Below are 288358 nucleotides of genomic sequence, written 5' to 3'. Positions count from 1 at the left end.
AAGCAGAAAGGAACAGAATGAACAAACCCAGGGTTTTCCCTCTCGACTCAGCGGTCTGTGTGCCCGTGATGCCCGAGTGTGTGTATGTGAGAAAGAACCATGTGAACGCATCTCTGCAGGTGCCCGTTGTGTGCATATTTGTATCTGAGTATGTGGAAGAGGGAATCCAAAACCCCAGGAGCAAACCCTAAGGTTTCTAAGAAAATATATTTTTTTTCTGCACTGCCAGTCCCTCTCCCTTCTGCTTACAGAGGGAAAGGAAAACATGATTTCAAAGTTTCTGCTAATGCTTAGTGTCAAGATGGAGACCTGGGTTAGATGCATCCTTTTCTGAGGATGAGCCGCCAAGAATTTTGTATAATGCCATGGAAGGTCCTGGAACTGTCGGTGATGAAAGTTGGGAAAAAAATATTCATTTGCTTGGCAAAATAGAATACAATTTTGCAGATGTCCCTGGGCACAGGGAAGTTGGAGAAGGATGCCTATCTGGGGAGTGAGTAGGCATAAACAGAGAAGGTATCAGGCAGGGACCTAGTGGGAGGGACAGTCTGTGAGACTTTAAGGAGCTTTAAGAATGGAGATGTTGAGTGTTAACATTTTGGGTTGTTTCCTCTTTCACACTGTGCTGTAATTCACTCCGGATATCACTAAACCTTCCATAAAAGTCTGCGTATTAGTTGAGGTAAAGGTTAAGCTGCTGTAACAAAGAACCCCCAAATGCTGTGGATTAAAGAAGACAGAAGTTTATTTCTTATTTGTGAAGCTGTCCTGAGGTGAGTGGTAACTGGAACATGAGGCTTTTCTCTATACCCTCGCTCAGGGAACCAGCTTCCTTCGCTAGCATCATCCTTATCTGTATGGTTCAGCTGCATCTGAGCACATCCCTAGGCCTTTGTATAAAGGGGAAGGAAGAAAAAGAACAAGATGCATAATTCTCTTTTAAGCAAATGGGGCAATGCTAAACACATCACTTTCACTTGTGTTTCATTGGTTAAAACTTAGTCACAAGGGCCCGTCTTGCCCCCCAGGGGAGGTTGGGAAATGTAGTCCTCAGCTGAACAGGCATGTGCTCAGCTATTGCTATGGAAGAAAGGGAGAATGGAATTGGTTAGGAAATTGACAATATCTATTGCAGTCTTAGTCCTGGTCTGAGTCACCATAGCTTCTTACCTGAATTATTATTATTTTTTAAAGATTTTATTTATTTATTTGACAGAGATCACAAGTAGGCAGAGAGGCAAGCAGAGAGAGAGGAGGAAGCAGGCTCCCCGCTGAGCAGAGAGCCCTATGCGGGCCTCAATCCCAGGACCCTGGGATCATGACCTGAACCGAAGGCAGAGGCTTTAACCCACTGAGCCACCCAGGCGCCCCTCTTACCTGGATTATTATAATAGTCTCCCACCACGCTCTGACTCTCTTTAGTCTATTCTGAAAGCAACAATCACAAGTCCTGGAAAAATGTTATTCTCTGCTCAAAAATCTCCAGTGGACTCCCATATGCTCTGAGTAAAAGCCAAAGTCCTTGGAATTGCTTACTAAGCCCTATATGATGCCCGGCTCTCACCCACTTCTAACCTCATCTTTCGTATCACTCCCTTCAGCCAGACCACCCTCTGCTCAAAAATGCTAGGCATGCACCTACCTCAGGGCCTTTGCACTTACGGAACTATCTGCCTGAAACATTCCTTCCCATGATATCCATGTGGCTCATCCCCTTACTTCCTTAAGTCTTCACTCAGATGCCACCTTCTCATCAGTCAGGCCTTCCCTGACTGACCCCAGTCCATTTAAAATGACAGTTCTACCCCGATTCTCTTTAACTCCCTCCCTCTGATTTTTCTCCATAGTACTTACCATCATAGCACATATATCATATATTAAATATGTGTGCATGTGTCTGTGGTATGTGTATGATTTATTTGATTGTCCTCAGCATCAGAATATAAGCACCAGAGAACAGGGATTTTGTTGGATTCACATGTTCATGCCTTCAAGTCATATTAGATTGGGGTGAAGTGGCTGGGTCTTTATGCTCTGACAATGACCAGTCTCTACACCAGCTATCTTGGAAAGGGAATGAGACATTGGGCAAGGTAGCTCTCCACGGGTGCTTGGGAAATGAGCCTGAGGGGGGATCTGGTGCGGCAGTGTCCCCTTTTGAAGTCATTCTGTGGTGTGGATCAAAGGAGGAAGGAATCAGTATAGAAACAGAGAGACAAGCTAGAAACACCTGGTGGGGAATGACTTTCCAGGTTGGGGGTGGTGGGAGTCCCTAGCGACCGAAGGTATGGAGGTAGGACCACACAGGGGATCTTCCTGAATAGCAAAGAGCTACGTTTCCTCTCCAGTAACAATGAGAGATGCTTGGATATGAAGGCTGGGGCCTTGCTGTTAGTTGGAACTAGATGCCCCACCCAGGAGATGTGTCTCACTGTCCCTGCACCTGGGGTCTGGCTCTTTAAGATCCAAAGGACAAAGCAAACCAACATAAGCATTCTTGGCAACCAGGTGCCCCCCAGCCAGTACCCAATTTTCTGATAAGTTGTGTCACAGTACTGATGGGGTGATTACATTTGGTGCTGGAAAGACTCGGGTCGTAAATACTGTCTCTGCAAGAGTCCTGTGGTCTGAGATGCTAACTGCTTCTGCCCTGTATTTCATTAGGGCTCCCAAGGGAAAACAGACCACTAAGGGGACAAAGGTCATGGTCTGAGCACTCTGCATTCTCCAAGAGTTCTTTGGAGTTCAGCAAAAAGCTCATTGCTTGGAAGCTTCCAATACCAACCTTCTGGGCAGGAACAGTGACTCACTGTGTGACTTTGAGCCAGACATTTCCTTCTTAGGCTTTTAGTCACCCCATATGCAAACCAGTGGGGAGAGGGGGACATTCATTGGTCCCTAATATTCATAATGTTTTCCTTTTAGGGAAGGGCTTATGATGTGCTGAGCTTTATATAAGTGTCATCTCATTTAATCCTTGCAAGATTCCTATAACGTTAGCATTACTACGTGAAGAAACCGAGGCTCAGAGAGGTTAAGTAACTTGTTCAGGTGGCACAGCTACTTAGAGTCAGGTCTGGATTTGAAAGCCAGCAATGGAGCTTGCAGTCTAAGTCCCTCTGTTTTAGGTTTGTTAGCAATAATCTTAGGGATTCAGACTACTTTTAACCTTACAGTCTAGGGGAAGATGATTTATTCAAGGTCACATACAATACAGTTAGGTCTGTAACTTCCAAATGTCAGTCTGATGCTCAGCTTGCTAGGTTTAGCCCTCCTCTCCTCTGGGCTGTTTTGCCCTTGGGCGGGAATTGTGTGTAAGACTCTGTAGAATGTACGTTGATTGGTATCGTTCCAAGAGGGCCAGAGTTTGGGGCAGCACATTGGGGAGGTCTGGATTTGACCTTGACAAGACTTTTCAACAGTTATTGGCAAATCTTATTCTGACAAAAAGCCTGATCTCATCCTGCCTTGAGGTTCCCTGGACTCTGCTTCTTAAATTCTGTGAGCTGAAGCCTAGGAAGACAGCCAGGTCTGTTCTTGCTTCCTTCTCGAACAGCTAGTACAACAGGCAGCAGGCAGGGCGTCCGCCAGACCTGCCACCTGCAGCGGAGAAAAAAAAAACTAATCCCAGAAGCTGCATGGTCACCTGTGAACCTAGGTGGAGTTCTTTGTTGCTCAGGGTTCAGGGAAAAGAGCACTCTTAACTTTCTCGGAGTGTTGGAAGTAGGTACCTCTTTGGAGGACAATTTTGGCTACTTGCATTGAAACTCTTAAAAATGTGCATTCCCTTGTTGAAGATGCTCTCATTAAATATTTCAGTATATTCACTTGGAAATGAGACTGGAAGTTTAACCATGGAACAGTGAACAGGGTTGTTCCGGGTGGTGGGTTTTTAAGGATATATATTTCAAAATTAATAGGCAATTTTTGGGAGCAATTTTAGATGTACTGGAAAATTGAGCAGGAAGCACAGAGTTTCCAGTACCCCTCCCCCACAGCTTCCCTTATTACTAACACCTTGCATTGGTCTGTTAACTATCGATAACCCAATATTCGTACATTATTAATAAGTGAAGTCCACAGTTGACTTAGGGTTCCCTCTTGATGTGCATTCTGTGGGTTGGACAAAAGTATGGTGACATACATCTGCTATTATGATGTCATACAGGATAGTTTCACTGCCCTAAAAATCCCCCATTCTCTCTACCTGTTCATCCTTCCCTTCCTTCCTCCCACCCCTCAAACCCCTGGCAAACCCTGATCTTTTTACTGTCTCCACGGTTTTGTCTTTCCCAGAATGACACACAGCTTTAATCATACAGTATGATACCTTTTCAGATTAGGCTTCTTTGCTTTGCAATATACATTAAAGGTTCCTCCATGTCTCCTTGTGGCTTGATAGTTCATGTCTTTTTAGCACTGAGTAATGTTCCATTGTCTGGATGGACCACAGTTTGTTTATCCATTCACCTGTTAAAGGACATCTTGGTTGCTTCCAAGTTTTGGCAGTAGTGAATAAAGCTGCTATAAACACTCAAGTGCACAGTGTTTTTGTTTTTTGTTTGTAGAGATGAGTTTTCTGCTCATTTGAGTAAATATCAAGGAGCCCAGTTGATGGATTGTGTGGCGAGAGTATGTTTGGAAACCTCCAGGACTGTCTTCCAAAATGGTTGTACCTTTTTGCATTTTCACCAGCAATGAATAAGCATTCTTATGGCTCCATATCCTCACCAGTATTTAGTGTTGACTGTATTCTGGGTTTTAGCCATCCTATTAGGCATGCAGTGGTGCCTACTTATTGCTTTAACTTGCAATTTTCCCATAAGCTATGATGTTGAGCATCTTTTCATATACTTAGATTCCACCTGTATATCTTCTTTGGTGGGGTGTCTATTCAGATCTTTTGTTCATTTCTTATTTGGGTAGTTCACTTTCATATTGTGGGGCTTTAAACGCTCTTTGAATACTCTAGATACCAGCCCTTTACCAGATATGTGCCTTGCAAAGATTTTATCCCATCTGTGGTTTATCTTCTCATTCTCTCAACAATGTCCTTCACAGAGTAGAAATTATTAATTTTAATTGAGCCCAGCTTAACAATTTATTTCTTTTGTAGATCATGCTTCTGAGATTGGATCTCAAATGTCATTGCCAACCCAAGTTCATCTAGATTTTCTCCTCTTATCTTCCAGGAGTTTTATAATTCTGCATTTTACAGTTAAGTTTGTGATCCATTTTGAGTGAATTTTTGTGAAAGGTGTATTATCTATGTTTGGAAGCTTGGTGGGTACCCCCCCCCCATATGTGGATGTCCAGTTGTTCAAGCACCATTTGCTGAAAAGACGAGCCTTTCTCCATTGAATTGCTTTTGCCCCTTTGTCAAAGATCAGTCAACTATATTTGTGTGAGTCTATTTCTGGCTCTCTATTCTGTTGCATTGATCTTTTGTCTGTTCCTTCACCAATACCACACTGTCTTGATTATAGTTGCTTTGTAGTAAGTCTTGGTGTCAGGTAATGTCTGTCCTCCAACGTTGACCTTCTCTGTCAATATTGTGTTCACTATTCTGGGTCTCTTGCCTCTCCATATAAACTTTAGAATCAGTTTCTCAATAGCTATGAAATAGCTTGCTGGGATTTTGATTGGGTTGCTGGGATTTTGAATGGGAATACTTTTCCTTTATTTTGCTTATTCTGTATTTTCTAATATCTCTTCAAAAGTATAAAGATCCAGAGCCTTCAAATCCTGGTCTGAATTCTAGTTCTGGTATTTATTAGTTTAACAGATTTGTGTGTGTGTGTGTGTGTGTGTGTGATGTTAGCTATGCACTAGGCATTGTTTGAAGCACTTTACAAAGATGAGCACATCTAATCCCTGTTAGAACTTTATGAGGTTGGCTTATGGAAGTAGGGTCTCCATTTTATAAGTAAGGAAACTGAGGAAGGTTGATGTACCAGGGAGAAGTTTAGTGGGGATGTGTGGCAGACAGCTTTAAGATGGCCTCCTCTGATCAATGAAGCCACCTCCAAGTGTTCCTATCCTGTGTAATTCCGTTCCCTTGAGTGTGGGTAGGACTCATGATTCGCTGCTAACCAATGGAATGTGGCAAAGGTGATTATGTTGCCTAAGACCATAACGTCCATCTAACTAGCATACTTTCTCCCTTATCGGCTTTGAAGAAGCAAGTTGCCACTTTGTACAGGCTTAGATGATGAAAAATAGCAAGAAATTGAGGCCATCAGTGGAACAAGCCTTGGAGAACTGAATATTGCCAACAGTCACATGGGTTTGAGAACAGGTCCTTTATTACACTCAGGTCAGACCCCAGCCTTGGTCAGCATCTTGACTGCAGCCTTATGAGAGACTCCGAAGTGGAGTTTAGCTGAGCCATTCTCAGACTCCGGAGCTACTGTGATGTAATAAGTGTGTGTTGGGTTAAGCCTCCACGTTTGTGGTTATTTACTTCCCAGCAGCAGAAAACTACTATGGGACAGAAACCAGGCATCCTTGCTGCAAATCCCATTCATTCCACCTTTTTTTCTCTTGCTGCCTCCGTCCTTCCCAGCCATGGTGGGGCTTTGCGCAAGTTACTCAATCTGCCTAAGTCTCAGTTTCTTCATCTAGATGATGAGAGTAATAAGGATTCCAAATTCATAAGGTTGCTATGGGGGATGAAGGAAAAAATCAGAGATCTTGGCAAAATGGTGGCCCTTCAGTGAAAGTTATCCTTCTCTTGAACCTCACAGCACCTAGAAGGGCACACAGGTATACAAAGAACGCAATCATGTGCAAGGAGGCTGGTCTTAAACAAATGGAAGAGTCCAGAGATTGAGGCAAAAATGGCTTTTCCATTTTTTTAAAAAAAGATTTTATTTATTTATTTGACAAACAGAGATCACAAGTAGGCAGAGAGGGAGGGAAGCAGGCTTTCCACTGAGCAGAGAGCCCAACGCAGGGCTCAATCCCAGGACCCTGAGATCATGACCTGAGCCCAAGGCAGAGGCTTTAACCCACTGAGCCACCCAGGTGCCCCTAGCTTTTCCATTCTATTCTTTTGAGTTCTGCTGGAATCTCACACATCTGCGTCTTTTACCTTGGCTTTTGTTCATCTTCTCTCCCTTTGCTCACATTCCCTTGCACCTTTCCACCCTCTCCTCTTCATCTGTGTCCCAGCCCTATCCGGAATCTGCACAAAAGGTGACAATTTCCCAGTGCCTGTGTGGTTCAGTCGGTTAAGCGTCTGCCTTTTGCTTAGGTCATGATCCTGGAGTTCCAGGATGGAGTCCTGCGTCAGGCTCCCTGCTCAGCGGAGAGCCTGTTTCTCCCTCTGCCCCTCACCCTGCTTATGCCCTCTTTCTCACTTGTTCTCCCTCTAAAAGAAATAAAATCTTAAAAAAAAAAAAAAGGTGACGATCTCAAAATCCAAAAATTTTAAATTTCCCTTGAAAATTCCTTTGGAACAATCATATTGCAGAGTTACATGCTGTCTCTCACTAAATCCTCCTTCAAAACTGGAGTTGATGACTGTTTATTGGGTTTTTGTTAGGAATCATGTTGAGCAGGGAGCCTGGGTGGCTCAGTGGGTTAAAGCCTCTGCCTTCGGCTCAGGTCATGATCCCAGGGTCCTGGGATCAAGTGCCGCATTGGGCTCTCTGCTCGTCGGGGAGCCTGCTTCCTCCTCTCTCTCTGCCTGCCTCTCTGCCTACCTGTGATCTCTTGTCTGTCAAATAGGTAAATAAAATCTTAAAAAAAAAAAAAGGAATCATGTTGAGCTACATGTATCTATCTATCCATCCATCTATCTACCTATGAGCTATTTATCTAAATAAATAAATATATAATATATATATTTATTTATTATATAAATAAATATATAAGTAGGTATATTATACGTATCTGTGTATCTTTAAACTCTTGAACCACCCTTACTGTGGCAAAGATGTCTTCATCCTGACAGTTAAGTGGGAAATGACACCAACTGGGAATTAGGTAAATTCACATTTCGTATCTTCTGCCTAGTCTGGGGCATACGCTTACTGAGTGGCATAGAAGAACGTAATTGTCAGCACACTTGTGTCAATATCTCTTTGTATCGTAACTTTTGAGGCTCCCACTAGTCGTATTTCATCAGTGCTAATTCTAAGCACACTATTAGTTCTAAGCACATTTTTTCTAATTTTAACCTCCCTGAAATGGAGATGCATTTTCCATTCTGCTCTCAGTCAGCCAGCAGGCAGGCATGACATGGTTCAATTCCCTGTGTCCAAGGAAACTTGGTCATAGCCGTTCATAGTGTCATCACTTCCGCCCAGCGATGCGCACTGCCGGTCCTTCACAGGTTGATTTTAGTTGCTGTTTAAAATATCTTCAAGAAGGGGCGCCTGGGTGGCTCAGTGGGTTAAGCCGCTGCCTTCGGCTCAGGTCATGATCCCAGGTCCTGGGTTCGAGCCCCACATCGGGCTTTCTGCTCAGCAGGGAGCCTGCTTCCTCCTCTCTGTCTGCCTCTCTGTTTACTTGTGATTTCTCTCTGTCAAATAAATAAATAAAATCTTTAAAAAAAAAAAATATCTTCAAGAAGATTGCACTACGATATGGTTTGACATTGAAGTGGAGAGTTTCCATGTCCACAGAAAGGCCCCCAAGCAGAACAGTGGGGCGGAGGTTTCGCATTAGTGAAGCAAATGCTTGTCTTTGGGGGAATGACTCCAGGTTCATATTTTTTGCAAAGTAACAACCAAATTTGACTGCCTAAAAAGTAAGTGGCCACAGTCGGTGAGGCTGGATTGCATTTTGTCACCGAGATTTGTGTAGAAGGATTCCTTGTCACATACCAAGCCAGACAACAAGAGGCAAGAGAACGTGCCAGATCCCTTAGAAAAGATGAAGGGAATTTTAAGCGAGGCATGGTGTGACCAATTAAGATGTTGAAAAGGACTATAGTGGCAGTGGGTGGTAACTCAATTACAAAAGTTTATTTAAAAATTTTCTTAATTTTACAAAAAATAATGGTATCTGAAGATCAATGGTGGGTGGGGGTACCTGGCTGGCTCAGTTGGAAGAGCATGAGACTCATGAGTTTGAGCCCCACATGGCGTGCAAGGATTAAAAAGAAAAAAAATTAAATAAAAAATATAAAACCACAAAAACTAAAAAGATCAATGATGGATTTAATGAAAGACGGTTGAATTCAAGTTAGTTAAATTTCCGTGATGCAATTCCAATTTCATGATCCGTGAACTCTCGTGGTATAACATTGACGTGTTATTGTATTTTAAAAAACCTCTGAACTATTCCCTCTGTCTTTTTTGAAAATGTCTCCCAACAAGAGGTAGGAAAGGGGGAAAAGAAACCCCTTTATTTTGAAATCTATATGCGTGTGTTTTCTGGATGTGCAATAGTAACCAGCAAAACAAAGTATCTCCCTGAATCCAGAAATGCGGGTCTTAGGAATTTATCCTGAGCAAGAAAGCCTGAGCGAGTGCAACTGTTTAGTTGCTGGGATGCTTACGTCAACTTGGTTTAGAAGAATGAAAAATTAAAAATAACTTATGCGTGCGTGAATGGGAGGGAACTTAAATTATAAGACATCCGTATAATGGAATCGTAGGGTAGGCAGACATGAAAAGCGAAGTCACTGTTTATTGGCATGAGAAGGTACTCATCTATAAAAATAAAAAAGAGGATACAAGCCAAGCTTGATACCATTTTTGTAAAATAATCATCATCATGGTCGTAGTGATAAGGTCTCTGTATTCAATATGTGAATGTTAAGAGAAAGAAACAAATGAATTGTCATAGTTGCCTCCTGGAGTGCCTGGGTGGCTCACTTGGTTAAACATCTGTCTGGGCTCTGGTCGTGATCTCTCGGGTCCTGGGACTGAGCCCCATGTTGGGCTCCCTGCTCAGTGGGGAGCCTGCTTCTCTAGCTCCCTCTACCCCTCCCCCCACCTTGGGTACTCTCTCTCTCTCTCTCTCTCTCTCTTGCTTTCTCTCTCTCAGATAAATAAATAAAATCATAAAAATAATGTAGTTGCCCCCTTCTGTCAAAGGGGGAATGTGAGTGATTTTTATTTTGGTCTGTTTCTGATTCTCTTTCAAAAAAAAAATTTTTCAGAGAGTTTAAAAAATAATAAGGGGTGGGGGGGGGAGGAATTGATGTAGATCCTAGGAGAGAAAGGAAGACAAGCCACCAGCGTAGGTTTCCTCCGTGATGTCTCTTTAGATGTCCATAGGCTTCTCTTCCAATAATGACTTTGCTTAAAAAAAAAAAACAAAACTCCTAATTATACCACTAATAAAAGCATTTCAGTGGCAAATATGTTTAGTTTCATAAACTTAAGACCGCAGTGGTGGAAGCCTCCAGCGTGTGTTTGCATTTGGGTGGGAAGTCAGGGAGGGCTCTGCCAAGTTTGTAAATACTCGCTGCTTGGATGAATATTTCTTTCTTTTGTCTTTCCTCTCCATACCCTGTAGGAGGGAGGAAGCTTTTGTTTTGGCCACCAGCAATTTCCTTCTCCGTGGGTGTGTGTAGAGGCATGCAGCGGGAAGGTGGTGATTACTGGAATTAGTTGGAATTGGCTCTGATAGGGAGTGAAGGTTTGTGTCCTGCAAACAACCGCCCCCCCACCTCCCCCCAACCTCGGCTCCCCACCCCTAAGCATTCATATGTTGGAGCTCTCACTTCCTCTCCAGTGGCTTTGTTAGCAGATGGGTTTTCTAAGGAAGTAATAATACTTAAATGAGGTCATAAGGGTGGGGCCCTAATGGATAGGATTGACGTCCTTATAAGCTCACTGCGCGCGCGTGTGTGGTGTGTGTATGCGTGCGCACACGCGTGCGTGCATGTACCTGCACCGAGGAAGGGCCTCGTGAGGGCACAGTGAGAATGAAGACTTCTGCAAGCCCAGAAGGCAGGTGTCACCAGATACCAAATCAGCAGCACCTTGATCTTGGACTTCCTGGTCTCTAAAACTGTGAGCACCACATTTCCACTGTTTACGCCTCCTAGCCTGTGGTAGTCTAGGTAACCCTGCGTCAGTTCTGGCTGCCTTTCACAGAAACACTGAGATCTCTACAGACTGAAGGCAGAGACCATCATTCCTGATCAATACCCAAGATGTTTGGACCCTCATCCCCCTCTTCACCTTGATTTTTTTTTTTTTTTTTTTTAAATTTATCTATTTGAGAGAGAGCAGGAGATAGAGAGCATAAGTAAGCATGAGCAGGTTGGGGTGGTGGGTGGGGGTGGGGGGCAGAAGGGACAGAGGGAGAGGAAGTAGATTCCTGGCTGAACAGGGAACCCCATGTGGGGCTTGATCTCAAGACTCTGAGCTCCTGACCAAGTGTCAGACTCTTAACGGACTGTGTCCCCCAGGTACCCCTCACGTTGTTTCCTTACTTAAGTCTCCCTCTTCATGCCAAGAACTTTGTGGCAAACCAAACTGAGCATTCTCACTGCTGCCCTGTTTTGCCAGCACTGGTCTTTCCACCCACGGTGTTCCCCCATCCTGCCCCCCGCCCCCAGCCTGCAGAAGTCTCTCCCTGCTCTTGTCTCATGACCATCATAAGGTGTGTATGCCTGTGTCATTCAGTGGGCCCTTGAGTTAGCCTGTTCCCTACCAGGAAGTGTGTCTTTTTCCTCATTGTATCCCTAGCACCTAGAAAATCCTGGCAGATAGGAAGCACTCAGTAAATATCTGTTGTAGAATAATTGAATGAAGACGAAAGAGAAACATAGGAGTGCCTGGCCATAACAACCCCAGATTCTTGGACCTTTCAAAATAGTCTGATTCAGGAGTTCCCAAAACTCTGGTTTCTGGATCCCATGACACTCTTAAAAATTATGGAGGACCCCAAAGAGTGTGTTTGTGATTAGATCTATCATTAGTTACCATATTAAAATTAAAAATGAAAGCTAACACATTTTAAAAATATTTATCTAGAAATCCATTTAAAAACAATAACAGGCCAATGAAATGCTCAGATAGGTTACGTCAGTTGCTCAGTATCACACAGTGGGCCACTAGCAGACATCTGGATTCAAACCCAGAGTTAGGTGTTTGAGTTTGGCTTAGTCCATTATCCACATTCTAAACTAAACTAAACTAAATGCTTAGGAATATAACTAAATGCTTGCGAGTTGGGAAAAAAAAAAAATGAAGAGGATAGGCTTCTCTCAAAATGAGGGCTTCCCTTGGAGTCCAGAGAGGGTGGGAGTACCCCCAGAGGTTCAAGGACAGAGCTGGAGGGTCAGGACTGGCCAAAGTTGGAGGTGAATCTTGGTGGACTTCCCTCAGACCTCATAAGAGATGCTCCCAGGCCAATCCACCAAAAATCAAATCCATGATATGTAGTTCTCTAAAAAATCAAGTTGCTAATGACCAATTGCTCAAATTAGTCAAATTTTCCAAACCTCACTTAGGGAAAATTCTCATCTAATATAGTTAATGAATATCAATATAATCCTGAATGACTACATTCTTCTACGTATGGTATTTTAATAGGCTCACTGGTAATACTCAATGAATTTATACTTCTTGAATATTCTTACCCCCAAATTTATTCAAGATATTTTAATTATATTCAAGACTCTAAGATATTCAAGAATATATTCTATATTAGAAGATAGTCATAAGAAAGCTAAACAGCTCCCATGATATTTAGTTTTAGACAAATCGAGCTGGAAAAGCTGCTGCTGAGAATATATTCAAGACCAATTTATTAAGAAGACCATAGTCATTGAAAATATCAAGAAAGATAGTCAAGGCTTGGCAAATATAGCAAACTGGTGAGTTGGGGGTCAGGAGTTAGCATGTGCTGGCCCCTAATCTCCTGTGGCCACCTAGGGCCATGCACCTCTCAATTCCATGGGAGACAAGGGAGGGACAAGTTCTATTGCAAGACTGAGTTGTATGTGGACCCTCAGAGGTTAAGAAATAATTGTGTCTCCATATACCACCTTGACCCTTCAGGCACCTCTGTGAGAGGGAAAACCATAGAAAAGAAAGAGAGGGGGGCTCATGTTGGCTAACATAATGCCAAGAACTCTGTGGGCATTATTTCTCTTATTCAACCCAAGTTTATGAAAATCGTTGCTTTTACTAATGAGGACGTTGAGCTTCAGACCTATGAAGTGACTTGCCCAGTATCATTTAGTTACTCAAGGGTAGAGTGGGGATGTGAACTGAGGTGGGGTGGGTATGTGAACTTGGGTAGGGTAGGCCTGTGAACCCAGGCAGAGTGGGAATGTGAACTCAGGCAGTGAGATTTCAGAACCTGAGGTCTGGGCCGTTGGACTGTACATTCTCCCATGATAAAAGGAAACCTGTGAACAGAAAAACAAGTATCTGCAGGCACGGGGCTTTGCAGTGAAGGAATCTGAGAACCGTAAGGGGATTTGATGGCATGTCCATTTGGAATTTAGAGGAAGCAAGAGAGGAAGCAGGAGAAGGAATTATGAGTCACATGGTCAGGCCCCTTTTCCTTTCTCTTTGCCATGTAGAAAGGAAAATGATAGAAATCTGATGATCTATTTGTCTATTTATTTGTCCCGTAGGCATGTGTCCCACAGACACTTAGAGCTCAGATCCAGCTCTGTTACGTTCCTGAAGCATAAAACAAGCTAAGCACGAAGAGCTGTGGTTAGAGCAATGTTAGCCACTGGCAGGAAGCTTGCATGGCTTCCAGCAGCAACTTCATAGAAGTTTTCCCAAATACTCACTTCATTCTTTCCAGCTGGAAAAAAGCCCTTTTATTTTTGTTCTTTATTACCCAAGTAAGACACACAGTGCATGTATACTGCTGATAAACAAACAAGATACATAGGAGCTTAAATAACAAAATAAAAATCACCAATAAACCGTCCCTCCCCTACTCCAAAAAAAAATCATTGTTAATGATGGGTATACTTTTTCCCCCAGGGCTGTTGTTTTTATGCAATTTTCAAATGGGATCGTACTGCACGCTATTTCATAACCCGATTCCCTTAATGTATTATGATCGTATTCAAAGAGGCAACCTCACATCATTTTTATTAATTGCAGATTTCTGCTCGCTGATGATCTAGTCCCTGTCCCCAGAGAGGTAGAAATGGAGAAACACTTTGGGTCTGCCCGGGTGTTGACTTGCAGTGTCAGGGACCCTCAGAGTGAACATAGAGGGCTTTAGTGGGCGGGTCATTAAAGGAGGGGCCACCTGCAGTCTGTCCCTGGCTAGTCAGGGCTCAGGAGACTGCTGCTGGGAAAAATCTGGGGACCCCTTAGAATAATATTACACCAGCGTCAGGAAGCTAGGAGCAGGTGCCCTCACCTTCTTAGGCTCCTCTGTCAAATGGGGCTATTTTGAGAATGTAATGTATGTAGTAAGCCTGTTGGGTGCCCACACAACGCCTGATCCTTCTCCCTCTGAGCTCCGTGGATCTGACATAAGACACTTCCATTGACACTGGAGGGTCTGCAAGCCCCTCCCAAGGACAGTGGAATTTAGTAGCGTTTATTACAAGACAATAACGTTTGGCAGGGCACAGCAGAATTTGGCAGGACAGGGTGACTGGGCACCTCGGAATGGTGGGAATTGGCTCTGAGGCCCCTGTGCCCCAGGTCCCAGCATCCTTCCCCATCCCCGGGTCCTCCTCTTCTTCTTCTTGCCTGGTGTCCCTTCGCAGTTCGCAGCTGTGTCTTTTTGCAAAGAGGCACCACCGAGAGAACAAGCTTGAGGCAGTGGATGCTGCCGCTGGTGATGATGGGAAGTTGGTGAAGCCCTTGGGTGGTGACCTGAGGTTGTACCACGTTTTCCTAGATGTCACTCAAAATTTGAGAATAATTGCAGAGAATAGACATCCTCCAAGTAATCCTCTTCCTATGCAAAAGAGAGTCGACAACAACAACTTCTTTCTAGCCAGTTATTGAGATAACATATACCTAAAAAACTCCCCCCCCCCCCGAAGCCCAGAGGAAGCATTCCATATGTGCTATTAGGATACATATGATTCGTTGGAAAGGCATAGAAAAGCATGAGGATCCTGCATCTGGGTCCTGGTGGGGAGTCTGAGACAAACACTGTTCCTGCATAGAGACTCTCTCCCCACCCCACCTGCCCCCGCCTGGAACCAGCCCCAGGCAGGGAACATGCTGGGGAGTATTTTCGTAGCCCCTCGCCGCCTGAAGACAGCCGGGGTGTCACCAGCAGATAAATGGGCTCATCCTCTCCCGCTGAAATTGGCACGTCCGGCGTGGAGCGTCGATGATTTATTTACCAGTGACAGTTCTGCTCTGGGGTGTAAGTGCCCTGGTTTGCTGAGTGGTTCATTCATTTGTCTTTGTTGGCAGTGCGGGCCCATGCGATTCCCCACCTTGGCTCCCACCAGGGCCTCATTCCTTCCGTATCTTGCTGCTCGTGCTGAGGGGGGTAGGCGTGAGGGGCTCATGGTGTGCTTGTCTTCTCACCTGCAGGAGCACCCTCTTGGGTCTGCTTTGGGTGAGGGGATCCTGGGGGATGATGCTGGAGGTGGAGGGAGGGCCTATGTGACCTTAGAGAAACCACCTCTTACAATCATGGACCTTTTTAAGATGGCACAGGAATCAGATTGCTTCGAACTCAAATGCTGTCTCTGCTGTTTATTAGTTGTGTGGCCTCAAGCGAATGGCCTGACCTCTCTGATCCTTGAATTCCTCATCTGTTATGAGGGAATAATAACACCCATTTCCCCGCTTTCCAGTGAGGATAGAATATTTACAGCACCTGACACGTAGTAAAGTGAGCCTATCTTTATCCTCATTATTATTCCCCTGGGCTCAGAGCTGCTCCCTGGAGAAGAGGGAGTGTTCCCTTTAGGCTTTTGAGGTATCAGAGCTGGAAGCAACTTAGACAAAAAGCCAGAGAGCTGAGCTGAAGTTCTGACTCCCTACACTTTCTCTGTGTGAGCTCTTGAGGCCAAGTATCCAGAGCCTTTGTGTCCCCATCTATCAAATGGAAAGTATCTGGTTTCAAGAGCATTCTCAGAAGATCGATTTTCTTCTCCCCTCCTGACTTGCAAAACGCTTTACGATATACGAAAGGTTGTGATCGTCATTATGTGACACGGATTCTCATCAGGGACACTCCAGTCTCTGATTCACGAATAGGGTAACAGGGGCTGAGGAAGTGTGGCAACTTGTCCCGACTCATATTCATTCATTTAACAAATATTAATGGAGTGCCTACTGCATACCAGCTACTGTTTTAAGTGCTTCAGATAGATTGATGAATAAGACAGGCAAAACATATCCCTGTCCTCATAGAGATTACATTCTAGGGGTAGGACACAGATAATAAACAGTGGAAATAAGTAAATACAGAAATTATATAGCATGTTAGAAAGTGACAAGTCTTATGGAGAAAATAGATCATGGCAAGAGGGCTCAGTAATGATGGATGAAGGGGGCAGCCTGCAGGTTTAAAGATGGTTTTCGGGATGAACCTCATTGAGAAAGTGACAACTGAGCTAACGCTTGAAGGAGAGGAGAGTGTCAGCCACGCAGATGGAGGAAAAGCGTCCCAGGCAGAAAGAATAGCATGTGCAAAGGCCCTGAGGTAGCAAGCAGTGTACCTGAGGTGTTCATGGAACAGAGAGGGGTGGAGTGGGGAAGGGTGAGGTTGAAGGGCCACAGAAGGAATGCAGTGTGTGTGCAGAGAGACTCCTTTAGTGTTTTGTAGCCATAGTAAGGACAACAGCTTTTACTCTGAATGAATTAGGGAGTTCTAGGAGGGTCTGAGTAAAGTTGAGTCATGGTCTGAGTAATATTTTCCCAACATCACTGCAGCTGTTGTGGGTGAATTGACTGTGGGGTATCCATCAGCAGGTGAATGTATGAACAAAATGTGTTCTATCCATATAGGGAGATATTATCCACCCATAGAAAGGAATGATGTTCTGACACCTGCTAAGCCATTGATGAACCTTGAGGACATGATGCTTAGTGAGAGAAGTCAGACACAAAAGGACAAATACTGTATGATTCCATTTTTATGAGCTGTCTAGAGTAAGCACATTCACGCAGATGGAAAGTAGGTTAGATAATCCCAGGGACTGGGAAAGGGAAGAATGAGGAGTTTTGTGCTTAATGCCTATAGAGTTCCATTTACAGTCATGAAAAGGTTTTGGAAATAGATAGCAGTGATGGTCGCACAAATTGTGAATGTCATCAATGCCAGCGAATCACGCATTTGCAAAAAAAAGGGGGGGGATTAAATGGCAAATTTTATCATATATGTTGTTTACTGCCATGAAAATATTTTAAAAAAATTAACTGTGGGGACAATGGCAGAAGTGGTCTCTGCTGTAATCTCTGTGGGCTCAGATCAAAGTGGGAGGTAGAAGAGGTGAGGTGCTCAGATGCTGGCTACACTTGACAAGTGAATTTCCTGATAAGCTGCAGGTAGAGCCAGTGGTTCCCAGCACCATGTAGGAACCTGGGTCTCTGGAACCTTCCCAGGGACCCCAGGATCACAGAGAGCCCTTCCAGCCCCCAAGCCTTCCTGTTCCTGGTCGCCCTGCCAGGACCAGCCGTTGGATTCCTCTGGTCCTTTGGGGCGCATGGTGGTGACTGTGTAGAGTGGAGGTTCTGGGCTTGAGCCATTGTGGATGTCCACACCCCCTCCCAACCACCGTTGCATCCTGGGCTGGAGGCTCAGCTCCGAGTTGGCAGGTCCCCTCTGTTTGTTGCATCACTCTGGTTGTCTAGGAGATGAGCCCAGATTAGGAACGGGGTGGAGCAAGGTGGAGCAGATGAGCTCAGAGCAATACTGTTGCTGTTTGCACGAGGGACCTTAGTAACTGGCCAGACAGAGGTTGGCAAGCACCTCCCCAATTCAGGCACCATGGACAGGGGATCCTGGGGTACTGAGCGTGGGTTATGGGCTCAGACTTGCTGGGTTTGAATTCCAGCTCTGCTTCCTCCTTCCTGTGTCACTTTGGGCAGATTGCTTCCCTTCTCTGATTCCGCATTTCCTGCCACTGGGATGATACTACCCACCTCCTGGACTTCTAAGGGTTACACGATAAGCCAATGAAGGAATGTTGGAAAGTGACCACAGCTAGACAAATAGGACTCACATGACAGAGAACGTCAGAGTATGGACAGTGCCTGGTGACCAGCTAACAAGGAGGGGTGTATACTGATGCCATGTTCTAAAGAGGCAGAGAGGGGAGCCTGGGTGGCTCAGTGGGTTAAAGCCTCTGCCCTTAGCTCAGGTCATGATCCCAGGGTCCTGGGATCGAGCCTCACATCAGGCTCTCTGCTCAGTGGGGAGCCTGTTTCCTCCTCTCTCTGTCTGCCTCTCAGACTACTTGTGATCTCTGTCTGTCAAATATATAAATAAAATCTTTTAAAAAAAGAATAAAGAGGCAGAGAAAAGGAGGGAGCAGTTTGCAAGGGGAGATACTGAATTCTTTTTTGCACATGTGGAACTTGAGAAGCCTCTGCATGGAAATGCCCGGGGAGCATTTGGAGCTTGGGAGAGCTGATCTGGGCCAGAGAGAGGGATTGGGGGTGCTAGCTTAGACAAGATGGCTAGTGAAGTTATGGGATGTGCGTTCTGATCCCAGGGAGATGCACGGGGAGCTTAGGACAGACTTCTCAGTACCACTGCAGTCATGGGATGGTTCCAGGGGACAGAGGAGCAAAGGAAGAAGTGGAAGGACTTGCCCAGGGTCCCAGAAGGACTGGATGTCCAGGAGTCACTTTGCAGGTGTCAGGGGAGACGCCGCGTGCCCCCCCCCCCCACATCTGTCCTCCTCCTTCTCTCTGTCCCTGTCTGTCTCTCACTATAATAGCAGCTGGCGTTTGTCATTTTCAAGGGAAAGAAATAGACTTTACCTAGTTTAGGGGAAAAGGATGTGGTCTAGCTTGTATAATTGAAAGGGAAGCTAAGCAGGGGACCCCAAGAAGGACAGGAATGGGGCCACTCCAGGGATCTAGGAAGTTAGAAAAATGAACATCTCTTCAGGGTACTGTCACTGGGATGAGTCAATTCAGCTATTTTCCATCCCTGAGTCCCTGCAGAAGTTTCAGATTCCCACGAGGGAGGCCCTGATGCCTATAGCTTGGGGCAGGGCTCTTTGATGGAAAAGCCCCGTGAAGCTGCAAGTAATGGGTAAGGAGACTGCAAAGACATATGCAGGGGCTGAGACGAGAGGAAAGGGACCCGGATGCTGTCAGGCAGAACCCATAGGTACACAGCCCCGGGACCTGCATGGGGTTCTCCCGAGCTTTCGAGATGCGGAGGATGTGAGACTTGAGCACAGATGGATGTGATTGGGCAACCTGATTCATTCATCACTACCCACTTACTCCTGGCAGGATCCCAGAGGGATGCGACAGAAGGTGGGACAGGATAGCTAGGCAGTACATTCTCTATGCAGAATGTTTGGAAAACCTAGAAATGCACTAAGGAAAAAAAAATCGAACACACACCTTCTTTAGAAAAATGACAACTTTTATGCAAATTTATAGCAATGATTTTATATTCGTAAATGGGGGATCATACATTCAGATCATGTGAGGCCAGCTTTTCCCTTGTACTGTTTCTGTGACACTAAATCATCTTCGGGAGCATGAGAGTTAATGACCGCGTACTTTTTCCCATTGCGTGGAAGAACCATCCCTCGTCCTGCTAACCCCGCGTAGCTGAGTCATTTTGTCATTTCCAGTTCTCTGTGAGTGTAAAGGCAGCAGACACTGCGACTGTCTGCTCAGATTTTTTCCACACCTTCAACCATCTGTGCACACCTCCACTTGGCTTCTGGGTGGGTTCGTATCTGTGACTCTCTGCAGATCCACCCTGGTGGTCCCGAACCACTTAGAACCACTTTGCTCACAGGGTCAAAGAGGCTGATGTCTGCATCCCCCCCACACCTTCCATCCCTAGGACAGACCTTAGCCAACGAGTGCTGGTGTGGAAGAATGACAGCCCAGATCCCTTGACTAGGATGGGACACATTCTTTTTTTTTTTTTTAAAGATTTTATTTGTTTATTTGACAAATAGAGATCACAAGTAGGCAGAGAGGCAGGCAGAGAGAGAGGCGGAAGCAGGCTCCCTGCTGAGCAGAGAGCCCAATGTGGGGCTCGATCCCAAGACCCTGGGATCATGACCTGAGCCGAAGGTGGAGGCTTTAACCCACTGAGCCACCCAGGCGCCCAGGTTGGAACATATTCTGATCCGCTCCCCATTCCTGTACGTTGCGGCTGACCCACAGCCTATAGCAGAAGTGATGTCATGCCATTTTCAAGGCTAGATCACAAAAGACATGACAGACACGACCTGTCTTATGCTATCTCTGGGGTGCCTTGCTCCAAGGGAAGCTGACTGCCATGTCATGAGGACGTTGAACCATCCCCCTGGAAAGGTCCACATGATGAGGGACAGGGGTCCCCATCCCACAGCCTTGAGAGTGAGCTCGGAGGCAGCCCCTCCAGCCTGGTTAGACCTCCAGATGACCATACCCCCGGGGGACATCTTGACGCATGTAAAGAGACACTCAGAGCAGCACCACTCAGCTGAACTCAGCAGAATTCCTGAAACTTCCAAACTGTGCCGTAATAGGTCTGGTTTTAGATCCATGCGTGTTGGGGCTTATTTGTTATGCAACAAGAGCTGCTGGTGGCCCCTTCCTTTTGTGGGTTCACGATGCAGTGGCAGACTAAAGAAGGATGTTTACGTTGGACGACCCTGGCACTTTGCAAAATTACGTGACTGTAGCACCCGCACCCACCCCGCTCCCTTTTCTTCTTAGGGAACTCCTTTGGGAGCTGCCAGTCTGCTGTGAAATCGTGGAAATCCCCAGAGATTCTCCATTTCTGTCACTTCCACAAAGACACGATCTGTCCTCCAACGACTGTGTCCGTGCCAGCTCAGAGCTCAGGGTCTTGTGGGTATGTGTGTGCACAAGCCTGCACGGCTCTTGGCGGTGAGCTTTGTCATCCTGTCTGCCGTGGGTTTTATAAGCTGTCACTGTTAGAACCAGAACAAGCCAGTCTGTCACGCAGCTCTGACAGAACACAAACAGGCATAGGAAAAATGAAATCGTCCCATGGTAGTGGGTCACGAGGCATCGTTTCCAAGACAGCCGGCCTTCGCCTCTCCTTTGCTCTCCTCTATTCCTCTCTGCTTTCCTGAGCTGCTGAGGTGGGGTCTTCCGTAGTTTCCAAACTTTCTGCTGCCCTTCCCAGCCACCCCTCTGGGCGGGGCGGGGGGACATTCAGGGTGGCAATGAATGAGTCCCCCTTTAGAGATGAAGAAAATTATTCCCTTTCCCAGAAACAATCCTGCCCATCCCACCTGCTCCTGGCTTAGGAACACAGTGGTCTGGCACTAGTCTGCCTGACTTTAAAACTGTCCTAGTGACTCAGCCACTTCCCGGTTGTGGGACCTTGGGCCCATTTCTGGATCACTGCAGTTTGGCTACAGGTTAAATGGAACAATGGCTGTGAGGAGCAGAGACAATAAACATTGGATAATGCTATTAGTATTAATACTAATCCTTTGGGTTTCAACTTGGACATCATTTCTTCCTGGAAGCTTCCAGCCGCCACTCCCAGCCTATCTGGGCAGAGTCCAGGCCTCCTCTGGGCTGCTCCAGGGCAGCCCCTGTCCCAGGGCCTTGTCCACTGGTGGTCCCTAATTTTGCCTGCAAATGAGAATCCCCTGGGGAGCTTTTAAAAAATATCCCTGCCCAGGTTCCACCCCAGACCAATAATTTCAGAATTTCTTTAAGTATTTCTGTAATCTTTTTTTTTTTTAATTTTATTTATTTGTCAGTGAGAGAGAGTAAGAGAGCACAAGCAGGGGGAGTTTCGAAGGGAGAGGGAGAAGCAGGCTCCCCACTGAGCAGGGAGCCTGATGTGGGGCTTGGTCCCAGGACATGGGATCATGACCTGAACCGAAGGCAGATGCTTAACCAACCAAGCCACTCAGGCATTCCGTCTTGAAGTATTTCTAGAGCATGAGCTTACCCTTACTCTTCCCTCGGGCCACTGAGGGGTGCTGGAGGCTGGGTGTCTGGGCTCCAGCCTAGGAGAGAACCCCCACACCTCCATTCGGTACCTAGATGGGGAAGAGCATGAACCCAGCCAAGCAGCCTTGCCCACCTTGTGTCTGTACCCAGTTTCTAAGTCTTCCAAGGAGGGAAATGCTATAGTACACCGTCAGCGTGTTCTTGGCCTCCTCCCTGCCTCCCTCCCTCCCTTACTGTTGTCTTAAAAAAAAAAAAAGAGAGCGAGAACCTTCTGCACGGTTTTGCAGATGATGACAGTAGCTGATATTCTGAGCACTTGCTATGTCCCAGGGACTGTGTGAACACTCAGGGGCTACAACCAGCCTTCTATTTCATTAAAAATGACATAATTCAGATGTTGAAGTTGCATTGGCAGGTTTCTCCTGAGGTACAATAACAGGTTCCTTCTTGGGCAGGGAGTGGGCCTGGCCACTGAAACTGTGGAGATGTGGTGTCTCCTTACCTCTAGACCTCGGACAATGGAAAGCAAAATCCCTTCAATGCTCCTAATTTCTGCTTTTCTTCTCCCAGACGGAGATGATGGGGACTGGGAGGCGGGTGCTGGGAAATTGTCCACTGCACGTACAGACCCCAGACTGTCCCGTAGTTTAGTAACCCACTGTGGGTCCCTGGAAGACCCTGGATTCTGTTTTTCAGGAGGGGCTGGATTTTCAGGAAGGACCCTCCACTCCTTACCAATTGTGGACTTCCCCTGTATTAGCACCAATAGGCTGAGCGCACACACACACACACACACACACACACCCCGCCCCTCCTCTTAGCCCTGCATCACCATCACCCAATCTGTGCTAAAGAAATGAACACTTGCAGAGGTCAAGGGACAAGGTCACATAGGTCACGTGCAATGGTGCGCAGCAGAACTGGCGTCAGCACTCAGATCGCTGCTGGCCCCACTGCATCCTGATCTCAGAGCCCCGTGCTCATTCCTGCCCTGGGACCTGCTATTTTCTTCTTGCCAGAGACCCCACTATACCCATGCGGGCAGATTCCCACATCTGTCTTGTTCTCCGGGGACTCTTGTGCTGCCTGATACAGGGTGGGCTGGGCAGGATGGGGTGATATTCCAAATCTTTAACAAATGGTAGGGCCAGGACAATGACTGCTCAGAATGGCCATGGGTCCAAAGGCACCCACTTATTCCCAGAGGGAGTGGCAAGGGCAGGGGAGGGATCTGTGTTTTGGAGTGGAGGATTTTTTTATTATTCAGTTATGGCCAGGCCGGAAGATCAGGAGAGGTGGCTGCCATTGAAAAATATACCCTGTTACACTCACAGATCCAAGAGGAGAGGGCTTGCCACTTTGCAGGGGGCCCCATGGAGAAGCACGAGAGGCAGTTATGAGACAGAGTAAACAGGCTTAAGTGGGAGCAGGAGCTTTGACTGTGGTTTCTTCGGGAAGGAACCCATGAGGCAGGGTAGGCAGGCTTAGGATTGGCTAGTTGGAATAATTTCGGCCAGCTTTGGGGCACTGGGGCTGACTCCCGGCGTCTGGCACCTAACCTTTGGATGATCAGGGCAGGTGGATAGTGGCTCAGACAGTTAAGTATGTGATGAGAATGTGGTTGAAGCGTGGGCTCTGGGTTGGTTGCTTTTCCTATGAGAAGTGTGCCTGCAGGTGAATCCTTTAATATCTCTAGGAATTAGCCAAGCTTTGAAGGGGTGCTCCCTCCAGGGTCAGCAAGCCCCCAGGTGATCAAAGCAGCAGAATAAAAAGAAATGCTTACTACAGGCGAGGACAAAGGGGTCACCTTGGAGGCTCAGGAGGTGTTATTTATCAAGCGATAAATACTGAAGTATTTCAATATTTGGACACCTGGCACCAGCGTACCTGGGCATACAGTTGAATTGGGGCCGAGCCTAAAGAAAGGCACTCAGTAAATAAACCTTAAATTGCTCAGTTGGGGGGCTGGGCCTTCAGTCTCCCTCTTCCCCATATCTCAGTTATCCCTGGAGAATGGCCAGGGCGATTCTGTTGCACTTGGCTACCCTTCCCTTTCCCGCCAGAGCTTCCCAGGTAGCTCACGTCTGCTTGCACTCGGAAATCCTGGAGCTGGGGGTCCGGTGGATTGACCTGGCTGTGGACAAGGTGACTCAGCCTGCCCTCAGCAACCAGACAGCAGCTCCCACAGCTGGCCTGGAGCCTCCCACCCCTTCTGACAAATCCCGGGCTAAGGACAGTAGGTGGGAAGGGACCTCGCAGCAGCCCCACACCCTGCCAGGTCCAGGTGTTGGCTCATTTAAGAGACATTATTGATTTTCACATTATGATGCACTACTCGTGAGGCAGTGGGTGGGGGGTGGGGAGAGGGAGAAGCCAGCCGCTGATTCCTGGAATTTATTTCGAGACACATTAATTTGTTTCCTCCCTTCAAGGTCAAATCAAGGCATCTCTATACATCACCGCTGGCAGCCGCTGGCTGGCAGGCAGCTGGGAGGGGGCACAGGTGGGCTGCAAATAAGACTTTCTGGGGAGCTGGGACAAGGGAATGGGTGGGGAAGCAGGTTCCCAGCACCCCATGTCCCAGCATCATCGTGGAAGTGAGGGCTCGGGAACAATGCTCTTCCATTTGGTTGGAGATCTCCCACGAAGGGCCAAGTCATCTATATTGATGGCAAGGCTTGTGTGTCTAAGCTGGAAGCGCTTAGGACATAAAGGAGCTAGGTTTCCGGAGTTTGAGATGGTGCCTTTGGCTTAATTTTCCAGGGTGACCCACACTTACCATTCTTTCGCTCAATGCATATTTATTACTTGATGTACCAAACGTTGCTCTTAGCACAGAAGGCGCGGACCATAGGCTTTCCCCTTTCCCCACTTGGGGACTCACCATTCATAAGACCAGAAGTAGCAAACACGGAGATCATAGCTTTGTTTCCCTCTCTCTCTCTCTCAGCTGCCCCTCCCAGTGTAAAGACACGGGTTCCAATAGTCACACCTGGTGGGGGCCCCGTAAATATTTTGTTGGACAAACATCAAATGAGCAGGGATTTTCCCCCTTGACTCAAATGATTCCTCCTCCCACCCTGGAACGCAGAGCAGTCAAGGTCAGTTTGGGTTTTTATGATTTTATGTTATGATTTCTGCTGCTGCACAGAGACCCAAGTTGTTGCATGGTATGCTGTGTGGGGACAAGGGTAAGTGAGAGGGGACTCTGGCTACCTTTGTGGCAGTCTGAGCTGAGACCCTATACAAAGAGCCAGTGAGGAGGTGTAAGGACCTATTTTACTGTCCCTGCTCCCCTTCCCCCAGGGGACTTAAAAAACAAGTCCTGGAAACCAGCTCCAGGTGTGGAGGCCAAGAAAAACAAGGCTGTACCCACCTCGAGTCTGGCCCTGACGTAAGTACAGCCATCTTGGCAAAGCAAAAGCCGGCACCTTGCACTGTAGGAGGGGTGGTCGACTCCGTACCCTAACAGAGGGTCCGAGAGTAATCGTGGAGAGAGAGAACAGCATATCTAAAGTTCTGGTAGCAAGAGAAGACTTGTCTGGTTGGAGGAACAGAGGGAAGTTAGGTGAGGCTGGAGGGTGAACATGGGGGTTAAAGTATGGTGGAGAGAGACAGCCCGAGCCCATAATGCCTTTCGAGTATGGCAAAGAATCTTGTACTCAATCCTTCTGACAATGGACAATGGGGAACCATAAAAGGATTTTAAAAGGGATCCACCTTTCACCTGGGCTCCTATGTTTTCTTCTTCAGGTGAGGCCCCTACCCCACCTGCCCCCCTACTTACTCAAGCGCTTACAACCCTGTCCATCTTCAAGTCTGACCAGAACACTACCCTTCTTTCTGATAAGCCATCATCCCAACCCCCACCCCCCCCCCCGTAAATCCCCAGCTTGAAATTTCATCTCTTTTCTTCCCACAAGGTGAATGATCTACTGAAGCCATGCCTATGTTTTCTTTGTTGAGAGAAAGGCCAAACAAAGTCCTATTTCATAGTTAGTCTGGAGTCAGATTGCCTGGGCCCCTTGCTTACCAGGTGTGGGATTTGGGCCAGTGCCCTTAACCCTTCTGAGCCTCAGTTTCCTTATCGGTCAGGTGGAGATGAGAGTTGAACATACCGCAGAGAATTGCCGAGCAATGGAACTGAGCCGACACATGACACTCTGGCGCGGTGTCTGGTACATGGAAGCCCCGGAGTGAGGGACAGGCCTGCTTTTATCTGCCTTTTCCTGTTAAGGGTCTGGGAGCTCACATGGGCAGGAATTGTGGCTCGTTGTTCACTCTATCTTTGGCTTCTAGTACAGGACCCAGCAAGTAGGTGTTTAGGAAATAGTCACTGATTTCTGTGGCCATTTGGGGATTTAGAGATGCCCTTGAAGATGGCTTTGCAGCCCATAAGCCCCTCACGAATTCTTCCAAAAGCAAATGTCCAGGTTCAAGTTCTGCTGTTATGCTGTGACTCGCCAGTTAGCATCAGCTTCTTCATTGTAAAATGAACGTCTGCTTAGGGTGTCATGGGGATTAACTGAGATTGGCTATAGGGGTAGAGCATGTGGCCCCGTTTTGCTCAATGAAATAAAGGGGGAATTCTTCTGAGAGCTTCTGGAAAAGATCTTGCTCACTGATAAAAGGGAAAGCCAGATGAGAAGACTTTTTTATCCCTGCCTTCTCTTCGGGTACATTGTCATATGAAGATGAGGTGATTGGAGCTGCTGCAGCCATTTCGCAAACATGAGGACAAATCTTGTAGACTTTGTCAGAGATGGCAGAGGAAAAAGATCTCTGGGCTCTTAAGTGGCATATGATCTGAAAAAAAAAATTACTCTGAAATCACTCATCTCTAAATTTCTTGAAAAGTTAGACAATAGATGTTTATGTCATTTTTAAAAAAGATTTTATTTATCTATTTGACAGACAGATCACAAGTAGGCAGAGAGGCAGGCAGAGAGAGAGGAGGAAGCAGGCTCCCTGCTGAGCAGAGAGCCCGATGCAGGGCTCCATCCCAGGACCCTGGGATCTTGACCTGAGCAGCAGAAGGCAGAGGCTTTAACTCACTGAGCCACCCAGGTGCCCCGTTTATGTCATTTAAACCAAGATTTGTTGTATATTATTTGTAGCTACAAGCATTCCTAATTCATTTCATATGTCTAAATGGTATAGAGTTTAGCATTCCCCATCAAAAGAAGCACACAAGACTAAGAACATCAGCTCTTTTATTATTATTATTACTATTATTTACTGTTATTTGCCCCTAAACAACAGCACAATTCAAATAACAATGACACACAAGTCCCACTCATATACATAACACCACTAGCCTGCCTGCCAGTCTGTCTGGCCTTTGCTTGGTTCCTGGTGGAGCTGTTTGGAGACAGCCCCCTCTGTAAAAATCCCAAATTGGACCTAGGAGGCACAAGAAAGGGGGCGGGGGAGGGATTTAGCCAGAGAATAAATGGGCTTCCAGAGTCCTCGGGGAGTGCCGGTTTGGGAACATGCTATATAAATGCTTGGCTGAGGAGCAGAAGGCACTGTTTTCAGGTGGCTGTTGGATAAATCCCATACGGGGAGGTAAGACCTAGCTACCCCCCTTCGTAAGCCAGTGCTGCAGAAACACAGTAGAGTGAGCTAATGGGTTCCATCCACCAAACCATACGGCAGGCATGGAAAGTCGGAACCCAGAACAGGAATCTGGGTGACAGGGAGGTCCCCAGAGAGAAGCAACCTTTGCATTCGCTGCAAGGGAAAATACAGTGTGAAATGTCATGTCCCCTACTACCGGTTTTGCAACTACAGAATGTGCAACATTTTCATCATGAGAAAAAAGGTAAAGAGAATCTCCCAGCATTTTGGCCTCAGGCAACTGAGCATGACCTGCCAAATGCTCCATCCTGTGGAAACGCCTACTATTACCCTAGCCAGGGAGTCTGTGGTCAGTCCACCCCCACCCCCAACATTTTAGTTACACTAAATCTATGAATTCAGCTAAAGTCATGTACTCCGGAATCAAGGAAGCCCTGGGGATGGCCAGGGAAAAAGACGGGCCAAGACTGGGGTCTTAGGAACAGGTAACTTCCCGGCTGTCTTGGGGAAACTCGTTGTTGAAACTGCTCTCTCCAAATGGTGAGTAAGGGGGGACCTGGGGAGCTTCGATGATCAGCAGGCCCTCTGGGGAAAGCGAGGCAAAGACTGTCACAGGGTCCACCTCTGCCGGAAGCCTAGGAGAAGCACAAGGTATCATTCATGTATCATGTTTCACGTAGCGTATGCAAACTTTTGCGCATTTGGAAGAAAACAGCTTTGATACGAATTTAGGCTCTGAGGGCATACAATGTTGGGTTTGAATCCCGGCTCTGCCTCTCTCTAGCTGTGCAGTCTTAGCAAGGTCATTCAGTTGCTCTGATTTTATGTCCTCATCTGCAAATGGAGATAGCAATATAAAACATGTGTAGTATTTGAAGGGAGGTGAGAGTCTGAACAGCCTTTGCAAATGGTAACATGGTGTTCCAACAGTAACTTACAAGATCTCTGTGGCCCAGACCTTTGGTCTTTGGTTGAGGTCTCCACCCACATTGGACACCCACATTGGACCCCCACGATCCCTTATAGAACCCAGAAGGTTTGAACTCACAGCAGGTAACACGTTTCCATTTGCCATGTGCCTGCTGAAAGTGCTTTACTACAGAATGTGTTACTGGTGAATTACTGCCGGAACAGGCTGGCCACATGGCACCATTCTTTCCCATGGTTAGAATGAACCTTGATTTGGGCCACAGCTGAAGTATCTCTCTTAGTAGGTCCTAACTTCTTGGTTCCCAAAACATATTTATAGGCAATGACCTGGCTAGAACTTTATAAAGAGCCCAGAGTGGTTCATAGGTAGGAATTAATATGCCCATTGCACAGAACACTTAGCAGAGACTTGGGGACATCAAGTGACAGGCTCAGTCAGCCTCAAAGGGATTTCTGAATCCAACTCTGGTTCCAGTTTTGAAGGTTTTGTTGTTGTTGTTGTTGTTTGTGTGTGTGTGTGTGTTTTAATGATTTTTTGATGGTTTGGGGTGAAAGAGACAATCTGGGACACGGTTTCTTCAACTAATTACCGGAATGGTGAGAACATGTTCGTGGTTTCACTGGGATGCCATTATTTATAAAGATTATGAAAACGATGACCTTCTGAGCACTTTCTACATGCCAGATAGTTCGCCTAGTTATTATCTGCTTTAGTTGTTAACAATAATCCCACCAGGCAAGTTCTGTTACTGTCCCCACGTCCAGACAAGAAAACTGAGGCCAGAGAGGTGAAGTGACTTGCCCAAGGTCACACTGCAGGAAAGAAGCAGATGGGAATGGAATTGGAATCTTAGCTTCCAAACTCAGAGCAGATGATCACGATGCACCAGACTTTTGAGCCAAAAGGGATACCGGGAGGGTTGATCAGCGTAGACCTTTCCACTGGTCCAGGATGGTCCTGCCTTTAGAAGTACAGAGGTTTTGATGAAAGAACCAGGCCAGCAGGCAGACCCATTCCTGGCCAGGGCAGGATCCTTCCTGGAGGGGGTGGGGAGTCTCTGCTCTGAGTAGCAACACGTAGCCACGTGAACGGCGTCAGACCCAGGAGACTCCTGCTAAATCAGAGCAACAGAGATTAACAAGGGGCCCTCTGGGAAGGAGCGAAGAGAAAGAGGGAATTTGGGCAGAGGCCAAGTCAAACTTCTGAAGCACAGAGGAGGTCAAAAGTCTGGACCTCCCTCCCACTGCTGGGGACAGGCCAACTCTGTTTAACTATTTGCCTGCTAACCCCATAGTGCACCTGGTGCGATGGGGCAAGGACCCTGTGATTCAGAGCACGGGCTTTGCAGGCAGGCAGACCTGAGTCCGAATTCTGCTTCTTCCTGACTGTATGACCTCAGGCTAGCGAGCTGGCCTCTCTGAACCTGCCTCCTTATAGGAAAAGTGGGTTAACGGTTTCTACCTCTTAAGGTAGTGTAAGAATTACATGGGACAATGATGTAATTATCAGTGCCTGGCATACAGTAAGTGCTCAGTTTTAAGTGTTAGCCTCTGCGTCATTACTACAGTCACCGACTGTTCAAGTGGGCACCTTGATGGCTGTGTATATTTTAGCCTAAATTGTGGTATCACCAAGCGAAAAAGGTCAGAACCCAAAAGAACCTCCCCTTTTGTTAAGGACAATGCTCTCATATTATACCTGGGGAAACTGAGACCCAGAGGCGGGAACAGACTCGTTCAAGGTCTCTCACCAGGTGACCTGTACATTGAACCCCCATGGTGGGAAAATTATTCCTCTTCCATTCTCTTTTAGTCTTTCCATTTCATCAAAGGAAGGTCTCAGCTAAGTGTTAACGCCCTTAGCCTCTATCCCTTGCTGTTTTCTGTTTTTAACGGAGAGAGAGAGAGAGCTGATCTAAGGCTTGGACCCTTAGGCAGACAGTGCTACCTATTCAATCACATTTTTCTTTCATTGCAGTTGTTTTATGATTGCCCTCTTCAGTGAAGATTTTAGTAGGAATTTAACTTTTGCAAAAGTGACCTGATCCAAAAGAAAAGAAATCTTAAGCAAATAATAATATGGGAACCTAAGCACATAAGGCAAAAAGTAGTTGAAAATGGTCTGTGAATGACTACAGTCTAGTCTCTCCTAATCAGGTAGGAAGGCCATGGGCTTTGAAGGTGGGGAGACCAGTGTTCAAATCCCAGATCTGGCTCATTACTAGCTGTGTGACCTTTGTGGGATTTTAGAACCCCTCTGGACTTCAGTTTTCTCATGCAGAAGATGGTCTTAATAATACTACTTCATAGGATTCTTTTAGGGCTGAAATAATATTAAAACTAACCCCCTCTTCTATGGCTCTTGACACACTGCAGATGTCAGTAAATGGCAGAACAGATATCTGGGAAGGTGTGGAGCAAGGACCTAAAGTTTGCTTTGACTCTGAGCATCTTCCATTGATGATTTCCTGAGTCCCCTGCTTCCTGTCCTCCAACCCAAGCTGGGTGTGGAAAGATCCCATCTATAGTCTTGCCCTGCCCCCAACCTGACTGGCAAATTCCAAGACCGCTCCTGCTCTGCCTCATTGGTCAACATGGCGGCTTTCACATGGGGATGGATGTGTTGAGAAGAACTTCCTAGCCTTGGCAAAGGCAAAAAGCTGTAGCATCCTGCCTGGGAGGAAATCTCCAAGGGGCTCAGTGTGGCTGAAGGAGCCTCCCTGTCCTCTGATGACCGGAGCTTTTCCTGGGAGAGGAAATGGAGCCTCCTGAGAGTGGGCCTGGGCCATCCTTGGTGTCTAGAGTCTGGGCAGAGCCAGGGGGTCCCAGGAGGTCCTGGCCGTTCTCATGTGACTCCAGCCTGGCTGGAGTAGTATTAGTCCCCATGGACTGAACACTGAGTCTGAATCCCATGCGAAGTGCTTTACACGTATCCTCTCATTCTCCATCACAGCTCTGTCCATGAGGGAATGTGGGGACAGAAGCTCAGGGCAGTTCACGGACCTGTTCCAAGTTACCCACTTTCTCTATCACGGAACCAGGCCTCCCTACATCCAGAGGAATTTCAAAATACTTAGCAGCTGGTCCAGTGGGACAATGACCCACCAGAATGGATGGATACGTGCCATAGTGATGGAGGAGGGTGTTGGGGACCTCTTGTTGCTGGAACGTGGGGAAGGTATGGAAGGCCTCCCTGGGGGCAGGTCAGGCTGGGCAGGGTGGTTAGGGAGGGCGCTTAGGGGGCTCAGGACAATGGCTAGTCTAATATTTTAACAAGTAGCTGCTCAGCGGCTGGACGCCAGTTGTGCCTTGGTGGCTTTAGGCAATTCTGTCTGGTCAAGTCACCCCAGCAAGCTGCTTTCCCAGAGCCCTTGGAGATGGAGAAATCCACATTTTATAAAGATGATTAACCCCCTGACTTCTTTCCAGTTCAGTCCCTTCCACAGCATTGTCCCGCCTGGGACTCCATCCTGACGCCTTATCTGAGTCTCTTCCAAGAAACAGCAGCTCCCCCTGCACCCCCCCCCCCGCCCTTTCTTTCCCTCTCTCCCTCCCAGCAGCGTTTCATCTGGTTGTGGGTCTTGGGGATGGCAGGCAAGCCAGCGAGCGGGAAGAAAAACAGCCGTTCGCCTTATCAGGAAGCGTCCATGGGCTTCTAAGAACTCCAGAGGCACTAGGCGGGTCAGGACTGGGCACAGGGCAGGAGAGACAGGACTGCAGAATCTCTTCCAGACCTGGGACATTTCAGCCAGGGATAGGCGTGGAGTAAAGACTCAACACCGCCACGCACAGTAGTAACAACAAACACCACTTATGGGAACCTACTGTGTGCTGGTGGCCGTGCCATGATTTCATTTCCATTTCCGTTGGTTACTCCGGAATCAACAGCCACCCGATCCCTTTTATAGGTGCTGAAGGGCATCCCTTGCTCCAGGCGTGAGCCCTGCATCCAGGGCTCGGGGATCGGTTTGGGGCTGTTCTAAATTTGAACTGTAAGGACTCTGGGCAGGTCGCTTCCCCTCTGGGAACTTAGTTTCCCCATCATACAAGGAGGGTCATGTCTCTTCTGTCCGCTGCAAAGATTAAATGCATAGACGGGGACAAGACTTTGGGGCCAGAAGTGGATAGTACGTATGTACGTAGTAGAGAGCTGCTGGGGAGGGGGTGTGTCTGGGAAGAGGAGTTCCCAGTCAGTTCCTTGCCCTTGCCATAGGCTCCCTCCCTCCAGCTGGCTGGCCTTGATTCACTGGCCCAGCCTGCTGGGCTTCCTGCTGCTGGCCTGATTCCCCAGGCTCAGCTCTCCCCACACCCCTCCGCAAAACCTGCCCTTCATGCGTCCTCAGCCGCCAAAGCCCTCCCGGGAGGAGACCGGGAGGAGACCGCGGTGTCCGGACACCTTCCAGCTTCATTCCTTTGGGTGCTCTAGGGAAGGCAGCCTGCTCTCCCGTGGTAGGACACTTAGAGCAAGCAACCTTCGCAAGATTCTGCTGGGCATTGGGCACCAGGGGAGGGTCTCTCTTGACGGTAATGGAGATCCTTCCCAAGCCTGCCACGTGGCTCAGCGAGTGCCCCAATTTTCATGGCATCACAGATGTGTCATTTGGCCTCTCAGACTCTCCATCTGCAAAGTGGCCTCGTTGATGCCCAACTCACAGGGCACTGAGCCGGTGTGACGACCTCATTTACGCACCCCCCTTTCTGGAACCCCATGGCAGGTTTGCTATGACACCTTCTCCACTTTAGGGGTGAGGCTTGAATTCCCTGATCTGGGGCTTGTCTTGAAAGAGAGATACCTAAGAGGGAGTCGCTCCAGATCTTGGGTCCCAGACAGGACCCGCTCCTCTACCCCTACTCCAGAACCCACACCACCAGGTAACTTACTGGATTTTCTTTGTGAAGTTCTTGGAAACGATGCCACCTTCTTGCTGCTTCTCTTCGTGTTTGCCTAGAATAGAGAGGAACGCCGCGGGTAAGCATCTATGTCCCAGGGACTCGTCAGGCCTCAGGCTTGGGTACAACTGCTGCCCCAGCCCCTGCCCCACCCTTTGGCTCAGGGCTGTCTGGAGACACCAGTGTCTGAGCAATCTCACCCCTTCCCCCTAGACAACCAGTCAAACCAGTAGGCTAGCCTCCCAGAAGGGCTGGTAGAAAAGAAGCTGGGGATATGTGTTGATGGCTGGCTTGCTGCCCAGTGGGCTTTACAAAGCTCAGACCTTTCCTAGCTTTGAAGGTAGGTTTCCTTCCCCTTTGGTTATGGGGGCGTAAGTGATGAAGCCCAGTGATGCGTCCACAGTCACCTAGCAGGTGCATGGCTCGCCTGGGCTCTGAACCAGCTCTTACTGACTCTGCGCTTTGTGCTGGGGTCTCACACCCCTCTTCCTGGCCCAGCTTGTGATTAGCTGAGCCACATCACCTGTACCTAGAACAGATGAATTGCCTGGAAATAATGCTTCAACCTGCTAAAACAAACAAAACAAAAACACCCTGAGTCTCCAAGGGGGGGGCTCCTTAAGAAATAGAACACTAGACACCACAGATTTGAAATTCCACCGGCCCCGCCTTCTACAGGGCAGCAGGGGAGGGCAACTCTTCTTCAGGAAGAAAAAAGATAAGATTACAGGAAGGTGTGAGCCCAAGCTGGCTATCCGCCTTGCAATTTATATAGCAACTTCTGAGCCTCTTGGCTGCTTCTCATTCTTTTTGCTTTTTTAAATGGGGAGAACCTCTAATTTCTCTCTCTCTTTTTTTTTCTTTTTTTTTAAGATTTCGTTTATTTATTTGAGACAGAGTAAGCACAAGCTGAGGGCAGGGGCAGAGGGAGAAGCAGAATCCCCTTTGAACAGGAAGCCCAATGTTCAGCTCAAACCTTGAACCCCAGGATCATAACCTGAGCCCAAGGCAGATGCTTAACCAACTGGGCCAACCAGGCGCCTCTCTAATTTCTCTTTAAACAAACCAGATCAGTGCCCAGTGGAGCTTTCCAGCTCCTATCTTTATTTGTTCCTCATCTGTGGGGTCACATTCCCCAGCCAAGAACCCTCATGCACACAGGGACACCCTTCTGAGAAGCTTTGGAATACAGACTGTAAATAACCTTGTAGGAATTTTTTTTTTTCTCCAGCCCAGGTTTTTAAAAAACTGACAATTTATAGGTGATTACCTTATTAATTACACTTCTTCTTATTCACAATTTCTTTATTAATGACTTTGTTCTGATTGTAAGGCAATACAAACATACCCTAGAAAAATGTAGAAAATAAAGAAGTACATGATCGTCCCCCCCCCCGAGGAAACCACATTTTTTTGGTATAAGTTCCAGACTTTTCTTTCGAAACCACATTTTTGGGTATAAGTTCCAGACTTTTCTTTCTGTATTACTTAAGCATGCATAAATGTTATATAGCAGAGATGAATATCATGTATTTTCACAAATGGGATCATATTTTATGTTACGCTCAAAACTGCTATCTCTTGCTAACATGTGATAATTTTTTCCATGCTGTTCCAAATAACCTCCCACAACATGACTTTTTAATTGTTGCACAGTGTTCCACTGTAGGGAAATTTAAGTTCATTTAGCCACTTCCTGACTTTTGGGCACCGAGACGGGTCTCTGACCTTGGAAAGAACCTCATTGCACCGAACTTCCTTACAGCTGGATCTTTGCATCCGGCTTGATGACTTCTTTAGGATAAATTCTAAGTTCTGGAATTTCTGAGGCTCCATGTGTATAGCTAAACTGCTCTTAGGAAAGGCTGCCTCCATTTTTTCACTCGTGGGCTGGGCAGAAAGGGGTACACAGAGAGGAATGTGTTTTTAAACCTGAGTGTCTGGTTACCCAGAGCATGCTTTGCTCTGAAGGTGCTGTTGCTGGGAGTGTCGATTTGGACCTGCCAAGTCCATGAGTACCAACTGTCCAGCCCTAACCCAGGCCTGTGGCCAGGGGAGCACTGCCTGTTCCCTGACACCCTCCCCAGAGCCTGGGCCTCCAGAGAGGCCTGCTTCCCCTGGGGACTAGCCAGTGCCTCTGACTCAGCCCTTTTGCACACTTGATGTCCTGAGAATAAGAAACAATAACGAAGATCAAAAGAATAGTAGTAGCAGACTCCTATATAGTGCTTCTATGGTGTCAGCTACCCCCCAATCCCAGCCCCTGGCTATAGCTACTTCTTTAATTTTCACGATAACCTTAGAAAACTGGGACTTGTGGACGGGGGATGGAAGTTCAGAGAGGTTAAGTGATATGCCCAGGGTCACACAGCTTGGAATGTTGGAACAAAGTGATGTAGGTTTTGGACCTAGCACATCCCTATTCCTCTCTGAGCCTCAGTTTATTCTTCTCTAAAATGGGGGTGACAACACCTTCCTAATTATTGGGTTGCTGAGCAAATGAGAATGAGTCACAGAACTGCTTTGTAAATTGTAAAAATGTGTGAAGGCGAAGGTTTGTGGCTTATTTTGATGTCTGGAAAAAGGACTGCTCCTGAAAGGCTAAGCTTGCCTGCCCATGCCCTGAAATAGGGTACTGGGGTTAGGGAGGGGAGGACCTCTGAGCAGGCGCAGCTCCAAGATTTCCATAAAGAGGAGCCTGGTTGAAAATGGATGTTGCTTACCCGAGGCTCATCTTGAAGCTTAATTTGCATATAATTTGAATATCTATTTATTGGGGCAGCTTAAGGATTATGAATGATTTTTAATTTCTTCTTTTGCTTTCCTATCTCCATTTTCTACGGTGGAAATATTTTATTTTTGTAAACAGAAAAGTAATTATGATTCTTTTTTTAAAAAAGAACTCATCCAGAGGCCAGGGCAAGCCAGAGGCCCCTCACAGCTACTATTTTTCCAGCATGCCTTAGAGAAATGTAGGTGCCAAGAAGCAGGCATCAGCACTCTGGGGAAAGCCGTTGGCTTAGCTAAAGAAAGAAAGTGCTGTTTCCAGGGGATTCAGAGGCCCTGGGATTAAGGAGAAGGGGGGTGGGCATAAGGCCTCTGGGTTTTCCAGTTCCTTCTTGGCCAGGACCTGGCCCAGTGGCCCATGAAGAGAACACTTCTTGGCTGGAGGCTGGAGGGTAGTAGGGGTGGATAAGGCATCATGGAAAGCATCTAGTCTAGCATTTTCCAAATGCTTCCCTGGACCTAGACACTCAGATGTGGTCAGATAAGACTGGGCTGCCTCCAGAGATCCATAAACTACCCTAGCAAAATCAAAGCTCTGATAAGTTCTGCAATGAGGAGACCTGTTTATAATTTTGTTTCCTCTGGCTCGTTTCTAAAATTCTGGACCGCCTATCCTGCATTCTTAGATACCTACTGATATCTTAAAAGGTACCCTTTGACAAATACTGATTTAGACAACTCCTCCTAAGTAAAATGGAGACCCAAGATATAGTGGGGTTTACCCAAGGTCGTATAATCAGAAGAAAATCTGGCCATCCTGACTCAGAACTGTCTAAGCAGCCTTGGCTCTTTGAATCGCAGACATGTGCCATGAAGGATGGGTGTGTGTGTGTGTGGATCTCAGGTGAGTTACTATCCCTGAGTCTCAACTTCCTCACTTACCAAGTGGGTATCACAAACCTACCTACCCATGTTGCCTTGGGAGTCCATGTGAGGAACCAGGGAGCCAACATACGTAGGCATTGAGAGCCAGGTGCTTGAGGAAGAATAGGTCTGTCGTTATGTGCTGTAGGATTAAAGACTGGATCTGATTTTAAATGGAGCCCCGATATCAATCTGATTTCTTAAATCCATTTTCTGAGAGTCTCTGTACGTGCCCTCAAGGGGATTTGGATTCCCTCAAGCTGAAGTTGCTAAGTGCACACCTGGGAGGCATTTTTCTAAACTTAAAAGGCTTTGTCTGCCTTACAGAAGCACCCAACAACCCTATTTTACAAATATGGAAACTGAGGTTCCATGACTTGCTCAAAGCCTCATGCAGAGCTGGATTAGTAAAGTGCTTAGCCAGGATCTCAGCCTGGAGCTGCCACAGCCCAGTCAAAAAGAAGCACCTAGAAAGGAGAATAAAGGAAATACCTCCCAGAGGCCTCCTAGAGGGGCCACAGGGCATGGGAAACCCTCTAACCTGGGGCGGAAGACTCTGGAATCCTAATTAAAGCAAAGATGGGGGAGGTGGTGGTGGTAATCCCCTTATTCACAGAGTGCCGGATGGAAAAACTCTTACTCGCCCCATCTCATAGACTTTCTGTACTTATCATCATACACTGTGTGTATTTTTAATGTTCCCTACGGACTTGCAGGGCTGATATTACGCTCCCCATTCTTCAGATAAGGAAGCTGAGTAGGAAGACGTTTCTTGTCCTTATCCATCTGGCCGGGCCGGGATTTGAACCCAGGTCTCAGAGAGCATCTACCATTTATGGTCTCCCGGGGCCTTGTGCTGTGCCCAGCATTTTTTTTTTTTTTAAGATTTTATTTATTTGACAGAGAGATCACAAGTAGGTAGAGAGGCAGGCAGAGAGAGGGGGGGAAGCAGGCTCCCTGCTGAGCAGAGAGCCTCATGTGGGGCTCGATCCCAGAACCCTGGGATCATGACTTGAGCCCAGGGCAGAGGCTTAATCCATTGAGCCACCCAGGTGCCCCTGTGCCCAGCATTTTAATAACAGCCTCGTCACAGCCATGAGAATACTGATCCCTCGTGTCCCAGGCAGCAGGTCTACACTGGACACACATCGGCTCATATAATATAGCCATCTTCCTGCCGTGTAGCCACTGGAACCCCCATTTCCAGATAAGGAAACAAAGCCCAGAGAAGATAAACAATTTGCCCATCCTGCTGGGCCGTGGCAGAGCCCGGTTCAGAACTGCAGCCAACTTGGAAAGGCCCGGCTGAACCCCTCCATCCACACGTGGCCCCAGCATGTCTCCTGGCCCATCACATCCGGCCCTGGCCTCTGATGTTTATAATTCCACCCTGCGAGGCTTTGAAACTACCCCCACGCACGGCCCTGTCCTGCCGGGCTTGCCTCTGCCCAGCCTGGCTTTGCAATGGCTTTTATTGATTTTCTGGCTGGGAGCCTGCCAGGAACACACTCTTTTTAATGGAGCGTTAATTGCGAGGGAAGAGAGAGGAAGCCGTTTCTCTGCTGCCAGGCTTAATGGGGACTGAGCCTCCTGTCTCCTCTTCCTTTCTCCCAGGCTGGGAGGTGGCTCAAGCCCTGGGCCTGGAGTCCTGGGCAGGCCCAGACTCTTCCTCCTGGCTGCTGACTCATGGTGTGACCTTGGACAAGTCCTGCTTGGGCCTCAATCTTCTCAGCTGCAAAATGGGAGTAGACAGGCCCTGCTTCTCAGGGCTGGAGTGAGTGAGGGTTATCTGGTAGAAGGAATGTAAGAGGCTTAGCCCAGTTCTTGGTAGCCAGTAGGTGCTCAATAAACCATCAAATCATTTTTGGCCTCCTAGTTCCCAAGGCAGCCTGATTTAAATCTATGTGGCCATGGGAAAGTTACTTTAAGCTTTCTGTCCCTCAGTTTCCTCATCTGTTAAAAAGAGGACACAAACAGCCCCCCTCCCCCCTCTGCCCTGTTGTTTTAACTGAGCTGCTACAGGTAAAGTGTATAGTATGGGGTCAGGTAGACAGTAAACGCTAACCAGGGTTGCCAGTTAGTATCGTTACTGTGACTACCATGCCTCAGTTTCCTGTTCTGGGACAAGGGGAGGTGTTCCTCTTGAAACCTGTGCTGAGTATTAGCTCAATCATGGCACACCCTTCTACACTGTGCTGTGCCCCTGGGGTGTTGGATGTCCTAGCTCTTATCTTTATATTTCTTCTCTGTTTAACTTATTCTTTATATGAATTTTTTTTTCTGTCAAAACATGTGCCGTGGTTTCCGTTTCCTTACCTCTACTCTGACTGGTACAGCCCCCAAAGGCCCCCCCCACAGCTGTGTCGGGTTGAGGTGTCTCCTGGAAGCCCGGACAGGAGTGCTTTTCCATAAAGATAACTTCTGTGGGGTCACTGGGCTGCATTCCTGAGCCCTGAAGTCACCTGTGTCACACGATGCTGTCACAGCTCACCCTCTAAGGGAACAGACGTTCTCTTGGCTGTTCCCGGGCCTGAGGCCTATACCCCTCTCCTGGGTTCTCTCTCACTTCTGCCCCTCACTCACCAGACACCTCCACGTAGCCGTCCTTGGTCTTCACCATCAGTTCCTCTGGCTTAAAGCTGTGCACGTTGACGCACACTTTCCAGGGCTCCCCGGGGAAGGGTGGGGGACTCCTGCCCTCCGCAGGTACCCCAAACCTGGCTGTAGCTGTCGGCCCCCGAGGCACCATGCCTGACCTCAGGGTCCCAGGCCACCCGGGGGAGAATCGAGGCAGGGCCCAGTTGCGCCATGAGGTCGTCAGGTCGTCGGGGAAGGGGTCCATGCCAAAGTCATCATCCAGCAGGCGCGAGGGGAGGGACGAGTCCCGGAAGGGGTCCCGGCGCAGGCGGCTTGGGTAGTGGCAGGAGAAGGGCATCTGACCATCAGCCATGGCTGCTGAGCTGGAGGGGAAACAGAGGCTCAGAGAGAGGGAGCCACCTGCCCAAGGTCACACAGCAAGGTGATGTGGGGGCGGCTGGCCCTCCGAGCTTATTCTTCAGTTTCAGAAAATGCTGAACCATCCACTGCCAAGGACAGAGGGGGTTTACCCGGCTGGGGTCCCAGCCCCCAAAGGCACTCCAGAGGCGACCACCAGCCGGCCCAGCAGAATTCCAGAGGGCCCCTCTCCGTACTGCCTCACCGGAGATCAGCCAGTCACTGTCCTCCCAGGCTGTCCAGGCTCTCAGCCAGAGCCGCTGAGACGTCTGGAGGAGCGTCAGGAGCTTAATAAACCCAGGGACGCGGGCCTAGAAACTTCTCCTTGCTTCTCCTGGGCTCAGAGCCTTCTATTTATTGCCGCTTGGGGCTGGGGGCGGGTTTTGCCAGTGCCTCCTGTCACAGGAGTATTCGGAGGTGATGAACCAGTCCCTGAGAATCCGCTGAGGGAACAGCTGGGCTCCCAGGGGGGCGGGGAGGGGCCTTGTCGTCCTAGTCCAGCCAGCCTGTCCGGACACTCTCCTCCCCCGCTGGGCTCAGCTCCGCCCCCCCTTCCCTGCTCCCTCCCCCGAGCCACCTCCCCACGCTCCCTGCAAAGGCTGGCTAGGCTATTAATAACTCTCTGCCTGCCAGGGCTCAGGTCACCCCAGGAATACCTTCTCCAGAGCCTGCTGCGTTTCGCCCCCCCCCCCCCCCTTGGGGTCCTGCAGAAGGAGAGGAGAGGGATGGGAGCTCAGTGGATGTGAAGGCAGGTGGCCTTGGGCTGCAATCCCTACTTACAACCTGACCCGGGGAGCTTGCCTTCAGCATTCTCTGAGAGCAATACCATTATGCCATGGGCATCTGTGAGCCCGTCGTTTTCCCACCTGTAAAATGGACATAATATCCATCCATCTGTTGAAGGGCATCTCAGCTCCTTCCACAGCTTGGTACATATACCCAAAGGAGTGTTACTCAGCCATCAGAAACTCTGAATGCCCACCATTTGCATTGACATGGATCGAACTGGGGGGGTGGTGGATTATGTTAAGTGCAGTAAGTCAAGCCCAGAAAGACAATTATCAGATGGTTTCACTCATAGGGGGAACATAGGCAATAGCACAGAGGACCTTAGGGGAAGGATGGAAATCTGAAGAGGGAGGAATCAGAGAGAGAGATGAACCATGAGAGACTGTGGACCCTGGGAAATAATCTGGGGGACCAGAAGGGAGGAGGGGGGGGAGAGGGAGTGACAGGGCGATGGGTATTGAGGGCACCTGCTGTGATGAGCACTGGGTGTTATACTTAGCTAATGAATCACTGAACACTACATCAAGGGCTGATTATATACTCTACAGTGGCTAACGGAGCATAAAAACACCACATAATCCCAATACAAAAAAATTAAGTTTTATTAGAACACATACACAAAAATTGTACATAAATGAAAAAAAAAATGGACTTAATAGTAGTCACCTCGTGGGTGTGTCCCTGAGGACTGCTAAACATTCAGCAGACTGACTCTCTCGTTGATATATTCGATTTTGAGTTCTCAATTACGTAAGGCTTGCTGTGTGCGAGGCCCTGTTCGGAGCGCTTTCCAGATATTAACCTGGCTTCAGCCACAACAACACTCCTGTGAGGAAACTGCCGTAGGAAGGGATAACCAATGGTAGTCCTATTACGACTGTTAATAATGCTAATTATCGGAAGGTGCCCGGGTCTGGTCTGAACCAGAAGCCCGGAGAGGACCTGCTTGCTGGATTTTTCTGTTCCTCCCCCGCAGTTTGGAGAATGAACTTACCCACTGTCCTTTGACAATGAGCTTGGGCCCCCTGAGCTTGGGTTCCCATCTCCGATCTGGCCCCAACAAGAGGTGGGCGCTGTGGGCACGCTGTTCTCTCTCTATGGGCTGCAGGGTCTCAGCCCTGCCTTCCTCGCAGGGTGGGGTGGGGTGGGGTGGGGGTGTTCAGGAATTCAGTGAGTCACTGGTTGAGAAATCAGTTTGAGGTTAAGCAGTGCCTGCATGAGGCCGTTTGCTAAAAATAATAGTATGGGGAACAACAGCCATCACCATGTAGAGCCCACTCCTATGTACCTGTCTCCCTGGGGAGCCCAGGGCTGCCCCCTCATGTTAAACCCCCATGAAAACAACGGGGGTGTTCTCACCACCCCCATTTTGCAGGTGAGAAAGCAGAGGCGTGGGGCGTGGCTCTGGGTGGCAGAGCCTGGGGGGCACCTGGGTCCGTGCCGAGCAGACAAGACAGTTGGAGACCCCCACTCTCCCTGCCCAGCTAGCTGAGAGCGGGAGACCGAGGTGCCCCCCACTCCCCCATCCCGAGGGAGTGACTGGGTCCCTACTTGACTCTGGTGAGATCATGTGGCTCTCAAAGCTTCAGGCTGACGTCATGGCTGGGCACAGAAGCCTTGGCTCTCCCTGTCATTACAGCTGGGGTGGGGCGGGCAGGTTTGGAGCCAGAATGGGGAGATTCATTGTGTGACCCGGAGAAGAAAGCCGGCTGGCCCGCCTGGGACCCGGGTTGGGGCCGGGGTGAGGTTTCTGAGTGGGTGGCTCTGTCCCCAGTGCGTTTGTGTGTGGATTTGAGTGGGTAGAGCAGCAAGTGTGTTTATGCACGGATGGGGCTGTGTTTATTTATGGGTGAGTCTCCTGACGGGTGTGTGCTTCTCCTTCCTTGCTAGGCCTCTTTGCCACAACCCCACAGAGCCTGCATCCACCTTCTCATTTCAAGGATGCCAGCAGCCCTGAAGCCAGCAGGAGAGGAGGGAGGGTGTGCAGCTAGAAAGCAGAAATAGTCATCATTAGCATTTTCCCAGCACTTTCCATGTGCTGGGTTCTGTTCTAAGCCTTTGAATTTATGTATATTAACTCATGGAATCCCTCCTACAACCCTACATAGAAGGGGCTTTAAAAAAAAAAAAAATTAACATACAGTGTATTATTTGCCCCTGGGGTACAGGTCTGTGAATCTTCAGGCTTGCACACTTCATAGCACTCACCATAGCACATACCCTCCCCAATGTCCATAACCCAGCCACCCTGTCTCTCCCCCGTCTCCCCCCAGCAGCCCTCAGTTTATTTCCTGAGATTAAGAGTTTCTTATGGTTTGTCTCCCTCCCCATCCCACCTTGTTTCATTATTTTCCCTCCCTACCCCCTAAACCCCCCTGCCCTGCCTCTCAAATTCCTCATATCAGAGAGATCATATGATAATTGTCTTTCTCTAATTGACTTATTTCGCTAAGCATAATACCCTCTAGTTCCATCCACGTCATTGCAAATGGCAAGATTTCATTTCTTTTGATGGCTGCATAGTATTCCATTGTCTATATATATCACATCTTTATCCATTCATCTGTTGATGGACATCTGGGTTCTTTCCATAGTTTGGCTATTGCGGACATTGCTGCTATAAACATTCGGGTGCACGTGCCCAGAGGGGGCTTTTATTATCCCTGTTTTACTGCTGAGAAAACTGAGGCTCAGGGAGATTATAGGACTCACCGGTGTCTACACACCCGGTTAAGTGGCAGAGCTGTGACTCGAACTTAGGCATTCTGGCTCTTGACCCCTCTGCTGCACTACCTCTTATCATCACAGTCATGGCTCACATCTATTGAGCACTGACTGTGTACCTGGCCATGTGCCTAGCACTTTATTCTTGACTTCACTGGACCCTTATGGTTCAGAGAGGTGAAGCCACCTGCCAAGGGCCACACTTGGGGGAACTCGGGGGCCCCGGTCCCATCTAGTGATCCTCCCACATGCCTGCTGTATGCCGTACCCATCCCCTCCGCCCCCAGGTTCTCATCACATTTCTGGGTCAGGCCAACCTTCCATTTTGGGCAGCTACTCATCCTGCTGGCACAGCCACCTGGAGAGGAGTCAGTAAACCTTGCAGGCTGTCATTAGCCAGATGAAAACATGGGGCCAGGCCCAGGAGGAGCCAGGGAGGGGAAGGGGCCTCCAGGCTGGCTCCCTCTGGGAAGGAAAGACCCTGTGGGATGTGTGTGTGTGTTGGGACAGGGGTGGGGGGCAATAGTAGACCCCAGGTTCCAGAACAACAAGTGTTCACTTAACTGCTTTCCTCTTAGAGCTTTTTTTTTTTTTTTAAAGATTTTATTTATTTATTTAACAGACAGAGATCATAAGTAGGCAGAGAGGCAGGCAGAGAGAAAGGGGGAAGCAGGCTCCCTGCCGAGCAGAGAGCCCAATGCGGGGCTCGATCCCAGGACCCTGAGATCATGACCTGAGAAAAAGGCAGTGGCTGACACCACTGAGCCACCCAGGTGCCCCTAGAGCTTTCACCTGGGAAGGACCACAAGTCATCCTTGAACAGGCAGCCCAGGGCGAGGGTGACATCACCCTGCAGTTGGGAAACGGGGGCCCAGGAGAGAGCAGCAGCAACCTGAGGTCACCCAGGTGGCGACAAAGACATCGTTGGTTCGCTGCCCACTTTTGTGCCCTTTCCTTCCACAGCGGCAAGACCCCACGTTCCCTCTTCCCCTAGGTATTTCCAGCCCCTGGCTCTGCCCAGCCTCACCACCCCCAAGCCCTCTGTCCTTAACCTGCAGGCCCAGCCCTAACCCTATGTGGGGTGTGGTCTTACAGGGACTGAAGGAGGAGGCTCTGTGGCTCCCTCAAAGGCATGGCATTTTTGCTTACCGTTTTCTCTACAATTCTAGGGGTCTGGAGCTCTCGTTCCAGGCATGAGGGCAGATCCAGGTCCAGGAAGACCCATCTCAGAGTTCCCTCCAGAGCCCAACACACCTTCCAGCAAATGGGAGAGGTGCATATGCTCATTTCCTTTTTTCTTATCTTTCTCAGGGTTCCCCAACGGGTGACGCTATTGGCATTTCCAAGAGGGCAGCATCCTTGGGAGCTTTGCTCACAGCAGCATCCCCTGTGCCTAGAAGGGGTGCCTGGTGCCTTATGGGAGCTCAGTAGATCTGGGTTGAGCAGATGATGTCGTGTTAGCAGCCCTGTGTCCGAATTGCCTTGCTCACGTGGGACAGACCCCGTGCACAGTAACAGCACCAGACTGTTAACGAAAATTTCTAGGGTTCTTAGGAGGGACCGAGTGAAATGGTTTCCAGGTGTGCTGTTTCTTTATTCCTCACGACAGCGCCCCTCCCAGAGATTCACGCTCTCATCATCTCCATCTCACAGGCGAAGAAACTGAGGTTCAACAGGAAGGAGCTCGTCCAAGACCACCAGCTTGTGGCTTCTAAACCCCGCTGTGTCTCAGCCTCAGGCCCAGCCCCCAGTGCTCCTTCTTTCAGCAAACACCAGTGCAAAAACAGATGATTAATAAATAAAACAACCCACATGCTCTCTCCCTGCACAAGTCAATGCCCTCACAGTCCCACACAGCTAATGCTTATTGATTGAGCTCTGGCCTCCTTTTACTATTATCTCTCAAATTCTTTCCAGGGACCGCTTTCTCTGACCAACTCTATAGGTAGTAGTAGTAGTAGTAGTAGTAGTAGTAGTAGTAGTAGTAGTCTGACCAACTCTATAGGTGGTAGTAGTAGTAGTAGTAGTAATAATAATAATAATACTTAATTAACATTTTGTAAGAGTTGTATTTTGCATAAATCAATTTATTTGCTCCTATTCCAATTTGCTCTACGATAGTTATCATTATCCCTGCTCACAGATGACAATATTGAGGCACAGAGAGGTTAAGTAACTCACAGAAGCTCATACAGCGACTCCGTTCCGTGGCAGAGCTGAGGCCCAAATCCAGGCAATTGACTCCAGAGCCTGTGTTCCACATGATTCTGTAAGTAACAACCACCCCAACCATGAAAACAGTAATGGTCCCACCATTATTTGAGACCCATTATGTGCCAAGCTCTACTAAACACACTAGATGCCTTACCTCTCTTCATCCTCATGACAACCCTATGAGGCAGGAGTATATTGTTAACCCCATTTTATGTTTTTGTTTTTTAAAAGAGTTATGTATTTATTTATTGGACAGATCAAGAGAGAAGGAGGGAGAGAGCACAAGCAATGGGAGCAGGAGAGGGAGAAGCAGGCTCTCTGCATAGCAGGGCTTGATCGCAGGACCCTGGGATTATGACCTGAGCCAAAGGCAGACACTTAACTGACTGAGCCTCCCAGGTGCCCCAACTCCATTTTATGTTGAAAAGTAAAGGCACAGAGTCAGATCTCTGCCAGTGGCTAAACCTGTGCTCTTTGCTGCCCAGTGGGGAACAAGGGCTCTCTGAACCCAAAGGGACCCAACAGACCACAGCTGACCTTGAGGGCACCAGCCCATCTCTCCCTCTACCCCCTCGCTGGGCCTGGAAACTTTTTTTGGCCCTTGCAGCCTTTCTCAGGAGAACAGGTGACACGAGGATCCCACTGACATCCAGGAGCTTGGAGCTGCCTGGGACAAGCCCCCACCTTGTCAGCCAGAGGGATCCTTACATGTCACCCGTGCAAAATCTGCTCAGAGTCAGGCCAGGGACCGGGGTCAGGGGTTCAGTGGACCCAGTGGGAGTCAGGGGGTCACTAGGGGCTCCTCTTACCTGTCTGTGTCTCTGGGAGTAGGGAGTCAAGGGTCAGCTGTGGGTGGAGAGGCTCATCCCACCCACCCCCAGCCATCTCCAAAGAGGGATGCCCCCAGCCAAGGGCTCTCAGGGGTCCCTCATCTTACTCCTGAGCCTATCACAGCTTCCGAAATGCCCTCTCATGGCCTGAATAGTTATTCTACAGCAAGGGAAATAATCTCTCAACTAACCAGGTCTTTAAAGAAGTGACAGTGTTGGCATTTATACCTTAAGACAGACAGTAAAGGGGCGCCTGGGTGGCTCAGTGGGTTAGAGCCTCTGCCTTCAGCTCAGGTCATGATCCCAGGGTCCTGGGATCGAGCCCCACATCGGGCTCTCTGCTCAGCGGGAAGCCTGCTTCCTCCTCTCTCTGACTGCCTCTCTGCCTACTTGTAATCTCTGTCTGTCAAATAAATAAATAAAATCTTTAAAAAAAAAAGACAGTAAAGCCTGGTGGATAAGAACTTGAACAGACCTGGCTGTGCTGCTCTGGGTCAGTGGCTTGGCCTCTCTGAACCTCTGCCTTGTCATCTGTAAAAGGAGGATGACAGCAGTACCTATGTCACCAGGTAATTGGCATGGATCGTGAGGTGGGAAGCAGTTGGGGAGGTGGGCATGGGCCAGATGATGTAGGGCCTTGTGGACCCCATTTAGGAGTTAGGCTTTGTCCTGAGCTCTTTGAGGACCCATTGAACTGTTTGGAGAAGGAGCATGGTGTGATGAGATCTGAGTTCTAGGAAAATCACCGGCCACTGTTGGAGAGGGCACTGGGGGACAAAACTCTAGCAAAGGAGACTGTCCTAGGGTCCAGGGAAGATGGCGGCTTGGGCTGGGCTGTTGACTGAGCAGAGAGAAACTGTGGATATAATTCACGATATATTAAAGAAGCAGAAGCGTTTTGACTGAGAGATAGGACTGGAGGAGAGGAGAGGGTACATCCGATGACCGCCCAGGGTTTAGACATGGGCAGCCAGTGAGTGGTGGTGCCAATCAAGGAACACGTGAGGAGGGGCAGATGCGGGGAGTGGAAGGGCTCCCTTCATTATTCATTCATTGCATATTTATTAAGTTCCTATATGCAAAGGACTAGCCTAGGGGCTAGAGACGGGACAAAAGTCTCTGTTCTCATGTCTGTCAAACAAATAGTCAAATCAACAATTAAAACAACTTGAGAAACTGAAAAGCTTCATGAAGAACATGAACGCTGCTGGCTACCTTTCTGATCTGATTCCCTGCTGTCAGCCACCACTCGCTCACTGTGCTAGAGTCTTGTGATTTCCTTTCAGTCCTTTGGACAGAAGAGCCACGCCTATTCCTGTCTGAGGACTTCTCTCCTGCCGTTCCCACAGCCCGTGACACTGTTCCCCCAGATTTCCTCAAGACTGGTCTGTCCCTTCATTCTTGTCTCTACTTAAATTTCTCCTTCCAACCATTCGATCTACAGTCAGGTTCTCTTCCGTCAGCTGGTTCTATTTTATGCCTCGGTTGTTTTTTTGTTATCTGTCTCTTCCGTTAGAACGTCAGCTCCCCGGGAGGTCGAGGGTAGGGACTTCGGTGTGATTGTTTAAGGCTGTGTCATCGCCACCTAGGACAGTACCCAGAACATAGTTGGGATTCAGAGCACAGGATAGGAAGCAGCGTTCTTCCTGCTGCCATTGTGGTTTGGCCAAAGCCGCGTAACCAATGTGGCCAATGAATTGTGAGCAGAAGTGAGGTCTGTCGCTGTCAGTTCAAAGCATGCGAGTAGCCCAGGGGACACCTCAGCAGAACAGGGGGAGGACCCTTAGGGGATAGCTCTTCCTTCTGCATGACATCACTGATGAGTAGAGTGTCCCCGCTGATGGCTAGGCTTCCAAAACCTGTCCTTTGGTGGTGGTGGTTGGTATTGTTTCAAAGGCACTTCCTCAAGGTTAGTATCATTCTAATAAACCCGTCTATCTGCTTCTCTGCTGATGTCCCAGCTGAGAAAGAGGCACCTAGTCCTCTCAGTCTGGGAGATTTAGGTAGTGCTGATGGAGACACTTATGCAGAGGGGTGGTTCTGAGGTCTGTGGAGGCAGGGAGAGCTGGAGAGTCTGTAAACTTGAGGCCCCTCTTCTCCAGATACCTGAGGTCAGAGGGGGAGCTGGTTTGACCAGTTGGTGTCCAAAGACAACTGCTTTGGGAAGTTGGTTTTTTGTTGTTATTGTTTTAGTTTTTTAGGTCTGGGAATGACAGCTCCTAGGAGGGGTTAGCCGGAGAGGGTCCTCATGGTATGTGCTGGGAGGATGCACAGAGATGGCCGAGGAGAACTGTAAACAAGGTGTCTCCTTCTGGGGCTGTGTTCGTTTCGCCAGGAATATGGGTTAGGGTAAATTTTCGTTGTGAGCAACAGAGAATCAAAATCAGAGTGACTGAAAGAAAAGGGGAATTTATTTCTTGTTAATATTCTGTCTTGTTGCTGACATGGTGCCCCACAAAGTCTTCAGAGACTGAGACCCTTACCTCTTAATGCTCTGCTTGTATGGCCTCAATTCCCAGAGCCACCTCAGGGACCAGGGAGCCCCCTGAGTTCTAGCCATCATGTCTGCGTTCCAGCCAGTGGGAAGAGAAAAGGGATGAAGAAGAAGGGGGAAAGCACACGACAGATCCCTTCTATAGAAATATCTGGAAGCTACCATGGAAAATTCTGCCTGTATCTCATCGGCCAAAATTAGTCACATGGCCATAGCTAGCTGCAAGGAATGCTGGGTAATGTAGTCTTTATTCTGGGTGGCAATGAACCTAGTTGACATTATTACTCTGGATGAAAGGGCCGTGGCTGTTGGGAGGCAACTGGGAACTCTGCCGTATCCTGAGAGAGTGTAGACAGATTTTGCGGAAGCATCCTAAAGGCTTCAAGTCAGGCTCGGTTGGAAAACCAGTAGGGAATATGTCCTTCTCTGCACTAATATGTTGGTGTTTTCATACGTAAAAGCATTGCCTGGGATTTCAAGGGATTCACAGACTCTGAAGCCCAAGCATGGGAGGCCATGGATTCTGAATCTAGAAATAGGGTTCAAGGTGAGGGACATGGAAGGAAAAAAACCAGACTCTGTATGTGTGAGCACCTGTGTGTGTGCCTGTGTGTGTGCACACCTGTTCCAACCCCTTTCCTTTTGGCAACATGAGTGTATATGATGTGGTTGGTGCTGTTTATTTTGGGTTTAGATTTGAGAGTAGATTGTCAAAGGCACCCAGTGTTCCACCTTGAGAAAGCATCTGACTAGTTTCACTGGCAATAGGCAAAAAGCAGACAGAAAGACAAACTGCCATGACTCATCCCATCACGGGCAGCCGGGGCTGCAGGAGGCTTTGGAGCCAGCATTCAGAGGCAGTGGAAACCCTGTGGCCATGGGTGGAAAGGCCTGAACAGTGCCCCGTGTCCTTCCCCTAGTAGACTGACGTTAGAACTACTCTGGTTGAAAATGTTGATGAAATATCAGGGTGGAGATACACCTGGGGAAGTCGCCAGGTTCTTGGGAGACTCTAGATTCTTCAGAGTGGAAAAGAGACTCATGGAGGGAGGCAGCTGGGAGTGCCTCCCTTGAGAATTTGGTATTTGAGGTGATGAAAGGTGTGAGAACATTGGACCTTTGCAAGGTGACCTGGAACCATCCCAGAAACTTGTCATGAGCTTACCTGTAGGCAACTGAGCCTACCCCCCCACCCACACACATACTCTTTTGGTATCAGTAACATTGATATTAAGTCAGGCATTGGGCTAAGTGCTTTACTTGTATCCTATCTTCATGGCACCCTTGTGAGCTTCCCCACTGGAAAGATGAGGAACTGGAGGCTCAGAGAGGTTAAGCCACTTACACATAGACGCACAGCTAGGAAGCGGCAGTCAGGCTCAAACCCAGGTCTTGTGACTCCCAAGTTCTTGCTCTTAGCTATTGCTTTTAAAGACCACACCCTTCTCTAATCCTAGGGACTGTACCCCTGAGCCTGGCACAGAGCTGGATGAATGGTAGGGGCTCACATCTGTCTGCCTCACCGCCATACTCCTTTCTCTCACTCCCAGGGAAGGACACAGCTTCTCATGGGTAGAATGTGTGCATGAAAGATCCTCAGGGTGCCTATGTGGGATGTGCCCCTGCTTTGCCACAGGTCTCCTAGCCATACTCCCCACCCTCGACCTAATGTAAAAGTTAACCAGTTCGAAAATGCATGGGACTTGAAAGGAAGTAGAGCTGACAACCCCAGGCAGATTTAATCATTTGACAGACACCAGTGCTGAGCACGGCACACCCTCTGGGGACACAGGGATGGGGAATGAATGAGGCAGACAAGGCTTCTGTCCTCTTGGAGATGGGCAGTAAACAAGTAAACGAATTAGGTGCGGACGGTAATAGCACTATGGAAGGAATGCATAGGGTAGGCGGGGGACCAAGAGCCTACTTTCGGCAGGTGGATGTCATTGCTCTGGTCTTGTACACACGCAATACCCCTGCCTGTGATCCCCAGTGCCCCCTCCTCTTTCCTGAGCTCCCTTTTCTGGCCTGACCTACTCTGCTCCTTTCCCGGCTGTCAGCCAAGAGGTCCGTTTTTCTGTGGTGCCTTCCTTGAACCTCCTAGGTGGCTCTGGGTGTTCCTTTGGACTCAGTGCATCCTGGGGTCAGCTGTGCTACTTCCCTAACTGTGTAAGTGGGGCCACCAGTCTGTGCCTCAGTTTCTGCATCCATAAAATCAGCGTAAATCTAGTCCCTGCCTCCTAAGAACGTAGCAAGGATGAAATAATATAAGTACTTTAGGTTAATCTACATATGTCAAGGGCTCGGAGCCATGCCCAGCACCCCCACGGGTCTGCCGTGAGCGTGGAGTGTTGCTGCTGGCGCTCTCATTACCGTTGCTGCAGCTAGGAGCACACCTAGCTCCCGTACCAAGCGGCACCCAGCATTTAAGGTGTCATGTAATCCAGTGGTTCCCAATCCTGGCTTCCTAATTGTATGACCAGGAGGCCTTTGAAAACACCACCACCGGGCAGCCACCCTCAGCAGCCCCCTTATTACCGGGCATGGGTGGGACTCAAGCACGTGCGTGGCTTTGTACAGTTCACAGTTCATTCTAATGCGTAGCCAAGCGTTAAGAACCACTGGCCTAACCCAGCTTCTTTTCACAGGTGAAATACGTAGGATCCAGAGCGCCTACCTCGTGGGAAGCTCAATTTTCTGATGTCCTCCTGACTCCCCTGCTTGCTTGACGGCCTTCGCCCTGGAGAGGCTGTGCGTGTCCCTGGGGCCATGGAAGGTAAGGGTGTGGGCTGCATGCAGCCCCGGCTCTGTCCCTGGGCAGCTGCTCATCTGGCCCAAGAGAGTGCCGTCTCCCGAGGCTGCTTTCCCTCTCCTGCAGCTGGCACAGAGGAGGCTGGGGAGGGGGTGGGCTGCCTCTTCAGACCAAGAGCCAGAACAACACCCGATTCCCATAACTGGGAGCCAGAGCAGGAGGTAGAAAGACAGAGGCCTCTTTCATGAGTCACTGAGGCTGGCCTCAGACTCCTGGTGGCCACATTTTCCAGAAAAAGTCATGGGGGGTCCTTAGGAAGGGCTAGCTCTGAGTTAAGGGGCTCCCACCTTCAGAGGCAAAGAGGGGCAGCAGAAATGGTCCTGGAGCTCATAGACCGAGATTCAAATGCTGCTAGCCATGTGGTACACCCTCTGTGACCCTCAACTTTCTCATCTGTCAAATGGGGCTAACCAGGGTTGTGATGAAAAGGGAGTAAGTTAAGGCATGAACTTAGGCATGGCACATGATCGTTGATCCATAAAAGGTAATTTTTACTCTTACTACTACTATTATTTATTGAGGAAGCCTCATAAGGGGACACGGGTTGCTGCCTTTCCCTAAAACCTGTTTGGGAAGAAAGAAATCAGTGCATGGGGTGGTGTTAGCAGCGGCAGCGGTCCCAGTGGATAGAAACAGATTTACCCCAGGGAGGCTGTCCCATTCAAAAATTTTGAGGACACCTGGGTGGCTCAGTTGGTTGAGCATCTGCCTTCGGCTCCAGTCATGATCCCAGAGTCCTGGGATCGAGTCCCACATCAGGCTTCCTGCTCAGTGGGGAGTCTGTTTCTCCCTCTCACTCTCCCTTTGTGTTCTCCTCCCCCACCTCAAATAAATAAATACAGTCTTAAAAAAAATTTAAGGGAGAGTTCCAGAGAGGCAAGATACAAGGGGAGGTGACGGTGGTAACCTATTTTGTTTGCTCTCTCTCTCCTAGCTGAGAGCCTAGGCAGGTGTAGATAGGGCTGTGATGGAGGCAAGGAGCTGTAGCCCAGGAGATGGGTGGGTGCTGTCTGGCCTGTGGGATGATCTACATTTTCCGTGCGTGTGTTTGTATTAACTTTTTTTTGACTTGCATAATGTTTGGGGGGGAAAAAAGCACGAGTTATGCACATTTTAAAAATCAGTACTTTTTTTTTCTAAAAATTCATCCTATTGAGAAATGGGGAGATGTGGCCACTCTGAGCTGAGCCAGCCGCCTGACCGTGGGGTACTGGACTCCCCGGGGCCCCATGGTCCTAATCCTGCCCACTTCCCTCACCTGCCTGCCCCCGTGAGTGTTTTCAAGCTCTGTTCCCCACAGCAGGAAACTCTGAAGCTGGACACTGAGGACGTTTCTGGAGGCTTCCACAGGACCTTGCAGGAACCCTGCTCTTCCCAGTTGGCCACTTATGGCTGTCTCCATGCGCCCCACTCCCCTAGCTCAGTCTCGGGTTAGGGAAGAGTAGTCACCTCCATTTTACAGATGAGCAAACCGTGCCCCGGCGGGGTGTCACCCTAGCTCCGTGAGAGCAACGGCAGGGTCTGTCTTAGAATCTGCGTCTTTGGACTCCTGTATCTTTGCCCTCCACATTGAACTTCCTCCTGCCAGTGAAGGCGTGGGAGAAACAGTATTCTGTCAGAGAGAACTGCTTCCTCTCCGTGTTAGCTGAAGTGTCGTGGGGCAGAGTGGTGGATGGTCAGGTCTGCTGTCGGCCTGCCTGGATCCTATCACTGATACCTCAGCCTTGGGCAAGCGACTTTGCTTTGCAGGGCCTCAGTTTCCTTCTCGGTAGGAAAGGGATTCCTGCCTACCTCCTTGGGTTGTGGGGAAGACTAACACATAAGGATTTAAAATGCTCGTGGAAAGGATTCCCGAGGCATTTGTGGATGCTCTGAATGTCTATGTAAAACCAAAGCGCCTACAGGCTTGTTTTGAAGACTGAAGAAAGGAGACGAGCCTGTGGTCTGTGACCGTGTGTGCAGGCAGCAGGCTGTGCCCAGGGGTTCCCTGTCCCTATCTCCCTGCCGCACCTCCCCCTCCCTGCTTCCGGGCACCCCACACAGACAGAGGATGCTGGGCCACATAGGAGAACACCATACCGTGGAACCTTTTATTAGAACAGAGACATGTTTCGTCCGGGCTGAAAAATCGGGAACCCTGGGAAGGTTATGTTTAGCTGTGGACACCAGAAATCAAACAAGCCACGGCCCGTCTGTCATTGGGTAGAAGACAGAGTCTCGAGATGCTGGAGGACACAGGAGCTTCTCCCCTCTCTGATGTAGACGCTCCAGGCAGAGGCTGGCTACGTAGGCCGAGCTGGGCTGGTGGTGGGTCCCCTGGCTTGGGGTTTTCCAGATGGGAATTCCAGCCCCCCCAAGTGGAGAGATGGCCTTGGGGTGCACCAAGCCTGCTGGTGGATGCTGCTAGGTCCTTGACCAATGACTGCTTGAGGGAGCAGCCAAGAATTGGGAGAGAAAGTCCTGCACAAAGTCCTCATAGCAGGGGCCTGGCGAGAAAAGAGCTACCAAGACAGTGGGGCATGGATTCAGGAGGCTCTGAGCTCAAGAGAGTTTCAGCATACCAGTTCCCCCCTCCCGGGCCTCAGTTGTCTCATCTGAAAAATGGCAGCATGACCTATGTCCCTGGCTTGTTCGAACAACTGTACAAAATACGGCCTGACATGAAGGACAGTGGTGAACTCCAGAGGACAGTGAAGCCTTCTTGGTCTCTCCTTTGAGAACTGGACGGCTAGGCTTGGAGAGAAGACCAAGCTACCAGAGGGCTTCTCTGAGCCAGGCAACACGAGTTCTGTCAGGTGGCAGCACCTGGAGGCCTCTCATTTTTGACTGCAGGACTCAGCTACGATGACCTCACCCTACAAATGAAGTCCATGCCCTGGTTTTTAATTTCCTTCCTTGGGAGACATCCTTCGACCTACAGATGGCAGAAGACACCAGGGACGGTACACCTGACAGCCTGGAGCTCAGAGCATCAGAGTCGGAACCCCAGCCCTCTACTCTGTCACGAACACTTAGGCCAGGTACCATTTTACAGATGATAACACTGAGGCCCGAGACCCACTCCATTTCCTCCAGACAGACACACACACACAGGCCAGAGAATCACAAAGGAATGTTGTTCCAGTCTCTTTGGCTCAACTCGTTAGAAGATGAGGCATAGCTTTTCTCGGCCAGAGAAAAGGAATTACAACTTTGTCTCTCTCTCTCTCTCTCTCTCTTTTTTTTTTTCCCAAGGAGTTGTGACTTTTTAATAGAAGTTGGTTCGTGCACAGACATTTTATTCTGCAATTAATTTCCATCAAAATGAGGTTTTCCCGGAGATAACCAGTGTTTTAGTTCCATTTGAGCTTAATTTGTATGACTGAAGACTCCGTTTCTGCCAATTCCAATTTGCTGGGTGATTCTAGCACTCATTACCTGGGCGATAATGCCCCTTGCTGTAGACAGCTGCACCCAGAGTTAGGAGATGGACCGATTTCCAGTAGCATTTCAGAGAAAGAGGGGGTCCCTCTCCTCTCCTGATACCACCCAATAAATAGGGAATAAATTATTAAATAAGCCATATTCTGATGAGGGGGCCCCCATCATGGTATTTACAATGCAAAACAACCCTCCCCAAGAAAAACCCTCAATAAAAATTAAAAAAAAAAAAGCCCCAAACAACAGCCACAGAGGGGAGATGCCAAGTCTGTATCACAGGCTCACTGGTGCAGAAGTGAGGAAGAGGTTGCGGTTGACGCTGGAGGCAGCCTGAGCTCCTAGGCTCACGCGGCTGGCTAACGGAGGAGGCAGCATTTTGAGGAATCCTGGTTTGTTTTTTCATCAAACTTTTCTATTTAGCTGGGGAGCAAAGCAAGGCAAGACACACGCTTGTGAGACTATTCTGACTATTCGTGGAAAAGAATACAGCAGAGGAGATGACGGGAGTGGGGCTTGAAAAAAAGTGCTTGGGAACCTTTGGGAGCACCCAAACGTTGGCCCTCTTCAGGCAAAGCCTTTGGGAAAGAGGACGGTTCTGAGCTAATGGATGATGGGGAGCTCTCTGAGACCCAGACCCTTGTGTCTTTCAAACATCTTAATTTCCTTTGGCTCCTGGAAGATCGCCTTTCCTTCAAGGAAGGGAAGAAACAGATAGGAATGCAGTCGAACCTCAATGAACTAGAATGTTCCTGGATGGGGCTTTGAGGGAGTTAGCCTTTCTTAATTTAACTGAAGGGAATTCACATATTAAGTTTTACTCTATTGACTGAGAACCTTCTAAAAATATTTGAGACTGTTTTCCTTTTTCTTCTCAATCCTGGTGAACTCACTCTGTCTTTCGACAATTTCCCAGGCCTCAGGTCACCATTCTGGATGATATCTCAGAAACGCCCCCACTTCTCAAAGAAGGTATTTTTTGGCCTGCAAAAATGGAGTGATCTCTCCAGGTTCATTCATCCAGGAAGGCTGCATGTTTGCTGGGCCTCAAGCCATACCCCCGCAATGCTGGCTTTTAAAATAGGTGCACACCACACACAGGTTTCGGGCGATTTGTCTTAATCCCTGGAAGCAGAAGGTAATGTGGGCGAAGTAGGCACAGGAACACTGATGCCAGGAACTGGGGGCTCTGCTTAAGCACGGTGTTAAGCACGGTTACCAGGACCCCAACAAGCATTCTATTTTTGGATGCGTAAGAAGGGAAATGTAAGGGAAATTCGAGAAGCAAATCGGCAAGAGGTAGGGACAGATTTCCCTCCCTCACCCCCCACCCAGGAGGCATTTAAGCAGCCTTCTTGCAAACTTTCCTCTGGCTGGGGGTTAGAGCTGGGTAAAGTCACATTGCCAGGGAAACAACTGGGATGTTGCAGAAGTCTCACCAAACTCAAGGCTGGACCAGAGGGGCTGGTGACTTCAATGCAGTGAATGGGGACTTTGGAAAGGGTGGGGCCCTCTCTGGGAAGCAGGGAGACCCTGCTCTTAGAGAGGCAGGACTGCTAAAGACCTCTAGATCCTGCTAGATCCCTCTAGATCCTCTAGATCCTGGCTCCACGGGCCCCGAAATGACCTTCTTGGGGGAAACTTCTGGCTTCTCCTTTCGTCCTTTTTTTTTTTTTTTTTTCCCTTTCCTGAATTTCTGCAATAGCTTTGTGCTCTCCTCTGATGGCAAGCAAGAGATCACCGTAAAAGGCTTCTGCTTTGCTTAGCATGGTGGACACTGCCTGGAAAAACCTCAGGGGATGGGGAGAAATGAGCTGCCGCTCAAGCCTGAAGCAAGCGTCATTTACGTGAAACCAACCAGGTATGCTCAGAAAAGGGAGGGAGGGGTTCGGCCTGCCACTGAAGGCCCCGGAGGAAGGATCAGACCAGGGGCATCTTCTTCCCCCTCAGTCCGCTCAATTCTTGCTCTACTCTCTCCTTGTCAACTCCAAGTTCGCTCCAGGTGCGAAGCCAGCCATCACTTCAACTACTTTACCCACCCAAACCCAAGGCGGCTACTTCAGTAAGTACTAACAAAGCCTCCTCAGTTGGCCAGAGACCCTACAGCTGTCTCCCAGCAGGTGCCTCTCTGAAGCGCTCACACCGAGATCTCTGACGATTCAAGTTTTGCCTTAGTTAGGTTAGGCTAACTTTAGATGCCAGCCCCCATGTGAGCTGTGACTCGAATGAATCATTTCAGGGCCTTAGCTCACAAGCCTCGTGGCTGTTTTTCATCTTTCTGATCCCTCAGCGAGGCTGCTGGTGGGCAGGGAGCTGGGGCACAAGCCTGAACCTCACTGACAGAATGACGACCTTGGGTCTGAAAGGCTCCCCCCGGCCCCCATGCCAACTCCAGGATGTCTGGACTTAGAGCTCTGTGGGTCTCCCCTGCAGGGACAAAGCCAACGTCCCTGCTCAACACCTGACCTCTCAGAGTCCATCCACAAGACACGAGGGAGAAAAGAGAGATGCACAAAAATAATTTAGAACCCCCCCACCCTGACACACATGCACACACACACACACACACACACACCCCTCGCCATATAAATAAATAAATAGTGGAATACTGATTATGGCAACTGAGAGAGAGAGAGAGAGAGAGTCATCACATAAATAAATAAATAAACATAAATAAATAAATAATAGGTTTGCTAGGAGCCCCAGGCAGAATGGTCCCCTAGAGTCCTCTGAGGCAGTCTGACCGGAGGCTCTCGGGCCTCCCCCGCTGCTGTCCTGCTAATGAGGTTCCATGGCTCCGTGATGGGAGAGTGGAGCCCAGTGTGCGTTCCTGGGCAGGGAAGAGGGTTATTTACAGTTACTGTACATGCCCTCCCAGGGCACCTGCCCCTGTCCCAAGCACCTGCCATCTAGCCTTCGGCAATGACAGCACGGGCATCCATCAGTCTGGGCGGGTGGGGCCCAGGGCTGGGCCAGAGGGCATCATGGGAAGGCCGGGTCATCCAGGGCTGTCTGGGGCACCTCGCTCTGCTCTCCTGGTGGAGGAAGGCCTGGTGGGCCATTGCACAGGCTGATGTGATGGGAGAGATTGGGGGATGGGGGAGATGGGTCACTGCTTTCAAGAAAAAGGATTTTTGTTGTTGTTGTTGTTCAAATGTTTTCCTTGGGGTGTGAAAGGTAAGTCCCTGCTACCCCACAGCTGGCCCCAGTATCCAGAGCTGGGAACTGTCCCCCTGCACTATCTCCCTCTGTGCCCTGTCCCGATGCTGTTGCCACTGCAAACTTGAAACTCACCCACGAGGCTCCGGAAAGCCAGTCAGCTGGTGAGGGGGATGCCCAGGAGTTTATTTTAAGGATCCTCTCCCGCACACCCCTGTTCTCAGTGCCTGCTGTGGATGAAGCAACTGGTGGTATTTGTGGGGTGGAGATCAGCTTACCCGTGCCGCCCAGCCCCGGGTAAGGGGAAGACAGGGTGAGGGCAGGAATGAAGGCGGGGCTGAGCAATCAGAGAAGTCTCAGAAACTGGCGGAATCCCAGGATACTGAGGATCCAAGCCCCTGTCCTCTTATACTCTGGATTTGGGTCTTTTCCCCCAAAACCTGAGCTCCTGTGCCCCATCCTGGCAAAATTCCTGAGAGGCAAAGGGGGTAGCCGGGGCTGAGGGTGGGTGGGCTCCAGGCTGGGGCAGTCCGGGTGGTGGGTGAGGGGGCAGGCAGGCACCAACGGGAGGGTAAGGCCAGACTGGCCGGCGCTGGGGGCTGGCAGCTGGCCATGGCACTGGGGGCTGTTCAGCAGATGGTCTCATGGAACGAAGCTGGTGCCAGCTAGCGGGGGCTGAGGCAAATCTGGGCTGTGGGGCTGCAGATCAAGCTGTCCTAACTGTCCACTGTGTCCTTTCTCAGGGAGGTTCAGGGGCCCTGTGAAGAGCCAAGAGGCTGGCAAAGCCACATGGGGGGGCCTCTCCAGTGCTAGAACCTAATGGACTGCTTTTCCTGACCACACTAACATAATGGGGGGGGGGCAGCAGAAAGACCCTTGCCCTTTTGCATCTAGACTCACAATCAGAGAACCAGTGTTTCCTGTCTGCTGACCCTTCCTCCCTATTGAAACATCCACAGTCCCTACTCAGATAGTTCCCCTCCTCTCCCGCCATCCCCACAGCCTTCTAGTCTTTGCTCCAGCCTGTCTGGGAGGTGAAAGGCCTGACAGCCTTCGGTTTCCTCTCCTCTCCTCCCGCCCCATGAGGGTCCACACACGCACATCAAGAGGCTGAATGAGGGGAAAATGAGGGCAGGTGTGATGCTAGCCTTCCATACGCGGCCTGTGAGCAGTGGGTGCGCAGAACTCTTTTCCTGGCCAGGGCCACACACTGGAGTCACAGGCTCGTTGCTTCTTACAAAACTTGAGGTTTTTGGTGCCAACAGAGGGTGGTTCTCTCTGTACGCCCAGGCCCAAACTGAGCCCCAGGGTGGTGCTGGCGGCAGCTCCTAGCAGCTTGACATAGAGGCTGAAGGCCCTGTACCCTCTTTTCTTCCTCCCCAGGAGAGCAGGAAGGACAGGGTCCAGGAGCCCTCAAGGTCCATCACCGAGGAGAAGGCAGGGTGGGCAGGGAGGGGGACAGGCTGGCAGAGTGCAGGGGGCCCTCCTGCCGGCAGCTGACTCAGGGGAGGGCTCTTGCTTAGCGCCTCGTGCTGGAGTAGCTTTCCGCTGAGCTGTAGCTGCGGCTGCGGCTGCGGCTCCGGGAGCCCAGGCTGGGGCTGCGGGAGCTGGAGCTGCTGCTTGTGCGGGTCCGGCTGCGACTGCGGCTGCGGGTCCGGCTGTGGCTGCGGCTCCGGCTCCGGGAGTAGCTGCGGCTGGCCGAGCGGCTGCTGCTGCTGCTGTACCAGGAGGAGGTGCTGCTGAGGCTGCTGGACGAAGAGGGGCTGGGCCGGTAGTAGGGGATGGGGCGCTTCCGGGCACTGCGGAGAGCAGACAGGGGGCGCTGGAGGACCAGACTCCGCCCAGCCCCAGGCCAGAGAGCGCCCGCCGGCTCCCTGGGGAAAGTGGGATCCTTCCATTTCCCAGGCCCTTGGGGGAACCCTCCTTTTATGCTCCTCGTCCTGCCTTGTGACTGTCCCCTGGACGGTCTCAGCCTCGTGCTGGTGTCTGGGGAAGTCACCGATCTCACTTAACAAAGCAAGCCTGGGGCCTGGGGCCTCCAGCAGGCAACAGGATCTATATCTAGACTTTAATTGCAGTTTTGTTTTGCTATTTTTACTTTTATTAGAGCCTTCTATTTATGGTAAACAGGCTGATTTTCCATATAGTATACTGTGGTGTATTCCTTTTGAATTAAAGATATGGACCTCTAAGAAAGAGCGTATCTATTTAAAGAAAATTAAGTAAACTACAGTACACTTACTAAACAGAAAGTCAAAAGTGCTCAGATGCTGCTGCGTGATAGAAGTTTGGGAAACACTGAACAGGTTCATCAAGATGGACTATTTGAGGTTGACTAAGGAAATGAGAGCCTTTTAGAAATGCCACTTTAGCTCAGCCTTCCTCAGAATCAACCCGAAGGATATCTCTGGTCAATGCAGTGGGTTAGGACTTCCTGTGTGCCAGGGTGTTCTGTGGGACATCTGAGAAGGTGCTGCTATGACCCCTATCTCATTGTCTGGGGCACAAGTGCTTTTTCCTCCTCCAGGTCATCTCTAGGGAGGAGGCAGTAGGCAGCCAGGAGGGCACCCCAGCCCCAGTCCTGTGAGTCTCTGGATGGAGTGGCTGACCCTTGGAGGCCAGAAGGAAGAGCCCAACTGATTGTCAGGAGCCAATTTTAGAGCAGGACTCAGCCATTCTTCCTGCTTTCAAGGCCTGAGAAATATGTGTCCACTCAGACCTCAGGCTTCTTTTCTAGGGCTTTTCCATCTAAGACCTTACCTGTTGTAGGAAACCTTATCCACCTAGTCTGACCATCCAGTCCGTAACAAGGGCACCCTGAGGGTTCTAGTGTTCTGCATTTCAGTTTACAAAGTGGGTTCCCATCTGTTTCCCCCGTGCATTTCATCGTCATGACACTCCTGGGAGTTATTTCCTTCCATATTACATGGGTGAGAACTGAGGATCTGGGAGGTGAAGAGACTTTCCCAGCTTACCTGGAAAGTGGCACAGCCGGGATTCCACTCCAGAAACAGTGCTCTCTCCCTCACCAACCAGGGCTACCTCTAAGTCCCTTTGGCATCTAAACGATCCTTCTTGCCCCTTCCCCCCAAACACTTGGTGCAAGGTGTGATCAGGGGCTATTAAAGCGGACTTGTGGGTCTGAGCAATCTGTCTCCACTGGCCCGCTCCACCCCCAGGCAAAGGCCCCGCCCCACTGCTTTGGCCCCACCCCTTGCCTGGACTTCCGACTTCCCTCCCCAGACCCGGGCCACAGACCCTGAGCCTACAGGATTCCTCAGGCCGGCCCCACCCCTGTCCCAGGCACCCATCCTAGCCCTGCCCCCGAGCCTCCACCCGCAGCAAGGCCCACACTGTCTGAGCTCCCACAATCCTGAAATCCAGCTCCAAGGGGACACGGGGAGAACCCGGGCCTCAGTGGGTGGGAGGGGTGTGAGTGAGGGTGAACCTGGGCACCCCCGGCCCTCTTGGCCTCACCTGGTTATCCTCCGCGCCTCCAGGTGGCTCGGGGAGTCTCTCCGGCGCTTCCGCATGGGCGAGTAGGACCGCCGTCTCCGACGCGCTCGCTCGCGCTCCCGCTGCTGCGACTCCTTCTCGTTGTACTTGGGGTCCCGCTCCCTGAAGGGATGGGGCAGGGGTTATGGGGAGCTGGGGCTGGCTTTCCGGCATGAGCCAGGGGCACTCACTTCCTCTCACCTGTGCCCCGCATCCCACTTGGAAAGGGCAAGTTTCCTCCCGGGGCCCCAGGGAATGCGGGAGGGAAGAGGACAGGGCTGTGGTTCAGTACTGTGTGGAGGGCAGACGTGTGCCCGGGGTGAATCTTCGAGGGTGGGCATTACAGGGGGGCGGATGCTGCGGGGTGAGGATGTGAACGTCAAGAGGGCCCCGGTGTTACCCTTTTGGAGTAAAGAAAAAAAAGAGGATGCATGCGTGAGAACTGGGCGCTCTGAGTATGGGGATGGAGGGTAGTACTAGGTGTGGGAAGAGGTTGAGGGCGGGGGTTGGGAATTCTGGGGTGGGCTGGCTGCACATTACGGGGGGAGCTATATTAGGACTCAAGGATTTGTTTGGGGACCCCAAACATATTCACTCCAGCGGAGACAGAAAACTACAAGGATGCTGGGTCGTCTCTCCACCCTACTCCTGCAACGCCGGATGAACCCGCAGCAGGGGGCCGGGGAGGCGGGGCCTGTTTGGGGGCGGGGCCGTACCTGCTGGGGCTGTACCTCGAGTAGCTGGGGCTGCGGCGCGAACGGGAGCTTCTGCTGGGTGGGCTCCTCTTGCCGGACTTGGAGGAGTAGCTGGAAGAGCGCGAGTAGGACCTTCGGGAGAGTAAACAGTCCCTGAGGGGCCTGCTGGGCTTAGCCAGGGTCGTCCCGGATGTGTAGGGCTATATTCAGCTGGTCCCCTGAGGGAGACTTTTCTCTTTCTGGGTGCCAGGCTGAGGAATCTGGCCCTTTCCCGAGAATGAAATTCCCTCTCTTTGTGGGGATTAATAATAATTTGGACAACTTCTTTTTACTGAGTTCCTTCCATCTAAGGCCACTTATTAGCTGTGTTACCTTGAACAGGTGATTTCACTTCTTGGGCCTGGTTTTCTCATCTATAAAATGGGAGTAAATAATTGTACTTTACCCTGTAGAGTTGTAAATGAGTAAATTAGGGTCAGTCACACACCTTCCATAGGCAGCACACAGGAAATGTTAGGTAAGTATTTTATTACGTGTCAGACACTGAACTAGCTTTGTCTGCATAACCTCACTGAATCCTCAACACATCTTAGCATTAGGTACTATTATCAATCCCAATCCACAGACGGGGAAAACGAGGCACAGAGAGGGGAATGTTTTCACTGTGCAGATAAGGAAACTGAGGCTTGGAGAGGTTATCTGAGGCCCAGGGCCACCAGCTAGGAATGGGTGTAGCGGGCATTCAAACTCAAGTCTGTCCGACTGCTTTCCCCCAAGGGCCTAAGGACATTTCCAGTTCCTGTAACTAGTTCCCTAAGGAGGAAAGTGCTGCAGAATGAGGTCAAAATGGCACTCACCTTTTTCTGGATGAGGTGGACCGGCTTCGGGTGTACCTGGGGGAGGCCCTGGGGTTTGGGGATCGGGAGGAGTGGCTGGAAGAGTGGGTGCTGGCATAGGAGGGGCTGCGGGAGCACCCTCTCATGGGGGAGCTCCGGGCTGTAGATGGGACCAGGCTGGACTTCTTCACCTCTGCACACTCCAGACACGGCGACTGAAATCCTCTGCAGATACGGGGAGAACGCCAGTTAGCAATGGCCTGCCCGCTTGTCTGGAGGTATCTGGAGCGGATAATACTCTTCTCCCTACCGTCGCCGAGGCTGTGGTACTCTCAGAAACCCCTTTCCACCTGCTCCCATCTTACTGCCTCTGGGAACATTCCAGGCCACAGGTGTCAGAGGAATAGGGACAGAGGGGAATGCATCCTACGGGGGGCACTTCAGAGCATTTTAGGTCAATGGGTGTAGGCATAATGGTAAATTACACCAAATCACATAGAGACTTAATCCCTTTGAGTCTTTTCTGGTCCTTCTGATTGATGAGAAACCCCTGTTTGGGTACTACTGCGTTTCCACCATCTCTGTAACACGGGCAATCTCCCAGACTTGGCACCTTGGGAAGGCAGCTATTGCTAACCAGAATTAAATACACTGTCTTTATGTATTCTCATATGTAAATCATGTATTTTGCAGGTGCTTTCTATTTAGGATGAGTTTTAATATAAGTTTCCTTATATTAAAAAAATGAGTTTATTAAAGGAAGGGTACCAGTAGTACAGGGATAGGGCTAAAATCAAGAAAGGGCCATACAGGTGGTTTAAATTTGGGAAACGTTGATGTAGCCCATTTGCAGATGGGGGAATTGAGACTCAGAAGAGTGAAGGCTTGCTCAAAAATCACCCAAAGACAGGTTCCGGTCTTCTCTGTTGCCCCCTGCCTGGGGCCATGCAAAGCTTCTACTGGGTTCTCAGTAAGGGCATATTCATTTGGTTTGGGCCGGATCACGTTTATATGGTGTGCAGGGGCTCATGACGATCTGGCCTCTGCACATCCCTCTAATCTCAGCTCTTGGCACTTTCTTCTCTTGATGCCAATCATAATGGACTACTTGTTCCTCCTGGAATATCCCTGTTCCTTCCCTGTCTCCAGGCCTTAGAACGTTCCCACTGGCTGGAACCCTCTTCCCTCCCCTCCTCACCTGACAATAACTAATCAAGCTTCAGGCTTTAGTTTGATCTCACCTTTTCTGGGAGGCCTTCCTTGACATGTCCCTGAATCTAGCTGGGTGACCCTCACTGTGTTACCACAGCCCCCAGCCTCTATGCATCCCCTGTCCCTAGAAGGACTCACTTGGTCTTAGAGTTGCCTCTTCCTCCCCCAGTCACTGAACTACTCGGGGGAGAGGACGCATGTCTCTGGATACTCTATCCCAGCACCTCAGACAGAGCCTGATACATCTGTCCTAGGTCATGAAAACATAGCTCTGAAATAAACCTTTGAGGCTCTTAGTTCCCTGGGGGCTTCACAAGCATTGTCTTGTATGGTCCTCCCACCAATACTTAGGAGACTGGCACTATTCTCCTCAATTTACAGGGAAGACACAGAACCGTTAGTTACTTCAAGGCCACCCAGAGTTTCAAACCCTGATCTGTCCCGCTTCAAAGCCCATGCCCCTGTCACCCCACCAGTCCCCCACCTTCACTGTCGAAGTTTCCCTGGATTTAGAGCTGATGATGTCTCTTCCATTCAGCCCTCTGCTCACTGCTGACATGACATAAATAGTCATGAATTTAGAGATCATTTATATTTCAAAATGAAAGGCTGGGTCTAAATGATTTAAACTGGCTGTCCATAGAGATCAGATGACGCAGGGAACCGCCAAATGCCACTCAGGCTGTAGCTTCAGTGCTGTGACAGATCTGTGTTTGAATCCTGGCGTTGGCCCTTCTGATCCTAAGGGTGTTTTTTTTTTTTTTTTTAAGATTTTATTTATTCAACAGAGAGAGACACAGTGAGAGAGGGAACACAAGCAGGGGGAATGGGAGAGGGAGAAGCAGGCCTCCCGCTGAGCAGAGAGCCCAATGCGGAGCTCGATCCCAGGACCCTGGGATCATGACCTGAGCTGAAGGCAGACACTCAACGACTGAGCCCCTCAGGCACTCCTGATCCTGAGTTTCTTAACTACTCTGAGTCTCAGTTTCCCCACCAGCTACAAAAAGGTCTCTGGTAATACTTACCATAAAGGTTCTATGAGATTAAGGAAGGCATGGCACCTAGCCTATAGTCAGGGCTTGGCACATACCAGCAGACATTATTATCATCAGTTGTTATTACTATTGCTTTCCTGGCTCTTTTTGTTGTTTTTGTCATTTTCTGCCCTAGAGAATGTAAGTAGACACCTGTCTTCCCTGTCTCATCTGGGAATATCACTGCCTGTTCTGGGAGACACTGACATTTGCTCTGACCCAGCCCTGGGCTCCCAGGCAGGCTTGGGGGTGAACCAAGGCTGGGCACGCGCCAGGGCAGGCAAACCAGAGGCTCCGTGTGGATGCCAGGCTGTCCGTCCAGAACTGAAGTGGGCTATGTGTTGGGGACAAAGGGCGCTCTGTCCTTGAAGAAGCCATTAACTGTTTCTCTGCTAAGGCTTTGCTTATCATTCTGACATTGTGGCCACTTTGGAAAAAGCAGACTCCCACCCCCCAGAAGAAAGAAGACCCCACTGTTAGCACAGTGGAAGGCACCAGCAAATCTCTTCCACCCTCCATGCGCACCCCCCCCCGCCCCCTGCATCTGCCTCCTTATATGCTCCTGAGGAAAAGGACGGTGCCATTTTCATTTCTCCAGCACCAGGCTGAGTGGTTGGCTTCTAGGAGGTGCCTGATAACCAGGGGAGGGATAAGTAGCAGAATGAATGATCGGAGTCAATGATTAGCGATTTCTACTTGTTGTAATTGCGACATTATCCTCAGCGCTTAGCATTTTGCTGTGATTCCTTGAATAAGAGGGTAAGGGGGTAATGAAGTAGAGTTTACAACTGGCTCGTCAGCTACTGCATGGAAGGTTCTCTGCAGGAAAACTGCATCTGACCAGTGGGTGAAGATACACGCGCGCACACACACGCACATGCTGCAGGTGTATGGGAACCCTCTGTCCTCCTCTGTCCTACTCTCCACATCTCACATGAGAGGGAAACGTTACCATCAGTGACACATCATCGCCCGGGAGTCTGTGGTTTCCATTAGCCACTCATTCCTGTGAGCCCAGTGGGTTTTGACAAATGGAAACTACGTATCCACCCTCGCAGCATCCTCCTCAAACCCCTCTACCAACTGCCCTCTCTGCGTCTCTCTACCCGCGAATCTGCTTGCTGTCTCCTAATTTCTGCCTTTTCCACAATGTCACAGAGTTGGACTCATACTGTGTGTAAGCCTTCAGGCTGGTTTCTTTCACTCATTTAAATTTCCGCCATGTCTCTTCATGGCTCGACGGCTCATTTCTTTTTAGTGCTGAATAGTATTCCCCTCTTCTGCATGTACTGCAGTTTATTCACCTACTGAAGGATGTTGAAGGTGGTTCTAAGTCTGGGCAATTATGAACAAGGCTGCTGCAAACATCCAGGAGCAGGCTTTTGTGTTGACAAAAGGTTTCAATGCATTTCAATGTTTTTATATGACAGCGACTTTAAAGGAATTCAATGATAAGACTTTCTCCTGAGATTACTGGTAAAACGGGCATTTGTTTTTGCCTGCCCATCTCCGTCCTTCCTGATATCAGTACCCTGACTTTTCCTTCAGAGAACCGGACTTCCCCCAGGTTTTGTGTACGCAGGAAGGCTACTCATAAACCTTGAGTAGCGTGTGACAAATTGTTGCCAAGAGCACAACATCTCCTGGGCCACAGTGATTGGGCAAATGACCCCAGATGGGCCAAGAACAAACCATGAGACTCCACCCTGGTATTTTGCTGCAATTTTTGGGAAAGGGGCATCCTCCTTCCACTGGCTGACTGAACGGATAGAAAGGTTAGCATGTGTGAATGCTGTTGGCCTATGTGCTCATGTTTTGGGAGGGTCTGCTTGAGAATGAAGCCAATAGAGAGGGAAGCAGAGATGAGAGATGGAATGGAGAAGGCAGATTCTCAATGATGTATTTTTGAGCCTGGATCCAGCTGTACCTAAAGCTGACACCCTTGGATTTTTTTTTAATCCCCCAAATTATGCCACTTCGGGTTTTCTCTCTCTTGTAAATCAAAGCCTCCTGGGTTCCTGGTGGGAAGTGGGTGTGTACAGGGCTAAGGTGAGAGACTAAGATGGTAGAGCTAAGACAGCCCCCCCCCTCCTCTAGCCCAGGTACACTGACCTTGACTCTCTGCCCCTGCTGGTGGGGGAGAGATTCTCCAAAGTGGCCCCCTTGTTCTGGGGTGAGGAGGTGGTGAAGGAGTTCCCTGAATCCGAGGTGTTGCCACAGTGGAGCTCCTGGCTCTTGGTGAGGCCCCCACTGGGGCTCCCCTTCTCTTGACCTCGTGACCTGGCTGAGCTGATTTGCATGGAGGGTGGTGAAGAAGTGTCATTGCCTGAGTCATACTCCTGGGAGCGTCCTCGGGAGGTGGTGAGCGGGCTGGCTGTTTTGGTAAAGAGGTCAGCTGCAGACCCCGACCCAGTGATCTGAAAGCAAAAACACCCGTTGGACACTGCTGATTGCTGGGTCTGTGCTCTGTGTCTAAATAACCAAGAAATGTTTACCGTCATGATGCACTGTAACGAAAGGAAAGAGAGAGAGAGAGAGAGAGAAGAGGAAAGAGAGACGCCAAAAAAAACAAAAGCACAAATTCCTGAAAGAATTCCACAGAAAGGAGATTTTTTTTTTACCCCCTGCTAGAGTAACTGGAAGATTTAGGTATCATGCAGAGAAAAAGCATGCGATCCAGATTAAACCAAAGAAAAAGGAAATTATACAAAATTTAATTTCTAATGAGTTAACTCAAACAAAGGTGACAACTCAATCGAAAGGGGGGTGTGTCACACCCTTAACCTAAAACAATAATAAAAATAAAGGAAGGGGGAGGGGAAAAGAAATGGGACAATGGGCATGAAAAACATGTATCTTTTAACTTAAAAAAAAGGAGAGATAAAGCCAAAATTTTAAACTTCAACCAAATCCTCAATGAATTTGACTTTTTTTTTTTTTAAAGAAAAAGTTCCCTGAATAGAACCCTAAACAAATATCGCATGGGGAAAAGAAATGAAATAGAGGTTTTTTTTTTTTTTTTAAATATAAAGTCAAGGTCACAAAATGACATTTTAGTAGTTTTCAACTAAAGGGGAAAAGAAAGGGGGACAAAAAAAAATGGAAGTCAAATCGTCTGACTGAAAACAAACGAAAAAAAAGCTCTCTATGGATATTTGTGTGTGTCCTTTTCCCCCTGGAGAAGGTAGCTAAGGCTCTCGAGTGGCTTCTAATAAATTCTCTCATGTCTTTGCGGATTATATCCACTTACCAAGCAAGAGCTCCTCCTTTAGTAGGTAGGTAAGGTGTAAGAGAAAGGGAAGAGCGGGCAACGTGAGTCCATCATTAGAGTCGAAAATGACAAGAAAAAACACACACCTTTCCGCACACCCTCACACTTGGCCCTGAGCTTTGAGTTTTGGTTTTTCAGTGTTCCTACCAGGCGAGGCATCAGTTCTGTTTGGTTTTCTCAGCAAGGGGACCTCAAGCCATCAACACTAACCTCGTGAGTCCCTTGGTGCCCGAGTTGGATCAAGGAACCCTGGCTGAAAATGCGGTGGGGGCTAGAGCTCGCCTCCCTGGAGGTGTCAAGATCGCGAGGATGTGCTTGGGACAGAGGGCATGGGGAGGGGCTGGGACATCTGGGGTGAGTGGGAATGGGGAGGTCTGATCTGGGACAGATGAAGGAGGAACGGAAGGTGAGCAAGCCCTTGGGAAGGCGGTGGTGTATTCAGAAGCACGGTGGATGGTTCTCTTTAAACGTCAGAGCAGTGTCGCGGCTGTGAGGTCACCGTGGTCCCTGCCAACAGTACCGTGCTTATTTAACCACGGGCAAGAGGGACTCCTGCCCTGGGTCTCCTCCGGCGATAACCATCCTCATGCGGCAAGAAATCTGTGGGGCCCGGAGGACGCTGCCTGGAAACCACTTTCCCTGAGACCACCTTATGGGTCTCTGAGATCCCAGAGTTCTCTGTTTAAATGGCCTCTGAGCCCCCTTCCAGGGTCTCTGTAGGCTCATCCGTGGATCTATGCTCCTGGGGACACACCAGGCTTCAGGTGTGCACACTCTCAGTCCAAGGGTGGCCATGAGGACCCAGCTTCGATGTTCAAGCTGAGGCGTCCATGTGCACGTGTGGGAGGCCCATGGTGTTGGTTGGTGCAAATGGTAAGAGGAGAAAGAGAGGGGCTGTGTCCTCGAGGAAGGGTCCCCCCCCCCCCGCCAACCCAACCACCACCACACTGCCATGATGTGGCTGTCTGCTCCTAGGGATGTGAGATTCTAAAATCAAACCTGACTTTCCAGATCATTTTCAAGGTATCTTTGCCAAAACAGGAGAACATACCATGTTTAGGTTTGCTGGCTTGATTTATAAACATTGAGACATATAGCGTGTGGGGGACCTTCTCTACTCTTGCCCTGGGCCCCGTGCATGTTAGTGAGGTCTCACCATCAAAAGCCTGCTTCCTTACCCCCCCCTTATCCCATAATGAGTGGGACTCTGGGGCCTTCCTAAGGAACCATTTCTGCCTTCGTAGCAATTGGTCATGAGGGCGAGACACAGAGACACCAGAGCTACGAGGAAAACCGCAAACTCTGGCAGCTCAGGATGTCAGTTTCCAGACTGGGGAGGTGGAATGTCCTTTGTGGATTCTCCCAGGAGGCTCTGCACACAGACAAGTTGATGATCCAGCTTTACCAAGTTCTACTCAGCACGGCAGCCACTTCCTCTGCCTGGTGACCTGGCAAGCTTTGTTTTGGGACAAGGGACCTCAAAAGAAGATTCCTCAGGTGGAGTCTTTTTGAGTGAGATTTCTTTAAAAACAACGCAAAGCCCTGTTTCCATTCAGCTCCTCGTTTTTGTCTTCCCATCTGCAGTATGGATGCGGTATCTTCCCCCACTCTGGGAGTCCAGTGGCAACATGTGTATTTCTACCACCTCCGTCAGGAACAAGAAAGCATCACGGGGTCTGATGGGCTCTCGGACTGGGCCTTGGCCCAGGGATGAGCACAGACAATCTTTGCTCCGGGGATGGTGAAGGTTTGGTGGCCGGTATATCACAAATGAATCAGGCAAGCCCTTTTTGGAGGGAGCCAGGCTGGAAGATCAGTCTAACGAAGGGGCCTGTGGGTGTAACGGCTTCCGTTATCCATCCATAACCGACTTGCTACCTGGGGGCATCCAGGGTGGCCTTCCAGCCCTGACTTGTTCCCAACCCTGACTACCGATTTCAAAGCATTTGCCCCGGTGCGTCATGGGTCCCCATAGGCAAGGATTTCATGAGTGTGAGGCCCTTCCAGGCTAGTAGATACAGAGAGAACTTTGCCCTGTTTGCCCTCTCATCCCTAGAGCCTGAGATCACAGACACACTTTCAGCACGCCTCGCCTTGACTGTGACCATTATCCACATGTAACTTGTATAATTAGAACTGAGAGTTGTACCAAGCTTTTCCATCCTTTCCAGAAAACAGAGATAAAGGTCCTCTGAAATGTTCTCATTGGGTTGAACCTCATGCCTAAAAATACCAACATCTCCTGCTTATTTAGAACTCCCATTTCTTTGGATGAATATAAATTCCTCGACATGGTTGACAATATCCTTTACAGTCTAACCCAGAGTATCTGACAGGTCTCCTCTCTTCCACATATCCCCACCGTGGCCCCATAACCTAAGCTGACAGGTTAGAATTTTCTTGGTTCTGCTGCCACATCTCGCTCTCCCAACCCCAGGCCATTTGCACATGCCATTTCCTCTGCCTAGAACATTCTACCCCATTACTCTATTTCATATGGCTAAATTTATACATCCTCCAGGTTACATATCACGTCCTCTAGAAAGCCTTCTCTAATCCCCCAAGTCAGGATGGGGGATTGTTTCTCCCAACACTCCACCACTCACTCATTCATTCATTCGATTTTTTATTCATTTACTCTTTCAAAATGAATGGCTTCTGGGGTGCCTGGGTGGCTCAGGGGGTTAAGCCTCTGCCTTTGGCTCAGCTCATGATCTCAGGATCCTGGGATTGAGCCCCACATTGGGCTCTCTGCTCAGCAGGAAGCCTGCTTCTCCCTTTCCCACTCCCCCTGCTTGTGTTCCCTCTTTCACTGTGTCTCTCTGTCAAATAAATAAAATATTAAAAAAAAAAAAGAAATTAAAGTTTTTTTTTAAAAAAAGAGTGGCTTCTATGTGCCACAGTACTGTTACTCAGTGGGCTAATTGCTTATTTTACTGCCTATCTCTCCATCTGAATGGGAATTTGTAGAAGGCAGAGGCCACACATGACCAGTTCAGTACTGTACCCAAGTAACCAGCAGTGCCTGGCACAGAGTAAGTGCTCACTAAATCTGGCTATATGAACACAGCCTGAGCTGGGAAGCCTGGGCCCATCCTAGCTTGATTCAGTGGTAAAGATGGCTGAGTGGCTACATCCTGGTGAGGCCCAGCCAGGTAACTGCCAACTTTGGGAATTTGATAGGTTTTGAAGGAGGGACTGGCCCCCATCATATTCAAAATAGTTCTAAAAAACTAGGTGTTGGCTGTGTGTGTGATCAAGAGATAACCTTTAGAACTGAGTTCCAGGCCTGTGGCAGAGAGAAGGAATACAGTCTGTTCTTCCTCTCCTTCCCGGCCCACCTCAGACCCAGCATCCTCAGAGAAAGCACCAGAGGCTGTGTCTATACATTCTCGACAGCTTAAGTTCCAGGCTGAGCTGAGAAGCTCCAGATCTGAGAAGACTTCCAGATGAGACAGGCTATGCTTGGTCTCCTTACTTTCCTTCCACCCTCTACTACCCTGGGAGGTCAGCTTAAAAAATAGGCTGGGGCTGGCCATTTATTTGCACACAACAGGGCCGTTAGCCTGTACTTTGTTCAGATTATAAAAAGGTGCTCCTTCTAGGTCAGGAGTGAGAAAAAGATGCTCCCTCTGGCCAGACAAATCTAGATAGTTGATGGCCTTTTCGTTTCAGACTCCATCTTCTCCAGAGCAAAGAGGAGGAAAGGTATTGAGGGGAGCCAGAGATCGAATGCGTGTGTGTGTTTGCGTGAGTGTGTATGTGTGTGCGTGTGTGTGCGTTGGGTGTGTGTGACAGCCATGATAATGCAAAGGAGACCTTCATGATAGGCAGACAACAGAGGCCTCTGTGTTTTTGTTCTTTCTAGACAAGTACTCACTCACTCACTAACATACCAACAGTTGTCCACTCAGTGACATGACAATGTGGCTCCTACTTGCTCCTCATTTAGATTAACAGCCCTCTCAAAATTCATCTTTCAAGAGTTCTTCATCTGCTGGGAATTTCTCTTCTAACCATTAACTGACCTTTGCCCCTGTCCTCCTAGCTAGGCTGAAAACAGTGCTCAAGATACTTGATAGGAGGAGTCATTCTAGACCCACTGTTGTCCAGTACCAATGTCCAGTAATCATGATACCTGGTGCCCCTGTTTAAGACCTGGAACCCTCATACCAGGAAACTCTTCTTTGGTATACTGTGGCTCCTTCCTCCATATCAGCCTTATCCTTCTTCCCCTGTCTTCACAAAGGCCTACCTGTGGAGCTTGGCATAAAAACTCAGGCACTATAATATCTGCTTAATTACCGAGCGGAAAAAACAAAAAAAACATCTGTCTTAATATGGATTATCCCCAAAATCAAGACAGGAATTTGAATGCTAGTAGTTGATTTGAGAGGAAAAGGAACTTCTGTAGGGGAGAGGGGAAATGAGATGAGGGAGAAGAAAAGCCAATGAAAGATGCGTTATCAAACCAGCTACCACGGAGGGCAGCCGGAGGACACTCTGGGAGACAGTGAGGAACTGACCCTACCAAGGAGGGAGCTGGGATATTTATACACCAATGCCCCACCACTCATAGGTTGGAGGCTGCACCCAGTGGGTGTCAGTTCTCTAGGGTGCTCATACTGCCACGTGGCCAACCAAAGCAGCCTTTGCCGGCCAGAGAGCATCTTCCGGAAGCTGGAGGTTGGCCATGTGTCCTGAAGCAGAGAGGATGAAGGGATATAATTGAACAGCGTCTGCTTCAGCCCTCCAGATTACCATTGGAAAACTGACAGGTCAAGTTATGTTTTGTCTCAGCTACCTTTTCTTTAGCCCACTTAATAGATATGTACCCAGGTACATAGCCCACTTAACAGTAAATCTGAGTTAACTGCCAACATTGCAGAATGGGGCGGTTTCACATAACAGCTCTATTTCTAGTCTGTGCTGAAGGTCTGACAGCGCTGGGTCCACATCCTTGCTGCTCATCATCGGCTCCAGAGAACCTCAGGCACCTGTTTGAGGCTTTTCTCGTGCCCAGCCCCACGCGATCCCAGTTGCTTCTATCTATTAACTGCCAGGCCCCCGAGACCTCTGAGTTTGTGACCCTCTGTTCTAAATGTTTGCCACAACCCTGACCACCCCAAAGGAACCACAAACACAGTGCCTCCTGGATGCCCCATCTCCCCCTTCCAGAACGATGAAAATGGATGCTCCATCTTCTCCAGCTTGATCCTTTTCATGCCTCTTGGACTTTGGCCAATGGAAGGAACCAGGAGACCAGAGCCATTAAACCACATCCAGACCCAGAGGCTATGACAAGGTCTTCCCTTCTGGATCAGGATTGCCAATCTCAGATTTTTTTTTCCCCCTAAGGACAAACTATTTCACAAGCTCATGGCCATTGGAAGAAAGCAAACAAGCATTTCGCCTTTAGTCCCACGGCCCCCTACAACGTGAAGCTCCGATTTTTTTTTTCTCTTGAAATCGTAAGTTGACTCATCTCCTTGTTTCTTAATATACTCAATGTTAACACTTGGGTTCTAATAAGTAATTAAATCCCCCCACCACAAACTCCGGCTCCTGGCATTTCATTGGGAGTCTCTCTCAGCCCTCCAGGGAAGCTGGCACTGTTATTTATTGTTTTTGTTTCAAATCATTATTTAATCAAGAACGGGGAAAAAAGGCAACCTCTCACTTACACTTCAAATTTAATTTCAGCTGAATTCTGAGATCAAGAGGCAGCACGGCCTAATAGGTTACAAAAATACAATCAAGAAGAGAATTCCAATTAAACTGAACAAGTCATTTACTGAGCTTCAAATGGCCCCATGGAGAGAAATGGCTATAAATTTCTTTTCCCCTCCCTGCCATATGGGGGATTGGAAATTCTCATGTGAATATAGAGTTGTGTGGCAGAGCTTTTAGCTAGAGGGTTCTGGTTATTCCTTAAAAAAGAAAAAAAAATCCTTTTGTTCCACAAAGACATTAAGTTTATTTTCCTTGATGTTGTTCATCTTCCTTTGTTCACTCATTAGGAAGACAGAAAAAAGAATGGGTTTGTTGACCTCTGGGAGTCTGGCTGAGAGGAGGTGGGATGTGGGGACACAGTAAGATGACACAGTCCTTCAGGGCTGGGGCGATCCCATGGGGCAGTGCACTGCAATTGACCTTGGGCCCGAGGAAGTGGCCCGGCCTCCTCTGTCTCTTCCCCTCCTAATCACAGGCAGGAAACTGAGGGAAAATGGCAGCTTCGGGGGCCCTCAGGCCACTGGTTCCTAAAAATCTCCATATGGATCCAGTCAGACAAATTTTACACCAGCCCAAATTGAAATGGAGAAAAATTAAGTTCAGTGTAATGAGTTTTTCATCCAGCCAAATGCATTTGATTTAAGGGCTCATCCTTTCTTTGGAGGCCATGTCAGTACTACTTCTTCCAGTGGTAAGATGTCACTTTCATGATAGAACATGGCGGTTTCCTTTTATTCTGAACAGATGCGGTAAAAGTAAAAGTTGACAATGCTATGCCACTTTCCATGAAAAAAACCCAACAACCACAACAGGTCCCCCTAAGTCCCCGTCTCATACTGCCTTTCCTCCGCATTCTGGTCTCTCTTTGCAAAACTGCAGTGAATGGTGTGGCGTGTTTGAGTCTCTTGGGTGAGCGAGGGCTAAAAGGCTTTTGCAGAATGTGTGAGAGCCTGGGTCAGGGGTCTGAAGGCCAGGGCCATCATATGCCTTCCCCTGTCTGCAAAATGGGATGCATACCTCCATCCTGCCTTTCTCCTATGCTTGCTCTGGAATTCACCTCAGATTGTGGACACGATTAAGCTTTTGAACCAAGAGGTATTTCGAAAACATCACATCTGGGTTTATGAGGAACAAGCTTAATAAAACCACTGTGATAACAAATAATGTCAGCAATGACTGCATATTGAGTGTTAGTTATGTCCTAAGCACTGGGCTAAGTTTCTCACACAGAACTGAAGCTGCATGAGGGTAGGATCCTTGTCCTTGTTCACTGCAAACACTTGTTCACCCCAGTGCCTGGAACAGTGCCTGGCACACAGCAGGTGCTGAATGCATATTCCTTAAATGAACGGGATCCCCCAACTCAATCCATCCTCATAACCACCCTATGAAGCAGGTATGATTATTAGCCCAAAGTATGGATGAGGACACTGAGGCCCAGGGAAGTGAAATGACACAAGGGGAGTCATGTCATTAAGCACATGGACTCTGGGGGCAGACTTTCTGGATTTGGATCCTAACTTCTCCATTTCACTTAGGTGCTCGTCACGGAATTGTTCCAGACCATAGGACATGGCCGCCATGTTCTAGGCGCCCACTAAAATGAGCATATTAGTGGAAGCTCCCTTGAAGGGCTATTATAAGAAACAGATGAGGGGGCACATAGGAAGAATTCAGCCTAGCATCTGGCACATAGTAGGTGCTCAGTTGGCATTGGTGGTTGTTAACCAGAGTTGACCAGGGAGAAAACATCAAGAATCTCAGAGTCTACAGATCAGCCCCAAAGCCCATGACTTCATCACTACACTCTACTGCCTCCTCTTGTTGACAGATTTCACAAGGAAATCTTTTTGGACCTCAGGTTTTATGCTCTCCTTCTTGTTCTTGTTCCTCTCCTTCCTCTTCCTCTTCTCCCTCCTCTCTTCCTCCTCCTCCTTCCTCTTCTTTCTCTTCTTCTTCCTCCCCTTCTTCCTGTTCTTGTCATGGCATCTGCAGGTTTTTGTTGGCAAAGAATACATAGCAACTTTTTGGCCCAAGTTGGAGGTAGAAGGAGGAGAAAAGGCGCCTGTGCTTCTCAACTTGGTCTAGCTTCCATCGTCATCGGCCCTCTTCCAGATTCCCTCTCCAGGGAAGGCAGACTTGACAGAGTGCCCCATGCCAACAGGGAAAGGGCTTGGCCAAACCTTGGTGCCACCAACATCTCTGTCATCTAATTCGCCCTGTGGTTATCAGAGTAAGCTTCTGAGACACAAGCCATGATTCATATCAGTTCCCCTTCCTCCCAACTGAGCCACCTACCAAAGTCACTTCAGCTCTGTGAGCCCGTTTCCCTGTCTGAAAAATGGTGGTGGTAATTGCATCTATCTCAGAGAACGGCTTTGTGCATAAAATGGCATCAGCAGCAACAACTATGTAAAGCATGGGATGGTTTCTAAAGTTGCATCATCTTCATTCTAACAAAAGTGCCTGGTACACAGAGGTATCTCCCTTCCCTGTATGCATGAGTCATCTCAATCCGCCGAACCCATCCTTCAAAGCCTAGCTCGAGTGTTCCCTTATTTGTAGAGCCCTCTCAGGCACCAAGACAACACTGTCTTGGCCTTCCTCCGTGGTCCTGCTCTGCATTGTATTTACTTCCATCACCACCAGGGTTCGTAGTCTGGATATCCGGCAGCTGATGGGGTGGGGACGCTGCCTCATCTGAAGGTAGCTGCCCTTGGTACTAATGGCGGTCCCGTACCACTCTAGTTGCCAAACTGTGAGGACGTCCCGAGGTACCAGGGGAGGGAGGGGGTGGCTCTGGGCACTTGGGGATAGGGTGGTGACAGGGTCTATTAACCAACTAGTACACAAGGTTTTAAATATTTGACAACCGAGGAGGAGCTGGTGCTCGCGGATTCAATCTCAGCCCTAATTACAACACTTATCTCACTGTAGTGCAGCCGTCTGTTGACTACCAGACTGAGCTCCGGAATTCGGGAGGAGCGTTTTATTCATCTCTGTCCCCCTGATGCCTTGAACAGAGGTGGCTGAGTGGAGATAAAGAACATGAATGAGGCTGTGAAGGGTCCCTAAATCATCTCCTTGGGACCCTCTATTTGGATTTGGGCTCTGACTGAGCAAGAGGGCTTCAGGTTATCTTTAGCTCACCAACTAGGATTTCAATAAGACACAACCCTGAATTTGCATATTCATTTATGCAAATATGCCCCCTTGATGTGATGTGCCTGTCCTTGATTTTTAAAAGAGCGGTACATTGGAAATACCTGCAGTGGAGTGTGGGGGGAGCCAGGGCGTAGAAGACCCCCACACTCAGGCTCCTGCTTATCCCCAGACCCCCAACTCTTGCCCTGGAATTCTGCTTCTAGCCCCAACTCGAGTCTTTGTTTCTTGCTTCCTTTGGCTGATTCTTGCTCAGCACTAGTTTCTGAGTTGTCGCCTTCTCTGCCCTAACCTAACACTAACCCTAGGATCCCTTCCCTGCCTGCCATTTCCCACCCCATCTCAGTGTCTCTGCTCAATTATTGTGCGTTGTCTTTTATAGGCACAGATTGTTCTCTATTCACCAGATCCTGAGATCTGACCCTCAGACAGATGTTTTGGGAGATAACTGGTAGATTTGAATGAGTGATGGGATGGATTCTTTGGGGCAGTGACTCTGCGGTTGAGCCCGGTGGTTGGCTTAAGGGAAGATCCTGGGCCAGGACTCTCAGAAAACTTGGGGTCCGACCTGATACCTTTGTCCATCTTTGCCTTTTGCAGGAGGGAAGAGGAATAAGGGTCTAGTGTGGAGGGCACATAGAGGGCTAGGCTTGGGGGTATCTGATGCCCCCAGAAGTCAGAAAACCATGAGTGGGATGGGGCGAGCCAGCTGCTTTTTAGGATGGAGGAAGCTGAAAGCACAGGAAGTGAGGGGCCCTTGCTCTGGCCCCAAGTCATGCACAGACCAGGCTGGGCCTGAGCCATACGAGTATTACTAGGACTACTGCCACAAGTACTAGTGTGCTAACCATTGTCACTGCCCCATGCTATTTCCATGGTCACTCTTACTGTTGCCACTGCTATTCTTAGCAGTGACCAGGAAGTAGCGTCTCTCCACTTTTCTGTTGCAATCTAAAACCTTTACTTACACGAAGTCACTGAATGCCCATACCACACCGCCTACAAGGCAGGTCTCATTGCTCCCCTGGTTTTGCAGGTTCAGAGAAAACTGAGGCACAGAAAGTTTATGGAACTTGCTCATGGTCCCACGGTTGGTAAATGTAGAGCCAGCGCCCAGGATGCTGTAGTCGTAACACTCACAAATATCTGCTGAATTCTTCCCCTGTGCCAAGCACTGGGCTCAACCATTTACAACGGGACTTTGCTTTTGTCCACACAGCAGGGTTTTTGAAGAAAGAGACTTACTCTCTGCATTTTTTTTTAACAGATGAGGACACAGGGACTCAAAAAGGTTTAAGTAACTCTCCGCAGCTCAGAGCCACAATCTGATGGCATCATCATAGCGCCATGTTTTGAACGACTTGGACTTGCCGTAGCCCGTGGAAGTCATTTCTCTTCTCTGAGTCTCAGGTTTTCAGTCTCTCTTCTTGGAACCAAGGCATTGAGCTAGGTGAGCTCTTAATATCTGCCCCTTCTAGGTGTGGGTGAGCTTTCAGCTCTTCTGAAAGGGACTGGGTCCGTGGGAGACACTGAGGCTTCAAGAACCAACAGCCAATCTTTTTCCTCACCAGCTGGTGTGGGAGGACCCCACTTTTTTTTTTTTTTTAGGAACATCCAGCCTTTTGCAACATCTTGATAGACCCAGGCTGTTAGGAAACCATCCTGGGCAAGTGATCAAACAAGCCAGCTGCTCCCAATGGTACTTTTTAATGAGGGTCAGTGGGGGCCACCAAATCGGCCGCCACAAACACCAAGACCAGAAAGACTGGGTGATTTTGACCCACTTCTTCTACCTCTGACAGGCATTTTTGCATCAGTTTCTAACTCTGCAACAATTTCCCTGGGAGATAAATGAGATCATCAAACCCACTTTCCAGGTGAGGAAGTTGAGGCCGGGAGGGGTAGAAGGAATTGTCCAGCCAAGCCAAGACTCCCCGGGCCTCCAGACTCTCTGCCATGCTGGAAAGACCTTTTCTAGGACATCAGTGGAGAGGGAAAGGCAGGTGGACATTTTCCATCTTCAAAATACTTAGTAACCACAAGACACCTCTACAAAGGGGGGCCTGAAGACATTGTGGATGGTTCCAGCTAGGCAGAGGATTGGGGCGAAATGAGACCTTGGTGGCACAGGGTGCCTCGAATGGTCAAGAAGAGTTACCCAGAATGCACTGCAGGTGGTAACTTGTGTCAACCAGGCCCAACTAGTGTATATCATTGCCTTCCCTTCCTTGACCTTCCTGCAAGCACCCCGAGCTTCTCCTCACTTCCACCTCACCTGAAATTCTCAGATTCACTCATAGCTAGAGAAGACGGACGGGTCCCTGCCAGCTGCAACTGTAGGCTATGTCAACATTGTGTCTCTTCCCGTTTGTGTATCTGTCCCTTGAGCATCAACAAAAGGCCTTCGCGTACTTCGTCTTATTGGCTGTCCCCAACCATCCCACATGAAAGTGGTATTATTGCAAATTTGCCAATGAGAACACTGAATTTCGAAGGAGGGAAGGGACTTCCCTGAAGCCACGCAACCAGGGAGTAGCAAAGCTAGGACCCGAGTTCAGCTCCAACCCTGAATCCCTCGCTCAGGTAAGTTCCCAGCATCAGACTGTTTGAAATTACATTCCGGCTCCTCCTTGTGGACCTGAGGGAGCGTCATGTGATGCCATTCAATGCGGGGCTGGCTAAATCGGATTCATAACCTCTCTGAGTCTTGGTTTTTCTGTCCCATCTGTTGGAAGGGACCAGGGAGAGCAGCCGTGCCCTCAATGCCCTGAGACCTCGTGCGGACAAAGGAGAGGACACAGCTCAAGTGCTATGAGCTCCTTGAAGGCAAATGCTCATACACATTCCAGGCCGTGTTTATCTGGGTGAAATCAAGTCCCAGCAGCGAGTCAGCGCTGCAGACTGGCGGGCATCTGGGCTGCAGACTTCACGGGAAAGCTGGAATGCCTCCGCCACATCAAAGCCCCCGCTCTTCCTTCCTCCTGCGGGGTCTCACACATGCACTCCTGCCAGGGTCACTCTGGAGACCAGCGTGTATTTTCAGCGCTCCCCGACAGAAAGCCTGGGCACTTTAGTTTTGCTTCCTCCCCCCAACCGAGTGCTGCCAGAGGCTGGGGAATGACCACCTGGTTGATCAATAAAGAGGCCCAACAGCCAGTGGGGTGTTTGCCCAAAACTGAGTTAAAATGTGCCGTACACTGCCCTGAACTTGTGCTTCCACCTCCCCACCAAGTGTCACGGCCAAGGCTGGCCGAGAAGGCTGTGTGGAATACTTACTACACCCCTGGCCGACAGGAGGCCGAGCATCTGGAGGGGCTGGCTGGGCGGGTGGCTGGAGCGGGCCTCGGGGCTGGCCTTGCCGAGGGTCCTGGAGCAGCGGCGGGAATGCCTTCGGCGGGACTTCCGCCCTTCCTCGGGGGACCTGCCTCGGTGCCTAGGGGACCAGGAGAGAGAGATGAGCCGGTCTTCGGAAGCGGAGTGTGGCAGAGGGGCGGCTGCGGGGCCCACAGGATCAGAGGGCTGTAGAAGGTGTCTGGGTGTGCTTGTGCAAACGACACATGCTTCCATCCATCCCTCATCTGCCTCCACCTGCCCACCTGCTCACTCATTCATTCATTCATTCGCTCCTTCTCTCATTTGTTCATTCGACAAATGTACCTGTTTAGGGAGCTGGGAACGCAGCTGGGAAGACAGAAAACATCCCGGCCTGATTTGCTTTAACATCCTGGGTGTGGGACTGTCAGTGTGTTTGTACGTGACTGGGTGTGTCCATCTGTGTTTGTCTATAAATATGATGGTGCTTATCTGTGTGTCTTTGCGTATGTGACTTGGCCATATGTAAGATAGATGCATCCTGGTGACTGTCACCCAAAACTTTTGAAAAAAGAGTAGCTGACAAAAATAACAAGGGGGTCTTCTGTAAGCTTGTCAGACCCCAGGCTGCCCTGTCTGCAGCAGAAAGCGAAGGAGTCTCTGACTCTTTAGAACGGATGGAGTTCAGACTCTGCTGGCCTGTTAGCTCTGGGCCACAGGAGCAATAAAGATGACACCCTATTGACTTGCAGTCCTCTCTTAGGGCAGTCCTCTCTCCAACTTGAAGATACAACGCAAACAAGGCAGGTATTTCCCATTCTGCAGATGAGGACCTGGGCTCAGAGCTGTTTGGGGACCCACCAGAAGTCACACAGCTTGTGAGTGGCAGAATCAGGACCAGGGCAGGGTTTTCTGCCCGGGGGGGACTGAGGCCTCTTGGTCATGCTCTGGAATGTCCCTCTGGGCTCTGGGCCTCCAGATCATTTTTACTGATGTGGCCCTGGGGTGTCATCAGCTCTCAGATTGCTTTGATGGCCCCTGGAGTGTCCCTCAGCCCAACAGGCACTGGGGAGCTCAAGCAGCAATGCTCCCAGAAGAGCTGACATAAGAAAGGGACCGAGGCTGGGCTCCGCAGCCCGTCTCCCTAAGTGGTAGGGCGGAGGGCAAGACAGAGGGCGGCAAGCTCTCTGCACCATCCTCTGACCCAGGCTGGCGGGGCTGAGCTGCTGAGAGCGGATTCAGCCTGGGTCAGAGGTCCAGGGCTCTGTCTGAGCTCTGCCAGTCGCTGAGACCTTGCTCAGATGCCTTTGCTCACCACGATGCAGTTTTCTCAGCTGTACCACATCGGTGATGCGACTGAGCTCAGTGAGCCGATGCCCTCCAGACAAAGGCCAGCAGGAGCATGCCTGCTGAATCAGCATGTTCACGGCTCCTTGCAGAGAGGGAGAACGCGCCCATAGGAAGTGGAGAACATCTCCCTATGAGAGTGTTGGAGAGGGCCTAGTATGGGCGGGTGGTGGGTCACTTTAAGGAACGTTTAAGGAACTGGGGCTTTGTTCTGGATCGGATGCTGGCTGCTGGCGGTGAGACTCTCACTGGGTATCTTCATAAATCTCAGGGCCTTGTCCAAGGCCAGAGCTCTAGCTGGCCTTGGAAACAGCAGTCCCTCATGTGAGCCAGGATAGAGAGATTCTGGGTCACTTTTGTGTTTTGGACAAAGTTACTGTGTCATCAGGGCTCTGACCTCACGACCGAGAGGTCTTGGTTTGTCTTGATCACTCAAGGTCACAGAGTCACTTTGCCTGATGCCAAGGCTCTTTACGGCTGTTGGTCTCCAGTGGGGACACCGAGGCCTGCAAGTGATAGCAGCACGAGTCAGGGACGTTTTCCTCTTCCTCAAATGCTTCTCGTGCTCGGCTCCACACCGGCATCACGGGGAGAGATTTAAAAATCTCACTGCCCTGGCCCTGCCTCATTTGAACGAAATCGGGATGCCTAGAGGGTGGGATCCAGGGATCAGTGTTTTAAGAATTTTCCAAGCTGACTGCAAAGTGCAGTCCCGGTCTAGCTCCTGGTGTTCTTGGGATGATCAAGAGAGAAAATGTATTTGAAACTGTGGCACCAAGTAGGACTTCAACACATATGCCCCTTCTCCTCCTCCTCCTTCTTCCTCCAGACACTGGTTTAACTGGGATGCACTGGGACTGGGACGGGGACATTTTGAAATCTCCTCGGTGACACGAACGCGTAGCCAGGTGTGTGGGATGCACGTGAGGAAGGATAAAGCAGGCTCTGACATCCGGAAGCTGGCCTTGCTGTGTCTGCTGGACAGCGCCGGTTTCAAACATCAGCGTCCACTAAGTCCCACTCTTTGTTCTTCTTGTTCTTCTCGCCCATGAGACAGAGCCCTCCTCCCCCTTCTCTGACCGGCACAGCTGATGTGTCAGCCCAGTGTGGGTCCAGGTTAGGAGAAACCAGACTTGGAAGGGCCTCAGAACTCAGTACTTTGTGCTGTGTGGCCTTTCATAGGTTGCTCAGCCTCTCTGTGCTAGAGCAACCCTTACGAGAGGGCCAAGTACAGAGCCAGCCTCCCCAGTCCAATCCTAGCTCAGTCACTTCGTAGCTATGCAACTAACAAGGTCCTTAACCTGTCTGTGCCTCAGTGTTCTCATCTTTACAATGGGGAGAACAACAGTAGCTACTTCCTAGGGTAGTAGAGGGGATCGTGTGGTGGATTCAGGGAGAGGGCTCAGCTCCCCACATGGCAGCAAGGGCACTTAGGAAGCACACGTGGGCGCACACACCACTACTGCTGTTCCTACACACGGAGGTGGCTGGTTCCCTTTCCTCTACGGAGGTGTGGACAGGGCAGTGGTTGGGTGGGGAGACTCCCCCGCGGAGAAGGGCTTACCTGCTCTCACAGCTTGAGGAGCGGGACTCGGAGCTCTGCGACCGTGAGGGATAATGGTGATGACGATGACGGTGAGATTTTCGGGGCCGGCTTCGTGATCTTGGAGGGGGTGACAGGGAGTGAGTCAAAGGAGGAGAAGGGGAGGGGGAGAAAGAGGGAGAGACAGATTTTGATCTTGTGGCACACATCATCCTCTTGCATCCAAGTCACTGTCCCTCCAGAGTTGGGCATCCCCCCTACATGCCCCCAACCCCACATCACCCCAGCTCTTCCCCTGGGTGTTCAAGGGCTCCAACCAGCCGTACCAAGCACGAGTGAGTGGCAAGGCTTCCTCTGGAGGAGCCGGCCTGGGTGACTCAGCCTCCCACCCGGCCGAGGCAGCCCTGATGGCGAGCACATGTGGATAGGAGTGCCACTTCCACTAGTCACCTCTCTCCCTGCTGGAAGCAGGAGTCTGTCTCAGTCAGCTACCATAATGCGTGACTCAGGTGAGAGCTCAAGAAAGAAGTGTCTGTGCTTCCAGAATATTGGACTGGTGTTGGATCTTCTAATTTTTCAAGTGAATGTAGAAATACAGACTTTTTTTTTTTTTACTGTAAAACATTTCTATTTTAAATGGAAGCTCATTCTTTTTTTTTTTTTTTAAAGATTTTATTTATTTATTTGACAGAAATCACAAGTAAGCAGAGAGGCAGGCAGAGAGAGAGGAGGAAGCAGGCTCCCTGCTGAGCAGAAAGCCCGATGCGGGGCTCGAACCCAGGACCTGGGATCATGACCTGAGCCGAAGGCAGCGGCTCAACCCACTGAGCCACCCAGGCGCCCCAGAAGCTCATTCTTTTTTAAAAGACACTTTGTTTGGGGGAAAAGAATACACATTTGCAGAGTAAATGAGGCCTTTGGGCTGCCAATTTATAACCTCAGACCTGGAAAATTAAGTCTGGCTTCCTCACATGGAGTCAAAAGCCTACTTCCAGGGTTATAACATCACCGGCAAACAAAAATACTAACCACAATGAACAATGACCAGGGCTACTAATGGTTTTATCACAGGTTACTTCCACTCCCCTCTGAATGATAATAAGGACTCAGAAGTAGTAGCAGCAGAGGCAGTGATCACTGGGGATGAACAAGGAATGTCAGTGATTTGGGCCAAGGCAGGAAGCCAGTGGGAGTTAGAGAGGGCTCTATTGGGAGGGCAGCCTCGCTATCCCAACACAGGACTCAGGGGTTCTTGTTAACGTGATTAGCAAACCATATTCCTTCTCTGCTTAGAACCTTCCCTTTGCTCTCATTTCAAATCTGCACTTTCACCTTGAACCCCAAGCACCCCGAGGAGTCAGCCCCCATGAAACTCTCTAACTTTCTTGCATGACTTCTCCTGCTCTGGCTGGGCAGACTCAAGCCAGTCCGAACTGCTTGTACTCTGGCTCCTCTACGTCCCACCTCACGACATCCCTGTGATGGCGACGATGACCGGAGCCCGCATCTAACACATACTGCCTGCTGGCACCACAGTCCAGTATTTTTCTTAAACGGACCCACCTTTTCCTCCCAACAACCTACGGAGCAGGTTCTCTTATCTCCCAGATGAAGAAACCGAGGCACCGAGTTTAAACTACTTGCCTCATCTGCAGCTGAGAACGGCTACCTCCATCCTTACTCTCTGTCTAGACCCTTCCTCCCATAGGGCGCCCCTGCTGACCACCAAGCACCCTCTTCAACACCACAGCCGCCCTGGTGCCCTGGGCTCCCGGCGCCCCCCACTGGGCCGTGACTGTCCCATGTCTGTCTCCTGTGTGCCGCTGGGAACTGTGAGCTCCTTGAGTCCAGAAGAATATTTGGCTAATCTCTGTCCTTGGGCCCAGCCCAGGGCCTGTCATGTCTTAGGGCCTTCTATGGGATGTTGAATTCAAGGAGGCTAAATCTCTCCAGCTACTGCTCGTTAAGAAGTAGGCGCGACCACGGGACTCGGCGAGAAGAACCATCCTTTATGCTAGCGGTGCCTTGTTTTTCTCGCTCTTCCCTCTCCTGACGCCTGTCTTTGGCTTACGTAACCTAGCAATTTCTGGGACTCATCCAGCTCTTGGCACCGGGGAGGGTGGCCACCTTGCCGCCTTCAAGCAGGCAGTCCCTGCCTCAGCGGTGATGCCCCGCCCCCTCCGCCCAATCGAGTCCGAGTCTATCCCTTGGCTCTGTCTATAGCACAGCCCCGCTGGACAAGTGCTGTGGAGATCTCTGAGAACACACATTCTGTCTGTGCTTAGCGTGAATGCACACTCAATACGTGTGACCAATAATTACCTTCTGCACTCGAATTGAACAAGTTTGATGATCAGGAAGTTGTTCCCTGAGCTAATTCAAAGCTCTACTGCTTCCTTCTGGAGCATTCCCCAGACCCCCTGTGGGGGTGGCTCAAATGTCCTCCTTTGCACTGACCTTGGATGAAGTGACCCTTAGGCAGCAAAGTGGGTTGCCCTCCCTCTGCATCCCTGTCTCTTCCTTTCCCTCCCCAGCAGCCAACCACCTTTCATCGTATTGCCTTTGATCCTTACTTTAGAAGCTTCTTGGCGGGAGATAAAATATTAGTTGATTGGAAAACACATGCACTAACATTTGCAGGGTATAAAGTAGGTGGGTTGTAACCGCATTTACTTTTAATTTCTCTGGGAGCTGAACTCTGCAGGCAGCGCTAGCGGATTTGAATTTCTACTACCAGCCGTAAACCGTGAACCAGCTGGGGCCACGAGACCAGGGGTAGGAGATGCACTGCCCCCTCCGTGCTATATGCCCCAGCAGCCCAGGCTCAGACTCACATGCACACTCACGCCTGTGCCTGAACGTGATCATGCTCCCGCCACCACTCATGCAGCCGCGGCACACCTGTGTGCACCGGGAAAAGCCACACCCGCCCTCCCTATGCATTAACGCACACAGGTCAGGAAGCAGTACACACGCACTGTGCAGAGAATCAGCACCTCCAAGCGCACTGTCTGCCTCTGTGCTCCCATAAGCAGGAGCCTACAGAATGCACTCGTGTGAACACAAGTGCATACCACACCCACGGCACACATTCGTATCCACGGTCACAGAGATGTCTGCAGGGTGGAAAATGTATGGACATCTACAGACAAGACACGTACTACACACATTCTCCAGAAAGATATCTACGTGACGCCCGCCAGGCACACAGATGCATGACACTCGCTTCCACGCACCCACAAACGCATGCACACACACCGCATACGCGGCCTTGTGCAGTTACACATACCCAGACCCCAAGCTGCAGTGTGTCGCACGGTTCTGCCTCTCCCTGCCTCTGTCCTCTCCCCCCCCCCCCCGCCCCCGTCCCTTCTCGCTCTCCCTGTTTCTTTGGCAACTCCAACACGCCAGCTGTTAAGAGGCTAGGTTCCCCCGCTCCCCAAACTGGAGGGACTGCTCTAGGGGGTCTCTACTTACTGTTTTTTGTGCCTCTTCTCATCCCTCCTTTTGCTTTTTGGGCTGGAGGAGCTAAAGGAGAAAAGGCCAATTAATGAAAGATGCAAAATTCCAGTTACAGATAAAAAGAAACAAGTAGTGAAAATGCTTAACACACAGTGGCCACCGGATCCGGGCAATTTGGGGACAGACTTGCTCATCATTTCCAAGACCAGAACAGTCACTGACGCTGACTTCTCCACCCAGCAGGGGCAGCTATGGACACGGACCCACGCACAGACTGAGAATGGGGTGTGCTGAGGGCCACGGCCAGCTTCGGCAGCTTAATAAGAATAGTGGTAAACAAAGTAATACTTGCCATTTTTCGAGGACTTCTTACAAGTGAACACTCTGCTAACTACTTTTTGTCAGCAATCTTGTTTTATTCTCCCTGCAAGCTATGGGGAGAGGCACATTTAATACGTACTTGTTTTACAGATGGGGGAACTGAGCCTCAGCTAGGCTAAGAAACTTGGCCAGGATCACGCAGGGGAGCTGGGATGTGGCCCCAGCCCATGGGTCCCCAGAGCCCATGCTGTTGACTGATATTCAATCAATTTGTAAGGGAGAAAAATGGGATATGCAGGGAGACGCTCGGAAGCTTCTCGAAGCTTGGCAGATGCAGAAATGTTCCGCACACAGATATTTAACTACCCGTTTTTGTTTTTTAAGTCAGAGGGCTGGGGTATGGGTCCGGTGGACAGTGATGAGTCGGGGTCCCAGCATCATCCGCTAGAGGCCCCAGCGGGTGGACGCCGTTTGGTTCTACTGGCTTCAGAGAGTCCGCCAAGAACACACAACGGGCCTCAGAGAAGGGGAAAACCTCATCCAACTCATCCGACTGAAACAGCACCTTGACGTTAGCTGTGTGATTTCTCTCCATGTCTGAGACTCAGCCTGGGCAGTGGACGAGCCCAGAACCTCACTGAAAGATCCAGGTTGCCGCCCCAACTCTGCCGCTCAGTCGCTGTGGGACACAGGCGAGCGACCTGTCCTCGGAAGACCGGGTTTCCTGGACTGTGAAGTGGCGCCATTGCTCAGGCTGCTGGGCTGAGAGGATGTGACACTGGTGATCACCCTCTACCTGTTAACTGGATAAACATAAGGGCTCCGCACTCGGCCAGCTGCTCCAGATGTGGCTCTTACTAAGACGCCACCATAGGGAGTCCCGATCCTCTGTCTGATGGATCTGGGCTTGAGTTTTGGCTCTGCCACCTGCCTGTGTTTGTGGACACACCTGTCACACCTCCTGCCTGAATCTCAGTTTCCTCATCTGTAAAATGGGAATAATAAACATAGCCACTGTGCTGGGTTACAAGGGAGATCAGTAGAGATTCAACACGCATGCACCCAGCGCGGGGCCCAGTGCAGGATCCGATTTATAGCAAGGACCCCGTCGACGACAGCTCGATTTGTGCTCACTTGGTGTTTCCAATACAGTCAGACTTGGCTTCTGTCCCTTGGCCAGGATCTGGGGAGGCTCTGGCAGGATGGGGGGTTGGGCTGAGGTTTCCTGACATGCTCCAATCCAGGATTTCTGACCAGGGTAGTGAGACTTTCCAGGAAGGAGCATCGGCGGGGCCTGGTCAAGGAGCAGCCATCTGACCTGACGGAAGTCAAAACCTGGCTGGGAACTCTCAGGGAAACCAGCCCATCTTGGAGGAAACTGAGGCCCAGGAAGAAGGAGGGGGCGTGCATAGAAGCACACCCCAGAAGCTGCCTAAAACCTTCTTAGGAAAGCAGGAAAGAGAAGCAAGCAGCCAGAGGCGAAAAGATTCTTACCTGTGCCTTCTCTTCTTGGAGAATGACCTGATTAAAGAATTAAAAGGGAGAGAGAGAGGGAGGGAGGGAGGGAGGGCAGGGAGGGAGGAGGAAGGAAAAAAGGGGTGGAGGGAGACAGGGAGGGCGAGAAGACAATAAACATAGGTGAGCTGAGGTTTTTTGTTCTTTTTTTTCCTGGGACAAATGTATCGGTGCGTCTGTGATCATGCAACATGGGGGTCGGTCGGGACACCTGGCGAATCCTCCTCTCTCAGATTTCAGACTGTGTAGACCATATGGGAGACACGGGTTTGCATTTTGAATTTCCAGCCAAAACGACCAGTGCTTTCATCCTCACCTCAAACTGTCTGTGAGCCTGTCTCGGATGGGGGTGGACGGGGCGGGGGGAGGGGTGGACATACAGGAGTCCTCTGCGTCCTCCCTGACCCCCAATCTCACTTTCACCTCTCCCTCCCTACCACTGGATTCTTCAACACTACCCTCCTCATCGTCAGGGACAACCAGCCCCCCATGTGGAACGTTCACTGTGTGCCGGGCTTTGTGCTAAGCGCCTCTCACTCCGTCTTCATCCAAACCCTTGCGGTTCTACTAACAACCGTTTCATAGACACCGGAGCTCAGAGAAGTTAGTTAAGTTGCCCAAAGTCACACAGCTTCGCCCAGGTAACTCCTGTGGATTCTTCAGAGTTCCATTCACCACCTTGTAGCATTTTTTGATCCCCTCAGCCTGGCCGGGCGCCCACTCTCTGCTCCTGAAAGCGTGGGTGAGCGTCTGAGCTTAGCCTTGTAACACACACCTCTGCATGTTATAATTATGCATCTCCCTGACTAAACGTGAGCCACTCAAGGGCAAATGGCTGGATTTTGGTCACTGCTCTGTTCCTGGGGCCCAGATTCCTCATTCATGACACATACTGGCTATTTAATAAATAGATGTGAAAATGGGATTTTTTTTTTTTTAAGCCCTTGAAGTCATGCTAATTGAGGGGAAAAAAAGACAAATCTCTATGCACTCCCCACCCCTAGCTCTATCTTCAAACAAGTCCACTATCATTAACCCAGTGTCTCAAGACCTTGGAGAAGCCGGGCGGGAAGAAAGGTGGTGCCCAGCAGGCGCTTTGGAAAAGATCAGCAACAGTTTCTCCCCCTCCTAATCTCCTATTTAAGGGTCTCCTTCCCTCTCCACCTCCACCTCCACCTCCGGGGCTGGCTGTGGCTGGTGGAAAAAGTCTCTTTTTCATGAGGAGAAACCCTAGACTGAGAAGCCACATGAGTTCTGCAACAGGACACGGAAAAGCCCCCCAAACTGGGACTGATCCATCAGCATAGGAAGGTGACAGGATGGCAGTCTAAGTCACGGGCAGGCCACTCACTGCCTCCACAGGGGAATCCCACTTTGGGAAAGGTTTCTAACACCACGTTAACATCCTTTTTTGCTCCTTGACTTGCCCCCGTCTTGGGTCAAGCACAGATTCGGCATCAGCTGAAATGTCTGGGCGGGCAGCGGACATGGCAGGTGAATCCAAACTGAGTTGAGACCATTCGGGCAGCACGCGCTGAGTCATTGACCACACCCCGACTTGGAAAAAGCCACTTTGGGGCAACTTTGAACCAGGGGTGAGAAGCAGGGGGAATACCCCAGCAAACCTTGACCTTCTGTTCCACTGTGATTGTCTCAGGGCACAAGCAACCCAGCACCGATGGAGGGAGACTGGAAGACAGGGCTGAGCAAAGAGGGGACACGCACCACTCTTTCCCTGGTATCTGCGGCCAAGCACAGCGAACAGCTTACGGGGGAAACTTCACACTCCCTGCCCCCAGGGGCCCAGCAGGCTTCGTCACTGAGGGGGGCTTAGTGGGGCCCTAGCAAAAACAGCAGCTACGCTGTCTACATGCACGGCAACCGCTCAGCCTCGCGGATGGCTTCCTGTGGGAAAATCGGTCCAGTGAAGACAGCCGCTGGTTTTACAGAAGAACTAGAAAACCTATTTTTCATTGCACCATCTCCCAATTATAAAATGTTGAGTCAGCACATGGACCACAGATACGAGTCATCTGGCGTACATCCTTCTAGTCCTTTCTTCCCATACATGTGTGTGTGTGCGCACGTGCGTGCGGTGGGCACCTTTTGGAATGTTTGCCCAGTTCACGGTGCCCCTTAACAACCACCCATGAGGTTGTATAATCCCAGAAGCCGTGTTTACATGATCCCATCCTCAAGGACAAGTTGGTCCAAACACAGAGTTGGACCTTGGGAATTTGGCATGAGGGACAAATAAGACAGAGAGCTCGACTGTCTTGTGGCTGGGCCGGCCACATGGAGGGAGGGGCACCGGGGGCAGCCGGGTCTCCCCACGGGGGACAGGGACTGTGTATTTTCCGTGGGTGCTACCAGCTCCCCACTCCTTGGTTCTAGATCCTCATTGGGGCCTTGCTGGTCCCTGAGACGTTCCTGTCTCCTTATCCTCAAACAAACCCCTTTCCAGCCGGAGTTAGCCTTAGGGGGCCGCGTGTCCTTGCAACCAGAGTTCCAAGTTACACAAGGAAAAGGAAATACCAACACACAGATGAGTATCTTACCTAAGTGAAATGATATGCTTATCACCAGTGAACTTCCGGTGCCACCCAATCTCCCCTAACCCACAACCGACCCCGGGGCATCCCCGTTTGCCAAGGCAGAAGGATAATACCTGTGTCGCTTATGTTTTTTGGAGCCTTTCTTCTTCTTTTTCTTGACAGGCGATGGACTATATGACGGGGACCTGAGGTGGGGGAAGACACCTTCAGTGGGAGCTACTTAAGGACCAGGGTTGGCTTCAGCGCCCCTTCTCCAGCCCCCACACAGGGTCTCCCACACAAGGAGCACATCAATCCTGATATTATCAGTACTTGCATTTATTGATTTGCTATAATCAGATTTGCATTTTCCCCCAACATCACTCTGTGCTTTACATGCATTATCTCACTTTATCTTTCCACATGCTTCTTAGGCAGGCCTGACGTTTACCTTCCTTTTACATACAAGGAAAGGGAGGTTCAGAGAGATAAAGTGACTTGCCCAAAGACACACAGCCAGGAAGTGGCTGAGCCGAGATTCAAATGGATGACAGAGGCCTTGGTCTCAATCCCTTTATCATTCCTCCTGGTCAGGCCAAATATTTTGTGTCTGTTCTTCTCCCCGCAGCCGTGTGCCTCCTCTCAGATGCTTTAGGTCTTTCTTCTGCCTTACCCTAGCTCCCTGGGAAGCCTGGGCCCTTATGTGGTCAGCATGGTGCTCTCAGGGGTTCCCCCAAAAACAGAGCCACCCCAGGACCATGATTCTGATTCTGATTTAATACAGGTTCAAGTGACCCGAGTTCCAATCTTGACTGAACCCCCAAGTCATGAAGTCACCTTCGGCATGTCCCTGCCCATCCCTGGGTCTCTCACTTCCCCAGTGACAAAACACTAAGATTGAAACAAGTGAGGATGCCAACAGGGGCCTCTCAGAGAGCAGGCTGGGTCGACACAATAGGGAGCAGTGGGGACTGTGGCAAACCAGAGAGCATATGCTTCTCCGATCAGCCATAGGTCTTGGGTGGGAATGCAGCCCTGGGCTTCTGGAACACCTGCCTTTTCAACAGAGGTCACCAGAAAAACACAACTCACGTGAAATCCCCTGGTTTTTAAATGTCGGCCACCAATTGAAAAGACAAAAGAACACCTTGTAGGTCAAACATAACAAATCTACAGGGGGAAACACAGGGTTCAGAACAACCTGACTCTTAGGAAATCACCACATCTGTCCCCAAACACGTGCTCAGTGGACATTTACTGAATGAACAATTGAATTAGTAAAGCCTGACTTCCTTCTTTCAAATGTTCTGCCCAGCCCTAAAATCAGGAACCTCAAGCCACTTGGCCCAATTCCTCCCGTCACCCTACAACATAGGGGCCTCATTCACATTCCCTTCTTGGTCTTCTTTGGGCCCGTCCTCTTCCAACCAGGCTAAAGGAGTGTGGAAATGGCAGAAACCAGGAAAAGCAAGTTGGGGCACGAGTCATCCAGACACTGCTCTCTGCTGCCCCCTGCAGGCTTCTTCAAACATTGCCTCCCCCAAACCCACCCCTCTGGGTCTGGAACACTGGACATGATTTTAGTCTAGGTAGTGGCAGCTTGGAAGAAAATCTGGAAATACTTTTAAATTTAAAAAAAATTAAAAGGAATTTTACATAGAAAAAAATCAATGGGGTACACAACAGTCCACTGCCGGCAAAAAATATAGTGTCCGCTTGTTACTGTTGGCATTCACCCGTTAGGTGCGAATAGCAGAATCAACAGTTGTGCCCAGGATCCCTGTAAATCCTGTCACCCTCCACCCTGTGCCTTTCTTTTCTCCTCTCTGAATGGGGACAATACTGTTTGTCTGGTAAATCATAGTCAAAGGTGAAAGACATCATTGAGATCACCAAGCTTAAGTTCTCAAAAAAAAAAAAAAAATCAACATTCATGGTCTTAATTATGCTGATTCACTTGCCATTTACGATGTGCCAGACACTGTGACAGCTCCTTCCACATCCATTTTTCTCCATCTGATTCTCACAAAATGCCAGGAGATAGTTACTACCAGTATTTTATATAGTGGAAACAGGCACAGAGAGGTGAAGGGTCTTGCTTAAGGTCACACAGCTAGTTAAGAGGCAGAGCAGGAATTTGATCTCAGGGGGAGTCACTGTTTGACTCTGAAACCCACTGGACCCCTATTTTGTCCTCTCCCCTGTCCTCAAGGTTTCATCCTCCTTTACGATGCTCACCTCCTTCTCTTCTTCCGGGTGGATTTCTTCTTTTTCTTCTTCCCCCTGGAGGAAGGTGGTGGCGTCAAGTCTTTGTGGTGGGAGGCACTGTGGGGAGCACAGAGGCGGGTGTTAGAGGACCCAGGATGCTCCCAGCCCCCAATCTGGGCTGTCGCAGCCAGGGAAGAAGGACCCAGTTCCTCGGAGGATGAAGGACCCATGGCGAATACCGAATTACCATCTCGGGGCTGATTTGGCCATCCTTTAGATTAAGTGCCTCAAATAAGGAGTTAATGCCGACCTAATGAGACAGACGCTTCACCGTTACCCAAACACCAATTGATTATTTAAAATAGAGTTACAGAGGTTAACTGCTCCTTAATAGATTTATTATTGAACTTGCAAATGGCTCACCTTGGTAAATAAATCACTTTTTAAATAATTAATCGGCAGTTCAGCCCCCCCCCCCCCTTTTCCCAACACTTCGTGTCCACAGTTCCTGCTAGAAATTTAATAGGAGGAGGAAGTTATGTTAAGTAGCAGCTGATTATTAAAAGTGTATTTGCCGAGGTCTAATGTAATGAGATACATATCTTATATCGCTTCACAGAACCTCAAAAACCTCTGCTCTTCAGGAATAATTATTTCCCATTCAATTAAATTCAAATGCCCAGGCTGCCGTTAAATGAAGTCAACTTATCTCCTTCTATAATTGGGGCAGGCTCCAGGGATTTTTTAAAAAACACTATCCCATGGCAAAAGGAGATGGGTTTGGGATGAAAAACTGCTCAGGAAGGGAAACATGCCCTCCCAGTTGAACTTGACCGGGAAAACGTAATATTCATAAGAAAACTGTTGTCATTATTGGTGGTAACGCCACTACTGTTTAATTTATTACGTGCCAAGCGTTTGACACTACCTTTATACTCACAAAAACGCTTGGAGGGCAGTACGATTCTCAGGGTCTCATTTCACAGGTGAAGACCGTAAGGCACCAAACCTTGAACCGGCTTGCCCAGAGCTGCCCAGCGAGGGAGCATCTGAGCCGGGATTTCAGGGAAGGCCTCAGTGAGTCCCATCCTGAGGGCTTTCCCACACAACCAAGGGCCTTCTCGAACCTGGTTATGCAGACATTCATTTGGAAATTGCCCAGCGCTTTCAAGACCGTCATGCTATATGGCCATATTGAATTCCATTCTAAGGTTCTGGATCGTTATGGTTAGTTAAAAAAAAAAGTACCCAAGTGAACAGACTGTATGTGAAGGTTTCTGCATTGCCAGTAAATGAAAATCATCTAGGGGCGCCTGGGTGGCTCAGTGGGTTAGGCCTCTGCCTTCAGCTCAGGTCACGATCTCAGGGTCCGGGACTGAGCCTGCATTGGGCTCTCTGCTCAGCGGGGAGCCTGCTTCTCCCCACCCCTCTCTCTGCCTGCCTCTCTGCCTACTTGTGATCTCTCTCTCTGTCAAATAAATAAATAAATAAATAAATATCTAAAAAAAAATCATCTAGCTATATGGAGAACATTTTTAAGGGAGTCCCTTTAAACAGGTTAAAATAAAATAAAATAGTCCCTAGCTCTGTACTACACTCATGTGTTATAAAGCACGAAGAACAGCACACGCAGCCAGGAAGGGTACAGGCTGATGGCGTAAATGCAGTAGACCCCATCCAGATTTTTCTGGCAACAAGTGCTCGACACTAAATGCCTGTTGGGTGACCAAAGGAGGGATGAGTGGATGAAATAATTTAGTCTCTTGTTAAATTTTCTTGTTCCACATAAACACTTCCCAGGGTGACTGTTGCCAGGAATTTGCGAGGGAAAAAAAAAATTAAGGGAGAAATACATAAGAAAAAAAAAAAGCCCTTAAAACTGTGTCCTCTAGGGGCTCCTGGGTGCCTCAGTGGGTTAAAACCTCTTTCTTCGGCTCAGGTCATGATCCCAGGGTCCTGCGATCGAGCCCCGCATCGGGCTCTCTGCTGGGCAGGGAGCCTGCTCCCCCCCCCTCTCTGTCTGCCTCTCTGCCTACTTGCGATCTCTGTCAAATAAATAAATAAAATCTTTAAAACAAAACAAAACTGCGTCTTCTAAAATAGAGAGATCTCATTGTTTCAGACAATTATTCTCACTGCTTTCTGGAATGCCAGGGTTCCCAGGGAAGCAGGTTTGGGAACTACTGTCTGATACTCCTACATGAGTGATCAAGTAAAATGGAGAAAAGACCTTGAATTGGGATAGATTTGAGGTTTGAGAAAGGGAAAATCAACCCCTTCCACAGATCCCAAATGCCTTTATCTAGGTAGGTCTGCACTTCCTCTGCCTTTTTCTTCCTCCTGTACCTGTGTGCCTAGGTGTGCCGTCCCAGCAGTGCTGGAGGAGCCAGGTGAGCGGCTAAGTAAGTAGACTGTGGTTACATAAGGAGCAGGGAAATAGGCAGCCATTAAGTACGCAGTGATGCCCTAGAGCCGTTCAGTATGTGGTGGTCCAAAATACAGAGTACACAGCAGTAGAGAATGCTGGTTCTAGAAGCTGCCACATCTGGATTTACGTTCCTGCTCCAACCTCCTAGCTCAGCGACCTGAGTATCATTTTCATGATTTGGGAGATAGGAACAAAACATGATACCTGTGTCTAAGAAATGAGGACCTCACTCATGGGATGTGCCCCGGATGTGGCATGGAGCATACATGTAAATGTCCTTTCTAATATTATAATTATGCATAATAACACAACTACCGTTTATTCATTGATTCTATGCCAAGTGACTTTTATGTTTACTTTTAACATTATCACCATGATGCTGGTTTTTTTTTTTTTTTTTTATCACGTCAGAGAGTGGGTCTTCTTCAGAATTAAGGTTCTTAACTAGACAGGCCTGTTCATGGGCCTTGGGGGTCTAGGAATTCTCAAATGGTAGATGGAATTTGGGGAATATTCCTGGAGCATATACACTTTCCCTGGGAGCAGCATTTCTAGCTTCCACGTAATTTTCAAATGGGTTTAGAACCTCTGCCCTCGAAAACTGAGAACTCTAGGACACGTAAGAGAATCTGGACCAGATCGGGGTCCTCAGACTAATCTTCACCCTACCACGTACTGTCCTCAGTTTCCACATCTGAAAAATGGCTTTGACACCGTCTGATTCAACAGGAACAGGCAGGGGTTGTATCTGGGGCACACTGCTGGCAAGGACACTAAATTCATTTCCTGCCTGTCACGGAGAGGGTAGATACAAGTGCAGGACAGCAAGAGGGTGCTGAGTGAGTTTGAGGAGTAGGAATAAAGCTTCCAAACAGCTGGTAAAACCTGATTATAAAGATGGTGTTGTTAACAAAATTGATTCTCCAGAGGCCAAAGACAGACTAGGCTTTATATGTGCACGGTGTAAAATTTAAAAATAGAAGTCAGGGGATAGATTGTTTTTTTCATTAACATCAAAGTAACATGTGGCTGGTGTTGGTCTAGGATTTAAGATCAGAGAGACCATAGTTCAAAACTTCACTCTGCCCCTTACTGGCTGCCTTATTTTGGGCAAGTCTTGTTACCTCAGTAAAATGTTGTCTTCAGGTATCAGCACAGTGCCTGTCACTAGTGGGTGCTCAAGCAACCCTGGATGTAAGGAATGAATGCAGACAGTTGTGGGCTGAAGTCATGACCTGGAATTCAGTGGCTCATGGAGTCATTAAAATGGACAGGAACTAGCTCTATCATTTAAGGCAGGAGCAACAAATTGTGGGCCTCCCAGGGCCCAATCTAGCCTGTCTCCTATTTTTATACATAAAGTTTTATTGAAACACCTCTATGCCCATTTGTTTACATATAGTCTGTGGCTGTTTTGGTGCTATAATGGCGGGATTTTGAGTAGTCATGGGAGAAACCATCTGGCCCTCACACCTGAAATATTTGCCATCTGGTACTCTACAGACAAAAAAAAAAAATGTGCTGACTTTTGATTGGATTTCAGGGTCTGGAAGAGGAACTTGCAAAAGAAAAGTGGGTGGGAAGAGTGGCCAAACTTCATTTCTGCATCCTCAACTTGAACTTCCTCACTGGACCAAAGAGAGGGTGGGGGCAGCGTCTCACCTGCGTGCTCTGGCAGGAATGAGCTCCCGGCAGGTCTTGTCTCTCTCCCAGCAGTTGGTGCCCAAGGCCTCGGTGGCCAGATGTTGGCTCAGCTTTTCTGAGGGTCCATCCTGAGCTGGAACCAGAGGACTGCTCTGGGGTTCTGTCCTACAAGGGAACAAATAAAGAGGCAGAAACTGTTAGGATATGACAGATTCTTTTATTTTATTTTTTTAAGGAAGAGAGAGAGTGAGCACATGAGTGGAGGTAGGAGGGGCAGAAGGAGAGGGAGAAAGAGAATCTTGACTCAGGGCTCCATCTCACAACCCTGGGATCATGACCTGAACTGAAACCAAGAGTCGGATGCTTCACCGACCGAGCCTCTTGTTGCCCCCAGATTCTTTTGTTGTTGTTGTTGTTTTTAAGATTTTATTTATTTATTTGATAGACAGAGATCACAAGTAGGCAGAGAGGCAGGCAGAGAGAGAGGAGGAAGCAGGCTCCCCACTGAGCAGAGAGCCCGATGCGGGGCTCGATCCGAGGACGCTGGGATCATGACCTGAGCCGAAAGCAGAGGCTCAACCCACTGAGCCACCCAGGCGCCCCTGCCCCCAGATTCTTAAGGCTCATCATGCATTCACACACGTCCTAATATTTCCCAATTTTCCTTGCAGTTAGGTTGGAACCACGAGAGAGTATCTCAGGCCACTGGTCTCTGGGTGGGAATGACATGTGTCACTGCTGGCTTGAGGCAGTAAGGACTGTGTGCCTTCTCCAGCTCTCTCTCCCTCTGTTGCAATGACCTTGGAGGCCACATACCCTTAAAGGTGAAGCTACCTGGGGGAGGAGAGATGCCTGAGCTACATCAGACTTTGCATGTTAGAAATAAGCCTTAGTCAGGTTAACCCACTGAAACTTAGGGGTTTATCTGTTACTGCGGTGTTGCCTGGCCTATCCTGACTAAACAACAGGGAGAGGCTGGAAACCAGTGTTTCACTTCCTTGCTCAAAACATAAGTGGAGGCTGAAGGGTGACAGGATTAGTCCCAACTCCCCTTCGCCTGTTCCATCCCATTTCCCTGTCTTATCTCTGTATGAAATGGAGATAAGAATGGAGAACCGAGAACTATGTTCACGGTTTTGGAGATAGAGGACTCAGTTTCTCTGTCTTGCAGTTAGTTATTCAGTGATTAAGACAGGGAATAACATTAGTCCTTATATTGTTGAATTGTTATGAAAATAAAAGGCTGTTCATTTCCCTTTACTTCCCTGTGAACCAAACCTCCACTCTGGTGTCCTCAGCACGTATAAGAACACCTAGTTCAGATGTGACCCCCATGAAGGCCTGAAATTCCCTCCTCTATCTCTGAGAAGAGCCCTAGGCAATACTAGGAAACTACCTGAGTCCCACCTCCTACTTTGAGTCTGGAAAGGGGAAGGAAGTCGCCTAGGTACTCAGTCTTTGAAAACACTGTCACTCATACCTCCTGGCCCCCCAATCAAGAGGAGTCAGGAGCTGGAGAGGCACAGGTGGGTTTGGGGCTGCCCGCAAATTTCCCTTCCTTCTTACCCTGCCTACAGAGTCCAGATCAAGCCCTGATCAAAGGCGTTAGCATTTCTCCTGCACCAAGCGCCTGCAGTCAGTGCATCAAGACTGGTTTTATGACTCAGGATGAATGTATCTGATAAGCCCCCTGCTCCTTAGGGCCGCCTGGAAAGCAGGCCAAACCCAGTCAATATCGAAGGAAGGGCAGCAAAACACATCCATCTCTGTCAGCTGCTTATCAGTGCATCTTCAGAAGTGGAGCTGAGAGAGGCTGCAAGTCCAGGAGGGATGGAGATTCTTGTCTGGGCTGTCCAGACATCCTCACGGCCACCCCTGGGCTTCCAGAACTCCAGGCTTCTCTATATACCTCCTGCCCTGCTTCTCCTACTAAGACGGTTCCATTCCCATGCCTCCAGTCTATTCATGTTGATGGAATGCTGTCCTGGCTCTTCTCAAACTATTCTGAGCTTGCAATGTCTGCCCAGCCCCCAGCAAGGCTTGCCTCTTCCCATGCTTGACCTGGCCTGGACTAACCTGTGTCCAGGCCAGTTGTAAGAGTAGGGCTGCAACGAATAAGAGGGAGATGCACTCTGTGATAATGGAGTTTACATTTTGATGGGGGAGCAGGCATAAGCGCATACAGAAGTAATAATATGACTTACTGAATGGTAATAAATAAGAGAACAAGCCAGTGGAATGGGAGGGGTTGACCGTTCTTTTGTACGGAGTGTCAGGAAGGCCATTCTGAGGAAGTCACAGGATGGAAGCTTAAAGGATTAGGTCTACCCTTGCAGTCTGTGGTGGTTTTAAAAATGTGTTCACAGATTCTTTGACAGTCCTATCATCAAAAGATGAAACATAATTTCCCTCCCTTTGAATACTGGCTGGGCTTAGTGAGTTACTTTTAATGACCAGAAGGGAGCAGAGGCGATAACACATGACTTCCAAGACTAGGTCACAAAGGCGGCTTCTGCCTCACTCCCTGTGGATTGATCACTCGAGGGAAGCTGTTGGCATGGTGTGAGGACACTCAGGCAGCCCTGTGGAGAAGCCCCTGTGAGGAACAGCTGAGGCCTCCTGCCAACAGCAAGCACACAGCAGCCAAGCAAGCACGTTGCCTTGGAGGTGGACCCTCCGGCCCCAGTCAAGCCTCAGATGACACTGCGGCCCTGACCAACATTGGAACTGCAGTCTCAAGTCTGATGGTTGACCGGAGTTGTCCAGCTAAATTCCCACCTCGCAGAAATGGTGAGATGCTGTCTGTTGCTGTTCTAAGCCACAAAGATTTGGGGGGTAATTGGTGGTCCAGTAATATACAAGTCCTACACAGGTTATTTGCAGGATGTGGGAAATGTGCTCCAGGCAGAAGGAATGGCAGGATCTTTATATACATATAAAGAAGGGCAAGCAAAGCTAGAGGGATAAGAGGGGAAACCAGAGATTGGGTCTTGTAGGTCATCGGACTCTGTGGCTGGGAAGGGATGCCTTTTGAACAGGGGAGTGACCTGGTCTGGCATAAATGTAAATATTACAAGGATCGTTCCAGTTGCTGAAGACACTGGACAGAGGGAGGAGCAGCAACTGTCCAGGCTCTGATCAGTGGGTCCATGATGGAAATGATGACATGTGGTCAGGTGCTGAGATTTGAAAGCAGAACTAGCATCACTTGCTGCTGGTTAAACGTGGGATGGGAGAGAATAAGGGAAAGGAATGGGGGTCAAGGACGACTCAAGGATTTTGAGCGTGAGCCACTGGCAGGATGAAGTCTCCACTGATGAGATGGAGTTGGTGATGTCGGGAGCAGACTTCTGGGGGTGATGTAAGCCCTGTTCTAAGATGTGAGAGTCCCTTTGCTACCAGGGCTACAGCTCCAAATATGCATTATTGACGCCTGTTTGCCTTCCCTCCCACTGCACTACGAGCTCCCTGGGAGGAGGACCATGTCTCACTGTCCCAGAGCCCACTGCTGGTAAGGACTCAACATTTGCTCACTGAATCAATGAAAAAGAACATGCATTTATATCAAAAAGTTAGAAAGGCTTCTGAGATGGCCTAAGCAAACCCCTTCATAGTAGAGTTGGTGGAGATAAGCCGGCCAATGCCTCGGTCAACTCAGCTCAGTCAACGCATCTTCTCTTCTACCCCCTGTTTCTCTTAGAAAAGTGGTCAGCGAACTTATCAATGTGTATGTGTATTGTCCAGGAGGGCCTTGAGCTGGACGCACACAAAAACGGAATTTTGGACTCTGGGGCCTTATAGGAAACCATCACACAAAGCTGTATCAGAGGCAAGCCCTCGAGAAGAAAACAAAAACAAAACCAAACAACAAAATTATGTGAGCCACTTGGCAGTGAGTGAATCCACGATGAGTAAGTGCTGGTGTTGTGTGGGAGGTCTCAGTGGCCTCCGCTGATGGGGCAGTGCAGGCATGGGTTGTCAGCAGTGCAGGGACAGATGGGGAATGCTCCTGCGAGGCCCTGGGGGATAGGGCTTAAGGTGAGGATGACACCTCCTCCATCACTGCCGGCATCAGGGATGGGCAAGTCCTGATGATGGTTTGAGGAGGAAAGGTACGATGGAGTTGCCGCATTTCTAACCTGATGCTCCCTGACATGGTGGATGGTTCTCATTTTCTGTAGCACTGGCTGCACCTTCCTTGTCATAGGTACCTCATCTGGGATCTTGCAGTAAAACAAAGAAAAGCCAAACAAAACCAGGATTAATTCTTCTACCTGGCAGACAGGGAGTTGAGAGGGAAGGAAGAAGGGAAATCTCCATAATATCATAGAACTTCTAAGATCCCTTTTCAAGATGTTCTGACACATTGCTTCTCTGCTTTCTTAAAACTGAAAGAGACTCAGAGACCATGTAGTCCCAGGTTTCCAAAACCTCACACACCTTCAGAGGCTCCCAAGAAGCTGCTAAAAATACAGACGTCTCAGTTCCATCCCAGCCATAATAAATATGAGTCTCAAAGGGGTGAAGCCGGGAAATAAGCATCTTAAAGAAACATCCCTGGTAATCTCGCCTCTTCTGCATAAAGAAGAAGTCCAAATCGATCACCAGAACTAGATGGCTCTGCACGACCTGGCCTCTGCCCCGACTCGAGGCTCCATCTGTCACCCTTCTCTCCATCCCTTACTCTGCTTGAGCCCCATGGCTTCCTCACTGTCCCTCACAGGGAACAAGGCCCTTGCTCAGAGCCTTTGCCCTTCTGCTCCCTCCACCTGGCATGCAGGTCTTTGCAAGGCTGCCTCCTTCCTTTCATACAAATGTCACCTCCTCAGAGAGGCCTGCTCTGACCTGCTATGTGACTGTGTCCCTCTGTTCACTGTCTCCAGCATGGTAGTCTGCAGTGCCTTCCTCCAGGACATTTGTTACTATTAGAAATGACCACTTTATACGTTTATTTGCTAACCATTTGTCTTCTGAACTTGGATGTGAGCTTCATGAGTGTGGGAACTTGCCTCTTCTCTCCAGAGGATTCTCCCTGAATCCCCAGGGATATAGAACCTGGCACAGTGTGCCTTTTTGCTCATAAACATTTGCTGAATGAATGGATGGATGGACACATGATGACTGACCCCATGTGGGAACCACAGATCAGAGTCAACCTCTCCTGTGTATAAAGACGCAGTGGTCCAAGGAGGGGAGCCCTTGTGAGGTCACCCAGCATTTCAGCAGACTCAGATCTCAGCCATGGCACCCCCTCTCCCCCACAGCTCCGTTACCCCCTCTTCTTTCCCGGCTTCCCACTCTGCATCCTTGCAGAGCTTTAAGAAAAATTCCATGTTCTCTCTTTGCTAAGGAGTCCAGCAGCTGCCTCGTTTTTACCACACGGCCCTTAGATGTTGCATTAAAAAAAAAAAAGCACTTAAAAGGAGGTGAGATCTTCAGGGGACAGCTAAAACAGTGAAGTCAAGGGCCGGCACACTCCACTTCACAGAGGGAGGGAGGAGCCCTCTGTGCTGAATTCCTCAAGGCCTTCCCGCTCTGTTCCTGCTAATCAGCGACCTGGAGCTTAGATGCTGCTCTCCGTAGTCATGGCAACCAGCAGATTCCCAGCCTCTGATAAAAGTCAGGCCTGAACTTTCTACAAAACTCTCCAAGATGCCCAGCTCCCTAGCTGCTTCCTTGCTTCTCGCATCAAAGCGTTCTGCTCCCAGCAAAGCGCTTATCTGGCCCTGAGCTGGGTACAGATCCTCCTCGCACCCCAAGCCCCAGACTGAGTTAAACACCAATTCGGGAATCAGAAACAAACAGCATTGGAGGGGAGCTGGAAGGGCTCCCCAGCCCTGGCTCTCCTCTGTACAGAGTGGGGAAACTGAAGCCCCTAGAGGCAAGGGGACTTGGCCAAGGCCACATTGGTGACTCATGTCTGAGCTGTGGCTGCAATCGTGGCCTTTTGTCCCCAAGTCCAGTGCTCTTTCCATGTCACCTAATCATGGCACCAGCCCACATTCAGCAAGTATCTGCTCTGTGCCCGACACCGAGACCAGGCACCATCTCCACTGAGCTTCTGCAGAAAGCTAGGGACAGGCATGGGCATCCCTACTGAGACCCAGGGATAGTGAGTGGCGAGAACACTAGCGAGAACGAGCCCTGCCCGTTTTTAAGAATCAATTGAGGAACAAGGAGAGAAATCTGGGAAACACTGAACACGTAAGGTAGTAGTAAGTGGGAGTAGAGGGTAATTTCATGGCAAGACGGAGACTTGCTTTATGTGTTTGGAGAAGAGGATGAATCTCAAGTTTGGCTTGAATGTTATCTTTTACTAATAGGAATGGCATTTGCTCATTGGACTGGGGACACTTTTTGCCTCCATTCCAGCCCACTAATAGCTTCTCCTGGGTGTAGAGCACTAATCCAGTGTCTCAACTAATGTTGACGACCTTGTGTAAGCTACCCAGTTTAGCAAACTTCTCCCCATTTCACAGATGAAGGCACTGAGACCTGGTGAGGCAAAGGGTCCTGCTTTCCATCCAAGGCTCATGCCCCAGGTTCTTGTTCTGCACTTGCATTCAGGCCTGTGAATGACCCACCCTTGTCCCTGCACTTGGCCAGACACCTACAATCTGCCTGCTTCAGTAGAGAATGAGGACCCATACCCTTTGCTCAGGACTTTCCACCGGAAAGCTCAAGGCTTATCATGGGGCAGACCCCACCCACAGACAAGATGGATCTGGCTAATCTGTGCCTTGGTTCCTGGAGCTTCAGTCCTGGCCTAGGGTCTTGGTACCAAGTCCTTTTCAAGGTTAATTAAGCCTGGTGAGGGGTCACTTATAGGAGCTGTGACTCTCTGAGCTTTGCAGTCATGGCTAGGAAGAGCACCAGAGCTTGGGGGAAGACTGAGGATTCCTGAGAACCACCAGGGGAGACAACATGGGAGTCAGTAATACTCATCCTGTAGGAACTGAATGAGAAATGAGAAGTTTTAAGAAGCTGGCATCTCAGGGCGCCTGGGTGGCTCAGTGGGTTAAAGCCTCTGCCTTCAGCTCAGGTCATGATCTCAGGGTCCTGGGATCAAGCCCCACATCGGGCTCTCTGCTCGGCGGGGAGCCTGCTTCCTCCTCTCTCTCTGCTTGCTTGTGATCTATGTCTGTCAAATGAATAAAGATAATCTTAAAAAAAAAAAAAAAAGCTGGCATCTCCCTCACTATTTCATTCCTTTTTGCAAAGCCTATTTGCTGAACACCCACTTAGTGTCAGATTTCAAGGACCATAAAGTAACTAAGACTTGCTTCTGCCCTCAGCCTGGCAGGGGAGCTACAACTGGGAATTACAGTACCGTGTAGTGCTCTCAGAGGGCCATGGAACCACAGGGAAAGCACTTAGTCCACCCTGAGCAGTGGGCAGGTGGCCATGGAAGGCTTCCTAGAAGATATATGGAAACCGATCAGGAGACTGGAGTGCGAAGGACATGGCACAGAACTTGGCGTAACTACAAAGGAGGCGGGTGTGAGCCGGATGAGACAGAGGGGTGGGAGGATAGAGAGCAAGAGCGGAGACCGGTTTATTTCACTAAGCAAAGTGCCCTTAAGGTCCATCCATGTTGCCACAAATGGAAGGATCTCCTTCTTTTTCACGGCGGAATAGTTATTTCATCGTGTAGACATAACACGTTCTTTATCCTGATGGACATCCTAACCCTGATGGACACTGACGGTGCTTCCACGTCTTGGCTACTGTCAATAGCGTCGCAGTGGACATGGGGTACAGGGAGAAAGAAGCTGAGACTGAGGAGGTGGACAGGGGCTGGGTCCTTCAGGATCATGTGGGGGACAGACAGGTGCTTCTCACGCCTTTCTGTGCACGTGAATCCCCTGGGGATCGTGTTAGGATGGAGGGGCTGACTCAGCAGGTCTGGGTTAGGGCCCGACTTCTACCCTTCTAACCAGTGCCGAGGGGCTGCTGTGGCTCCTGGAACCACACTTTGAAAAACCAGACTGTACATTTTACAAAGGACTCGACCGGACCCTCAGGGCAGGCCGACGCAAACAAGCCCAGGTTTTTCGCACACTCTCTCTTCCGGCAGGATGAGAATGGTTCAGTTCCGCTCTCAGGGCTGAGTGTGTATGAGTGTGTGAATGTGTGTACGGTAAATACGCTTGTACATCAAAAAATTGTCCAGTTCCCAAGTTCAGGTCAAAGGACAAAGGAACCATATGGAGAAAAATCAGCTCAGCATTTCTTACCCAGCTCAGCTGAGCAGGTCAGGCCCCCAGCATGCCTGAGTTGTGGACTCTCATTGCTGAACACATCCACCCTCTACCCTACCATCAACCCCAAATTCAGGAAATCATTTCTCCCTCCTCAGGCTGGCCTGTCGATTGCCTATTTGCCTAGGGAGAGAGGGCGAATGTCTGAGAGGGGCACTGCATTTGATTCTTGGGACTGCCTGGCAGGCAGACTGCCCCAACTTGGGAAATGGCCGAGTTCCAAAATGCTGTGGTTTTCCACTTGAATGGGTTGCAAAAAGTAATACGGTGAGGCTGAGAAAGTGCACAGGTCCCGGGGTCCTACTGACTGGGGTTCAAGCCCTGATCCTGCCCAGCTGTGTCAGCACAGGCAAAAATAACATCTCTGGCTCCAGCCCAAGGTACCCTCAGGACCTTTCCACCAGCTGGAATTGCAGACGGGGTTTAGATTTCTCCACGGAGTGTGAGGGGCTGACGGTATGCTCTTGCCGGGGAGGGCCTGTGCCTGCTGTGAGTCCCTTTGGGCATCATTACAGCCACTGCTGGAGGCACCAGGCTAGCAAGATCTACTGGGAACAGGATAGAAGTCTCCAGCCCAGGGGAGAAGGGACCTTGGTTCAAGAGCCAAGTAAGGATTGGTCCCAAGAAGTCCCAAGAAGTGCCACCAGGCACTTCTTCACTTATTCTTTATTGAGTCACGGACTCAACAAGTATTTACTGAGCACCTACTATGTGTAGGCCACGTTCCAGGCAATAGAGACACAATAGGGAATAAGGCAGAAACAATCCCTGTTTGGCGGAGCTTGTGTTCTACTGGGATGGAGAGTTAATTATACATAATTAAGTGGTAAATACAGAGGCTATTGGACAGAAGAGAGAAGAGAAATGGAGGATAAAGAAAACTGGGAATGCTACTGAGAGAGGGCTGGACTTTTAAATGGAATGATTAGAGGAGGGCTCCTTGAGAAGGTTAACATCTGAGCAAGACTTGAAAGTGCTCAGGGAGGGAGCCTTGTGCCTGCCAGGGAGAGGAGCATGACAGGCAGAGGGCATGGCCAATGCAAAGGCCCTGAGGCAGGAATACTCTAGATGCACTGGGGCTAGAGCTGAGTGAGTCAGTGGGACAACATGTGGGGGGTGGGGTAGCAGAGAAGTAACGAGGGACCAGATCATGGATAGGCTGGTGGACTGCCACAAGAATTTTACTTTTTCTCTGAGTGATAGGAGAAGCCAGTGGATGATTCCAAGAAGAGGAATGCTGAAATGTGACTTGGGCTTTAAAGGGTCTATCTGAAGGCTTGCTGAGTCTAGTGGGCCAGGGAGCTGGGAAAAATGTAGGAAGACTAGCCGGGATTGTTGCGACGAGCCACACAAGAGAAGATGGTGGCTGCGGTCGGTGTTATCCTTCCTGTAGTGGGGAGAAGTACTCAGACTCTGGACACAGACTGAAGCTGGCACCAACAGAGTTTGCTCATGGACTGGCTATATGGTAGTGTGAACGAAAGGGGTCAAGGGTGACTCCCAGGTTTTGCTCTGAGCAACTGAGAGGATGGAGCTGCTGGCTACTAAACTGGGGATGGCTGCAGGGGAGGAAGGGTGTTTGGGATGCCAGTTAGACACCCATGTGGAAATGGCAGGGGGCAGCTTTGTACCCAAGACTGGAGTTCAAAGAAGACATGAGCGCTGGGGAAATGCATTTGAGAGATGTTGGCATTTAGATGGCCTTTAAGGCCATGAGATCGGATCTTGTTGGGGGTAAGATGGAGCCACTCGTGAGAGGGAGGTGGGAAGCCGAGGAAGGAAGGAAGCTCCATGCCAGTGAGGTTTTGGAATAACGAGAGGGCTCAACAGGAGTGTCTCAGCCCAGCAGACGGGCTCGTAAAATATACAGTTGACCACCGAGCAACACAGGGGGTAGGAGTGACCCCCATGCAGTTGGAAATTCATGTATCACTTTTGACTCCCCTAAAACTTAACTACGAACAGCCTGCTGTTGACCAGTTGTCCTTATCCATAACAAAAATAGTCGGTTAACACAAATTTTGTATATTATATATATTCTAGACACTATTCTTACAACAAAGTAAGCTAGAGAAAAGAAAAGAAGAACATCATAAGGGGGCACCTGGGGGGTTCAGTCAGTTAAGCCTCTTCCTTTGGCTCAGGTCATGATCTCAGGGTCCTGGGACGGAGCCCTGTGTCAGGCTTCCTGCTCAGCGGGGGTCTGCTTCTAACCCTTCCTTTGCCCCTGCCCTGCCCCTGCTCGTGCTCTCTCTTGCTCCTTCTCAAATAAATAAATAAAATCTTAAAAAAAAATCATAAGAAACTATATCTACAAGACTATTCTGTATTTATGGAAAAGAATCCAGGTAGAGAAGTGGGTCCTGTATGGCTATTCACAGGTTAGCCATGCTCATAAAATGTTTGACTCCTCCCATTCATTCATTCCTTGGCCAGTCCATAATTCTGTGAAGCATCATTTTACTTCTGGGGGAGGGTCATTTCAAGATGCTCCAGACATGCTCCTTCCCCCTCAGAGGCCTTCCTCACAGTCCAGAGGAAGACATGGGTCAGGTTCATGAGAAACTCTCAGGAGCGAAAGTGACCCAAGAAAGGAGAGGTCCTGAGGACAGAGAGGGCAAGGCCGGAGGAACACATGCACAGATAGGGCAGGGTGACTGGTCTGGAGAGGGTGGGTAGAGCATGGTGATTGCATTCATTGAACAGACTCTGCCTGGCCTTGGGTGACCTTGGGCAAATCTCCCCACCTCTCTGGGGAAGCACAAACTGCATGCACCTCATGGGGCTGCCATGAGACTAGAATGGCATGATGCACACCCAGTGCTTTCATGGCAGCCCTTTAAGTCCCAGCCCCACTTTCCAGGACAGGTCACATTGTCCTCCAGCCTCACTGCTGACTCTGATCCCATTTCCCCAAATGGCCCAAGGCAAAGGACTCTGGGAAAGGGAAGGGCAGGGAGGCTGGCATGCCCTTGAGTGTCTCAGGAGCTCCTCCCTTCCCTGGGACCTTGGCTCTCCACCACCAAGGTAAGTGGCTACTTCAGTACCTAGAAATGGCCCATTCCATGCTAGGTCCCAGCATCTTTCTGTCTCAAGAGCCCAGGGGTGAATCTGTCTCTCCGTGTTGTCCCAGAACCACCCACTAGAACTTGTCATCAACTGGCACTACAGTTGGGAGTCATGGGGCATCTGAGAGTATGGTGCCATTAGGACTCTGTTCCTGCAGAGAGGGAGAGAGAGAGAGAGAGAGAGAGAGAGACACGTGCGCGCGTGCGCGCACACATGCCTCTTTCCCCCGGCTGAGGTTTGGAAGAAAATTCCTAACAAGCAGAGAGTAAGCTGCCACTGAACTCTGCAGAGAGGACAGAACAGACAAGCCACAAATCTCGATGGCAGGCGGCAAGCAGGCGATGAGCTCCTGAGGTCTGGGCTCGTTAGTTTTAAAATAACAGAGCAGAGCAGTGAGATAAAGGGCTTCAGTGGGGGAAACTGTCAGACACCCTGCCTCATGCTGTTGGAACCACTGGAGGGGCCCCATCTCTCTTCCTGGGTTTCAGAAACACAGACTGCCAGTCGGAGCAGTGGCTGTGCGGCCAGATCACAGAATAGGAGCTTGTCAGGGCGAGGCCAGGCTTTGGGGGACTTTGAACCCAAGCCTGAAGAAGTCAAGATCTGCAAAGGGGTGCGGGGCGGGGGGCAGGGGAAGGGCAAGCGCTACACTCAAAGACACTTGAGAAATTAGGAGCTGAGCAGGGACCACTACTCCGTTCCTTTGCTGTTACACTGGATGCTGTTGGCCAGATCCTAAGTGGATGGGAATACTGGCTGCAAATGCCTTACAGGTGCCCCTTTCCAGAAGATTATGTCCACTCCCGGGTGGGGCAGGCAGGCAGTCTGCAGCCATGAGTACAAAAGACCTGCCTCCTAGCCTCAAAGTAGGACCAACTCTAGGGTGCACTGCACACCCCAGAGCTTCCCCGGGGATCAGGCTGAGGCTACACTCCAGCTGAAAGTACATTTTCCCTTTACTTTCTGCCCCTGCCTTAACCTGCTTCCTCACTTCCTTTCTCCAGAGTATGTACCCTCAATAACTCGTGTGCACCCCAATCTCTATCTTGGGCTTTATTTCTTGTGAATTCCATCGAAGACTAAGAGACTTCCACGGAGACTAAGCTTTTGCTCTATCAAACGACTACAAGCAAAAACAATGGTTAGTTAAGTACTGTATTTTCCAGAGTCAGACACACACATGGGTTTGAATCTCTGCTTTGCTGCTTCTGGGGTGTGTGACCCACCGGAAGTTAAATTTATTATCGTCAAGCCTTAGTTTTCCCATCTGAGGATGGGAAATGTTAATGGGGTTGTTAATATTACCTGCCTCATTAGGCGGTTGTAAAACGCTCCACACATTTCACAGATACGTAAGAAATGCTCAGTGTATCTCTTATGATGATGACCACGGTGATGATGGGAAGGATGGAGCCAGAATGAAGAGATTGGTCCATCAGAGCTCCACCAATCAGCAGAAAGCTCTCAGAAGACTCCGCCCCTACAGCTTCAGCACCAATTACCAGTAAGTTCTCAAACCACACCCTTTCCATCCACACTCCCCCACCCCACCCCCTTCAGCTTTGTCCCAGAGGCCCTATCCTTTGCCATTATGGTTCTTCTCTGACAAAGGATTCCCTGTGGGAGGGAGGGCTCTCTGGAGGGAGCAGACGTCTGGCTTTACACAGAAGTGGCCATTTCTCAATGCCAGCCCAGGCACCCAGCTGTCCCACCTGTAGGAAATGGCTCCTCCACAGTAATTCTGATTAAGGAGTGGATGGGAAAGGTCTGTCCCTCCACTGGGACTTTTATCTGCTTTTTAAAAGTCAAACCCATTACCGCAGGATTGCAGGTTTATTAGAGAGCTTTATCTTTATTAGGCAGTCAGTTTTGTGATTATTGCCCACCAACTCTGATAGGTTCCCCTCAGCTCCAGGAGGACGTGGAAGCAGGGGTGGGTGGTGTCAGGGACACAGGACATCTCAGAAGGGGTCAGGGGAATCTTGGGACAGTCCCTCCCTAGCACATGAGCAGAGGTCTTTTTAAGCTCCAGAATTTCTCTCTGAGCTCATGGACCACGGGCAGCCGAGGAACAACCAGGAGCCACCCAGAGCTTTGGAATCAGGCAGCCCTGAGCTCAGAAGCTGATTCTGCCATTTTTAAGCTGTGATCTTGGACAAGTCACTTCATTTCTCTTCTGCGGAACGCGGTTCACGATATTGTCCAGCTTGTAGGGATGATGCATGTAAAGTGCTTAACACCATTCCTGGTGCAGAGTAAGCACTCGGTCAATGTTAGCTGTCACTCTAATTGTAATTATTCATCGTAAATAGACTTTGGGACACGGGTGCCCATCTTCTCTGTCTTTGCTCCAACTGATCGCTCTGCCCATAGTGCCTTTCTTCCTTTCTCTGTGAAAAGAAACCCACACATCCTTCCAGGTTCAGCTCAACGATTGTACCCTCCTTTTCTGACCCTCCACTGCCCATCCCCCAGAGGGAGCACATTCTTTACTCCACCACGCTCCAGAAACTCTTTGTAAACCCCTCCAGGATACTACAATACGACCTTGAGCAAGGCCCCTCCTCTATTTTAGCCTTGGTATTCTCATTTTGAAAACGGGGGAAATACCTTATACATTGAGGTGGTTGTGGGTCATATATATTCATTAAACTAAGCACGATGTTGGATTACTGTCACTATAACTGTAACTCTAGTGAAGGAGGCTTCATAGCTCCAATTTGGCTTAAGCTTTCCCCCTCTGAGGAGTGCATGGCTTCCGGTCTGCCTGGAAGAGCTTGGGACCCTGGAGACTAGCCCCAAACACCTCTGAAGAACCTGTTCAATTCCAAGATTTTCATTAAGTCAGAGCCTTCCTTGGGTCTACATCATTCCCAGCTTCTGACCTTCTGAACACATTGGGGATGGCACAGTAGGGCTTAGAGCCTACCAATATGGCCTCTTCTGGTGCATAAGCTGAAGCTTGCATGTCCTGACTTTTCTAATTCACTGTGTTAATGACATGGGACCTCACATTTATTGAGCACCTACAATGATGATTTATTGAGCACCTACAATGATGATTCAGGCACTTCACCAGACAGTGAAAACTCATTATTTCATTTAAATCCTACAATAAACACTTGGGAAGGGTATTGTAAGGGTTGGTTTTAAATGTGAAAACAGAAGTTCAGAGAGGTCTAGTAATTTGCCTAAGGACACACAGCAAGCAAGTGAGGGAACCCAGAGTTCTCAAGGAACTGTGGCTGGGTGTCCCTGGTCTCCAGACTGAGTCCAGCTACATGATCTAGACTCCAGATTCTGGGGTAACTATGTCCCTTTCTACTGCTGACCATGGCTTTGCCTCTCCCACACTGACTGATGCTCTGTCTTCCTATTTCCTCGTCTGCACCCAGTTCCCTGGCTGTTGTCTGCAGTCTATTCACCGAGACAATCAATCAGCCAGCTTGCTCCGACAGCTAAAAAAACACCCCGTCGACCAATTTCCCCTCCGGCGCCTTTCCGCGGACCATGAAACCTCACTAATTTGGAATTTGCAATGATTTCTGACACAGAACCTGCATTTCTCATTCTGGTAAAAAACAGTTTGAATGAAATGTCATCACATGAACCCCTGGGGGTTTCTGAGCAAGGTCCCGGCAGCCAAAAGGCCCCTTTGCCACTTCCTCCTCTTTGTTCCTGTTCCTGATTTCTTCCACCAGTATCCATTTTTATGTTGGATCCTAAGTGACAGCAACATCATAAATGCTACTATTACTAATAATAACAGTGGCTACTCACAGAGCACCCACCAGCTATGTGCCAGGCACTGTGGTCGGTCCTTTGCATTTGCTGACTCGGGCAAATCTTCACCACAATTATGTGAGGCTGGAAAGTTACCAATCCCAGTTTACCAATGAAGAAACTGAGGCAAGAGGAGAACCTGCTAATAGATGGGAGAGTAGAATTTGAACCCAGTTTGCCTCCAAGAATCCATGGTCTTAACTCTTATAGCATAGTGCCTTTGGGGTTGCGCACCATGGGGGCCACTTGTGGACCCCGTGAACCCCAAAGTGTCTCCTGCTTTGGGCCTCTGAAAGCATCATGCAATGACACAAGAGAACTTTATGTCCTACAGCTGCGAGATCAATGTCTATACCCAGGGCTTAGCAGTTGTGGAAAAGCTGCCTCCTGACCCAGCACCATGGGCAGTCCTGAAAGACACAGAGGCTTCAAAAGAAACTGGCGGCAAGGAGTTTGAGATGGATCTTTCCTACGTTCAAAATCCTGTTTTAGGGTGTTGGTTGCCCTTAGGGATCCACCACCGACCCAAAGCTCTGGTTTCTTCCTACAGATATTTTGCTACATGCTGGTGGTAGAGATGAGAAAGATACAACCAGAAAGCTAGATGCTGTCCCCCTCATAACATTCTTGTGCAAAGGCCCTGTGGCAGCCTTTTGCATAAGCTCAGAGTGGACTTGCCTTTGTAGGTTTGCAGTAGGGCATCCTCCTTTTCATGGAGAGAGACACTGGCTACTCAGATTTATGGTTTGACTGGGAAAGAAAGGTACACTATTAAAAAAAAAATCACTGAAATGGCTTGATCCTACCAATTACCCATGGGGCTGCTGGAGTATAGACACAGCCATACTATACTGTGAGTTCCCTGAACAAAAATCTGTTAGTCCCCAGTGGTGGGAGCTGAGGTCTGAGACAGGTGTGGAGGCCTAGTGCAGAATAGTCCAACACACCTCAGCCACAATGATGCCACCTCCCTAGGAACTGCATCTTCATGGTCGCCTTTTTCCTTGCACCCAGCTAAGATTATTCCCAGGCACAAATAACGTGTGTCCGGATGTGTGTGTATGTGTATAAGGATGGGTGGAGCCTGGACCCAGATGTTCTCAGTATCAAGATGCATCACAGGGTCAGTTCTGTCTACAGTGACCATGTAATTCAGAGTCCAAACTGGGACCCTGGGGATTAAAAAGGGTGCTGATGGTAAGCGCCCTGGGGGTATATGGTCACCCTAGTTATCTCCTGTTTCTGACCTTGAGTCTTGAATGTCAACTGTCCCCTCCTCTCCTCCTGAAGGGCCTCTGGTACCTCAAATCCAATCTCTGTAAACCTCACTGCCCCCCCCTTCCTCCCACTCCCCCTTCTACCTCCTCACCCAAACAGTGACCTCACCATCACCCTGGACCCTCTCTCTCACATCTGACTCTTCTCGCTTCAGATCACCTTGACGCCCATCTTCTCTCCACCCCCTCTGCCACCTCCCGGTCTAAGCCCTCCTTAACTCTCGCCCAGACAGCAGCGGACACCCTGGCCCCATCCAGCCACTCTCCATGCAGCAGGCAGGGGCATTTTCCAAACACAGCTATGGGCACATCACTCCCTTCAGCAGAGCCCCGAGAAGCAAGTCCCAACTTCTCAGTATGGCTCTGCTGGCCTTCAAGGTCCATGGTGGTGCTTTCCAGGTCTGCCATTCTCTGAGGCTTCTCAGCCGTTGTGCTCAAACCACCTGGAATCCTTCTAGGTCCCTTGTTCTGTCAGAGGCAACCTAAGGGCACAGCCTGGAGCCGGACTGTGGGATTCAAACCCTGGTCTTGCCCCTCTGTGAGCGTGGACAACTGACTTCAGCTCTCCGGGCCTTGCTGCTTCACCTAGAAGATGTGGATAGTAATAGTACCTACCTCATAGGGTTATTTCATGGATTAATAGTGGGTCTATGTAAAGCTCTTGGAACAGTGCCTGGCACACACAGTAAGTGCTCTGTGTTTCCTAATTAAGAAATGACATCTCTTATGTTGCCTTCTTTGACTTGAGGACCTCCTGCCCATTTTTTAGATTTCAACTTAGAATGTTACCTCCTCCAGGAAGCCCTCCCAGACTACTAAGTCTGTTGTGTTCCTTCTCTATATCTTTCCATTGCAATTGTCCATTTAATTCTCTATCTCTGCTCCCCCACCAGACTGTGAGTCCTCTGAGGCAGAGTCTGAGCCTTTTGCTGCTTTGTACCCTCAGCACCTAGGAAAGCACGAGGCCCATTATGTATCTTCAGTGAATATTGGTTGGAGGGGAGAACTGAATGAATAAAGAGCCTAATCAAGCCAGTGGCTATGGACAGTCTTTGTGGGACTGTTTCTAAGGCCCAAGATACTGAGATTTGTAACAGATGTCACTCCAAGAAAGGCAGGTGCAGAAGGGCAGTCAGGCTTCCCCTGAGGATGCTGCGCACAGAAATGGCATGTGGCTTTCCCCCTGGTTTCCTGCTGCGGATGTCCATCGTTTTACCTTCCAGAAAACTAGCTCCTCTGCTCCAGGGTGCAGAGGACAAACTGAACCCCAGACACTGGTGTCCAGGAGCTCCCACCCCTAATGACCTCCTTCTCCTCTCCTCCGGATATTCCCCCCAGTCAGCCGTTCTGAACCCAGAGGCCGGGGTTCGAATCCTAGCTTTGCCACATACTAGTTATGGCTCCTTAGGCAAACAAATTCATCTCTGTGCCTTGGTTTCCCCATCTGTAACACGGAATGTGTAATGGCGCCTACGTCCCCGGGCTGGGGTGAGGTCACACATTTTTTGATGTGTCTGGTACCTGGCCAGAGTGCAATACTGCTTTTCAAGACTTTTTTTTTTTTTTTTTAAAACAAGCTCTCCTCACTTCCAAAGCCCTCTACCCATGTCCCTGCATGGCCAAGTCCTACCGGGTGGACTCCCTCTGTCCATCTGGACGCCCCAGCTGCTTTTATAGCCTCTAGCAAAGATCCAAGGCCACGGGAGACAGCTGACAACATCAGGGCAGCTGCGCTGTCAACTCGGCTCTGTCTGAACACAGCAGGTTTGAGCCCTTTCTCGAAACACCAGCTGACCAGTAAGCGTCCCCAGCCATCTAGGGCGTGTGACCATTCCCTTGCATCCAGCCTGAGAGACAAGGAGTAAGGTTTATTTGTGACGGGAAGCCAGGAAGCTCTGGTAGAGATCAGGGAGGAAGGAGCCACCAATGGGGGTGTCGTCAAGCCAGCCACCGCTGCGGGCACCCAGAACATAGCCCCGCTGGGGAGCCCCGGACCTGGGGGACCACACAACTCTATTATTCTACCTGAGGGGCCTCGAGTCTCCTTCTTCCACTCTCCTCAGTTATGACTGAAGGCTGCTCCCAAGGGGCAATAATTCCTGCTTTGTGTCTGGCAGAGTGGGCTTGGTGGCCAGAGAGAGCCGTCATGTGAAGAGACACTGGTAGGGGAAGTCAGGCCGGCGCGCTCAGGAACTCTGGCACCAAGGGCACATGGCAGGGCAACGCCCGCACCCTGGCTTCAGCCGTGCCTAGCACAGAGTGGGGCAATGCCCTGAGAAAGGCCAACCACCCAGCAAACAGCTAGCTTCTCTGAAACTTTCACAAGCGGTTTCTGATGCCGGAAAAAGGGAGACTTCACTCCCCTTGTCAGACCCTCCCTTGCTGTCCCCCTTTCCTTTCCACTTCCATTCCCTTCCCCAGAAATTCTCAAGCTTCTGCTCTCCTAAGCATTTTTAGGGGGCAAAGACTGGACAGGATGCTCAAGTCTCTCTGCCCCAAACCCTCTTCCAAATCAATCTCAGAGAGGGGATCTGAGGCTCTCCAGTGAGTGGCAGGACCCAGGTCCCCTGACATCTGGGACTTTAGGCTACTCTGATGATGCTCTTCCTGGAAACCACATCTCTGGCCGGAGGGGGCAGGGCTGGCGCAAGGCTGAGGTCAGGCCAGGCTGCTGGGTGCGGGGCTGGCGGAGCCTTCCTCCCACCTGGGCCAGGCCTGCATCAAATGCATCCTTACGTACTGGAACCGTCTCAGGAAGAAAATAGGATTTTGCCTTTTGTTGCAATTTAAAAGAAGGGGGGAGATCACAAACACATCCTCCCTCTCACCAGAGAACGCCCATTTGAGAAGATCAATCAAATGTTTTCAGCCAAAGCCTGTACGGGTCCACATTTCCCCAAATTATATCAGCTCAGCTGAAAGGAAGATGGGAGAGACAGAGGAAGGGGCCACGAGGCGGGGGTGAGGGGCTGGGTGGTGGAATTATCCGCAGTGGAGCGGGGGAGGGGGCTCCACTGTCTGTGTTCACACCTCAGGGAGGACAGGAGGAATGGGGACAGAGACTGGATAGGGTGTAGGGCTCCTTCTCTTTGTGGAGAGTCTCGGCTCATGTTCCAAAGAGCTCAGCCCACTCTCAATCACTCCTGTGGAATCTGAAGCTGATCCAGAGTCCCACAAGCCAGAGCCAGGGATGCTACCAACTCACGGGAGAAATGGCTCCCTGCGGAACAACTCAGCGCTTGTCAAGCCCAGCATGACATGTGGATCCGTCACGATCAACTATACACTCCATCCTGGGTTTGTTCCTAATGACTATTAAGGTCAAAAATTTGGGAACAGTTTCCAATTAAGACAGTTGCATAAATATATGAATCCTCATCATCTCCCTTAATGACAGCTCCTTCTAGGAGGTAAACTTGGAACTGTCCTTGACTTTTTTCTCCCAAGCCGCAGGTCTGACCTATCAGCATATCTAGACACTACCTTCAAAATACACCCAGAATCCAAACATTTCTTTCCTCCCAGCTGGCCGGCACCTTGCCCAAGCCCCCATCACCTTTCACTTGTGTTTTTGCAAGAGCTTCATAATGGGCCGCCCTGCTTCCATCCTTGTCCTCCTGCTATCTATTCCCCAGAAGGCAGCTGGAGGGATCCTACTTAAACTCAAGCCAGACCAGGGTATACCTCCCTTCAAAACCCTCTGATGGCTTCACTAAAGCCAATCTAGTTACAAGGCCCACGGAGTCTGGGTCCTGTTGTCACTCTGACCTCATTACTCTTTTCTCCTGCCCCACTGGCCTCCTAATCGACAATTATAATCGACAATATCAATTATAATCGACAATTATAATCCTGCCTCAGGACCTTTGCATATGCTATTACTGCAGACATCCAACTGCCTAAAACATCCTTCCTCCAAATACTCATGTCTTCCTCCGTCACCTCCTTCAAGTCTTTGCTCAGATGTCACCTTCTCAGTGACATTTCTTCCCTGACAGCCCTATATAAACCCTATTTAAAATCAAACCCCTCCCCATTGTACGCTTATCTCTTCCTGCTTTACTTCCCCCATAGTACTGTACACTTTGTACTATGACATAACCATTTACATGTTTATTTTGTTTAATGTGTGTGTCCCCCAACCATCGCCAGTAGGATCCAAGTTCCAAGAGGGCAGGGATTTTTGGTGTCTTGTGTTCATACCTGTTTCCCCAGACCCTTGGATAGTGCCTGCTACACATCCAGGGTCTTAATATTTATTAAGTGAATTAAGTGACTGGATTCAAGATTCCTCCTATAACGGAATCCTTTGCCCTGAGTTGTAATCTGTCATGCTTCCTTGAGCAGGAAAGAAAGGTGTGGAATGGGGTTTGTGTGCTGAGCTTGTTATCATCATGTGACCTTGGGTTTATGCAGAGGTATGTGATGTGTAGGTGAATGTCATCTGTTATATGTCTGGACTGCTGCGGAGGGGGAAAAGGTTGAGAACAACAGAGCAGATTTAGGGTATGATACAGCGCCCTAACTGCTGTGTGACTTTGAAGAAGTTGCCTGCCCGCTCTGAGAAACAGCCAAGGAAAAAGGGGACTGTCGTTGCGCCCAGAGCACTTTGGCTTGGGTCCCAATTTTGCCACCACTAGCTGAGTGACCTTGACCAAAGAGGCTCTATAAATAGAGGCTCATGTTCAGCAGGGGAAGAAAGAAGCCTCTGGGTAGGCAGGGTGGTGTACGTGAGCGTCAGCTTTGGAATTGAGATGGGGATTTGAATCTTGGCTCAGCCACTCGCGAGCCGCGAGCTTCCGTTTCTATACCTTGAATGGGAATAACCCGATCCCACAGCAATATAGAGGAGTAAATGAGTAACTGGACAATGATACAGAAATAATAACAGCTAAGTAATATTTTTAGCGCTTCTATTCCAGTTATTTTTCTAACTCTTTTTCTATGCAACTCATTTAATCCTCGCCACAAGGTTACGAGGACAGCATTATTATTCTTCCTGTTTTGAAGATAAGGAAACGGAGGCACAGAGTGGTTAAATGATTCACCCAATGTCACACAGCCAAGCCAGGTTTTAAGGTCTATAAGCAGCCCTTCCTCTCTCCTCCCTCGCTAGCCCTGAATAGAACACCCTGACACCTCTCACATGAGCTAACCAAGGCTGGGGCTCCTAAATCAATACCCACCCCACCTCCATTTCCCAGGCATGGCCCTACATCTTTAAGTACCAGAGTTTTCCCGAGCATCTGAGTGGAGAGGGGTACCAGGTAGCTGAATTCGGGTTGATTAAATCAAGGAGAAAATCAATTAAATTTAAATAAAGAGAAAAGATTGGAAATCAGGCACAATGCCTTCTTAATTACAGCACCTAATCACTGGCTGGGAAAAAAAATAACTCCAGAACATTTCATTTCATATATGGCCTTGTGTATCTGAAATGAGAGGCTCCTAATGAAATGCATATTACCCCACTTGACTAGTAATTGACTAGGCAATCCTGACAGTTTCATGGGGAGGGTGGGGAGGGATGATCAGGCATTACAGCAGGGCTTTTTGAGGATGTAACAACACAGGATGCTCTGGGGTTTACTGAGGGGTAGCTGACCCCAAGGTCCCCTTTCCTGGCAGTATAACTCACAACGCTCCCAGCAAACAATGCATCCACTGGGCAGGGCTGAGTGTGCAATGCAGCAGGCGAGCGTGATTACATGGCTTTTCTCTGCACTGTGCGGAGTTGTTGCAAACACACAGGGCCGGGGAGGATCGCCAGCAATCAGCGACCAAATGCCTCAAAGAAATTACTCTGACAACTATCTCTGCAGTTGAGATCCTGGATTATAGCCTTCTAATTGGTCTCCCTGTCTCCCTTCTCTGCCTTTCCAATCTCTCTCCTCTGCAGCTAGGGGCATCTTCATAAAGCACCTCTCATTAAGTCACTTCCTTGATTAAAATCCATCATCGGATTCTTGTTGATGTTGGAGCAGCCCAGATTCCCTACCACGGCTCAGGAGGCCAGACACGATCTGGGCTCCGATCATCATATCTCCAGTCCTTGTTCCTCTTTCCTGCATCCTTTGTTCAAGCATACCAACCCAGTGGAGTGTCCCCAAACCTTGCATGTGCTCATGATTTCATGCCTTTGTATAAGCAGTTCCCTTTCGTGGAAACACCCTCCCCTCCCTTCCCCAGCAGACTAAGTTCTGACATCACGTCCTCCTGAACCACTCCCTCAGGGGCTGGATGGGTTTGCAGCCCCTCTTTGATGCTGTCAGAGTAACCATGATGCCATCTCCCATGATGGCAAGCATTACCTGAAATAGTCACTGTCTGCGAGCTCAGTGAGGGTAGGGGCTTGGGTCTGTTCATTCGTTTCATCCCCAGAACCTCACAGAAAGTCCAGCCCTGCTTAAAGAGGTTGCTGAATGAATGGGCAGAGATGTCGCAATGATGGTTGTGATAATGGATGAGCTCTGCAGGCTCCTTGCAAAGTAAAGCATCAAAACCACCATCTCTCACCCAGGATGCTTTCTTGCCTTTTTGACTATGAGTCAGTATGATAAGACTGTTTGCTTGCTTTTTTGGCCCTGTTAGGATGTGAGCAGCAGTGACCAAAGCTCTTGGGGACATCACTGATTGAGTTATTCAGTCATTCAGTCAACTAGACCCCATTTACTCTATATGTGCAGCTGCCCAGCATTGAGCTGGGCACCTGAGTGCCAGAAAGCTGACTAAGGTGAGATCAGTGCCCTCCGACAGCTCACAGCTTATGCATGACAGGTGTGCAAATGCTCACCACACCAGGACATAAGGGATGGAGAGATCCTCGTAGCGGCTCCCTTTCCAGAGTGCAGGGGACCGAGGCACAGAGATGTGCTGTGGCTTTCCCGGGATCCCAAATATGATGCCCAGCAGATGTGTGATAAACGTTCATCCCACCAGCCTCCCCTTAAGATCCCTGTGTCTTCTTGAGACAAAGGAGACTCTTTAGCCACCGAATAAGCCAGATCCAGTAGAGTCATTCCTCAGATGGAGAAGCTTGCATTTGGGAGTGGGTGGGATTTAGAGTGACATTAGGATTAGGGTTGTGACAGACACAATGACGCCAAGAAGTGAGGGTCTAGAGGCCAAGAGCCCTGTGCACTGAGGGTCTGCTACAGGTGCACCTATGGCGTGGGAGAGGGGAAGGGCTCTTAAAATCACTCTTGCTGTCTGTGGTTTGTAGAAGGCAAGTGTTGAACCACTCACTGAATTCATTCATTCATTCACCAAATAGTATGTGGTATCTACCAAGAGCCAGGCAGTGTGCTAAGAGCTTTGCAGACATTTTCTCATTTAATACACAACTCTTGCATTAAAGCTGATTTTAAGGTATCATTATAATTATTCCTACTTTGCATATGTGGAACCTGGGGTCAGAAATGAAAATAACTTTCCCAGGTATTTATAATTAACAATAATGATAATAGTTAACGTTTGTGGATCATTTATGACATGCCTGGCAATGTGCTAAGCGATTATATTGAATTCAATCCTTACAACAGAGTTACAGGGTAGGGACCATTAATATCCTGTTTTATGGACGAGGCGGTGGTATTAAAAAGAGGTGAAGGAACTTGCCCAGTGATAGTAGCTACAACTATGCGACAGAGTCAGTATCTATCTGGTCCCTGGACCACCTACATCGGAATCAGTTGGGACGCCTGTGTGAAATGCAGAATCCCGGGACCCCGCAGACCTCCAGGATCTGAGGGCAAGACCCAGGAATCAGCATTTTGTACAAAGTTCCCAGGAGATATTGTACAATCCCTAAAGCTTGAGAATTCTGTTGCCATTCTTGAGGTAGGGACCCAGCAGCTTTCAACAGAAAAGAAAATATTCCATTTGACTTTCTCACTCAGTTGATTTGGAAAAACATAATGAAAGGGGAAAAAACATCAGTGAAACTCTCCCTGGGTCCCAGGAGGGCTGCAAGAGATATAAAACGAAGACGGCAAAGACATTTTGATGCCAATACTCCAGCAGATGTGTTTACGCAAGTTGGTGTGATTGCAGGTGCTAAAAATACCCCCTTTTAAATTTAGGAGCCCAGAACATTTCTCACTGCTTTACCAAAAAACAGTTAAAAAAAATTTTTTTTTTAAAATTCTTTCCTAACCCCCACCTCCTTCAACCAGTTGTTAGTATTGATGCTGGAGTCCCAGAGTTTGTTATCGAGAATTATAACGGCAAATCACAGAGACATTTCCTCTGATTACACAGATTCTCAGGGTATTTGGCTCCCACCTCCCCGGCAGCCGTCCCTCTGAATCAGCAAAGTGCCAGCTGTACTCGACTTCCTTGGGGTAGTTGAATACCAGACCTCGACAACTTCCCAAAATAAACCTTCCATCCAGCGGGGCCGGCCCCCACTTCCTTCCCCTAATCGCTCTTCTTCTGTTTTTGTACTTAACATCTTTGAATCATGAAAATTCTAAGACTGGAGGGGTTCAAAGACTTAAATCACACATGGGGGAAACTGAGGCACGGCGTCAGGAGAGGAAGAACTCATCTGAATTGATAAAGCACGCCAAGTGGCAGGGCTGGTCCCAAACCCCAACATCCCGTCCCCAAGTCCAGGGGTCTTCTGATCAGACCAGGCTGCTTCTCCTGGAATTCTCATCTCCACCCAGACTAGCTTACAACCTACCCTTGGTTCCTAATGAGTTTTCTCATTAAGACAGGGATGGTAAAACTACTACCCCAAAGGGCTACTGCAAAGGTTGAATGAGTTAATCCACACACAGTGCTAAGAACAGAGGCTGGTACCCAGTGAATCCTCAGTGACTGGCAGCCCATCACCATCACCATCATCCTCATCGTCACCACGTGGTCCAGAACACGTGCAAATGCAATGAGTGGTTACTGATATCAAAATTTGGGGAGGATTTTTTTTTATCCTGCTTGTTTTGTTTTTTTTTTTTTAACCGAAGAAGAAACAATGCCTGGTAAGCAACATAAAAATGTAACATGAGGGGCGCATGGGTGGCTCAGTGGGTTAAGCCTCTGCCTTCGGCTCAGGTCATGGTCTCAGGTCCTAGGATCGAGCCCCGCATCGGGCTCTCTGCTCAGCAGGGAGCCTGCTTCCCTTCCTCTCTCTCTCTGCCTGCCTCTCTGCCTACTTGTGATCTCTGTCTGTCAAATAAATAAATAAAATCTTAAAAAAAAAAAAAAAAGAATGTAACATGAAAACATTCCCTAGAAATCGTGGGATGTTTTAGGAACAAATGAGAAAGGTCCAAAATTGCTAACCTCAAGGTTTTGACCAGCTTAACATGTATTTCAGTTGAAGATGAAGGTGATGACCACGGGTTAACTCCACACAACTCATCGGCCCCTGCAGAAGGGACACCAGCTTCTCTCTCCATCACTGCTCCTCCTTCAAGAAAGCCTACCCGAATCCTCCCTCCTGCTGGAATTTTCCTCCATCCCACCTTCCTCTGGGCTTCACCCACATTGCCTCTGGTCCTAGAGAAAACTTTCTCTTCCATCCTATATGGGAGTCACTTCCCATTCTCCCTGTGTCTGAGATATTCTGGGGATGAGCAGAGCAACTGTCCTCGTATGGGTATATCACACACATACGCGGATGGGGGAGTTCACTGGCTTATTTGTAGTTGCTATACCTTATCTATTACCTCTCCCCCACAGGCTGTGGTGGCACACACAAGTCACCAGGGACGCTTTTTAAAAATGCCATAGTCTAGGCCTATCTCCCATCAATTTAACAGACTCTCTAGGGCAGGACCAGGGAATTCTTTTTTTTTTTTTTTTTAAAGCACCCCTTCCTTGCAGAAGTTTATCCTCATAGGGAGCCAGAGGTGATCATCACTACTGCTTTAGACCATTTAAATAATTTGCATATATGATTTTCTAGCCCGTGCCTGGCTGGGTGCTCGACGGCAGTGGGTCTTATCTTTGTCCCTGCAGCCTTACGAGAGGGATCAGTAAGCACGGGAAACATTCGTGTCTACTGAATTAAGCGGTGATCATCTTTTCTATGGGACACCATGACCCTTGCTGCTTCGTGAAGGTGGCGTTTCTGATCTGTGCGACCTCTGAGTCTCAGTTTCCCCATTTCGACATTGGGGGTGAAGATAACATCTATTCCTTGGCGCAATTTATGGTGAGTGGCCAATGAGAGGATGTTGGTGAAGTGGCCTAGAGGGAGTCAGGAGCATCAGAAACGCCCACAGAATGTGATTTGTTCTTTTCTTTGCCCTGTAGCCTGTGCCGTGGGAAGCAGTGAGAGGAAAGAAGGGGAGAAGCAGTGCTGGACCTGAGGGGGAAACGAACCCGCTACAGTTCACCACCGTCACCATCACCGTCAGCCACAGCACCGCTAAGGAGACCAAACTCTGGGCAGGCTCTTCAGAAAGTATAAGATAAAACCAAAAAAACCCTTTACATATATATGGTTCCTTTAAGCCAATGACGACCCTACAAGGTAGGTAGCACGATGCTGGTTTCCAGATGAGAAAAAGGCTCCAAAAGGTGGCACGAGAAAGTAGTAATAACGCCAAAGTCTAACCCTCTCCCGTACTCCTCCCTGCCCTTCCCATTTTTTCAGGGACAATTCGTTCTCCAAACTTGCCCCATTTGGTTCTTTCCTTAGAGTGTCCTCCTTTCCTTCTTTGTGTCCAGCTGAGGTGACCCAAGCCTCTTGCCTTAGCTGTTCACTCACATCACCAGACAACGGCCAAGGGGGCCGCTGGGTGTCAGCCCTACCTCATTCATGTGTTTACTTTTGGAGGCAATAGTGGTGGTGGGCACTTCTGAACGCACCCAAGCAAGATTCGGATCAGAACCTTGACTTGCTCTGACTTTCCGGCAAGTGTCTTAAAGCAGCTGAGCCTCAGTTATTCCTTCTGTACAATGGGGCTAGGGAGAGTGGCCGGTTTACTAGGTGGACTGTGAGGATAACGGATACAAAGTGCCTTGAATCTACGTGGAGGCTCAAAACAAAGCTAGTCAGTGCTAGGAATGGTGGTGATTGTTTCTCTTTGGGGAAGATGGTCTCCTTGCCCAGGGCCTGGCCACCTGCCTGTAACCGGAGCAGACTGGCCGGTTGGGACCCGGAGATGTCCGACGTCTCCGTTCAATTACCTCCATCTGTGGGTAAAACAGCCCCTGCATAATGGACTGATTAATCTCCTTATCGCACGGAGCACACAGTGTAATTACATCAGAGAATTCAGATCCCCAAGCGCGACATCAATCAACTCAGAGAGGGCAGATTCCCCCTCCCTTCCCCAACAGCCTGGGGGAGAAAGCACGTCTTCCCTCTGCCTCCCTTGCTCATGCTTCCCTCGGATGTGAGATGGGGGACTGAGAACGCCTGGGAAGGGCTGCCTGGGGAGCAGGTAGGGAAGGAAGGGGAGAGGAGGGATCTTCCTTCAAGTCAGTTGCCTCTCTTGTTCACTCTCTCCCCCTACCCCCTTGTAAGTTCATTTGCTACTTGAATTTGAAGTGAATAAGTGGGGGAGGGGTACCCCGCTTTTTTATAAAGGATAAGCAGACAAAACAATAATAACACCTTCTCCTAGTTGCCTTTGATTGGATTCTTACTATTGTGCCTGCAAAGAAATTACCTCCTTGTCTCACAACAGCCTGATGAAGAAGGTGCTATTGGTCATCCCCATTATGCAGACAGAGAAACTGAGGTTTGGACAGTGCCCATTCAGACCCCAGGGGGATGGTAGAAGGGCAGTCTTTGGGCCAGAAGAAAAGGACAGCCTGAATAGGAATTAAAGCAAATTCTCAGTCCATCCCGGCTCTCGTGAAGCCAGGAAATGAGGCTTTTCTTGCTGGGTTGGTGATCAACTTCTCCTATGGGACCCCTGGTCTTTCCATCCATATACTTGATGGCCAGCTAAAATCTTCCCCCCATAAAACAGATAAAAATAGAGCTCTCCTGTTTGAAGCAGGGGTGCTAATTTGGATATCCAACCACCAAACATTCTCCTCAGCCTTCAAGACAAGCCCGGGGATCATGCCACATAACAGTTTGGAAGCTACAGACATAGGTGGGCTCTAAGACTCCCTGCTCTAAAATATGACAAGTCTGCAGCTCAGAGGGCTCTGGTCTGTCTCGTTCATAATCAAATCCTCTATGCCTAGAACAGTGCCTGTCCCCTATCCCCAGCCCCATAAACAGATGTGGTGAAGACTGTGATTTGAGAGTCTGTTCATTTAGTGGCCCGGTAAAAAGTGGTCAGGTGCTTTTTTTTTTTTTTTTTTTCCTTCTCTCCCCTGCGTGAAGAAGCTCCTGGAACAAATGAGCTCGTGGAATGTGTTGCACAGTACTTTTTAAACATTTGAATTTCTTGCTAACATTTCCAAATCAGGCATGTCGTGTACACATTTTCGTTCTAGATCATGATTGGGGTCAAGGGACCTACATTCCTCTCCTGAGGGAGCCATTGGCCAGATGGAGGTGCCAACGGCCCCCCTAACTGATCTTAGTCCCTGGTCTCTTATCCTCAAAGGGGCGGGGAATGCACAGAGCTGGCCACACCTGGGCCCGGCCTTGTCAGGCAGTCACTACTTAGGTGATAGCTGATAACCCGGGAGAAGGTGATTCCATGCACCTTTTAAGAAATGAGCTGGCCTCTGTAAGAGCTGGCCAGGAAAATGGAGGCTCATCCTTTTCTCTTCCGGCCAGGAAGCAAGACGGTGGGTGTGCATCTCACTGGCCAAGAGAGCCCACCCAGCTCGGAGCCTGCACTGATTTCCCTTGTCAGAGACAGGCCACCAGCCACCCACTTGCTCCCTTCTCTCACAGGATGCTGATCCCAGGTTCCGAAATGCAGGCTCAGCTGGGATCAGGTATGGAGAGTGCCGTGAAGCTGACGCTATAGTCTCTTGCTGCTGGGATAATATTTCAATTATCAAACTCTGTGGTTGCCAAATGTGTGTCCATAGCCCGTGCTGATTGGGCTACTTCAGGATCATGGAAGGCGCTTTCTGTAAAGGCACATTCCTGGGCCCCACCCCTAGGGATTCTACCCAATGGGTCATGGGGGCGGGGGGGGGGACTCTAGTATCTATATTTATAGAAAGCTCTCCAGGCGGGTGATTCTAGTGCCCAGCCCAGGGGTGTGAGCCACAGATAAAGGCCAAACCATTCACTTTGTTCTACCTGCTCTGCTTTCCATCTCTCTAAATGTTGACTGCACTATGTGGGGCTCTCCTGTTTCTATTTCTGCCTCACCTTGAACTTCCCTCAAGGATATCTCCCTAAGCCTGATGGCTCTTGCCCTCCTTTTCTCCCTCGGCCAGTTGAATTACATCCTTTGGCTTAGCTCAGACCCCCAAATACCCAGTTCCAGTGCTACACAAGCAGGGGGAAAAGGATACCCCAGAATAGTATCTTTAAGGAGAGGCACTGCCTTACCTCCCACCCGAAGCCAGGCATGGGGATTTCTCCCAGACTCCAGCCCTTGTTTCTTCTCATCCGTCTTCTCCGTTTCTAAGCCTTGCCTTCTTTTTAGGATCAATTAATGGGAACAAGTGCCATTTTATCTCTAGGCTTTGGAAATCCATCAGCTGTTGCCAACACCTCCTTGGCGGGTACTGGGAAGGAGTCAGTTCTAAGCAAGAACGACAGAAGCTTGGCGGCATACTAAGGGCGGATTACCGCGCCCGGGGGGCCCACGGGGGCTGGGAGATAAATATCTAAAAGTCCCCACGCCACGGAAACAGCGGCTCTTCAGGGTGATTTTGCACACACACAAAAGGAAAAGGAAGTAGAGTACAGATGAGCCGCCCCCACCCCTGCAGCGACTGACCCTGCCAACCCGGCCTTTCTCTTTGCTGGTTGGAGGGGCCAGTGTAGGAAGGGGAGGGGAGGAGAAAGAGGCAGAAGAGAAGGATTTGGCTGTGGGGTCAGCAGTCTGCACAAAGCCTGCTTTTCCTCCCCTTTTTGTCCTCCCGCTCCCAGACTGGGTCACAATAGCGATGATGGCAGCGGTTATGATGATGATGACAGCCAGAGGGTAATTCCGTGCTTGCCCACGTGCTGGCTTAAACGCGCACCGTCCTACGTGCCCCATTTGCCTTGGATCCTTGCAGCAGCTATGACCTGGGTCCTGTGTTGTTGTCACCTCTGCTGGATTACAGCTGACAAACAGAGGCCTGGGATGTTCTGAAACTTGCCCAGGCTCCCGCAGCTGGGAGGTAGAGGAGCCAGGCACTTTCCGGTCAGTCTGAATCTGGAGCCTGATATTGAAGCGCTGGGTGATGTGGCTGTGGTCCCAGGCTTGGTCCCCACTTGGGCATCCCCAGTTGCCTTGCGTCTTGTGAACATCTGCAAGGTAGGGTTACGCCACCATGGTCTGAGGAACTTACAATGTAGCGGCGAAGGCCTGATTTAATAAAAACAGATCGCTAGCCCTCATTTGCCAGGCACTGGCCTCAGTGTTTTATGTGTATCACCTCATTTGATCTAACTACTCTATTATCCCCATTTTACAGGTCGGGAAACTGAGGTTCAAAGAGATTAAATCACATGCCCCAATGTGGGCGGGAGAGTGTGGGCGGAGGAGCTAGGATTCAAATCTAGGCCTTTTGGCTTCTAGAGCCCAACCTCTAACCCAATAGATTCCCCAAAATGTCACAAACTATACTAGGGTAGTTACAATATGGGAGGCTGTGATGGAAAGTACAGGGCTCCCAGGTCTTGTTCGTACAAAGTACTGAGTACCTACTCTGTGTCAGGCATGGGCTCTGGGGATAGGATGTTGAGAAAAACAGATACCATTCCCACCCTCATGGAGATTACAGTCCCATGGAAGATGCCAAAGGTACATAATTAAACTAAAGAACTATGAAGGGAGCTGGACAGTACCAGGTGGACATGCAGGAGGGGAGGATGGAGAAAGAGGAGGGAACAAGAGATGAGATGAGATTAAGACTGGAAAGGCAGGCAGGAGCTGACTCTGCAGAGCCTGGCTGGCCATGGTGCGGTTTGGATTTTATCCTGAGAGCAGTGGGGAGCTATGGATGGTTATTGAGCAGGAGAGTGACATGGCCAGGCTTCAGTATATGTATGACATTACGAACGTGTGTATGCATGTATGAGTAGAAGAGCATGGCCAGAGCCAGTGGTGGGAAGGCAGAAGGGAGGCCCCTGAAGGGATTCTGATGAGACAATGGAGATGATGGTAGGTTGAGGTAAGAGGGGGCAGTTTCTGTAACTTGTTCCCCAGCACAAATTCTTTCCCCAAATCCAGTTGGTGCTGCTGGTCACAGGCAATATCAGGTGAAGGGGTGTGGATAATTTAGTATAAATGCAGCCCTGAAATCTAAGGAAGCAACATTTCTGGGCTATAGCAGTATTCCTCGAGCTGGAGTGTTGATCAGAAACACATGAAGGGTTTGTTATAGCGCAGACTGCAGGCCACCCCCCCCCCCCCCCCCAGTCTCTGGTTTGGTAGGTCTGGGCTGGGTCCCAAGAATTTCTGTTTCTAACAAGCTCCCAGGTGATGTTGCTTCTAGTTATGGGGAACCACATTTTGAGAACCAGGAGTATAGAGTAAAAAGCACCCACTTTGCAGCTACAGACACTTAGAAATGAATCCAATTTCTGCCCCTATTTAACCCAAGTGGACCTGGACTGCCTTTCCAACAATCGTTTTTTTTCATCTGTAGGACAGGGCCAGTAATATCAACATGGTGAGTTTGTTATGTATTTACAGTAAATCAGGTAAAAGGCTTATTACAGTACTTGGCACATAAAGAAGGCTCAATAAATAATAGCTATTGTTATTACCCAGGGAAAAAGCTTAAACCAGTGCTTGGCCAACAACACACCAGAACTGGGATTAAAATATGGTATCTCCAGTGAGCACTCAAAACCTGGGGCCACGAAAGTATCAGGTAGCTAATACTGGTGAATAGGAACAAAAATTTGGTAACACATATTTAGAGATTACTCCTTGTCAAGCAAGACTTCAAAGGCAAATGGGAAACTAGTTACTTCTTCATGGCTGCTAAATCAGCTTGTCTAGCTATTTATCCCTCTCTCTCTCTCTCTTTTTAAAAGATTTTATTTATTTATTTGACAGACAGAGATCACAAGGAGGCAGAGAGGCAGGCAGAGGCGGGGTGGGGAAGCAGGCTCCCTGCTGAGCAGAGAGCCTGATGTGGGGCTCGATCCCAGGACCCTGAGATCATGACCTGAGCCGAAGGCAGAGGCTTTAACCCACTGAGCCACCCAGGCGCTCCTATTTATCCCTCTCTTAATTGTGAAGTCCATTCATTCATTCATTCACTCATCCACCATTTTTCTATCCATCCATCCATCCAACTACCTACCCATAGATTTTTCTAAACTCCAACTTTGGACAAAACAACAACAACAAATGCTGTCCTAGTTACGAGGAAGTTCAATGGGAAAAAACTCTCAGTCAAGTGGGTCTACCATTTGTGTCCTTCTGGCATTCCATTCAATTGGCTCATGTTTCCATGTTTCATCTAGGAGATCTGACTCACCCAGAGCAGAGTACAACATGACGGAAGCAGGCAGGGGGCAACAAAGAGTAGCGTGTCCTCAACCAACATGAAAACTGAAAGAGAGAGGTGGTTAAGACTTGAGGTCCCACAATTATCATATGATCTCCCTGATAGGAGGAATTTGAGAAACAAGACAGAGGAGCATAGGAGAAGGGAGGGAAAAATGAAACAAGATGAAACCAGAGAGGGAGACAAACCATAAGAGACTCTTAATCTCAGGAAACAAAATGAAGTTTGCTGGGGGTAGGGTGGGGGAGGGATGGGGTGGCTGAGTGATGGACATTGGGAGGGTATGTGCTATGGTGAGCGTTGTGAATTGTGTAAGATTGATGAATCACAGATCTGTACCCCTGAGACAAATAAGGGCATTATATGTTAAAAAAAAAAAAAAAAAAGAAAAAAGAATTGAGGTCCCAGAGACAGATCCAAGGTAGATCCCTGATTCCTTACCACTTACCAGTCTGGTAGCCTTGGACATCTGAGAGCCCTAATTTTCTCCTCTAGAAAATGGGAATGCTCATAGTACCTATCTCACAGGGGATGGCTGTGAGATAATATGTAATATATATTAAAAAAAGGTTGGCATGATTTCCTGGTGCGTATTAATTAATGCTAAACAAATCATAACTATTATTTTTAGCAGTAGAGCAGGGGACATAGGGTAGAAGGGGTAATTTCCTCAGATCAATGTCTTCATTATCAGCAGAAGCCAAAATTTGCTTGGGGTTTTCCCTGAGACTATGTTTAAACTCCCAAAGGGACAAGCAAACAAGCTCCGCTGCCCCTTTTCCACAAATCTCTGCCAGATAAATCAGTGTCTCACTTAAGGAACAAGGAAGAGAGGTACTTATCGATATACTTCTGATATTTACAAAGCACTTTCTGCATTTTCAAAGCATGTTTATATGTTGTTCTCATTCTATCTTGGCAAAACCCCAAGCTTTAAATAAATAAAGTTTTCTTAGTCTTATTTTGAAAAGAAGGAAACAAGCCTAGGGAGGTTAAGTGACCTGCCTATCGTCACACAGCAAGTTAATAGCAGGGCTATGTCTAGTCTTCTTAAACATTCTTTCAGCTACAGCACGGAACAACCTAAGTTCAATTTCTTGGTTTTCCCCCTTTTAATAAATAGGAAACCAGAGGACTTTGGCTGACTCCTCTGCTTTTTTATACTCTAATGCCATCACTGAAAAAAAAATATGTATATGCGTGCATTTTTGGCTATTGTGAATTATTAATGACAATCTCTTTAGTGTGTCAATTCCATTTCTTTGTTCAAAACATTCCTTTTGGCATTGGCAACAGCACTGAAATAAATAGTTTATTTGCCAATAACATAGCTTGTTAAATTTTAATCAAATAGAGTATTGTAAGCACATAGTTACTGGGATATACCCCTTGGGAGTGAGAGAGATCACTTTAGAAATGAATTAATAATGGTGCCTTTGGAAGCCAAAATGAAATGGCCAATGGAGCCTTGATGTGGATTATGCCTATTTGAGCTGTAAATCAATGGAGTTGGTCTCACCCTACCCCCATTAAAATTTCCTTGTTAATTATTTTCAGAGGATAATAAGAACAACCAGATGTAGGGGTATTGTTTTGCCTCCTGTTTTCTTTTGAAATGCATGAGTTCTTTTATGATGTTTTAAGCATGTAGTCTCATATCATTGCGTGTTAAATCCTAGGGATCTGATGGGAGGCCAGATCCATGCCTCCCATTAATTTCTCCATCTCTGTCTCTCCATCTTTCTCCCTCTTTTTCTCCTGTCTGCTCTCTTCTCTTCATGCTTAAGAGAATACAATGTCCTATTTTGTGTGTGGTGATGCTTCTCACTCCTCACCAGAAGGATGGAACTATTGAGTTGTTTCTGGGGAGCATTTTAGATAGATTCTTTCACTCTTGCTCAAAATAACCCCCCACAAGCCAATGACTAGCATTTGTAAAATAGTTGTGGTAGATATTAGGGCTGTTAACCAATATCTCAGTTCTTCTTTCAGGCACACATTAGGATTGCACTTAACTTCCTCCTTGACTTTAGGCTTGCTTTGATTAATGAAGTGCTTAAAGAATTGATGTGTATAAGTTCTGGATAGAAGCCTTTAAAGGCAAGTGTGCAGTTCGCCATTTTCCCTTTCCTTTTGCCCTAGTAACTGCAGATACTCCAGATGGTAGAGGTTCATTCAGTTTGGGCTCTGCACAGAGGACAACATGGAGCAGAGGTTCCTGTAAACCCATAACGAATATGTAGTGTGAACAAAAAGAAACCTTTGTTGATTTAAGCCTGACATTTGGGGGTTGGTTGCGACTGCAGGACAACTAAGCCCATCCTAACTAACACATGCAGGATAAAGTCTCAGGCTTACTTTGCATAGGAGTCACATGTATTTATGACCATGAGATCAATTCTGGACCTTCTGCTTCTTTGGGGAAAGAAACTATAGCTTGTTCATCTTTGAATATCCATTGCCTAGAAGAGTGCCAACTATTGAATGGCTACTGCCAGTAATGCTTTCTGAATAAATGATTTAGAAATATGACAGCATAATCTCTGGAATTAAATGGCAGAGATGATGATGATGATGGTAACCACTTTATTGATGATACCAGCATCTACTGAAGGCTCACTGTGTGCCTTAGCACGCAGTGCCTTAGCACACACTTATTATGCTAAATAAGTTGACAAGCGATACCTCATTCAGTCTTTACAGTAATCCCATAAGGTAAATAGAAATGTTGTCTCAATTTCCATATGAGAAAGCAGAATCATGGAGCACAAAAGCCAATCACTCAAAGCCATTAATAAGTGGCAGAACCAGGATTTAGATTTAATACATCTGTTCCATAGATTCTCAATAAATGTTGGAGATTTTGCCTACATGGGGCACTTGACAATGTCTGGAGATCCTTCTAGTTGTCACAACTGGGGAAGTACAATAGGCATGTAGGCTTCAGATGTTGCAAACATCCTACAATGCAAGGACAGGTCCCCAGACAAAGAATGATCTGGGCCAAAATGCCAATAGTGACAACAAACCTTGATATATTCCTATAATGCTCTCAACCACTAAGTTATACTACCACCGGACACATCTATCTTTTCAGAAATCAGGAACACCCAAAGCTTCAAAACTACATCATCCTCCTGGAAGATTTATTGGAAATACATAAACTTGTTTCTGAACTGATCACATTATAAAATATAGATTTCCATGGAATTTTTCAGAAGCACATATTTCTCATAAAGTGAGAGACACGTGAAAGGTGATATAACTAGTAGGTTCAATAAGTAAGAATGGTTGGGGTTGTGGCTAGTGTGTTGGATGCAGTGCAGCCTTAAATTGTTCAATCAACGACCGCTGTCCTCGGTGCTGAACCACTGCCAGGCTCTCAGGGACATGAATCAGCAAAGCCCCTGGGTTTGAGCAGAAGTTCCGCCCACATGCCAAGTGCACACACAGGGCTACACCTTTTTGCTTTTCTAGCTTCCAGTCTCAAGGACATTGTCCCCACCTTTGGAACAAGTTAATTAACATGCGGGAAACATGGCTATTTTTGAGTCCATCTTGAAGAATTTTCAGTCTGGGGCTTGACAAGGTGGTGATGGTTTCCCTTCCATTATTCATTCTTTCAACCTTCAAGGACTCTTCTGCCACTGAGTACACAGCCCTGCCACACATGCTGATGCATGTGCGCACACACACACACACACACACAAACACACAATCTACATTAAGGGGTGCAGGGAGGGAGCAGGCAACTCAGATGAGACCAGCAAGGTGGGTGTCCTGGAGGAGGAGGTGGGGGAGCGAAGTGATGGAGTATAGGGCTTCATTATTTTTTTTTTAATTTTTTTATTTTTTTCAGCATAACAGTATTCATTATTTTTGCACCACACCCAGTGCTCCATGCAATCCGTGCCCTCTACAATACCCACCACCTGGTACCCCCAACCTCCCACCCCCCACCCCTTCAAAATTCTCAGATCGTTTTTCAGAGTCCATAGTCTCTCATGGTAGGGCTTCATTATTAAAGCAAACTAGCCAGTGACCAGGATTTGGTTGGCAGATGAAGATTATGTTCCTTCCTCCCATCTCAGACTATGAGCTAAGGTTTATAATTTTTTGATAAGTACAGGAGTGAGCCGATCTCATCTCAAATGCCTATCTCTGGAGGTCAATTTGTCCTTCAGGAAGTTAGAAGACACAGGGTTTGAGACATGGAGGATCCAGCATAGGGGACTAGTTCTCCAAGGCTTAGGTGGAATGGAAAGTTGAGTGTTAAGGAGCTAAAGACCCTGTCCTTATTCTTACACTCTTCTGGACCATACTTGGGAGAGATTTATATAAAAAACATGACAAACAGTGCATGGGGTGGTCAACAGATTCCCCATCAGCTAACGCAGACCTCATCTCCTTAATAATCTCCACTGAAACTTGCTTGAACAACATGGGGCCTGGGATATCCTGTCTTGTGTAGACTCTAAAAAATAAAAAAGTGATTCTGCTCTGTGTGTATGTATGTACCAAACCCAGATATGACTGGAGAACATGGACAGAGATCTGACCCCTATAAAGAACATTCGAGGTACTCAGGGAGTTTGCGTAAATGGATGAGGGTGTATATGAGTGTGCATGTATGTACAGGTGCACACATGTATTCATCCATGTCATGTGCATGGGAATGCTTGCATGAACACGTGTGGAAACATCCTTCAGTGCTTAACAGCATGGGAGTGCAGGATAGGGGGGTCACATCAATAGCCATTTCTCCTTTGGACCCCTGGTTCTCCTAAAATTTGCTTTTGTTTTGTTGTTTTGTCCATCTGCCCCCCAAAGTGGTGAAAAAGGGGGATTTTGCATCATAGACTGACATATGAGATATTTTCAGGTCCCAGTTGTCACAGATGTAATTTTATTCTCCATTGATATCCATTATACTCATGGAATGCCAAAGCTGAAAGGTCCTCCAATCACTCCATTTTATAAATGGAAAAACTGAGGTCCAGAAAAGTAAGTTCAGTCTACACAAAGTCACATAGCAGTCAAGGTCAGTGTCTGGACTTAGTCCACCCTAAGGCTACTTCTGTGCTAGTCATTTCCTAACAGACTGCATTCGCATCAAAAAGAGAACTGATTTAGGAGCCAATCAGCTCAACCCCCCATCTGATGTCCCAACTGAAGGGACCGGCCACCTTCTCTCCTTTCCCCAGAAGTGCTGAACACTTTAGTCTTGAAATCTGGACTGCTCTGGGCTATCAGGATCTGACCTGGACCTGGATAAAGATCTCTTGGGAGAAAGATACAAAAGAGAGATCAAGAACCAGATTAGCACTGACACGAGACACACAGAAGATGAAGTTGCCTAAAACCTCCTATGGCTCCCCACTGCCTTTAAGGTAAAATCCTGCCCTGTGATGCTCAGGAGGGTCCAACCCCTTCTTAAACCCCCAGCTCCTTCTCTTTCAACTCCCAATTCCCTCCCTCTATTCTAGCCAAGGTGGCATCTCCCGAGGTGGGCCAGGCCCTTTCTCACCTCAGTCTGCACATACTGGGATCACCTTTCACTACTTCTTTCCTCGTTCCTGGCCAAATCTTGTTTACATCTCATTTTGTCCAGTTTTATCCTAGTCATCCATTGTCCTATAATTGTCCTAGTCATTACTTCCTCCAGAAGCTATCCCTGGTTACCCAAGCCCTTGATAAATGTCCCTCTTCTATTGCTCCATTACCCAGGGAGAGTGAAACAGCTACGTTCTTACCTGGTGTCTGTGGTTGGCTCAGTGCTGTATCCCCAGAGTCTAGCTCAGTGCCTTTCACAAGGGATGGATGGATGGATGAATGAATGAATGAACGAACTAACAAACATCATTCTGAGTATCTTCCACAGAGTAGGCAAGGGACTAAGGGTGAAGCAGAAGCCCTGGGGACTGGGGGCGGGAGAGGGCACTTCATTGGTAGAATCAATGTTTCTTCATCCAAGACCCACACAGAAGTGATTTCAGGGCTGAGAAGTGCCGTTGCAGCCCTTGAATGCTGCTCTGCCGTCCCCAGGACTTCTGCTTGCTGGGCACGCAGGAGGGCCGGGCGGAGGTGTCTCCGGCTAAATAGCTGCAATCCAGGGAGAGGTAATTGCAGGATCTGAAGGCAACTTTTCCCATGTCTGGATCTGCTCAGGGGAATACGTGATCACAGACCTCTCCACTGGAGAGTCCGTCAAGTATCAGAGGCAATGGCAGGTAGGGTGGATGGTACTGAATTTGGCTGCCATGGGCGGGGACAACCAGAGACAGAAGGTGAAGGGTGTTAAGGGGACAAGTCTCTGGAAGAAAGGAGTAGAAGGGAGCGGGGCAGGGGCCGAGGAATGGGGCTGGAGGGCATGCTCCAAGGACAGCACAGTGGCTGGCTAGTCTGCAACAGCAGGCCATATCAGAAGAGGTAGAGAGGGATTTCTCAAGCAGCTCATACTTCTCAAGAATGCTCATGCCATTATCTCTGGAAATCTTCTGTATCATGATGGACCTCTTCTGAAGAAGAGTTACAGGAGGGGCGAGATGACCACTGGAGTACGAGCTTGGGTGTTTGATTTATGCTGCCTGGATTCCAATTCCAGCTTTTCTACCTACCTGGGTGACCTGAGAAAATTATTTAATGTCTGTAAAATGGGCACAATGCCCGTACCAGTCTCAGGGAGTATATCTCATTGTTATGAAGGTTAAAAATGAGATGGTCCATGTAAGTCACGTCATACAGTGTCGGCAATACAATACAGGCTCAATAAAGATGAACTAGTATTATTAGTATCTTTTGTTATTATTTACCTATTCTAATGCTCCCTCCCAAATGTCTGACATATAGTAGATCTCAAGGAAACATGGCACAAATAAATGAATGGATTGATGAGTAAATGAAGGAAGCATCTGTTATATGCTCAGTGCTGGAGATGGAACACTCGCCTTGCACTTCCTGTTCCCTCTGCTTAGACCACCCTCCCCCTTTCTCTTTTTTCAGTGATCTATAAGTCAAGATTTAGCTCAGAGTCTGTTTTCTAGGAGAGGACCTTCCTGGCATCAGTTGGGGGAAAATCACAGTTGCATCACTGTTCTAAAAGCAGGGGTGTGTGAGGGGTAACAGGAACCCTAGATCGACAGTCTCAGGATTTGAGTTTTCATCTCTGTTCCATTCCTAGCCTTGAAAATGACCTTGGAAAATTCCTTGATACTTTGTGCCTCTATTTTGTCATCTGTTGAGTGGGGGATGATGCTTATTGTGTAACATTGTTGTCAATGTATTTCTCTCCTTCAGTATTATTTAGGGAGTTTTTCTTATGGGTCAGGCTGGAGACAACTCTGGAGACAACTCAGTCAACAAAACAGGTATGGTCTCTACTATAATGGAACTCACAACGGGATACAGACATTAAAGAAATAAATGTTCTGAAAAAATATAATTATAATTTGTAATGGGAGAGACTAGGAAAGACTTCCTTGAAATTTGAATGAATGGCCATTCAAAAGAGGGCTGTGTAAGAGCATCCCAGGTAGAGATAGCAGCATAAGCAAAGGCCCTGAGGCAGGAGAGTGTGGCTTATGGGGTCTGAAGAACTGAAAAGAGGTGAGAAAAACAAGAGCAAAATGAAAAAGGGGAAAAGAGGAGTAAGATCAGGTCAGGAAGGTAGGGTCACTGGAATCAGGTCTGGCCAAACCTTACAGGCCACAGCATGGAAATTATAAGTGAGACAGGCTGTCTCATAAATGGAAAAATCGCATGGAAATGTCACATAAGACCATGACCACGGACCTATAACTAGCCTTTTAGTTTCTCCATCAAGGCAGTGAGATAACATCTGTCCAGCCACCACCCCCATCCAGGTATAATGATGGGTGTGACATCTCCTTGCAAGTGAAACCAAGTGACATCTCTACCTGATGGTATGGCATACCTAAGCGTAACTGTGGTTGCATCAGGCACTGTGGCTCTGGTTATGCTAGCATTCAGACAGGGCTGAGCTATTATCAAAGGGGAGGAGGCATCCTGCAGGCTGCTTTGGAACCATGATGTATGTGGCTATTCTGGGCCTGGTGGGAGGGAGACTGGGAGGGGGGCTGGCCGGAAGAGCAGAGTTATTTCAGGACATTGCAGCAGGCAATTGGTAGCCTGAGTATACAGAGCAAATCTAAATAGACTGGAGGGGCCAGAGACCCTGAACTGCTGGAAGCTGAAGGACATCCCTAAACGACCTCAGAAGAGATGTGCTTCTGTTGCAAGGCAGTTTGGCGTGAGTCCTGGAGGCAGAAAGGGCTAGAATCGGTGCCCCCTGAGGGACCTTGGGTAGGTGTCCACCAGGTGCCAGGCATGTTGCCAAGCACCTTATGTTCTACAGTTTATTATGTCTTCCCAGTAACCTTATGATATAGCTTCTGTGTCGGTCCCATTTTACAGACAAGGAAATTGAGGCTCAGGCTTGCCAAGGCCCTCCTGCGATTTGAGAGGCAGATTTGACCTCATCTCTCCAGCATGATTTGTATAATTTGAAGTTAGCGTTATTTGAACTCGGCTCTCCTGGTTATTCACCCTGCCTCTTATTACCCACGACAAAATCGTTGTCAGGACAACGAAAGGAGGCGGCACTTGCAAAATACTCAGCTCAGCTTCTGCCATGTCGTATCTTGGCATGTAGACACCTTGGTAAGACATCCCTCGATTTCACTTGTGCTCTTTGAAACTGCTTATTTCAAAGTACATACCGAATGCTGTGGCCCTTTATTCCTGACAAAGGCAAATCTTAAAAATCCAGCAGGGCCTGGCTCAATGGGGATCATGAGAGGGTTATTAGCCATTTTGGGGGAAAAAAAACCCAACTCCCCAAAACCTGGACTAAAGTGTGTTTTTTATAGAAACTATGGAGGAAGAAAAGCTGCAGTGTTAATTGCATTTATAAATAACACTATTGCATGTGCTCTTTAAAATAATCTTGCAAGGCATGATAACGAGAAGTCATTGAACCACCAAAGACACAGACCCGCTAGGGCTTATGGAGTTGTCCAAGGTCACAGAGCAAACCAGTGAGAGAAAGGTGATGGAACCCCCGTCTGCTCCTTCCTGATGCACCCCCCACCGCCCCCATCCATGAATCTTCTCAATGAAGACTGTTAGTAAGACTTTACAGGCAGCACAGTTTTCCCAGCTGAGCATCCATTTGCTGAGGTTATGGTATAAGCAGTGGATTCTTCTGTGAGGGACCACTCCTTCTCCACTTCCAGCCCATCTGACTCAGACATAGGTATCCTTATGCCAGCTCCAGGCCACAGTGACTGGCTCATATGTAGACAACTATCTAAACCAGGCCAATTAAAGCCAGTAAGATTCCATTCTGGGACTTTTTTTTTTTTTAAGATTTTATTTACTTATTTGACAGAGAGAGATCACAAGTAGACAGAGAGGCAGGCAGAGAGAGAGAGAGGGAAGCAGGCTCCCCACTGAGCAGAGAGCCCGATGCGGGGCTCGATCCCAGGACCCTGAGATCATGACCTGAGCCGAAGGCAGCGGCTTAACCCACTGAGCCACCCAGGCGCCCCCATTCTGGGACTTTTACTGAAACCATTGGGACGGTAGCCTCTGTTGCTAGGAGTTGTTAAAAAGGTAAGATGAAAGCTTACAGTTACTGGCAGCCTTCTTGTCACTGCAAGAGGTGAGACTGCCTAAGAAATGAATAGGAGGACAACAAGCTCCTGGATCCAGTTAGACCTGAAGTTGGATCCCTTCAGTTATGAGAATCAATGCATCTTCTTCATTACTTGAGCTACCTTGGTGTGGTTTATGTCCCTTGTAACCAAAGGACTCCTAACTGATACAATCGTTTTCATTATCAACAAAAAATTTTGCTGTACATCTACAAAGTATAGGAGCTTCTGGTATCTATGAGAGTAGTTAGGAGCATGCATGCTAGAATCAGTCTGCCTGGTTTTGAGGCCTGCCTCTGCTCCCTCCTAGCTGCGTGACTTCTGGTAAATTATGTTACCTACCTGTGCCTTATCTGTAAAGTGGGATACTAATATCCCCTAACCTTGCTGAATCACTGTGAACATTAAACACATGCCTAAGGCTTAAGACAGGGCTTGGCACAGAGTTAGTACTCAATAAATATTACTATTACTAGGATGTTGATCAGGAAGAAGGTTGTTTTATCCCAAACCTGGGACCTTTATAGGCACTGTGTATATAAATGATGTTAGTCACAAAATAGTGGGAGTTGCCCCCTTCTGAACTCCTACTATGTACCATGTATGATTATTTCACATCAATCATACAAGACAGGTAATTTTCTATCCCTACTTAATTGACTATAAAACTGAGACTCAAAACCTTTTTCAAGACAACACATTTAGAATGTGGTAGAACTGGCCCATAACTCAGACATGCTCTCTCCAAAGCCACGCATCCCTCAAAACATTTCCTAAACCTCAGTTGCTCATCCAAGACCAGTCATGATTTTTGTCCATTGATACATGTGTTTCTTATACTCATATTTGTTTAATATTAGTCTTGAAATTGACTTGCTTTTTGACTTAATGCATTTTATTACAAAAGAAACCTCACATGGGGGGTTGAGGGGGTAGGAGAAGAGTAAATGAAACAAGATGGGATTGGGAGGGAGACAAACCATAAGTGACTCTTAATCTCACAAAACAAACTGAGGGTTGATGGGGGGAGGGGGTTGGGAAAGGGGGGTGGGGTTATGGATATTGGGGAGGGTATGTGCTATGGTGAGTGCTGTGAAGTGTGTAAACCTGGCGATTCGAAGACCTGTACCCCTGGGGATAAAAATATATGTTTATAAAGCTGTAAAAAAAAAAAAAAAGAAAAGAAAAAAGAAAGGATGAATACCCAAGTTTTGTAGCAACATGGACGGGACTGGAAGAGATTATGCTGAGTGAAATAAGTCAAGCAGAGAGAGTCAATTATCATATGGTTTCACTTATTTGTGGAGCATAACAAATAGCATGGAGGACAAGGGGAGATGGAGAGGAGAAGGGAGTTGAGGGAAATTGGAAGGGGAGGTGAACCATGAGAGACTATGGACTCTGAAAAACGATCTGAGAATTTTGAAGGGGTGGGGGGTGGGAGGTTGGGGGCACCAGGTGGTGGGTATTGTAGAGGGCACGGATTGCATGGAGCACTGGGTGTGGTGCAAAAATAATGAATACTGTTATGCTGAAAAAATAAAAAATTAAAAAAAAAAAAAAAAGAAACCTCACATCACATCTGGAAAGTTCAACCAGTGTCCCGTTCAGAACCAGAAGATAGCCCTAAAAATAGATATGATGAAAAAACAAAGGAATGTTATTAAATCCTAGCTATCTACTGCTACCTGCCCCAGGCTCAGAGCCTGACACCTGCTCCCTCTTTTGTTAAGAAAGGAAGATTAGCAAGTGTTGAGAGGTGTTAAAAACACAGTCGTCCCAAACTGAGACAACTCTTTGACAAAAGGAAGGATAGAATGAGGACTGAAAGGGCATCAATTTCTCACCTTGTTATTACGTTATTTCAAGCCGTGTCCATGGGGCCACCTAAAATATCTCAGACAAAAATGTCATAGGGGTCTAAAACTATGGAAAACACATCACCCCAAACTCCAATTTATGTATCCTCTAAGGACCATCCCTTTCTATACTCCACCATGTCTTCTCTCTCTGTCTTTCATCAGTTGGGCACCCTAGAATATCTCTATGTTGGAACTCGGTTGGAATTAAGCTAAACTAAAAACAAAAGTCTTCAGTTCCCAGGGGTCTTTCCCCAGGTGAGTCTTGCAAACATTTTATCGCATGCTGACATATACACCCACCCAACTGTCACCTGGCAGACACACATGGTCCTTATCAGCTGAAACTCACTGCCCCAGCCCTCTCTTTTGGAGGAGTCAGCACCCACCCACATCGACTGCTACATGGGAGCCATCCACATCCACCCAAGAACAGCCACTGTTGCCACGGAGATGTATTTTAAACAAGGCAGGTGATGTAATTCTCCTTGGGAATGTGGCATCAGAGAGATGATTGGGACACACTGCATCTGATTCAGGCTCTTGAGCAGAAAGATTTCACACTGAATCGAATATACTCCCAAGAGTCAGGAAGAGGAAAATGATAAATAAATGCCTGCCAGCTTCTGAAATGTACACTCTAGGTGTGTGGCCTTGGGTAAGTCATTTAGCCCAGATCCAGACACACTAGATGACTCCCCAAACACCAAGACTTGCCTGTGGACACATGGACAGTAAGAGAACTATACATGGACCCAAGGACAGAGGGACTGTTTGATAATTCATTCCATGCCTCATCAAAATGTGTTGCATGGAACACTGGCTCTGTGTTAATGGTTGCCTGCTTCCCTACATCATGTGAGGATGGGACTGTCCACTTAAACGGGATTGAGATACACTAGGTTAAACAAAAAGAATCAGGTTTTGTTAGTGCAGGACTTATCAGAGCCTGTTGTGTGTTGTCTGCAATATGAAAGCCCAGAAGAGAACATGTTATTATTCAGTCTTCCTCGAGGTGCCTGAGTGACTCAGTGGGTTAAAGCCTCTGCCTTTGGCTCCAGTCATGATCCCAGGGTCCTGGGATCGAGCCCCACACCGGGCTCTCCGCTCAGCAGGGAGCCTGCTTCCTCCTCTCTCTCTGCCTGCCTCTCTGCCTACTTGTGATCTCTGTCAAATAAATAAATAAAATCTTTAAAAAAATTCTGTGGCCACAGAGCCTTTGTTTTGAAATCTAGTGGGCTATTATCCCATGGAATATTTGGGCAACAGAGCAGCATGGAGAAATCTCAGTCAGATGAGGGGGATACTCCTACTTGAAGAAAACTCTCATGGCTAGGAAATTCTTCCTTAACTAAGAAAACTCAACCACCTTTTACCTTACACTCTGGAGTTCCATTTCTGCTCCCTTCTGAGACATAACATCGCTGAGCCTTGCTCTATTTTCCCAGAAAGTGGGAGTGATCCTAGCCCTAATTATCCCCCAGAGTTGGGAGAATTGCATCGGACAGCTAAGTTTGTAAACTGTTGAGTGCTGTAGATATGGGAGCTATCATCCATACAGGACCATCTCAATCTTGTGTAGACACAAACTGCTTCAGTTAGACACCCTGAGGACTAGCCCTCATGGAGATGGATAATTCCAAACAGGGTTTCATAACCTCAGTCCTGCTGTGGTAGGGGGCTGTCTTGTGGATATGGGATGTTGAACAACATTGCAGGCCTCTATCTGGCAGATACCAGTGGCAACCCTTCAGTTGTGGCAACCAGAAACATCTCCAAACATGGCCAACTGCCCCTTGGGAGACAAAATCGCTCCTGGTTGAGAACAACTGTTCTAGCCAGCAATCTTTTAGTAATGATAGAGACACTCGGATTTTGTACCTGTGCCATCTGTTATGGTAACCACTAACACATGTGGCTATTCAACACTTGAAACACAGCTATGGTGGCTGAGAAATTGGATTTTTAATTTTAATAAGAAATTTTATATTAAACACATAATACATTTAATAATGAAACTTAATTTTACTTAATTTCTAAGTTAAACATACAGAGCCACAGGTGGTGAGTGGTAACCATATTAGTGTACTTTTGAGGTCCACTACTCATTCTACAAGTATTGGTTGAGCACATAGTGTATGCCAACCATAATGCCGCATACTGGATATGTAGTGGAAAATGACAGACATAACACCTGTTCTCACCAACTAGTAGACACCAGCAAGTTAAGCTGGTATACAACGTGTGCTTAGGGTTCCAATGAATTTCAAGGACTCCAGACAAGGAAAATTTATTAGCACTCACTAATGTTATTGGGATGGGTCTATGTCATTAGCTACACTGAACGAATTCCTAAGGGCTTCCCGAAAGCAGAGCCCTATCTTGCTCATCATTACCATCACCAGAGCCTGGCACAGAGACTGGCGTATGTACGCGATCAGCAAGTACTTCTTGAAAGGAGATGCAGGAACAGACCCAGAGCAGTCTGTTAAATATGGCGAAGGTTCTCAAAACCACATCATGTCATGAACAACTGAACAACCTGTCTATGCTTGCTTTAGTACAGCATCTCAGAACCTGGCACAGAGTATGTGCTTAATACATATTTGTTGACTAAGGAGTGTGGGGAAGGGAGTGGGGAAAGGCTCAAAGTCTGGGTTAGCCCCTGGGAGGTATTATTCTGATAAGAAGAGTGTGTGATTGGCCTTGACAAGAGAGGTCTTAAATGGGGCATAAGGATAGTAATAATAATTTATTCTTACTTTTATTATTACTACTTGTTATTAACTGATTTCATTGTGTCTCCCCTCAAATTCATATGCTGATGTCCTAACCCCCAGGACCTCGGAGTGCAACTGTATTTCCAGATAAGGCCTTTAAAAAGGTAATTTAGGTAAAATGAGGTCATACGGGTGGGCCTTAATCCAATGTGACTGGTGTCCTTTTAAGAAGCAGAGACTGGAACATGGACAACTCAGGGTCCCCTCAGGGAGGACCATGTGAGGACACACTGAAAAGGCAGCCATCTCTAAGCCAAGAAAGGGGCCTCAGAAGAAAACAAACCTGCCAGCACACTTTGATCTTGGCCTTCCAGGCTCCAGAACTGTGAGGAAAGAAACTAGAGTTGAAGCCACCTGGTCCGTTGGCAGCCTGAGCCAACTTATGTGCAACTGATCATTTAAAACATATCAGGCTCTGTGTTAAGTGCTCCACATGCAGTTTCTCATCGAATCCTTGGCCTGGTCCCCTTAAGTCTATTTTCCTTCTAACAGAAGTCAGACTGTATCCCTCCTCTTCTCAAACCCAAGCTGCCCATCTCACTCCAATACAGATAGTACAGATTAAAGTCCTCATAATCATTGGTGTTGGGCTTGCCACATGACTTGCTTTAGCCAATAGAGTATGGGTGGAAGTGACCGTGTCAGCTCCAAATTTGGGCCTTGAGAGACCTTGCGTATTTCTGCTTGTCTCTCTCACATTTCTATCATGAGAATGTGTCCCAGGTAGTCATCTGACCCAAGGAAATTAATGCAGGTAAGCAGATCTAAACCGAACCCCAGCTAGACTCAACCTCAACAAGCAGATTCCCAGTCAGCCGGCAGATGCATGAATAAGAATAAACGATTCATGTTTTAATATATCCTGGGGTGATTTGTTACACAGCACTATTGTCGTAAGAGCTAACTGATAAACATATTTGCTAAACATTACTTGATGGACATAATCTCATGAAATATGTGACAGACTCAATGACTATCTCCATTTTAAAGATAAGGAAATGAGAACAGTTTCAGAAGTTTGCCTAAGCCATCCAGTAAGGAAATGGCATAGTCGAGCCATAAAACACTGAATTTTGTAGCTGAAGAATCCCCACATTTTATATTCCAGGCTATGCTTCCTTATACCTGCGAAACAGAAGCGAAATTGTATTCAGATAATTCAGGCTGAAGAGATGCTGTATCAGTGTTCTGGATATTTCAAGAGAGATTGGATAATGTACAGCTCAGGTACTATGGTAAAATTAAACACAAACAAATGAAAGATAGTAACAACAGGTTCAAAAGAAACCTGGGTTTTGATCCCAGTTTTGCCACAAACAGACTGTACGTCCTTGGTCAATTTCCCTCATTTCTCTGAACCTTAACTGTACAATGATGAGGCTGAATCCTGCATCCTTTAGGAAAATAATTATAAAATGTTCATGAAGCTCCACGATGCTTCAGAGGCTTTCTCAATTAATACATACAATGATCCTTCTGGGTCCTGGTGGCAATCTCAGACTCAGAGAAGTTAAGTAACTTGCTCAAGGCCACACAGCAGGAATTTAAACCCAGACCTCTACACTTAACCCGAGGTTCAGGGTCCCTTCCAGCTCTAAGACTTTCTGGGTGAGCTTCAGTGTGGATGGGAGCCAAGAGAATACCTTGCCTGGCTAAGGGACCACACTTGTGCTTTCTTCCTCCTCCTCCCCCAGGGGCTGTAGCTCTCTGATGAGCAGGATCTCTGCTTGCCTCTCAGGCTGTCCAGGCCAGGCTAAGAAGAGATAAAGGGGTCCTGAAAACCAGCTCTGGGATAATTAATGTGGTGCCCAAAGCAGACCTCTTTTCTCCAACAATGAGTCATTGAAATTATTAACTATTTTCTTTATAAAAATAATTAATCCCCACCAAGACAGGCAATCTTCTGAATTACAGCTCATTTGCTGCACATCCATTTTCTGTTCTGTGCATTTCTGTTCCACAAAAAGTCCACCCTATTTCACGGGTAAAAATGAAGATTACTGGCCCCTGGAATCAGCATTGGAGGCAAATCCAGCCATGCTCCCAAATGATTACTATCAGCCTCACTGACTTGGGGGTGGAGGTATATCCCTGGGTGTGTCCAGGGTGTGTGTGCCTATGTGTGTGTGTCGGGGGGGGGGGTGAGGGGTGGTGACAAAGGCCTGGGAGTTCCAAAGTCTGGGTTACAACACTCTCTGTCGTCTCCTTCTCTAAGGGAGGCATCTGGATCAAAGATGTGGCTAAGGTTTAATTCAGAAGGAACAAGCTACACAGTGCTGGCAACGGGGAAGTGTTAGAATGGAGGGTCATCACCTTTGGAAAGTGTGGCAACGTGGGAAGATTCTTGAACAGGAATTCTGGAGTCTTGGGGAGTTCTAAGCCAACAATCAGGTCTGGGTTCAAATCCCAGCTCTGTACCAACTACATGTGACTGGGTGCATCCACCTTTTGGTCCTTGGTCTCCACATCCATACAGCTGACCCCCAGCGATATGAATAATTAGAGCTAATATGTACTGGATACCAGCTAGGGATCAGACTCTATTCTAAGCATTTCCTCTATATTACTCACTTCATCCTGCTGAGCAATCCAACAAGGTAGGAACTAGTGTCATCCCTGTTTCACAGATGAAGAAACTGAGGCACAGAAAGGTTACTAACTTGCCCAAGGTCATTCAAGAGCAGAACTGGAATCCAAACACGGCCATTCTGGTTTATAGGATTCATATTCATAACCACAATGCCATACAGCCCTTCTCAAGTCCTCACTAGGGAGAATCGGCCTGACTCTGCTGGGTGTCTCAGTGCCCTCTTTTATTAATAATAAAAATCATAATATATCAAGTACTTTGTATGTGCCAGGCTTTTCCAGATACATTTGATATATTTTTATCTCCCTTGATGCCTCACAGCAACCTTGAGACACAGGGAGTACCTTGATCTACATTTGGCAGAAAGTGCAGCTCAGAGAGGTAAACAGGCCGGGTCAAGGGTGCACAGCTAGATCTGTCTGGGTCCAAAGCCTGTGCCCAAACCACTGCGTAACACGATCCTAACAACCTGCTGCCACAGTTCCAGCTCTGATCTGGGAGACAGGATGACGCTTCTGACTCTGTTCTCCTCTTTGGGCCCCCATCTCCCTATCTGTGAAAGAGACTGTGTCTTTGCAGCTCTGAGAGGCTACCAGTCTGTACCTCCCCAGCTGGATCTCCTTGTCTCCGGAGGCACCCACAGGGAGCTGCTCATCTGTGCTCTCAGCCACCACCCAGAAGGACAGAACACCAATGACAGAGAAGGGCTTCCTTTTCAGGAGACTGGAAGGTAGCCTGGAGCATGGCAGGTCCCTGGTACCACCCTCGTATCAGAAGTCCAGAGAATGTCTGGCCAGTGGGTGCTCAGGAGATGGTTGGGACATAGCTGTGTGTGTGTGTGTGTGTGTGTTTGTAATTCATCATTCCCCTCGCACAGGAATACCTCATTTTATGGTGCTTTGTTTTATTGACCTTGGCACAGACTGTATTTTCTACAAGTTGAACGTCAGTGGCAACCCTGGGTCGAGCAAGTCTATGGGCACCATTTTCCCAACGAGATTTTGCTCACTTTGCGTCTCTGTGTCACATTTTGGTAATTCTCACAATATTTAAAACTTTTAAATTATTATTATATTTGTTACAGCAATCTGTGATCAGTGACTATCATTCAAAGCTCAGATGATGGTTAAAATTTCTTACCAATATTTTAAATTATTATTTTTTAAGAGTCTATTTATTTATTTTCGACAGAGAGAGCACAAGCAGGGGAAGCGGCAGGCAGAGGGAGAAGCAGGCTCCCCACCTAGCAGGGAGCCCGATATGGGACTCAATCCCAGGACCCTGGGATCATGACCTAAGCTGAAGGCAGAGGCTTAACCAACTGAGCCACCCAGGCACCCCTTAACAATAAAATATTTTCAATTAAGGTATGGACGTTGTTGTTTTGTTTTTTTTTTTTTTTTTTGGAGACATAATGTTATTGCACACTTAACAGACTACAGTATTGTGTAAATAAAACTTTTACATGCTCTTGGAAACTGAAAAATTCATTTGACTGGCTTTACTGTAGTGATCTGGAACCAAACCCAAAATATCTCCAAGGTGTGCCATCCTGAATTCCTCTCTGCTTTTTTTTATTCATCTCTCTGCTCCCTCCCACCCCGCTCCTCTCTTCTCCCTTCCTCTCCTCCTCTCTATCCTCTTCCCTCACCTCCATCCATCCTCCCTCTCCTGTCCCCCACTTTCCCTCTCTCTCACCTCCCATCACCCTCCCCCCCCCCACCTCCTCCTCTCAGGTCTGTCATTTGTTGCTGTTTGTGAAGCCTGGCAGTGTCCTTGGTGGGCGGTGGATCACGCACATCAGAGGTTTGAATCAAATCAAACTGCAACTGAATTACACTAATAAACCAATTAAATGCCATTCAAAAAGTAATTTCTGTAGCATCCCTCATATTTATTGCAAATCTTGTTTCTCTAACATGATGCTGTCTCCTGTCCCCTCCCCATCTCCCTTTTCCCCTCCCCTTTCCCTCTTGGCCCTTTCTTTCTCCGCACTCAGCCTCTTTCTCATTTCCTCTCCCACAAAGCCTTCCTGGAGCTCCCCTTCAGCCACTCATCCCACTGCACAACCTCCTTCCCCAGCCTGGGATTCAAACAACATTATAGGCTGTTGGTCCGGTGGAATGAGCACTGACCTAAGAGTCAAGAGGCTTGATTTCTGCTTTTTGGCCCTGCCACTCACTGGCTTTATGTTTTTTTGAGAAAATCCTGGAGGCATTGGGCCATGTGAATTCCAAGGTCATTCATAGCTCCTGTGGTCTACAGTTTCGTGACCAGATTGGCTCATTAGGCCCAGACAGAACTGGATTTGAATCCCAGCTGTGCACCTACTAGCTGAATGTGTCAGGCAAATGGCTTCACCTGCCTGTGCCTCAGTTTCCTCATTTGAATGATGGGGGGTAACAGGAGTACCTCTCATATGGTAAGGATTATTAGGAAGATCAAATAAGCTAACACAGGTAAGAAGCTTAATATGATGCCTGGATCATAATGAACAATCAGTAAAGAGGAGCCCCTATTGCTACGGTTGTTCCCACTGTCACCAATGTTGGGACATGTGCCTTTTTCCTCCTTGCCTCAGATTTATGCCTTGCCCCTTAGAGAAGGTGATTTCCATACTCTCTCTCTCCACTCTGGGAAGGTTGTAAGAATTTCTGGTCTCTCTTCCCCATATTCACTCCCCTCCATGTGAATGTTGTCAGTCCAATTGGTCAGAGTATAGAAATAACTAGGTCAAGTTTGATCTGCATGTGGGGTCACTGCATACAAAAGCAACGCACACACATTACACACCGTCTCCTCCCCCTGCTTCTAGGTGGGTGAGGAAAGCTTTCTCGCTCTCCAGTTGCTTCTGAAAATGTGGATATCAAGCTCTGGAATTTTGTTCAGGTATCAAAGGCAAATGTCCTAATTCTGCCTCATACCCAGGTCACATTTTTGGTTGCAGCTTTCCCAAGTTTGGCACTGGATATTCATGTCTCAGTATTCTGTTTTTCATTGGATTATCCATCTGCCACACTGTTTATATATTATGTTGGTAAGATGTCTGGTCATCTTGGTTTGTCCAGGACTGAGGGGTGCTCCTGGGACACAGGACTTTCAGTGCTAAAACTAGCAAAGTCATGAGCAAATCAGAACCAAGGGGTCACTCTGCGCAATGGTCCAAATTTTGAAGTGATGAGTAGTATGCTAAGTTTCCTAAACAAATAATAATAATATTCATGATACTAGTGCTAAAACATGAAAATTATAGAACATGTAAAACATGTAACAAAAGAAGGAGACAGAGGAGGAGGAGGTGATTGTACTCCAGCCAGGCCCACCAGGAGACACTCCTGTGTGCTCAAGGACATGCCCTTTACATGGACTACAGCATAAATGGTGCCTTCTTAGCACTGTGTCTTATGTCAATGCCAACCACAGCATTGCTGGTGTTGTGTACCAAAGGAGCACCAGAAAGTTCAACAACAGAACATGGTGTGTCAGTGCTGGTTGGCAATGAGAACTCATTTGATTAAACTATTAGCGTGTTCTGAAAAATAAAGGCTAAGATGATGCCTATTGTGTTTGAACCAAGTCCCATCCCTGAATTCCTTAATTTCTGTGGTTCCGTGCTCAGTGCTTTTATATTTAGACGGTATTCAGATGAAGGATTTAAGGTGGATAAATCTGCTCTTAATAAGTAGGGCCAGATATCAATAAAACAGCTGGACATTGAGAGGCCAATCCAGCTCTTTTCCACCCCCTTGGATCCTGCCTTCATCTTGCAGACCACAGGAGCTAGAAGGTGAGTGGCAGTGAGGGAGGACCCTAAGCTTTCCAGGAAGAGCTCATAATAACCTGGTCTAACTGGGTAGTGGGAGTACCCAATAGCAAGTTTGTGGGAACACCACACCCTTGCAGCATTCCGTGAAGACGTGGAAAAGAGGAGGACAAAAAAAAAAAAAAGAGATGGGGGGAGGATGAACGCAGGACACTCAATATTGTCTAATAAGAAGGAGATAAAAGATTGAGCAGAAATACGAGGGAAAGTTTGCTGAGCTGAAGAACAACTTCTGTTGGCAAATCAAATATACTTAGCAAGTTCTGGAAACAAATAATGAGAAAAGACAAACACCTAGAAATCTTGGGAAATGTCTTGACTTTCAAAGATAAAGAAGCAACTCTATAAGCAAGACAGGATTGGTTATGTGTACAGCCACTGGGCTGTAAGCATAGTGAAGATGGTGATGTGCCCACCTTGATCACAGTTGTGTCCCTAGCACCTACCAAAGGGCATAGCCCATAGTATGTGCTCAATACATGTTTGCTGAATTAATAACTAGATGGATGTAACAGAATTATAACTTCCTGCCCATTCCTATAGTATTTATGGTTAGTCACTCCTATAGTATTTCAGTCACAATCAAACCTGACGTGCTGGACCAGCAGGGAATATTACTACCCCCATTTTACAGTTGAGGAAACTGAGATTCAGCCAGGTGATGCTATTGCCCATTTATGTATCCAACAATTGATGGAGCCTCATTGAGAACACAGGTGTCTCAGTTGCCAGCCCTAGACTTAGGCCTTAATTGCTCAGAGGTAGCCCAGATACATTTTCATGCCTCTCTCTCCTTATCTTTAGCAAATGTGTTACAAGGATTTTACCATGTGCTCAAGCAACACAGATATAAGCCAGCTGTCCCTGTGGTGATCACAGTTTGGGAGGCCTAATAGACACCCACAGGGTATACATATAAATAAATCAGCCATGTTGACCCATAAAGCAATTCCATGTGATAACGTGGCCCTTGGCAACAAAACCTTGATTCACACAGATCTATTTTCCTTGGTAGGCCTGGGATAATTTTCACCCAGACTGTAATGTGATGGGGAAGCACAAAGACATCTATAAAAAATTCAAGAGAAGTCCAATCCTTATTCTGAAGGGTTAGTTTTGCCCTTTCTCTCTTCTGGTGTCCCAGTCTCCCCTCCAGCCCCAGCCACAAGACCTGGCTCTCCATCCTGCATTCTGAAAAAGAAAGTCTGTTTTCTAAGAACAGTCCTTAACTCCTAGGGCATTTTTCTCCTTGAATGGTATGGTATTTTGCAGTCTGGGTGGCATTCATTTTGAATTCTCTCTCTCTCTGCTTCCCTCTCTCCCTTTCCCCTTCTGCCTCTGTTCTTCCATCCCCATCAGAGAAAGAGAGGCCAAACCAGTGATCTACCCCAGAGCTGGAAAAAAAGAGGTGGAGTTACCTCTTGCTTTTATCAGCAGAGGGTGTGGACATCTGCCTGACCATCAGAATTCTTGTTGCTCCCAACAGAACCTATTTCTAAGACCTCTTGGAAATAAGATAAAAAAAATTCCTCTGGGTGCCCCCTTTCCCTAGAGTAGTAAGTGGCAGAAATGAAGAGCGCTGGCAAGGAGTTTACCCAGAACAGAGCCCTTAGCATCATCACTATCCTCAAATACCCCCAGCGGATCTGAGGCCATCCTAGGAATGGCTTGGACATAGTTGAACAGAGCAGTGGGAGGTATCATAAGGCAAAAGTGGGCATCACAGACCACCTCGAAGGCTCATTCTCTTTTCTGTTCTGTATCTTCTTTCTTTGCCCGTCTCTTCCTTGCCTTTCTGCACTCAACTTCTTCTTTTCCCCTTTCTTTCTCCTTTAAAATTGGACAGTTATTCTCTTAGACACTACTCACAACTGCTGTCAATCAAGAACTCCCCAGGGGTATTATCCACCTCACTTCCTTTGTGGTCCCCAAGATGCCATTTGAAATGACCAACAGACTATAAACCTAGAGAGAAAATAGTGTTGTTCCTGTATTCAACCATGAGACACTCTGTTTACGCTATAAGCTGAGGAAAGGCAACTCTCATAAGCCAGAAGAACATTCAAGAATATCAGCAAGGGGGCGCCTGGGTGGCTCAGTGGATTAAGCCGCTGCCTTCGGCTCAGGTCATGATCTCAGGGTCCTGGGATCGAGTCCCGCATCGGGCTCTCTGCTCAGTGGGGTGCCTGCTTCCCTCTCTCTCTCTCTCTGCCTGCCTCTCCATCTACTTGTGATCTCTCTCTGTCAAATAAATAAATAAAATCTTAAAAAAAAAAAAAAAGAATATCAGCAAGGTATAGAGTTGACAGGGTGAACACAGAAGAAAGCCCAAGCTCAGCTTAAAGCCACTGTATGGTCAGGACAAAGGGCCTGGAAACAAATGGAAGAGATGCTGGCTGAACCTTATAAACACCTGGCGAGAAGCCAGGGTGGGCAATGAAGTTATCAAGCGACAATTTTGGAACCTACCAGTATCTCTGGAAAGTGAAATGGAGCCAAGAGCCATACCAAATGGAATTCACTGTGGCACTGATTCATACCTGGAGCATGAAGAAAGTCAGGGCACTGCTGGGATCTTGCTGACCAAAACCAGGCCACTTCTGGCTTTACCACAAAGAAGAAAAAGAAAATCTTTTGCATAGGCAAAGCTCCTTGCCAAAGATATCTTTGGCTCTGGCTACCTATCTTATCTCTCCAAGCAGCTGAATCTATGAAAAGGAAAAGGAAAATTACAATAAATCTAACTGTTTCCCTTTTCTCTCCATCTGGCCTGAAATATCCAACCAAAGATCTACTAAATCCCTCTTAGAACCCATACAGGCTTCCAATTTATGATAAGCTTGGACCTCACTCTGTAAGCATGGGCAAACAGAGAACAATGTTTGGCCATATGAAAAGACTCAAAGTTCAGAAAAAGGGAATAAAGAAGACTCAGTGATACAGAGGCTATACAAGGAGAAAAGTTTGGAAATTTCTTGATAAAAGACAGCACTGCATTTATATAGCTAGAATAGATAATCAGAGAGGGGTACCTATGAAATCTGGAAAATGCAGGGAAATGAAAATCATGTTGGCTAAATTAAAATAAAATTTCAATAGGAGCATTAAACAGTAAGTTGCATATTATGGAGCATTAAAAGAAAACTGTATAGATAAGCTCAAGAAAATCTCCCTTAATTCAGAAACACGTAAAGGAAAAAAGGAAAATAAAAGACACAGAGAACAACATCTAACTGTAGAATAAGAACACCAAGAAATAATAAAGAAAACTTTGCTGAGTTAAATGATTACTTTTATCTACAGATCAAACAGACTTAGTAAGTTCCTGGGGGAAAAAATGAAGAAAAACACCTAGATATTGTGGTGAAATTTTTTCAATTTCAAAGATAATGAAGCAATTTTACCAGCAAAGCAGGGATAGAGGTTAATATTAAGAAACAAAATCCAGGCAGTCCTCAAACTTCTCTTCTATACCATAAAATATAATGAACAGTACAGTTTTGAGGGGAAATACCCATGATCCAAGAACTACAGAATCAATGAAGGTAATGTCCCAAATGAAGCGTAAAAAGTCTACATTTTAAAAATGTAAGAATTAAATGCTGTAGTTTTTATACTCTGAAAAGAAATGAAAAAAATAGTGTAGCCAAGTAAGAAATTAATCAAAATAATGAATTAAGTTCATACAGTAGAAAACAGAAAATGAAGAAAATATTAAAATAAGACATAAAATAAGATGCTATATTGGTTATGACTGTAATTATAAAGGGGTTAAATTCCATTATCAAAACACCAATACTCTCAGTTGTGCATCAAAAATTAAAATCCAAAAATTAAAATTTACTACATGCTTTTTACAAGGGACACGCCTTTTTTTTTTCCGTTTTCTAAAATATTTTATTTTATTTTTTTTTATGTTTACCAACAATCGAAGTTTTTTTTTTTTATTTTTTCAGCATAACAGTATTCATTATTTTTGCACCACACCCAGTGCTCCATGCAGTCCGTGCCCTCTACAATACCCACCACCTGGTGCCCCCAACCTCCTACCCCCCACCCCTTCAAAATTCTCAGATCGTTTTTCAGAGTCCATAGTCTCTCATTGTTCACCTCCCCTTCCAATTTCCCTCAACTCCCTTATCCTCTCCATCTCCCCTTGTGGGACACGCCTTTTTACAAAGGACAGAAAATGCTTAAAAATAAAGGTATGGCCAAAAATATATCAGACAAACCAAAAGAAACCAGGGGTGAAAATATCAATGAACAGAGAATTCAAACCAAAAGAAAATAATATTCAAAGAGGGGGTTTTACATGGGCAGGAAATTCATGCCATGAAGACACAATATTGTGGATATTAATGTACTGAATGGTACAACTTTAAAAGGTATAAAGTGAAAATTGTAAAAAAAAAAAAAAAAAAAAAAAGGAGGGGTTAAAAAAGACAAGGAGAAACAGCCAAATCATAATTACTTTAGAATACTTTAACACTCCTCAACAAATCAAATAGATAAATATTAGTAAGTCTGTTTTACTAATACTAATATGTATATAATATGTATAATACTAATATGTATATAACGAATACTAATATATATATAACATACATATATAACTAATATGTATATGTGTATATATACATATATGTTAGAACTTTAGCCCTCTTAAGAATAAACATGATTCTTAAATATCAGATCACTTATTAAAAAATTTATAAAAAATAAATCTCAAAATTTATTTTAAAAAAATCTCAAAACTTAGAAATTCTGCAACTGTAATGGAGGCTGGGCTGTCCTGCCCAGATCCACTTTTGTTAATGAAGAGTGTATTCTTCTAGGCCCTGCGAGCCCTGTCAGCAGAGAGCACTCAGCTGACAGACACTTCAGGAACTGCCCCCTGCAAGAGTCCAAATTCTGCCCCTTCCAGAGGCAGCATGCATTCAGTGATTGTTGTGGGCAATAAAGGTGTCCTCTCACCCCCAACTCCAGACAACTCTGAAGGGTTCCCCCAACTTCAGAGCTCTCTGTGGGGTTAACTGAGGGTTCCACCGAGACTCCTTTGTAGCTCAACTTGTCCATCTCCCCAGTCCTACTTTCTTCCTTTCCCTTCCACAGGTGTCACTTGACCCCAAGATCACTTGTCATAAATCCCTTGCATGGTAATCTTCATTTCAGAACCTGCTTCCCACAGAAAGAAACCTGTAAAACCCGACCGCACTGTAATATAACTAGAACTGCTTCTAAAATAGTTAAATATGAAAGCCAGAGGGACATATATGAACATATGTATTAATTCTATATAGTTATTAGACAGAGAATCAAGACTTAAACTCGTAGCTAACTTTGAAAATTTTGGTATTGAGAATATTACATATCAAATTTGTTAATATGTGCTGCTAATTCTGTACTCAAAAGCAAATTCATAGTCTTAAACTTTTTTCTTATTATATAAGAAAGAATAAAATATCAATTAAGAAAAGTCAATCCAATAAGATGTAAAAAGGGCCATAAAACATATCTGAAAACAATTATGAAAAAAAATTTTTAAGAGTACATTCTGAAGTATGCAGTGACAAAACAACATGATTTCTAGGGTTTTTAAGAAATATTTCAGCAAAAAAGGGAAAAGGGAAAGATGAAGCCAAGCTAGCAAAATCTTGATAATTGTACATGGTGACAGGTACGTAAGGATACCTTATACTATTAATTTTGAGTGTGTTTAAACATTGTCATAATAAAATAGCAAAATAGAAGAAAGGAATAAAAGTAAAGATATTAATGAACTAGAAAAAATGAAAAGCTAATAGAATTGACATATAAATATAAAAATTCATTCTTGGAAAAATCAACAATAAAATAGATGTCTAATCAAGGATAAGGATAAAAGAGAGAACAAATGAATATATGAATATATATAATTAGAATATAATTACAGATCAAAATTTAGATTTAAATATGACAGAATTATAACTTATACCTTATAAGGTGACAAAACATAGAAAAAGGAGACATTTTCCCAAGTATTAATAAGATTAATATAACCCTACTACCAGAATAGTAATAATAATAATGATGATAATAATAATAACAACCAATTATTATTGGTTATATAACCTCACTATAAATGTAAATGCCAAAATCTTACATCAAATATTAGCAAATGGACATAAGTTTATTGAGATAAATGTGCTATAACTGATGAGATTTATCCCAAGTCAAATAAGAAAAAATATTGGGGTTATTCAAATTAATGCCCCCTTAAAAAACAACACTCATTACAGATAAGTTTGAAATGTTCCTGAACTAGGAATAAATTTGATCAAGAACATCAATTGCAAGAAACAAAAGAACATCATGCTTCTGGATGAAACACTAGGAACATTCTTGACAAAGACACCTGCTACTATCTCTTTTATTTCACAATTTCCCTCAAAGATTCTAATTAATGCAAGAAAGCAAAAAAAACTGAAATAACAGGATCAGTGTCTCCACCCTCCATCCTTCCCCTCCATGACACTGAGAAAGACTCTAACATACTGCCTGGGGCCCCTTGTTCCCAGTCAGAAGAACTTATTTGTTTATTTTGGGGGTGGATATAAAAATAAAAGAAATAACAAAGCACATGACTATCAGATTTGACCACGTAAAATATTAAATGTTTTTGTAAATTTCTTAACCAAGATCTTAAAACAAATGACAAAACCTGAAAAATATCTAAAACATCCATGACAGACAAATGGTTATTGAAACCCTTATTATATGAGAATAGCAAATAGCCTTTAAAAAAAAAATGGACAAGGACATGAACTGGCATTTACAAAAGAAGAAATACAATGACCAGTTAGTAAATGAAAAACAAAAAATTATGAAAAAATACAAATAAAACAGGGTATCATCTTTTCCTTGTCCTTATTTGATGAGATTTTTTTTTAATGAAAATAGGCAGCGTGGGTGAGACTACAGATAGATAGGTCCTTTTATTTACTGCTAGTGGGGAGACAAATTCATGCAACTATGGCAGGGGGCAATTCATCCATAAATCTGAAAACTCTAAAAATTATTCATATCATTTTACCTACCAATTATTTCTGGAATGTGATGGACGGACTCTCAGATGACCCCCCTAGAGATCTCCACCTCCTGATGTTCACACCCTTATGTAATCCGTTCCCCTTGTGACTTGCTTTTTCTTTCTTTTCTTTTTTTTTAAGATTTTATTTATGGGGCACCTGGGTGGCTCAGTTGTTAGGCATCTGCCTTTGGCTCAGACCCTGATCCCAGGGTCCTGGGATCGAGCTCCATGTCAGGCTCTCTGTCCAGTGGGAAGTCTGCTTCTCCCTCTCGCACTCCCCTTGCTTGTGTGCCCTCTCTCTCTGTCAAATAAATAAATAAATAAGATCTTTTAAAAATTATTTTTTTAAAGATCTTATTTATTTATTTGAGAGACAGAGAGAGAGAGAGAGATCATGAGCAGGGGGGAGGGATAGAAGGAGAGGCAGACTCCTCGCTGAATAGGGAGCCCAATGTGGGGCTCAGTCCCAGGACTCAGGGATGATGACCTGAGCTGAAGGCAGACACTTAACCAACTGAGCCACCCAGGTGAACTGTGACTTGCTTCCAACCAAAAGAATATGGCAAAAGTGATGGGCTGTCTCATTTGTGGTTAGGTTACATTAAGACTGTAAATTCTATTTTCCTAGCCAACTCTTTCCCTTACTGGCTTTAAAGAAAACAGCTGCCATGCTGTAAGCTCTTTGAAGCCACATTGCAAGGAACTGAAGGAGGTCTCAGGTCAGCAGCTAATAAGGGACTGAATCCTGCCCTCAACCACCTGAATGAACTTGGAAGCAGATCCTACCCCAGCTGAGCCTTCAGATGAGACCTCAGCTCTGCCCTTGCCCCTAGATTTTAGCCTTGTGAGATAGCACAAAGCAGAAGACCCAGCTAAACCTGATCCATGGCAACTGAGATGAAACTGTGTGTTTTTTAGCTGCTAGTTTGTGTAGAGTTAATTTGTTACACAGCAACACATAGCTAATGCATAAGGATTTACCAGAAGGAAATAATCATGGATGTGTGCAAGATCTGGACACAGGAAATTCACTGCAAAATTTTTATAACGGAGAACATTTGGCACCAGTCTAAATGTCAAAGAGTATCAGGATGGAGAAATCAATTGTACTAGTGAATCATATGAAATTGTCATTTTTGTAGGTTAAAACAGGTTGAATATCACTAATTATATACATTCCAACCTGATATATTCATACAATATAGCCATTAAAGTAGTATTCCCGAAAAATAGTTTTCAGTATGTGGGGGGACCTCATGAAAATTTCATGATTTGTTGTTAAGTGAGAAAAAAGTTTACAAAACTATGAAAATATTATTTTGATACTGCAAGAACGAAGAAATGTATGCATATGTATAGACAAAAGATTGCAGGGATAGCAATAAAAAGTTAACAGTATTTATCTTGAAATGATGGGACGGGTGATTTTTCTTTTTCTTTTCTTTCTTTTTTCTTTTTTTTTTTTTTTTGCTGTACTTTTCCCCAGTGAACATGTCTTATTTTTTATAGTCAGGAAGCAAGCTTAATTAATACAAGTCAACAATGGAATAAATTCCTAAGCCAGAACTAAACTTTCTGCTTAAAACATGGTCCCTGGTTTCTCACAAATCATTCTGCCTGATTTCCTGGGCTTACAGAATCACTAAGAGTGCATTTATAAGTGCCCTATGATATCATCAACAGCTCTGCCGGATTAGCTTGCTGTTTTCTGGAAATCTGTCATCCCTCCCTTGTGGTTAGGGGTTTTTTTCTCATTCCGTGGCATACCCCAGGTTCTCTGAGTTGCTCTTTACAAATCCCTTGGTTTCTGACATTTCATGATGCTGGGCAGTAGAGGGAATTCTGAGGACAACATGTGTTCTGAGAAAATGTGGAAGCTCACTGTGTATTTTTTCTCTCATGTTTCAGTTACCTCCGCCCTTCTGTCGCTGTTCAGATTCATCTGTTACCCAGCTAATGACCCTATTAGAGAGCTGAAGCGCTCCCCAGCTTCGTCGTGAATGGCTGATGGATTTTCTCTCAGACCCCAGAAATGCCCTGGGACTGCTGTGTGGGTCCCTGAGGGATGGGCCATTATCTGGGAGGTCGTGCTCATGGAGAAACACATTCCCGCACATTGGAATGCACTCCTATCACGTTTACGTGGTGCAGCCTCCTTAATGTGTCCCTGACCATGTCATGTCTGCATTTAATCCAAGGCCCCCACTCCCTGGAGAAGAAAGGGCTATGAGTGATGTGATTTTTGGCATATTCAGAGACTTTCATTACAATCAAAGCATGTGTTATCACTGCAGGAAGAAGCAGGGGTGTAGGACATGGGTTCATTGAGACTGTACACATTTTCTCTCACTGACAAAGGACTTAAAATTTTCAACTTCATATCCACACCTAAGTTATAACAAGATTGGACTTAGACCAACCATGAAGACAAGAACCATTTCTGTTTGATTCACCAAGCTCTTAGGACCATTCCTGGCACATAGTGGGCTCCTGACAGCTGGTTAGTAAACAGCTAGATGACTGGATTAATAAATGACATCAGGAATTATTAGCATGTTTTTAGTTTGGAATTTCCACCTATTGGTCCAATTTCTAATCCTGATAACCATATAGAATAAACCTTCTCTATTCTGCATAGAGTTTTTGAAATGTTTGCTCACTCTTGTATCTCTCTGTTTTCATTGATTGTTTCCTTGAGGCTTAACAATTGCAGTGCCTTCAGTCACAGAATATTATCAGTTTTCACTCAGTGACAAAGGAGAAATAACTGTCCTTGTCCTTGGCTTTGATTGAGGAAATTAGAATGGGAATAAGGGAGCAGGTTCTGGTGGGTGCATATCCAAGCCATGTTCTTCATTCTCACTTGAGGGAATGAATGGGGGTGGTATAATCCCTACCCATCCCTTCTCAAGAAGAAAGATACTGCAAGTTGTTCCTCACCACTGGGTATGGGGCATAGTACTTTCCCCCCTGTGTCTACCTTTTAAGTGGTGTCCTTAATCAGTCCCTGCTTGCCTCTGCTATTATCCTATTCCAGGGTATGTAATCTGCCTAGACCTCCCTTTTATGGAGCAATTCTGACTGTGTGTCCTCACCATAATGCCTTCCACCATAAAGAAACCCCAGGCAAGAGTGTTTGCATAACTATAATGTGGCAAGACCGGTGTTTCTCTGGTCATGTCTATAGCCTGGAATGGCTAATTTAAGTTCATTTTCCTTCAAGGTCTCCTCCTCCTCCAGGAAGCCTTCCCTGAGCAGCCCACTGTTTTCTCTCCCAAAATTTTGATAAATTTCTCTCTCAAGGTAGCATGGTGCGATAGACAGAACATGGATTTTGGAGCCAGGCTGAACCAAGTTCAAATCCTGGATCTGGCATTTACTCTGTGCAAGGTAGGGGCAGATAATTTGTTTACTATAAGCCAGTTTCCCCACTTGCAAAATGGGGGTAGTAATTCCTCCCTTGCAGAGTTATTCTAAGGTGGTGGCTTTCACAGGGCATTCAGTATCACCTGGAAATTTGTTAGAAATGTTAACCCTAAGATTCCTCTTCCTATCTCATATCTGCTGAATCAGAAAATGGGGATGGGGTCTAGCAATTTATGCTTTAATAAGCTTTTCTAATGCATGCTTAAGTTTGAAAACCACTAAGGATTAGCAACAACATGTGCAAAGTACCTGCACATATGTGTTTAAGAATCTTAGCTATTATACATATGAACACCATTTGGCTTAATGCTATCTTCCATTAATCAATCTGTTAGGAGAGGCAGTATAGCATAGTGGTTAAGAGTATAGGCTTTGGAGTCAGATTGTCCTAAATTCCATTTATACCAGTTTTGTGATCTTGGGTGACTTAGTTGCTTCTCTGTACCTCTATATCTGTGATACAGAGACAATAATAGTAATAAATACTCTGTTGTCTGTTACGAGGAGTAAACTGTGATAAGATGTATTGAATACTTATCCCATTGTCTAGCACTTAATAAGGGCCCTTGAAAAATGATCTATTATTCTACTCTCCAATTATGTTTATTTCTACTCAACTATATCATAAACTCTTCAAAAGCAGGGATAGTAACAAAGTCAGTTATGTCCTCCACAGTGAGTTCCATCATGGAGTATACAGCAAGGGCACACTTAGTGCTTGTAACTCTGATTCTCTTTGCCCTGTATTTTAATATCATACCAGGCAAGAACTCTAGCTTTATCATTATTTGTTGATATGAGTTGATATCAAAGAGAAAAGCTTCCATTGATAAAGTTAGGTGATCCTGTAGGAAGATCTGGGATTGTGTCCCTATTCTGGCATCTATCAGCCATGTGACTTTAAGATTCCATTTTTTAAATCCACACAACAGGGATTTTACTTTGTATGAGTTTAGAAACAGAACACTCTGGATCAAATTGCTGCAAACCATAAGGAAATATCTGATCTTAATTCCAAGAAGTCCAGTGGTTTACTGAGTGACTCAGTGATGTCACTGAGAGCCCAGGTTCCTTCCATCTTTTGGCTCTCCCACCCCTGATGTGAGGGCTGTGCTCTCAGGCTGCTCTGTCATTATTTCAAGTTGGCTGATAGTCCCAGACATCATACACAAGTACCAGAATGTCCAGAAAAAGACAAAGATCATCTCGAAATGTGAATTCTTCTTAAGAAGGAGAGCTCTTTCCAAAGAGACCCCCAGCAGATTACCCCTCTTTATGTCTTGTTGGCATAAACTGGGTCACACATTCATTCCTAAAATAATTGCAGGTAAGAGACTGGGATGCCCACAGTTACCTCAGGCTGATCACCTGGCCTGGAGTGGATAGACTGGGGTGCACCAATGCTACTACCCAGAACCAAATTTACTGGATTGTTGTGGCAATTAAATGAGATTACTGTACCACATGCTATATTTAGCATACCAGTGATACTTGATGGACATTCCCCTCATTCTCTGCCTCTTCCTCTGAGTCCTTGATCTCACCTCTCACATACAACTACAAGTTCAAATTATTTGTCTTCTTAACAGAACTTACAATTTGTCCATCTCTGCATATGACAGACCCATCACACCCCCCAAGTCCAAGTCAACATCATCTCTTCCCTGAACTTCTGCAACAACTCTACCCCCAAAATTGTTGGTTTTTAATTCATTCTATGATTGATCTTTCCCTACCCATCCTCTCTACAGCTGCTAGAGTGATTTTTTTTTTTAAATAACCTCAACTGCTTAAAACCTTCTGTGGATTCCCATTCTCCCTAGAATAAAATCAAACACAGATGTGGCAGTCATGAGCATGTATCTCCCAGATCTCCAACCATAGGGAACATAACTGACCCAAGATCCCCAGTCCTGAGCTCTGACTTCTGTGGAAGGGAAAATCATACTTCCCACTGGCTGCTTTTAGTCAGTGGCTGCATGGCCAGGAGACTAAGGCAGGGACACATGTGACTCCTCTATGGCTAGCTTTGGCTTGAGGGCTCCATAGGAATAAAGGCGAAACTTCCAGAGAGTGCACAACTGGCTAGGATGTTTCCACTCAAGTTTTCTTCCTCCCCTTTTTCCTTTGTCCAGGGTCTGATTCTCTCCCAGCCTTCCCTATCTCCCTCCTCCCACCCCCATGTGTCTCTCAGGCAGTTCCCCTAGTAAAACCCTTAGCTGTGTAATCCTGTCTTGGCAACTGCTTCTAGGAAGACTTAGAATCACAGAGCTAACACCTCCATGATCTGGACTCTACCTGTCTAGCCTCATCTCTCACCACTTATTCCTCCTACAAGATCACCACCCTGAAATACAGACAGCTTCCCCTTACTACCTAGTCTTTGCTCATGCTGCTCTGCCCCAATACCACCTCACTCCTACACTCCCTATTTGGCTAATGTCTTAGTACAAGTGTCATTGCTTCTGGAGATCTTTATCCTCTGTCTATGCATACATACACACACACAGACACACACACACAGACACACACACACACACACACACACCAGCGCTGCATGTCTTTGCTCTGGATACCCAGAACACTCTTCCCAGGCCCCCATCAAGGCACTCCTTAGTCTATGTTGTATTTTCTTTTTTTTTTTTAAATGTTTTATTTATTTATTTGACAGAGATTACAAGTAGGCAGAGAGGCAGGCAGTGAGAGAGGGGGAAGCAGGCTCCCTGCTGAGCAAAGAGCCTGATGTAGGGCTCGATCCCAGGACCCTGGGATCATGACCTGAGCTGAAGGCAGAGGCTGTAACCCACTGAGCCACCCAGGTGCCCCTATGTTGTATTTTCTAAAAATTTATTTATTTATAATTTGAGAGAGAAAGAGAAAGAGCAAGAACAAGCACTGGTGTGAGGGGCAGACGGAGAAGGAGAGAGAAACTCAAGCAAACTCTGTACTGAGTGCAGAGCCTGACACAGGGCTCAACCCCATGACCCTGAGATCACAGCCTGAGCTGAAACCAAGAGTCAGATGCTCAGCACCACCCAGGTGCCCCTATTTTGTATTTTTTTCTTTTTTTGACTCAGTTCCTCCCCACATAAAATGTAAGCCCTGTGTGGGGCAGAATCATTTTCTCTCATTTTCCCTGTTTCCTCACTACCCAGAACAGTACCTGACACACAACAGGTGCTTATCAATTGATGGTCCCCTTTTCCTCTAACAGCCCCAATACAAAGCTGGGGAGACACACCAAGTCCCTGATAGAGCCCTGAAAGACATGCATGTTATGTCCCCAACATTGGTCAGGTTCAGACGTAGAGGGACCAAAAAATATCCTAAGGCCCCAAGATCCAGCTTAGAGACGTGGCCAGCCTGTCTGTCCCTGTGCTTCCACAGGAGCAGGTCTCAGCCCCAGGGAGGCTCAGTTTAAAAGCATGTCAATCATGCTCTGTCGAATCCTGGATTAAAAGATCAAAGCTGACAAGCTGCCTGTTGGAGGAGGGGACCAGCCAGGACATACAAGGAAATGTTTGGAGTAGAATACACACAAAGCAGGGGCTTGTGACGAGTTGGGATTCTGTGTGTGCAACTGATGAGCTGCACAAAGGCATCCAGTCTATGGCGGCTTGCAGGGGCTGAACCCAGTCCACATTCCTTCCACCACTGTGTGTGCCCTGCTGTCAGGCCGCATCAGCCAGAATTCAAACACCGAGAGAGGGCAACCTTGGTAACCACCCAGAGATGAACCATCATCCTCCCTGACTGAGGAGGGGCCAGACTCTGGGAAAGAACTCAGGGCTGGAAGCCAGCAGAACTGGGTTCTAGCCCTCATCAGCCCCTGATATGTATTATGGAGGATGCCAAACTACCCCCTTCCAAGGGCTTCGGCTACTATTTTTAAGTCCCACAATGTGCCAGGCACTGGGAATATGGCAAAGACAGAAAGATTACAGTCCTCTTGAAATGCACAAATAGATGGAGAAAATAGACATTAAATAACCACATAAATACATAAATACATCGAAACAATTGTAATAAGCACGGTGAAGAAAAGTCTAGGGTTCTGTGAGAGAGAATTACAGCAAGGGTTTCATTTGCAAGAAGAGAAGGAATCATTAAGGAAGAAGCATAAATGGGAGTTAACTAGAATGCGGAGGAAGAGTGGTAAGATTTTTGGCTGGAGAACAGTCATTACCCATGCAACAAATATTTATTAAGCACCTATTATGTGTTGGGTCTGGAGCAACAAAGAAAGGAAAAAAAAGTTCATCGATGGAAGGAGACACAAAATGGAATGAGTTTATGTGGAAGGTAGAGGCAAAACCTAGATCATGCCGTACCTTGGAGAGTAAGAATAGGGTTCAGAGTTTTCTTCTGGGAGTAATAAAAAAAGATGTTGGAAGGTCTTAAGCAGCTTCATGACATGATCCAATCTGCATGTGAGATCCTGCTGCATGCTTTCGGGAGACCAGAGCCTGGTATGCACTAAGAGCTCAGTGCCTGTGGGCTGCCATGCGGATGATGCTGAGGACTTGTCTAGCTCTGCTCCCCCAGGACACGACAAAAGGCCCATAGCTCCATGACCTGAGACCCTTTGTCATCTGGCTCTCAAGCAGGAGCAGAGGAGTTGCTATGCCTTTTAGGATCTCAGTTGTCATTTCCCTCCCACCTTAGGGGAATCCCTGGTCTAGAAAGAGCGAAGGAAGACTGAAGACAGCCCACCATTCAAGCGGTAAGCTGGTCATCGTGCTCATCCCTTTGCAAAGTTGCTCTCTGTTTTGTGATCCATGGATGAGTGCTTGTTAACCAGAATCCTGATTCAGTTCGGGCATTTGGGCTGGCAGAAGACAGCATGCCTCATTAGGGGAGGGGCTGGCCCTCCTACAGCACCAGAGAATGAATCCTGACTGATCGAAGCCAATCATGGATGCCCATTCTCCTCAGCAATAACGGGTTTGGGTACAAGCATGTGATATAATTCTGGAAGGCCAGGGTCAAGGTTTTCTTTGTTCCTAAAAGAGGACACGAGAAAGGATGCCCTGTCTTATTGTATCTGCACAAAATGCACAGAGGTGCTGCACCCCTCTTGTAGTGGTGAGAGGAGACACCTTTAATACCCCAAGAATGGCAGAACCAAACCTGAGGTCCAGCTGAGTTGCTGAACTGACCAACCTTGCCTCAGGGCACCCCGAGGTGTATGTAATAATGATTTACACATGTCAAAATCCCTCTGTCACTACTGGGTAGGCTATGGCTAGCAACTCTGCTCTATGATACATGCAATCTGTGTCCAGTAAAGCTTCCCGGCTTCACATCAGGGAGACATTCAACTGAGTTGCAGTCAGGAAGTTCTGCCTAGCAAAACAAATTTTTAAAAATTTTTTAAGTTTTTGCTTATTTAAATTTTTACTGATGCTTTAAGGGTTTTTAAATTTTTACTGACGCTTTAAGGGTTTTTTCCCTATGAAAGAAACCCTGTGGAGATCATCTCTGCCTTAAACAACCACCTAGGATCTTGGCCCCATGGGGCGGATCACCTTGGTTGTGGCTGGATCCCTAGTATCTAGACAAGTGCCCAGCACAGAGTAGGTGTTAGAAAAGGATTTCTGAAATGAACACATAAACATGAAGTCTTCATCAGAGGGCAGAGTGGAGTTTTCTCTATTAGAGAAAGAAAACACATACTCTCCTGTTCTGAATGAGACACGAACACATCTACTGGCTTTAGTTCAGGCATGAAGCCGCTGGTGGGATTGGACAAAAGCCAGAATTCTCACCCCTACAGGAGAGCTTTCTGGCCTCAGTGGTCACTGGGGGTCACCCTGTGCCATCACAGGTCTCTGCCCCTTGGGAAGTTCTGGTCCACCCAGGCTCCCGCCTGCTCAGGTGACCCACAGTATCCCAAGGGTCCCTTATTCTCTGATGAAAGCATATGCTTCATTACCTTTAAATCAGCTGATCTCTCTTGTCATTTTTCCTCTTTCCCATAACTCTTTCATTGTCTGCCTTGAATTCCAAGTGGTTCTTTGCCTACAGATTCCATCTCCTCTGAGAGACCATGAACACACAGTCAGTTCTTTTTCTTTGTTTAGGCAAACTTTTAAGAAAACTGTAAAGACTTACGGAAGAGTCCCAACTTGTCAAGGTAGAGCTCAACGAATTTCACCAGATTAAGAAACAGAATATTCCCAGTGTCCAGAAGCACTCCCTCCCATGCTCACTTCTATCACTCCCTCATCTCTCTTCCCTGATTTTTCTAACTTCGAGATGAGTTTTGCCTGTTTTTGCACTAAATGGAAATGAATCACACAGGTCCTCTTGGCACCTGGTTTCCTTGGTTCAACACTAAGCTGGTATCAGTTGCTGTCTATAAGAATCATTCACTCATTCCCATTGTATAGATGAGGAAACGAAGGCCAAGGAGCAAGTATAAGCAAGGTCAGCCAGACAACCATCAGCTCCTCTCCACTGCCTTGGAGTCCCTCCCCTATGCTCCTACAGGGCCTCTTTGTGGGGCGACCAGCATCTCCTTTTCCTGGCTACCCTACAGGACCACTTTCCCTTTGAGAAGACCACCTTCACCCCCTGCCCTTTTCTTAAAAAGAAAAAAAGGAAAGAAAAGAAAAAACCCTTCCTCATTCTCGGCTCCAGAATAAGATCCTCTTTATTTCTCCAGCTCCTTCCTTCCTGCGCTCTCCATAAAAAAACCCTCCGCCAGCTCAGCAATTACCACTGAGAGAAATCTCATCTATTTTGGGCGATTCATTTGGCCTTCACACTGGGGCTGTCTTTAACACACCTGAACAATCCACTTCAGGATAGCCTCCCCTCTCGGAGTGGCCCCTTTTCAACGCCACCAGCCCCGACTCACTCCCCCTCCATCCTGACTCTTATCCTTTTCATGATTTCATTCCTTGCACTGTTGGAAATGGATCATTCAGCCCAGACTGTACTGATAAGACGAATAGCTCTTCTCTGCCTGGGGCCACTGGGTTTACCAACACTTCAATGTAAGCATCTTCTACAAGGATTTAATTTAGATATTTAGACAACAGATTTTTATCTGCCATACTGGTGGCTTTGCCTCAGAGCAGAGTGAGGATAATCGATTGGCTCTTTAATCAGGAGGTAGGTGGGAGGGTCTGTGTATGTGGGCTGTGGGGGAGAAAACGAGGACTCAGAGTCAAGTCTCAGCCTAGGTAACTGACTCAATGTGTGACCTTGAGAATGTCACTTCCCCACCACATGCCTCAAGATTCCATCAGTAAAAGGTGCACTAAATCAGAGAGGGAATGCTTAGCTGGGAGTCCACACAGGGCCACCACCCTCAATTGTGCAAATAGCTACTACCCTGTACAGGGGGTGAGTGGAGGCTGAAGCCCACCCACAGAAAAGGGGCTCCCTCCCCTAATTCACAAAGGTGTCTGTGGCTAAGCAGATGCTGGTGCTGTGATAGGTGTCACTTTTCTGGGGGGGGAAATGCTTTCCCAGCTTCTCGAAGCACCCTAGTCTGAAGGATTCAAAACTGCCAGTTTACATAGTTTCTCGGACACCTTGTTTCCCCGTCATTCTGTGAGTTTGCTCACAGTTCCTTCCCCTTTCAAACCCTCCCTCCCCTCCCCGCACTGAAATGCTCAGCTCTGGAATAATCTCAGAGCCCGATTTCTCGAATAAAATAGCTGAAGAGGGGATGTTTGCCCAACGTCACATCTACATTTCTCAGGGAGGCAGTTTGACTCCAGGGAGACTGAGGCAGGATGTCCGTGCAGAGAGCAAGGAGCTTCTATGAAGCGTGGGGTGAGAAATGGATAACATGTCACGCGGGGAGGTAACAGGGTGAAGAGGCAGCTGCTGTCAGTGTCGGGAAAAAGCTGCTGTTGTTTGGGGTTTTGGGCTGAGAGTGAAAAAAATGAAAACAAATGCAGCCGAGGTGAGTGGGTGGTGGGAAGATGCTTGGGGGAACTCCAATCCCAGGAATCTTCAGGGACTGACTGACATCCCTGTTTGACCCATGCCCCATGCAGGAAAGGAGACAGCAGGCTTGGATCTGCAGGCAGCCCCCACCTGCAGAACGTCTGCGATTTCAACCCAGGAATGGTTGATGTGTCTGGGGTTAGGGCTTGGTCATTCAAATTGCACAAAGGTTTGTGTGTTCAACTTCCTTTTGTTAAGCCTCTATTAAATATTTAAGGAGTTGGCCCCTAGAGCATTTAAATTAGGATTTGATTTACGTCAAATTGATTTGTACATCACCTTTGCCAATCAGGTCCTCTCTTCGGGGAATGTGGAGCTGGGGACAAGGAGATGAATCTGCCAGTTGTGAGGAGCATACCTGGAAGGTTATAGAGAACCAGCTGAATCTGGCAATCTGGAGCAGTTGCGTTCTGGGGGACTCTCTCTGTGATAAACCCCCTCCTACCTGAGTGTCACTGAGTGAGTCTGGGATTCTTGCAACCAAACCATCCTAAAATAGATGCAAACTTCAGCCGCCACTGGGGGTGATGGCAAGATGGATGCTCTAGAATATTCCATGGGGTCCTCATGACTCCTAGGGGGCTTGAGAGTGGGTATGCCCCACTTCAAGTAAATCCTGGATATAAAATTCCAATTTATAACAAAGCAAATTGGATAGAGTAATTTTTTTTTTAAAGACGGGCGCCTGGGTGGCTCAGTGGGTTAAGCCTCTGCCTTCGGCTCAGGTCGTGGTCCCGGAGTCCTGGGATCGAGCCCCGCATCGGGCTCTCTGCTCAACAGGGAACCTGCTTCCTTTCCTCTCTCTGCCTACCTCTCTGCATACTTGTGATCTCTGTCTGTCAAATAAATAAATAAAATCTTAAAAAAAAAAAAAAGAAAAAAGAAAAAAAAATAAAGATGTGTTTATTTGGGCGCCTGGGTGGCTCAGTGCGTTAAGCCTCTGCCTTCTGCTCAGGTCATGATCTCAGGGTTCTGGGATCGAGTCCCACATAGGGCTCTCTGCTTAGTGGGGAGCCTGCTTCCTCCTCTCTCTCTGCCTGCCTCACTGCCTACTTGTGATCTCTCTCTGTCAAATAAATAAATAAAATCTTTAAAAAAAAAAGATATGTTTATTTATTTTGGGGTGGAGGGAGGGCAGAGGGGAAGAAAAAATCTTAAGCAGGATCTACGCCCAGCATGGAGCCCAATGCAGGGCTCCATCTCACGACCCTGAGATCATGACCTGAGCAGAAATCAAGAGTTGCTTAACTGACTGGGCCACCCAGGGGACCTTATCCAGAATTTTTAATTAAACCCATTCATTCCAGTTCTCCTTCAGGTGCCTGAACAAATGCACCTTCCTCCCTGTCTCCCTCTCTCTCTCTCTTTGCTTCTCTTTTCCTTTGATTATAACAGCTATCATGTTGTGAGCTCATACTATGTCTTAATGCTGTGCTAAGCCTTTTATTTCATCTAACACTCACAACAAACCTGCTAGGTTATTCTCTCCCGTGTCAGTGATGAGGAAGTTGAAGTTCACCTGGGTTAAGTAACTTGCTCAATGTCATAGACGGCTAAGTAGCAGACGTAGGTCTTGAATGCAGGGCAGCCTGAGTCCAGAGGATGGGACAAAGAGGAGCTGGCAGGTGGGAGCAGAGTGCTAGGAGGAGTTCGACAGAGCTGAGCTTGGCGAGGGCGGGAAAGAGGGCATTGAAGGGGAGTCTTTGCTAGACTGAAGATGAGATGGACCCCTCCCCAGAGGATGCCAGAAACTCTCACTCTGGACCTCTTTCACACACTCTTCACCCCATGCAATGGATGCCACTCTTCCTTGGCTGCTTTTAAGAATCTCCAAGTCCCCAAGATTCTAGTCTCCTAGTGTCCTCTGCATGGTCACACTCACCCACACATGTCTCCACCCCTACTTCCCAAGACTCTTCCACTTCTGCCACCTTCTCCTCCTGCTTCCCTCCTGACTTCCCCAACAGCTGCCTGTCCACTGAGCATGTGCTGATCTGTGACCCAGGCACCAAGGTCCACAGTCTGGAGGGGAAAACTCAGAGGACAGTATCAGAGACAGGGCAATGTCTCACCCAAGGAAATGGGGTGTTAGTGTGCCATTTCAGGCACAGAATCAGGGAAACTTGAGAACTGGAAGAAACCTAAAAGATAGATCAGTTTCAGGATGAGGAGAGCGAAGTCCAGAAGGGCAGAATGACTTATCTACCATCATGCACATAATGGGTGGAAGATTCTTTATTTCCTTCCTTCTTTCCTTCCTTCCTTCCTTCCTTCCCTTTCCTTTCCTCTCCTTTCCTTTTCCTTCCTCATCCATCTATCCATCCATCCATCCATCCATCCATCCATCCATCCATCCATCCAAGAATTCTCAAGCAGCTGTCATGTGCCAGTCATAGGAGCTAGAAATACAAAATGGAGTAAAACAACCCTAAGGAGCTTATAGTCCAGGCTGCATATGGCACAGCTCCCATCTTGGAGATGTTACTATTTCATCAAGATATTAAAGTTGGCTGTTTAACAAACATAATAGTATTTACCATGTTCTAGACCTCTCAGTATTTAAAAATATTATTTCACTCAATGCTCATCACAACCCTATAAGGAAGGTATGGTACTATTTTATCCCCATTTTGCAGATGAGAAAACTGAGCTACAGAGATGAAGGCCACCTAGCCATTAAGGAATGGAGCTGAGATTCAGGCCCGGGCTGCCTGGCTGCATTATGCCTCCTTGCCTTTGTCAAGTACTATCAATATGCTCATAGTAAAATAGGTAAACATACACATAAAGAATGCAAAATCAGAATTAAGAAAAATAAGTGACACTCGGAAGTCAAGGGTAATGAAAGGGAAAACAGAAAAAGCATTTGTAAGTTATCACCTTTTCCAGGGTTGTGGGTGTGTTCAACCACAACTGGGGTATGAATCTCCCAGCAAAGAAAAAAATTACCAAGTCTGAGTTACAGTATTCTCATGACTCTTGATTAGAAAACTGCTCTTTTGGAGAAGTGAAACAGTCTTTTTCTTAAAAAAAAAAAAAAATCATGTATTACTGACCCCTAAATTCCTGAGAACAAAGACCACATCCTATGAATCTCTATGAGGGGTCCTCTGAAAAGTGATGTGGAAGGTGTTTGGGGGGCAGGGGTGATTGGGGGAGGGGTGTATTAGTTTCCAGGGCTGCCCTGACAATGTGTCATGAATCGGGTAGCTTAAAACAACAGACACGAATTCTGTTGCAGAAGTCCAAAATCCAGGTGTTGTCAGAACCAAGCTCCCTCAAAAGACTCCGGGGGAAAGTCTTTCCTTGCCTCTTTCAGCTTCTCATGGCCTGGGTGTTCCTTGGCTTATGACCACATCACTCCAACCTCTGCCTCTGTCTTCACATGATTCTTCCCTGTGTGTCTCTGACTCTTCTATTCTTGTAAGGGCACCAGTCATATTGGATTAAGGGTCCACCCTCCTCTAGAACGAGCTCAGCTTAAATCACTGCAATGACCCTATTTCCAAAAAATGTGACATTCAGAGGTTCCAGGTAGACATGAATTTGGGGGAAGACATTTTCAGCCCACTACAGATGGCCAGAGAGGGCTTCCCTGAGCAGGTGACATTTTTGTTAAGATCTAAAGCATGAGGAGGACCCGGCTATGCACAAATCTGGGGCAGGAACAGTCCAAGGTGAAATGTGACAGCTCTAAGTCTGCGACGCACATGGTGTGTAGGAGTGCCAGCAAGGAGATCCCGGTGGGTGCTACAGCATGGGGAAGAAGGAAGTGGGGAGGGCAAACGGGGGGAGGGAGGATAGGGTAGAAAGAGGCTGAGAACATTGCCAGGAGCTTGGGATTTCATCATAGTACAGGACTGTAGGTTTTGAGCAGAGGAGTGACATGAACTGGTTTGGTTTCTACATGATCACTGTGATGGCTGCACGCAGCACAGCTTAGAGAGGGAAAACAATGCAAATAGCCACAGGGATTTTGAAGACAGTCCCTGTGAGTCCAGGTGAAAGATGATGGCAACTCTGACTAGTTCAGTAGCTATGGGGATGGAGAAGAAGGGCTTCAGGCTGTATGTATAACTGATAGACTTGCTGATGAATCAATTCTATGTTGGGGAAGCAAAGGATGATCCTGCGGTCCTAGTTACTATACCACACATCCGTCCACCTACAGCTAGCATTTTTCATTCAACGAACACCTTGGTCCTCTTTCCAAGCCCAAGTAGATTTCAGCTACAGTCCTTTTAATGGCATCATTGCATTCCATAGTTTGGGTAGATTGCAATTTATAATTTATAAAATCCCCCATCGTTGGACACTTAGGTTGTTTCTAATTTACCACAGTCACATCAATACTATAATAAGAAACATTAATCCAATCACTCATGTCTTCAACCTATTTCTTTTTTTTTTTTTTTAAAGATTTTGTTTATTTATTTGACAGGCAGAGAGGCAGGCAGAGAATGAGAGAGAAGCAGGCTCCCTGCTGAGCAGACAGCCTGATGCGGGGCTCAATCCCAGGGCACTGAGACCATGACCTGAGCCAAAGGCAGAGGCTTAACCCACTGAGCCACCCAGGCGCCCCATTCAACCAATTTCCTAAATGGAATCTGGACACCTGTCTGAGGGTTTCTCTAAGCTAGAAGGGGTATAGCTGGGTTGTAGAATATTCTCATTCTAATGGGGTTTAGGTTTTTGCTGAACTGTATTCCCATAGGTTCAGTGGCCATTGAATTCGCTGGGCAGAGAAAGTCCATCCCTTCCTCACCTTCTGGAGCTGAACAGTCCTGGGGAACACCCCACTTCCTGTGCCTTCTTAAATTAAAAACTACAGAGTTCTTGTAGGCCATAGGCTACCTTATGTCAGGTCTTTAAAAACACAGAGTGGCATTTTGGGAATGAGGACCAGGCTGTCCACTGCATCTGGGAAACAGCAGGGTGCTCCTTGCAGACTGTTTTCCTTTCTCCTAGTATTTCCCCTCATTTGAACCCAGGTCCAGCAGAAGGAGAGGAGATTAAATCCTCATACCTGTTCTGACTCATGGCTCTCCATCTGTTAGAGCAAATCATTCTTGGTAGAAAGGGAGCAGGAACAAGAGGGAGGGGGCGCCTGGGTGGCTCGGTGGGTTAAGCCTCTGCCTTCGGCTCAGGTCATGATCTCGGGGTCCTGGAATCAAGCCCCACATCGGGCTCTCTGCTCCGCGGAGAGCCTGTTTCCTCCTCTCTCTCTGCCTGCCTCTCTGCCTACTTGTGATCTCTATCTGTCAAATAAATAAAATCTTAAAAAAAAAAAAAAACGAGAGGGAGATAGAATCCAACTTCACTTTCTATCTTTTCTCTGAAAGCTACCTATGATTTTTTTGGTCTGTTCTGAGTCTCTAGTCTCATCAGAAACAAAATATAATTTGAGGCAACACACATGGCAGATAAAAGAATAATTTCCTTAATATGCAAAGAGCTCTTACAAATTAAAAAAAAAAAAGCCCAATTCAATTCTATTAAATGAATGAAGGACACAAAGAGGTAAAGAAATATTAGAAAATTACAAAATGGCCAACAAATATGCAAAGATGTGTGTCCTTGTTCACTATTAAAGTACGAGAACTTAGACGAGTAACACTACACCTAACTCTGAGAAGGGCATGGAGAAAGGAGCTCGATAATCCCGTCTTGCAAAGGTCAAGGAAAAAAGACTCTCATACCCTTGGGAGGGGAGGGTGCAAACTTTGGGGAGAGCAATTGGGCAATATCTTCTAGGAATTTTTAATAATTCCATTCCTATGAATTTATAGCATATATACACTCCCCAAAGTGAAGAAAAATGCACCAAAATGCCTATTGTAGCATTTTTGTTGTTGTAGCAAAAATTCTGAAAACAACCCTGATCGTGAGTCACAGGACACTGATTAAATAAAAAAATGGCACATCTATCCAATAGAATACAATACAGCTACTACTAGCAAAGAACAGGGAAGCTCCAAATGTAGTGATATATTTTAAAACCCAAGATACAGGGGCGCCTGGATGGCTCACTTGGTTAAGCGTCTGACTCTTGATTTCGGCTCAGGTCAAGATCTCAGGGTCGTGAGACCAAGCCCCAAGTTGGGTTCCGTGCTGAGTGTGGAGCCTTCCTGAGATTCTCTCTCTCCTCCTCCCTTTATCCTTCCCCACTCATGCTCTCTTTTTCTAACAAACAAATAAAAATCCCAACATAGAAAGTTAAAGGAGAAGAGACAAGTTTCCTCGTGCAATATATAGTATTCTCATAGGAAACATTTCTGGAAAGACATGTAAGAAAGCACAAGAGTATTTGCCTCTAGAAGACAGGAGTAGTGAAAGGCCTTTCACTATTGTATACTTCTGCAGTGTTTTTGATAAACTATTACCATGTGTTACTTTAATGATTAAAACTTTTAAAAATATTTAGCAGAAAGCTGATGATTCAGTATTGTGCTTAAAATCTGTAAATCAGTGGGTTTGAGCACTAACCCCAGTTCATGTTCTTTTTACACCTGTGTTACATCGAGTTAATTGCTCAGCCTCTCTGGGCCTGATTTTCTATTCACTGAACTGGAGATGCTAGGAGTTTGTTGGTGGTGTTGTCATGGTTGACGTTCTTCTTTATGCTGCTAGAAGCATAAATTGGTACAGAAAAGCAAGCAGCTTAATTGCCTGGTTCCAAAATTTGTGTTGTTTATTACTCATGGGCAAACATCAATCTGATGTTCTGTTCTTGGAGCTCATGTCACTTAGTTAAAGAAATAATAATGATGCTTCCCCACCATGAAGGCATATCTGGAGATATTAGAGGGTGATCCAATTTTCACCTATCCTTCCGTTAATTCCACCTGTAACCCCAGTGCATGCTGGGAGTAAATAGCATTACCTCCCGGGTTGACGTGAAACACCTGGCGAGGTTTTCCTCTCCTGCTTTCCCTAATGTTGAGAAGGCAACAGGGTCATACTCTGTCTTGGGTAGGAGTAAACAGAGACGTACGAAATGTCAACAGAGAAAATCACTAAGCAGGGGAGATGTTCTCAATAGGGACAGGAAAACTCGAGATGCTTAGGGAAGGGTGGGGGGTGGGTAACTGACCGTAAAGGAAATGTGCAGTCTTTGCAGAAAAATAGCAAGGAATCATGGTAAAGAGCAAAGAGAGAGGCCACATGGGGTTGAAGGAAGAAGTTGGTGGAGTCAGGAAGAGTGCACTTGAAAAAAGAGGGAGGGCCACCATAGCAGACAAAGGCCATCTTCTGGGAGCTCACTGGTTGAATTTTAAAAGCTGGTTGGGTGTGGGAGGGGAGACAGACAAGTTGAAAACCAGGAAAAATAAGAGAAAGCTGTATTCTTAAGATTGTTATCAATTTGCCCTACAATTCTGAAGTGGGAAAAGGAAGATAGATGTAAAAGACAGGGAAGACAGGTAGCTAAGAATGGTTCACAGAAAGCTTTGTCTCCATGCCGTGTTGTTAAGTCAGGGGATGTCCTCCTGGGAAACTTGATTAGACGTCATGGAAACCTTGATCAGAAAGACACCCAGGTGAGTCCCAGCTCAGATGCCAGGTTATAATGGATTGTTGGAGCTCCCTACGGCCAGGACTGTGTGTGGGATTCATCTCTGTCCAAAGGAACTGAGTACATGGTAAACTCTTGCTGCACAAAATGAATGAGTGATGCCCATTCACTTTGGGATAGGCATCTGTCATTCTGCGAAGGAGCAAAAGAAACACCCTGACACCCTTCTCCATGGAAATACTACTGGCTTCTATCAGGACACTGGCTAATGTTCAACTTAAAACATTGCCACCCACACCATTTACGAACCAACCATATTGGGGCACAGGTTCTTCCTCTAGAAATGGGGCACAGGTAAGTGTTTGCAGTCATCGTCTCACGCAATCCTCAAATCCAACCTCCCAGGTATCATTATCATCTCCCTTTCACAGATAAGGGAAGACAGGATGGTGAAGGAGCCTGCCCAAGGTTACCCAGTTGGGATCTGAGAGCACGTATGTTGATTTCCGCCCAACCCATTTGCATCAAGATGCCCAAGACCTACAGTGGTCCATGTGGAGGAGAAGCCAGTCTCCCTGTTTTATAAATGTGAACACAGACACCCAGGGAGGTGAAATTCAGGCGGTCAGACTCCATTCGGGCTCTTTCCGCTAAGCAACTGCTTCTCCCTAATCCCACGGGAAAGCAGGAGACCACTCAGTGTGGGTTTTTTTTTTCATTTGTTTGTTTTGTTGTTGTTGTTGAATTTGTTTTTAATTTCCAAAACTTTCAGGTATCTCTTGATTTGTAGAAATTGTCTTGAAGTCCTGATTGCCCAGCCATTTTGGATTTTAGGACTGGATCAGTGAGTGTCCACCAGGGGCAACTTGTGTCCTTGGGGGACATCTGGCAATCTCTGGAGACATTTCTGGTTGTCATGCTAGGGGGCAGGAAACTCTACTGACATCTAGTGGGTAGAGACCAGGGATCCTGCTAAATACCCTACAGCACATGGGACAGTCCCCACAACAGAGAATGATCTGGCCTCAGATGTCAATAGCACCAACACTGAAAAACCGTAATCATACGGAAATCCTAAGCTCCTTTATGAGGACTTTTTTGTTCATTTGTCTTTTGCTACGAGGTGTTCTCCACCTATACTTTTTTAAAATTAATGTTTGTGTGCCTAACTAAAACAGAAAAAAACCTTGTCATTTCTGAAAACACTCCCATTGCATATAGAAGCCACAGAGATAAAGCTGAATACCCACGAGGGCCCAGCCTCCCTTCTGCAGCAGCAACATCATCATCGGCAGTCTGGTGGACATCCTTGGAGACATTTTTCTATATGTATACATTTACATACAGTAGACGATGTTCTTTTGCATGTTAAGCTTTTGTGTGTGCATACTATATAAAATGTTACCATCGTCCTGCAAATTGCTTTTTTCCCCTCACAATCTCTTAGCCATCTATGTTGATACACTCGGAGCTACCATGGTCTTTTCAATAGTTGGTTTGTGTTCAGCAGTTATGCTCTGGTTATGTCATCACTTCCCGTGCTGTGGAGTATTTAGGCTATGGGTAGTCTCTACTCCACCACGAACCCAGCTGCAATGAACACCTTGAACTCACTTCGTTTTTCCTCTAGAAATGGTATCAAAAGCTGGGCACAGAGTCGGCAACCTTTTTTTTCAGTTTTTCCTTTGGCAAATGCTGAACTATCATACAAGCTTATACTCCCACCAGCAATGCACAGGTGTGCCCGTGCCCTACATCTTCATCAAAATATGCTATTATCACACATTTTATTTTACGTCAATCTGGAGGGTGAAAAATGTCTAGTATTCGATTCTAAGAGAACAAAGAGAATTTTTGAAGTGGATAATCCCCTCTTGGCCTCCTATTGGTCCTTTTCACCCCCAACCATTTACTATATGTAGGGTGTCTGTAAGCATTTTCTGTGCACCTGCTATGCACCAGGCACTGAGCTTGAAGCTGTTTGATAGAGAGAAAATATATTCCCATTGGCAAACAGTCATGAAACACTACATACAGCATCCACTTACAACACATACCACCTCAGGAACCAAGAAAGAGGAAAAAATTGTTCTGACTGTCATGAGCGAAAGGGGAAGCATCTGGAAAAGTTGCTTAAAGCAATTGGCTTTGGGGCCTTACGCTTCATTTTTTTTTTTACTAGTTGGTTTCCTTGTTCATTGTTTGCACCTCCCCCATCCCAATCTGTCTTACATTCTCTCCTATCTCTGACTCCTAGCATAGGGTTGGGTACACAGCAGGCACTCAATAACATTTACTCTTTGAATGAATGATTTTATCTAATTCGACAGTCCTGCGAGTAGGTATTCCTGTTTTCTCCATTTTACACAGAAGAACCCCAAGGTTCAGAGAGGTGAAGTAGTTGGCTCAAGGTCACACAGCCAGCAAAGAGCAGCGGTGAATTAGAACCCAGATGTCCAAAGTCCTGCCCTTGACACCAAGCTTTGGAAGGCAGTCACATTGCCTGAGCAAGAGGAAGTTATGTAGGGCAGATGGACCCAGGAAAAGAGAGGAAATTTGCAACTTGTCCAAATTTTGTCTTCAACCCTTGGATTTGAGAAGGTCTGGCACTTTTGAGACTGGGAGCCACGTGAAATCTTGCCTGTTACTCCTCTCCCTTAGCTAGTGCATCCCACGCTTTTCTTACCCCGGGATGGATTCTCTTATTTAATTGTCTTTCTCTCCCCTGCCCTCCCTCTTCCCCATTTCGTCCAGTCCCCAGGGGCTGCCAAAGATGCCATTCGGTAGGATAATTAAAGTTCCCCTCCTGTTAGCATCTCACTCCTCCTGAGCCCTCCTAGCAGCTGTTCAGCTGGAGTGGGCCAGGGAGAGGAGCACAAAAGCTTTGCTAATAATTGTGTCTACAAGCTGTGTGTGTGTGTGTGTGTGCGTGTGTGTGTGTGTGCTCTCGCTTGTGTACACGGCCAGCATGCGCCTGGTCTCACCCCACCCCCTTGGGCGGGGGCCACAGATTCATTACAGATTTTTCTTGGTGGCTCTGAGAAGAGGGAGGGGAAGGGGACCAGATGGCAGACAGGCGGGTGGCGGTCGGCCCTGCCTCCCCCTCCTCTCACCAAGCAGATGCCCCAGGAACAAGGGCCCCCGAGGCAGAGGCAGGATTAGAGGGAATACTCCGTATCAATTAGTGTCAAAGGCCGGAGAGCTGGTGGGGGAGGGGCGGCCGGTTGGCTCTGGCAGGTGGAAGAGGGGAGAAAAAACACTGACAGATGAGGGAAGCCAAGATCAGACCTGCAGGGGTTAACATGCAGTCTCACAGAGAGCTGGGAGTGAGAATGCAATCACCCTCAGAAATCATCAAGGGCAGCAAGCCTGCTTCCAGATGGGTAAACTGAGGCCAGGAGAGGCAAAGAGACTTGCTGAAGTCTTACAGCCCCCAGACTAGGGCTAATACTACTATTAGAGCTCTAATATTATTAGATATCATATAACATGAGATAATACTAGATACTAGAAAATGCTAATAGATATTAGATAATGTTAATATTATTATTCACATTCTTCTTTTAGAATACCAAAAATTCTAGCAGAAATGGAACAGTATGAGCCTCCCTGTCAGGCACCCACTATGTGCCACATACTTGGCAGACAATTTCTTATCTACTCTAATGGCCCCAATGGTCTGATAAGCTAGATCTTATTTTTTTTTAAATTTTATTTATTTGAGAGAGAATGAAAGAGAGCATGAAAGGGGAGAAGGTCAGAGGGAGAAGCAGACTCCATGCAGAGTTGGGAGCCTGATGTGGGACTCGATTCCAGGATTCCAGGATCATGACCTGAGCCAAAGGCAGTGGCTTAACCAACTGAGCAACCCAGGCGCCCCCTGATAAGCTAGATCTTAATAGCCTTGTTTCGTGGATGAAGAAATTGAGGCTCAGAGGGGGGAGTAAGGCTCAGAGAGGGGAATGAGGCTGGGTGCATGTTGGTGCAGAAGAATAGCACACTTAAATCCTCACTTCTTTTACCCTAAAAAAGAAGACTGAATTTCAAGTCCTAAAATGCAAATTCAAGTTCAAGCTCTTATTTACAAGCTGTGTGCCCTTGGGCAAGTTACTGGGCCTCTCTGAATTTGTTTCCTCCTCTGCTTTATGATGTTATCCAATAATGGGAGATAGGGAAAATTACTTTTGTTAAATGTCTGCAATGGAATACTACGCAGGCATTAAAAATGGTGAGGGGGATGGATATTTACTGGCATAGGAAGATACTCAGACTATCTTGTTAAATTAGAAAAAAAAATCTGAAGTAAAACTAAACATATCCAATATTACTGCATATTGATTAAGACATAGCAAAAGAAGTAGTAAGATAAGAAAATGAGAGTGAGGGACGCCTGGGTGGCTCAGTTGGTTGGACGACTGCCTTCGGCTCAGGTCATGATCCTGGAGTCCCGGGATCGAGTCCCGCATCGGGCTCCCGGCTCCACAGGGAGTCTGCTTCTCTCTGTGACCTTCTCCTCGCTCATGCTCTCTCTCACTGTCTCTCTCTCAAATAAATAAATAAAATCTTAAAAAAAAAAAAAAAGAAAGAAAATGAGAGTGAGAGAAAGAATGAGAGTGACTTGGTGAGCCCAGAAGGCTAAACTCCAAAATATTCACAGTGGTCATCCTGTGCCGTGGTATTTTATTTTCTATACCTTAATAGTTACAAAAATTAGTAGCCAGAGAAGGGACAAATATTAAAAGTCTGTTCCATCATCAGTCTTGGCCAGTTTTGAGTATTGGGAAGACCTACAGAGTCTGGCTCTACGGAGCCAGTCTTAAATGCTCCATATAAGCAAGGAATTGTCTCTCAGGGTGGGCGGGGAGTGGTAAGATGTGGGCCAGGATCTAGTTTACAGCACAGTTAGAGACCTGGCAACTTGTGTGGGTCAGGTCAAAGTCAAAACAAACCAGTGTCTGAGGGCCACTGGAAAGGGAAGGGTTAATGTGCAAATCCATAAAGCTGACCCTGGGGTGGCCCACTTAGGAGACCATCTGCCAGCGGGCCTGCAGCTGCCAATCCCAGGCAGGCTCTGCCTTCTCCCAGGCTCCTCCCAGCCCACACAGCTCAGAGCAGCCCAGATGCCTCTGTCTGGGCCCTGCTCTCCAGCCAGGGAATCTGGCCTGGCTGAATCATCGCATCTCCCTCATCCCCAGCAGGAGGACCTGTGTTGGAGGCAACAGAGGTTACAAACTTTCTCACTTGTGATCTCATTTGACCTCAATAACCACAGATAATGACGTGCTGGTTTTCCCATTGCCTAGCTGAGGAATCTGAGTCTCAGAGGAGTTATGGGACTTGGCCAAGGCCACGAATGAATTCTCTTTGGGAGACAGCCCCCCGCTTCTGGGGGAAGCAGCAAACCCCTCTGCTCTGATCCCACTGACACTAATCTGCCAAGAGAAGTCGGGGGACTAGATGAGGCCTATGTTCCAAAGCCCATCACCGGGAGCTCGGGGCCGGCTGTGGGGTGGGGATGGTGGGGCAGAAGAGCACCAGGTTGGGGTCCAGGACACAGGACTTGACTCCCTGCTCTACCTCTCCATTCTGCCTCATCTGCTCCTCCATCTAGAAGGTCTCAGGTAGCTTCCAACTCTTCTGCTGGGTGAAGTCCAAGATCGCTGGCTACTTCCTAGCCCTGGGGAGAGAATAAGACGAGCACCTCTCCTCACACACCATCACCATATACCCTGGAGTCAGATATCGGGCCGCATAGACCAGAAGAGGGGAGAGAAAGAGTTAACTCGAGGGGCAGATGGAGGAGGGACAGACTCCTCCCTGGAACCCACCCAAATGTCAGACTGAGCAGTTCAGGACTAGCGGCCAAAGGAGGCAGAGAGAGACCCAAAAGCTCCCAGAACAGATGGGCCAGCCAGGGCACGAGGGGGATGAAATGGCCGTCATAATCATAATATCTCAAATTCCTCTGGTGCATTCCTGTTTCCAGAGCTCATTCAAATCCATTATCTTATTGGAATCTCGCAACTCCTCTGGACAGTAGATGGCCAGGGGCTGTGAGATCCATCTGGCAAGATGAGGCAACTGAACTCAGAGAGGTTAAGAGATCTGCCCAAGGTCACACAGCTCATTTGCTGTCGGAACAAGAGAATCAGGTCTCTTGAATTCCGATTCATCTATCAGGGGACTAGCAATCCCACCCCCATTTTCCAACATGGGGGCTTAGGAATGATGAGCTATATTAGTAATACAATCTCGACAATAATGACAATAATAAAACCAAACAGGAGTTGATCACTGGTAAGGTGATAGGTACTGTGTTAAGCACTTAATGTATATTATCTCATTTAATTCCCACTTTCACCCTATTTGGGGTAGATATAACTATGAGCTGCAATCTAGGGATGAAGGACACTTAGGTGCGCATGAGCTATATCACTTGCTCAAGGACAGAGTTATAAACAAGTGAAGCTAAGACTCAATCACACATCTCTCCGTTCCTTCACAACCACATTCACAGGTCCCAATCACCACTACACATTAGGATCCCCTAAAGAGCCTTTAAAAAATCCTGATGCACAGATATCACCTCGAATCAATTAAATCAGAGTATCTGGATGTGGGGCCCAGCCGTCGTATTTTTTAAAGAGCCCCGGGGATTCCACTGGACAGCCAAGTTTGGCAACCCCTGTACTCCAGTTTCCCTGGGGACTGGTCCACTTCTCATCTCAGAAGGGATCCTAAGTGTCTCTCTTTCTCCATCTGTACAATGGAGCCCCTTCAGCTGGGAGAGACCAGAATCTGGCCTCTCTAGGCTTAGGCCAGGAAAGCGTTAACCCCCTCCCCACCCAGAGCTTTGTGCTGAGAGCTCCAGAAGGCAGACTGGTCCCAGCTGTCCCTCCCCCAGAGGCACCTAGGGTTTGGGGAGTGTGCACCCAGGACCAAGCCTGTTGTAGAACTTTTATTCTGTTTCTCTCAAATTAGGCTTTTGTGCAACTGTAGACATTGGACTCTGCCACCTCGGGGACGGTGATGTCGCTCAGTGGCGTTCTCCATCTTCTCTGGATAAACCTGTTGGGTGCCCCCAAAATACAGTGAAATCACAACGGAGGGGGAAGCCTGGGGTGCAGTCAATGGAACAAAGGAAAAGAGCTCTTCAAGAAGAGCCTGTGGCTTGGTGGGAACTGGGACATTCTTATTTTCCAGGCTCTAGAAATTGTCTCTACTTTGTCCCCAGCAGGAAGCAGAGAGTCTTCTCTGCGCCTGTTCTCCCTTCAGCGTTGGTGGGGAGCAAAGGGAGTCTGTTCCCGGGGTTCAAATCCTGTTGTTGGCTGACTAGCTGAGTGGGCCACCACACTCTGGCCCATTCCCTGGCCTGTAAATAAGGCGGCTGCAGCCCCTCCTGACCCTGACCTACCTAGTTCTCACATCGGCTCTGAGAGCCGCAGGATGGAAAATAGAGAAAGCCTAATGAATGTAGAAATCTAAAGAAAAGCAGGCCTCCTGCGAGAGCTCTCTCCCTCTTCACCCCTCCTCCATCAGGAGCAGCTGTCCTTGAAACATTAGTGCTTTGCCCAAGCCCCTGGAACTCACTGATTGACCTAGTCCATAAATATTGGACACACTGGGGCACACAGTGTGGAGCTTCCAGGACTGTGAAGTCTAGGACTCTGAGGTCCTAAAGGGTACTGTGTCATAGAAGGCAGGAATCCCCCCATCAACTCGGCTGATGACAAATGGTGGATCCCTACAGCGTAAAAACCACAGAATCCTATGATCTGGGAATCTCAGAATCAGGAGCTTAACCAGGCGTGTGGGACCTGAAGCTTACACAGTTTGGGAGCCCCTTTTAGGAAAAAGAATATGAAATCTCAAAAATAAAGTTAGGTCCCTAGGTGAATACTTACTTGGAAGGAGAGGACGACACAGGATAAAAATTTACGAGCCAGGAAAACCCACCAACACCCCCAGTCCAGACTATAACACAATTTTTTTATTAATGAACATTCTGAAATACCTCTATCGTACTTTATTCTTTGGACTTTTGGACTACATTGCCTCTGATTGCCTCTTTCTATGGTAATTTTCTAATATTGTCATCTATAGAGAGAACAGAAAAATAATTCAGCATTTTCTCTAGGATGGTTTGTTTAGGAGGACTTTGGGGTATGTGGTTGACAGGCCCAAAGGTCCCACTGAGATATGGGAGGACAGAGACCTTCCTGTGTCCCTCCAAGCTTCCTACTGCCCATTAAAAGGACTTTCTTTCGGAGCTGTGCTGGGAGTGTTGTCTCAGCCACATCTAGATATCCAACTATCTTACTTTTAGTTGGTGACCTCCCTTGTAATCTCTACCAGCTCTTCTGCTTAACAATCTCAGACCCTTGGGGGAAAGCAAGTAGGGGAAATAGGAACCGAAAATGTATATAAAATTGCCCTCATTTTTGATAGCTGGTGATCTATACAACTGCTGACTTCAATCTTTTGCAGCATGTCTCTGAGAGCATCGGGAATCAAGGATGCCACAGGACCCTGGGGACTGGGACTCAGGACAGCTGGAGACAAGGAGGATACAGCGCCGTGCAGGTTGGGGGTTTGACTGGATGACACAGTTCCTGGGAATAAGGGGAGGCAGGGAAGTGTGGCCCCGTGAATGGGTTCAGTCCACTTACCCCTGCCCCCTACCAGGCCGTACCCCAAGCCTCAGAAAGCTCTCCCACATGCCTTTCCTCCCTGGGCCCCAGGTAGAACTATACAGAGATAATGCAGCAATATGGTGTAGTGGTTATGGGCATATGGGCCTGGGGTTCAAATCTCCACTCCATTTCTCATGAGTTGTGTGACCTTGAATGAGTGCTGTCACTTCTCTGAGCTCCAGGTTTCTCACCTTAAAAGGAGGAGGATGAAAATGTACCCACTTTATAGGATATTTGTAACGATTAAGCAACATAGTTCATATACAATGCCTAGCACAGTGCCTTGCGTGGCACTTGGATAGACGCTCAGTAAATGCCAGGTGTTACCATCACTACTCCTGTCCAGCTTGGCCCATCTCAGCACCAGAGCCCAGTGAAAGTCCCCTCCCTTAGCACTTGATCTCAGAAGGGCTGAAATTGGCTTTCCTAGTATCATATGCTAGTCCTGCACCAATTGGAATGTCTAGGGTAACTGAGAGGTATAATTGTATCTATTGTGGCCCTGACTGGCATGGAAGTAAGGTTCTGTCACTATCAAGGAAAGGAAAAATGTTCTGGAAAGACCTAAATAAAAAATGGGAAAGGGGCGCCTGGGTGGCACAGTCAGTTGAGCATCCGACTCTTGGTTTCGGCTCAGGTCGTGATCTCAGGGTCCTGGGATTGAACTCCATGCCAGGCTCCTTGCTCAGTGCGGAGTCTGCTTAAGACTCTCTCTCCCTTTCCTTCTGTCCCTCCCCTCTGTATTCATTCTCTCTCTCTCCCTCTAAATAAATGTGTGTGTTTTTTGTTTTTTTTTTTTTTAAATAGGACAGTCCCTTTTACCTGTCTTCTTACTTGATTTGCCCCAGTTGGTTTGGGTTTCTATTCCATCTCACTGGCCAATCAGACCCCACGTTTCTGACAATCCTGGAGTCCTTTCCCAGAATCTCAAAGAATCTGGGGAGAATGAATCCATCCCAACCCCCAGCTTTGCTCCTTGAGAACAGAGACTATGTCTAGTTCATCACACTTCCCAAGAGTCCAGCACCAGGTCTGTCACATAAAACACACTCAATAAACAGGTTTCAGAATGTTGAGTGAATAAAGGGGATACCAATTTGCAATCAGGGGAGATGACTTCCCAAAGATCAAAGAGGAATCTTCTGGCAGCTAGGTTCTTTTGTTTTCTTCTTTGTAACCAACATTAAATAAGTGTTAATGATGGGCCAGGCCCTGGTTGATCGCTTTGTCTATCATCATGTTTAATCTTCCCTGAAACACTTTGAGCACTGCACTTCACCTAGGCAGTGTGGTCTATTGGTTAAGACCTATATTCAAATCCCAGTACCAGAAATTTCTCGCTGTATGATCATAAACAATTACTTCCTTTCTTTGGGGCTCTCCTTGTCTATAAAATGGGAACGACAGTATATACTTTGCTTAGTTAATACATTAAACATGCTAACACATGGGAAGAGTTCGGCACAGTGCCGGGACCAAAGTCAATGCTCAATGAACAGTAGCTTATTTTTCCTTCCCTCTTCCTCCCATATGGAGAAAAAACTTATCAGACAGTCCTCAGATGCTCACACTAGTATGTGATTCCGGGAATGGGAGGCAATTCCAATACAGGGGAGAGCGTGGTGCCAAACTCCCTTCCCTTTCTACCCAGACGCTACTAGTTTATATTTCCCAGTTCTCTTGGCACCTAGATGGGATCTTGTGACTAGCCTCCAGCAATGGAATGTAAATGGAAGTGTTGGGTCACTTCCAGGTCAAAGCAGTTAAGAGCAACTGGGACTTCTCTACCTTGGTTCATTCTCTTCATCTTTCAGCTAGATCATGCCATGTAACCTTGAAGTCATGTCATGGAGGTGGGTCCCTGTATAGCTACATGAAGCAAAGCCCTTCTTCAACCCATAGAGGACTAAGAGAGGAGCAGGACATGACTAGCCATATTATGCCACTGAGATCCTGGGGTGTATTTGTTACAGATGTCATTCTTGCCTATCCTAACTACACTTTCCTCATTAAAGGACCTTGAAACATTCAAGGTGACATCTATTCTGCTTATTCTTTGAGTCCAAATAGTATCAGCAGCCAGTAGCCATTCTCTCCTGGTCAGAGAATATGTTCCCTGGAGAAAGGAGTGCTAGGAATTGACTGCAGTGTTCTGGAGGATTCATAGGAAAGAAGGGGGATGGGTGGAAGGAAGTCCTCATCTCTCCAGTGGCACTGCCTCCTCGGTTCCACTGGTCAAACAATCCCATGACTACAGATAGTGCTAAGCTTTCATGTAGGTTAGGCTCTGGCGAAATGCCTCCCTCTCTAGCTGTTTCTTGAGAAAACTCAGAACAAGCATAATTACAGCCCAAGGATAGGGCTGTGCATGGCTAGATGACTTGTAATCACAAAATCTATGTTCCAATGGTAAATACACTTTCTGTGTTCTTTTTGGCTCTACTTTTTCAGAAATGCCTCTTGCACCTAGAAACAGCTTAACCCAATGCTGGCTAAAGCTCTGGTCTGGCTTTGCCCCAGTGGAAACCAACACCACCACGGTCTTGAGGACAGGACCCATCACTGGAAATGCAGGGTCGACCAGGATTATATAGAGTGGAGATTTCATGGCTCCTGGGTCTGAGTCCCTTTCTTTCCGGTGACCAGTTATACAGGGGGAGAGAAGAGGATGCTAAGAATAAACTTGGCGTGACTTCTCAGTTACAGATGACCAGGCTAACTCTAGCCAGTGAGCTGGCAACTGTTCATCCCCATCCTTAAAGAGAACCAGCAAGGGGAGTATCTGCTCACTTCTATAAAATGGTAGACTCCGTGGATGAACTGGGTTCTTCTTGGATGTGCCAGGTGTGTCAGCTCTTCCAGAGGATCACGCCAATGCTCATGGTAACTTGGAAGAAAGTCGTGTCCCCCATTTTAGAGATGATAAAATTGAGGCTTGGGGGAGAGAAATACAGTACGGTGAGGGCTTACTTTGCTGTCCTATTCCAAGTATCATATATGCCATTCGTCCTGTACGAAGCACGGTACAGAGCAGAGCAGAAGCACCTTTTCAACCCCAGGCACCATTTCTGATGTGTCAAAGGATGGGAAGCAAAAAGAATACCTCCTCCACCTACTTTATAGTGTGAGAGCACAGCTCCAAAGCACAAATATCCATAAAGTATTTGGAAAATATTATATGAATACAAACTACTAATTAATAAGTGAGTGAGTTGGTCCAGAGGTGGGCAGTCTAGCATGGAGACTGAGAGCACAGGCTCTGGAATCAGTGGCACTGGGTCTGATGAACTTCTGACCCCTCTGAACCTCAAGTTTCCTCATCTGCAAAACAGAGACATGAATATTCCCCGTCTCAGAGGGCCTCATGAAGCTCCAGTGAGTTAGTTCATACCGAATGCTTAGCAGAACGTCTGACTTACACTGTTGTGGTTGTGACTGCTAGTATTATAAACAACTCAACTAGTCTTAGTTTTCTCATCTGTGAAACAGAAAAAAAAAATCATTTTACCCATCTCACAATGCTTTCATAATTTCAAACGTGCCGACTCTGCAGATAAGATAAATCACCCCCAAACTTAAGAGGGGCTGGACACACCTGGGAAAAGATGTGGCGGGAGAGGACTGGGCTCCGGGAGGATACCCCTCCCCACTGCCTTCCCCTCCGGCAAGGCATTCAGGTGCCCCAGGCAAGACACGGGCATTGTCCTGACTCTGAGATAAGCCCAGGCAGCAGATCGAGCTCCTGCAGCCTCCTGCTGGTAGAACACGAAGCCAGAAATAGCTCCCTTGGTTCAGGACACCCGTTTCCTCCTTCCTGTCCTGCTTCAGCTCCCTAACTGGCCTGAGGAGAGCATGAAATGTGTCTGCTTAGCTTGCCATCTTGAGAATCAGCAGTGGGAAGGCTGGCCCTCATTACATGCACAGCCAAATAAATCTCTTTCCTCTCTGAACTGTCCCTCTCAGGGTGTCTAGCACAGACACTGTCCCTAGTTCCAAGTAAATAAGGCAATGGGAGTCGGCTGTATCCTGGGCCCTGTGCTACTTGCTGACTGACTGTATGGAGATAAATAAGACAAGGCCCTCTGGTCAACTATCTACATTTTCACACTAATTAACATGTTCTGGGATTGCCCATCTATTGATATTCTATTCATCAGCCTGATGGTTTATGTTTTTACCAGTAGTTATCAGGGCTGGTTAGCCACTGACTAGCTTCTTTAGCTTTGGGAAACCGACTTCACCTTTCTAAGGTTCTATTTCTAAGGTTCTACAAACCTGTAACCAGGTTTGTAAAATGGGACAGAGAGAGTGCCCTGTGATCAACAGTAACTGAGACAAAGAATGCAAAAAGCATGGCACCAACAGCATACTAAGTATCCAATGGCTGGTACTCGATCTGCTCCTTCCAAGAGCTGTAGCATTCCCAACCTGGGAAGGGTAAATATACAGCATGCATACTGTCACCTCCCGTTCCTGCACCAAGCAAAACGCTCTTTGCTACGATCTCAGATACATCCCAAGCAGCCATCTCAACATAGAGCTTCAGGCAACTACTACCAATTAGTTCGAAGTCTTTGACACCTTCTATGGAACCCTTTTCACCATCCTGTCCTTACTCAGATGCATAGATCTATAGTTTGGCTGACACTCTTCTTCTCTGGAACTTTACTCTGGGGTTCAGTTCAGTATAACCTCCTTAGAGACTCAAGAGCATGAGGACAGGTCAGATGCATGCAGGGGAGGCCCATTAAATGTAGGTACACATTGATATGCCTGTTATCAGCCAGCTGGGCTCCCATTCTGGTGAATGATCTTGGGAAAGTCGCTCCTCATCTCTGGACTATCTATCTATCTATCTATCTATCCATCTATCTATATATCTATCTATTCCCCCCTCTCCCCCCGCCAGGTAGTGCATTAGTGGGACATGGTGGTTAAAATCTTGACTACTGGGGCCTTACAAGCTGGAGTTGGGATCCTGGATCTACTTTCTGTCTGTGTTACCTTGGAGAAGTCACATAATCCTCCTGAACTCCAGGTTCCTCACTTGTTAATTAGAGATACTAACAGTACCATCTCAAAAGCTTACAGGTTTTGAGAGGTGAAGTGGGACAATAGTTTGAGATACTGACCTATGTGGTTTTTCTCCTCTCTTTATTTTCCCCTCTGGTTTTGTTGTTGTTGTTGTTGTTGTTGTTATTATTTTACCATTTAAGCAGATCATGGATTCTACCCTCTGCCTCAGGGGAGGCATGCGTCAGGGCTGGAAACAGGAAGATAGGAGTGTTTTCAGCTTTTGCTTTTTGGAAAAGTCAAAGCCTGCAGGGGCAGGGGATTTATGGACTTAGGAAAGAGTCTTAAAGAAACACAAAGGAAGAAATATTTCTCCAGAGTAGAAAGCGATTGCCTCCAGACTAGGGAGAGGGGAGACAGAGTGGAGGAGGGCACCCACAAGACCAGAAGGGTGCTGTGGGGGCAGGAATGATGAATGTCTCCAGGTAATATGCGTGAACTGATGGCCAATGGTCTGAGCTCTGCCAAGCTGGGCAAACTTGGACAAGTAAAATAACCTCTCTGGACCTGTGTCCTCACTTAAAATCTAAGGCTGTTTTTAATCACTCCCCAAGTTAGTGCAAAGCAGTACAAAATCCTGGTGCCACCAAATATCTATTATCCCACCCTCTCAACACCAGTGATTTAGCTCGTGGTCCTCTGCACCACCATTTCCAAGTTTAACTCTGGTCAAGAAAACACATAGTTAACTACCAATATCTCTTGTCTCCTTGTCTTGAAGGGTTATCCCTCTTCATGGATGGTTCGATAATCCTCTTGCTGGGAAGAGCACTTCTAGCATGAAAGGCACTTCCTGCTGGCTGATTCTCTTTCTGAATGATTGCCCAGTGTGGGAGGAGACCATCAATACCCCAGGGCAAGCCCTCACCAAGCCCCGAGCCCTGTGAGCCCTGTGAGGTCAGCTTCACTGCTGGGCAGTTACTTTTCCCTCTGCCTGAGCGCAGTCTTGGGTTGAGCCTCCACTAGAGTGATCATCTAGAAATTTAAAAGTAGGGGAAGAGCTAGGCCTCACCAGTGACATTTTGTGCTCCAAATCTTGTCTCTGGGGAAGAAAGTGTTGGGTAAGAGAAAAGTCTAGAGCAGCACATCTGGGCTGTAAATCCTACCTCTGGCCCTTACAAGGTGATAACCTTGGCTGAGTAGCTTAAATCCTCTGAGCCTCACTTTTACCACCTACAAAATAGAGTCAATGGTATCTCCTGCATAGGGTTGGGGTGAAGACATAATGAATAATATCTACGAACTGCCTAGCATAGAGCTTGGTTTATGACTAGGAGAGATCTAAAGCTTCACGGCATCACAACTAACTTATATGACCTTGGGCAAGTCACTTTATCTGTTCAGACTTTTTCTTTTTTCTTTTTCTTTTAAGATTTTATTTATTTGACAGAGCTAGAGAGAACGCACAGATAGGCAGAGTGACACGCAGAGGGAGAGGGAGGAGCAGGGAGCCTGACGTGGGGTTTCATCCCAGGACCCTGGGATAATGACCTGAGCCGAAGGCAGATGTTTGACTGAGCCACCCAGACGCCCTATCTGTTCAGACTTTGATTCACTTTTGATGATATTAACTTCCGCCCTGCCTGCTAATTGCTGGTTATTTATAGTATGTCTCCCCAACTAAAATGTAAACAAGTTGACAGTAAGAGAAAATTGTATTCATTATTATGCTTTGCCTATAGTAGAACTTCTGTGTTGAAGGTATGAATGAACAATCAGAAGGGAGATGTAAAATCCCTTTGCACAGATTGAAAAAGGGATCCTGGCAATCATGATTCTTTGTTTCTGATAGGAATGAATTTGGATCCGTGCTGGGTGCACAAGCTTTTGGGGTCAAAGACACTGTCCCACAGTGGGAGGGGGTCAAGAGACCCAGGGTGTTTTCTGGGTCTTTATAAGACCTCCAGCCTCAGTTTCTTCATCTGCAAGATGAGCACACAAGGGGCACTTACTTTGTAAGGACCAAATGAGAACAAACAAAGATAAGGATATAGCATGATTTCATGATGTGACTTTAGGCAAGTCATTTCACATCTCTGAGCCTCACTCGTCCTATTTGTAAAATGGGAATAAATTCATTTTTTTTTTCTTTTTGCCCTTTTCCCCAAGGAACTCGGAGTGGTGTGGTCTCTTAGGACTAAGGGTCAAGTGGGCTCACATTTCAGCTCTCTCTCTGGCGTTAACTTTCTGATGCTTCATGGAGTGCCCTTTGCTCCATCTGTGCCTCAGTCTCCCCATCTATGAAACAAAAAGGCTGAATGTGAATTCCTCAAAGGTCTCCTCTGACCCTCCCATCCTGACTGGAAGCTAAAAGCCCCCGCAAAGTGATGGTGGCTTGTAAGAAGCCGACCAATGGAAGGTGCCATTACAAGGATGGGTTCCTGCTGGAAACAATAAGCCACATGATAAACAGTGGCCCTGAGTCCACCCTGCACCACTGCCCAGACATCTGTCCATATGGGAGTGGGCTGAGCCCCAGAATCACCTGCCACCTGGCTGTGGAACAGAGGCCGGCCAAACAAAAGCCTCCTTATCAGCTGGCAGCTCTGAAACAGGATCCCAGAAACAGCCAGAGCTGCTCACCTGCTCTGCTAGGCACAAGCTGGGTCCAGACAGACATCTCATCAGCATCCCCAGACCAGGCTTCGGGCAGCATATGCCACAGGAGGCCTTTATGGGGCAGGATGCCCTAACTCCCCACAGAGGGTAGGGCGGCAAGAGAGAGCAGTGTGCGGCCACCTGATCACAGCAGGAAGTTCAAAGGTGACATTGGGTCAACACTACTTCACTGAACCCAGTGCTCTCTCAGGCCGACTCAGGCTATGGACGTCGGGCAACTCCTCCCCCTTTGTGTGTCTCAGTCTCCCCATCTGCAAAATGGGGACCTGAACTAGAGCAGTGAGTCCTAAAGATCTTTTGATCTTGTATCTCTCTCAGTAAGAAATTTTGAGGAGGAAACCCCCATATATGTGTAATTATGAATTCTACATGAACACTGTGGTTCTAATACATCATTACACATACTATAAAACATATTCCTCAGACCTCCCCATGCACAAGGAGACTGGATGATCTTGAAAATCCCTTTAGCTCTAAAATTCTGTTGCTATTCGTATGTAAGTCTCCAAGTCTCCTGATCAGTACCACGTGAACACTCCCGCAGGCCCTCATCATTTATTCATTCAACAAACATGTCAAGATCCCCAACCATGGACCACGGTCCTAGGTCCTGAGATACAGTGAGGAATGAGGCAAACAAGGTCCTCACCTCCCCATCCCCACACCCTCCAGCAGTTCAAATGTTTCTCTTTCAAATAAAAGGAATTAACTTTGCTGTTTTTAATACTGGTGTTTCCATATGCTTCAGACTATTAGGTGTGCCAGCGACTTGATGAGGGGAAAGTGTTACAATTCACACATTCAACCAACACCTGTCTGGCCCCCTGCTGTGTATCCGGTGAAAGAGATACATCAAGGAGCACACAGACAGTCCCCATCCCCATGACGCTTTCAGTCTCTTAGGAGAGGTACACTTTAATATGGGTCTCACAAATCAATACAAAATCACAACTGTGTTGAGAGCCAAGAGAGGTACCTGCCATGATAAGAAAGTCTGTAATTCAAGGTGTGACTTAATCTAGAGCATTGTAGAAGGAATCCCTGAGGAAATGACATTTGACCTGAGATCTGAAAGTGCAGTAGGTATAAGTTAGGCACCGGGGAGAGGGAGAGCTTTCCTGGCATCATGTGCAAAGGCCCAGTGGCAGAAAGGGCATGGAAAATTTGAGTGACTAAAAGGAGAAGGGTGTGGCTGAATGGAGGGAGTGAGGGTCAGCATCTTAGAAACAATCTTGGGGAGGTGGGCCGATAGATGCTGGACTGGAGAGTCTTTAGGTCTTCTCGGGGAGTTAGCTCTGTATTCTGCAAACCAAAGGACAGGGATGGAGGGCTTTATATGGGTGGAGGGGGTGTGTATGGGCTGACTCGCCTTTTGAAGAGGTTCTTCTGGCTCAGTGCGGAGGATGGGTAAGGAGGGGAAAGACAGAGAAAGTGGGTCGGGGAAGGACAGAGAGTAGGGTAAGTTATAATAGTAGCTACTGCTTAAGCTGATCGGGCATAAAACAAGACGAGCAAAATGAGACAAAAACACCCACAACCTTAAAAGCCAAACTACAGCAACAAGAGGTACAGCAGGTAGAGAAGACTTGTAGCTGCCATCAGGCAGACCTGAGTTCAGATCCCAGTTTCACCTCTTACGAACTATGTGGCCTTGGACAAGACACATCTCACTACCTCCCTGGTCTCAGTTGTTCCTCCTCCACAAAGCATATGAGACTCGACACACGTACCACTCAAGAGCTCTGGCTTCTTACCCCAATTCTGACTCTTACCAGCCAGCTGTCCTTGAGCAGGTCACCTCCACCCTCTAAGTCTTGGTTTCTCCTCTATAAAACAGTCTCTCAAATACCGCTCTCCCTGAGTTACTGTGAAAATGGGATTAGGCAACAGATAAAATATGCTTGCTTCATGGCACAGGGCTGGGCACTTAATGACAGAAGGAGCTTGGCCTCCACTCTGAGCCGTGAGTGTGCACACACACCTCAGGCCCAGATGGCACCTCTCTCTCCAAAGGAGTGGGGTCTGTCTTATAAAATTCCAGCTCACTTGTGTAAGCTTAACTTTTAATGAAGCCAGAGAACAGTGATCCACTGGTGTTTCTGCTCAGCGAAGCTGTCAGCGGGATGTAAGCCCAGGGAATCCGGCAACGAGGGGATTCTCCTGATGAGAAACATTTGCGTCCAGAGGATCTTAATATTTGTTTTGAACAGACACATGTAGACGTGAATTACTTAATGACTGTTTTAGGGTTCGGCATTGTTCTGTATTTGGTTTGGCTTTGTCTCTATGACATCTTAATTCGTGTTTTATTTCACGGAGCTCCGCACACAGGCTGTGGCATATGGGAGCTCCCTCAGCAAAATCTCCAGTGAAGATGGGGGATGGAGGGGGAGCGAGAGAGAGAGGGAAAGAGAGAGAGATGGAGAGTAAGCAGACTGTAGCTTCAAAGGTGCGCCATGAAGGGGGGCGGCTGGGTGAGAGGGATAGTCTGAATCAGCGTGCATGGATACAAGAGATAGACCAAACCCTCACCGTCATGGGAACAAGATTTGCCACTACTGTTTGGAAGTCTAAACAGTGTGCTTTTCAATTTCCTAATCTGATTGATCACAATCAGAGAGATTGTAAATTTCATGCTTGTCCATAACACATGCAGGGGCCCAGCTAAGCTTCTAACACTGCTATTCAAAGTCATCCTGGCTGCATTTGAGTCAGGGAGAGGAGCCAATAGAAACAGATTAGACCTAGGACCCTGACTGAGAGGGCAGGAGGAACCCCCCTGTGACTCCCATCCCTGCTCCCAGCCTAGGAGTCAAGGACCTGGGAAGTCAGTCCTTAACTGGTTTACTACATTAATTGCTTGAAATGTTTCCTGCCTTCATCTAGGGAGTCATCCCCTGTTAGTCTTCCCCTCACTCACTCTGCTCTAGCCACACTGACTTCCTTGCTATCTTTAAATACATCAAACATGCTTCCACCTCAGGGCCTTTGCACTTACTGTTCCCTCTGTCTCAAAAACCCTTTCCCCTCGGTTATCCTTATGACTCCCTCCTTTCACCCAGGCAGGCCCCTGACCACCCCATCCAATCAACCAGCCCCCAGCCTTACCCTCTCTATCCCTTTCCCCTCCTTTATTCTTCTTTATAACACTTATTATAACCTAACCTTCTTTGATTTCTTCATTTATTACCTTGTTTCTTCATTTATCACCTTTCTCCCTCACGAGAGCAGGGGCTTGGTGTTGTTCATTGCTATATTGAGTAGGAGCTCAATAAAATTGCTCCATGAATGAAAGCATGATTTTATTTTTTAGCCACAGGCGGCTTCTTCCCTTTTGTGATTCATTCCCTGTGGCTCATCTTCTCTTTGAAACGCGTGGGCTCACTCCAATCCCCCTACCATTGGTGGCTGCTCAAGGAATGCAGACTGGATTTTGTTTTAGCCAGAGCTAGACCATGAAGGACAAGAAACCTAATGGTCCACACCAGACTCTGCATCCTTGAGCCAATGACAGAGGAGTTGGAAATTTTATACAATAAGGGCAGTTCCTTTCCACAATCCCCCTTCATTAGCACTTAACTCTGAGACCCCCAGCGGATTATGTCCTCTCTAGAAAGTTCAAATTGTTTTTTCTTCTGGGGAGAGAAAAAAAAAAAAAAGGTCTCTTTTGAGACTCTACTATCAACAAAGGCCTTATTCATGCTGATCATTCCTTGCATTTGTAGGTAAAATTGATGAAATAAAAGAATCACTCATTTCACAGATCAAACCACTAAGGATAACTGTGTGAGTCTAGGCAAGGGACTCCACACCTCATGGAGGTGTCTCCCTCCTCTGGTTTTCCACATCCCCTTTTCTTATATTCCTACCCATATTACAGTACTTAGGACAAGCTGCCTCATGCTGTTCCTTACTGGTGCCTGTGTCCACCTTTGCCACTAAATTCTGAGGCCCTCCCAGGGAGAGATTGTATTCATTCATCTTTTCCTCCTTGATGGGCCTGGCACATAGTAATAATAAAAACAATAATTTATTATTAATAGTAAGAGTTAACATTGATGATGATAACCCTTCCTCTGTGCCAAACAGCACTTTCCATAAATTAGCCCATTCAGTATTCTCAACAGCTCTTGGAGAGGGCTGCTATTATTAGCCCCATTTTATGGATGAGGAAACCAAGATTGAGAAGGTCAAGTTCCTGCCAAAAGTCACATAGCATCTGCAAATAGTAAGCATCAGCAAATAGTAAACGGAAACAGGTATTTTGATTAGCTGATTTGATTTGATTAGATTTTTTTTAACAGCTCTACATATCTCTAGTGGCTCTTTAGGGAATGCCAAAACCATGTTCAAAAATGAATACAGAGCACTGGGGTGGTCAGGTGCCACCGCCAGGCAACCCACCCAGTCCAGGTGCAGGGGAGGGGGGGTGGCATTCCCTCCTGACATCTCATTAGGTAACTCTTGTCATGGTAACAAGAGCACTGTTGATGGAGCTCTTGGTCTGTGCCAGGCACTGTGCCGTGTACTTAACACGAATTACTTTGTCTACTGCTCACTACAACCCCATGAACTCAGTCTCACACAGGTGGGCCAGCCGAAGGACAGAGAGGGCAAAGTGATTGGCAGAGTCCAAAGTAGGAAAGCTGAAGCCAGCTTCAGTCAAACCAATCAAATCTGAGCCCAGATTTGACTTCAGAGTCTAAGTTCTTCACCTTTCCACTTTCTCCCCCTCAGAAGTGTTCCCTCACACCCCAAAGTCTTATTAATGAGCAATTTAAAAACACTGGTTTTGTTAAGCCCCTGCAAGTCCTTCCACCTCCCAGGAAGGTAAATCCAGCCACTCCAGAAGAAAGGATATTTTAAAAAATGTATTGTGCCCTGGCACCATGCCTGAGGTGCTCACAAGAGCAGGAAGCGTATGACCCAGGCTTCCTTCCTCATCACAGGAGTTAAGCTTTCAGGGGTGTCCCCCATCCATCTTTTTCTGGAGGCCTAGAGTGGGAATGGAGTTCATCAAGGCTCACACAGCCCTGAAAAGCACTTCCCGGGGGCATTTCATCCAACCTCCTGTACCCACACCAGCTGACATGTCTACTCGCCCAGCCAGACAGACATCTATATCCCAAAAGCTTCATTCTGACACTAGTGTGAGTCAAATCTATCTGCAGAGTGTGTGTCTCTAAGGCGGCATTGATCAAGAATCCCCAGCCTGTCAGGAATGGGGGTGGACTGGGAGACAGCGAATCTGACACTGGATTTGGACCGCGTGTACTCATTCAATTAATGCATCCAAGTTTCATTCAGCGTCTACTGCAGCCTGAGTCTCTAAGACAGCACGGTTGCCAAGTGAAAACAGCCATGTCAGAAATAATGCCCCCCACTGACCCCTGTACACCATTCAGCAAATTTCACCTTTCAGAAGGAGAAAGGTTTGACCCAAACAATAACACTCCCTTTCCAGAGAAAAACGATCATTCATCACAGGGGCAAGCTTTCTCCATGACCCTCAGTACCTTGGTTTTTAACCACAGGCTGTCAGGAAATCACCTCCCAGCTGCCCCTCACTCTGCTCCTGAGGACGGAGTCAGCACAAATGTGCTAACTGATCTCTTGGCAAAAAGGGGAGTCTGGAATTAAATGGTTCAAAGGCATTTCTCCTGCCTAACAATTTCGCCATCTTTCCCTTTATGCAGTAAAATCTCCAATAGTTTGGAATTTATGATCCTTTGGACAGACCTGGGCTGAAGTCTGCTTCTGGACTATTCTGCATAGAGAGGTTTTTCGAAGAAAATTAATAGCTTGCCAAAAGAATTGTAAAGGGAATTGCTTATTCTATTTAAGAGGGCAGCCTTGCTAGCCCTTTACAAACACTCCAGCATCCACAAACAATTGATATGCTAATTTCAAATGGTTTTTACATGTTCATTAAGTCCTTAGCTACTATTTGGTGATATGATTATTACAGTTGGGTCTAGCCCCAGACATTTAAGTTCTTCACTCTGAGCATAAACTTTTTGCATACAAACTTTTCTGGACCAAACAACTAAAAAAAGAGAATTAATCAAAGCCAGGAAAAATGACTGTACTTCTTGGGTGGGGACAAGAGAGGAGTCTCTTACTCTCCAACTATCTTACTGATTCATGCTCTCTTTCAGTTCTTATAGGCTGAGACTTCACTTTGGCCACCCTACATCCCGGGTGGCCAGGGACAGTCCCCGTTACATCTTCCATCCTGGAGTAACGACTCACAGTGAGACTTTCACTCTCAATATGAATAATGAATTATACAGTCACTCTAAGTTTGATGGAACTAGGGATTCAAACTAATTTTCAAGGAGTTTGAGTCTTCTCTGGACTGGCAGTACCTGGTTATCTCTACACAAATGAAAAGAATGCAGTCTGAGGATGTTACCCCAATCCATCCTGAACCCAGGGAATTCTTCACCAGCCCTCCCCCACCCCCTAACTAAAAAAGTCTGATCAGAAATTCCCTAAGCTTCCCTCAGGGAGGCGAATGATGGGACCACGCTCACCCCACCTCCTGTGTGTTAATTCCATCTCAATGCATGGCCTGTTAGCTGAAATCCCACGATGTTTACTGCCAGCATCATTTGGGGGAGAAATAGGTAGGCCTGAAGAACACAATACTGGAAGGAAGTGTTGACTTCCTTTGGCCATTATCAACTGAGCTGTTTCAGAAGCGATGTCTATTAAGCAATCACTCTGGACCACACACTGTGGGAAGTGTTTTACCTGACTCAGTCCTCATAATTCAATGTCTGAGATGGCTACTATTATTATTTCTATTTGAAGCTGATAAAACAGGCTCAGGTAGGTAAAGCGTCTTGTTCAGGACTCTCAGCAAAATGCTAGAGCCGGAACAAGAATCCAGGTCTGTCTGAAACTCAAGTCTGAGCTCTTAACCACTATGATATACTGCCTCCCACTCTGCTATACCGATCTGACATTTGAGTCAGACATCTGCTTGCAATTTGATACACATAAAGCTACTACCTCATCAAGGATGCCTCATGGATGGGGAGAGGAAGGTGGGGGGGTGAGGGGAGGTTTTGCTTGGAGTGTGATTGTATGATATATGCATAGTGCTATGAAATCAACCAATTGAATATAAGCTTCTATCCTGGTACTAAATTATCTTCTGAGATAGACTTAAAATATCCTGGGGAAGTTCATTCAGAGGAGGGGTAGCCCTCATCTAGAAACACGTATTAAGTGTGTAACCAACAGAACTGGATGGTGTTTTGTCCAACCCCTCCCCCATCTCCCTACAGATCTGCTGACTATGTGCTGGTCTTGACTCATGGAACGAAATGACATTTCTGAGGAGACCAAGTACCTAGACTGCCTCTAGAGGAAGCCACTGGGGCTCAGTTGATATTATGCCAGCGTCCCCTTCCTTCCTGAGAACTCAGCCCTGACAACATGGTACTTTCACTGTTAAGTAAGCCTACTACATTAGAAAGGATGCGGGAACTGACCTCGCTGGATGTGGCTGGCTTGGATGGGGCTGGGGATGATTTGGGTTTTACAGACAGTCTGTTGAAAGACGACTCAAACCCAGCCTTCCCTGAAGACTTGAATACAAATGCTCCCAGCTCACTTCCCACCCCAAACCAGGATGACAGCTATAAAACTGGAATCTATTCTACAGAGGGTCTGCACCTGTTACAGAAATATTGAAGAAGATCCTTCCAGCGTGACATAAACTAGGGGCTTGTGACTCAGACTTTCACCCCAGCAGTGGTTTCCAGGGGTAAGGAGACCCATGATGGTAAAAAGACACCTAGAGGGAAATAACACCTGGGGGAGGAGGGATGGCTATTGTTAAAGAGTTTCAGATGCATTATGCTCAGATTTGTACCATGCTACAGAAAGCCTGAGGGTTAGGAGACTTCAGGCAAGTCATATAATTGAGAATATGACCAAGAAAAGGGCATGCCAGTAACGGACAGACAGGCAAAGGGTAAAAATGCCAAGTTAGGTGGACTTTAGGCGTTTTCTGTATTCAAAAATCACCAGGAATCTGCTCTCCTCTTCCTGCAACCCTGAAATACATGGCAGACCCTGGACCAAATGTCACACAGGTAGTTTTCAATGAAATTATCTTTAGTTTCCACTACAAGGGCATATTCTTTGGCCTACACAGCACCTGGTTTGCCAACAGTAGGTGCACTCCAAAGGCGGAATGGATGGCTGAAACCCAGGAAGACAGAACTGCTGACGTCAAAACTCTCTACAAAGAACCTTTTCCCAAGCAGAGAAACATCAGTCTTGGACAGCATTTGGTGTTCTTATTCCCCTTCTCCAGCCTGTGTCACAAGGTGTCCCCTCCCTCCCATCTGCAAATACTGGCTGCTACTGCTGCTGCTTGAAGCCTACCACATCCTGCTTCTAGTACACCCATTCCCAACATGGGGTACCCATCTCTCTAAAGACCTGTATGAGCGACGCTCCTATCACACTCTGAAAAGTTCTCCAGCCTGAGTTTGATTCTGTAGAAAGGATTCACTGCCACCCACCCCACAACCACCGGAAAGTTCAGATCCCGTGGGTCCAGAACAGGCATCCTGTATGAAGCACTTTCACAGACATGTTTTCAATCTACTCTCTGATAGAGCCTGCCAGGATTAATAAATCCTCCAAGTGGTCTCCCCTGGTCCACTTCATTCTTTTTCTCCCACTGAACCACTCATCCAACACCAGCGAAAGATGAGTTTTCATACTGCCTTGATTTTCCCTGACAGAGGGCACAGCCTTCTTCCTTTCATTCTCAAACTCCTCTAAATTGAACGCTTTATGAAAAGAATTGGGTTTTCTCTGTCTTGGAATGTTCTCCCCAGCCTCCTCTCCATTCCACCCCACCTCCTCTTCTCCTCCTTTCTGCCTTTCTTTCTTTCCTTCCCTTATTCTCCCCATCCCACTATTTTCACCATCTACGGGTCTGTTCTCATCCTTGAGTTCAAAGCAATCAGATCCTTGTTGAAAAACCAAACAAAACTCTTCCAAGATCATCTTCACGATCTTGGAAGGCTCCTCCCTGACTCTTGAGCTCAGAGTACTGGTTTTGGATGCTGGAGAAGAGAGAATTCAGCAGCAGTGGCAGCCAGAAAGGCGTGGAGGAGGGTGCTGTTTAGGGTGTATTTGAGGGAACAGCATATGGGCTTTTGTCAAAATGCTCAGAGCTCGTTAGTTTCTGAGCTGAGTATAGAAATGTGCCGTTTACCTCTGAACACTGCTTGAGCTGGTTCAACCCTCATCTTCTCTTCTTGTACAACACCCCAACTACCCCAATTCCACCATTCCTTTGACCCCCGTCCTCTGAGCTCTAATACCGAGAAGAGAAAAGTTTCTTAGTCAAGTCCTATCTCACCTACACCGCCCACCCCAAGAAAGCAAAACCTCCGGAACAGCAGCTGCCAGGTCAGCAGACCATTGAGTGTTGCTCCCCCTAAAGACTCCCTGTCCGTTCTCACCAGCTTCCACCTCACACAGGCAATCAGTTCCCATGTTCCAGCGGGAGACACCGAGTAGTGACGGGCAAAAGACAAGCGCCCTGGCCCAGCTGCCTGCATCCACCCCTTAGGACTCTGGGGCACACAGGCCAGGAAAGAAGGACCATCAGGGTCTCAACTGCTAAAAAGGAGGTCATTACCTTGGCAGCGGCTTGCGGGCCGTGATACTGGCGACAATGATGCTCTCGGGACGCGGGGTGGCCACAGCTTTAAAGGTTCCTCGCCAGAACTTCTCGAAAAGCTGCTTCTCGCCTTGCTGAACGCTCGCCATAGCCAACCCAAAGGGACCCGGGGCACCCGGGCGCTGTCCGAAGTGCTGAAACGTGGATTCCAAATGGGGGCACACCCGGCTCCGGGCTCAGTCCGTGTGAAACCCAGAGGGGTGGGGTGGGAGAGATCAGGGGTTCAGGGCGGGGGATGGGATGCCTCAACCCGGTCAGGCAAGGGAGGAAGAAGGCTGATCCACCGTCTTTCTTTGCCTTCTGTGCTGTCTCGGGCTGAGCTCTGAGCTTGCGGAGCCTCTGCGCCCCAGGAAGGGAAGGGAGGGCTGGCTTTCTCGGCAGCGCCAGGAGAGAAGCGGCGACGGGGTCGTCTGTGTGTGCGTGCGCGTGTGAGCTCAGGCGCGCCCGGGTTTTGTCTCTCGCACAATGTGACGTTGGAAGAGGAGGCTGGTCGCGCGAGCTGCACTTTCCTCCCCCCTCTCCGTCTCTCCTCCTCCCCACCAACTCCCTCCTCCTCCGGCACAGCCTCCTGCCGCCATCTGCATAACAAAAGCCCGCAGGTCCTGGGAGGAGAAAGGGCGGGGCAAGTGCCTGTCACCACGGCCCCGAGGCGACGGAGTTGCAGTGCTGACCCCTCGGAGAAGCAATCCTGGCACCCCAAACTGAAACAGGCAGGAGATCCTGCTTCCCAGCCTGCTCTCCTCCCCAGCGGTAGCAGGCCTCTACCCCTTCCCCTATCTTTTCTTGCGTGCCTCTGGGCCTGGCCCCCTCCCTTCTCAGCCCCTTCCTTTCTCAAGTCTTGTAGCAGATCTTGGGGGGGGGTAAAAAAAACCCCAAAACTTAACCTACCCACCCAAGCCAACTCGATCGCCTCACTTCTGGGAGGGACTGCCTAGGCAGCAAAGGGGGTCCCTTGCATTCCTCTTTGTGCCTGGGCACTACGAGATTCCCACTACCCATAAAGTGCCATTTGATGGACAATCCATCACCAGTTCGGCTTTTCGCCATCTGCCAAGCCGGGTCCCCGCCCGCAGAGGGGCGCAGCGTTACATCTGTGCCTGCGGCGCTATAAGGAAGATTTCTTTTGTGCCTCACAGCCAGCCAGCCCAATGTCCTCGCTGCCAAACCCATCCAAAGGAAAGAGTGCCCCCCACCCCACTCCAGTCCCTGCACTCCTAGGGAATTCAGCCACAACTACAGAAAAGTGGTTAAGAAATTAACATAGCTTGTCTCAGGAGAGGAGTCCCTTTTGGAAAAGTAAAGCTTAGGGAGAGGGATTTAAGGATGGGAAATCAGGATTACAGGTGGATAGATACTTTTAGGTCTCTCTCCTCATCTTCTACCCCCACCCACTTCAATCCTAGTCCCAGAAAGTGAGAGTTCACAATCACAAATAAGCCCTTTGAGGCACAGAGTCTGGGCAGACTTTCTCTGGTTTCACCCCCAGGGTTTTCATTAAGAAAAAGAGACAGTAGCAGGACCCCTCCCCGCATGCCTCACTTGGAGTCCTTTAATCTCCAAAGAGTTACTACTCCCACTCCCCAGGTTGCAGGTTCCTGGAAGGAGGACTTGCCAACTCTTAACGGCCTCCAAGCACCTAGCATCAGGTCTGGGCCACAGCCAGAATAAACCCACACTTCTTGCTGATGCTGATAGGGACAGAGACCAAGAGACCTGGGTACCAAGGTGAACTTCAGAAATTCTTTGAAAGGGACAGGAGGGGGATGGGAGAAAGGGGGAGAAGTAAGGCAGATAAGATGGGGGAGGAGAAGGAAGAAAGAACCCTGGAGAAATAAGAGTATGGATATATGGATCTAGAAATGTATGTAGCTTTGGATATGTGTTTATTTGCATATTTGTGTGCCCGCTTATGAAGAGTGACTGAGAGCACTGCTCGCTCTGCAGTGACCCCTTCTGGTCGACAACTAGAGACGCATTTGCCGGTTTCTTTTAAAAGATTTTTTTTTTTAAGATTTTATTTATTTATTTGAGAGAGATAGTGAGAGCATGAGAGGGGAGAAGGTCAGAGGGAGAAGCAGGCTCTCCGCAGAGCTGGGAGCCGGATGTGGGACTCAATCCCGGGACTCCAGGACCATGACCTGAGCCGAAGGCAGTAGCCCAACTGACTGAGCCACCCAGGCGCCCATTTGCCAGTTTCTTAAAGTGGGTTGCTGCAGCCCAGAGGTGGGTTGGGCTGGGGCTTCGGAGGAGGAGGAAAGTAGAGAGTAAGTTCTACCTGTCTTCTTCCTATCCTCCAGCCCAAATTCCCCTCTTTCACTCTCAGGCCCAGCTGTCCACGGAAACTATCATCTTAAATGCCATTGAGAGCTGGCCCCTTAAGTAGCCTGGGATATTTAAAACCATCTTCAGGCATGACATTTGGGGTCTGAATTGAGTCACTAGCAGGGGAGATATAGCAGGGATCCTACCCCCACAAGATCAATCAACACCTCTCAGCCTGTTCCTGTTCTAAGTTTCCAGAATGTTGATAAAGTTTCATTTGCATAACATTGCCTCTTTTGACCCTGGAACCATAGCAAGAGGTAGGAGGGGGTAGCGGCTCCTACTCCCTTTTAAAGGTGAGGAAGGTGAGGTGTGGGATGGCCAAGTGACTTAACGCAAGGTGACTCTGTAGGGATCAAAGGATGTTTGGGAAAAATGGTTTCTGTTTTTGCTTGGGGGGTGTGGGGGTCCTTGGGATACCAGGCATTCCCAGGTGGAACTGTGTAAAAACTACCAGATACCAATGAACCATGTAGAGAGTCGTGGTGGTGAGGCTTCTAAATGGGGAATCTTGGGTGATATTCCAGGCGTCAAAGCCAGGCTACTGGGGTTCAAATCCTGGCTCTGCCCTTTCCTAACTACATGATCATGGCACAGATTATGTATGTATTTAAGTTTCCGTAAACATAGTTTACTAAAAAAAGGAAGTTAAAAAAATAAAAAATAAAAATAAATTTTAAAAGGGAGTTATCATTTGCTTTGTTAAGAGCAGAGCCTCTAGAGTCAGACAGAACTAGGGTATGAAGCCCAGCTCTGCCACTTTTGAGCTGCATGGCCTTGGGTTAGTTACAAATCTCTGCCTCAGCTTCCCCATCTATGAAATGGAGATATTAGGGGCACCTGGGTGGCTCAGTGGGTTGAGCCTCTGCCTTCGGCTTGGATCATGATCTCGGGGTCTTGGGATCAAGCCCCGTGTTGGGCTGTCTGCTCAGGGGGGAGCCTGCTTCCCACTCTCTGCCTACTTGTGATCTCTCTCTCTCTCTGTCAAATAAATAAATAACGTTTTTTTTTTTTAAGTGGAGATATTAATGCACATTTCCTATGGTGGTGGTGAGGATCAGATAAAATATTCCCTATAAAGGATTTAGCATGGTGTCCGATTCATAGCAAATGCCCATTAAATGGTAGCATTACTGCTGCTGTTGTTGGAATCATCAGCTGTTGGCATCTTCAGTCCTTATTTGGTTCAATAATCACTCATCAATCCCTCTACTTGATTGGGAACAATCCTGGGCATGGAGGGTTCAATGATAAACAAGGCATGGACCGTTCCCTGAAGGAGCACACAGTCTAATTCACCTTCTGGGGCCCCACTGCCTAACATCTGTCTCCTTTTCACCTTATCAAGTCTGGGATGCGAACGCCAACCAATCAGTAGTGGCTACCTAAAGAATGTGTTGAAAAAGATCAGGAAGTCCTGTCCAGAAAGACTGCTACGATGGGTTAGTGATATTTGCCACCAGCATAGCAGAGAGAGAGAGACAGCAATTGTGTTGCATGTGACTTAGACTGTAGGTCTGGCTTTTCCAATATGACATGAGCCCTTGTCCTATTAGTTGATCAAAATATAACCATCTTGTTCTCATTCCCTCAGGGAATTGCTCCGTTTTCCCAGGTGCAAACAGTCCACCTCATAAATTGCGACCTATCCATATGCTGGTTATGAATACAAACATGTCACGCAATTGTTACCTGTCCTCTGTGGGTCTGCTGGTGGCCACCATTCATCAGCAACCGTCCACCAGTCCATCACAGCACTCTAGCTGGGACAAGACCTAAGAATCCTACTCAACACATTCTTTAAAGAGCTACCCCTAATTGGCTGAAGATGGCATTCCAGATAAAATCAATCTGCCATCCACGTCCAGAGGAGGCTTAGTTGCTTGATTGGTATTGTTCTTTCATTAGAAGGAGGGGAGACCAGGGAGCAGCGAGTCTAGGAGTTGCAAATCCAGGCACTCAGATCGTGAGCTAAAGAGATTCTTATGCATCTTTCCTCCTAGTGATCCAAGGAGGCAGCACCTTCAGCTCAGAGGCATAGCTACCCCTCATCCTAAAGCAGTTCAAATCCTACCTCACTGAGGTTACTGTGTTACCTTGGGGAAAATCCTTACTCTCTCTGTGCCCATGACTTCTCTGAGTATAGAAACTGATCATTATCCACCAGCACCAAGGGACATTAGGGTACTTGACAGTCTGTACCCATTTCCAGGTGTCCCATGAGCAGTGAATGATTCAAATAATTGGGAAGATACTGGGAAATATGACAATAAGACCAATTCATCTGTCCTTGGGCCTTTAAATTTTGTGCTAAACTATTCAAATTACAAGATTCTGTATTTCTTCATATAAACTTTTGGGGAGGAAAAAAATGATTGTACTACTGGGGTTTACTAATCCTTACTCCTTGAAAGTCCCACCTCGTGTCTAACCTGAATCCCACCTTTGCAGTTAATTGTCCATTTCTCTACTAGTACATAGATATACACTGCTTCCAATGGCCCTCGACTAACACAGATAAACCAGGAATACTTTTTTTCCCTGGCTGCACAGTTCCTAAGGGTCTACAAGACAAATACATTCACTGCTGTCCCAGATAATAATAGTTGTGCTTATCATGTATATGTCACTATACCTAATGTTGTTATAGTCACCACTTGTGCTAAACCTCTGATATACAATTACCTCATTTAATCCTTGCAACAACTCTATGAGCAATGAACCACCACTGTCTGAATTTTGCAGATTTGGAACCTGAGTCTTAGAGTGGTGAGAAGATTCGGTATATGCAATGATGTCACACTGAAAAAGAGCCGAGTAGACTCAAGGATGAGGTTAAAGACCAGAGAACATAGTTAGTGCCCGAAGAGTGTGCTCTATGTAATTATTCTGACGAGTTTTAAAAACCAATGATATTATACCATTTTTTTTTCTCAAAGTGGTGTTCCTTGGAATGCTAATGGTACTTTCCAGAAACTTTTAGGTGGTACCCAGGCAGAGACAGCATTGAATAACACTGGAGTGTGTGGTCATATAAGTGAGAAAATATTCCCTTTCTCAGTCAATTTTCTTCCTAGCCATTAAGTTGCTTCCAAAAGTAAATCTCCATACCCTTGATTTTCTTGAAATGTCTTGAACATCTCTTAGCACTTAGTTTCAACAATGAAAAAAATGACTTTGGATTCAGAAGCTTGGACAGTGAGAATTTAATAATAACTTTGCTTTCATCAAATTTATTTTATAGTCTATTTTCCACTATGGGTATGTGATACTGGTTTTTCATTTCTAAAATATCCTCTTTAAGTAAATTTGTTAGGTAAAGAGATGAGTCATTTTTCTAAAAACTTTTCATTCATGAAAAAACATCAAACATATACAAAAATAAAGGAGCTAGCATAATGAACCCCTATATCCATTTTTAATTTCAATGATTATTGATACATAGTTGATTTTTTTTTATCTCACTCTGACCCACTTTCCACACTTTTAAGGCAATCTTAAGCAAATCCAAGACACTATATTATTCCAGTTGGAAATACTACAGAATGTATCTTCAGAAGATAGGAACTGCCTTTTTTTTAAGCATAACTACAATATCATATTAGACAAAAGTAACAATAATTTCTTAATATCTGCAAATATCAAGTCAATGTCCACTTCCCCACAATCATCTTTCAGTGTTTATTGGTTTGTTTGTTGGAACTGAGATTCAAATATGCCCAATCATTGTGGCAACCTCCCTAAGTATCCTTTCATCTGTAAATCCACCACCCCCCACCAAATATTCACAGTCCATCATTCTTTCTTCTTTATTTTTGATAAGACACTTGGCTCTTTGTCTAGCAAACTTTCCCCTAATCTCTATTTTCCTGATTGCATGCCTGTAGCATTGATAATGTTTCTCTGTGCCCTTGATTTCCTGGTGACGTGATGGTAGGTCCTGGAAGTTTAACCAGATTTATGTTCACAAGAAATCCCACCAGGTTAATATTGTGTGATTTTTTTTCTTTTCTTGTCATGGTAAGCGACACTAAAGTTCTTTGCCTAATTTATTAATTTATTAGAGGTTGCAAAATGGTGGTGTTTTAGCCTCTGTTTCTCACGTATTAGCTATAAGAGTTCTGTAGAGAAGTATCCCCTCATCAACTTGTTGAGCAACTCAGTGAACCATTGTAGAGAAAAGGCAGAATAAGTACTTGATCCTTTCCCTTTATTTACTAGTTCAAAAATAATCGGTTGGTGTACTAACACCCTTATGAGGTATTACTGAGTGATTTTTTTAATCCTTAAGATGAACTTACAGATTTAAATACACTTAGTATTCTTCCATTAATTGCCTTTAGTATCCTTAATAATGCTCTAATTGTCCCACCTTTAGTCAGGAGAGTCTATTCAATTGGTTCCCAAGTCCTTTGCTATGATCCTAGAAGCCTCTGATGGCTTTGTTGCTTTCTGATACATCAAGATGTTCCAAGCTAAGCTGTCCAGACCTAGAATCAGCCAGTTCTCTGAACAGCATGGGGGGCCAGGGTTACTCATCCTTACTGGGTTACTCAGTCATGGTTTCCAGGACTTTTTAGCATAGAGACCTAGGAAATTTTATTTTGAGACCAAAAAAATATAAAGTTTCTACATTTCTAGCTCAAAGAAGAGCTGAAGATTTTTCGTATAAATCATAAATCTTACATTTGTATTTCCTTGTTGACTCGCCAAAAATCCAAGTTTAGCAACACCAACATAATTACTCATTTCCTTTATCCCACAATACCACACATGCTATTTCAGAACACCCAGACTCACACTACCACCCATAATAGGATTATTGAAATCAGTTTAAGATTCTTTTAACCTCAACTTACCATGTATTAAAACCAACTGGATAGGATCACGTTAAGTTTTATTTATTTTACTTTTGATTTTTAGGGATTACTTCTTAATATAACTTTTTTTTTAAGTTATGTCAAATATTTACACAATTCTAAAGTCGAAAGCGCCAAAAAGGTATATTCAGACAAGTCTGGACACCCTGTCCTATCTACCCCCTTCTTCTCCCTCTCTGTGTATAATTTTAAAATATTTTATGCTTCATCCTTCCACTTAAGATAATATTTCTCGTTCAAAGTCATTTCATTTTTTAAAAGTTCAAATTGTAAGAGCACAAGTGAGGCAAAGATGCTACAGAATATCCTAACGTTGTATTTAAATTATTAACGTTGAGGGCACACTGTATTATTTCTCTGTGCAGTAGCCTAACCCTGCCACCGTCACCGTCAGATTCAATAGCCTTTTGTACAGAGGTGTGTAAATGGCTCTTTTACTTACAAGTGACACGTACTTATCATGTACACACTGTGGGCATCACATCTACTATACTAAGCGACTGTCATATTTAGATTGTATACGGACATACAAATCCATGCTCTCCTAAACAGAAAGCTGGAAAGAGAACTTGCCTAAGAGAACCCAGTCTGGCATCTAAATCTAAAAGCGGTCTTCCATCTGCCATGGCTCACCTGTGTGTGTGTGTGTGTGTGTGTGTGTGTGTGTGTGTGTGTGTGTTGCATTGTTCCTAGTGCCTTCTGCTTTTAAAGATAGGCTGTAACTTCTGAATGTGGCTTACTTTGTTTTGTCTGTTACTTCTTTTCTGCTGAAAGGAATACAGAATTCTCTCTTGGAATGTTTTGAAGCAGAAGACAAAGGCAACTGACCTTTGGTTTGGGGAGAGAAAAAAAAAAGAAAGAAAGAACAAGAAAGAGAAAGGCAAGTCTGTTCATACGCCCTTGTCCGGGCATCTTCTGCAGCCGGAGGCTCTGGGGATCCCTGCCTGCGGCAGCACCCTCCCTCCCACTTTGCCCCTGGATGGGATGTTGCAGAAATAATTACCAAACAAATCGATAGTCAGGGTAGTGATGTGACCACGGTTCTTAATGCATCATTTTCCTCCTGGAAACTCAGTTTGCCTTACAGGCAGGCTGGATTCTACACGAGCTCCCGACAACCCAAAAGCCCAGAATAACTTCTGGACTATTTAATCTTTTCTCTCTGGACAAGCACTGTGTGAATATTTTCACATTTCTCTCTTGCAGTGACACTGAAGCAGGCTCTGTATGAGGCGAAGGGACTGCTCTGAGATTGCATAGCCAGAATGGCTAGGGTACTTTTTTCCCTTTTACTCTTTTTTTTTTTTTTCGGGGTTGGGGAGAGGGGGAAGGAGGTTGATTCAATAGATGTGTCCTAGAATTCTGTTTTTAGAAAAGTGATAAATGCTATTTTTTTAATTTTTTTTTTTCAGCATAACAGTATTCATTATTTTTGCACCACACCCAGTGCTCCATGCAATCCGTGCCCTCTACAATACCCACCACCTGGTGCCCCCAACCTCCCACCCCCCACCCCTTCAAAATTCTCAGATCGTTTTTCAGAGTCCATAGTCTCTCATGGTTCACCTCCCCTTCCAATTTCCCTCAACTCCCTTCTCCTCTCCATCTCCCCTTGTCCTCCATGCTATTTGTTATGCTCCACAAATAAGTGAAACCATATGATAATTGACTCTCTCTGCTTGACTTATTTCACTCAGCATAATCTCTTCCAGTCCCGTCCATGTTGCTACAAAACTTGGGGATTCATCCTTTCTTTCTTTCTTTCTTTTTTTTTTTTTTACAGCTTTATAAACATATATTTTTATCCCCAGGGGTACAGGTCTGTGAATCGCCAGGTTTACACACTTCACAACACTCACCATAGCACATACCCTCCCCGATATCCATAACCCCACCCCCTCTCCCAACCCCCTCCCCCCATCAACCCTCAGTTTGTTTTGTGAGATTAAGAGTCACTTATGGTTTGTCTCCCTCCCAATCCCATCTTGTTTCATTTACTCTTCTCCTACCCCCTCAACCCCCCATGTTGCATCTCCTCTCCCTCATATCAGGGAGATCATATGATAGTTGTCGTTCTCCGATTGACTTATTTCGCTAAGCATGATACCCTCTAGTTCCATCCACGTCGTCGCAAATGGCAAGATTTCATTTCTTTTGATGGCTGCATAGTATTCCATTGTGTATATATACCACATCTTCTTTATCCATTCGTCTGTAGATGGACATCTAGGTTCTTTCCATAGTTTGGCTATTGTAGACATTGCTGCTATAAACATTCGGGTGCATGTGCCCCTTCGGATCACTACGTTTGTATCTTTAGGGTAAATACCCAGCAGTGCAATTGCAGGGTCATAGGGTAGTTCTATTTTCAACATTTTGAGGAACCTCCATGCTGTTTTCCAGAGTGGTTGCACCAGCTTGCATTCCCACCAACAGTGTAGGAGGGTTCCCCTTTCTCCGCATCCTCGCCAGCATCTGTCATTTCCTGACTTGTTAATTTTAGCCATTCTGACTGGTGTGAGGTGATATCTCATGGTGGTTTTGATTTGTATTTCCCTGATGCCGTGTGATATGGAGCACTTTTTCATGTGTCTGTTGGCCATCTGGATGTCTTCTTTGCAGAAATGTCTGTTCATGTCCTCTGCCCATTTCTTGATTGGATTATTTGTTCTTTGGGTGTTGAGTTTGCTAAGTTCTTTATAGATTTTGGACACTAGCCCTTTATCTGATATGTCATTTGCAAATATCTTCTCCCATTCTGTCAGTTGTCTTTTGGTTTTGTTCACTGTTTCCTTTGCTGTGCAGAAGCTTTTGATCTTGATAAAATCCCAAAAGTTCATTTTTGCCCTTGCTTCCCTTGCCTTTGGTGATGTTCCTAGGAAGATGTTGCTGCGGCTGACGTCGAAGAGGTTGCTGCCTGTGTTCTCCTCGAGGATTTTGATGGATTCCTTTCTCACATTGAGATCCTTCATCCATTTTGAGTCTATTTTCGTGTGTGGTGTAAGGAAATGATCCAATTTCATTTTTCTGCATGTGGCTGTCCAATTTTCCCAACACCATTTATTGAAGAGGCTGTCTTTGTTCCATTGGACATTCTTTCCTGCTTTGTCGAAGATGAGTTGACCATAGAGTTGAGGGTCCATTTCTGGGCTCTCTATTCTGTTCCATTGATCTATGTGTCTGTTTTTGTGCCAGTACCATGCTGTCTTGATGATGACAGCTTTGTAATAGAGCTTGAAGTCCGGAATTGTGATGCCACCGACTTTGGCTTTCTTTTTCAATATTCCTTTGGCTATTCGAGGTCTTTTCTGGTTCCATATAAATTTTAGGATTATTTGTTCCATTTCTTTGAAAAAAATGGATGGTACTTTGATAGGAATTGCATTAAATGTGTAGATTGCTTTAGGTAACATAGACATTTTCACAATATTTATTCTTCCAATCCAGGAGCATGGAACATTTTTCCATTTCTTTGTGTCTTCCTCAATTTCTTTCATGAGTACTTTATAGTTTTCTGAGTATAGATTCTTAGTCTCTTTGGTTAGGTTTATTCCTAGGTATCTTATAGTTTTGGGTGCAATTGTAAATGGGATGGACTCCTTAATTTCTCTTTCTTCTGTCTTGTTGTTGGTGTAGAGAAATGCAACTGATTTCTGTGCATTGATTTTATATCCTGACACTTTACTGAATTCCTGTACAAGTTCTAGCAGTTTTGGAGTGGAGTCTTTTGGGTTTTCCACATAGAGTATCATATCATCTGCGAAGAGTGATAGTTTGACTTCTTCTTGGCCGATTTGGATGCCTTTAATTTCCTTTTGTTGTCTGATTGCCGAGGCTAGGACTTCTAGTACTATGTTGAATAGCAGTGGTGATAACGGACATCCCTGCCGTGTTCCTGACCTTAGCGGAAAAGCTTTCAGTTTTTCTCCATTGAGAATGATATTTGCAGTGGGTTTTTCATAGATGGCTTTGATAATATTGAGGTATGTGCCGTCTATCCCTACACTTTGAAGAGTTTTGATCAGGAAGGGATGCTGTACTTTGTCAAATGCTTTTTCAGCATCTATGGAGAGTATCATATGGTTCTTGTTCTTTCTTTTATTAATGTGTTGTATCACATTGATTGATTTGCGGATGTTGAACCAGCCTTGCAGCCCTGGAATAAATCCCACTTGGTCGTGGTGAATAATCCTTTTAATGTACTGTTGAATCCTATTGGCTAGTATTTTGGCGAGAATTTTTGCATCTGTGTTCATCAAGGATATTGGTCTGTAGTTCTCTTTTTTGTTGGGATCCTTGTCTGGTTTTGGGATCAAGGTGATGCTGGCCTCATAAAATGAGTTTGGAAGTTTTCCTTCTATTGCTATTTTTTGGAACAGTTTCAGGAGAATAGGAATTAGTTCTTCTTTAAATGTTTGGTAGAATTCCCCCGGGAAGCCGTCTGGCCCTGGGCTTTTGTTTGTTTGGAGATTTTTGATGACTGTTTCAATCTCCTTACTGGTTATGGGTCTGTTCAGGCTTTCTATTTCTTCCTGGTTCAGTTGTGGTAGTTTATATGTCTCTAGGAATGCATCCATTTCTTCCAGATTGTCAAATTTGTTGGCGTAGAGTTGCTCATAGTATGTTCTTATAATTGTCTGTATTTCTTTGGTGTTCGTTGTGATCTCTCCTCTTTCATTCATGATTTTATTTATTTGGGTCCTCTCTCTTTTCTTTTTGATAAGTCTGGCCCGGGGTTTATCAATCTTATTAATTCTTTCAAGGAACCAGCTCCTAGTTTCGTTGATTTGTTCTATTGTTTTTTTGGTTTCTATTTCATTGATTTCTGCTCTGATCTTTATGATTTCTCTTCTCCTGCTGGGTTTAGGGTTTCTTTCTTGTTCTTTCTCCAGCTCCTTTAGGTGTAGGGTTAGGTTGTGTACCTGAGACCTTTCCTGTTTCTTGAGAAAGGCTTGTACCGCTATATATTTTCCTCTCAGGACTGCCTTTGTTGTGTCCCACAGATTCTGAACTGTTGTGTTTTCATTATCATTGGTTTCCATAAATTTTTTCAATTCTTCTTTGATTTCCTGGTTGACCCATTCATTCTTTAGAAGGATGCTGTTTAGTCTCCATGTATTTGGGTTCTTTCCAAATTTCCTCTTGTGATTGAGTTCTAGCTTTAGAGCATTGTGGTCTGAAAATATGCAGGGAATGATCCCAATCTTTTGATACCGGTTGAGACTTGATTTAGGACCAAGAATGTGATCTATTCTGGAGAACGTTCCATGTGCACTAGAGAAGAATGTGTATTCTGTTGCTTTGGGGTGAAATGTTCTGAATATATCTGTGATGTCCATCTGGTCCAGTGTATCATTTAAGGCCTTGATTTCCTTGTTGATCTTTTGCTTGGATGATCTGTCCATTTCAGTGAGGGGAGTGTTAAAATCCCCTACTATTATTGTATTCTTGTCGATGTGTTTCTTTGATTTTGTTATTAATTGGTTTATATAGTTGGCTGCTCCCACGTTAGGGGCATAGATATTTAAAATTGTTAGATCTTCTTGTTGGACAGTTCCTTTGAGTATGATATAGTGTCCTTCCTCATCTCTTATTATAATCTTTGGCTTAAAATCTAATTGATCTGATATAAGGATTGCCACTCCTGCTTTCTTCTGATGTCCATTAGCATGGTAAATTCTTTTCTACCCCCTCACTTTAAACCTGGAGGTGTCTTCGGGTGTAAGATGAGTTTCTTGTAGGCAACATATAGATGGGTTTTGTTTTTTTATCCATTCTGATACCCTGTGTCTTTTGATTGGGGCATTTAGCCCATTAACATTCAGGGTAAGTATTGAGAGATATGAATTTAGTGCCATTGTATTGCCTGTAAGGTGACTGTTATTGTATATTGTCTCTGTTTCTTTCTGATCTACTACTTTTAGGGTCTCTCTTTGCTTAGAGGACCCCTTTCAATATTTCCTGTAGAGCTGGTTTGGTATTTGCAAATTCTTTCAGTTTTTGTTTGTCCTGGAAGCTTTTAATCTCTCCATCTATTTTCAATGATAGCCTAGCTGGATATAGTATTCTTGGCTGCATGTTTTTCTCATTTAGTTCTCTGAATATATCATGCCAGCTCTTTCTGGCCTGCCAGGTCTCTGTGGATAAGTCTGCTGCCAATCTAATATTTTTACCATTGTACGTTACAGACTTCTTTTCCCGGGCTGCTTTCAGGATCTTTTCTTTGTCACTAAGACTTGTCAATTTTACTATTAGGTGACGGGGTGTAGACCTATTCTTATTGATTTTGAGGGGGGTTCTCTGAACCTCCTGGATTTTGATGCTTGTTCCCTTTGCCATATTGGGGAAATTCTCTCCAATAATTCTCTCCAATATACCTTCTGCTCCCCTCTCTGTTTCCTCTTCTTCTGGAATCCCAATTATTCTAATGTTGTTTCGTCTTATGGTGTCACTTATCTCTCGAATTCTCCCCTCGTGGTCCAGTAGCTGTTTGTCCCTCTTTTGCTCAGCTTCTTTATTCTCTGTCATTTGGTCTTCTATATCACTAATTCTTTCTTCTGCCTCATTTATCCTAGCAGTGAGAGCCTCCATTTTTGATTGCACCTCATTAATAGCTTTTTTGATTTCAACTTGGTTCGATTTTAGTTCTTTTATTTCTCCAGAAAGGGCTTTTATATCTCCCGAGAGGGTTGCTTTAATATCTTCCATGCCTTTTTCAAGCCCGGCTAGAACCTTGAGAATCATCATTCTGAACTCTATATCTGACATATTACCAATGTCTGTATTGATTAGGTCCCTAGCCTTTGGTATTGCCTCTTGTTCTTTTTTTTGTTGTGAATTTTTCCGCCTTGTCATTTTGTCCAGATAAGAGTTTATGAAGGAGCAAGTAAAATACTAAAAGGGTGGCAACAACCCCAGGAATATATTCTTTAGCCAAATCAGAAGAGATCCTGAATTGTGAGGGGGGAGAAAGGGGATAAAAAGGGGTTCAGAAAGAAAGAAAAAAAAAAAACTATTAAAAAAAAGAAAGCCAATAAAGAAAAAATATAAAAAGAGGAAAAAATATATATATATTAGATAAACTATTTAAAAAACGTTAAAAAAAAGAAAACGGTAAAGGTTAAAAAAAATTTAGCAGAAGAAGAGAAAAAGAAAAAAAAAATAAATTGAAAAAGAAAAAAAAATTAAATTAACTGCAAGGCTAAAAAATCATGGGGAGAAAGCCATGAGTTCCGTGCTTTGCTTTCTTCTCCTCTGGAATTCCGCCGTTCTCCTTGGTAGGTGAACTTGGTCCTGGCTGGGTTTCCCGTAGATCTTCTGGGGGAGGGGCCCGTTGTAGTGATTCTCAAGCGTCTTTGCCCCAGGCGGAGTTGCACCGCCCTTACCCGGGGCCGCGCTGAGTCATCCGCTCGGGTTCGCTTTCGGGAGCTTTTGTTCCCTGAGCGCCTCCGTAGAGTTTCCGTAGAGTCCGGAGGACGGGAATAAAGATGGCGGCCTCCCGGTCTCCGGCCCGGAGGAGCCGAGAGCCCGGGGCCCCACTCCTCAGTGCGCCCTCAGAGAACAGTGCCAAATGACTCCCGTCACCCTGGCCTCCGGCCGCGCTCCGAGCTGACCGAGCCTGCGACCGGTTCAAGGCAACCCTGAGCTGAGAGTCACTCCTCGGCTCTGTCTCTGCAGCCGGCTTCCCCGTTCTAATACCGGTAAGCTCTGCGACACTCAGACACCCCCGATCCTTCTGCGACCCTGCGGGACCTGAGGCCGCGCTGACCCCGCCTGGGCTTCACCCCAGTTAAGCCTCTGGAGCGATGTCCCTCAGCGGAACAGACTTTTAAAAGTCCTGATTTTGCTCCGTTGCTCCGCCGCTCGCCGGGAGCCGGCCCCTCCCCCCGCGGTCGATCTTCCCGTCGCTTTGGATTCACTTCTCCGCCAGTCCTACCTTGCAGAAAGTGGTTGATTTTCTCTTTCTGGAATTGCTGTTCTTCTTCTCTTCAATCTCCCGTTGGATTTGTAGGTGTTTGCAATCTTTAGATAAGCTATTTAGCTGCTCTCCCGCTACCCGAAGTAGTCTCAGCCTGCTACTTCTCCGCCATCTTGACTCCTCCCCCCAATGCTATTTTTTTTAAGTCCCTCCCCACTAGACTTTATGGAGACTTCCCTAGGTTTATTAATTGGGAACAGGCTTATCACTCTCAGCCCCGTCTATATTAATTCAAGTATCTTTGCATGAGGCTGGGAAAGGCACTGAGGGCTTGAAGGGCCAGGATTCCTGTCCTCACCCAACCCAAGCATCTCTACACCGAACTCCAGCCTCAGCTTTCCCATCTGTGAAGTTTGTCGGTTGGGCCCTCCCTCAGAAGTCTCAAACTGGCAGACCACAGAATGAACCCGGCCTACGGATGTGTTTTATTTGATACCCACAAGGTTACCTTAAAAACAGAGAACTGGAGTAACTACAGGTCAAAGGCAAATGCTTTCAGTTTTGCCACAGACCCCCCCGCCACGCCTAACTGCGTCTCATTCAGGCTTCCGCACGCACACACATTTCCCACTGGAATCCTGTGGCAACTCCTGGACTCGAGCATCCCGGGTGGGGGCGGGGGGAAGCGGGGGGGCTTCTATAGTCTATGTTTTTCTTTGCTTAGACTATTCATAACAATAATTTTTAAAAGATTTTATTTATTTATTAGAGAGAGAGAGAACACATCAGGGGAAGTGGCAGAAGGAGAGGAAGAAGCAGGTTCTTGGCTGAGCAGGGAGCCCAACACGGGGCTCGATCTCAGGACCCCCAAGATCATGACCTGAGCTGAAGGCAGATGCAAACCGACAGAACCAGCCAGGTGCCCAATAGTAATTTTAATAATAGCAGAATTAGCATTTGTTGAGCAATTACTATCTGCCTTGCTGTGCGTGGAGCATTAATTAATTAATCAATCAATTAATTAACACACCATCTCATTCCCTCCTTATAGCAATCCAAGTGGGAAGCGATAATTGCAATCCATCTTTTTCGTATGAAGAAAGTAAGGCTCAGAAGGATACGCAACTCGCCCAAGGATACACAGATGATGGTAAGGAGAAGGGCTGGGATGGAGAGCCAGGTTTTTCTAATCCCAAAGCCCGTGCTCTTAACCATAGGTGATATTCTTTACTGGGACAGCGTGGGGCTGACTAATTGGATGGATGTTAGGTACAGGGCAGTCTGGGTACCAAGGATATGGCTCTGGTGGCCAGGACCCTTTAGACAGCGGGCCCTAGAGAGGGATCTGAGGAGCAGCCACTTGCTGAGGTGAATAAAAGTACTTCAATAGTAAATGTCGAACCGGCTTTCTGGCTGAGTGGCAGGACTGCTCTTAACCACTCCACTTGCTAGTGTCTTGCTGAGTCAGAGGCCCAGAGGAATCTTGAGAACCTGTGTTCAAGAAACACGAAGTACACAGTGCTGACCAGACAAATGCCAAGTGATTTTGGAGGTGGATAGGGTCTCCTGAGAGTTGGGAGTGGGGTGGGGATTCAGAAACAAAAGCCAGACTCCCTGCTTTCAGAAACTTAGAAATAAAGGAGATGGTATTGACCTGGAAAGACAGTTCTTTGGGTTTCCACATGAGGTAAAGGAAGCCAGGGTTAATATTAAATGGGGGACCATTTAATGGGGCTCTGGCCCCAAACCACGGAGAGTGGGGCTGACTCTTAGCAAAGTGATTCAAGTCATGTGACCCTTCTCATTGTTATAACACATTTATAAAATTTATTGGGGACAGGCTACATGCTAGAGATTGTACCAAATGCTGAGGTTTCAACAAGAAGAAAATCTCTGCCTTTGACAGGCTCCCCATCCAGGGTAGGGGACAGACAAGTAAACTGCTGTGACTCTGGTGTGGTCAGTGACATTATGGGCCAGACTCAGAGGTGCACAGAGAAGGAGCCTTCTTCTCTGAGTTGATGCAATCTGGGAAAAATGAGAACCAAAAATTGAGATGCAGACCAAGGAGGCAGAGAGAGGGAAAGCACACTCCAGGCAGAGAACTCTTCCATAGGAAGACCCAGCGATGAGACAGAGCTTAGAGGATTCCAGTGGTTCTCAAAGTGAAGGGCAGACCAGCGGCTTCAGCACCTCCTGGGAACTTGACAGAAATGCAGACTCTCAGGCCCCCACCCCAGACTTACAGAAATGCGCATTCTAAGAGGTGGGATCCAGAGGGCTGGGTTTTGACAAGCCCTCCAAGTGACTGACTCAAGTTCACATTTGAGAAACACCAAGAATGGCATTTTGTGCAGGAGTGATCAGAGTGTGGCTAGAGAAGAGAGTGGGACCAGGCTGCAAGGAGCCTTAAACCATCAGGGTTTTATCTCGAGGGTAATAAGGAGCTTTTGAGGAACCTTAAGAGGAGCAGGACGTGACTTTGAACGTCATAAGCATTCCTCCGAACTGAGCTGGTTCCTACCTCCAAGCTGTTTTCATTTGCCTAGAACATTCTACTCCTAGGTTTTTAAAATAACTAAGTCCTTATTCAGATCTCAGTTCAAATGCTCGTTTCCTCTGACCACATGGTAAACAGTTCTCCTCTTCTCATTTCCCCAATCGGCTCGTTTTCTTTTCCTACAGCCTTTATCTCCACCTGTGACCACCTTGTTAATCACGTGACTCTTCCCCCCGCCCCCCGCCGTCTCCTTCTACTAAAACACAGTCGCAGAAAGGAGAAACCAGTCTGCCTTGTTCACTCCTGTGCACCCTGCCTCCGCCACGCCCACCCAGCACATAGCAAGTGCTTTCAATAACTATACTCAGGGAACAAGAGATGTGTGAAGCCCCCACCATGAAATTCCCCCAGTGGTCATCAAAATACAGAGACACTGAGGAAGCTCAGAGGAAAGGAACACTTAATCGGGTGGGTTTACCTGGGACAACTTCAAGAAAGAGCTGGGGCTTTCAATCTTCAGGAGGGTAAGTAAGGGAAAGAGGAGGGAGAAGCAGGGAAATAACACAGAAAGAAAACACAGAATGAAGTCAGAAGCCAAAACAAGCCAGTTGAAGGCAAGGACCCCAGGCCAGTTAAGTGAGCTAGGAAAAAAGCAGAGAAGGGGAATAATGAAGATGATGGGTGGGAGCAGGAAGGCAGTGGTGAGGGGAGGAGGGGATCCTCATGAATTCTAAGACCACAGATGAGTTTCCCTCCTCAACCACTGTTAAAAGCGCCCCTAAGCCATCTGTCCCTCTGTCCATCCATCCCACCCAGACTGCTGCTGCCTTCTAAGTTAGAAGTGAGTATTCCAAAATGTTGGGTTTCCGCAAACACACACAACTTTTGAAATATAAATAAATGAAATGGAGGGTGCCAGTTTTTTTGGTCAGGTGAAAAGTTTGATCATTTCACAAAATTAAGTATACTTTATACCCAAAATGTAGGAGACAGGAAACAGATCTCAGAATAAAGAACTGACTCCTGAGCGGACAAATCTCACTTGCTGCAAAACACACAATATGGTCCATAGTGGTTTTTCACTCCTTTTGCCACAGACTGGTGGAAAAGACCCACATCAGACCAGGATAAAGTACCTGGAACACCGCCCTAGACACCATATGGCCAGCCCCAAAAGGAGGCTGGGATGTGGATTCAATGTTTATATTTAAAATAAATAGGAAAACCAGCCTGGAAAGTCAAAGTTAAGTTCACAGAGTCACCAACCTTCTAGATCCATCTGTCCAATCCCTCTCCCCCACTTTTTTTCTTTTGCATTTCTATATTATGATAAAACTATGATAAAATATACATAACCTAAAATTTTCCATTTTAACCATTTTTAGGTGTACAACTCAGCGGCATTAAGTACATTCCCAATGTTGTATAGCCATCACCAATAGCCAGCTCCAGAAGGCTTTCATCATTCCAAATAGAAACTCTGTTCCCATTAAACACTAACTCCCTCTCTCCCATCCCCCCAGCCCCGGATAAACTATTTTCTCCTTTCTGTCCCTATGAACTGGCCTATTCTAAGTACTGCATATAAGTGGAATCATTCACAATTTCTTTTTCTGCCAGGCTTATTTCACTTAGCATAATATTTCTAAAGTTCATCCGTGTGGTGGCACGTGTCAGAATTCATTTCTTTTTAAGACAGAACAATATTCCATTATATGTATATACTACCTTTTGTTTATCCATTCACCTGTCCATGGATGCTTCGGTTGTTTCTACCTTTTGGCTACTGTGAATAATGCCATTAGGAATGTTGGTATACACACATCTGCTTGAACCCCTGCTTGAGTTATTTTGGAACAGAGTTAGGGAGTTTTTGGGATTGCCCAAGTCTTATGATAATTCTATGTTTAATTTTTTTTAAGGACCTACCCTTCATTATCAATGTCAAGGAACTGAAGGCTGGAGTGGGTTCAGGATCTGCCTCAGGCTATACGGCACTGAGGAGGTGTTAGGAGTTGAACTCTCTACCAGCCCCAGACACTGGGCATTAGCCAAGGCAGGGGAGAAACCACAGGGTTTCATCATTCATGTTTCATCAAACATCAGGGACAGGGTTTGGGTGTCCCCTGGGCAGAAGAGTCCACCCTTTGGCAGTCTATTTTTTTGATCCTGGGCCAAAGGCACACACAGTCAAGAGTCTGCAACTGTAGGCATAAGAGGGTAGGGGTAAGCAGCACATTGTGGAAGAAGGAAGGCTGGAGATGAAGAAAAATTAAAACAGTTTTGCTCAAGTGCTTGGGGGAAAAAGCTCCTACATTTTGCGGGAAAGTTAGGAAGCAAAGAGAATTGATGGGAACAGCCTGGCTTAGAAACTCTGGTCTAGTTCTATAAAAGAAAGGCTCACTCCTAAATTAAAAGCCAAATTTGGGGGAAAATGATCCCCACCCATGAGACAAACTCATACATCAGTACATCAAGAAATAGAAAAGCTTCTTCGTTAAGTACAAGTTGGGGATAGAGCCTGAAGACCAGGATATAAAGTCCTGGCTCTTCCACTTACCAACTTTGTGACTTCTGTAAGAGATAACCCTTCTCTAAGCTTCAGTTTACACATCTGTAAAGTGGGGCAATAATAGTACCTACCTCATAGGAAATTGAATTGTTAAATTCAATTAAACAATTACTAAAATTCAGTAGAGCCAGAGATTCTGCATGTCTAAGCAGCCACCAGGTGATGGCCATGGATGCTGGTCTACAGACCCCTGACCAGCAAGGTTTTAAAAAGCCTAGTCTAGGCCTGGTCTCACGCACAGTAAATGCTTTGGTAAATGTCAGCTCAGAAGTAATAATGATATTTAGTGGGTTCTGGAGCTGTGGGGACTGACCCAGTGGCAGGAGTAAATCTACAGTTTCCTAGAAGAAGCAGAGGTCTGGTGCTTCGGTGTGGAGTTTATCTGAAGTGAGTAACTCTTCAGAGTGGCTCTTGCTGCTCAGAGAGATGGGAGCTGGAAGTCCTGACTATAATAATGGTGAACCAGACTCTTCAGCCTGTAAGTCAGCTGGAGTCTCTGTTTATGCATGGAGGTTTGGGTCATGCAGGAAATCAAAACTAGGAAGTGAACTTTTGGGGACAAGTTAGGCACTGTACTAATTTATTTAGGAAGTATTTACCGAGCATCTACTAATGCATAGCACTATACTAGGCACTGGGGGGGGGGTCTAACTATAATAACCACAGCTCCTGCCCTCAAGGAGTTCACAATCCAGGAGGAGGGGGCCAAACCATTAGAGAGGCAACATCCAAAATTCAGAATGATGGACATCCCAATGGGGAAAGTTTTGAGAGGAGTCCTCTGCTCAGTCCAAGGGAGCTAAGGAAAGATTCCTAGAGGAAGCAATGGCTGAGTCGTGAAAGATAAAAAAGAGTTATCCAGGAGAGGATGCGGGAGCAGAGAGGGTCCCCGGAAGAGGGGAAAGCCTAGGCTAAAGCAGGGGCGTCGAGGAGAACAGAGCCTCTTCCCAGAAGTAGCTCAGTTTATGGGTAACAGGGCTGGGGATGCAGAGAACAGCCTAAAGCTGCAGAGAAGACTAGAATTCCACACCAAGGCATCTGTACTTCTTTGGAAGCCCGAGATCTGTGGGGCCAACAAAGCCCTCTGACGCTCTCTGCAAAGTCTGCATTTATGTGTCTGTGTGCATTATCCTAGGATAAAATGACTGGGTTTCCATCAGACTCTCCAGTGGATTCCAGATCCCCAGATAGGTAAGAATCCCGGGAGCTGTTGATGGGATCTAAGCCTCCTGTTGGTTAGTGCTTGCTCTGTACAGGGAAGGGAATGTCACAAACTCTGGGATGGAGAATTTAGCGACAGAGGAAGAGCCTACTACCCTGTCCTTTTCTTCCCCCTTAAATCTTTGCACATCAACTCTCTCTACCTGGGACACTCTTTCTCACCCCTGCTGCCTCCCACAGCTCACCTCGTTAATTCTTACTCATCCTTCAGATTTCAACCCAAAATCTCCCCTCCCTGGAGAAGACTAGCTTGACTTTTCCCATGAAGTCAGCCCCCTCCCATTATACACTCCTAACTCCTCCGAAACAGTTGCCACACATTTAATTACATAATGAACAATGCAATTCATCACTCATAGCTGTCTGCATCCCTCCCATCTACTAGAATACACACTGTTGTTGAAGATATCACCTGCGTTCACAGCTATAATGTCAACACTCTCAACATGTTTTGGCACATGGTGGGGACTCAATAAATATTACTGAATGATGACATGAATATCTGATTGAATGAATGAATGAATGAATGAGTGGATTGACATGGCTGGTCATTACTACCTGAATTCTTTCCCCTCTCAGCCCTAACCCTATCCCCCACCCTCCAACTCTTCATTGTGTATTTTAAGCTCTGACTCTTGAGAACCAAATCATTACCCATTGCATGGTGGAAAAAAATTGCAGCAGAGAACTGACCATCCAGGCAGATTTCCAAAGCCTACCTAGCTAGTAGCTCCATAGCAATGGTTTGAACATTAGTTTTTCACTCAGTGAACAGAAGAAGTCTATGGGCTAGAATCCAGGGACCTTTCCAAAGTGGTCAGCAGCCCCATCATTGACAAGCACCAGCATGTCACTCATGCCTGTATCTGGAAAATCCTGATATCTGTTTCCTAGTGAGCAAGTTGCCCTTATTTGGCTTATTCCTTCTGAGCTGTCAGGAAAGTGGGAAGACTATCATTTGTTCTACATCATCCCATGTGAAGAGAAGAGGAGAAGAACAATACCCACATTACAATAGCAGCTTTAGATTTAAGATTATTAGAGTAGGGGTGAGTAATCTTGAAGGCAAAGAGCAAGGAGGGTGAGTCAACAGTTTTTCAGTGGGTGTCCTATTAGCAGCGTGAACCTCTGTCTTCTAACTCCCACCCAATGACTGTGACTCCCCAAGTGTTCATCTTCCATCACCTAGCCAGAGCTTCCAGGAGCCTCAGTTTCCTTATCTGTAAAGTGGGCAGAACACTATTTATCTGATAGGATGGTGGGGGGAATTAAACGAGATAACATATGCAAAGTGTTTGCCTCAATACTGCCTTCTCCCCATACACGAACCCACATTTCCCAGCAATCTGAAGATTAATGTAACTATCAGACCCCATATTCTACACAGCCCTATTAATACAGAGAGCAAAAATGTGAAGCTCTGGGTCAGACGGTTTGCAGATGATCCGTGGAACAAAACAGAAAGGAGCTCTGTAGGACAGCATTAGGTTTCATTAGCCCAAAAGGTTTGGTTATACATCTTTAACCAACAGGGAACTTTCTTTGTCTTTTCCATTCGGTAAGCATTTTCCCTTCAAACTATCGATTTTTTTTTTTTTTTAAGCTGATGGAACAGGAAAGAAGGGAAAGAAGCCACTCTTTTTTCATTTCTTCAAAGGCAACCCAAATTTGATCCCTTTAGTGAATGGCTCAAGATAAAAACTCCACTTCAGTCTGCTTTCTGTGATTAAACAACCCTCTTGTTTGTCAAATAGCAGGGAGAAGAGAAGAAAGGAAAGCTTTTGTTGCTGTTAAGTGCTAAAAGCGTTCTCCCCTCCCAGCTCCCAGAGGTTAGGTGCACCAATGCCTCGAAGAAATTCTTGAGATGGGAGGCAAAAGCTGAGGTATGGCTGCCTAGAGTAGGAAAGAAAGTGAGGATGGGGTGGGAGGCCCAAAAAAGCCCCCATGGAATTACGGAATCCTCAAATTGGAAAGGTCTAGAACTCTTCAGCCCCAGCTTTCTTTCTAGGGACGTCACATCACTTGAAACCAGTCTGTTCCATGATATTCTCCATGCAACAAATCATATCCTTGAGTGAAACAGACTGCCAAGAAAGGTTTGGGGGTTGAAGGGGGCTCACCTAAACCCGTCTTGCTTCACCGAAATCCAGTTTCAACGTGGCAAGAGGAGAACTTGAGTTTTCATGGGAGGCGAGAAATTTTTACTCAAATCACTCTTAGGATCTCAAAGTTCAGGTTGGGACAGAAAAGGTGGACAGAGGTACGAATAAAAATACAGGACACCCAGCTGAATCTGAATTTCAAATGAACCATGAATTTTTTAAGTATAAGTATGTCCCATGTAATGTTTGGGACATACTTGTACTAAAAAAAAAAAATGTTTCCCTGTCTATTTGAGATTTTACAATTTAACAAGGCATCTTGTATTTTATTTGGCAAGCTCACCTGTTCACAAGGTAACCCCAGCATGCATTTCCTATCTCTTTTCCTTCTGAGTAGTATCAGAAATATGGACATGGGCAGGGAGACACTGAAAGCTTCTTGAAGAAGTTTCTGGGGTGGTTATATCCATGGGTTTGGCATCATCAGGGCTTAAGTCAAATCCCATGCCTGACATTTCCTATGTGACCTCCAGCAAGTGACTTTCCCAAGTGAGCCTCCTTTCTTTATGGCAAAATGAGAATCATAATATCTACCTTACATGTTGTTGTGGATATTAAAATGAGGTGACATTAAAGCATCTAGGCCCCTATAGAGTCATAAACACAGCTCTTACCATCTTGCCCTTCTACCTCTCTGCAGCAGTTGCTTCTGCCTGGAATGCCCTTCCCCTACTCCCTCCTCCCCTGGGAAGCTTTCTCCATGCTTCTCCTTGGTACACTCATAGCATTTTGTCAAAGCTTCTAGAAATGTCCCTGTTGTTCAGAGATACTGTACTGGAATCAGCTTCACTGTTCCCAAATGTTTTCCTCATCAAGACTGAACTTTCTGGCTCAGATACCAAGTTTCCTTCATCTCCACAGGTCTAGCATTTAGTACATGGCTGAACACATAGGAGGAACTTGCTATTTCCTGAATGAACATGTTATCAAGCCATTAACATCTTAGCACCAATTGCCTGGGACTTTAGTTTCCAAATGGTAGTGTAGTACCTGCGCGGGCACGTGCACGCGCGCGTGCGCACACACACACACACAATCAGTAGAGGGTAGTTTCTCAAAAAGCTAAAATTATTCCATTCAAGGAACTGTCTTTTATTTGAGTCTATCCTTTCTTCTTTGGAGAAAAGAAAAACCACAACTTGTCATTTATGGAATAAGTTTTAAAAGGTGTTTGACAAAATAGAGAGCAACTTCCATGGTGAGATACATTCATATCTCTGGATCTCTATCTGGATCTCCATCTCAACAAGAAGTTTCAACACTGAAAATACACTAGTACCTGCAATTCAAATTCCAAGAACCACCACTTTAATGAGATAAGAGAGTGAAAAGAACTCAAGGACTACAACTCATGACTGGTGAGCTTTGATGGGAAGAAGTGGAGAGGAAAGACTACAGCCGGAGATGGCCAGGGAGGTGCTTTTTACCTGAATAAAAATGCTTCACAGAGTCTGGGGGAGGAAAAGGACAGGTGAAAAAGCAAACTTCCCCCACTTCCCTAGGGCAAAACCCCACCATCCCAGAGTTTGGGATCTTAATTGACTTTGAGTCTAAGGCCCTCCCAAGCATCCCTCCTCCAATTGCTCAGGTCAACAAACTCCTTCAAAGAATAACAACCCAGTACAAGGAAGGATGTCCATCCCATTGACCTCCAAGGACCCTCCTGTCTTTGGGACCCAAGTCCCACCCCTCTCTCTGAATGAGACCGGCTGTGCCAGTGCCCCAGGCAAATTCTGGGAACTTGCCCTTGCCTTGGCCCCACAGTTACATTTCTATAAAGACAGTTCCTTAAATCTCTGTAGGGCCATTGACCATGATTCCAGGCATTGTTAGGTCACTCCTCGGTCCTGCCTCCCTCCGTCCCTCCCCTTTTTGTCCCTCCTAGAAGGGCACATCTGTCACTTTTAAGTCCCTATTGCTCATCTGTCATGCTCCACACCAGGACGAGGAAAGAGAAAAGGCCAGAGGAATGTTCTGTCACTAAGAGGAAGACTGACATTTTTAATTCCTCCATTTCTCAGGATAATCATGTCCCCTACAACCAACTCAGAGATAATGATGATAATAACAACAACAACAATAATAGCGGCAACTATTTTACTACTTGTTGAAAGCTCATAATATGATAGGCATTGTGCTAAGCACTTTATGGTGTTAGCCCATTTAAATGGAATCTTGTTACAGATGAAGAAACTGAGGCTCAAAGAACTTAAGTCACTTGCCCAAGGAGTGTCTCCCAGCTGGTAAATAGGGACTGGGAAAGGGCGCCTGGGTGGCTCAGTGGAGTAAAGCCTCTGCCTTCGGCTCAAGTCATGATCCCAGAGTCCTGGGATCAAGCCCCACATCAGGCTCTCTGTTCAGCAGGGAGACTGCTTCCCTTCCTCTCTCTCTGTCTGCTTGTGATCTCTGTCAAATAAATAAATAAAATCTTAAAAAAAAAAAAAAAAAACAGGGACTGGGAAGCCAATGTTTCCAGTTCTAGACTTCTGTGCTTACCCTTACTTAATACTGCCTCCACTCACCCACATTCCAGGACTCCTAGTGGTCCACCAAATGGAACCCAAAATGCTCCTGTAGGCTCTCAGAACCCTCCAAGACCTGGTAACCACTGGCTTCCACAACCTCATCTCTCACTAAGGCCTCCTGGAATCCTCCAGGGTAGGTATTTTGGGGTTCAAGAAGTCTCCCACCTCTGAGCCCTTTCCCCTACCATTCCTCACCCCTGTAGTGTGCTGTGTCCTCTTCCCAAATTCGTCATGTTACAAGCCTACTTCCAGGGTCACCTTTCCCAGGACACCGGACCCAATGGGATCACCTTCATCTCAATCTCTTAACACCTGGGGTCTGCTGCATCATGTAGCCCACCCCACAGATGATGCCAGTCCCTATATATTCATCCCCCATGTGGGTGTTTCATCTCCCCAACTTGAGGGATACCCACAGGGCACAGCCATGTTACAGCACATATGCCTCTTGTGGCACCTTACTGGGAACAAGTAGACGTCCCATCAGTGTTTGATGACTGATCCCCTTCTCTCCTCTTCCTTTCTCTTCTTTCTTATTTATTCTTCCCAATCTCCTCCTCATTCTCTCCCTTCGGCATTTCCTTCCCTTCTCTTCCCTCCCCTCTGTTCCCCTCTGCATTTTAAGTGTGGTAGGCAGCTGCTGACGTGGCTCCCAGTGATCTCTGCCTCCTGATATTGGCAGCCTTGCGTAATCCCCTCTCCTTGGTGTGGGCTGTGCCTAGAGACTTGCTTCTAATGAACATAACACAGCAAGGGTAACGGTATGTCACTTCCGTGATTAGATTACGGGGGGCTGTGACTCTCTCTTGTTAGCACTCTCTTGCTGGCACTCTTTCTTGTCCTCTCTCTTGCTCACTCTGATGAAGGCAGTTCCATGTTGTGAGATGCTCTTTGGAGAAGCCCAAATGGCAGAGAATCAAAGAAGGACTCCAGCCAACAGCTCAGAAAGAAGTGAGGTCCAACAACCCGCAAGGAGCCGAATCCTGCCAACAACGACATGAGCAGACTTGGAAGTAGAACCTTCCCAGCTGAGCCCTGAGATGACTGCAGCCCTGGGCCATACCTTGATTGCAGTCCTGTGAGAGACCCAGGGCCAGAAGACCCAGCTAAACCATGCCCAGACTCCTGACCCACAGAAACTGTGAGAGAATAAGCATGTTGTTTCAAGAGGGTGAATTGTTAAGCAGCAATAAATAACAAATACACTAAATATTCATTTGCTCTAACATTTCTTGAGCCTTTAACACAGTGTCCCTGTTAAATGAGGGGACATTTTGAGGACTCGGGCATGGTTCTCTAGTTTTAAAAACCTCCAGCCTTGTTGGGAGATGGGGAGAGAGACAAGTCATCATATCATATCATTTTTAAGAATTTTAATAGAGAAAGTAAGAAGGAATTTCGTACAGATTTGTGGAGCAGCTCATTCTGCTTCAATCAGACAAGGCTCCAAAAAAGTGAATGTTGATCCAGGTCTTGGAGCACAAGTGGGAGGTCACCAAATTGAGGGAGTTGGATCAAGGGAGAGGGAAGAGCATTCCAGGTAAAGGAACACCAGGGACGAAGATGGAGCAGCATGAGGTGGCTTGTCACGGTGGATAAAAAAAAAAAGAGAGAGAGAGAAAGAGAGAGAGAGGGGTCGGAGGGGCGCCTGGGTGGCTCAGTGCGTTAAAGCCTCTGCCTTCAGCTCAGGTCATGGTCCCAGGGTCCTGGGATCGAGCCCCGTATCTCTGCTTGGCGGGGAGCCTTCCTCCTCCTCTCTCCCTGCCTGCCTCTCTGCCTACTTGTGATTTCTGTCTGTCAAATAAATAAGTAAAATCTTTAAAAGAGAGAGAGAGAGAAGCTCAGCATTTCCTTTTCTGATTCTTCTATAACAAAAAGAACATGTGCCTTTATTCGGTGTTCACTCAGTTAGGTTTCAACATTCAGCATCTCATTGAATTCTTGTCACATTCTGTGAAATGGAAAATCTCCATTGACATGTGGGGAAACTGAGGCTCAAAGAGTATTAGTGTCTTGCTCAAGGTCATAGAGCAAGTCAGTGGTTAAGCTGGGGTCTGAAAACTGATGTGCCTGACTCTAGCTGCCTGTGTCACATTTGTGACAGGAGACCCAAGAGTGAGAAGCTTCAGTTTCTGCTGGATAGGATAAGTATCTCAATGCCTGTGGACCCAAACACTCCTCTCACGGCCTGGTCTGCAAACAGAAAAGACAGTGTCATTCAGGTTCCTTATCTTGTCCTGGGGCAACAACAGAGGGCAGTGGGTAAAAGCACAGGCCTAGGTCCAAATCCTGGCTTGTCCACCTACTAGCTGAGCGACCTTGGGCAAAGTATTGAACATCCCCTGAGCCTCAGTTTTCACATCAGTAAAATGGAGTGATGATAGTAAATCTAACTCATTGGATCAATGTGATAACCCACAGGAAGCAGAAGCAACAAAGGAGAAAAGATGCCATGAAGTGGATGGGCCGCAGTTAAGTATCCATGTAAAAATCCAACAACGAAGAACCTGGAAAGGAGAGTGAGAGAGACCAGGTGGCCCCATAAGTTTTCCTCAGATTCTGATAACTCTACAATTCTGAATATCTCATATCCTTAAAATCAATACGTCATTTTCTTTAGACAATGTGATATTGGTTGGGGGTGGTGGGGTGGGGTTATGGAAGCGGGAACATCTACTCCCTACTCCTCATGTTTCCCTATAGGGGGACCTCCAGCAAAGGGACACTCCTGGCTCTCGCCCCACCTGACTGGTGCATCTGGAAGAAGGAACTGAACACGCTCAGCTCCGTGTTCTCTTTTAGGCTCTGCCTACCTACAGAAAATACGTTCTGGGTTTAGCAGAGCAGACTGTGGCCCATCAGTTTGTCTGATATTGGGGTTGGGGGTAAGTTCAGTTCAAAAGAGTATTAGCAAGCTATGTCCTCCAAAAGAGTTTTTTTAAATCAGTAATAAAGCTGGCACTGACTCTTCCCTGTCTCCTGCAATTAGTCTGATACCACCTTGAAAATGTTCACTCCCCTCTCTTGATGTTGCTTATTCCAACCCTTCATTAAGTTTCCTTGTCACAATTCCAGACGGCCATCCCTTCTGCGAAGATAGCTCTTCCTTTGGCTTTCTGCTCCCTGATATGCTTGTCCCCTACCCACCCAGGTCCTGAATCACGGAGCAATTTGGCAGATTCACTTTATACCCATGTCTTCCCCTCTGCCAACCCTGCAGACTCTTCGGCGTATCCAAGTCTTTTCTAATTACTCCTTGGCTGATAACTATTCTAGCAATTCCTTCGTGTCTGGTGAATGTTTCAATTTCTCTACTTTGTCTTTCTCGTTGAATCCTTAAAGCAACAACAACAACAACAACAACAACTGGGTAACTCTGGCATTTTTGAATCATCGTTAATTTCAAGCTTGTCTTCTTTTATTAGCTGTCCTACATTTGTACCAAGAACTCTTTCCTCCTTGATGCATTTGAAAGCCCCCATTTAATTTTCTTTCCCATTACTGAGCAAGGACTAGTTGAGACTAACTTGCTCCAATAATGTCCTTGCAGAAGCAGCAGTAGACTGCATCGGGATGGGAGGAGAGGGGGTTCCCAGGTGCAGATGCTGGCATGGTGAGCCCTCAAAATGTCTCTTCCCAGGGCTTGCTGCTCCTCTGTCTGTTCTGAAATACTTTCCAAGAATTACTTTTTCTGAACCAATCAGAGGTAGGCAAAAGTTTCCGGAAGGACATTAATGATGTCCATGTTTATTGAGAGGAAGGTGAGCTGATGAAATAGCTTTCTCCCATTAACATGTACAAAATTATTTTCTTTCCTCTGTCCAGATAGGCTCTCTTATTACCAGTGGGGATTTCCTGGGGTGGGGGGGATTAAGGAACAAAAAGAGGAAGGGGACAGAGAAAAGAGGCCAACCTAGAGTCTGACTGTCAATAATGCTGTCCTTTAGGATGTTCTGCGATGATGAAAATGTTCTACATCTGTGCTCTCTGATATAGTATCTATCGGACTACGATAAAACTATGAAATGTGGCTCCTGTGACTAGGAAACTGAATTTTTAATTTTATCTAACTTTAGTAATTTAAATATAAACAGCCACAGGGGCACCTGGGTGCCTCAGTTGGTTAAGCATCTGCCTTCAGCTCAAGTCATAATCCCAGGGTACTGGGATCGAGCCCCACATAGGGCTTCCTGCTCAGCAGGGAGCCTGCTTCACCCTCTGCCTCTGCTCCTCCCTGACTTGTGCTCCTCTCTCTCTCTCAAATAAATGAATAAATCTTAAAAAATAAATATAAACAGCCACATATGACTAGTGGCTACTAGAGTGAATGGTGCAGCTATATGACATGTTACCTGGGGTTATATGGACCTTCCCCATTCACAGTAGCCATAGTTCTTTGAGCGTGATGGACTAACACACAAAAAGAAAAAGATCCATCAGACTCGGCATCCAGGGTCACTGGGTGGATGTCATGATGCTCCATGCCCACAGAGGCTACACTCTACTGTTTCAAGCAGAGGTTGCAGGCCAGTGATCTACAGGCTAAATTCAACCCGGAGGTACGTTTGACTCACACAATGAAAAATAATCATTTGCTGACATTTAACAGTCACAAGATTTCACATCAAGATTTGCATTTCCAGCTTCTCTTGAGAAATCGGAAGACCCACCCTGACAACACTCAGATGGTGACGAGTAGAAGCAGCTGCCTTTATTCGGCACAACGGCTCTTCGGTTTGCCATACTCCCCACTACTCCCTGTGTTCTAAACAACCTAGGCAGGCATTTGGGTTTGTCTGTCTTTCTGTCCTGGTTCTAGGCATGGGCTTTGTACAGCATCAGACAACCTGAATTTGATCCCATCTCTGCCTTGGAACAAGTCGTGTGACCTTCAGCAAGTGACTATCTACGTCTGAGCCTCGGCTTCCTCCTAAATGGAGAAGGGAATGGAATGGGCCCCAGAGTGTTGTTGCAAGGACTTGATGGAACAATATTTGTAAGACTCTTGATACAGAGCCAGGCTTATGGTAAGTGCCAAACAGATGGTAGCTATTGGAAGGAAATGAGGGAATATGGGGACACAAAGGAAAAGGTGACAAAAGAGAAAGAGGACGAAGAGAAAGAGAGGAAGGAGGAGAGGCAGGAGGGAGATAAGAGCTCCTAATCAGTCTCCAAACACATCTAAGGCCTAACAGTAGTGGTGGGGGGGCTCTTTTCTTAACCCCCTACAGCTTTAGCTTCCCTCCAACATAATACCATGACCACCCACTTTGTAAACCCATGGACACAGGGTAGGAGTTGAGAGGTTAAGGAAGAATGTGTGAATAAAAGCAAAGAGATAAATCAGCTGGCCTGTGGGACCTTTGCCCTTGAATCTGCCACCTCTGACCCGAGAACCAGTTCTCCTGCCTACTTCTTGGGAGCACTTGGGACCTTGTGACAGAAACACCAATGGGTCTGGGCTTCATCACACCTGTTAGGGTTCATGTCCCTCCACCACATCCAGCAACTATAATCAGAAAAGATCTCCATTTGCCATAGTTTATGCATGACGATGAGAAGAAAAGCAAGCTCCTTTAAGACAGATGGAGGGAAAGTTAACAGCTAGCTGTCTGCAAGAAATAAAGAAAGTCAGGACACTGAACTACATTCCCAAGCAGCTATGACCCCAGGTTCCCAGTGTTTAACTTCACCCAGTTTCCCAAAGTTGATTCAAGTACGATTGTAATTCAGAATATGCTGGAAGAGGGACATTGAAATGCTGATTCCTGGACCTTAGACCCAGACACTTGAATTCTGAGGATGGGGCTGGGGAATCTCTATTTTGTAGAGCTACAAGCTGATTTACCTTATATGATTCACTTAAGGCATATTAATGCTAAGGAAGCCTAGTTTGCAGCTGGTGAGAATAGCCCAAAACACCTTCCACCTCTGGAGAAGCCTCCCACCTTCTAGAGAAGCCTCTCACCTCTGAAAATTTGAATGGTGGGACGCCTGGGTGGCTCAGTGGGTTAAAGCCTCTGCCTTCAGCTCAGGTCATGATCCCAGGGTCCTGGGATCGAGCCCCTCATCGGGTTCTCTGCTCAGCGGGGAGCCTGCTTCCCCCTCTCTCTCTCTGCCTGCTTCTCTGCCTACTTGTGATCTCTCTCAAATAAATAAATAAAACCTTCAAAAAAAAGATTCTAGAAAATTTGAATGGTCAGGGAAGTCTTCTCAGAGGGAGAGAGCCCGTCTTCTGCTGGATCTTACAGTATCTAAATGGCGGCCAAGGAAGGAGGCTAACTCATTTATTTATTCAGTCACCACATAGTTCCAGAACACCTACCATGTCCAGCTTTGTTCTAGGTGCCAAGAATAGAACAGTAAACAAGACAGAGAAAACCTTCCATCCTCATGGATCTAGTTGGTAGAGGCAGGCAATACAGCAAAGGTATAAGCAAAATACTTCACTTGTAAGAGTGATAAGCACTGAGGAGACAAAGCAGAGACCTTTGGTAGAAACACGATTCAAATTTAGATGTGAGATGATATTATACAAGCACAAGTCCCTGTCGAGTGGTCAGATATCGGCAGACGTGTCCCATCATGGTGAAGTATCACACCCCAGATCTCTCCAGCCATCCATCCACCCATTTAGCCATCCACCCACCCATCAATCCACTCATCCATCACGGTAAAGCTTCACCCATCATGGTGAAGCATCATATCCCAGATCTATCCAGCCATCCATCCACCCATTTAACCGTCTACTCACCCATCATCTACAGATCCATCTATCCACCCATCAACCACCCATCCAGCCACCCATTCACTCATTTACCCATTTAGCCAACAACCTACCCATTACCCATCCACCCATCCATCTACCCATCCCCCCCAACCCACTACCCATCCTTCTATATACTAGTCTTTTCTTCTTTCCTTTATCCAATCTACCTAGCTAACTGAGTGCTAGACCCCCTGTGAAGCTGTGCAAATAAGAAAATGAACAAAACTGACACTGTTATGGAAAGAATTATGCCTTTTATCAAATTCATATGTGGAAGTTCTAACCTCCCGGGCTTCAGAATATGACTGTATTTAGAGACAGGACCGTTAGAGAGGGGATTACAATAAAATGGAGTCATTAGGGAAGGCCCTAATCCAGTATTACTGGTGTTCTTATAAGAACAGGAAATTAGAACACATGTCCTCACAGAGAGATCACCACGGGAAGACAGCATGAGAAAGTGGTCCTCTGCAAGCCAAGGACAGAGGCCTCAGAAGAAACCAAATTTGCTGACCTTGGCCTCAAGCTTCCAGCCTCCAGAACCGGGGAAAAATGTCCTGTTGTGTAGGCCACCCAGTCTGTGGTGTTCTGCTATAGCGTCTCTGGCTAACGAGCACAGGCACCATCACAGAAACAGGTGGTCACAATTCAGAGACAGAGAAGGAAAATTAAACACAATTATAATACAAACCTACCTCTTTGCCTTGCCTCAGAGTCTATCGATAGAGATATATCCATTGCATTCATCTTAGCCCTCTCGTGAATCCAACAAATATTTGTTGAGTGCCTACTGTGCTTCTGGGGCGACAGCAGGCACTGGGGATAGAATGATAGCTAAGGTAGCTTTATCTGTTGCCTCTAGAAGCTCACAGTTTCTACGCCCCTCCCGAGATTCCTAGACCCTGTTCTCTACCCAGACTGAAAAAAGGAAGTGCAGTGTTGTGTGATAAACATGATCACAGACTGTGGAGTCAGAAAGACCTGGATCTGGGTCCACACTCTACCACTACTGGGCTGTGTGGCCTGGGGGCAAACTGTTTAACTGCTCAGAGCCTCAGTTTATCCCTAAAAGGCAGTAACAATTCCCAGGTATGATTGTTCTGAGAATTAAGAGCCTGGGCATAAATCAGAGTAAGTACTCCGTAGAATTTTGCTCATTATCACCGCTGCCTCTGAAGCAGAGCCGATCAGATAATAATAAATATTATCACTAATATGAAGTGCTTTCTTGATACCAGAGAACTCGAAGTCATTTGCATATATGATAATTGTCTATCTATGAAGCATCTTCCCGACCACCCCAGCCTTTCCTAGTTTAATTTTCTGGTTTCTCTTTTGTCTACTTAGTGTTTTATCGCTCCCAGGAAAGCACTTAAGACCCAAGATAGTCTGAGGGAGAGGCGCTTACCCTGTCAGAAAAGAACTGTCTTTCTCCCCATTCACAGCTCCCTTCATCCCTACAGTTGGCCCCCTGGCCTGGGCAAACCAGAAGGGATGTCCAGAGGTGATGGTACCACAAGGCTCTCGGTTACAGCTATGTTCACCCACAACACATTTGATTACAGGTCCCCCTCAGGGGGTGCCGGGTGTTTCTATACATGTCATTCCTGGTAGGTTTGTTTGTTTGTTTGTTTGCTTTTAAAGATTTTATTTATTTATTTGACAGAAAGAGATCACAAGTAGGCAGAGAGGCAGGCAGAGAGAGAGGAGGAAGCAGGCTCCCCGCTGAGCAGAGAGCCCGACGTGGGGCTCGATCCCAGGACCCTGAGATCATGACCTGAGCCAAAGGCAGAGGCTTTAACCCACTGAGCCACCCAGGCGCCCCTGTTTGTTTGTTTTTAAAGATTTTATTTATTTATTTGACAGAGAGAGAGATCACAAGTAGGCAGAGAGGCAGGCAGAGAGAAAGGGGGAAGCAGGCTCCCCGCTGAGCAGAGAGCCCAATTTGGGGCTCGATCCCAGGACCCTGAGACCATGACTTGAGCCGAAGATAGAGGCTTAACCCACTGAGCCACCCAGGTGCCCCCTGGCAGGGTTTTTGTATTTAAATTTCCTCCAGTGCCATTGGGAGGTAAGATCTGCCTTCCCTTCTGAGGGACTGGAGACAAGAGCCAGCAAGGAGTTGTTATCATGGAAACCACGTCTCCCCCTGGGCCCCAAGGGGCACTTCTGGAAATGGTTCAGAATCTGATCACAGTCTTCAGGCCCAAGAACGGTGTTGAAAAGCTGTTATTTCCTCGCTTCTGATAAACGGTTGTCGAGAAGCTGCCAGTTCTGGTTTTGCTGGGGGAGATTGGACTCGGGGAGGACGTGGGTCAGAAGAATGGGAAGAGATGACAGGATGGGGGTCCTGGAGCCTCAGACCTGCACAGCACCCCAAACTGAGATGACTGTTTGGAGACAGCCCTGCCTGACTCCTCGTCAAGAGTGAAACGGTCAAAGGGACACCAAGATTAGACAGCGTGAGTCCTAAGTGGCTCACTCTCTCGGGCTGGAAGGAGGTTGGGTGTTAAGTAAAGGATGGAAACACCTGGATAAGAATCATCAAATGATCTTGAGAAATGATCAAAAGAATCTTGAGAAAGAATTCCAGATACAGGAGCTGCAAGCTCAAACACCTGCAGGTACCAAGAGGCCAACACCATTCAGTAAGCCCAAATGAGCCTGGACAGGTGGTAGGGGGACAGAAGAGCACGCTCCCCCTATGGGAGGTGGTGGCCACCAGCTCCAGCTACCAGCTGCCACAGGGGTCTCCAGCCCCAGCTGCTGATCCACTTCTCCAGGAAAAGCCCCCAACCTGGAACTTGAGGCGAAATTGCCCGACATTTACATAAAAGCTATGGATGCAAACATTTTTAAATCACATCGCCCATCTAATACAAGTCTGAAGATCAGATCTAGTTCAGTCATCCCAGTCTGCAAACTGTGTGATGACTGTTAAAGAGAAACTCGAAATTCCAGAGGCAGAAGGGAATTTTAATATATTATCAATTACCACTGAAAAACACAGTAAAAAGAATAGTTATGATTTGTTTAGTGCTTACTGTGTGCTTGGCAATTTGTTTATATGACTCCACTGAGTCTTCCCCACAACCCTAGGGGTATAGGAATTTTTACCCTAGCTTAGGAGGAAACGGAGATTCGTAAAGGCTAATCACTTGTCCAAGGTCACACTTCACCACTGCTGGAATCTCTGCAGAGAGAGTAAGCACTTCCCCACCCATCTCCTGCAGGACAGAATGCCCCAGACTTGATCCTCATTCAAGATTTTGCCTTGCTGTATATGTTAGGCTTGTTCTAATGCAACGGTTTTTAAGCAGGGGACAATTTTGCCCCCCAGGGAACATGTGATGATGTCTCTAGACATTTTTGATTGTCACAACTGGTGGGGGGGGTGAGGAGAGCATCTGGCATCTAATGGGTAGGACTCAGGGATGTTATTAAACATCGTGCAACCGCACAGGACAAGCCCCTCATAACAAAGATCTACCCTAAATGTCAACAGTGCCAAAGTTGATAAACCTTTATCTAAAAGCATTAGGGGAGGGACACCCAGGTGGCTCAGTCCTTAAGAGCCTGCCTTAGGCTCAGGTCATGATCCCAGAGTCCTGAGATCCAGCCAGGCATTGGGCTACCTGCTAAGCAGGAAGCCTGCTTCTCCCTCTCCCGCTCCCCCTGCTTGTGTTTCCTCTCTCACTGTCTCTATGTCAAGTAAATAAAATCTTTTAAAAAACAGAAAAGGATGAGGGGAGGGAGAACTGAGGGCTGGGGGCTACTAAGAAGATGATGATGAGGAGAATACCGAAGATGCTACTTGTAAAAACAGCTCAATTGTGAGAGAAGCTACGTGATTTACCAAGGGGTTCTTATGACATCACCAAAACACATTTTCTTATTGCCATTGCACAGATAAGGAAACTGAGGCCCAGAGAAAGAATGAGATTGTCCCTCAGGCTTCATGAATGGCATTCTACAAATACTCATTGAGTACGTGGTCTATGCCTGGTCTATGTCAGTTCTAGTTAAGGGACCTGCCCCTTCTGCTAACACTCAGTGTTTGCCACCTGCCAGGCACTGTCATTATTTAGTTCTTCCAGCAACCTAATCAAACAGGCACCCTGCGCACCTGCATCTTTACAGTTGCAAAACTGAGATTCGGGGAAGGGAAATCACTCGACTAGGGTCATGAGAATTTGAAGCCAGGCATTTACGACTTTGAACACTGTGCTCTTAACCATTCCACTGCACAGCACTAAGCATCCCATGATACTCATCCAATGAGTTCCCCATTGCAAGGAAGCTGAGGACATACAAGAGAAATTCTGGAATGCATCCTGACTTCTAGGAGCTTCCATTCAGATCAAGCACATTCACCTCGAGCTATATAACACAAGATGAAAAGGGATCAAATCATAAAGAAGAGTCAAAGTGTTGTCACACAGCAGTTGGCAAACGATGGCTAGCCTTCAAAGCCAGCCTATGGCATACAGCCATGCCCACTTATTGACACAGTTTCCTTGTGGATGGTTTTGAGTTAAGCAGTTGCTATGGACTCTACCTGGCTGGCAAAGCCAAAAATATTTACTACATGGTCCTTTACAGAAAAAAGTTTGCTAGCCCCTGCTGTAAGAGGAAAGAAAGATAACCGATACTGAAAGTTACTCGCCTTCTGTGCTTCTCTCTAGATCCATCAGTGATTGATTATTTCTCATAAATACTGGAACAATGACCCCTGGAGAGGACAGTGGTAGCGATGGCATTAACAAATTCCATGTACTGGGTGCTGACTCTGTGCCAGACACAGGCCTCATCCTCTCCAGTTCCCACAAAAAAACCATCAGATGGGTATCATTAATCCCTTTTATACATGATGAACATGAAGCTCAGAAAGGTCAAGAGGCAACTCCAAGTTCAATTAGCTATCAAGGGACAGAAGCAGGGTCCAAAGGTGGACACGTGCAACCTCGGTGCTTCCAGCCACCCGCATGCAAAATCACTCAGCGTGAGTCCTGGCTCTGCTGAGTCAGGAAACTCTGCTAAGTTTTCCATAAATAAAGTTTCCTTTTTTCCTTCCTTGACTGGGGCTCCCCCCACCCTTATGAGCCAGTGTGATACTATAATTTTTTAAAAAGTTTTTTGTTAGTTAACATACAGTGTTACATTAGTTTCAGGTGTGCAATACAGTGATACAATATAGTAATTCAACACTTCCATACATCGCCCTGTGCTCATCCTGACAAGTGCCCTCCTTCACCCCCATCACCTAGTTCACCCATCCCCCCACCACCTCCCTTCTGGTAACCATTCGTGTGTTCTCTATAATTTAGACTGTTCCTTGCTTTGTCTCTCTTGTTTCTCCTTGGCTTGTTTTATAAACTCTTTGTATGAGTGAAATCATCTGGCATTCATCTTTCTCTGACTTATTTCACTCATTATACTCTCTAGATCCATCCATGTCACTGCAAATGACAAGAGTCCATTCTTTTTCAAGGCTGGGTAATATTCCATTGTATATATAGACCAAGTCTTATTTATCCATTCATCGGTTGATGGACACTTGGGCTGCTGTCGAATCTTGGCTATAATGCTGCTATAAATGTAGGGGTGCATGTATCTCTTTGAATTAGTGTTCTTGTACTCTTTTGGTAAATACCCAGTATCGGAATTGCTGGATCATAAGGTAGTTTTGTTTAACTTTTTGAGGGACCTCCATACTGTCTTCCAAAGTGGCTGCACCAGCTTGCATTCCCACCACCAGTGCAAGAGGGATCCTTTTCCTACGCATCCTCGCCAACACCTGTTGCTTCTTGTGATGTTGATTTTAGTCATCCCGAAGGTGTGGAGTGATACCTCACTGTAGTTTTTTTTTTTAATTTTTATTTTTTATAAACATATATTTTTATCCCCAGGGGTACAGGTCTGCGAATCGCCAGGTTTACACACTTCACAGCACTCACCATAGCACATACCCTCCCCAATATCCATAACCCCACCCCCCTCCCAACCCCCCTGCCCCCATCAACCCTCAGTTTGTTTTGTGAGATTAAGAGTCACTTATGGTTTGTCTCCCTCCCAATCCCATCTTGTTTCATTTACTCTTCTCCTACCCCCTTAACCCCCCATGTTGCATCTCCTCTCCCTCATATCAGGGAGATCATATGATAGTTGTCTTTCTCCGATTGACTTATTTCGCTAAGCATGATACCCTCTAGTTCCATCCACGTCGTCGCCAATGGCAAGATTTCATTTCTTTTGATGGCTGCATAGTATTCCATTGTGTATATATACCACATCTTCTTTATCCATTCATCTGTTGATGGACATCTAGGTTCTTTCCATAGTTGGGCTATTGTAGACATTGCTGCTATAAACATTCGGGTGCACGTGCCCCTTCGGATCACTACGTTTGTATCTTTAGGGTAAATACCCAGCAGTGCAATTGCTGGGTCATAGGGTAGTTCTATTTTCAACATTTTGAGGAACCTCCATGCTGTTTTCCAGAGTGGTTGCACCAGCTTGCATTCCCACCAACAGTGTAGGAGGGTTCCCCTTTCTCCGCATCCTCGCCAGCATCTGTCATTTCCTGACTTGTTAATTTTAGCCATTCTGACTGGTGTTTTAGTGTGAGGTGTGAGGTGATATCTCATTGTGGTTTTGATTTGTATTTCCCTGATGCCAAGTGATATGGAGCACTTTTTCATGTGTCTGTTGGCCATCTGGATCTCTTCTTTGCAGAAATGTCTGTTCATGTCCTCTGCCCATTTCTTGATTGGATTATTTGTTCTTTGGGTGTTGAGTTTGCTACGTTCTTTATAGATTTTGGACACTAGCCCTTTATCTGATATGTCATTTGCAAATATCTTCTCCCATTCTGTCAGTTGTCTTTTGGTTTTGTTCACTGTTTCCTTTGCTGTGCAAAAGCTTTTGATCTTGATAAAATCCCAAAAGTTCATTTTTGCCCTTGCTTCCCTTGCCTTTGGTGAAGTTCCTAGGAAGATGTTGCTGCGGCTGAGTTCGAAGAGATTGCTGCCTGTGCTCTCCTCAAGGATTTTGATGGATTCCTTTCTCACATTGAGATCCTTCATCCATTTTGAGTCTATTTTCGTGTGTGGTGTAAGGAAATGATCCAATTTCATTTTTCTGCATGTGGCTGTCCAATTTTCCCAACACCATTTATTGAAGAGGCTGTCTTTTTTCCATTGGACATTCTTTCCTGCTTTGTCGAAGATGAGTTGACCATAGAGTTGAGGGTCCATTTCTGGGCTCTCTATTCTGTTCCATTGATCTAGGTGTCTGTTTTTGTGCCAGTACCATGCTGTCTTGATGATGACAGCTTTGTAATAGAGCTTGAAGTCCGGAATTGTGATGCCACCAACTTTGGCTTTCTTTTTCAATATTCCTTTGGCTATTCGAGGTCTTTTCTGGTTCCATATAAACTTTAGGATTATTTGTTCCATTTCTTTGAAAAAAATGGATGGTACTTTGATAGGAATTGCATTAAATGTGTAGATTGCTTTAGGTAGCATAGACATTTTCACAATATTTATTCTTCCAATCCAGGAGCATGGGACATTTTTCCATTTCTTTGTGTCTTCCTCAATTTCTTTCATGAGTACTTTATAGTTTTCTGTGTATAGATTCTTAGTCTCTTTGGTTAGGTTTATTCCTAGGTATCTTATAGTTTTGGGTGCAATTGTAAATGGGATGGACTCCTTAACTTCTGTTTCTTCTGTCTTGTTGTTGGTGTAGAGAAATGCAACTGATTTCTGTGCATTGATTTTATATCCTGACACTTTACTGAATTCCTGGACAAGTTCTAGCAGTTTTGGAGTGGAGTCTTTTGGGTTTTCCACATAGAGTATCATATCATCTGCGAAGAGTGATAGTTTGACTTCTTCTTGGCCGATTTGGATGCCTTTAATTTCCTTTTGTTGTCTGATTGCTGAGGCTAGGACTTCTAGTACTATGTTGAATAGCAGTGGTGATAACGGACATCCCTGCCGTGTTCCTGACCTTAGCGGAAAAGCTTTCAGTTTTTCTCCATTGAGAATGATATTTGCGGTGGGTTTTTCATAGATGGCTTTGATAATATTGAGGTATGTGCCGTCTACCCCTACACTTTGAAGAGTTTTGATCAGGAAGGGATGCTGTACTTTGTCAAATGCTTTTTCAGCATCTATGGAGAGGATCATATGGTTCTTGTTCTTTCTTTTATTAATGTGTTGTATCACATTGATTGATTTGCGGATGTTGAACCAACCTTGCAGCCCTGGAATAAATCCCACTTGGTCGTGGTGAATAATCCTTTTAATGTACTGTTGAATCCTATTGGCTAGTATTTTGGCGAGAATTTTTGCATCTGTGTTCATCAAGGATATTGGTCTGTAGTTCTCTTTTTTGATGGGATCCTTGTCTGATTTTGGGATCAAGGTGATACTGGCCTCATAGAATGAGTTTGGAAGTTTTCCTTCTATTTCTATTTTTTGGAACAGTTTCAGGAGAATAGGAATTAGTTCTTCTTTAAATGTTTGGTAGAATTCCCCCGGGAAGCCATCTGGCCCTGGGCTTTTGTTTGTTTGGAGATTTTTGATGACTGTTTCAATCTCCTTACTGGTTATGGGTCTGTTCAGGCTTTCCATTTCTTCCTGGTTCAGTTGTGGTAGTTTATATGTCTCTAGGAATGCATCCATTTCTTCCAGATTGTCAAATTTGTTGGCGTAGAGTTGCTCATAGTATGTTCTTATAATTGTCTGTATTTCTTTGGTGTTCGTTGTGATCTCTCCTCTTTCATTCATGATTTTATTTATTTGGGTCCTTTCTCTTTTCTTTTTGATAAGTCTGGCCAGGGGTTTATCAATCTTATTAATTCTTTCAAAGAACCAGCTCCTAGTTTCGTTGATTTGTTCTATTGTTTTTTTGGTTTCTATTTCATTGATTTCTGCTCTAATCTTTATGATTTCTCTTCTCCTGCTGGGTTTAGGGTTTCTTTCTTGTTCTTTCTCCAGCTCCTTTAGGTGTAGGGTTAGGTTGTGTACCTGAGACCTTTCTTGTTTCTTGAGAAAGGCTTGTACCGCTATATATTTTCCTCTCAGGACTGCCTTTGTTGTGTCCCACAGATTATGAGCCGTTGTGTTTTCATTATCATTTGTTTCCATAAATTTTTTCAATTCTTCTTTAATTTCCTGGTTGACCCATTCATTCTTTAGAAGGATGCTGTTTAATCTCCATGTATTTGGGTTCTTTCCAAATTTCCTCTTGTGATTGAGTTCTAGCTTCAGAGCATTGTGGTCTGAAAATATGCAGGGAATGATCCCAATCTTTTGATACCGGTTGAGACTTGATTTAGGACCAAGAATGTGATCTATTCTGGAGAATGTTCCATGTGCACTAGAGAAGAATGTGTATTCTGTTGCTTTGGGATGAAATGTTCTGAATAGATCTGTGATGTCCATCTGGTCCAGTGTGTCATTTAAGGCCTTGATTTCCTTGTTGATCTTTTGCTTGGATGATCTGTCCATTTCAGTGAGGGGAGTGTTAAAGTCCCCTACTATGATTGTATGATTGTCGATGTGTTTCTTTGATTTTGTTATTAATTGGTTTATATAGTTGGCTGCTCCCACGTTAGGGGCATAGATATTTAAAATTGTTAGATCTTCTTGTTGGACAGTTCCTTTGAGTATGATATAGTGTCCTTCCTCATCTCTTATTATAGTCTTTGGCTTAAAATCTAATTGATCTGATATAAGGATTGCCACTCCTGCTTTCTTCTGATGTCCATTAGCATGGTAAATTCTTTTCCATCCCCTCACTTTAAACCTGGAGGTGTCTTCGGGTTTAAGATGAGTTTCTTGTAGGCAACATATAGATGGTTTTTGTTTTTTTATCCATTCTGATACCCTGTGTCTTTTGATTGGGGCATTTAGCCCATTCACATTCAGGGTAAGTATTGAGAGATATGAATTTAGTGCCATTGTATTGCCTGTAAGGTGACTGTTATTGTATATTGTCTCTGTTTCTTTCTGATCTACTACTTTTAGGGTCTCTCTTTGCTTAGAGGACCCCTTTCAATATTTCCTGTAGAGCTGGTTTGGTATTTGCAAATTCTTTCAGTTTTTGTTTGTCCTGGAAGCTTTTAATCTCTCCTTCTATTTTCAATGATAGCCTAGCTGGATATAGTATTCTTGGCTGCATGTTTTTCTCATTTAGTACTCTGAATATATCATGCCAGCTCTTTCTGGCCTGCCAGGTCTCTGTGGATAAGTCTGCTGCCAATCTAATATTTTTACCATTGTACGTTACAGACTTCTTTTCCCGGGCTGCTTTCAGGATCTTTTCTTTGTCACTAAGACTTGTCAATTTTACTATTAGGTGACGGGGTGTGGACCTTTTCTTATTGATTTTGAGGGGGGTTCTCTGAACCTCCTGGATTTTGATGCTTGTTCCCTTTGCCATATTGGGGAAATTCTCTCCAATAATTCTCTCCAACATACCTTCTGCTCCCCTCTCTGTTTCCTCTTCTTCTGGAATCCCAATTATTCTAATGTTGTTTCGTCTTATGGTGTCACTTATCTCTCGAATTCTCCCCTCGTGGTCCAGTAGCTGTTTGTCCCTCTTTTGCTCAGCTTCTTTATTCTCTGTCATTTGGTCTCTATATGGCTAATTCTTTCTTCTGCCTCATTTATCCTAGCAGTGAGAGCCTCCATTTTTGATTGCACCTCATTAGTAGCTTTTTTGATTTCAACTTGGTTAGATTTTAGTTCTTTCTCACTGTAGTTTTGATTTGCATTTCTGTCATGATAAGGGATGATGAGAATGATAGTAGAATTTATAATAAGTATATTTTGGGGGCGCTGGGTGGCTCAGTGGGTTAAAGCCTCTGCCTTTGGCTCAGGTCATGATCTCAGGGTCCTGGGATTGAGCCCCGCATCGGGCTCTCTGCTCAGCAGGGAGCCTGCTTCCCCCTCTCTCTATGCCTGCCTCTCTGCCTACTTGTGATCTCTGTCAAATAAATACATAAAATCTTTTAAAAAAAAAAAGTATATTTTTGGTCTTTGTCCTCATTCTTGGCACAGAGCTCATAAAACCCTTGGAATTTCCTAAGCGATGAAAAGATGATGGTGTCTTGTTATGTTAATGAGGAAACATTTTAAAAATATTTGGAAAGCCCCCAGGTTACCCAAGGATGGAGACAAGGGGAGCAAGCCATGTGGTTGGAGGGGCTAGGGAGGGGACAGGGGCTGGAGATTGAGTTCAATCACCAATGGCTAATGAGTGAATCAGTTATGCCTATGTAATGAGGTTGCATGAAAACCTTAAAGGACAGATTCTAGGAGCTTCCAGGTTGGTGAACATGTGGATTCAGGGAAAAGTAGCCTTCCTGGGGGAAACATGGAAGTTCCTCGCCTTTTTCCCATATGCATCTCTTCCATCTGGCTGTTCCTGATTTATATCCTCTGATAATAAACTGGTAATCTGGCAAGTAAAAGGTTCCTCTGAGTTCTGTGAGCTGCTCTAGCAATTTAACTGAACCCAAGGAGGGGGTCCTTGGAACTTCCATCTCTAGCCAGTCGGCCAGAGGCACAGGTGACAATCTAAACTCGCAGCTAGTGTTGGAGGTTGGGGGTGGGGACAGTCGTATTACTGAGCCCTCAACCAGTGGGGTCTGATGCTATCTCCAGGTGGACCGTACCAGAATTGACTTCAGTTCTCCGACCCCCAGCTGGTGTCGGAGACTTGCTTCGTGTGGGGAGGGAAAAACCCACGTGTTGGAATTGGTGTCAGAATCTCAACCAGTGAGAAGCTGTTGCCAGGCCTAGAAAGGCCTGGAAGTTCTTTTCAGAACCAGCTCGTCTGTCTCAACCAGCAAGTCCCACGTTTCAGTGGGTCGCAAGGCTGCCTGCTCAGCCTCACCTCCGGGAGCTGTGGCTGCTTCCAGACCGGCTCAAATGCCTTCCCAGCACCAGCCATCCAGCCGCTGATATCTACCCAGCACTTTACAGTCTCCCTTGGTTAATCCAGCGTGTTCCCTGGTCACTTCTCATTAAGCCAAGCGTAGCCTCCTTTTCACTTGTTCTGAATGAAAGTGTCACTTTTCCCAGCAAGGGGTTGCAGGTGGAAAATATAAGCACAAAGCTTGGAAGGCAAGGGAGGGAAGGGGGACAGCCCCCAGTCAGCCCCCAGTCAGCCCCCATTCCCGTTCCTCGGGCCATGATGATGCAGCACTCTGCCTATCTGTGAGTTAAATGAAAGAGAGTCCCGGGATGTTGAGGGTTTTCAAAAACTGAGGGTATTTGGCCCAGCTGGTGCAGGAAAATATCCAACAAAGCAGTTGGAACTGTAAATGTCTTTCTTGGTGTTCCTGGGCTGGCCAATTATCCCAGCTGTGCAGCCAAGGCCCACCCTTAATGTTTCCGAAGGAATGAGCTCCTAGCAGATGTGCTGCTCTGATCACAACCACCCCCAAAGTGCCCAGCGCCTCTTCTTTTTCCCCAGCCTGATCTCAGACCATGAAAGCCAACCACCTCCCCAAAGCACTGACTGACTGACAAATGGCTTCCCAGCAATATGGAAATGGTTACCGGGCCTCCCTAGGGCAGCAAATCCAGGAGCAGGAGAACAAGAGGCTGAGTATTTTAATGGAAAGGATTTGGGTTGAAATCCTCCAGCTCTGTCTCTTCTCAGCCATGTGATTCTGAGCAAGTGACTTAGCATCTTGGAATCTCTGTTTCTTCTTCCATAAGATGAGCTGTCATTGAGGTTATCTTCAAGGTGTAATTACATAACACAATATTTTTTTACAACAATATTTTTCTAAGTTATTATAAAATATATATAAGACTCACCAGCATAACCATTTTTAAGTGTATGGTTCGGGGGCGCCTGGGTGGCTCAGTGGGTTAAGCCTCTGCCTTCGGCTCAGGTCATGATCTCAGGGTCCTGGGATCGAGCCCCACATCGGACTCTCTGCTCAGCAGGGAGCCTGCTTCCCCCTCTCTCTCTGCCTGCTTCTCTGCCTACTTGTGATCTCCCTCTCTCTCTCTGTCAAATAAATAAATAATAAAATCTTAAAAAAAAGATTTTAAGTGTACGGTTCGGTGGTATTCCATAAGTTGACAGTGTTGTGCAACAACCACACCATCCATCCCTAGAATGCTTTTCTCCTTGCTTACCTGAAACTCCGACCCTAATAAACACTTCCCCATGACCTCCTAACCCCCATTCTACTTTCCATCTTGACAAACTGGACTATGGAGCCACTTCATATAAGTGGAGTCATACAGTATTTATACTTTCATGATAGGCTTATTTCACTTAGAATAATGTCTTTAAGTTTCATCCATTTCATAGCAGGTGCCAGAATTCCCTTCCTCTTCAAGGCTGAGTAATATTCCAGTGTATGTCTTCATTACACATTTGTTTATTGGCTCATCCATTGGCTGACCCTTGGGTTTCTTTTCCATTTTAACTATTCTGAATAATGCTGTGAACATGGTTATACAATTAGTTCTTTAAGTCCTGCTTTCAATTCTGTGGCATATATATCTAGGCACAGAATTGCTGAATCACATGGTAATTTTAATTTTAATTTTTGGAGGAGAACCACTTTACTGTTTTCATTAGCAGCTGCGCCACTTTATATTCCCATCGACAGTGCACAAGGGTTCTAATTTCGCTACATTTTCATCAACACTTGTTATTTTGGTTTTCTCAAAGTAGATATCCCAATGGATGTGAAGTGGTATCTCACTGGGGGTTTGACTTAGAGTTTCCTAGTGATGAGTGATGTTGAGCATCTTTTCATGAGCTTGTTGGCCATCTACAATACTTTCAATTAGAGCCTGGGACTTGTTCGGGGCAGAGACATGATGCCCATAATTACAAAGTCTGTAAGATACATGTCATGACTCCAGATGAATCTCTCTTGCAGGTATGAATGCTTGTCTGCTCCAAGGCTCAGAGCTATTTAGAGGGAGGAAGCTGGTACCTTCTCCAACTGTGGAGAGTCACTTCATATCTCTGGGCCTCATCAAGATGCTCTGAAGACATAAAATAAATTCAAAACAACCTTACGGATGGTGGAAAGATCACTGTACTAGGAGTCACACAGATCTGGGTTTGTACCCTGTTCTGCATTTATTAGCTGTGTGATTTTGGCCAAGTCATTCATTAACTAGTTAACAAATATCCACGGAGCAATTTGGCAAACACTCCACGAATATTTGTTAGATACATAAATGAATGAATGAATGGGTGAGTGAATGAATGATCTCTTTCTCATCATCAAAATTATACCTATTCCTAGAGAATCCTATCGACTAAAAGAATGGGTTTGCAGAGTGCTTTGCAGTTTTGAAAATACTTGGGATGCCGTATGGCTGTTGGTTGAGAGTATGTATTTGCATATTTATAAATAAACAAAACTCAGTGTGAATCCCAGATCTGCCAATACTGTCCATGTACTCTTAGATGAGCTATGCAATCCTTCCAAGCCTTGGTTGCTGTTTTTAATAAGGGAATGATAGGATTCCTTGCTGTGTTAGCCAGCCTCCAAGATGGCCCCCAATCATCCTTGCTCCTGATATCCAAGTTCATATGTGGCCTGCATTGACTATGACTAGGGCTGACCGACACAACCAATAAGACATTGCTGAGATGATGGCACATTGCTTCTGAGCCTGCCATAGAGGACACTGCAGCCTCTGCCTTGGAGACTTGCTCTTTCTTGGATCAGTCAGTCTGGGGGAAGCTAGGCATCAGGTCATGAGGATATACAGAGAGAGCTATATGCAGAGAGGTCCTCATGGGAAGGAACAAGGCTTCTGCCAGTAGCCAGCACCAACTTGCCAGCCATGTGAGTGAAACACCTTAGCAGAAGATCCTCCAGCCTCAGTCAAATCTTCAGCTAAGACTACAACCTAATGGGACACCTTGAACTAGAACCACTCAGCCAAACCACTCCCAAATTCCTGACAGCAGACTCTATGTGTGAGGTAATAAATGTTTACTGCTCTTTGAAGATGTGAAGTTTTGGTATGATTTGTTACATAGTGATGGACACCCAGTATGCTCACCTTCTAGAGGGCCACCGTGAACTTGAAATGCATGTGAAGGATCTGCCTTGCACAGTGCCTGGCCCAAAACTATAGCTTGGGAAATATCACTTGTTATTGCTACTTTTGGCCATAAAAAGAAATTATGTGCTCTTTGCGATCATTCAGACTCAGGGCAGTATGTCCATAAAAATATGCACTGGAAGATACATCAATAAATTACTTAAAGCACAGATGGTGCAGGGCTAAGTATGTAACTTTTGGGGGCACCTGGGGGGCTAAGTCGGTTAAGCATCCGACTCCTGATTTTGGCTCAGGTCATGATCTCAGGGTTGTGGATCGAGCCCCACGCTGGGCTCCATGCCAGGCATGGAGGCTGCCTGGGATTCTCTCTCTCCCTCTCCCTCTCTCCCTCCCTGCCTGCTTGCATGCATGCTCTCTCTCTGTTCTTAAAAAAAAAAAAAAGAAAGAATATAACCTTTCTGCGACCCAACCTAAGCAGAGGGGAGATGAGGGAGATAATAGTCTAAAAGTTCTTTCTAGCACTGCAAAGATTTAAGTAAGCCAGTGGCAGGGGCTGTAAGGTCTGGATTAAATACAAACTATGAAGACAGAAGCCTCAGAGCACTGTACCAACAGACATGTTACTATGGTTCCCCGCACTTTCTAAAGTCTACAGAGCGCTGGAGTTATCTCCTTTCATCCTCACAATAAGCCCACAGAATGGTTACTCTTGTGCCTATTTTGTGGATGGGCCAACAGAGGCTCAGAAGATGCAACCTTCCCAGGAAAACAGTCAACAGGTGTTAGTGATGGGTTTGAGACCCAGGCCTCCAGTCCTCCTGACGACGACTGAGCCCAGCAATGGTTCTGTGCTGCTGGGCTTCAATCTTTTTTTCACTCTGAGTCTCAATTTCATTAACTATAGATTTTGGAGGAAAGCAGGGATCCCATGTTCAGAAGTGTAAGGCATGAGGTAGATTATTTAAATGAGAAAAGCAGGCCAGTAAAGAGTGAGTTTTCCACTCTAAGTAAAATAAGGGCACACGTGCGAAAATACAGCGCAAATGACACTAGCCCTCACAGTGGGGGAGGCAACAGGAACTGGGGAGGACTCTGGCCAACTGAAAACCGCATGTCCTTTCCTGAGAGGGTCTTTTTCTTAGCTGTATCCAGGTGTTGCCATGTAGAAAATAAAAGCCCAGGGCTGCCAGATCACCTTCTTTTTTAAGAGAAGCCCAGACCTCTATTTTATATGAATTATCCCCACATTTAAAGTTGACTCAAATGAAATAAAAGCAACACAAAACAGTGCCTGAGTCAGGCACACACATCTACAAGCCATTTCAGTGCACCAGCCGCCATTCAAGTGACCCCTGGACTAGATCATTTGCAAGGTCCCTTCCTGCTCCAAGACAGCCTGTCTCTATCAGTACTCAGCATGCACTGTTTGTTTACACGGGGTGCTGACAGTCTCATAAATATTCCAAACGGGTTTTCATGTGTGGACGTGAGCCGTGTCCTCAAGTAAATTCCAGACTCTCTGAGGGCAGGGACCAGGTCCTGGGTTTCCCATGGGTCTCTGGTTCGGACTCTCCCTGTAAGAGGTGCAGCCCCTCGGGGTGAGGGTGCATCGGTGGCTAGGGCAGAGGCTGAAGGAGTTTCCCCAGGCAGTGGCTCTGGAGAGCTCTGGATCTTGGGAGGGCAGCTTCCATCATTCCCAGCATTCTAAGGAAGTGAGGCGAGGGAATCAAGGTTAACGACTTGGCACTTACATCATGTCTGTTAGATTTATAAAGGAGGCTTCTGTTCCCTTTGGGCATCCTGCCTGGTGCCGGGCAGATGTGGCTGCTTTTGCTGAGGGAAGTAACTTCCTCCAAATTAACCCAAATGAACAAGCAAGTTCCTCTGGGGGGTCCTCTCCTTAGAGTCCCCAGTCCGTCAACATCTGTGGCTTTGGATGACTAGGACCTAAAAGCCTGGGTTCTGGAGCCACCCTTCCTGGGTTCAAATCCAAGCTGCTCCACTTACAAATGAACAAAACTGGAGTTGCTTCTCGATCACCTCCATGCCCACAGTGCTGAAGCATCTGTGTTTAAAAATATAACCTATGTCCTCTCCCCTCCAGGAGCTTATAATTTAATTGAGGCGATAGGACAAAAAAAGTTACAAAGGCTTAATACAGACATAAAAAATTATGGTGCAGGGCAGTAAATGATCATTAGCAAATGAGTTGTGCAAAAGAAGTACCAGAACAGAAAGGAGGAAGAAAAGAGCACAGTGAGATTCATGCAGGAGGGCTAAGCTTTAAAAACTGTTGGAACTGGTGGAGGAGCAGGGGTTTTCTGCAGGGAGCAGAGGAGCATTAATGAAAAAAGCTATGTTTGCCCCCATTGAAGAAGACAAGGTTGAACAGAGGTTAGAAGAAACACGGAATCTGGAGAAAGACTAGGTTTGAATCTGGAATTTACCATAGGATTCTCTCAGTTGAAAGTGACAGAGACTGACTTCAGCCAGCTTATTCAAAAGGGGGCTTCTCTGGTTCATAGAGGACAGGTTTGTTCACAGAATAGACAGAGGTAATTAGGGCGGCTCCTGGGATTGGGGAGACTTGAGGCCAGTGGGATTGTCTGACTCTGTCCATCTCATTCCAGCTATTTTTTCTGCCCTGCATCACACACTCCTACAACAGACAGGACTTGTCCATAAGGCAGAGCATATGGCACCTAGCAGTCCCAGATAAGGACCTTCTGGTCCATGACCCAAAAGAATAACCTATTTCTTCCCTAGCTCTAGGCAAGATGTCCCAGGAAAGAGCTCTGATCAGCTTGGTTTGGTCACATGACTTCCACAGGTCCTTCTCAGTGACCAGAGGGGTTGTGGTCCTATGATTGGATAGACTTAAGTCTTGGCTAGAGTCCTGAGACTGACAGCTCCATCAGAATTACAGTAGTAGGGAGGGTGTGGACAGAGACTTCCACTACTCCAAGAAGGACAGAATATTTATCAATCCTTTATTTTGGAAGAAAGTCTTAGAAATAATCTAGGCCCATGTTTCCTACAACAGGATGAGCTTGCTAAAATTCATATTCCCAGGCATCACCCAAAGTTGTAAACCTTTTTTCCAGTGATTAGAGTCCAAAAAACTGTTTTTAACCAGCTTTCCATGTGACTCCAGTGATCAGCGAGGTATGGGAACGACAAATCAGTCTATCCCAAGCCTATCATTTTAGTGAGGAAGAAACTGAGGCACAGAGAGGAAAGTGACTGACCCAAATCGACAGACCCAAGAAGTGGCAAAAGAAGACTTAGATTTGAGTTCTCTGCAGCTCTCTGCTCATTCTCCCTTTACCTACCGCCTTTTTCAGGCTGTTGGTGGGTCCCTAGACCATAGGAGAGGACCCCATGAACATCTCCTCCATGACCTTTCTACAACTAGATTCCTCTACCATTGAGTCCCAAACACTGACCCTCCCCCCACCAAACACACACAGCTGACACTCCCCAACAGTTGTGACTTCCCAAACACGACTTTGAGCCAGCAAGTAGGACCCGGGGTTGGGGAGGAGAGTCTAGAAGACTGTAGAGTCAGATGCCATATAACAGGCTGCAGAGGAGGGAACCTCAGGCAGGGGGCGCTGCCAGAGCAAAGGCCCAGAGGCAAGAACAGGCATGGAAAGTGCAAAGAATGGAAGTACCAGTGGCCTGGGATTGAAAGGATGATTGAAGGGAGACAGGAACTTAACAAGGCTGCGGTGTGATGGCAAGGGGATTTAATGTCATGTTCCTGGATAAGGAATCTGATGGAGAAAAGGGATTCATGACCTTCTGAGGTGACGTTTATGTCTGCAGGAACCCACTGAAATTCCTTTTAAAATAGAGAAGCTGTTGAATAGCTATACCTATGTTCAATGGCCTACCCCATAGAAATATGAATCAATTTAATTTCTGACAGCTATATATAATAATCAGATTCCATTATTAGAATTTTGAAAATGTAGTATTGTAGAGCCAATCCAGAATGTTTTCTTTGTAACATTAGCCCCATGACATGCATGTCCCAAAAAAGGTTTCACTGGTAAGAGTCAGGAAATGCTGCCATCTGTTTCCCTTCATGGAAAATCTCAGTCATCATTCGCACATTATAGTCTCTGAGAAGTCTCATGGGAAAGACACCCATTGATAATTGTTGAGTTCAGTGTTCCCAAATGCTGATCACAGAAATCCTCCTGATCAATCTCACAAATATCCTTTGGTGATGGAGTCCGTCATCCTGCATCTACCTGGGGTAACGGGGGCTTTGTGTGACTCCAGTGCAGCCTGTCAGGTAAGCCAGACAGGAAACAAGGAGACATGGGTACAGCTCTGGGACGCTTCTCTATTTTAAAAGCGATTTCATTTAATACCTTGGGTACTTTCTCATGGCACAGGATGACATGGCTTCATGTACAGATGTGCATCTGATCATTGGGAGGCAAACAATAAAACATAATAGAGTGTGATACGAAAGGAAGAAAGGGAAACTTCCTGATTAATTGTGTGAAGTGGAGAATCGCTCTCATTTAGGATCTGCTATTTGCCTACAGCATTTTTCCTCAGTGGGTTGAACTTGCCTTTACTTTGCTAACATCCCCAATATAGAACCCTAACACGCACCATGGACATCTTTTGTTTGGCCTGACCTGATCCATTTCCCTTCTTCTGGTAAGAACACCAGTAATTTGCCTTGGTAATCCACCCCTCGCCAATCCTCAGGCTGTCTGATTCTGGCGGGACTGATACCCTTTGCCCTCAAAGGATGAGCACAAGACCCAAGTATTACCAGTCTTCTGGCCGTAATGATTGGTTCAGACATGGGCACGTGAGCCAGGCTGGCCCAGTGAGACTCAGTTCTGTGTTTTCATTGGGACCACTAAGGGAAATTCATTTACTTTCTCTTGGGTTTACTTGTCTGGTGGGGTGTACACTTAACAGCAGCCATTTTGGAGAGCCCACCAGAGAAAGAAGACAACAGAGGACAAAGCAGGGCTGAGAGATGGAAAAAGTCTCTTTCTCTCTCAATCCAGCCATTTTTAAAGTTATTTTCACCTAAAATTTTTATTTCTGTGAGTTTATATCTTTTTATCTCCTCAAGCTGGTTTCAGTCATAAAAAACACCGTTTTATTAAAGCATTTATATACTTTAAGAGGTCCGGATCATCTAGCATATATTTACTAAGCAACTACTATGTGCATATGAACCTGAGCTATGAACAGAACTGGAGAAATAAATACAAACAGAATACAACCTTGCCCTTAAGCTACCCATAGTCTAGTGAAAGACAAAAACAAAGGTAAATAATCTGGTACAATATGATGCATGCTCTGAGTTATATACAAGGACTCAAGGGGGCAGACAGGGGTGTAATAAGATGGGGTAAGGTAGTCAGGCAAGACTTTCTAAAGGAGATTGAAGATCTGAATCTGAGAATTTGATATTTAAAATGCAAGTGTATGCCACACAGACATTAGTGTGCAAGAGGCTTATTAAGGGTACCTGGGGATCAACACCCAGGGAAGGGAGGGAAGCAAGGCAGGATTGAGTAAGGCATCCCCCAAGATGACTGTGGCTAATATCATGGGGTGCTCTGAAGCTAGAATGGCCTTTCAGAGTTGTCCCAAGTTGGGTCAAAATGGTCAGCATCCACCAAAGACAAGAAATGTAGCTCTGTTGGTTTCTGTGTTCACATCATAATCACACCCTCCAAATGGCAGTGTGCAGATGGTACTGGATTTTTTTTTCAAAATTTCTATTTTGGACTGTACCTGTATGAAACTGCAAACACTAGGCTCATTAGAAGAGCACTGAGACAAATGACAATATAATGATAACAGCCCATATTGATAACGCCGATGAGTGGCTTCAGCCAGGGCATAGGGGAAAATATGCTTGTTGAAATGTAAGAAGGTTCTATGATGGCATTCCTTGGTGAATATGCAGATGTGCCATCGGTTATCAGAAATATACAATGCATCTCATCAAAGGATTTATTTTCAAGTTTTCCAGGATGAACATTTGGTGGCAAAGAGCTTGGGTATCAATGTCAACCAGTCCTGGGTTCAACCAGACTTCCTGGCTTGTCACCGTGAATAAGTTATTCAACTTCTCCGAGCTTCTGCCATGTTCCTGGCATACAGTAAGTGCTTGGCCAATATTAGTTGCCTTAATTACCAGTGGTAGTAGTGCTAATACCACTATTACTCCACTGCTAGTATTATTAACTCAAGGGCTGCAAAGACTTCTGGGGCCAGAGAAATCCCCTAACTCAGTGAACACCTCTCTCCCCATTAGGCTGACCTAAGTCATGGATCCAATCCCTGTGCACACTAATTAATTCATTTTGCCTTATTAAATGTGTGCTCTCTTAGCCTAATTAGCAAATGTTTCAGTCCTGTATTTCACAAAGTGTAGAAAACAGCAGGCCTGCAGAAATTAATATTTGTTCTTAGCAAAAAGGATCAAATAAGTTTGGGAGAGACTTGGTTAAACAAAGTGAAACATTTCTTTCCTGCAGGACTTGTCAGAGTCTTTTGTGCTCCAAAAGGATTTGTGTCTTTCTAAAAGGCAGATGTAATACCATATTAATCTTGAGAGTTTGGGCTGCAAATGGTAGAGGCCCAATTGAATTTAGCCTAAGTGCAAAGAGAATTTATTGGTTCACAGAACTCTAACTCCTAGGAGTCTATATACTTTAGGATAACTGGATCCAGGGATTCAAATTATGCCACCTAGTCTCTCTCTCTCCCTCTCACTCACCCCCCCACTTCCCTTCTTCAGTCCCCCTCTCCCTTCCTCTTTTTCCTGTATTTTCTGTTTATCTATGTGAACATCTCTTCTCTCTTTGGCTTCATTCTTAAGCTTCTGCATTTGACAGTGATACCGCTCCATGGAAGTCTCAAGCTTACAGTGGAAAAAAATTATTTTACCACAGTCTGCCTTTTTTGGGGTCATGGACCGATGTCTGCTTCAATTGCTGTGGCCTGTGGTATGAGGTAGTCTGAACTGACAGGTGGAAATAAACTAAGCATGGGAGAGGGGAAAGGCATTTCCCCAAAAGAAGAGTTGCAATGAAGACAAAGACTATGTATCCACTCTGAATATTTAGCATTTCACCTCACTGGGCTAGAATTCTTTAAGAAATGCTGACTTTATACAAACTCTGTCTCATCAGAAGAAAAAGAAATCACCATTTTGAGCTACTATTTTTGAGTATCACTTATGTGCCTCTTACTGTTGGGAAATGTGGATACGAAGATGAGTAAGATCTGGTCATCGTCTTCCCGAAGTTCACAGTCTGGGAAGCAAAGATCTGAGGCAGACAGTAAGCCGCTGGGCAATATTCTAGATATGGTAACTGAGGTATGAATAAACTGCCACAGAACACAGAGAGACGACATCATCCTACCTTGGTCATGACAAAAAGATGACACAGAAGAGGAGACAGAAGAGATTTGTGTTGAGTTTGGGAAGAGGCCAAGTTGGAGAAGGCCAGGTTATTCTGACACGGAGCACTGCCTAAGACAATTCTTCCATTTCAGAGCCCGTGGCTTCTTCTGGAAGCGAATGATAGCTGTGGGATTCCAAAGCAGCCTGTATGGTCCAGCAAGAGATGGCAGTTGAAGAATGCTGGAGCTACGCTGGACTCCTGACTTGCCTGCCACCTCTTGTCCAACACCTCTCCAGAGTGTTCCCAGCACAAAACAATGGACTATGAACACAGTTGCTTTGGGTCTAACCAGAGAAGTTCCTCAACCACTTCCTCCAGGTCCACAGGGGTTATATATGACCCAGGCTGAGTCAATCAGGTTCTGTAATATCCTGTTCACTGTGATTGGCCTAGGGGTGGTCCTAACCATCTTCTAGGTGGTTGTCCATTGTCAAGACCACAGTCACGGTGAACCCTGAAAAACTGTCCCTCAGTTCTTCTTGGTCCTCTGCTCAAAACCTTAAATTGAGCTTCTCAGTCACTTAGGGAAAAAAAAAAAATCCCTACAATGGCCTACAAGACCCTACCCGATTTGGCCCGTGTTCCTATCTCACATCATCTTCCATTCTTCTCCTTCCAGCTCATGCCACACCAGCCCCATGTGGTCTTCGTGCAGCCCCTCAAGCACACCAGGCCGGATTCCACCTCACAGAGCACACATTTTCTATCCCCTCTGTGTGGACTGTTCTTACACAAGTCTTGCTTTCTCTCATCCTCCTTTGGGTCTTTTCTCTAATGTCACTATTTTAGTCAGGCCTTCCCAGATACCCTGTTCAAAACATCCCCTTCTTCAACACCCTCTATCCTCTTTACTTATTTTCTTAATTTTGTACCATTATACCATCTTTGTTACTTGCTTATTTAATTTATTGTGTGTCTCCTGAGTAGTTTCCCATCCCTAAAAGATAAGCTCTTTAATGACAAGGAGTTTTGACTGTTCTATTCACTGATACATTCCCAGTGCCTAAAATAATGTGTGGCACATAGTAGGTGCCCAATAAATATTCATCAAGTAAATGAATACACAAATGAAATGAGCAAATTACTTGAAAACCAAGTGCCTAGCATGTAGTTGGCACTCAGCATAATTTATTGAGTAAATTAATTAACTAGTGAAGGCTCCTGATAAGTCTAAACGAGCATTTTTCCTGGCATTTTTGTGTTTTTCAGTCCCCTTCTCAAGATTCCAGGTCTCCAGTTTCCTAATCAATTGTGCATGGAGATTTCTGCCAGTCTCTGATGTGATTCAGTAAGAATCTCCAGCAGTAAGAACAGAGTCAGTCAATGAGTAGTGGACAATGAAGGGTCATATCTCACCTGACAAACTCCAGCTCCATTCAGGAGAATCTGTCATTCTTAATGACACAAAGCTAGGCAATGCCACAATTCTTTATCATGAGTTACCAAAATATTGGGCTGGACATTCATGTGCACATAAAAATAACTAAACTCTTTGGATTCTAGGGTTCTATAAGGAGCGCTGGATGGAGAGAAATTGATATTGCAATTATCAGGATAGCCCTCAGAGCACATGGTGAATATACTGGAAGACAAACAGATTTCCAGACAAATAGGGATATGCATAAAATATGTCTCCACTCAATCTCTATGAGACCCATAGAGAATTTGGCATTAAAGAGTAATAATTAGCATGAACACAGAACTTAATAGTTTGTAATAAACTTTCATGTGTATAATTTCATTTGGGCTTCCTAACTACCCTGTGAAGAAGAGAGTATTATTATCTCACTGTGGCTGGCTATATTCTGGTTCAAAATTATTTGCTGCCCCGCCTGTAAGAGGGTTATATGACCCTTCTAAGCATCATGCGATCTGCTCTGCCTTTCTATGGGAGAAGTAAAATATCCCTGCCCCCATGACAAATGGAATGTGAGCAAAAGGGACTATAGGGGACATATGAGCAAAAGCTTGAGACATTGCATTACTCTATACCCTCACTCTTTAACCCTTAGGCGCAAATTCAAGACAGGAAGTGGATGAGTCTTCATTTTGGAGCTCTAAAGGAAGAGTCTACAGGGAGAAAAGACATAGTACCAGAGCTGGGAGGTGACCACAACAAAAATATGAATGAGAAATAAACGTCTGTTGCTATAAGTCACCAAGATTTGGGGGACTATTTGTTACCACAGCGTAACTAACACCTGACTAACACACCCACTTCACAGACAAAGGATCTATGGCATAAAAAGATCTGTGACCTTTCCAAAGGCATTTGCCTAATAAGTAGCAGAGCCAGGACTAAATCTCAAGATGTCTCAACCCCCAAACCGTGTCATTTTACTACATCATTCGGGTTAAAAACGTCTGCTTCTGCACATCTCCTAGAGTAATCTGGGAAACTGGGTAGTCCCAGCCTCCAAGGTGGTGTGCCTTTCACTGATGCCTTTCCCTATCCTCCCTGAGCCCCTGCCAAGTCAGAAAAGGGCTTTAAATTTCACAGTTATTTAGGAAAACAGCATTGGCTCAATATAGCTGTTTTCATAAACTGGTCTCTGGAAACCATCCCAGCCCAGGGTAAAATATGAAATTTAATCACAGTGGGAATTTATCCAGTATCACCAAGCCCCACTGACTGTTTCTCTTATTTCCTTTTAGGACTTAATTGTTTTTCAGAAACCCATGGATGGGTCTGGAAGTCCTCTGAGGGCACAGGATCAGAATGTTAGCTTTACTTGGGCCTTTCATTCTTTTGGAATCTTGCCCGATATTCTTAGGAAAGAGAGGGACATCTGCAGACCCAGGGAGGCTCACTACCAGGCTAGTATTCCTAAACATGTATGTTCTACACATACACAATTTGCTCCTTAGGGACACAGTTCAGTGCAAAAACATTTAATTCTCAGGAGCTAAAATCTGGGCCATAGGCATCAAGCATATAATGAAATGGTCCATGTCACCCAGGCAACCTATCTAGCAAGGTTTCCAAGAATTCTACAAAACAAACGTCCTTGGGCACTCCTGATACAAAGCAAAGGTTGGCAGTGCCTGGAGTCTGTTCATGGGGAGGGAGGAAAGAAAGGTTTAAGTGAACTTGGATGTCCCACTTCCTTACTATTAGAGCCCCGGGGTCACATACAACAAAGGCCAAGAGAAAATTAGCTAAGTCTGGGCCTGGTGGGAGGAACTACACAGGGATATGCAATGGAAGTTTCATCTACTTAATATGGGCTAGACACTTTCCTAAGCCCATTAAAAATTCTTATTTAATGCTGGCAACAATTGCCTGAGGTAGTAACTCTTATTTCCCCTTTTTTACATATGAGGAAACTAAGGCACAAAAGGGTTAGGAGACTTGTCCAAGGTCTAGAAGCTAGACACAGAGAAGGCAAGATTTGGACACCCCAAGTCTGGCTCCAGAGTCCATACTCTATCTGTACATGATGATGCTTCTGGGAGCCACGGAAGAAGCAGACCCTGGCACAAACGGAAATGGAACGAATGTGTCTGGCAATGGCATAGTTTCTCTTCCAGTCTGACTCCACTCAGAATGAGGGGGGAAGATTCCACCTCCCAAGGTAGAGGGTGAATGCAAGGCACTTCTCCCGTATTTCATGTCCCCGAGAAACTTCTAGACTATGATCTCTCAATATACAAGAAGAGAGCCACTCTTTGTAGCACTGTGTCCATAACACCTAATGCAGGGTCTGAATCAGAGAATACCCTGAAGTATTTGTCAGAGGGAAGGAAGGAGGTGCAGTGGGCAGGGAGGAAGGGAGAGAGCATCAGAGGCAGGGAAAGAGGTGGAAGGGAGGGAGGAAGGAAGGGGCTACTTGGTTCTCAGTTACCTATCATCTTATCTCCAGTTGGGGGTTAGCGGAGGAGAGCCTCAAGTGTCGCTCCTGCCACGGATGTCTAGAAATACTCTCAAAATAAGTAATTTCACCAAGTGCCATGTCTTTTGCCCCCTCTGGCTCTTTCTTCTGCAGCATATTCCCCCTGGCTTTCCAGATTCCTTAGTTACTGCTGAACAATACACAAACACACCCACACACACACAGAGGCACAGAAACACACGTGCACAAGCATGTGCACGAACACTTGTACACGTGTGTACACACAAGCATGCAAGTATATGCACACACTCACACAAGCACATTCATGCACACATGCACACACAAGTGCACACACAATCACACACATGTAAACATACACACGCACACATGCACACACATGCATTGCATGAGTACAAGCATACATGCACACAAGTATACATGGGCACACATAAGCATGTGCATGCACACACAAGTGGGTACATACACTCTCACACACATGTATACACTCAAACACACAAGTATATGTGTGCACACTCATACACATGTATACACATACACACACACACACACACATTGTCTGCCCACTAGCTAAGACATGACACCTCATGTTCTGTTATTCTTTCTTATCTATAAAGAACAGAGAAAGGACCCAAAAAGGGGTGTCACCCTGACCTCTCCATGTTTTTGGCAGAAGGAATGCCCACAGCTCCAAGCTCTTCTCTGGCCATGAGAACCTCAGCTAATAATAGCACGTAGCTGTGGGTGAAAGGTCACAGCATCTGAGAATGCACAGGTCTGGAAGGACCTGTTACATCACCCTGTCCAGGAATTCTGAATCTTAATTTTGGGGAATCTGTTAGTGTCCCTCCATGGCCTGACCCTTCTCACTATACTACACTGTCTTCCTGTTCTCCTGTCTTTCCCTAATACTTCTTCGGAGCAACATCTTCACACAAGGCAGAGTAACACTTCAGTTCAGAGTGCCAGGACTGATGCTAGAGGGACTTTGGCTCAATCCTAGGCTCCGCCAGTTATGAACTGTGGAGCCTTAAGTTCGTGTCTTGCCTTCTCTGAGCCTCAGCTCTGTCATATGCAAAATGGAAGTAAGAACAGAACTACACCACAGAATTTTCTTATGGAATCAATGAGATAATGCATCTAAACACTTAGCACAAAGTCTAGCACATAGTGAGTACTCAATAAATATTTACGATTATCTTAATTCTTCAGGCTTTGTCCATATTCCAAACAGCAACATCACTTTTGTGATGCCACGTGATTTTGCTTGTTTCCAGAGTCAGGAAGAGCCTTCCCTTGTTAACCTTCATTTGGAAAGCAATTTAACTCTCTGACATTAAAAATTAAAATATAAACAGCCCAGCACCTGATTTAATGGACAATTAAAAATTAAATTAACAGTTAGTAAGTGATGAGCTAATTTCGTTATTGTAACCACATTAGCCTCATACTTGGAGGAATATAAAAAAGGGAAATAGACCCCTTAAAATAAAAGAAAAATTACAGGCAATAAAAGATTTAAACTCATATATCATAGCCTTGACAGATTCATTCTTTGAAGCCACTCGCCCCAAAACTCGGTTGTCTGATATTCATGCAAAAATGTTTTGATGACAAAGTAATGAGAATTAATGACCTGGTAGAAAGACAAAGAACACTAACATAATATTTTATTGTAATATATGGAGCGAACAGCTTGGTGAAGCCGCCTGGATCTCCTCACTCCATGCTGGTTGGCAGCCTCAGGAGAGACCAAGGATCTTCTTACCTTGTCTTCAAACACCTAGATCTGCCTGAAGCTCTAACTGCAGGTCTGAGGTCCCCCCTCTGCTGAGATCCTTGCATTCAGCACTGACAGAAGGGGAAGGTGTAGAGCAGCACACACGACCTAGAGAGCCAAGAGCAGAAGATGGGTTTTGGAAGAACTGTCATCCCACACTCCAAAGAAGTCACAGAACTCACCTTTTCTTCCCACGCCCTCCCTGTTCCATATCTGCTTCTTCCTCTTCCCCCAGGGCCTTATTCCTCTCAAAATCACTTTGTCGTCAATGAAGTCTAATGTACCCGTCCTCCCCACTGGTCTATAAGGTCCAGGAGTCTAGTGACTGCGTCTACCTTATTTACCACGATATGCTAGCATCCAGCATCGTTTCTGGAAGACAAACAGGTGCTCATGGTGTGTTGTCTTGAATTGATTTAATGTAAATGAGTGGAAAATGTGTTCAATCTCAAATGTTAAGAATTCAAGATGCTGCCCTTTCTAGAGCCATTTGCAGGTGGAACAGGGGGATTGGAGTCGGGATATGGAATCCAAAGAGATTGCTCAAGCACACTGTGATTCCAGGCATCAAGAAGTGGCTGGGAGCTAAAGGGATAGTGTTGGGAGGGGAGGCTTCCAAGAACTCATCAAATCACAGCTTGTAGATGTCTGTCTGCTCTGATTACATGCTGGTCTGGCTTCAGTGAACAGAAACTGTCTTAGGAGCAAAGAACACCACTCCGTTCTCACAGTGTGTAAAGTGTCTGACAAAATACGATCTGATTCTGGTAAGATGTGATCTGAATGAGGCAGCCTTCTGCCCAGAGGGTCTTCCTCTCCTCCATTTTTAAAGATCCTTACTGTCATAGTCTCTGCTTTGGAGCAAAGGACATTCGTGGGCTTTTGGAAGCCCATGATCCATTCACTGTAGCTTGATGAAGAACTTCTCAATTTCCTTTGGAAGAACTTCCTCTCACTTATTGTGCATAGTCTTAATGATACCAAAAACCAAGGCACTTTACCTCCCACCCAAGGGTATAGGACTCAAGGGGGCAGAGCACTTTCTGCCTTTCTGCTAGGACTTTGAATCTTGAGTAGAGAGCCATAAGGAGACAAAGTGGATGACATCACCTCTTCCAGGGTGACATATTTTCACAGACATGGTCCAACTCACCCTAATCAGATGCCAGAGCATTCCTTACCCTTTCTGAACTGGGTTTCCCAGGCTTCTCATTGATTCTGGGATCCAACAGCCTTCTAATAAATTTGTTTTCTGCTTAAATTAGCCTGAGTCTGTTTTAACATCTTATAATCCAAGATCTCTAACTAGCATTTTGGCCTATGGAGCAAGTGGTGAAGATAAGAGGAAGCCCAGATGAGGGTTTTCACCTAGTCCCACAGCTAATTTATCACATTTATTAGTTAGTTTCTTCCAAGGAAAATAACCCTAATGAATTCAATGTTTAGTGAAAGTGAAAGAAAGGAGGAAAAATAATAGGGTAGAATCAAGCTTTTTTTTTTTTTTCCTATTGTGCTTGGCTTCAACCCTAAGTAAATTAACAGATCCTAATCAGTTTAGCCTCAGCTAGGGAGAGAGGGATTCTGGACGACTAATAGGACCCAAAAAGGCTTTCCAGATACAAGTCCTTCTCATCCTAGTTTCTCAGTCTCATTTCCCAGAGGGTCCAGGTGTCCAGCCATGGGATCCCCACCATATCTCCACATAATGGCCCAACCTCACAGGCATCACAGAAGGAAAACGTCAAGGACATACACTGTGGGAACACCACATCTGAAAATATCACAGCTTTCCAATGGTCCATATGTCAGCAAACACACTGGAGGCTTGGAAAACTGGCCTTCCACCTTTAAGTGCCACCAGTCATGGGCCACATGGGTAGTATTAAGCTATTTTATAGAATTGAGTATTAGGCAGAGTCTATACAAGGAAGGAGGAGCAAAGAGAGGGTCACATTTGGAATGTGATTCAGTGTCTGCCCCCACAGCTTCCATCGCTTCCTTCCAATGACCTCCTCCCACCTGCCAGCTAATTGGGCTGTGTGAACGCTATGTGACCCAAGAACAATATATCCAAAATATAGCCAATGGCTTATGACCCCCATGAAAAGGTACATTTAGTCAATCAGACTGCTCTGAGGTGTAGAAAATTATAAAGTTGGGAAGACCAAATGGCACAGCACCTAAGGACGAAAATATACCTTGAGATATAAAAGGCAAACCATCAGTAATCCAAACATCTGCGTGAGCAGAAAAGACGAAGAGTGTGAGGAAACTAGCCAAAAGAGAGAAGTGAAACCGAACAAATGATTAGAGAGAACAGGGAGAAGATGAGAGAGAGGGAGAGGAAGAGAGAATCAGAGACTAGTTCCTAAAACAGCCACAGGCCCTGGCAGCTTTCTGGTTTTAATTATAGTTCACAGCTATCCTAACAATACACCTCTGTTTTCGGAGGTAACTCAAAGGACTCTGCTTCCTGCAACCAAGAGAACCAAACTGGAACAAAGGGAACCCAGGACACAAAGATCAAAGTGAAGAACACGTGAGCCGATTCCAATTTTCTCTAGCCTAGCTCTCTGGCCAGAAAGGGATCTGTCTGAAATAGCATCTTGTGCCTGGAGCATGTTATATTTCTCAGACTGTGTGCACTATTATCCCATTTGAACCTTATGACAACTCTCTGAGATAATAATGTTGGACACACATTCATTCAACAAGCATTTGTTCAGCTCCCACTGTATATTTCACCGGTGCTCTTCTGGCAGTAAATGGAGGAAGGAAAGAAAGGCCAAAGAATGATGGCCCTGTCCTAGAGGGGGATGCTGGCTGTGGACAGAGATATCTGCATTTTACAAATGGAAGACAGACCAAGATAGAGTGCAGGTGTATTCAAGTTCACTCAGCTAGTTAAGTCAAAGGGATGAGATATTAGCTCAGGTCTCCTGAAATCATCATTTCTCTAGACTTCGACTGCAACATGATTCTGTTTCTCTCGTAGCTATGACCCCACAGCGATTGGCAAACTTTTCCTTCAAGAGCCAGACAGTAAACATTTTGGGCTTTGTTGGCCATTTTCAGCCTTTATCTTGACTCCTCAACTCTGCTGTTATAGTACAAGAGCAATCCTAGACACTATGCTCACAAATAGGAATGACTGTGTTACAATAAAACTTTATTTACAAAAAAAAGGTGATTGACTGGGTTTGGCCTGTGGGCCATAGTCTGCCAACTCCTATTAAAATTCCTCTGTGCTTGAAGGACCCGCCCTCCACCCAACCCCAGTAAGAGTCCTGAGAGCTTTAAAGAAGATAAAGCTATGTGAATCAAGTAACATTTAGATATTTTATTAACATTAGGATGCTTGACTGATTGGACCACAGGAGGAGACAATTTGCCATCCCTAACCCAACTTAGAAATGGATCATTTCACATAGATAATATATTTTCTCCAAGAGCCTCTCAACATCCCAGCTGCCCATCACCATAACAACCTACACTCTATAATGAAAAAGTAGAAGTAATAACAAATAAGGGAAGAATTCAGGCATTGATTTTTTGGGGGGGATATAAGTTCCGACATTTCAAGTTATGCTACTAACAGACCAGTCACCGGCGTCTTCAAATATTCTGACTCTCTTGGATCCACATGCTACAGTAAATGTATCTGTGTTTTCCTAAAGGCCAGTAGTCACATATCAAGAATCTTAAATTATTTAGAGTATGTATATATACCAAGAAGAAAACTCAGTCTGTATCAGGAGAGGCAAAAATACAGAATCAGAGATGATAGATACACTAAAATTAACTAAGGAAAGCTCATAAAGGCTGTTGCATAAACACAGACAATGTAGCTTTAAGGAAATTGCTGGTGGGGTAGATAAAAAAAAAGCCAGAATTTATTTCACATTTTCCTGCTCTTCAGAAGAATGCATTCCAGTTCTGTTTGGATATTAAACCTTCTTGTGGAGAATGTTATAACTTTTCTATCAATGGAGTCCACAATGATTAGGGGGATGAAAGACCGTCTTCTGAGTGAGACACATGTCCTCTCCACTTCTGCTGGGTCCCCAAGTCACAGATTAACAACATGTAGCACCCTCACCTTCTACATAAGCAACACCCTGATTCTGAACTGTAGGAAGGGCTGAAGGGCACAGAATGATGGCAGCTGCCTGCTCAGGACACAGCCTCCAGAAACATCCTCTGCCCTGTGGCTCCCTGAAAAAAATGCAGAGGGAAGCTGCCTGTAAAAGCTCAGACAAGTTCTGCTCACAATGCCCTGACTCTTGAGGAAAATGTTTTCCTGGAAGTGTTGTAACGATGGCTTAGTTTCAGACAATCCCTTCCCTCCTCACTCTGGGGACTTCTGTGGAGATGCTATGAAGGAGGGGGAGAGGCTAGCTGAGATGCGTGTGCCTGCGGTCATGGGTCACCTGGGGCTTGCCATTTCAAGCTCCCCAGAAGAGGTGGCTCATGAGAGTTTTATTAAACACCTTCCTTGGGATAGTTCTTAATGAAGGCAAAGAGCTACTCTCTTTAAGGTTACTCTGAGCATCTTTTCAGGCTTCATGCTCAGGGGACTGATCCTTTTTCTTGCTTGGATCTGCAAGGCACCAAATGACAATAAAGATAACTATACAGGCATTTATTAAGCCCTTACTATGTGCCATGTGCTCAGCTAAGAATTTTACATGCAATGGTAGCATTTAATCTGGAGGACACTTCCGAAGTACGTACAAGAATATCCCCATGTTACAGCAAGACAGGAGATTACAATGCTTAAGAGTATGAACTCCAGAGCCTGATTTCCTGAGTGCAGATGCAAGTCCTCTACTTACTAGCTGTGTCATCTTCGGCAAGTGACTTTAACTTTCTGGTTGTATTAGTCATCTACTGCTGTATAACAAATAGCCCCACATCTTAGGGGCTTGGCCTAGCTGAGTCCTCCTATTCAGGGTCTCTCACTAGGCTATAATCAAGGTGTCAGCCAGGGCTTTGGTCATTGGTTATGAGTGGGGTAGTATCTGCTTCTGAGTTCATTCAAGCCTGGCAGGATTCAATTCCTTGAGTGCTTGTTGTACTGTTGGACTCAGTTCTAATATGGAAGTCTACTTTACCAAAGCCTGCAAGCTGAGAAGGTAAGAAGCAGTCTTCTAGCAAAGTGGAAATCTCAACTTTTTGTAACCTAACCAGGGAAATGACATCTCAACATCTTTGCCATATTCTACTACTTAGAAGCAAGTTATTAATCTAGTCCACTCTCGGCAAGGCGGGTGGGGAGGGCGGATAAAACAAAGGCATGAATTCCAGGAGATAGGGATCACTGAAGACTACCTTAGAAGTTGGCCTTCCAGACTTGGTCTCAGTATCCTCAAACATAAAATGGGAATACTAGTGCTACCTTGGTAAGGCTGTTATGTATATCTGATGAGTTATCACATGCAAAAGCTCTTAGGTTGGAGCATGGCATAAAGAAGTGGTGGCGATTATTATAAGGGAAAAATATAACAGAGTTTAAGTCACTTGCCCAATGTCATTCAGGTAGTGAGGGCTGAATAAGGACTGAATCCAGACTGTATTCACTAATTTTCATCTGTGTGCTTTGCATTGTGCAATGCAGCATTGCCCAAGACAGACACAGTCCCTCCCTGCCAGCATGGGACAACCACTCTGGAGCAGGACAGACATTCAAGTAAGGGGGGTGTCTAACTTAACTATGGCTTGTCGAGAAAAGTTTCCTTAATGTTGTGACAAACTAGCTGAGACTGAAAGGATAATAAAGAATTGTTTGGGTAAGGGGGATAGGAATCATGTTCCAGGAACTGAGAACAACCTTTGGAAAGACCCAGGGGCAGAAAACCCATTCACCTGAGGACATTATTCTCAAATCTTCCTCTCTAGTCTCTTATGCACATCGCACTTCAAATGACAGGTCAAATACACCTCATCCATGCAGGCTGCCAGTATTTTTCTTTCCAGCATCTGGAAATACTCCCACTATTCTCCCAAAGCATTTGTTTCCATCTTGGAAGAACTGTCACACTGTTCTGCTTTGTCCCATTAAGTTTGCCTCTTAGGTGCCTTTCGACTACTCTGCTGGCCTGGCAACTCCTTGAGGGCAAGGTCCACGGACCTCTCATCTCTTCCTTTCTGGGAGATGTTCACTATCAAACTTTGGGACCAGGAGACAGGTGGAAAGCAGTTTTGCTCTGTATACCACTGCACCTTTGGATTTTGTAACATTTGCAGATATTACTTATTCCAAAAGGTAAAAGAAATTAAAATTAGTAATAACAAGGGAAGGCAATGTTGCAGAGTTAGAACAGCACACAATTTGGAATCAGACATGTATACCTGTGTCTAGAGATATCTAGATGTGTGACTATGTGTAGATGTCATTACCTCTCAGGGTCTGGTTTTCCCCACCTCCTATAAAAGGGGATTACACCACCTCCTTTGAAGGGTTATTGTGGTACTGTATGTGATGTATCCAGTGAAATACCCAGCACACAATAGGAACTATGATCACAATAATGCAAGCCAGTGGAGCTATTATCTTTCTTTATCCTGCTGGGATTTTGGATGGTTTAGCTCAGATCTTTCCTCCTCTAACCTGCTAGTGGCATGGGGGATTTTCCAGTTCTGAGTTGTTAACCATTTATCTTAGGTGAAGGAAGAGAGCCAGGGTTCTTTAAAGATGTACGGGATGGAACTCAGGCAGCCTCCCCTACAGTGTTTTTCATGCAGCTGAGCAATAATGAAGCCACACAGGGCAAAGGACACATGTCAGGAAGCCAGGATGCCTTCCTCATGTAAGTTCCCATATGGGAAAAGGAATATGAGCAAACCAAGGTTTTTCAGTGGAGCAAACTTTGGTACCAGGCAAACCTACACGAAACAGTAAACTTCCCAGGAGACTAAGACTCCAGAGGACAGGGCTACATCTTTTCATCCTTGCATCTCAAAAGCTACCACTAAATGTATGTCTTATAAATAGTTATCAAATCACTGATCGGGCCAACCAGCTATTCACCCAGCCCTCTGATTTCTCATGTGCTCTGAAATTCCTTAATTGATTCATATACACTGAATTCCACATTACGGACTCAACTCTGCAATACACACACACATACACACACACACAGGTGGGTTTTTTTTTCACAGATATGTTCTTCAAAGCGGAGTTTATAGGTGAGGATCAGGTGTACATAGTAGTTAATAATCCAGGCACCGAAGTCAAACATCTTGATGTCAAATCACAGCTGTGCCACTTCCCAGCTTTGTGACCTCAGCCAGGTCATTTCACGTCTTTGGATCTTCATTTCCCCAAGTGTACAAAGGAATAATAACAAATAGCTAATATATTTTGGGGTACGTATGATATGCTATGGGTTGAATGAGTCCTTTACACATGTTCCTAATTAATGGTACCTACTTCACACAACTGACATGCAAACCAGGGCGTGCTCATCACAGAGGGCAGCACACAGTCATTGCTCCATAAATACTACTTATCGCTGTCATTATTCTCACACTGGGCCTTGAAGGCTTGTTTAACTTCTACTTCTTGGCCCACTACCAACCTGATACCTAAGACAACTTCCTAGTCACTGCCATCTACCCCAAATCAATGGACGGTCTTTCCAGCAGAGCATAAAACCTCAGCCACAAAGCACGGGACTGCACGTTCTGCTTTTGCGAGGTTCCTGATATCCACATTTTCTGGCAACAGGTGTTATTACAGCAATACTAAATACATCTACAAAAATGCCTTCTGGTCTAACGTGAGACAAACGCTGACTGTCATCCCTTTCAGCAGTGTCTGCTGCCCTTAGGGATTCGCATGGTAAAACACTCACGTGCAAAAGCCATATTCTTCCTCAGGAGGAGCTTTTGCTACAGTAGCTGTTTTTAATAGCATAGTTGAGTAGCATTTTCCATTGCTTATAAACACGCCTGCCTCTGGCACATGCCAGAAAGATAACTGACGGCAGAAGCCCCTCTCCCCAGACCACAGCCCCCTCATATCAGGTACCATCCGGCCCCCGTGATGAACCCCACACCTGCTAAATTGCTCCTAACCCTTCTCATCTCCTACTGTGCATTACCACCTCTGCTACATTGCAGCATTAATTTGATTTATGGCCCAGACGCCCCACCTGAGGCCCGAGAAGATGGCTCCCCTCCGATCGCTTCCATCAGCGGCGTAAGTGGAAAGTAATAAAAACCCATACGTGGCTCAGACTTTCAATTTCAATTGGAAATTGAAACTGTGCAATATGATTAAAGTTTAATCTGCATCATCAATAAACATGTGTGCTAAAGCAATGAGGGTTGCTTCACCTCCTGGTCACAGGCATGGATTTGATGACAGCGTGTTTGCTGTCTCTTGTCTAAATGCTGTGTTTACTGGGGTTGCGCACACCGATATACATGCGTGAGCGTGCAGGGAGTTGGTGTGGTTGTAAAAAAGATGAAAATAATCATATGGACATGATGGGGGAAAAGGTTGCTCATGCTCAGATGAAACCAGATTGAGTCAACAGCTCTATAAGGATTTGTTCAGGTGCAATGGTTTTTTAAGGAGTACCAATACCCATGTATTCATCATTCATTCATTCGTTCATTCATTCATTCATGAAGTATTAATTGAGTGCCTATGGTGTGTCAGACCCTGTACTGGACTCTGGGGTCATAATGGTTAGGGGGAAAAACAGGCACCATTTCTGCTTTCATGGAGCTTATAGTAATGGTTGAGCAGAATGTCAGTCAAAAAATTAGGCAGTTAAAAATAAAATTGCTCCCAAACTAAGTGCCTACATTAAAGAAGCTTGAAATATTCACGAGTGCTGTAGAGAGGAAGATGTGACCTATTCTGTGAAGTCACAGAGAGCTTCCTGGAGGTAGTGACAATTGAGCTAAGGTCTAAAGGGTGAGTCATGTGGGGTTCACAGGCTGGGGGTAGAGAGAAGGGTTGGGAGACAGGACAGACAGAATAATGATCCAACCACAGGAGGCCATATATGCAAAGGCTGGGAGGATGAGGAAGCATGGCAGATCTGAGGAAGGGTTGAAAGAAGGTAGAGCAGCTGGAGCAGAGAAGGGAGGAGACTCATGAGGAGCCTGGGGAGGTTTGTTTAGAGAAGTCACACAGGACTTTGTAGGACGTGGCAAAGGACATAGAGTTTTTCTATATGCAATGGGAAGCTATCAGTTGGCTTAAGCAGGGCACTTATGTGATCCATTTAGAAGGCTGATGCACAAAGAAGGGAGTGGAAAAACAAGAGTGGATGTGCAGAGACCAAGGAGGGGACTGCGTCTGTGGTCCAGGGGAAAGAGGAAGATAACCTGGGCTCAGTAAGGACAGTGGAGATGCAAAGCAGACATACCTTCTACCCTTCACACACATAATAAATCAGCGTATCTCCTCTCCAGTCTCACAACCCTTGCTCAATGTCTCTATTACCTCCATTAGCATTCCCAGACACCAAGAAAGCAAGCCCTTCAATATGCTCTTTCGCAACTCTTTCTTCCACTTCCAAACTCAGCCTAGTGTACCCCACCCCCATCATTGCCTATGTCTGCTCCTCCAGTGGGTAAAAGACAGACCATCTTTGCTTTAACCTCCACACCTTTGCACACATTGTTCCTTCTTTCAAGAACACTGTATCCCTATCCCCTTTGCCCAGCTAACTTGTATTCAACTTCCATATTTTTGTTCAGTGTTTCTCCTTTGAGAATTCTTCTCTGAGCTTCTCTAAACAACTGGCTTGGAGACCAAGTATCACAACGCCCATAACTGCCTGCTTGGATCTTGGCAACCAGTAGACTGGAAAAATCTCAAAGAGAGGACCAGGACTTGTTTCCCATTACATCTCTCAGGACCCTGTACAATGTCTGGCACACAAGAAGAGCTCAAAAAATTTGTGTTGCATGACTGATGGGCTCTCCCCTCTTTCTAAAGCCAACCATTCACCTCGCGCTGTAGACCCCAACTCTTGCTATTTTAGTAAGACCTTGTTAATCAATTGCTTCTTCGCTCTTGTAGATTTTCAAGCTCACTGTCTTAACTAGATCCTTGCTTATAAGAAATTCCCCGTCCTAGGATTGGGAGGGAGACAAACCATAAGAGACTCTTAATCTCACAAAACAAACTGAGGGTTGCTGGGGGGAGGGGGGTTGGGAGAGGGGAGTGCGGTTATGGACGTTGGGGAGGGTATGTGCTATGGTGAGTGCTGTGAAGTGTGTAAATCTGGCGATTCACAGACCTGTACCCCTGGGGATAAAAATACATTATATGTTTATTAAAAATATAAATTAAAAAAAAAAAGAAAAGAAATTCCCCATCCTAAAGAGCACCTCCATGCAATCTTAGCTTCTCCCAAGGGTAAAAGCATCCCCTTGGCTTCTACTATTCAGTCAAGCTTCTAGAAAATATAGTCTACATGCTCTTTCTATTCCTCACACCTTACTTTACCATCTGGCTTCCATTTCTGCAGTTCCACCAAGATGACTCTAGAGAGCCCTGGAGACCTCCCAATGCCAAGTTCAGTGGTCACTGTTCAGACATTGTTCTATGTGACCCCCCCTCAGTAATACCTGATGCTGCTGACTACCTGTCCTCTGCTTGAAACTCTCCTATCCCTTGATTTTCACAGTAATATTTCCTGGCTTGTCGCTTACGTCATTGGCTGTGATGTTTCATTTATTACCCTTTAGTGAACTTTCAGAGGTTTTCATGCCATTTTACAGATGAATAAACTAAACACACAATAAGCCATGTGATTTAAGTGTTTCTAAAGTCTTCATTCGTTGGAGATAGTAAAGTACTTTTGAGTGAAAAAATTTCAGATCTCGGAAATTTCAGATTTTTAAAATACTACAGATGTAGTCAAATAGTATTAGTGTAATTAAAGAGTTAAGTATAAATAAAAAATAAAATAGTTATATGATTTACCACCGTGATTCCATCTTATGGCGACCCCTCTGGAGTCCTAAAACCAATGGTCTCACCACAAATGTAAGCATACTTTAGAAAAATAGACTTGTACAGCGACAATGGTCTTTCTAACCACAAAGATCAATGTACTTCATTCACATGATGGTCTTGGTCTGAGCAAAGGTTCACAGTGTTCTGCCTTACATAAGGGATAAAATGGACCATGATATGTATGTTACGATGGAGGAAACATACAACAAGGACACGTAATCAGGAGGCCTGAGTTCAATGTTTCACCTTGCCAGGATCCACACATGGGACCTTGAATGCCATACTTATCCATGCTGAGGGGAGTCTCGCCATGTATGTAAGCATGCTTTAGAAAAATAGACTTGTCCAAGGGAAATCAATTTTGGGTCTCTCAAAGCTTAGAAATTCTAACTATCAAGAAATTTGAAATGTCTTGTTATTTGTAAAGAAAGGCAGTGTAGTGCCACAGGGGATAACAGGTGCTCTTGAGTAAGTCAGTCCCCTGCCCCATGACTGACTTAGCTAGGTGAACTGTGACAGTCACTGGGGGTTTCAAGTCAATTTCTATATGCCAAAATGGAAGAGCAATTCCTTACCCTACAGGGTTATGGAGAAGATTAAAATGTAGAAACACCTGGAACACAGTAGAGAGCTCCAGATTCTTACTGGGGGTGATGGACAAATGGGAGGCAGGGAGTACTACTGGCCCTCCAGGAGAACCTTAGATCTGTCCCTCTCCCCAATTCCTGTGCATCTTTCTCACTCAGGATGATTTGTAGTTGGTGGCAAATTCAGCCCTGGGACCAGAGATCTGAGACGGGTGATAAAACCATCAGCCAAGATTTGCTGCATCTTTTTTTTCCCGCCCCCTAGTCTCCCATTAAAAATGATTTGTCGTTAGGGTGAAACACGGGAAAACAAACGTGATTAAAATTTTCCCATATTAAATACCTGCGTGGCAATGGCAGGCCTGAGCTGAGCTCTCTGGAAAGGTTCTGATTCATCCATCTGGAAGGGGGATGAGCAGCTGGCAGCGTCGGGAAGCAGAGCAAGAGACTGGGTTTGTTTCTCCCTGCCTCAGACACAGCCCCACATCTTCTTTCCGTCTGGTTGACCTCATCCCATTGACTTGTCAAACACAGGTAGAGCTACGTGTGTTGTAAGTGCCCCCGGGCACATGCCAGAAGCCAGTGAAAATCCCAACTGGAGAAAATGCCTTCATCCTAGGCTTCGGTGAAGACTCACAAATGAATTTCCAAGGAAAATTAAACACACACACACACACACACACACACACACACACAGGTATAGCTAATCAAGGATTAAATGTCTGGGGCAGGGATGGCCATTATCACAGCACTGGGAAAGTGGAAGAAGTAGGGAGGGAAGATTTGCTCTATTCTCCTACTCTACCTTCCCAGAGGTGAAAAAAAAAAAAATCCCTTGTAATTTTCAGAAATGTGATAGATCTGTCAAAAATCCATGAGGTCAGTTACGCAGGTTATAAAACTCACTTCACAGCTTTTACATCTCTCAGAAACCTTTTGCTTCCTTAAGGTGTGTGGTACATCAATTGCAAAATCATCACAATTCTTCAGCCCTCTCTATATCCATGCCGCTTGCAATATGACTTTGCAACTCCTGTCATTGAGAGGTAGAGATTCTTGTCAAGCCTTATATGGGATGGTCTCGTGACTTGCTTTGGCTGATTGAATGCAACAAAAGCGAGCGTGTGCTGGTTCCAAGGTTAAGGCCCGAGAGATCTTGTATACTTTACTTTCTCATAACAAGCTTAGGTTACTCTACTGGATGATGAAAGATACACGGCCCAGGCACCACCCATAAATTACTCCGTCCAATAACCAGCTAACTTCTAGATATGTGAATGAGGCCACCCTAGCCTAGCAAGCCTCAGCCAACTGCCATCTGACCACAGACTGATGAATAAACCCACTTGAGATCAGCCCATCTTGTCCTAGATCAGTAGAACTGCCCAGACTAAAAAAAAATTTATCATTTGAAGTCACTGATCTTTGAGGTGGTTTGTTGTGCAGTAAAACGAATATGAAGTTCATATGTGTTATGACATACCATGACCATCTTCATAACATGCGTCTCCCCTGATTGTTCCAGAAGTAGCTTCAACAAACCACGCCCCAGAACTGAAAGGGGTATTGTTGTTGTTTGGCTCTGGAGAATATCATAAGAGTCTCGGTTAACGTGCAAAGCCCCCAGGGGCTCAGACAACAGCAACTCTTTCTTAAAGAGGTGAAAGTGTTTAGTCACTCAAGGCAAATAAATAAATAAGCCCTTGTCCTACCCAAGCCACCCTAGCATGATCCATGGGGCTTTCATTATCCCAGTCAAGGCAAAATTTCCTGAGCTGGTTTCTTCTCATGGTGATTGTAATACGGTTGCTTGATAAGACATTTGGGGTAATAAGAGAACGAATCAACAGTATAAGTTTATTTTAGTCATGTTCACCATAGTCATAGAGGTTTCCCTTCCCGCACTCCATCACCAAAGAGCAGGAGGATTGATCTGGATTAGCCAGGCCAACGTTGGCAAGTTGCCCTTCCACCATTCTTTTTTTTTTTTAATTTTTTTTTTAATTTTTTTTTTCACCATAACAGTATTCATTGTTTTTGCACCACACCCAGTGCTCCATGCAATCCGTGCCCTCTCCAATACCCACCACCTGGTTCCCCCAACCTCCCACCACCCCCGTCCCTTCAAAACCTTCAGATTGTTTTTCAGAGTCCATAGTCTTTCATGGTTCACCTCCCCTTCCAATTTCCCTCAACTCCCTTCTCCTCTCCATCTCCCCTTGTCCTCCATGCTCTTTGTTATGCTCCACAAATAAGTGAAACCATATGATAATTGACTCTCTCTGCTTGACTTATTTCACTCAGCATAATCTCTTCCAGTCCTGTCCATGTTGCTACAAAAGTTGGGTATTCATCCTTTCTGATGGAGGCATAATACTCCATAGTGTATATGGACCACATCATCCTTATCCATTCATCCGTTGAAGGGCATCTTGGTTCTTTCCACAGTTTGGCGACCGTGGCCATTGCTGCTATAAACATTGGGGTACAGATGGCCCTTCTTTTCACTACATCTGTATCTTTGGGGTAAATACCCAGTAGTGCAATTGCAGGGTCATAGGGAAGCTCTATTTTTAATTTCTTGAGGAATCTCCACACTGTTTTCCAAAGTAGCTGCACCAACTTGCATTCCCACCAACAGTGTAAGAGGGTTCCCCTTTCTCCACATCCTCTCCAACACATGTTGTTTCCTGTCTTGCTAATTTTGGCCATTCTAACTTGTATAAGGTGGTATCTCAATGTGGTTTTAATTTGAATCTCCCTGATGGCTAGTGATGATGAACATTTTTTCATGTGTCTGATAGCCATTTGTAGGTCTTCATTGGAGAAGTGTCTGTTCATATCTTCTGCCCATTTTTTAATATGATTGTCTGTTTTGTGTGTGTTGAGTTTCAGGAGTTCTTTATAGATCCTGGATATCAACGTTTTGTCTGTACTGTCATTTGCAAATATCTTCTCCCATTCCGTGGGTTGCCTCTTTGTTTTCTTAACTGTTTCCTTTGCTGTGCAGAAGCTTTTGATCTTGATGATGTCCCAAAAGTTCATCTTCGCTTTTGTTTCTTTTGCCTTTGGAGACATATCTTGAAAGAAGTTGCTGTGGCTGATATCGAAGAGGTTACTGCCTATATTCTCCTCTAGGATTCTGATGGATTCCTGTCTCACGTTGAGGTCTTTTATCCATTTTGAGTTTATCTTTGTGTACGGTGTAAGAGAATGGTCGAGTTTCATTCTTCTACATATAGCTGTCCAGTTTTCCCAGCACCATTTATTGAAGAGACTGTCTTTTTTCCACTGTATATTTTTTCCTGTTTTGTCGAAGATTAACTGACCATAGAGTTGAGGGTCCATATCTGGGCTCTCTACTCTGTTCCACTGGTCTATGGGTCTGTTTTTATGCAGTACCATGCTGTCTTGGTGATCACAGCTTTGTAGTAAAGCTTGAAATCAGGTAACGTGATGCCCCCAGTTTTATTTTTGTTTTTCAAGATTTCCTTAGCGATTTGGGGTCTCTTCTGATTCCATACAAATTTTAGGATTATTTGCTCCAGCTCTTTGAAAAATACTGGTGGAATTTTGATCGGAATGGCATTAAAAGTATAGATTGCTCTAGGCAGTATAGACATTTTAACAATGTTTATTCTTCCAATCCAAGAGCATGGAATGGTCTTCCATCTTTTTGTGTCTTCTTCAATTTCTTTCATGAGTGTTCTGTAGTTCCTCGAGTACAGTTCCTTTACCTCTTTGGTTAGGTTTATTCCCAGGTATCTTATGGTTCTTGGTGCTATGGTAAATGGAATCGATCCACCCATTCTTTATTCTTTTTGTGAAATGGAGAGATGTTACTTCCTCCCTCTTGGGGAGAGACATTCCCCCATCCCCTTACAATTTAAGGAAGAACCAGAGTAAGACCCAGAGCTTTTCCTATGTGGGTCTAGACTAGGGAAGGGAGATATCCAAATGGGCTCCAGCACATGAGACTATAAACAGTGGTTTGAAGGTAGGATCCACATGTGCTATTAATAGCATATATGCTCTTAATAAACCCCTTCGAAACTGTTCTAACTCAAAGGACTTCTGAGGAAAGTCCTCTCCCAGTGGACAAATAGGACTGAGATCCCATGCAAGAATAAAGGAGGGAGGAGTATATGGGAAGTTCTTGGACCAAAAGGAAATTCAAGTAGAACAGGCTACTGATGATAGGACGCTGATGACAGGAAAGATGGAAAGGGCATCAGTGATGTAGAAGGCTTGGAGTTGTAGATAAAACTACATTTGTTAGTATTCCCATGGAAATGCTGGGCTGTAATGAGAGTATCTGAGATAGAACTGTCTTTGACATGAAGGTATCAGTCATAAACTCATCACAAAATGGGAATTTGGACACTTAAGGAGAAATGCTTGAAGCATTTCCCTAAACAGAAATCTTTTCTCCCCAAATCCATCTCTAATTCCCCAACTCTTAACATTGTCAGAAATATTACAAGACCCTTTGTCAGAATTATTATTTTAAGGCCATTTCTCCATTTTCTGGCCCCTGCTTACCCTAATCAACCCCATTTCCTAGCCCTCCCCTTCTTACACCTTACCTTCCAGCCATTTTTCCACCATGGGGAAGGTTGGATTAATTCCTCTTGGGGTTTGTGCAGATATATTGTCTCTATCTAGGACCTTTTTTCCCCCTAAAGATTTTATTTATTTATTTGACAGAGATCACAAGTAGGCAGAGAGGCAGGCAGAGAGAGAGGGGGAAGCAGACTCCCTGCCGAGCAGAGAGCCTGACACGGAGAGCCTGACATGGGGCTCGATCCCAGGACCCCGAGAACATGACCCAAGCTGAAGGCAGAAGCTTAACCCACTGAGCCACCCAGGCACCCCCATCTAGGACCTTCTTGTTCCTTCTATCTTCTTAGATAACTCATCCTTTCTATTCCTCCTTCCTAGATAACTCCTCCCCATCCTTCATGTCTCAGCTGAGATGTCCTCTTCTGGAACTTGTGCCAGGGGACCCTTGGATGGTCGTGTTTCAGCAGGTGGAGAATTCCTGGGCATTTTCTATATGGTCATTACTTCCTTCCCTTGAAGATAGAGAACTAGATAAATTGTCACTTGGGGATCAGAGTACCATAAGGCTTGGGCCATTCCATACCCATGAGATAATTTCTATGAGTTACAACAAGGGAAGAAACAAAACCATGACTTTTAAAATCATCTTGCTTTAGGTCATAAAAAAAATTCTGCATGCTTACTAGTTATTCCTATCACCATATATAGGAAGCTTGCCCCCTCAGTGCCCAAATGTAAATAAAAAATTGTAATTAGATGTCATCACTGTCAACCACCCTGGCTACAAAGTGGGGGCAAGTCATTCCTCCTAAGGAAGGAACAGTGAAGTAGTAGTAACCAGGCAGTGGTCAAGGACAAATCCTGTTCCGTCTTCTTGCCCTAAGACTGAGGCAGGAGAGGGGAGATGGAGGTGCTTTCATTTCAGTTAGATCCTTGAACCATTTAAGAAAAGCCTCATGAGCAGACAGTTGAAAACCAATGGGGTAACATTCAATTACTGAGTAGACAGTAAAGGGGTTTCTTGCGGGGGGGGGGGGGGAGCTATACTGATTGATTTCTGTTTCTTGGAATTCTGAAGCTTTCCTTGACAGCTTTTTGAAAAGAAGCAACTGATGAATGTTCAACTGGCAAGAAGACAAGCATCCAACCAGCTGAGGAAGATTACCCCTAGAAGAGAATTTTTTTTTCTAATCCTGCTAAGAATAGGTTTGGGGTTCCTCCTCTATCCCCACAGACCTTGTGGAGAGTAGAGGCAGATCCCCTCCCACAGTCTGTATCTATTCTCTCTCCTCTCCACCAGACTATGAGCTTCTTAAGTGAGTGAGCCATGTCTTATTCACAGCAGTGTTTGCTGGTCCTCAGAACTTACGGGGGATGTTAACCTCTGAGTCAGGCCCACACTCATGGGTCAGTTCAGTATTCCTTCAGCTTCTAGACAACTAAGCAACAAGAGAAAATCTGACCACCGGTCTGGCTCAGATGAGCTTCCCTAGATCAATCAACTACCAGCTTTGGTCTCACCAATTCAACGGACTGAAGCAAATGGCCCTTGAATCTATCAGCTTGTGTATTTTCTAGTGAGTAAATGACCCACCTGGCAGTTCACCTGCCTTAAGTATCCAAGAATAGAATGGGCCTCAAATCTCAGTCCTTTAACTGACTTGGGAAAGTTACTTATCCCTGGTGTTTCAGTTTTTCATCTATAACATGGAGATAATAATAGTACCTCCTCTACAGAGTGGTTGTAAGGAATTAAAGAGAAAAAAATATACATATATAGTCTTTAAGGTACATGGTAGACCTATAGGAGTGTTTGCTATGATGATAATGATAACGATCACATTGAGGATGGCATCATCACTGATATGTCATTGATCAATGATCAATCACTGATCAACATCATTGATCCAATGATACTTCACCCATTCCATTCTTGGAGAGAGTTAATTGCCTGGGAACAAATCCAAACAAGATGAAGAAAGGATATGGACCTAATATATATCTGGTACCCAATACTGACTTAACATAATTAGCATCCTTTGGGCAGGCTGACAGGATGTTTCTGTGTCCTTGTTTATGTTCCTTCCCCCTTGTCGTTTAGTATTTTTATCAGCTGGTAATTTGCTATGCACACACATTTCCTATTGACAGGAAAGTCAGAGAAAGTGCAATCTTACAGCTCAGATATTAGTTCAGTTGCTACAAGTCTTGGTGGTGTGATTGATGGGAGTTTTATTGCAAATGTAAAAATCTGCATTCCTTTCTTCCTGTTTTGGCACATCAGTGTTTTGGTCTTGCACAACACGTCCTAGAGCACGGAAGATAACAGAGCTCTAATGTGCTTGGTGGCTCTGCATCAAAGCTGGTCCATGCACCATTGGCATTGACTTGGGTGACAGAAATGACTAGATTAATGACACCCAGACACCCACTACCCAGTGAGGACAGAACAAAGTCCCAGAACCACAAACAGAAAGTATATGCCAGTAAAAAACCAACTCCAGCAACTTTTATTGAGAACCTACACTGGCAAGGCTTAAGCCAGTATATCTCCTAGTGCATGAGTAGGTGTGAAATAAATTCCTGTTGGATGAATGAATGGATGGATTAATGGCAGTGTGTATATTGCAAATCATTGAAGAATCCATAATGATTCCTCGTTTGGAAACTGAATTTTCAAAAAGCAATCAAATCTAAAGGAAATTAGCTAAAAGAGATGAATACATGGCAAAACCCCAAAGATATTAGTCCAGCTGCTGCAAATGTGACAAATGCACAAACCCAGGGGGAGTGGGTAATGACTTGGCTGCTAAAGAAGGAAAATCCGCAGACTTAGCTCAATTTCAAGGAGAAAGTGTTTGATCATCAGCCACAGGTGTAAGTTGGATCTTGCAGACATGAGGGGAGGGTGGCCTTTGCTTTAGCCTGTGTGCTTTAGAAAGCCTTGATGCCATTCTTCTCAATGGTGACTGGATTACTGGGGTGCAGGGGGTGGGGTCGTTTAGTCTTGGGAAGAAGAGGCAGACCTAGAGGTCCTGTTAGTCTTTCTCAGTGCTCTATCTCCACTAGTTAGCACAGTGCCTGGAACATAGTAGATGATCAAAATATAGTTGAGCAGATGAATGAAGACATCTATTAGGCATACTACCTATCTCTATTAAGACATAACGTGTTCCCTTCATGACCATGAAAGTAATAGTATATAATTTACATGCAGTGTCTCTACATTACTTCCATGGTTCTAGAAGACAACATTTCATCTGTATTAATTAGTCTATAATCTATACACTAGGTACCATAATGCAGAGGAGGTAACATTGTGTGGGCCATCAGAAGAAAGAGAAGTGCCCTCAGACTTAGGGAAATTAGGAAAGATATTATGGAAGAGGAGACATCTGACACAGGTCTTAAAGCACAGGCAGAATCCAGACCTCCAGGACATTGCATGAAACAGGCTGAGGAAACAAGAGAAAAATTTCAGCAAAACACAAATAAAGAGTATTGTTTCTCTAAATGTATCCTAAGGAACCATTTACACAAAACCACCTGGGAATCACCATCCCCAGCCTACTGGGTCAGAATCTGTTGGTAAGGCTGATGAATCTAGATTCTAACTGACTCCCTAAGTCATTCTTAAGAGCTACATTTTGGAAACTACTTTCAAAAGCACCAGGTTCACCATTTCATTTAATCATTTCAACTATACAAACAGGTATGCTTGATTATCCTCAATTTAAGGCTAGGATATTGAGGTTCGGGAAGGTGACAGGACTTGCCTGATGTCACTCAGCTTGTAGGTCAAAGAGCTATGATTTGAACATAAGACACTGAACCTTCAGTCTTATCCACCATTAGCCACTGCCCCTTTGAATGTAAGACTACAGGACAAGGTTTGTGAAGGGGCTATAGGAAGTGACTTTGAAAGAGTATGTTCGGATAATAATAGTAGTAGAGATCGATAAAGACAATGATACTGTTTTATATCTCTTAAACGAAAGAATGAACATACCACCACTCTGGCTGCAGCTGACTTTATCAGGAGGCTCTGATTAATGAGCAAAGCGCTGGGCTCTGCTTCCTAATAGATGCCTGCTCTATTACCAAGAGATTTCCATCTCAACAACACAATGCCATAGCGTGCTCTGGCAGCCATGCATTTGATCAGGCTCATCTCTTTTTTTACATAAAAAGGTCAGTAAGTACAGGCATTCAGCAGAGTGACCCAGGGTTTGGAAGATGAAATTAAAGCGAAGGTGACATCATTATTGGGGTTCAGCTCAGCACTGGAAAGTGAACTGTGTGGTTGGACATTTCATTTGTGGTCAGCCAGACAGGGAAGGTTAAAATATCTGAGGTCAGAGGGCCAAGGTCATCGGTTCAACTGATCAAGGGAGTCCACCTTCCTTACTGTTTGAAAGCCCCACTTGCCTTCCAACCCTATCTGGTCACCCGAAAAGTCCACGGAGGAGAGACCCTGTCAGGTTTGGTGATTCAGAGTCCAGCCTGCTCCTTCCTTCCTTCCTGTTCCAGCATCTACTTCCATGAGCATCAGAGGACTTTTCTGACCACCCACTGGGAATAGCATGGCCTCATCCCTCTTCCCTGGGCTTCCACACCCCCTTCTTTGCCTTTGCCTTTGCCTTTCTTCATGACCCTTAGTGATACCCAATATTATACTATGTTCCTATCTGTTCTTTTCTTTATTGCCTTTCTCTCTTCACCAGACTATAAGCTCCATGAAGCTAGACACCTTGGCACTCCTGCATTCCCCAACATCCAGGGCTGTGCCTGCCACATCGCAGACACTGCCTAAACTGTTTAACAAAAGAACAACATGTTGGCATGAAAGTGTCCTCTACTGCAAGGACCAACTTCACTCTCCATTCTAACTGCCTTGGCTTGGTGACATCGCTTAAAATAACACCTTTGTTTCTAGTTAAATTCTCAGCAGCTTTTCTCTCATCATCCCTGGGATAACACACTGATGTTGTGGGGTGGTTTATTGGAGCCTCTGGTTTGGGCCAAGCCCCCCTCCAGGCCACCCTGCGCTCCTTTCTGTCTTGCATCTGTGCATCACACATTTTTCATGGTGACAGTAATGCCCGGCTTTCCCCCACTTTTTCTTTCTATACGCACCCCTCATCCTGAAACACCCTTTCGTCTTCTTCCTTCTGTGCCTGGTTAAGTTCTTGGGCATGCGTCCCCTGTCAGCTTGCACCTTACTTCCTAGGGTGGCCTTTCCTGAATTCTCAGGCTCAGCGAGCTTCCTTCCTACATTTCTCCATGGCATCCTGCCTTTCCCCCTTCTGCCACATTTAAACATCTGAACATTTGTTCAGTGTTTGTCTTCCTTGAAGACTCCACTTCGTGAACTCCACCAAGGCAGGATGGTCTCTGATCCTGACATCAGAGTTCCCAGCATGTAGCACAGTTCTGGAGTCAATGCTCAATAAATATGGCCTTTATGACCCTCAGTTTGTTTCTCAGAGTCCACAGTCTCTCATGGCTTGTCTCCCTTGGAGGGGAGAGGAGTGGGGGTTTGGGTGAGCCTGGTGATGGGTATCAAGGAGGGCACGTATAGCATGGAGCGCTGGGTGTGGTGCATAAACAATGAATTTTGGAACACTGAAAAAAATAAATGTAAATTAAATGTAAATAAATAAATATTGCCTTTATGAATGAATGTATGCACACGTGAATAACAGAGCCCCTAGGAGTTATCTCCTACTGAAATTACCTCCAAACACAAGGCAAATAGACATCTCCATCCTCCGAGATGGTGTTCAAGGACACAAGGGTGATTTCCAGTCTCAGTGTTGGCAGCAGAGCCTCATTAATTCCCTTCTTCTCTAGGTCCAGACCCTCACTGAGCAGATGAAGTGTTCTGATCACCAAAAACCTGTGGCTTCATCCTAGGAGATGAGGTCTTTACCAAGTCCACACCCTAAATGGTGGAGATGTTAGGGACCTGGATCTTTTGCAAATGATTTAAGGCTCTAGCTAAGGTGAAAACATTGCAACTAACTCAGCATCTGGAGTGGCAGCAAAATTTGAAACAATCTAGAGAGCTGCACTGAAATTGCAAGTGGGAGGCCGAGGGGACGAGGGCAAGGGGAAGAGGCCATGCTAGCTAGCTTCATATCCATAGAGAACTTGGAAACCATAGGGGAGGAAGAGAGGAGCTGAGTAGGGGAGAAAAACACATGGAGACCTTGTATTGCTTTTGTTTAACTCCAATTACAAAAATCATAAGCACATCCAAAAATCTCCCATAATTAACCACCCAGAGATAACAACTTTTAATATTTAGCTGCATGCCCTTTTGGTACTGGAAAAGATGGGCTGGAAGCTGCACTTAGGTTTAATAGCCGGCCTTCTTAACTTAGCAATGCAACATGATTATATTCCAATGGGAGGCAGATGGCATCAGTTAAAAACATAGACTTTGTAATCAGAAGGACCTGCATTTTACTCTCGCTGAACCACATACTATTTAGTTCTTTTGGCAAAATGCTTAAACCTTAATTTCCTCATCTACAAATGGGGGGGGGGTGTAGAACTGATCTCTGTGTTGAGAAAATCAAATGAGGTAAAACCTGTAAGTTATTAACACTTGAGCCTGTTGCATGGATGTTTGACTTGCTATCATTATTATTGGTATAACATCAGCAATTACTTCTACCCAACAATAATTCTGATGGCCCAAAGTGTTACAGTGAATGGATTCACTTACTCTATCCCCCCCAAAAAAATTGCACCAAAAAACAACTGGACATAGACACTTATCATTTTTCTTTTCTGTTGGGTGGGGCTCTGGGATGAGCAGCCATGGCAAGGGTCCCCAGGAGAAAAGAGCATGAGAAGCATGGATATTTTCAGCCAATGTCCTAGTGCCAACAGTGGGCAGTGCCAATGATGCATGAGTTCCCAAGGAAGGAAGGAAGGAAGAGGAGAAGAGGGGATGACAGTTGGGAATACTTAAAGGAGGAAAAACAACCATTTTTCATTTTTACCCTAACCAAATCATTTCACTGGGTTGGAGACAAGAGTGATGGAGCAACCCGCAGCAGCTAGAGTGATGTTTTAAAATGTAACTCAGATATAGTTTCTCCCTTAAAACAAATCCATTCCCTTTATTCTGTCTTGCAAAGTCCAGGATAAAAAATCTGGTGTCGGTCTCCCTCTCTGACTGCCTCTCCTATCA

General features: G+C 46.4%; 2 protein-coding genes across 2 annotated transcripts; both read right to left on the bottom strand.

The window, feature by feature from the left end:
• Window positions 1-27188: 27188 nt before the first annotated feature.
• On the bottom strand, window positions 27189-40441 carry HSPB8 (heat shock protein family B (small) member 8). Its single transcript, XM_047697101.1, has 3 exons — window positions 39627-40441; window positions 33384-33447; window positions 27189-28207 (listed from the first exon to the last, which is right to left on the bottom strand). Exons 1-3 carry the CDS (start codon window positions 39991-39993, stop codon window positions 28048-28050), a joined length of 591 nt encoding a protein of 196 aa, XP_047553057.1. The 5' UTR covers window positions 39994-40441; the 3' UTR covers window positions 27189-28047.
• A 19461-nt stretch (window positions 40442-59902) lies between these two features.
• On the bottom strand, window positions 59903-204515 carry SRRM4 (serine/arginine repetitive matrix 4). Its single transcript, XM_047697100.1, has 13 exons — window positions 203939-204515; window positions 98247-98393; window positions 94187-94273; window positions 92083-92154; window positions 89394-89420; window positions 87594-87644; window positions 84138-84236; window positions 81191-81347; window positions 67861-68165; window positions 63524-63727; window positions 62688-62798; window positions 61954-62094; window positions 59903-60275 (listed from the first exon to the last, which is right to left on the bottom strand). The coding sequence occupies exons 1-13, from the start codon at window positions 204067-204069 to the stop codon at window positions 59996-59998; spliced, it is 1812 nt and encodes a 603-aa protein (XP_047553056.1). The 5' UTR covers window positions 204070-204515; the 3' UTR covers window positions 59903-59995.
• Between the last annotated feature and the right edge of the window lie 83843 nt (window positions 204516-288358).

This window comes from Lutra lutra, chromosome 12, assembly GCF_902655055.1.
Source record: "Lutra lutra chromosome 12, mLutLut1.2, whole genome shotgun sequence".
Classification (NCBI taxonomy): domain Eukaryota; kingdom Metazoa; phylum Chordata; class Mammalia; order Carnivora; family Mustelidae; genus Lutra; species Lutra lutra.
This window is presented reverse-complemented; position numbering and strand designations above follow the sequence as displayed.

What these genes read in the sequence shown, in the direction of transcription:
- HSPB8 (XM_047697101.1), bottom strand. Translation starts at nt 39,993, where the DNA reads ATGGCTGATGGTCAGATGCCCTTCTCCTGCCACTACCCAAGCCGCCTG. An exon ending in CGGCTACGTGGAGGTGTCTG is followed by an intron (nt 33,448 to 39,626) that starts GTGAGTGAGGGG and finishes TCTCTATTCTAG; the next exon opens with GCAAACACGAAGAGAAGCAG. An exon ending in AACTTCACAAAGAAAATCCA is followed by an intron (nt 28,208 to 33,383) that starts GTAAGTTACCTG and finishes TGCTTCTCCTAG; the next exon opens with GCTTCCGGCAGAGGTGGACC.
- SRRM4 (XM_047697100.1), bottom strand. Translation starts at nt 204,069, where the DNA reads ATGGCGAGCGTTCAGCAAGGCGAGAAGCAGCTTTTCGAGAAGTTCTGG. An exon ending in GAGAAGAGGCACAAAAAACA is followed by an intron (nt 84,237 to 87,593) that starts GTAAGTAGAGAC and finishes ACCCCCTCCAAG; the next exon opens with ATCACGAAGCCGGCCCCGAA. An exon ending in TCCACCTCATCCAGAAAAAG is followed by an intron (nt 62,799 to 63,523) that starts GTGAGTGCCATT and finishes ACTCTCCCGAAG; the next exon opens with GTCCTACTCGCGCTCTTCCA.